The sequence below is a fragment of the Myxocyprinus asiaticus genome, chromosome 23 (assembly GCF_019703515.2).
Source record: "Myxocyprinus asiaticus isolate MX2 ecotype Aquarium Trade chromosome 23, UBuf_Myxa_2, whole genome shotgun sequence".
Classification (NCBI taxonomy): Eukaryota; Metazoa; Chordata; class Actinopteri; order Cypriniformes; family Catostomidae; genus Myxocyprinus; species Myxocyprinus asiaticus.
In genome coordinates, this window is record NC_059366.1 from 12,193,924 (window position 1) to 12,482,281 (window position 288,358).

The 288,358-nt window shown below is 38.2% G+C and overlaps 2 protein-coding genes and 1 pseudogene across 3 annotated transcripts; 1 reads left to right on the forward strand and 2 right to left on the reverse strand.

The window, feature by feature from the left end:
* Window positions 1–1,299: 1,299 nt before the first annotated feature.
* On the reverse strand, window positions 1,300–146,601 carry LOC127414316 (thyroid adenoma-associated protein homolog; annotated as a pseudogene).
* A 6,609-nt stretch (window positions 146,602–153,210) lies between these two features.
* On the forward strand, window positions 153,211–221,878 carry plekhh2 (pleckstrin homology domain containing, family H (with MyTH4 domain) member 2). 2 transcript variants are annotated; one of them, XM_051651193.1, is made up of 31 exons: window positions 153,211–153,362; window positions 160,210–160,374; window positions 174,015–174,077; window positions 174,932–175,081; window positions 177,215–177,298; window positions 181,003–181,084; window positions 181,478–181,666; window positions 183,529–183,561; window positions 183,651–184,462; window positions 184,961–185,036; window positions 185,813–185,907; window positions 186,105–186,282; window positions 188,289–188,425; window positions 188,530–188,643; window positions 189,402–189,488; window positions 189,603–189,761; window positions 194,439–194,519; window positions 194,609–194,761; window positions 195,919–196,027; window positions 196,166–196,278; window positions 201,338–201,517; window positions 201,713–201,810; window positions 201,912–202,089; window positions 209,181–209,336; window positions 209,426–209,523; window positions 210,022–210,163; window positions 217,360–217,505; window positions 217,591–217,720; window positions 218,499–218,585; window positions 218,705–218,854; window positions 219,489–221,878. In XM_051651193.1, the coding sequence occupies exons 2-31, from the start codon at window positions 160,255–160,257 to the stop codon at window positions 219,672–219,674; spliced, it is 4,386 nt and encodes a 1,461-aa protein (XP_051507153.1). In that variant the 5' UTR covers window positions 153,211–153,362; window positions 160,210–160,254; the 3' UTR covers window positions 219,675–221,878. The 2 variants fall into 2 exon arrangements, with proteins under 2 accessions (XP_051507153.1, XP_051507154.1); XM_051651194.1 differs by lacking the exon at window positions 183,529–183,561.
* A 2,869-nt stretch (window positions 221,879–224,747) lies between these two features.
* epcam (epithelial cell adhesion molecule) lies at window positions 224,748–227,372 on the reverse strand. The gene is made up of 10 exons (XM_051651195.1): window positions 227,208–227,372; window positions 227,000–227,069; window positions 226,456–226,557; window positions 226,092–226,350; window positions 225,902–225,967; window positions 225,722–225,785; window positions 225,539–225,637; window positions 225,258–225,455; window positions 225,115–225,159; window positions 224,748–225,027 (listed from the first exon to the last, which is right to left on the reverse strand). Exons 2-10 carry the CDS (start codon window positions 227,055–227,057, stop codon window positions 225,001–225,003), a joined length of 918 nt encoding a protein of 305 aa, XP_051507155.1. The 5' UTR covers window positions 227,058–227,069; window positions 227,208–227,372; the 3' UTR covers window positions 224,748–225,000.
* Window positions 227,373–288,358: the final 60,986 nt, after the last annotated feature.

Below are 288,358 nucleotides of genomic sequence, written 5' to 3' on the forward strand. Positions count from 1 at the left end.
TACTATTGTATTGCTGAAGTATTTTTTTTAGGTCCTGCATTGTTTTTCAAATATAAAGTGAAGCGCTGTCACACATCTGACACCTCTTGTCTTTATTTGTGTTCGCACCCTTGTCCGTGGACTGCGTCACTTCCACCTTATTTTCGATTTGTCGATTCTGCAATTTTGTAATCGAAGAATTTTTTGAATCAAGTAATCAAATTAAATCGTGACAGCCCTAGACAGCATTTGTGGCATAACGTTGATTACCACAAAAACAATTTTTTAATCTGGGTTACAGTGAGGCACTTACAATGGAAGTGAATGGGGCCAATCAGTAAACATTAAAATACACACGGTTTCAAAAGAATAGCCACAAGACGCAAGCATTATACACCATAACATGATATGAGTGCGATAAAATCACTCACTAACCTTTTCTGTGTAAAGTTACAGCCAATTTTACAATTTTGTTGTAATGACGACGCAACACATAACCCCTAAAACGACTGTAAAGACAACTTTACAGCTCAAATAATACACACATTTTAACAAGAATTAATGCAAGTGCATTTATAAAATTATAAGTTTTACATTGCCTTTAAACCCTCCAAAAATTGGCCCCATTCACTTCCATTGCAAGTGCTTCACTGTAACCTCAATTTTTGTTTTTGTTTTTAAAGAAGAGGGACGAGTCGAAATTATTATTTTTTCATTATGCCACAAATACTGTTGATTAAGCTTAACTTGTACTGAACCCAAATTATTCCTTTAAACATTCCTGTGTTGTGACAAATGGATTTTTAAATGTAAAAATATTCCATGTTGTTGCTCAATTAATATGTGAGGGATAATGTCCAGTCTTGTGTCAACCTGAAGGGGATTATTTTGCATTAATGACCGTCTGACTGTACATTATCCCACTTATTACATGGCTACTTAGCAAAATGTAAAATGAACTAAGTAAATGAACACAAATAAAAGAGGCATGGGATGGCGACAAGAGAAGAGACAGAATTATGGGACCAGGCATTCTTCTCAGTCTCTTTCCTCTCCCTGCGCTTGTTTTTCTTGCCCCTGTGAGGCAGGAAATCAGTGTGTGAGGGAATGTGGTAATGATGTGGTTTTGATGTGACTGATTTATGGGACAGAGGTGCTGCTCCTCTCTGTATCACTGACCCATACACCTCCATTTCAAAAGAGCAGGACTGCCGTCCCTCCGCCTCTCCATCACATTGCTCAGTAAGGCGACGTCGTTAACAACACAGACCCCCCCACCCACCCCACCACCAAAACACTCTCTTTAAAACATCTCCCCTTCCAGCAATCTCCATCTGATCTCCTTGAGTGAGGGTTGTTATGGGTTTGTTCCATGTAACAAGCCACATCTTGGCAAAACCATCATCCGCATTACTCTAAAAGGAATGTTCCATGTTCAATACACGTTATAGGAATGCTGTTCCTAATTGGTATGACTTTCTTCTATGACACAAAAGGAGATGTTAGGCAAGCAATGAATGCAATGGAGACTGAGGCTATTATTCCTTAACATTTAAGAAAGTCATAATGGTTTGGAACAACATGAAGATAAGTAAATTACTAATAATTAAAAAAAATTTGGGGGAACTTTCCCATTAATCTATACTGACAGCAGGGTATTCCTCTGGGTGAAGCTTGCTCCATGTAAACAGAACTTAGTTACAGATAGTTATGTCACACGCCCAATTTTGGAGATTCCGCCCCCATTCGAGATCTCCGGCCTACAGCTATACCTACTAGGGTTTACCGGCTTTTGGATAGAGCTTTGAACTGACAGGGTACTAAGTGATTTAATCTCACTAGCCTCATGCTCACACATATAATGTGTGAAGTGGCCATATTTGAGTGTGTATTTTAATGTTTATTGCCTGGCCCTGTGTACATCCTATGTAAGTGCCTTACTTTGATTGTGATTTTTCCTTTATTTATTTTTTAAGAGACAAGTCAAAATTATTTTCTGTGATAATCAACATAATGCCACAAATGCTGTTGATAGAGCTCAAATTGTATTGAACCCAAAACGTTCCTACAATATTTGTGTTTGTGTGTGTGTATATATCCATGATGTGTAAGTAGGCTTGAATATAGCAGGTGAAATTGGCAGCATTGTCCCTCACATCCTGATCTTCATCCTGTAATAATGTAAACAGATTCCTTCATAATGCCACAGTGTGTGTGATACCTGAAACACACACACACACACACACACACACAAAAACACAACTTAAGCTTAATCACATCATGAAATCAAAATGGTTTTGGTCCATGTCTTTTAGCCAGTTATATAGTGTACTCTGTTGACAAAATACATTTTAAAAGATATAAGCATTTAAAATGTTCAGTCTTTCTCTTCAAGGAAAACAGACCCCATATATTGATGACTCATCATGCACTGGGGCGTATCCACATTTTTGTCCAATAAAATGCCCTCTAGAATGGGAATGTCCCTTCCCCTTAAAGGGATAGTTCACCCAAAAAGAATAATTTTCTCATAATTTACTCACCATCATGCCGTCTCAAACTCTATGACTTTATTTCATTTGTGGAACACAACTGAGGATTTTTTTAAGGATATATGAGGTGCTTTTGTACATGCAATCCAAATCAATGGGGCCCACAACTTTCAAGCACCAAAAAGAACATAAGGACAGCATAAAGGTAATCCATCCAACTTGAGTGGTTTAATCCACATCTTCTGAAGTGATACGTTCTCTTTGGGTCTCTCTCGTCAAGCACGTGAAAGTGTGTAAATGAGCTTCTCAACAAGGAGACTGCAGATGTCAGGATTTATAGAGAATTCTCACCCCTAAGTGATTGCATTGCTTTAGATGACATGGATTAAACCACTCATATGGATCACTTTTGTGTTGCTTTTATGTCCTTTTTGGAGCTTGAAACTTATGGACCCCATTGACTTGCATTTTATGAACAAACAAATATCAAATATTGTTCCAAAATAATCTTAATTTGTGTCCTGCAGAAGAAACAAATCCATCCGAGTTTAAGAAGGCATGAGGGTGATTAAATGATTAGATAATTATAATTTTTGGGAGAATTATCCCTTTAAAGGCTATTGAGCCCTTCGATATATCCCATGCATAGAAAACACAAGAAAGAAAACTCACTCATTTTTATCCACATTGAACACTCATCCAGAGGCAATGCTGGCGCTGTCAGTAAGGTGGGGACGGCTTTCACCAGCACCTCTGCTGACAACAGTCTGACCACTGCAGGTTGCTCCTCACCGCAGCCCTGCAGGACCAGTGCCCCCCATCGATTCAAGCAGGATACTACAGCCTCACTGAGTTCCTGCTGCACAAACACACACACAAGCACGCACGCACACACACACACACACACACACTGTGTTTGTGCCATGGTACAGTGATGGTATTGAGTGGTGATGCCATGATACTTTGATACATACCATGGTACTGAAAGATCAATTTATTCATATACACCATGGTAATTATATACTGTAATACTTTAAAAAATGACGTGCAATTTCCATTACTGTAGTGTCCAAGAGGACACGGATAGAGCAGCATACCAGACAACGTGCATGGGAACTTCAATTCTGTTTAAAAAGCAACACATAATGCACCTCATGAAGTTGGTTGAGATAAAGCTGTAATCTTGGCGAAGAGTGGTTCCTTTGAAGAATCTAAAATATAAGATTGTTTTGATTTGTTTAATATTCTTGACCACTACAAAAATTTCCATGATTCCATTTGTGTTATTTCATAGTTTTAATAATTTTACTATAGATTAAATTGCTGTGACGCCACACAGCAGGCAACAGGGCTTCCGGGTTCTTTTGAGCAGCAGTTTTCAGTGGTGGATATGAGCATCGCTGCGATTTTAATCTGTTAAGCATTACATAAACTAATAATGTTAGTTTAGGTTAATAAAAGTTATTATAAAAGGTATATCGATGGTTTATTGTAAAGATATATAGGTTCTTTTTGAGCTATCAAGGCCTGTATGATTAAGTCTAGTGTGTAACAGTTTGCATGTAACATTAAAATAAAAAGATTATTGAATACACATCCACCATGAATTCACACTTAACACACTTCTAAAGTCTGAGAAATGTGGCATAAAAAAAAAGAAAACTACCATCAGACATGCAATATGTGTCTTTACTGCTTACATTATTGGTCCACATACAGTAAATAATAATATTTGACGTCAATTTCTTCATATTCAATTTTCAAACTTTAGATTGAATGGGTTACTGCTTTCAAAATAAATGCAAGGACATAGATTAGTAAGTATTCCATTACATATAAATAAATAAATATATGTACACTACCATCAAAAGTTTGGGGTCACTTGACTGAAATGTTTTTCATGATCTTAAAAATCATTTGATCTGAAGGCGTATGCTTAAATGTTTGAAATTATTTTTTAGACAAAAATATAATTGTGCCAACATATTATTTAATTATAAAACTAAAATAAAAAAAAGGTTTAAATTGATGATTGGACCGAATAATTAAGAAAAGCAGCCACTAAGTGCCCAACATAGATGGGAACTCCTTCAATACTGTTTAAAAAGCAACCCAGGGTGATACTTCAAGAAGTTGGTTGAGAAAATGTCAAGAGTACATTTCTGCAAATTCTAGGTAAAGGGTGACTACTTTGAAGATGCTAAAATATAACACAGTTTTGATTTATTTAGGATTTTTTTAGTCACAACATAATTCCCATAGTTCCATTTCTATTACTGCATAGTTGTGATGACTTTACTATTATTCTAAAATGTGAAAAAAAAATAAAAATAAATAATAAACAAAAAATGAGTAAGTTACCCTAAACTTTTGAAAGGTAGTGTATGTATGTATATATATATATATATATATATATATATATATATATATATATATATATATATATATATATATATATACACATACACACAGTGCCTTGCAAAAGTATTCAGACCCCTGACCAATTCTCTCATATTACAGAATTACAAAACTTAAAACACTGAAACTCAAAATCAATTATTGTAAGGTGACATTGTTTTTTTGTTGGGAAATATTTTTATGAAAAATAAAAAACTGAAATATCTTGCTTGCATAAGTATTCAACCCCCACACATTAATATTTGGTCGAGCCACCTTTTGCTGCAATAACTGCTTTAAAATTTTTGGGGTACATACCAGCTTTGCACACAGTGACGAAGTGATTTTGGCCCATTCTTTTCGGTAGATTTGCTCCAGGTTGAAAGGTTGGTTGGGTGACACTTGTGGACCACAATTTTCAAATAGTGCCACAGATTCTCAATAGGATTGAGATCAGGACTTTGACTGGACCACTGTAGGACATTTATCTTTTTGTTCTTGAGCCACACAATTTCCTCCCAAGCTTCAGTTTTTTAGTGGACTGAAGCAGGTTCTCTTGCATTATTTCCCTATATTTTGCTCCATCCATTCTTCCTTCAATTCTAACAAGATGCCCAGTCTTTGCTGATGAGAAGCATCCCCACAGCATGATGCTGCCACCACCATACTTCACTGTAGGGATGGTGTGTCTTGAGGCATAGGAAGTGTTAGGTTTGCACCACACATAGTGCTTTGAGTTTTTGCCAAAAAGCTCTATCTTGGTCTCATCTGACCACAAAACCTTCTCCCACATCGCAGCTGGGTCACTCACATGCTTTCTGGCAAACTCCAGACGTGCTTTCAGATGGTACTTTTTGAGTAACAGCTTCTTTCTTGCCACAATGTAGGAACTTTGACTCACTGATCGATATCGTTTAAAAAAAGTGAACGTTTATCACTAACTTTGTACATCTCTGTGTGCCGACATATTTGTGTGATGTCACGCACCTGCATCTCAGCAAAAAAAAAAAAAACTGCAGACACATTTCAAATCTGTTAAGATGCACAATGGACAAAGCAGTGCCCAAAGGTAGAACTTTCTATGGTTTGTGATCATGGAAGGTGTGCTGGGACATTGTCCCGCTGTTAATGGAGAGACCACTCAGGACACCATGGCAGTTAAAGTCGGTGAGTTGTCAACGGTTATCTTGCTAGCTATCTTGCTAGCTAGCTCACGTTTACATACAATATAAACTTGATATTCTAGATAAATAAATAACATGCATATTTGGTTTGGATTGTGAAATGTGCAGGGTGTGTGACATTTGCACCACAGCGGCGTATTAAGGGCGGGTTTTAGGGCAACACTGTGGGTTTTTTGGCCCAATGGTGGAAATGCAGAGCGATATCGGTCTCGAGGTCTGAGGCTACTGGCCCCGGGTGACCAGTTTATGGTGGAAAAGAGGCTAATGATGTTGAGATCCAGGCTCTGTGGGGGGTCATACCATCTGTTTTAGGACTCTTCTGTTTGCAAAGGGAATGTTGAAATCTAAAAAATTATATTTCCTACTGATACACTAAAAGCAGAATATATAAAATAACTGTTTTAAAACAAATGTTTTAGTGAAAAATATAATGCGCCTACGACTTTTGCACAGTACTTGATTATCTTGACATACGTATTTGCTCTAAAATGTCTAAAAATATATATATTATAAATGTTGGTTTTTCACTAAATAAATAGAAGAATGATGTTTAAAATTTTTATTTAAAAATTTTTTTTTTTATATGCACCAACACAACACATACACATAGTGATAAACAGCATTATTACACAGCTCTCTGAAATACTTAACTCTGATAAATTGTGGTATTCTGTGGTCAAATGTTTTTGTATAATGATGCTACTGTATAATTGACTGCTACCCCAGGCCATCCATTTCCGACATAGCTGTGCTAGCTTCATTCATATCATTCCAAGTTCTCTTACTTCTCTCTAAATGAAATACTTTAAACACAAATCTATATTTCATGTACATTTAATTGATTGCAAAGTGGTCCGTTTTTGTCTTTGTCATGATTAACCTGTCAGGGATTATTTTGTGTTAATGATCAGCTGACTATATATTATCCCTTACATAATTGCCTACAAATATTTGTTGCGACATAATTAAAGCATGTAAACTGTTACACAGGGACAATGTTGAACACTGACAAAGCGTTGAACAAATTAATTGAAATGAACAGTTTAAACCGTTTGGCAGAAATTAATCAAACTTCCCAATATTATTATTATTATTATTATTATTATTATTATTATTATTATTATTTTTTAATGATTGTTTCTCATCTCAACAGATAGGCATGAGAAAGATGAGAAAATGTTTGTTTTTTTGTTTAAAAATCAACTCAATTTCTCATGTTTTTTGTTTTTACATTTCTTTTAAAATGAAAATAAATTAAAAAAATAAAAGCAAAGCAAAATGTATATTTTGTTTTTCGATTTCGAAATCAAAATAAGAAAAAACGCAATGTACATGGACCGATTTGTAGTTCCTTTAAATATAACAACATTCTAAACAAATCTGGCATATCAGAAAAGAAAACAACATGCTGACACACTCTAAAATGAGCCCCAGGCCAAGTGTGAAGGGGCTGTTTCTAACATGATCTCAAAACAGGTGTAGCTCAGCATGTGTTGTACAACAGAACACGGCTACCAAAATACACTCAGCAAATGTGCCATTACACAACACTGCAAGTGTCTGACTGCATTACACAATAACACAAACACTGCAAGTCTTACGGCATTGCTTAATCACACTGCCCCTGCTACAAAAGATTTGTATCATGTCACACAAGACAAATAACAATACAGTACTAAGCATTTCACAACACTGAACATGAGGGGAGAGATTGAAAGCGTGAGTGTGGAGTCTTTGTAATGTAATACTGAGGGCCTTTGTTCACGGCACACTGGGATGTGAAGGTGTCTGTTATTCAGGGGCCCCTACAGGCACAGAGGAGCCAAAAACAACAGACTAACTTCACCTGCTGCCATAGTGCACGGCCACATAAACACATATTAGGACTCGTACACAACCTCCAAGCATATATATATATATCCACAAATTATAGGGAACGAACCTATGTAAAGGCATACAAACACACCCACACAATGCACACATACACACTCAATTGAAAGCACAGGTAGCTGTGCCCCTTTAATGTGTAAATCAATCTCCCTCTCGCTTCGCCGTAGGTATGAAAGCAAGATTGATGCATGCAGGGCGGCTGGCGACCACAGGTATGTGTGGTGTCTTTTGTTGTCAAAGCCCACATCTAAAGCCATTACACTTTCTGCTAACAGCGCTAGCCACTCAACAGAGTACCTCTCGCCTCCCAGAGGGATATACCGCCCCTAAACCACTGCTTCAACAGTAAGAAGTTTTGTTAAGGTCTACAGCTTCTGAGAACATGACTGGGGCGTTTTTAGGGTGCAAGTGCAATCTTTTAAGTTTAAATCTGGAATCTATGGAGTTTAAAATGAAGTTCAATACCTATCAAAGTTAAAAACATTTTACTTTCTGTGCTTCTAGCAGTAGTAAATGGAATTGCAAAACCAATAATCGGACGCTGCTACAGTTTGAGGTAGATGTTGAATGATATGGGATTTTCAATGAAAGATGTTGATCTCGAGAGAGCAGTGTGGCTGATATTGCCAATATATTGGCTCAAAACAATTTAATGATAATAAACGGATATATACAAATTTGTTGAAATGAACTGATATTTTAAACAAAAAGTTAAAATAACAAACAAGGCTGTCAGTAGAATTTGAAAGACACCAGGTAGACCAGATTAACAATTCTGTTAATCAGCGAAGCGGACACAGCTATCGGCTATTTGACCGATAACGTCAAAATGGCTAAATATCTGCCGACCAATCACTATTGCGGATATATCAGTCTACCGCTAGTTTGCACAAACAGGTAATCCGGCCCAAAACTCATGCCATTGGCTAAGTCAGAGGCTGACATGTAGGACAGCTCATACAAACAGTGCAAAAGTGTTTACACTCTTCAGGAAACAAGCTATGAATGTCCCGATAACCTGGGATAGTAAAGTATTTTAACATAAAAAAATATAGGCCCCACCTTTAGGATTGACAGTAAATGTAGAAATTGTATGCATCCAGTTTAAGGTTTTGTGAAGAATATAGAAGTGTTGTTAGAGGAGAGCTGCTCAACATGGTTTTATATGGTTCACCTGTGTATAGAGGTCTCAGCCAGTGTGAGTAGATGCTCTAGAACATCCTGACAGCTCAGAGACATCAAACCATCTCTCCAAGGCAGGAGAGAAGACAGAGGGAGGACAGCAAGAACCTGTAAAACCTGCAAGAAACCAAGAGAAGAGAATGCACTGAGAATTTCATGAGAGAGAGAGAGAGAGAGAGAGACATAATAGTGTTGAAGTCTGTCTAAATCAGTGCTTTTCAAGGGTTAAATTTGGATTTTGGAGGTGAGGGAACCCTAAAGCCCTGTAGGGATACAGCGGTCCCCTAGGACTCCATTGTACATTTCCTAGAACACAAACAAACATTTAAATAAATAAATAAATAAATATACCCAAAATAACACAAATAATCCAAATAGATAAATATACAAATAACAGTGACAATTTTACAGTGTGTTGGTCTAATATGATCTTTGCCTTTTATGTGAATGATACCAGATTTTTTCTTCTTAATAAATCAAGCAAAATTGCATATCACTGGATATCAGAAATGGGTGCGCAGCTGGCTGCATATTCCATGATTTATATGGGACAGATAGCAGACATGGATCAAACCAAAACTGAACCGGAGCACACAAGAAATGGAATGGACAGACAAATAAGCTGCCAATTTTCTTTGAATATAAAGGTGCTGGAAGGGCTTTCCCACCCAATTAAACCCCTGGTGCTTCTCAACTGGTGGGTCATGACCCAAAAAAGGGTCACATATCTGTTCTGAGGGTCAAGGATAGCAGGGAAAAACAATGGTAAATTCAAGTAATAAAAAAAAAAAAAGATGCCACAAACCATATATTCATTAGTATACCAAAATAAATAGGGTTATCAACTTTCAACATGGATTTTTTATTTCGTTGTTGATGTCAAAGGCTGTACATCCAATCAAACTCTACGGTATTTTGACACAAATCCATCTGTCACTTGGTAGAAGCTACACAAATTAAAGTTGCATCTCAAAAATTATGCAGGGTCAAAGAAAATTAGATCCAGGCTGAATTAAATTAACTTGCAACGAGGACAAAACTAGAGCAACTGAATTATTGGCAGTGGAGACCATAAAACCATCGAAAGTCAATTTAAGAGACATTTAGAAACCTACCTTAAAGGGATAGTCCACCCAGAAATGAAAATTCTCTCATCATTTACTCACCCTCATGATATCCCAGGTGTGTATGACTTGAGCAGAACACATTTGAAGAAAAATATACAAATATCTTAGCTCAGTAGGTCTGTATTTATCGGTTTCTTTACTCACAATGTGCGTTTGTGTGCTTATCCTGGGTGTCTCAACCGAGTGGAGAACGTGAGATTACATCTGTATCCATGGCAATGCGAATACCTCACACGAGAGACCACTTGGACTCCACCCTCTAGTGAAGCATTGGATTATAGTTAAAATGTACTTACATATTGATATTGTTTCACACCAAAAGTGATTGCATCGCTTTAGAAGACATTAATTTAACAGCTTGTGTTGTATTGATGATGTTTATGCTGACTGTCTGTGGTTTTTGGAGCTTCAAAAGAGAAATCTCCATTCACTTGCATTTTAAGGACCTACTGAGCTAAGATATTTTTCTATTTTTCTTCGAATGTGTTCTGGTTAAGAACGTCATACACACCTGGGATATCATGAGAGTGAGTAAATAATGAGAGAATTTTCATTTTTGGGTGAACTATCCCTTTAATGCCAATGCAGTTCAAAGTATTGATTACAAATTGCAATGTTTGATTTTAAAGAGAATTTAACTTTTTCTACGATAAACAATGTTGGTATTACATGTTTGATGGGTTGTCACTTAATGTCCAATTTAAAATCTGGGACCTGGAGCAAAACCATTTGAGAATCATTGGCCTAGGACATGATTATCTGTCTAAATAGTGAATATTTTCAGTGCTTTAATTTACCAGCCACACCTCTCAACTCATTTTCCTTTCATCCATATGGCCATTCTTTATTCCACCCCCTGTCTGTCAGCAACATTCCTCCCTCCCCATCCATCCATTCATCCCTGCACATAAAGCACATCTGGTTCAGCTCTGGCCCTCGGGTTTCCCCCCAAACACTGGTCTCAGCAGAGCAAGGGAGTTAACGGAAGACTTATTTTTCTTCTGCTCTGCCCCCTGCTGTCTTTGCTTTCCTTTACCGTGACATGCCAGGTAGCTCACAGGGGTTTGTTGACATTCTTTAGACATATTTGGTTGATTATTGTTTCGTTGAGTGCACAAGTGTGTTATTAGAGCATTATATTGGTCTCTTCACAGCTTTCTATGGCCTCTGCTCTTGATTATGTCTCAGACTTTTATATTACGGCACTGCTGTGCCGCTGGCGTGTACACAAAAATTCTCCCTAAGCACATGACGAAACCAGTATGGATTTGCTCTTAAGACTTAAATGAGTATTTTCAGAATGGATTTAGACACCGGAGTTGCAGTTCATTGCACATTTTCTTATTAGAGTAGCTGCCTAAGCCGGCAGAGGAAATTAACCCAACTTTCCTAATTTCTTCCCAGAATGCTTTGGTGGAGCAGTTTACTTGCTATGGAAACCAGGCAGCATCGAGAGCCTGGAGCAGCTTAACAGCAGCACTTTAAATATTAATAGTTGGCCAATAAAACGGCTTTAAGAACACACACACACACACACACACACACTGCAACAGACATAAATAAATACACAGACACGAATAAAAACATGTATCTCCAGACACAAACAAGCACAGCTCCAGAAAAGCCGATTCACGTCAGTTTGAACATTGCTTAGTGATAGGAACAGCAAAACAGGAGAGTAATTAATGGTTGGTTGAGTGCTTATGAGGAACTGAAATCCAATCCCTTCTTCTAAACAGAAACTCGCCTGCCTTTTCACTTTGCAGGGCCAAAGCTCTGAGTTGAAAGTACATGTGTGTGTATTGAGTTTGTGAATGGAAATTAAACGACTATCAGCCATTTCCATTCAGAGATTCGGCTGCGAGTAGCTCTTGTTCAACAAGTTGTCATAACGGTGCAGTTGTTTATTCTGTAAATCAAAGAGAATCCCGTATGAGGACATGTGTCATTTAGACAGCTGGATTCTCTAATCTCAGGATCACAGAGTTCCATAAGTGGATCTCCCCCCAGTAAAAAGAACAATCCAAGTTTTGTCTACCAACCCGCATGAATTTTAATTTGTGACATCCATGATGCTGACAGTGAAGGAAGCGGTTGGATAGAGAGCACCACTGTAACAGAAAATTGTGAGATCTCCAAAGATTATCTGTACTAACAGGTTTCTCATAGTCATGTTGTTCAAAACAACTTGTATGGTTTCTCTTAAGTTTTTGAGGTGTTTTTAAAGTGCTGTAAGTTTATGCAGTGTGTTTCTGTAAAGTTTTTGTAGTATGTCTCATATTGTTTTTGCTGTATATATGTTTTTAAAGTTTTTGCTCGATTTTGTAGTGTGTTTAAGTTTAGCAAAGTTTTCTAAGGTTCTGTAAAGCTTTTGTGGTGTGGATTTTTAAGTTTTAAGAATTTATGTATTGTGGTATTGTAAAGTTTTTGTGGCGTGTTTTCCACAGTTTTGTAAGATTTTGCACAGTGATTCTTTAACTAAGGCTGTCAATTTAATGCATTCATATAGTGTGATTAATTATATAAAAATAATGTGTTACAATATTAACACAATTAATCATGTCCTCTGACCTGTATGTAAATTACATAATGAAAGTACATATTTTCCAACCATTGGAGCTATTCAAGATTGAAGTAACTTTGTGCTTTCGTGTGCCTCGTCAGTAGGGGTCAGTCAGCGCACCTCAACAAACCTCATAAGCAGCGCAGCCACAGAACAAGAGCTGGTCACACACAAGCTCCAGAGATTTGCACAGGACTTGACAGCTGGACGAAGCACCACAGAATGCAGGGGTTTAGAAGTGAGATTTTCAAAGGTTATTTAAATTATTATGTATTAGGCTATTTATACTAAAGTATCTTTATTTGGTGGCCAAAGCAAAGATTGATATAAGCGAGTATTATGATTAATTTGATTAATTAATCAACGTTGTAATTAATTAGATACAAAATTTTAATTGATTTACATCATTATTTTTAACTTGCTTGTCTTTGTTAAGTTTTTGTGGTGTGTTTTGTACATTTTTGCAAAGTTTTTCTAATGTTTTGTAAGTCAAGCCATTTTTGTTTGTTAAGAGCTTTCACAACACAGATAATTTCAAAGCAGCTTTACGGAAAATTATCTTGTAACAGAAAATTAAGCTGCAAGTCATCATTGTGCGGTTTGATGATAAAAAAAAAAAAAAAATGTAGTGATGATAAAATTGCGCTGACATGATCATATTTCTTTCAAGTAAGCACTCTAGCAGCTGCATTTTCAACCAACTGGAGCTTATTTATTGAGCTTGCAAGACATCCACCCAGTAATGCATTAAAATAATCTAGTCTTAAGGTCATTGACGCATGATACAATTTTTCGGCATCAGAAACAGAAAGCATATGCCGAAACATAACAATATTTCTGAGGTGGAATGCTGTTCTAGAAACATTGGAAATGTGATTTTCAAAGGACAGATTTCTATGATATATAACACACAAGTTCTTTACTGTAGAAGACGACATAACAGTACATCCATCAAGAGTCAAATTATAGTCTAGCATTTTATTTTTAGAGGTTTTTGGTCCAATATGTAAAATGTCGTTTACATACACTACCGGTCAAAAGTTTTGAAACACTTACTCATTCTTTATTCTAATAATTTTTCTTCACATTTTAGAATAATAGTAAAGTCATCAAAACTATGGAATAACATAAATGGAACTATGGGAATTATGTTGTGACTAAACAAAATCCAAAATAAATCAAAACTGTGTTATATTTTAGCATCTTCAAAGTAGTCACCCTTTGAATAGAATTTGCAGACATGTACTCTTGACATTTTCTCAACCAACTTCTTGAGGTATCACCCTGGGATGCTTTTTAAACAGTATTGAAGGAGTTCCCATCTATGTTGGGCACTTATTGGCTGCTTTTCTTTATTACTTGGTCCAAGTGATCAATTTCAAAAACTTTTTTTTAAATTAAATTTTAGTTTTATAATGAAATAAATTAATATGGTGGCACAATGATATTTTTGTCTACAAAACTAATTTCAAACATTTAAGCATACGCATTCAGATCAAAAGATTTTTAAGATCATGAGAAACATTTCAGTCAAGTGTTTCAAAACTTTTGACCGGTAGTGTATGCAACCTCGGTTCCCTGAGATGAAGGGAACGAGACTTTGCGTCAGGAAGCTGATGCTATGGGAGTGTCCTTCTATATGACCTAGTTGAAACCTTTCTACGATAACGGTATAAAAATGGGTGCGCAAACACCATTCCTCAGAATTTTCTGACTGAGGGACAAAGAGAGTATCGCTCGCACCTAAAAAAACTCTGAGTCTGTAGTGCGGCCAGCTTATGCAATGTCTCGTTCCCTTCATCTCAGGGAACCGAGGTTACATACGTAACTGAGATGTTCTCTTACGACTCAGTACACTTGACATTGCGTCAGGAAGCTGGCACTATGGGGAACAGAGTCCCATCATGCCGCACTACACGACATAACCTTCCAGAGAGGAAACATGATGCCGCTGTCCCGTGGCACGGCGACCAACATGAGTATGCCGCAAGTGAATGACCCTCATGGTGGGCCAGGAGGGGAACACTCAGAATGGATATATGAACTCTAGTTATATAGTATGAATTAACCCCTTCACGAACCCAGTCGGGAAGGAAGTTTATTTGAAAGCGGTCACTTGACGGCGTCTGGACTGCAAAAAACATTCATCAAGGCGAGATTTTTTAGGTTCCTCTGGAAGAGACCACTCGAGACCGAGCTCTTCGACGGCCCTTGAAAGGACGCGAAACATCTCCTTGTCAGTGGCATGTGCACGCTCCTCGCCCTCGCTGGGGGAGGATGCAGCAAGAGACATAACATCATCCCCAGCATCCGAACCGCCAAATGTGATGTGGTTGTGCGCTCCTGCAGAGTGCCGAAGCTCGTCACGCACATACTGTATCAGCATAGATGCAGTATATGGAGATTGAGGGGCTCGCGGGGCATGTGCCGGCACGCGGTCCACCTCAAATTCATCCTGCTCGACCTGATTCCTCAGGAGTCACAGAAGAGGCTGGTGGGAGGGTGTGGGAGGCTAAATCGTCCCTCAGAACGAGGATGATTTGTGAGCGAAGCATCTTGAGACTCATGCCCTGTCTCTATGAGACTGTGAATGCAGCTCTCATGCTGATCTGACGTTGGGATGTGTCCCTCGCATAAGGAACACTTACGGAACGACATCTTTAAAAAGACGCGAACAGGTAAGTGGCTCTTTTAGTTATACATTATATATATATATATATATATATATATATATATATATTAGACATACACACACACAATATCACAATAGCTTATAAGGATACAAAACTCCTGCCGAAGCGCTGCGGGGAATCAGGATGCTGAAGCAGCCCATTCACCAGCGAAGCTTCAAGCGACAAGGCGGAGTAAATGTTCGCCGCAACACTGCAGGGGAGCAGAGAGTCTTCTTATTGCCGTGAAGATCCCGCCTGCTGACTCGTGTATGTCGACGGTGAAGTAGTAGAAGGCTTCTAGACGAAAGATGAATCGCTGTCTTGAAGGAAGAAAATTCTGAGGAATGGTGTTTGCGCGCCCACTTTTATACCGGACAGCTTCGCGCCTGAAAGATTTCAACTAGGTCGTATAGAAGGACACTCCCATAGCGTCAACTTCCTGACGCAATGTCAAGTGTACTGAGTCATAAGGGAACCTCTGTTTTATCAGAATTAAGTTGAGGGAAATTTCTAGCCATTCAAAATTTTTTTCACTTGTTCATACATTTGCCAGTGCAGTAAAAACAAAATATACTTATATTCAAGATACATTCTCTGAAAGGAAGTCTAAATATATTATATGTTGCTTCTCAGGTAAATGTTTCTTGTTTTAAGGATTTTTAGATATTTTTTAATATGTAAATATTGAATATTATATTCAACATTCTCCAATATCCAATTTTTCTTCTGCAGTATAGCTTGTAAAGTAAATGTATGTAAGGAGCTTTAGATATTTATAATGGAAAACAAACCAAAAAAGACTACTCTAAAACCTATTTTTTATTTTTCATTTTTTGCATTGTATAATGATCTAAGACTACACTCTCACCTATTTGGTCACTTCGATTCATCTTTAACTCACAAAAAACTAGGGCTGCCCCAGACCAAATATTTTCCTAGTCAACTAGTAGGCGTTAATTTAAGCCATTAGTCGACTAGTCGCACGTTTATTATATTAATTTAATTACTTACTATATATAAATATATATAAATATATATATATATATATATATATATATATATATATATATATATATATATATATATATATTGGGGGGCATCAGAAAATGGTTTGAGTTCCAGGGCTGAGAAAGAATGTTATAAGTAACATTGCTAACACTGTTCTACATTACAGAGAAATACTAAACCATAATAATGAGCCTTTAAAATATAAATTTTATAAGCGCACGCACGAAGCGAGCAGCAGCGACACCGCCAAAAGCGGTAATGATTCTGAATGTGTCGGAAAAACCAGCAAGGAGACTGTCTGAACTTTTTGTTAATTTATTGAGAGAAATGCACATTAGGGTTTTGCAGACAGACGATGATCTCGGGGATCGACAATGGTCAGAGTGATCACCAATAGCTGATGCCTTTGATGATATTTGGCTCATTTTCCCATTAATGTATAAAATTATTATTATTATTAGGCTATTATTGTTATCAAATTAATATTACAAATAATTTGACCCGTGGCACACAGACACACACTAGAAGAAACACTTTATTATATTATTAAGAACAGATGACAGAAAAGCCGTCTATGCGCATGTATGTTTATACGGAGGCGTGCAGTCTCGTGGAACACGTGCATGTAAAAGGTTCTTTTTTTTTCAAGAATAGCATCGCTGCAAATAATCTCAGACATCTCAGCTCAGGAGGCGCTTTGAGTTCAGTTCGCTTTATTTCCACAGAGCAGTTCACTATGATCACAACTCTGCAACCTATACATCTGTGATTAAAACACAAAATAATACAAAAACAAGTTCACCTCGAACCATGATTTATATTTCAGTGATTATTATCATCATAATGATTATTTTTACATTTATAATTGCTTTATATTTATGTCTTTATTGCTACATTTGTGTAAATAATTTTCCTCCTGCATGTTTAGACGGATACTTGCCTAACGGTAAATGGAAAGGTGTCTACTTATATATATATATATATATATATATATATAATTTTTTTGATCACTTCATTATTTTATTTGCTTTTTTGTTTTGTTTGGAGTGCAATTTGAATTTAGAAATGTATTTGATTTAAGTTTTTCATTTTTTAAATAAATGTATTTAATTTTCAATGCAAAATCACTAAAGCAAGAATATCCATCAGCCCGGGGGTTGCTGATGTAATTCGATATTGCGAGATATATATATAGTGAAGGAGGGAACAAAACAAATGTATTCACACACATGATGTATTTTCCCGGACAACGAAATACCTTTCCGGTAGAGAATGCACAGATGAAGTAGGTTCTTTGCCAGAGAGATGTTGAACTGTTGTAAAACCATCTTTCAAAAGTTGAACAACACACATTTTAATTGCACTTATTTTTTTTACAGTTTCATTTGAATTTTTAGTTAAAATAAAAAATAAAGTTCAAAGTTTGAAATCAAGGTGTCTTGCTTTATTGTGTAGGCTTAACCCTAAACCTGCTTAATGAAAATTACCCCATAGTACAACCTAGCGTCCAACCAGCGGTAATACCTGTGTTTGTCGGTTTCCTGTGGAGTTTTTGTTTTTTCTGCGACCAACCGACCAATCAAAACTTGGTCGACCAAGACACTTCTCATCGACCAACATTTGGTCGACTATCAGGGGCAGGCCTACAAAAAAATAAAATCTCTTCTTAATAGAGCTCGAATATCCAATTTTCTTCATGATAAGATACACACCATGACAAATATATTATGATTCACTACGTCGCGAGAAATCACGTTATAATCTCGCTGCAGCAAGCGCACGCGAGGGATGAGCATCTCTGCGTGAGACAGTGTAGCAGCCGGGAGAAATTTGAAACACTCTTGCGCTGTTTTTCACGTTACTCACAAGCGAAAGAGAAATGCCAGTTTCAGAGTTTGTGCTTATTTATACAACCTGCCTCCTTATTATTTGAACTTTAATAAAGGATGCATTAAAGATATAATGCCGGGGTGTTTCCTTTTCAGACGCACTGACAGGCAAGTTTTGCTCAAGTGGAACGTCAGGTAAGGCTCCGTTTTATTTCACGATGACACTGCATCTGTATTTACTTGTATTTTTGTATTATAATTCCCTCATACTTTGCGATCTACATCACCTTAATCTGTTTGGAAAGTTTGGAGTGCATCTGGACTGTGAGCTGTGTTTTCTTCCTCTCTTCAATCATTAACATTTCAAATTATCTCACGTTGTGTTAAATGATATCAAGCAACTATTTGACAACGGACATTTTTGTAGATAATTTTTTATTGTCGACGTTGTCGATAATGTCGACTAATCATTTCAGCCCTACTCCACACTTAACTTTAGTTTGATCTGAAAATTCCTCATTTACACAGACAAAGTGGTAACGGTCAGATAAATAGGATCTAAACCAAGATAATGCCTGTCCTTAAATGCCAACATAATTCTCAAGCCAATCCAAGAAAATGTCGTGATCTATGGTGTCAAAGGCAGCACTAAGATCTAAAAGCACTAGAAGAGAAATGCATCTGTGATTAGGGCTGCCAACTGGGCAGAGAAACTACATTTGAATTTTTACCTTAAATATTTTCAAAGTTTTAAAGTCAGCTGATTTTTAAATTGACAATTTTTCCTTAGACCACAAGAGGGCGCATTGTATACATAAACCATAAAGCACTGTTTTATATTATTGCAAAGAACATTCCTTGCTGTTAAAAAAGAGCATTTCATTTTCAACTAATGTGCCTAAAATAAATAAAAAGTTTTAGTCTGTCCATATTTTCAAACATTAAGTCAAAAGTAAAATGAGAGGGGTAATGCTTCAATATGCAGTTCACATGCTGTTACACTTGAACTGATGCCACAGCATACAACCCCAGACTCAAGCTTCATAACAGCGAAATACCACATTGTTTTTTATTCAGTACAGTTGTATGTAGGGTAGCAATATTCCCAGATAGCAGTGGTTTTCGGCTGAACTCGGGGGTAAGCAGCTCAGACTATGAGCACAGGCCATGGGCTGTTCAAACAGATGGAACACAACAGAATGGAACCAAACACGAGGATCTCGAGACATGCATTTCCAAGTTGAACATCTTTCCTAACAAAGCGTTTAAAAAACTCACTGCTTAATTTGAGAAACGCTTATAAGAGAGCAAGATGCAATGGCCAAGTACCTCCACCAATTTTCTTGGGACATGCCTTAAGGATAGCGAGTTCATAATATTAAGAAGAGGTTCTGGCATAACAGGAAAAACCTCTGTCAGGACTTCTTTAGGTACAGGGTCTAGCATACATGTTGTTGCTTTTGATGCTTTAATAAATTTTGTCTCTTCCTGACCTTTGACAATAATTGCACATAGGGGATATTGTGAGTCTTCTAAGGTGCTGTGGCAGATGGTTGCATAGTTCCAATTTTGTTTCTGATGGTTTAAATTTTATCAATAAAAAAATGCAAAAATTAATTACTAATTTGCTAAGAGGGAATGTCTGGTTCAGTCGATTTTTATTATTAATATTAGTAAATTTAGCAACGGTACTGAATAAGAGGCTAGGATTGTTGTGGTTACTTTCTATAAGTTTGCTAAAATATGCAGACCCAGTTGCTTTTAGAGTCTGTCTGTAGCTAGAGACACTATTCTTCCATGCACCGTATTTGAGACAGATCTGGAAGATTATTAGTAAAGCTATCTTTAGTGGTCGAAAGAATAGTTCTACCTGATGGATAATATGGCGTAGATTGAGTAACCTTAGCTAAGCGCAAGATACAAGAGATGAGGTGATGATCTGAGATGATCTGTGTCAAAATTGCCATCTTATCAACATAAACTCCATTTGACAGAATTAAGTCTAATTAAGTTAGCAAGCTTTAGTAGCATGTTTTTAAAGGTTTTGTAATGTTTTGTTAAGCTAAGCAAAGTTTTTGTGGTGTGGTTTGTAAAGGTTTTGCTGTATGTTTTGTCAAGTTTTACCAAGTTCTGTCAGCTTCATTTTTTTTTTTTTTTTCTCTAAAGTTTTATAAAGTTTAGCATAGTTTTTGTGGTGTGTTTTGTGAAGTTAATGCAGTGTGGTTTCGGTTTTGTAGTGGGTTTAGTAAGTTTTGTAAATAAAATTAGTGTATAATACATTTTTACACAAAGTTCTGTAACGTTTTATTAAGTGTTTTTCATTTTTTTTAATTTTTTTTTTTAAATAAAATTCTGTAAAGAGTTTGGTTTATGATAGAAAATGAGGTTGTACATACCTGACTAATTCTTGAATGTATTTGAGACTCTATAGCAAAGCAAAAGGGCATTTTCCTCACCTTGGCTTGACACCCAGGGTATGTCTCATGCAGAACCAGGCGAGTTAGGCTGGACAGACCGAGGTTAAAGGGCAAGGGGCCCTGACCCCCATGTTGAGACTCTTCCTGTGTCCTCTTAAGTCTCTTGAGGAGCTGATCCAGGACAAACAGTCGAACCTCATAGTACTGGCACTGCAGTAGACACGTCAGGAGATCTCTCTGTAACCTGTCAGTCTCAGGACACTCCCACAGCTGAGGCGATTCCACACAGATGCTGATGGCTATATGAGACAGACTCTGCAGGTACTGTGTGGCCCCAGGAACTGATAGGTTTATCTCATGGGGCCCTTCAGGAGCAACAAGTTCTGAGACCATCAGAATGTGCGGAGTTTCCTCACGTAGTTTCTTCAGCTCAGAATCTAAGGTAGATAAAACAATGAACACTCCATTAAATGTGATGGTTTAAGGAAGAATCTACAATCAGAGATGTTATTTAACATAAATTCTAAAATTAAAGCAGCAGAATAGATTTCAGATAGCATATCCTTATGAACTTTGCACTGAGAATTACTTTGGTGTTTATTAGTAAAAGATGAGCACCATTTGAACTAACACTCCTAAATATAGATTGGGATTCTCCATGACATCACTTTGCAGAGATAAAAAGCATTCTGGGAAATACAAGTGATTTAAGGGCTCAGACATTCTTTTTTTTATTGAATTATTGAGAACACAATATTCTTCTGAACTCCAAATGAAACTACTCTTCCATCTAAGAACTTCTAAGGACCCACACTGCAACCTAATCTAGCCCTGCACATGATTCAACAAGGAGTGACCATGGGATGGGGCCATATTGCATTCCCTAAGAGACGAGGCTGGTTACCATGACACCCGAGCATCAAAAGAACTCTCATACACCACACTGAGCACGCTTAGATGGACCTAATGCAGCTAACGTACACCGAACACTCAAATTTGGCATGTATGTGTGCTTGCATGTCTCTATAGGACATGGACATTGCTCAACACAGAGTCAGACCATTATTATCAGAATGGGGTGGTGGGAAGGCATGTGTTAAAATCAGGGTGGAGATGTTGAATTTTTTTTTTTTTTTTTTTTTTTTTTTTGTAGTAATGACAATATCTAATTGTATGTGGAAAATACAATGACATCAGCCTAAGAAACAGCCGGCAAGCTATTTAAATAGTAATCGATCATAAAGATCTATTCTGCATTATAGGCTTTCTTGCTTCGTTCAATCACAGGCACAAACATTTGTAGACTCAGTTAAACATTATCATGCTGAAATCAAGGGGTCAAGATTTAGCTGGTTAGCATGGCCCTCTTAGCCCCTGCTGGAGGATCCAGTAACAACATTATCTAGGCCCAAAAATCATCCTTCTCCATTGATGGTCATTTGAAAGTAGCTGTGTATTCTGACTAAATATATATTTTTGCAAGCAACATAGAGAGCACATTTTTGAAATTAAAGTAGATGTTTTACCAGTGCTAAATCTGTTTTTGTAGGGCTCTTAAAAGAGTAACATGTACTTGTTTTATTGGTTAATTTTTAAATGGATATTTTTTCCCTGTCTACTGCCTTTGGTGTCACAGCTGAGTATAATCGCTATTGAAGAACTTGGGACTCCAAAGTTGGCTGCAGAGTAATTCGTCACATGACAATTATGGCTGAAGCGACTGGCTCAAAAAATGTCTGTTGTTGGTCAAGGATCAATACTGCTATAAAAATAATAATAATGATTTTTATTTATATAGCATCTTTCAAGGACCAAGGACACTTTACAAAGCATAATAATCAATCCAAACACAAAAAAATTAGGCATGTTTAATACAGAGACAACAGCTTTACGGTCAGTTGAAGTCAGTTGAAAAACATAGTGTAAATAAATTAAACACATAGCCCTAACTCTATCCCTATTCAAAAATCTTAACCAAGCCATACCTAAAAATCACCTAAAATGAGAGGAAAAATATAGGTTAATAAGAAGTGTAAAAACCACTGACCTTAGGCCTAAGCCTTACCCTAAACCTTCCCTTTTCTCTATCCATAAAATCAGATTTGTCAATGAAAATGCTGTACCAGGGCCAACAAGTACGTGGATCCAGGGACATGTTTTACTTGATGGCAGCTCTCTCCACGTATTATAGACCTCTTTGTTTCAACTAAGTAAACCAAGAATGCCGCTTTTACTCAGAGCGAGAGAAAGGTGAAGTAAAAACGAAACTAGAGTGGGTCACAAGAGGAGTGATGCTCCATTCGTCCCTTTAAACTCAAGCCAAGTTCTCATTACCACAAAACAACACACAGAGAGAAAAACATCATTAACAGAGGGAGGGAGATGAAAACTAGTCAGTTGTGAGACAGATTTGGATAACAATGTTGATTTATTTCTCTTTTTCTTTATCTCGCTCACACCATCTCCTTTGGCTTCTGACGTTCACAAAAAGGGAGAAATTCAAGGCAATTTACATGAATAGAATACAAAATAGGGCCTGAAACTAAGAGGTGCAAATGGTTAGTAAAATGAGGTGCTTAATAGGCTTGTGATTGATGCCTTTTTCACGCATCGATAATCAGAAAATTTTCCTGATGATTATCGATCTATATCTGCATTTTTCCAGATATAAATAGGGGTACTCGTTGCACAATAGTTTGTCTCTTCATACATATTACTCAACACAACTTTGGTAAAGTCAAGTGTGAGCGGCAGGGCAAATTAAAAGGGGATCGCACACTGGACGCGTATGGCAGAAGACATGGCGCGTTTTAAAAGTATAAACAATTGTTTTTTAAGAAGGTACACACACCTCCAATGCCGCCGCTTGGTGTCTGTCGGCGGCACCCAGCTACGACTCAAAATTCTGCAGCACCATGGACAAAACTCCATGTAAAATAGTTTTCCATTAAAATCATTATCATAACTCTAGCCATCACTGGATGATATATAATGTATACGTTTCTTTCATATAGCCTACACAATGTATTTTTGAGTATGTCTTTCTGTGGTTTGACAGCTTGAATGAAACCTCTTCAAGGCTACATACAGAGAAATGCATAATAAGCGGCGTTTCATAAACTAACCTGCAAACTCATCAACATCACTTTGTTTGTTCTTGAAGAAGTACAAAAACTTTTTAACTTTTGTGAGCTTGGTGACTAAATTCACTACTTTAGACTGTCACCTGCACTGCATAGATGCGCCCTGTGTGTGATACCTGTGCCTTGTCCTTCCCACGATCAGCATCACCCCTTTGTGGTCTCCCAAAGCTATTACGCCAGACTACATTAAACGGAAGGCCATCTGACAGTGAATTGAAAAGCACACAAACTAGGCTTCTAATAAAATTTTCAGTTAATGGTAATGCATCGATGACCAAAACATATCAAGAAAATAACGTGGCAATCTATAACCGATATATTTTGTGACATTTCTAGTGCTTAACCTTCAGAAAACGATAATTAAAGCCCCTCAGTGTCTGCCTGTCAATGTATACTCCATGACTATGCGCGCATAAACAGAAGATTGGTGCATGCGCGTTACGAATATATGAGACACTGGACTATTTCTCTTCAGGAGTTTAGACCCCATAAAGATGTCTTAATAGTCTTTCAGACTCGAGTTATACCTCCAGACCTCCTCAGACACGCGCTTTTGACGTGCACATCCACTGTTGACATTTTTACCTTTGTCTCCTGTTGTTTACTGGCGATTACATCATCTTCTAGTGCATCTTTGTGACAACAACGGCTCAAAAATGTGAGTGTTGCCACATTTTGGACCCACTAATAAGTGCAAATAATTACAGGCACATGTGCATTCTGCACGTTCAGAGACGAGCAGTTAGAAAAATCGGGCTGCATGCGTTCAGTGCTCTATGGAATGCCAAGCAATTCAAAAATACGTGAATTTTAATACGTGAAAAACACGTTGACAATGCGCAAACAACATATTAACATCGCGTGATCTCAGATGTCAATTTCATATACTTCTGAGCCATTTGGCCACTTGTCCAGTTTGAACGGGTGAGTGTCATAAGATCCCACTGGCTGCTGAGCACTAGGGTTAAACCATTTCTGTAAGCCTAGGGTTGCCTACCACTCATTGACTCTATGCTACCACTATTTAACATGCTAAGGATCCTCTTATTTCTTTGTCCTTTTCTTCCTTTTTTGTGTAGCCTATAAAAATAAAAATATTTGGATTGCAGTTTTATCAGTATTAATTATGATTATTTATTACTTTCATCAAGATAAAATTGATAAACAAACACATCAGTGGAAATTCTAGCTTTAACACCATTCATCAAACTTTAGTTTTCTAACATTAAAAACATTAACAATTGTGTGGGGAAAGAAGTTACAGCAGTGGTACTCGCTCAATGCTGGATTAGAATACAGACCATTGTAATGAATATCTGTCTTTGGAAAACAACATGAACTTGTTTTTTGAGCATTTTAATTTAATTTAGCCTTCCAAAGACTTTCAGGATTAGAATGTGAGTTTGTAATTACAACCCCAATTCCGAAAAAGTTGGGCCAGAATGAGAAATGCTAATAAAAACAAAAAGGTGTGATTTGTAAATTATATTCACCCTTTGCTATATTGAAAGCACTACAACTACACATTATATGTTTTTCCTTGTAAATTTCATTGTTTTTTTGAAAATGTACAGTAATTACAAATCAGATGATTGCAACACGCTCCAAAAAGTTGAGACAGTCGAGTGTTTACCACTGTGAAACATCACCATTTCTTCTAAAATCACTTAAGCATTTGGGCACTGAAGACACAAGTTTGCTAAGTTTAGAAAGTAAAATTTTCCCCCATTCACAATTATAAGGGGTTGCTGTATGGTGTGCTTCATAATGCACCGCACTCAATTAGAGACAGGTCAGGACTGCAGGCAGGCCAGTCCAGCACCCGAACTCTCTGCTTACACAGCCATGCACTTGTAATTCGGCCAGTATATGGTTTGAAGTTGTCCTGCTGGAAAATGCAGGGACGTCCCTGGAAAAGACGGTGCTGGATGGGAGTATATGTTGCTCCAAAATTTTTACATATCTGTCTGCATTAATGGTGCCCTCACAGATGTGCTAGTTACCCATGCCATGGGCTCTTACACACCCCTGGCCCATACAGACACTGACTTTTGGACCTGATGCTGATAACAGCTTGAATGGTCCTTTTCCTCTTTGGCCTGGAGAACACAACGGCTGTGTTTTTCAAAACTATTTGAAATGTGGACTCGAACCAGAAAACACAGTTCCACTGTCGGCAGCGCTTCTGGACAGCGTCGATGAATGGATTCTGCTTTGCATAGTAAAGTCTTAACTTGCATCTGTGGATGCAGATGCAAGTGGTGTTAACTAACAAAGGTTTGCTAAAGTAATCCCAAGCCCATGTTCATGATATCCATTACAGATGATGTTTTTTTAAGACAGTGATGTTTGAGGGATCGAAGATCACGCACATTCAGAAGTGGTTTTTGATTCCTTGAATCTTTTAACTATATTGTGCACTGTAGAGGGTGAAATGGCCAAAACCCTTCCATTTTGTTTTTGGGGAACATTGTCCTCAAAGTGGATTATGTGCTGAAGCATCTGTTGGCAAATTGACAAGTCTCGAATGATCCTTGCTCTTGAAGGACTAGGCTGTTTTTGGAGGCTCCTTATATACTATGACACAACTGCCTCATCTGTTTAACATCTCCTTCATATTGCCTTGTTATTTCAACTCGACACATTGTTATTAGTCTTAAATTGCCCCTGTCTCAACTTTTTTGGAACGTGTTGCAATCATCTGATTTGAAATTTCTGCACATTTTCAAAAAAACAAACAAATAAACAGGGTAAAACATCATATTATGTGCAGTTTAATAAAATTTACAAAATCACTTATTTTTGTTTTTACTAGCATTTTTCATACTGTCCCAACTTTTTCGGAATGTAGGTCAGGTAGTAATTTGATTTGGCTTTCCTGACAGCAGATGTACTCTACTGTGCCAAAGTCCTAGGCCACCCTGAAAATTCTTATTAAAGCCATTTACTTGAGAAGTGTTTAGCTAATTAGTTAAAACACTTTATAACATTTAAGTAAACACCAATATTCTTTCTAGAACCACACACATACAGTAGTTTATATCTGCAATACCTGGAAATAGTCATGCAGAAAATAAGGGGCATGAACGCTTTCAACTGTGCATTACAGATGCTCCACAATGATCACAGCATTATTATTACATTATTATATTATACACTTCATAACAGCCAGAATTGATTTTATAACTGCTTTTGTGACAGTTTATTTGTTGGTTTAGCAATGTGACGGACTTGAAATTGCTTACTGACAGTATGAAAAGGCTAGGACTGAAGATGGGACTGATGTGATTCCACTGCAAACTGCTCAAGACTCCATGACTGGAAACAAATCACAGATAGTTGAATAATTGTAAATGAATTAATATTATGAATGAATGAATAATAATATATCTGGTATAAGGCTTAGCTGAGGTGCTGGATAATTATAGACTTGAAAAAGGCTATGCAGATTATGCAGGACAGACATTTTCATTCATTAGGCCTATTTTGTATTTTATGCACATATAGGCTACAGCACGTTGTGTTAAAATGTATTAATGTGGTTCAACAGTTTTAATTGCGCCCTGGCCCAAGCTCATGCAAACGGTCTGATGGCTCCTTGTTAATAGCAGCAGACTTCTCTCATTATTTGACAATAAAATTATGGGTTTGGCTATCAATCTGTTAACTTCAATTTAACTTATTAACTTTAAGTTTTTTAAGTTTCTCTAAATGACAGCTGCCATTATAGATTTCAAACATCTGTGATTAAAATAAGTCTAGAATAGCTGCAGGAACCTTTTTATGTTTATGTATACGTTTTATAAAAGAACTACAAAGCCTAGTTATGAGCATTGAGATGATATGTAAGCCACTTTGCGTCCGCTGTCTAGTAATTGACACAGGTGTGTCTAACTGGTTGAGATGCCAGGCAGATATTGTTTTCACTTTAATCATGAAGGACTTGATTTTCCTTTTCTCATAAAAATAGCAAGAAAACAAAAATGAAAAAGCCTGGTCTGGGACTGAGAAGTAGCTGCTACATGGAGAGCAGAAGAGAGAGAGAGAGAGAGAGAGAGCGAGAGAGTAATGATAATAGTACACTTTATTTACTATTGTACATATCTAATATATATGATATAATATATATGTTCAAAGACCATTTTACTAATACACTCTACTGTCTGGAACACCATCCTATTTCTGAGTGCTATGAAAGCTACAAGAAGGTTATCTTCACCTTTTGATTCATTGCACATTACAATGAGTAAAACAACTGATAACTAGGTACATACATTGTCTTGTGCACTGATTTAATTAATCAAAATACATCCATAACAACCATAAATCGCTACAAAGTTATACTGATGCAAACTTTAATTCTCTACATAATGAAATTTAAATTTGATTATGAAGTGGAGCAAACTGTGGCAGGCAGCATGATAGAGTTGTTGTATTGATCCCCGAGGGGAAACTGGGTCATGTTACAGTTGCTCACATATAAGGAGAGAAATATACAGTATATAAGCATAAGTGAAATAAAAAAAAAATAATAATAATAATAAAAATAAGAGATATGTAAAAATAAGAGATAAGTGTAAAAATAGTCTACATAGAAATATAGTAGAAAATATACATCGGAATACTGCAGTATAAATATGCATCAGAGTATTGCACAGTTTAATTATTGCACAGTTATAAGTTAAAATATTGTACTATTAAAGTATTGTACTGTTGAAGTTATAAATTATGAGGTTATAAAAGCTGCCGACAGGGCTGAGGTAAGTCCAAATGGGCCAGAATATTAGCTCAGAGTGTCTGACACACTGAGGGAGGAGTTGAACAGTTTGATGGTCACAGGCAAGAATGACTTCCTGTGGCGCTCTGTGGGGCATCTCGGTGGAATGAGTCTTGCATTGAATTCACTCCTGTGCTTGACCAGCACGTCAATTAAAATGCTTCCAAAGACAGATATTCATTACAATAGTCTGTATTCTAATCCAGCATTGGGCGAGTACCACTGCTGTAACTTCTTTCCCCACACAATTGTTAATGTTTTTAATGTTAGAAAACTAAAGTTTGATGAATGGTAGAAAAGCTAGAATGTCCACTAATGTGTTTATCAATCTTGATGAAAGTAATAAATAATAATAATTAATATTTATAAAACTGCAATCCAAATATTTAATTTTTATAGGCTACACAAAAAAGAAAGAAAAGGACAAAGAAATAAGAGGATCCTTAGCATGTTAAATAGTGGTAGCATAGAGTCAAAGAGTGGTAAGCAACCCTAGGCTTACAGAAATGGTTTAACCCTAGTGCTCAGCAGCCCATGGGATCTTATGACATTCACCCATTCAAACTGGACAAGTGGCCAAATGGCTCAGAAGTATATGAAATTGACATCTGAGATCACGCATTGTTAACGTGTTGTTTGTGCGTTGTCAACATGTTAAGCGTTGATTTTTCACACGTTGACAACACGCAAACAATGTGTTGTCAACATGTTGTTCCCGTGTTATAAATCTCGTATTTTGGAACTGCCTGGCGTTCCATTGTGCTTGAGCACTCTGCTGATGATGAGAATTGTGTCGTGCGTCCTGTACATGGACGCTCAGCGTTCGCATCTGACCGAAGTATACTTTGGGCTTAAGAAGGAACCTAAGCTGATTTAAGAGGTTTGCAATTTTAGCAACCATGTAATTTTTATTTTATTTTTTATCAATAAACATTAACACAAACACATCAAAATTAAATGGTTTTATTTAAATTTTATTAAAAAATGTGTCTGTTACAATGAGTAACAGGGTTGCAAGTAACAGTTGCAAATTAAGCTTAGATTAAGCTATCACTCAAAAGGCTAGCTAGTTGGTTTCTAGTAAATAAATAAAATCAAAACCATAAATAATAATAACTAGATAGGTACATTTCCTGAAGAAAATGTAAGAGGTGCTTGCCGTTGCAAAATTTCTCACAACAATGTCCCCCCAACTGCCACAAGTTGAAAGAGGCAACCCCCATAACAGTAGGATGTTCTGGTGCAGAGATATTGGTGTTTTTCTATGGTTACTAGGGTGTTCCATCTGGTTTCTAGGCAGTTACCAGGGTGATCCTCAAAATGCTCCTTGCTAGACTGAGTGAAATAAGCCAAACAGGAAGTCTCTACAATGTTCTGTTGCAGAGATATGTGATTTGTTACTTGGTTGCTAGGGTAACCCTGTCTGGTTGCTAGGCAGTTACCAGGGTGATACTTAACATGGCTCCTTGCCATCCTGAGTGAAATAAGTCAATCCGGAAATCTCTACGATTTTCTGGTGCAAAGATATGTGTTTTGCTACTTGGTTGCTAGGGTAAGCCCATGTGGTTACTAGGCAGTAGCCAGGGTGATACTTAACATGGTTCCTTGCCATCCTGAGTGAAATAAGTCAATCCGGAAGTCTCTACGATGTTCTGGTGCAGAGATATGCGATTTGTTACTTGGTTGCTAAGGTAACCCCATCTGGTTGCTAGGCAGTTACTAGGGTGATACGTAACAAGGCTACTTGCCATCCTGAGTGAAATAAGTCAATCTGGAAATCTCTACGATTTTCTGGTGCAGAGATATGTGTTTTGCTACTTGGTTGCTAGGGTAAGCCCATATGGTTGCTATGCAGTTGCCAGTGAATACGTAACAATGCTCCTTGCTATCCTGAGTGAAATAAGTCAACATGGAAGTCTCTACAATGTTCTGTTGCAGAGATATGTGATTTGTTACTTGGTTTCTAGGGTAACCCCATCTTTACCAGAGTGATACTTATCAAGGCTACTTCCCATCCTGAGTGAAATAAGTCAACCCAGAAGTCTCTATGATTTTCTGGTTCAGAGATATGTGATTTGTTACTTGGTTGCTAGGGTAACCCCATCTGGTTGCTATGCAGTTACCAGGGTGATGCTTAACAAGGCTCCTTGCCGTACTGAGTGAAATAAGTCAATCCGGAAGTCTCTACGATGTTCTGGTGCAGAGATATGCGATTTGTTACTTGGTTGCTAAGGTAACCCCATCTGGTTGCTAGGCAGTTACTAGGGTGATACGTAACAAGGCTACTTGCCATCCTGAGTGAAATAAGTCAACCCGGAAGTCTCTACGATGTTCTGTTGCAGAGATATGTGATTTGTTACTTGGTTGATAAGGTAACCCCATCTGGTTGCTAGGCAGTTACCAAGGTGATACTTATCAAGGCTCCTTGCCATCCTGAGTGTCATAAGTCAATCTGGAAATCTCTACGATTTTCTGGTGCAGAGATATGTGTTTTGCTACTTGGTTGCTAGGGTAAGCCCATATGGTTGCTATGCAGTTGCCAGTGAATACGTAACAATGCTCCTTGCTATCCTGAGTGAAATAAGTCAACATGGAAGTCTCTACAATGTTCTGTTGCAGAGATATGTGATTTGTTACTTGGTTTCTAGGGTAACCCCATCTTTACCAGAGTGATACTTATCAAGGCTACTTCCCATCCTGAGTGAAATAAGTCAACCCAGAAGTCTCTATGATTTTCTGGTTCAGAGATATGTGATTTGTTACTTGGTTGCTAGGGTAACCCCATCTGGTTGCTATGCAGTTACCAGGGTGATGCTTAACAAGGCTCCTTGCCGTACTGAGTGAAATAAGTCAACCCGGAAGTCTCTACGATGTTTTGGTGCAGAGATAAGTGATTTGTTACTTGGTTGCTAGGGTAAGCCCATGTGTTTGCTAGGAAGTTACTAAGGTGATACTTAACATGGCTCCTTGCTATCCTGAGTGAAATAAGTCAACCTCGAAGTCTCTACGGCATTCTGATCCTGAGATACCCATCTTAGTGATTTTGAATGGAAGTCAATGGTGTTTGGTTGCTAGGGTGCTCTAAATGGTAGCTACGGCGTGGCTAAGTAGTTCCCATGATGATAGTTGTAGACTGATTGCTCACTCAATTAAAACAAGCCAACTGTCATGTCTCTAGGACATTCTGATCCGAAGATATCACACTCTAAGTGAAAGCAATAGTGTTGGTTGCTAGGGTGCTCTAAATGGTTGCCAGGGCATGGCTAGCCAGTGAACAGAGAGATTCTTATTGGCTTCTTACTAACCTGACTCGTAAGAGCCAATCCCCAAGTGTTTACGACATTCTGTTCTGAAGATATCCTTCTGAGACATTTTGAATGGAAGTTAATGGGGGGTGGTTGCTAGGGTCCCATAAATGGTTGTTAGGGCATGGCTATGCCATTTCCAAGGTGATACTTAAAGAGTGATTGGTATCCTGATTGAAATGAACCCACCCCCATGTATCTATGTCATTCTGATTGGGAGATATGATCTGGCAACTTTCTTGCATTGACTGTCATAGTTGGAACAAAATTCTCTTCCCATAGTACCCTATGGGACTATTTGGTATGGTTTTTTGCCCCCCTTTTTACCCCCTGGGGTACATTTTACCCCCAAACACAGGTTATGTTCGAACACGGCTTGCTAGCCCGAATCAAATGAGAGCACCCACATGTGTCTAGGACATTCTGATCAGAAAATATCACACTCAGCCATTTTGAATGGAAGTCAGAGGGGATGGTTGCTAGGGTGCTCTAAATTGTTGCTAGGGTATGGCTAGCCAGTGACTCTTGTTGGCTGATTACTAATCTGACTGAAAAGAGCCAATCCCCAAGTGTCTACGACATTCTGTTCTGAAGATATCCTTCGGAGGCATTTTGAATGGAAGTCTATGGGGTGGTTGCTAGGGTGTCGTAAATGGTTGCTAGGGCGTGGCTACACCATTTCCAAGATGATCCTTAAAGACTGATTGGTAGCCCGATTGAAATGAGCCCACCCCCCATGTCTCTATGTCATTCTGATTGGGAGATAAGATCTGACAACTTTCTTGCATTGACAGGGAAAAAAAAATGTTTTCATGGGACCCTTGCCATAGTATGCCTATGGGACATTTTTGGTAAGTTTTTTGCCCCCCAGGGGTGCACCGTACCCCCAATCCCTTAGAAAAGTCATAGCACAGGTGTCGTCAATAGGCCGGTCGATTTGACACATAATTCATGGGTCTACTACAAACGGTGCGGGACGAGTTAGGTGCCGAAGTTTTGTATGGAATAAGAATAATAATAATAATAAGTATGTGAGATTACAATAGTGATGCTTTGCTCCACAAGCACCACTAATAATAATAATAATAATAATAATAAAGAGATTCTTTCTTCTTACAATCACTTTGGTAACAGTATTGAACGGTTGAACTTTACAAATGCAATCAACTTCCACAATAATATTTGGACAAATTGAGAAAAAGGAAATAGATAGTTCACTTCACTTCCTATGATTTTGTAGACAGTGCAAATTCTGTTACCTCTTCTCTGTCACATACTGTATATATGTATATATACTGTATATGTTGAATGCTTCAAGATGGAAAATGAAATCGTTACAGGATTCCATGCAAAACGTAAGACACAGTTAAATATGAAGATACAGACATTTTGTGTTTATATAACTAGCTACATTACATGCTACAATTTGAGTTTGTTAGATAGTGGTTTACCTAATAAATCTAATTATTCTCACAATAATAATAATAATAATAAACTTATTTATAACATGGGATTTATGCCTGAAATGCTTTTTTTAAAGTTATGGGACAACAAAGTGTACTCTATTCATGGAAAGTGCCACAGAACACGGAGAGAACGAGGCTATCAAAACAGGCCCTCTGGAGAGAGCAATGATTCATCTCGGAAATTAAAAGCATTTCTCAGCAGGACAGACAGCAGCAGACAATATGTGTGTGTGAGTTTGAAAACAGTAGTTCTGGAGATGTGTTGTAATCTTTATGAAACATTGAATAACCCACAGTGAAACATCCAAAGAGAGTTACACACAAACCATCCCATTCTGACTCATAGAGAAAACTGTGGTTTCATCAATGCCACGACCACCAAGTCTCAATGATCAAACTATGTGCTCTTATGAAAATAGCAATGTCACAGTCACTGGCAATAGAATATGAAACCCACAGCAGTAAAATCAAACATTGGCAAACTGTGACCAAAACACTTACACAGCCTGGAGAGGCGGTTCTCTTCTGGCCTCTTCATAAAAAATAAATAAATGTTAAAAAGATGAAAAAACAAAAGGGATAGATCACCCAAAATAACAATTCTGTCATCGTTTACTCACCCTTATGTCATTACAAACCCATAAGATTTCTTTCTTCTGGGAAGATGTTCTGAAGGTACTTGTGACACTTTGAAACTCCAATTGTGACACACCATATAAAAGTAGTCCACGTGACTTGTGCACTATATTTCAAGTCTTCTGAAGCCATACAATATCTTTGTGGGAGGAGCAGACCAAAGTTTATGACTTTGAATATAGTGCATTTTTTTTGAGAGCTTGACAGCCGCTGGTCAAGGTATGCTTTTATTATACTGAAAAGAACAGCATGTACATTCTTCAAAATATCTCCTTTTGGAATCCATGAAAGAAAGACGTTTGACGCACCAGTTGTTCAAGTATGTGTGTATCTTTTTCTTTCGGAGTGTTCAGCTTGAGTTTATGGTGCAGGAAAACCGTGTGCTGTCTGTACTCACTACAGTAGTAAACACACACCGATACACACATGGATTGCACATCATGCTCTCCCATCATTACCCAAACTGTGAAAAACAAAACCCAGATGGCTCAAGAACGTGCACAGCAGATGTGAGCATGAAAACGCTTTCCCACAGTGGGTGACCCCTGCACTGTCAACCACCTACTGACGAGTGTGTATACAAGTGCTACTCATCCTTTATTTACCTGATAGATAGAAATAATGGTAATACACTGCAATCTGTGGCAATTTGTGAGGATCAAGTGCAAAATGTAATATAATCACGTAACATAATTTAGCAAAACTGTTGCCACGGTCACGTAATTTACATGAGACCAGGCTAGAAATCAACTTTGTGTCACACCTGCCAATGGCAGATGAATTAAAAACAAAAATAAAATACTGGCCATAATTACTTCTTACTGGCCACGAAACTGCATTTTGTTTTATTTATATTAATTGTCCTTGTGTATTTGTGACAAACAGTGCAGGTCACTGAGTCACTTACAGTATTATATTTGAGATGAGCCAGTCTCAGTCTCTTGATAAAATGGCACCTGTTACAAAAATGTTAAGACATATTGTGATTTTTTTCTTTCATATTTTTGTCACTGTTTATATTGCTTAATGTGAGTAATATTCAGCAAATGTGTTGCCAGATGGATTTCTGAAGTACAAGTTGTTAGAAGACTCACATGTCGCATCAGCTGTTTTCTTTAGTAGCCAGTTTATATGTCTTTGATTTGAACCGTGCATGTCACTTACCTCAGCGAGAGTTCGATTTAAATTTGATTTAAATCAAATTGCTTATATTACATTTAACTGGACTTCCAATTTTTTGGAACTTGGTAAGTGTTCAATCTGGATGCGGATGAAGATTATTATGCATTTAGCCATCAAAAAGCGAGCAAGAGAGGGAGGTACTTTGCGAGCAATTTCTCAGGAGGTACTTCCAAGAAGACTGAAAAAGCAGATTGTTCAGTTCCTTCTTTCCAGCTTCAAGTGTGATGGATAGAAGTGTTTATTTCTTAAATACTTCTTCACTGAGACTACAAACACCTCTGAATAGCACACTTTAGGAAAGAGAGAGTGAGTGAGCCAGAGAGAAATAGTATATCTATAGTATATCTATATTTCAAAATATATTTTTTCAGTGAAGTCAACATTTACCAGCCTGGTCTCATGAACATTACGTGACCGTGGCAGCATTTTTGCAAAAAAATGGCTTGTAACAAGTTTGGCTGCAGTTTCCCATTGAACTGTCCGGCAGGGGGCGCCAAAGGCGAGTGAAATGGTGTCGTAATCAGACAACGTTTTTTAAAGTGAACATAAGATGGAGGTTTTAATGAGTAAAACGTACCTCCCTAACCTAAAACTTTAACCTAAACCTAACCAATAGTTATCTAAAATCAAATGAGAGGTAACACAAAACAGACAACCTTAACCTACACCTAACCGATAGTGTCCAAAAACAAAATGCGAAATGAACAGCACATTTTCTGAAACAGCCACATATTTATAAAGTCATAATCAGCCGTTGTAGTCATGATGTGTTAAAGTGAATAATACAAATAGTTGTTGTAGTGCCTCTAGTGTTCATTTCACCAGGAAACTGCAACGAAATGAAGAAGGTGGCACGTAAAACTCAGTTTGCAAAACTGTAGTTATTGTAACGTTCATGAGACTATGTTGCCATTTACTCATTCTCGTGACATTTCAAACCTGTATGACATTCTTTCTTCTGTGAAACACATAAGGTTGATGTTAAGAATGTTTGACAATGAAAGCATATCAAGCTCCAAAAATTAAAATAAAGCACCATAAAAAGTAGTCCATATGATTTTCAGCAAATATTGACACAAAAATATAGCACATAAGTTGTATGGACAAGTTGAATGTTAATGGTGTTCGCAGTTTTTTTTTTTTTTTCTTTTTTTTTTAGACTGGCAGCCAACTGATAGTGGTCACTGTATTCTTTTATTGTATACTTTTATTGCATGGCAAATTCTACAGAATTTCTGCTTTTGTGCTGCATGAAATATGAGGTTTGAAACAACATGATGATGAGTAAATGATGATAAAATTTCTATTCTTTTATCTGAGATAGGAAAACATTCCACACAGAATGTGAAATATAGATTTAGTAAAATGTAAATGGAAATAAAAAGAAAAATTAGACAGTGATTAAGAGGCTGTTAAGACTGCGAGTACAGGGCAAAGTGTATAAATAAATCTGTGTACAACACAAGGCGAGTGTGTGTGTGTGTGTGCTCCTATTCCTGCCCACTGTTTGTTATGTAAGTGATGGCAGGCAGGCGGGAGAGTAGAGTATGGTTGTTTTAAAGTGATAACCACTGCCATCATGCCCACATGTGTGTGACACATGGGGCCTGCAAACCACCCCCCACCCCCCCCCACCCCCACCCCCAACTGGGTCACACCGGCACAATCGCACCATCTGCTAAGTTAAGCATTCTTCTCATATCAAATACCCACAAGCCTCTAGCACACTCAAAAACAAAATCTTAAAGGGAAAGTTGACCCCAAAATGAAATTCTTCCATTATTTGCAAACCCCTATAACTTTCTTTCTTCTGTAAATCACACAAGGAAAAAAAATTGTTTAAGCAGCTCTTTTCAATTGAAAGAGACAATCAGTGACCACAGTTGTCAAGCAAGATTTCAGTCCTGTTTCTCAGACAAAGCTATTGTATGGCTTCAGAAGATTTGTAATAAAGTGCACAAGTCATATGGGCTCATTTAATAAGACCTTTATGGAGCATTTTGTCCTTTGTAGTGTTTGACAGTCGTTGGTCGCCATTTACTTTAATTGTGTGAAAGAAAGCAGCTTGGACACTCTTCTAAAACTTCTCCTTTTAAGTTCCACAGAAGACAGAAAGTCATATGGGTTTGAAACAACATGAGGGTGAGTAAATTTATTTTTTTTGGATGAACTATCCCTTTAAACAGACACCATATTTCTTTTTTTTTCTCTCCCCTTTTCTCCCCAATTTGGCATGCCCAATTCCCAAGTCCTCGTGGTGGTGTAGTGACTCGCCTCAATCCGGGTGGCGGAGGATGAATCTCAGTTGCCTCCACGTCCGAGACCGTCAATCCGAGCATCTTATCACGTGGCTTGTTCACGCTATTCTCCGCGGCATCCACGCGCCCCACCAAGAGCGAACCACATTATAGCGACCACGAGGAGGTTAACCCAACGTGACACTACCCACCCTAGCAACCGGGCCAATTGGCTGCTTAGGAAGCCTGACTGGAGTCATTCTGCACGCCCTGGATTCTAACTTGCGACTCCAGGTGTGGTAGTCAGCGTCTTTACTTGCTGAGCTACCCAGGCCCCACTTCTATGGTATTTAAACTAGAGTTTATGCATTAGGAAAACAGCACATAATATTGGTCTTTTCTTTGAGATAGATGTGGTTTTCAGCTCTTACCTGAGACAGGAACAGGAAGACAGCCACAAAGACAGCTCAGCAGGTCTAGAAATGCACCACGTGTCACCAGACATTGATTCCACCTGTGTATTTGTGTGTGAGAGAGATTGTGTAAATAACCATTAATTATACCACAGAATTTCATTGTATTATCTCAGCGGCATACAATCCACTGTCATCTTTATTTCACCACTCATTACATGGCTCCAAACATATTTGGAAACTAAAGCAACACTCAGCTAAAAGGACAGTTCACCAAAAAATTTAAATTGTCTCATCATTTACTCACCCTCATGCCATCCCAGATATTTACAACTTTCTTTCTGCTGCAGAACACAAAGATTTTTAGTAGAAGATTTCAGCTCTGTAGGTCCATACAATGCAGTGACCAGAAATTTAAATGTCCAAAAATCGCATAAAGGCAGCATAAAAGTAATCCAAAAACTTATCCATGTGTTCAGAAATGATAGATAGGTGTGGGTGAGAAGCTGATCAATATTTATGTGATTTCTTTAATATAAATCTCCACTTTAAACTTTACATTCTTCTTCTTTTGTTTTTAGTGATTCACATTCTTCATGCATATTGCCACCTAATCTTAATTTGTGTTCTGCAGAAGAAAGTAAGTCATACACATCTGGGATGGCATGAGGGTGAGTAAATAATGACAGAATTTTCTTTTTTTTTGGGACAACTATTCCTTTATGCACATAAAGTACAATTAGTCACAAAAAAGTAACTATATCAATAACCACATAATACAATGATCAATCAACAACAATATACATTTACAAAAACAAAACAACAACAAACAAAAAACACTATTTACACACTTAGCAAATGTCATACACTCTAAATTGATAATGTGATGAGACAAACAAGTTAAAACTCACATAATGGTAAATCCTAAATGACTCATAAAAAGGGAGTTAATTCCAATTCACCATTTATACCCGGATACACTGTGGCACATAATGAGTGGAATAAAAAAGACTCCCTTTGTAGTAAATGTTTTAATGTATCCCCCCACCCGGGGTAGATTCGGCACTACCATGTCCTGTCTCTTTATAGTGTACCGCCATGGGATGAATTTCATTTGTTGATCTAATAGCATGCTTATTTTCAGCCAATCGATCTTTTAGGTGTCATTTTGTACATCCAACATAGAAAGTTTCGCATTTACCACACTGCAACCTGTACACTACATAAGAGGTATTGCAATTTGCAAAATGTCTCATATCATAAGTAATACCCTTATGTACATCGGGAAAGGACATGTTTTTAATACGTTAGGACAATGATTACAATGTCCACATGGGTATGTGCCTATAGGTTGTGTGAGCCAGTAACCCCATGTGGCAATGAGCACCTCTCCTCACGATTCTTTTTGGATACATTTTTAAGCCTAAGTAGCAGTCTTCATTTTCTATTCCTAAAATAATATTTGTTTAGAATAGATTTAAAACATGAATTTTGATCACTGGTACGTCTGCTTGTAATTCTGTGACAGCTGAAGGGAGAACAATGAACAAAGAGGGAATATAAACATTATTTTCAATCCATTGAGTTGGAAAACCTTTCAGGGAAGTATTTTAGAAAGTAATTTAAAAGGAATTAGTAATTTGATAACTGCTTCCAAAAATGTGAGCAGTAATCTGATTACAATAATCTGTTTACAATTAGTAATTTGTAGTCGATTACTATTTTTGATTATTGCAAAACTAGTTGTTTTCAAACAGTGAACAACATATCTTTTACTGAAGTGACATTCTGTTAAAAGTATCATCCAAAGTCAATCAAAAACTCTAAACAAGGTTTAAACATGTTTAACAAATTACATCAGTAGCCTATCGCTACTCATAAGTTTGTTGTGCTCAGACTTCAGGTGACTGAAGAGGTTTGCCGTATTTCCCCTTTGGCAGCCACCCACGTTCTGCAAGTTTTAAATATTACTTCTGAGTGTGGTTGGTTATCCTGTTAAAAATCTAAATACTCCCACACAACTGATATGCTTGACACCAGACCTTCTTTTTTAGCCGATTGGTTCATGTGCAATACTTCACACTTTATATTGGATGTCTTTAACAACTACGTACTTATATTTAAATAATTGTTGTTCTGAGAAACCATCATGCGATTCATATTAGTTGCTGTAAATGTTAGGGTAAGCATTATGGTTAAAGTTAAGGTTAGGGGTTGGGTCATTGTTGGATTCCAAACAAACGCAGACTTTTTAAAGAACTAGGAAAGCGCACGCACACTCACACAAAAGTTTCCTCATCGTTCCTGTATCCACTGTCACTGAAAACATACAATCATGCAAACAGTATATGTTAATATTATGCTATTACAATAGTGTATGTTATTAAAGTATATTTAATATACTATATATGCTATTACATACTATTCTAATAATTTTTTACTTTTTACACTAATGAAGATGTAGGGACAGGTACTCATACAGATTTCCTGATTTGATTCCGATTCACACGCTTTCGATTCGATATTGATTCATATGGGGACATTTTAGATGTAATGTCCACTTTGCTTAATAATGAAAGAAATTCTCTCCCAGCTAATGCTGTCAATTATACTAGGGACCTTCTTACTAGGGACATTATGAAAATATCAATTTTACTAATTACATCTGATTTAGTTTTTCATCATTTTGGTCACATTTTAGCTTTTTAAAAACTAACAAATCCATCAATAAATTAGATATTAAATTGCATATATTATATTTTGTTACATGTTTATTGTTTACATGCATTATTTGTACTATTTACAAGTATTTATATTGATTTTTTGAACGGTTTGTGCAAAAACCAGTATTGTCTCATTAAGAAAACCGGCACTTCTGTAAATGAGCGAGAGCATATTAACAACAGAGGACTTGTATTGCTGTACATTTTTATTTGTCATTTTATTTGTTTTTGATCAACAACTAACTGTAAAGAACAGAAAAGGTATTACAAGAGACATTATTCAATAACAATGGGTTGCATGGATCTCACCTTTAGATACACGGAACGATTCAAACCACACTTTTACTCTCAACTTGCTGCTGAAATTCTTCACCACTAAACTACACAAACACTGATGAGTGAAATCCGAACATTTACCAGCCAGTGACTAATCATAGACATTTTATTCTAAAAGTGCAAAATTTGGTTGCAAATGCGAGTGATTTCCTCTCATTGTAACAGAGGGTTGCGCATAGAGCAAAAGATCCATCTTGGGATTTAAGATCCTTCAAAACGTGATGCATCGGAAAATCTATATTTTTACCTAGTCCTACCTACAAGAGCATATTTCCATTAGTCAGAACAACAGTGTAATTACAGATGTACATGCAATTACTTTAAACGCATATATGTAGACACTGCTTACAATGTAATTATGATAAGTACATAGTAGTTAAGACACGTAATATAAAGTGGAACCCAACATTTTTATAAATTCTATATATCGCGCAGGCCTAACAGAGTGATTGAGAATATTTCCTGACTGGTTCTCAGTCATGTAATTGAGAGCAATACATATGTTACAAGTCCACACTGGATGGGGATGCTGAGGGTAAAGCATCACATGTGCTGCCCATTGGCATAAAGAGAATTCTGGGCCCATATCTCACACAAAAGGCACGTCTAATATTTGCGGGTGTGTGTGTCTGTGAGAGAAAGACCACAGTGCAGCAAATGCTCGTGAGCATGGTTAAGAACAAGAGGGCCAGTGTTCATAATGACGTCAGTAGTCCATCATTCAGATATTAATAACACGGATTCTGCCTCTCTCTGAATGTCTGGATTCATCTGTTTGTGTCCCTGTGTTGCTCTCTTTAAATGCACATTACTGCTCAAAATGCAAATTAACAGGATTACCGGTATACACAGAGAGACCAAGTCAAACAGCCTGACTCCTGAGTTATTTGTGGTTTGGTTGTTTGGGGTATCACTATTACCCCAAATTCAATAATTATTATTTGGGGATGTCATTTCTCTTTCATTTCCTCTTTATTCCTGTATATCAAGTTGTTCTGTCATTCTTCTGCTATAATGCACTAAACATGACCTAAATCTCTCTCTTCTACTATAAATACAGTATGCAGTACCACTAAAAGATTTGGACACACCTACTCCATCTTATTATATGCATTGTAGGATACAATATTCTATTGTACATTTGTATGAATTAAAAAACAAACAAACAAGCAACTTTAAAATGGATAAGCTGGACCAGATAATGAAGAAAAAGAATTGTCCATCATGCATGGGAACTCTTTCAAAACTGTTTAAAAGTGTCCCAGGATGCACCTTTTGAAGTTGCTTGAGAGAATGGCCAGATTCTGCAGAGTTGTAATCTACAGCAGACAAAGGGTGATTACTTTGAGTCATCGAAAATGTAAGATAGTTTTGAGTTGTTACATTTATTTTTCTTTTGGTCACTGCATAATTCCCATACTTCCATTTCTCTTATTTCAGAGTTTTGACGACTTTTTTATTACTATTTTCCACATTTCAGAATTATAATATTCTCTTTCACAACGCAGTGCAGCAAGTCCTCTTAAAATGTAGCATACTACTGTTTGAAACACTTTGTTGCATACCGTTTTACATACTTTTTGAAAATCAGGCAGTAAACAGTACTGTACAGTATACAGTAAGCTGTACACTGATATTCCACTCCAAACATAGGCAGTCTCTGCTGACATTTTCCTAAACTTTTCCTAAGCCTCACTCTGTCTCTATCTCTCTTTAAGCTGTTTGCTTTAAAGCATCAGTTTGGATGAGTGAGAGAAGGGCACATTGCTGTGTCGAGCACCCTACAGCGCTGGTGTCCGTGTGCTGGGTTAGTGAGCAGAGAGCAGTCTCTGAAACAGGAGCACAGAATACATAGAGCTTGCTTTACACAGATGAGTGAGTCTCGGGCAGAGGTGTGTACAGGCCCTCAGTGGCAGGCTAGCCAGAACTCTGAGGAAACATAGAGATCAGACAGAAACCTTAGAGGGAGATTAGGCAGATAAAACAGAGAAAGATAAGACAGAGAAATCATGGAGATCAGACAGAAATCAGAGAGATAAATCAAAGACAGATCGGACACAAATCATTTGGAGATCAGACCGAGGTCACTGATATCAGACAGGAGTCACAAAGTAATCAGAGAAAGATCTGAGAGATTACAGAGATCTGACAGAGAAATCATTGAGAGAGAGAGAGAGAGAGAGAGAGAGAGAGAGAGAGAGAGAGAGAGAGAGAGAGAGTGAGATCAGGAGTCAGATAGAAATCAGGAGTCAGAGAAAAATCAGAGAAAGAGCAGAAAGAGAAATGACAAATATCAGTAAAATTAGACAGAAATCAGAGATCAGACAGAAATCAGAGAGAGATCAGACATGAGCCAGAGAGAGATATCAGACAGAAAAAAATAGAGATCAGAAAGAAATCATTGAGAGAGATCAGAAAGAGAAAGAAAGAGATCAGAGAGAGAAATCATAGATTAAGCAGGAATCATAGAGAGAAATCAGAGAAAGATGAGACATAGAGAAATTACAGAGATCAGAAAAATCAAACAGAGAAAGCAGAGATCAGACAGAAATCAGATCAGATAAAAAAAAATAAAAAAAAGATATCAGAAAGATAAAGTAGAGAAAGAGATCAGACAAAAATAATTGAGAGATATCAGACAGAAATATCACAGAGATCAGACAGAGAAATCCAGGAGATCAAAAATACCAGACAGAGTAATTGCAGAGTTTAGAGATGGAGAGATCAGAAATATCAGACAGAAAAAAAAAAGAAAAACAAATGTGAGAGATCATATAGAGAAATTTATTGAGAGGTCTGAGAAATCAGATAGAAAAATCACAGAGAGATTAGACAGAGAAATCACAGAAATCAGACAGAGGAATTATAGAGAGATCAGAGATCATAGAAAGACCACAGCTGAAAATCATAGAGAGAGAGAGAGAGAGAGAGAGAGAGAGAGAGATGGAGAGACAGACAGTAGAGGAATATTCAAGCAAGTGGACAGTGGATAGTAAGACGGTTATATGCATGACAACCCAGTTAAAGAGTGTACGCTGGGCTGAAATAGAATCTCTATACTGGGTTACAGCCACAACATGGAAGCCACTCATTATGCCCTGGGTGGGAGAGGCATAGGGCAAAACAAGTTTGACCATGAAATACCAGGCCTGGCTCTCCAGCTGCAGACACCCCCCGACACTGCGGGCCCACACCCTGTATCCCACATATGTAGCCCAGTCCTGCTAACACGGTCAGGGGGAAGGCCAGTGACGGCCGGCCTCTCGTGCTCCCTCAAAGGTGCATGTATTTATAGTGACAAACTACACAACTTGTGACTGACCACAAACCAAAGGCAGCGGCTAAGAGCAAAAATAAACACCCCATTGAGGTCCATAATTCAGCAGGGTGTACACAGCGACAAAGACATGCGCACATATAGATAAGTACATTTTATTTATATAGCACCTTTCAAGAACAGACGTCACAAAGTGCTTCACAATAAAAGACTAAAAGGCAAATAAGAAAGAGTAACAGACATAAATTCAGACAACCAGATAAAAACAGGAGGCAGACAAAAATGCAAACTACAAACAAACAAATTTAAACAAAAGCAAGTCTAAACAAGTGGGTCTTTAGCTGCTTTTTACACCCTCTGGGGTCTGAGGGTGTTTTGGGTCCTGGAGAAGTTTTGACATGCCTTGACATCTGTGCATTTTTCAGTTGCTTAAAAACATATTAATGGCTAAAGTCTGATAACACTGTATTCAGCACAAACTGGGCTACAATAATATGTGAGCAACATGTATGTACATGTTTGTATTTTTGAGAAAATAACGTTAATGCGTGGTTTTTGAAAAAACAACAATTTTAAGTCACTGAAATAAGGCCATATAACACATACTAAATATTTGTTCACAAGACTTTTGAGAACTGGATCTTGTAGCCTAGAGTTTTTGCTACAAAATGATGTGAAAACCATCCTGATCACTCATTCATACAAAACAATACAGTCATTTAACTTTTGTAAGACACTTTTAGTGTTAGAAAGACCATATGCGAGGAGGCGTGAATGATCGTGAATATTGATGTGATTCACACCTGAGACAAAGACCCCTCCCCTGAGAGAGAATGAATGTGAGGAGACTTAATGATTGAATGTATTGTTTGTAACTTATTCACAAAATCAAGTTTACATTAAAAGAGGTAATCTGACTTTACATTTTCTTTTGCACTTTGACAACTTCATCGACCGGGCATATTTACAGCACATTTTACACATTTACACCCGAACAGATATTTGCGAGCACAAGCTTCGTTGATGATAATGAGGCAGCATAAATACTAGTTAAAATATAATCTAAACATTCATATTATTTTTATATCATATTACATATCATATTGATATCATACAGCATACAATTTAAATACCTGCTTTAGCCGAAACAACATTTAAAATTTAACTAAAACTTGCCTATTAGGACATATTTCAAATTCCAATACTCTGAATCCTGGCTGGCAAGTCTGGAAATAGTCCAACTAGTAAAATATGTACATGTTTACATAAAATAGAATGTCAACTTATGTACGTAAAACTAAATGACTTACTCATCCGAAATTGTATCCTCGGCTGGATCAAGTCGCTCTTCAAAATGCAAACGTTCACGTCGGAGTCCCGCTCTTCTTCTGAGGAAAATGTGAACTCTTCGTCACTATCCAGGACCATCTGAAGAGCTTCCTCACCTGTGTAGCGTGCCATCTTCCAAATGTGCAGGAAAGTGAATGAATCAGATGATGAACTTGATGCTTTTTAAGGCACTGCTGGGGCCGTTTACTATTTGCATAGATCGTCTCAGCACATTACCGTATGAATAGCGCCCTCTGCACGTGGGTGTGATCACATTAGCGATAATTAGCTGAGCCAGGAGAAACTGTACATCTCTTTAGTTTCATACAGATTACATTGTTGGAGAATATTTGTTTTAAATTTGAGTTGTTTTATCTAAAAGTAGACATTTAAAGCTTTCTTTAGACATATGTTTCATTTTTGTGTGATAAGTATTCGCAGAGTTTCAGTTCATTTTTGTGACGTGTTTCAGAAAGATGCTCGCGGAGACAGAGACGGCTGAAAGGGCACCGTTTATTTTCTTTATTTTACAAAAGCACAAGGTTTTGTTGTTATTGTGAGTGTACACAAATAAAAGTAGACCCTTTATAGTCTCTAATGATGTCTTACACTTATCTGTATGCCCAAAAGTGACTGAGTATTTTAAGTTGTTTCCACTGTTATGAGGAAAAAATCCAGCAGGACGCGCCGGTGCGTCCGTCGACCCCAGAGGGTTAAAAGTGTCCACAGAAAGTTTTCTCAGTATTTAGCTGTAGAAAATTATCTGTCATCCAATCTTTTATAGAGTTGAGGCAATTCAAAAGAATAGACAGTTTTGAAACATTTTGAGGCTTAAACAAAATGTATAATTTACTTTTTATTAAGTTTAATTCAGTAAGGAAATTCACTGCAAAAACTCCTATTGTTATCAAGTGTTTTTGTCTTGTTTTCCATTTAAAATTGTCTAAAAATCCTTAAAACAAGATACATTTACTTGAGAAGCAACATATAAAATATTTAGACTTGCTTTAAGAGAATATATCTTAAATATAAGTGTATTTTGTATATAAGTGTGTTTTTTCATTTGGTTATATTTCTGCAAGTGCTGTTAAGACAAAATACACTTATATTCAAGATCTATTCTCTGAAAGCAAGTCTAAATATCTTATATGCTGCTTCTCAGGTGAATGCATCTTTTTTTAAAGGATTTTTAGATATTTTTAATATTACCATTTTTAATATTACATTCAACATTCTCAGATAACTATTTTTTCTTCTGCAGTATAGCTGCTAAAGAAAATGTACATTGTTCTAAAGGAGTTTTAGATATTCATATTGGAAAACAAGCCAAAACAAAAACAAATCAAAAACGTATTTTGATGCAGTATATAAAGCGGCAAAGACTAGCCTCTCTCACCTTTCTGTTCACTTCAATCCATCTTTAACTCACAAAAAAACAAACTCTCTCTTATTAATAAAGCTGTGTATTGCCAATTTTCTTCCTGATAAGAAATTCACAGTGACATATATTATGATTCAATAAGTCACGAGCCATCACGTTATAATCTAGCTGCATTAAGCGCGAGCGCTCGAGTGACCAGCGACAGAGTGTGCCTCAGCCGGGTGCAGTGTCAATCTCTCCCCCTTAGATCGGGACATTCACGCAACTCATAGAAGAGGTGCTGACCGCACAGAGAAATGCCAGTTTCAGAGTTTGTAGTTATTTACATGATCTGCTTCCGTATTATTTGAACTTTAATAAAATCCACTCATTATGGGATGTAACGCCGGGGTGTTTCCTTTAAAGTCGCTCGGCACACAAGTTTTGTTTCAGTGGAGCGGCAGCTCCAGCTCCACATATTCCACAACGAGAGAGCTTCTGTATTTACTTATTTTGTATTTTTGTATTATAATTCCCTCATACTTTGTGATCTACATCACCTGAAGCTGTTTGGAAAGTTTAGAGTGCATCTGGAATGTGAGCTGTGTTTTCTTCCTCTCCTCAGTCAGGCGCGAGCTGCAGTGCTGCTCTCGCACGTCATCATTAGAGTTTAATGTGATCTCATGTTATGTTAAATGACATCAAATGACAATTCGAAACGAAAATTTTTGTCGATTTTACTGTCGACATTGTCGATAACGTCGACTAATTGTGTCAGCCCTAATGCAAACAGCAACGGGCCCAGGACAGAACATTGGGGAACACCACAAGACAGTTTAGGCTTGATGCTGACCTTTGACACACTAAGACAGTCAGGCTGGTCTTCAAATAAGATAGCAAGGAAATGCTGTAAAAGCCAACTTCTAGACGGATGCTTTTATATGAGCAGTTTTGGAAAGTCTGGACACAATCTGAATCTAATTAGGCTAATTTTCTCATCAGTTTGACATGATTTTTTATTTTACAGGCTTCTCCCAACAGCAGAAACAAAGCATGTGTGAGCGTATTTCAAAGGCTGTTATTGATTGAAGCAGCCTCAGAATTCAGGTGCTTGCCAAAAATGTACATCAAAGAACAAGCACAAAAATATATTTATACGCTCACAAGGTGTCCTAATTAGGCACAACGCAACAAGTTTCCAGTGACAAGTAATTTGCCTGTCTACAACAAAATGGTGTGTGGCACAACATGATCACAGACAATCTATTTGGTGTTTAAAATACAGTGGAGCAGGATTTTCAAACAATGAGATTTCATTGTGGGCGGGCTACAATGGTTTGTTTGGTCCATTTCCCAGGAAGAGAAATACTGCAAATTTAAAATGTGTATATCTGCTAAAGGTTATTTATTTATTAATGGATTTATTTATTTTACTTTTAGAAGTACACTTGCATTCAGATGTCTTCAAAGCTAATTTAAAGACTAAAAGCAACAAAACTCAAATTTTTAAGACATACAAGAGTGCAGCGCGTAAGCTGAACAAAAGAAGCATACACTACTTTACCTTCAAAATATTTGTGTGTGTGCATGCTCAACCCCTTCTGGGTGCACCATGTCGGCTGATCTGATTTACTGTTTTGACAACACACAGTGGATTAATTTCCCCATGGGGCCTGGATGTTACCGAGGACATCTAAATAAGAAGCTGTTGCAGTGTGCGTGATTGGCAGTGCTGGAGAATGCTCAAGCGGTGGCAGAGGCGTCAGGTTCGGTTAGTGCTGCTCAATCTGTTTCCCTCGTTAGCCGGCTTCTAAAGGGAACCAGTGAGTTGTGTCAACAGGGATTTTTGGGTGAACTCAGTGGGGTTCAAGAGTTTTACACAGCAAAGCTGGTTATGTAATCAAAATGGCACTTTGAAACACTGTGCTGACATCATTTTGTCCAGGTATGAAAAGTCTGTAATGCAAATCCAGGGTTGTGGCATATTTTTTTTTTTTTTTTTTTTTTTTTTGCCGTGTGAAAGTGTGGGTGTGTTACGTAATTTAAATTTTGCAGAAATCTGTATAGGTTGAAGCTATTTTTATAGTGTGCTCGGACATAATTGCTTAAGCAGAACAACAAAAAGTCCTTAATTTAGGTCTGAACAACAATATTTTCAACCTGTTTTCCCACAACCCCCTTTCTGTTTTTCGTTTTCACTTTCTTGCACCATGTCTGTTTTCTGTTCAGATGAAAACACAGTAACATTTGCTTATGGTCAGAAATGTCCATTAAGAAAGCTAAAGACTGATGAAAACAGACAGGAATGGCCCCTCAAATAATGCAGCTTGTTGAAGAGAGGGGCCTGCTATTATCTTTCTAAGCTACTTAGGACTGTTGCCTGGTGCACAATAAAACTCCAAAAATTCCAATAGACATACATTAAAGGAGGAACTTGAGTCATATCAAAGAATTAATATAAGAGACTTGGGGGTGGACTCTTTTGACTTGGGCCATTACATAGCCATCTAGCAATCACCCAGAACACCATAGCACCTGCATAACAACACACTAAAAACCATTTAGAGCAGCTTATCAACTGCATGGCAACCCCCTGGTAACCACCCACAACCTGGCATTATGGCAGACTAAGGGAGTCACGATTATGAAATTTGGCTGCCCTTTTGGCCCCGCTTGCCGGCAGGCTTTTCCCCACCTCTCTAGGGCTGGGGAAGGGGACGAGGGGAGGGAAAAACAAAACAAAACAAAAAGAGGAGAGGGAAAGGGCAAGGCGGAGGGACAGTGAGAGAGAGACAGAAAAAACTTGCTCGCCGGTTTCCCAGACACGCCGGCGCCTGGTCCTCGATCACTCCTCCACCCTCTGACAGATGACAGCTGCTCCTCCTCGGGTGGACCGGAGACAGTCCTCCGACCCCTTGCGGATGGGACGCCCCTCCGTGTTTTGGTGGCCGGTAGGGAACTCCTCCGCTTGCAGCAGCTCCACCGCTCCAGGGGGCCAGCAGCAAGCCCCTCCTCCCCTCATGGACGGCAGCCGTTCCTCTGTGTCCAGGCGGCCGGCAACAACTCCTCCGTCCCCCGGCGGATGGCCGCGGCTGCTCATTTGGGTGGATGGCAGTGGCAAGGACTCCACGACAGCGCATCCTTCCTCCTTCCCAGGCTTCGGCACCAATGTAACATGGTTAAAATGGGAAAGGAGGAGGTGGGAACCGGCTGAACAAAGTAATATTTGAATAGGAACTTAAACAAAAAGACACAAAAACATAAACGCACACATGGCAGCTGCATGTGGCTCTCTCTCTCCCGAACTGCAGCGTTCCGCTGCACTCATCCCTCTCCTCGGCTGATTAGCACAATTGAGGGCCGGGTGTGCGTAGTCACAGCCCCGCCTTCCTCCTCGTCACAAGGGCTCTCAAAATTATGACGATTAATTGTCTGTTTAAGGGCCCCCACGATTATGACAATTAATTGTCTGTTTAAGGGCTCTCACGATTATGAGGATTAATTGTCTGTTTAAGGGCCCTCACGATTATGATGATTAATTGTCTGATTAAGGGCCCTCACAATTATGATGATTAATTGTTTGTTTTAGGGTTCTCACGATTATAATGATTCATTGTCTGTTTTAGGGCCCTCATAATTATGACAATGAATTGTCTATTTTAAGGACTTTCACAAATATGGTGATTATTAGGGCTGTCAAATTCAAATTCGAATATTTGTTGAATTTAAGAAAAAAATGCACATTCAAATGCTAAAACTGTGTATGATGACTTCAGATCGATTGCACTCTTGCGCTAAAAAGGCTAGACACAGCGCAATAAATACAGTTTAACAGAAAGCAGGTGTCTCAATATGCTTTTTAATTTTCTTTTTAATTAAGACACAACATCTAAAAAACAGCAGTCCTGCACGAGACACTGAATAAACAAAAATAAAGCAAAACAAAGATGTTTGTCTACCACACGTTTACATAGAAAAACAAATGGATTGTTGAAAAAGCATTCGGTGTGAACAGCCTCTTACAGTTGGTGGAGGTACTTGCGTCTTTCTCTCTTAATTAGCGTTTCTACGTTAGAAATACGTTTTTTAAACACTTTGTCAGGAAAGGGGTTCAACTTGGAAATGTGTGTCTCAAGATTCTCGCATTCTGTTCCATTCTGTTGTGTTCTGTCTGTTTGAACAGCCCCTGGCCTGGGCTCATTGTCTGAGCCGCTTCACCACCAAGTTCAGCAGAATACTACTGTTATCTGGGAATATTGCTACCCTACATACACTGTAATGAATAAAACACATTGTGGTATTTCGCTGTTATTATGAACTGTGGGATCAGTAAGTGTAACACCATGTGAACTGTATATCAAATATTATTCAAATTGTTAAAATATTTAAGGTAAAAATTCAAACTTAGTTTACCTGCCCAGTTGACAGCCCTAGTGATTATGAAGATTAAATGTCTGTTTAAGGGCTCTAATGATTATGAGGATAATGCCGATTAATGTCATACAAATTGTCATACTTGTGCCATTGGTGTATGTGTGCAAAAAAAATAAAAAAATGTGCAATTTGAAAAAATATTTCAAAATACTTAAAATATCGCCCTCTTTTTGGTCATCTTTAGTCTTGGTCTATTTTGCATTAATGGTGTTGTTGGAACTGAATAGCTATTATATTATATTATATTTAGGGCTGGGAAATTCAACGTGATAATTAATATTTTTTGTTTAACACATAATAACGCACTTGATGCAGTATCCTTTTTTAACTTCCTGGGCCTTCACGCGATAGGAGAAAGGTCTCTCGAATTGTTCCTGGCAGGCTAAAAATGTAAACAAATAATACAAATCTAATGATAAAATAAAATGAGTAAATATTTTCATAATGTACCAAGTTAGAAGGTCCCCTGTATAATTAAAGGTGCTGTAAGTGATTTTTTCATGGAAAGGCATGCAAAATATGTCCATACTCCCTGAAAGATATCACTGAAATAAGTGTTGAGAGCAGTCTCTGTGACAGCTCTAGACTCTGTAAGCAAAAAACAAAAATGTGTCCACGGGCCATGGCCTCTGACACTTTCTGCCTGTCAATCATTTTACGCGTTCTTATAGTGTTGTAGCTGCAGTGAATTATTGAGGATTAATGCCATTTTATGCCATGTTTTTTTTTTTTTTTATAACAGTTGTCAGTTGAGGGTGCTATTTTGCTACTGTTGTGTTTGACAACCATGGGATGACAGTCTTCTGCTCCGTGTCAGCCGCTACGGTATCTCTGACATGCGGGTTTTGGAAAGAAGGGGCGTGGCTAATTGAACTGCTCAGCTCGTGGAAATTCCAGAATGCTAAAATCGCTTACAGCACCTTTAAAAGTATTACCTGAGAGAGAATTTCTTTCATATGTAAGCAAAATGGACAATATTACGGAAAAACTGTATATCTAAATGAATTAGTATCTAATCGAAATTGGAAGTATATTGCATTGAGAGCTTGCGAACTGCAATCAAATCAAATCTAGAAATCATTCTGTATCAAAACGTAGCCCTGCTAGCAAGTACCACTCATATTTTATTATTTAATTTATTTCAGAAAATATAAAAATCTAATTTTTAACAATTTCGTTTGATGATAATGATGCAGAAATTACCCATCTATCTTTTGGTTAATGCATAAGAAACACACGCACACACACACGCACACACACACACACACACACACACAGTCATGTGTTGGTAGTTCTACCTCTATCACTTGCTTTGCTGATGCGTCAGTCCACACGTACACCACTCCTGCATGCATTTCAGGTATTCACATCAGATACCAGTATGAGGAAAGATCTTCAATAAACACATTATGACGTAATCACCAGCTGATCTCAACAAACTTCACAACACCTCCTCTCACACACACTCACCATTACGGCCACAATCTGTTATATGTTCCTATTGTCATGTATTTTGTTAGTTCATGTTTATGTTTCACGTTCATAATTAGGGTTTTTTGGATTTCACTTTTGTTAATAAAATTGCACTTGGGTCCTTCACTTCATCGTCATCGTCTCCATTGTCACTGCCAACGCCAGCACACAGTTACAGAATACCTGACCGCAATATGAACACAGCAATCCAGCTCCTCCGCCTACGTCAGGGGAATCGTCCCCTGGAGCATTATGTGGAAGATAAGAAGATCCTCAAAGACTGTTTCCATTTTGGATTGTGTGAGCCAATCTCCTCGTTGATGCCTGGTGGTCGCAGGTTCCCTCAAGCTGGTTCAGTATGTTGACCTTGCCCTGCAGATTACTGGTTCTACGTTCACTGTGGGGGAGATGGATGCTGAGCCGGAGTCCCACGTCATGGTCAACGAGCCGGAGTCCCACGTCATGGTCGACGAGCCGGAGTTCCACATCATGGCCGCCGAGCCAGGGTTCCACGTCATGGCCGCCAAGCCAGGGTTCCACGTCATGGCCGCCAAGCCAGGGTTCCACGTCATGGCCGCCAAGCCAGGGTTCCTCGTTATGGTTGCTGAGCTAGCGCCATCTTTTGCCCTGGATCCTGAGCCTGCTCCATGCCATGTCACAGCAATGCCTCAACCTGCTCCATGCCATGTCACAGCAATGCCTCAACCTGCTCCATGCCATGTCACAGCAATGCCTCAACCTGCTCCATGCCATGTCACAGCAATGCCTCAACCTGCTCCATGCCATGTCACAGCAATACCTCAGCCTGTTCCATGCCATGCCACATCTGAGCTGTCAGACCTGGAGATGGTTCCCGCCCTTGTACCCACCCAATGGACATTTCTTCATGATCATGCAAGGGGAACTTTTGATCCTCCGACCCCGCCTAGACCCTCCGAGCCCTGGACTCTGCCTTGGCCTGTCGATCCCTCGACAACACCTCGGCTCTACGTTCCCTCGGCTCCACTGCGGTCCTTCAGCCTGTTGGCATTACCGGGGTCCCTTGTCCCTCCAGCTCCTCCTTGGTCTGTCGGTCACCAAGCTCCACCTTGGCTCTCCGATCCTCTGGCTACGCCTCATCCCTCCAATCTGTCAGCTCCACCGGGGACCTCCATCCCTATGGCTCCGCCTTGGTCCTCAGCCCCACCAGCTCCGCCTCAGTCTTCTGATCCCCCAGCTCCGCTTTGCTCCTCCGAGCCTCCAGCGCCACCTTGGTCCTCCCTGCCATTGTCTCCACCCTGGCCCTTTGAGTCTTCGGCTACTCTCTGGGTACCAAGTTCCATGGTGTCGACCTTCAAGTCTCTCACGGCTCTGCCTTCCATGGCTCCGCCCTTCAAGTCTCTCACAGCCCCACCTTTCACGGCTCCGCCCCTTGAGCCTCTCAGGGCCCCACCTTCCATTGACTCTGCCCTGGTCCCATGCCCTACGCCCTGTCTCGCCAGGCCACGCCCCACACCATGCCATTCCAAGCCACGCCTCAAGACCCCCCCCCAACCCAGGCTCCCTACAGAACTTTGAAATTATGTCATGTTTAATGTGTTTTCCATGTTTTGGGTCATCGGGAGCCGCCCCTAGTGGGGGGATATGTAATGTTTAATGTGTGTGTTAATGCATCGTTGTTGGTTCCACAATCAAGTCAAGTCTAGTCAAGTCATGTTTACGTTTATGTTTTTTTTCATAATCTAACCAAGTCATGTCAAGTTTAGTTTAGTCAAGTTCATGTTTATGTTTTTTCACGTTTAGAGTTAGGGTTTCTGGATATCACGATTTATAATAAACTGCACTTGGGTTCTACACTTCATCGTCATCTTTGTCTGCATTGTCATTGCCAGCGTCAGCAACGTTACACCTATTCTGGTCATAAAAACAGACATCTATGATTTCCATATTCAAAGAGTAAAGAGCCAGCCACTGTGACTCAGTGAATCAAAAACTAACTAGTTACATACAGAAAAACAAAGAGCTTTCTATCTCTTTCTCATTCCTTACTTTACTTTTTCCTAGAGCCTGCATAGTCTCTTTTATTTATTTTTTAACTTATTTTTCACAAAAACATGTAAGAAACATTTACCAAACCAGTACGCATTCAAAAACAAAACAAAATAAATTATTAAAAATAAAAAGTTTATTAACATAAATTATCATAATACAATAACAATAAAAAGTTTGAAATGATGTAAATTAAATTACTACCTATTGCTATGCACACACTTTCAATAAAGCAAAATGCAGTCTGATAACAAAAGTGGATATTGGAATAGGGAGCTGGAAAAACACAGCAAGGGAGAGGAATACTGGAAGTTTGGCAATTAATCAGCTGAAGCATTAGAAGGCAGGAATTTCACATTAAGACTTGAAGAATTTCTTCCATTTTCACATAAAATGCAGCAGAAGACAAGTTATCTGCCACCACCTGTCACAAGAGCGCCCACCCACACAACATCCCTCACACAAACCCTCAACAGTCTACTTCCCCTCCACATCTGCAGGATCTTCATGTAGATATAATGTAGCCACGGCAGGAAAGACACCAAATCAAGCCCTCCCCCTCTTACAACGTGTCCTAACCCAAAGGAATGCAATAATTAGGGATGTGCGAGACCAGTCGACTAAACGGTTCTGATGCTGCTATTCGACACTGGAATTACTAGTCAGTTAATGCTTCCCACCATTAAACTGTTCAACGTTTTTACACATTTACATTTGACATTATATTTTTACAGAGGCTCTGCTTAAATGACTGTCATATAAATGTTACACATTTTAAATATAATTAATAATACAAATATTATTTTAAAAAGAGGATATCTGGAGCAGATACAAAGTTTAATTTCACTTCAGACTGTGCGTGCTTCTCTCTAACACGCGGCACGCACTCCGCACAGGAAAATGTCCTCTCGCTAAACAAGCAAACTCAGCAAAGTAGTTATGAAATCATTTCGATGGTGGTGTGGGCAGCGGATTTCCGAAATGTTGGGCTACAAGTCGCTATGGATGTTTTCACATTTGAGTTTTCTTTAAATCTGTGCGTGCTTATAAATATTTTTTTCATCGAGCAGGCTTTTTGAAGAGCAGGATAGTCATCTCAGGTGAGTCATGTCCGTTTTTTACCGGGCCATGACGATGTGTTAATTTAGCTAGGAAATGTAAAAAATACCCATTTTTTAATCAGCTGATTAAGAAGGCTATTTTCAATAGGTGCCGACTATTTAACGGGTTAAACTATCTTTTATTCTGTGCACGTCATATTTAGAATACATTATGTTTATTGTAGGCTACATCACAGGTCTATTTTTTCTATCCTATAGCTATTTTTTTTTACATCGCAACTGTTATCGGTTAACGTTCTTTACAGAACAGCTGTCATAATAGATGGCTAATGCAAGTAATGCATTTTTTCTCTCTCGTAGATTTGACTTGCCTGTTAATTGTTTTCAACAATGTCCTAACTGTTTTAATACATTAAGTAACTTTTACTTTGTGAATTCCATTTAGAACGGCTATTAGGGTTGCACTATTCTTTCAATTGTTTTCAATAAATAAAACTGTATTTGCTAACTTTGATTCAGTGAATGAGTGTCATGTTCTATATTTAATGTACAATGATGATAATGCAAGGTGAGCATGTCACAGATAAATGCCCTTTTTCAGGAATTTAGCATCGGATTTGGAAGAGATTAAGTATTTTAAATGGGTCACAAACAATTTTTTTTTTTTACTGTTTTCTGAAGGTTGGTTTCTTTTTAGACTAGTCAAATATTCAACTCCAAAATCTTTGTTTAAACGTCATTGAAATTAGTCGTTCCGCACATCCCTAGCAATAATATTCCAGTAACAAGCAATCTGTCTGTCCACACGGAAAGGTGTGACACAATCACAGCCAGTGAGAACACATTTAATGTTTAATGGAAAGTTATGAGGAGCAGGATTTTGGATCAGTGAGAATTCACAGTGGGAGGGGCTATAGTGGCAAAAAGGTAAAAAAAATAAACATAAAATGAGGCCTACTTGCACCAAGTCAAAATATTTGGCATGAAAACTTTTTATCAAATATACAGTATGTAATGTAACAGCAGTTTGAAAATTTTTTTATAGTTTTTTGTGTAGATCATGTGGCTAAGGAGGCTTCACAGACCTGCAGCAGTGTTCCATGGATATGGTTATGTTGGATTCCTGGTCCAGGTTCTTGAGACTGCTCCTCCAGTAGAGTCTGGATGGTAGAGAGAACTTGGGTCACCAGAACGAAAGGAACCAACACTCTAACGGCCATTTCACGAGTGTGGTTTACAGCGGATCGTCCATGTCTAAAAACAAAATACATTGGGAAACCGGTTCACAATTATATTTCAGTCACTTCATGAACTCTTCAAATCAGAGTTACCGGGGAAATAATGGTAACATTTTACAATAAGGTTCCATTTGTTAACATTTGTTAACATGAACTAACAACTGCTCATGAGCAACTTCAATCCTTTGCTGTCATAGGTCATGAAGAGCTAACAAAACTTGTCAAAAAATCAAAAGCCACAACATGTATGTTAGATCCAATAACAACTAAGATCTTAAAAGAGGTATTCCCAGTAATCTCAGAATCTCTTCATAATATTATTAACTCCTCGCTATCCTTAGAACATGTCCCAAGAAACTTTAAAATGGCAGTTATCAAACCGCTTATTAAGAAGCCACAGCTTGATCCTGGAGAATTGGCTCATTACAGACCGATTTCAATTCTACCATTTATGTCGAAAATACTAGAAAAGGTATTGTCCTCCCAACTATGTTCATTTCTACAGAGAAATGGAATATATTAACAATTTCAGTAAGGATTTAGGCCCCATCACATTACAGAGACTGCACTTACCAGAGTTACAAATGACTTGCTCTTATCATCTGATCGTGGCTGCATTTCTCTTCTAGTGCTTTTAGATCTTAGTGCTGCCTTCGACACGATAGATCACGACATTCTCTTGAATAGGCTGGAGAATTCTGTTGGCATTAGTGGACTTGCATTAGCATGGTTTAGGTCCTATTTATCAGACTTCTACCACTTTGTCTGTGTAAACGAGGAATTGTCAAATCAAACAAAAGTTAAGTATGGAGTGCCACAGGAATCAGTTTTAGGACTTCTGCTTTTCTCCTTATACATGCTTCCCATGGGAGATATTATCAGGAATCATGGAATAATTTCCACTATTATGCAGATGATACCCAACTTTATATTTCCTCTAAACCCAACGAAAATTCACAATTCTCCAAATTAGCAGAGTGTATCAATGAAATCAAAGATTGGATGGCCAGAAATTTCTTTCTACTCAATTCCGAATAAACAGAGGTACTAATGATTGGACCAAAATCCTCTAAAAATAAGCAGCTAAAATATAATTTGACTCTCAATGGATGTACTGTTACGTCATCATCTTCTGCAAAGAACTTAGGTGTTACATTTGATACAAATCTGTCCTTTGAAAATCAAATTTCCAATGTTTGTAGAACAGCATTCTTCCACCTGAGAAATATTGCTAAGTTACGACACATGCTCTCTGTTGCTCATGCTGAAAAACTAATTAACGCATTCATGACCTCAAGACTAGATTATTGTAATGCATTACTGGGAGGATGTCCAGCAAGTTCAATAAATAAACTTTAAATGGTTCAAAATGCAGCTGCCAGAGTGGAACCAAGAAATATGACCACATTAGCCCAATTTTATCGTCGTTACATTAGCTACCTGTTAAATTCCGTATTAATTTTAAAATTCTGTTAACTACTTACAAAGATTTGAATAGTCTAGCTCCACAGTATTTAAGTGACCTTCTGACACGCTATATTCCGTCATGTTCATTACAATTACAAAATTCTGGCTAATAATTCCAAGAATATCAAAATCCACAAAAAGAGGTAGAACCTTTTCATATTTGGCTCCTAAACTATGGAATAGTCTCCCTAACACTGTTCGGGATGCAGACACACTCACTCAGTTTAAGTCTAGACTAAAGACTCATCTTTTTAGCCAAGCATACACCTAATTTATCCATCAACTCACAATTAGGCTGCTTTCGATAGGTCTGCCGGAACCAGAAACATCCATCATAATCTATAACTCTGCATAAAATTGAATGGCATCTACGCTAATATTATTCTATTTGTTTCCATGTCTCATGGAATTCATATCCCGAGGTTAAAAGAGCCTGCCAGATCCTGCTCCGTACCTGCTTGTTGTCTGACTCTACTGCAATGTGTCGCTGAGAGATGACGACAAACTACAGCCGGTATTAGCCAGACACCACTTCAGTTTTTTTTACTTCAGAGGATGAACTGATGCCAACTCCAACTGTAAGATATTGAATACTTCATATGCCACTGCCTGAACCTTGGACCCCACCGAACCTCACCAAAATGACCTGCCGGTTGAACTGCGATGCACCTCATTTATCTCTGCCTGCATCACCTTTGTCTATTGATGGACTACACTCTTGAAATGGAATACATAGACTATCATTTAATTGCCAACAAAAGCCTTCATCAGCCAACTAACAAAGGACAATGCATCTATGTGAACTTCTGCAGTTAATCCAGGATGGACTTTAAAGACATTAGTCACTAATCTTAAAGTTCATAATAAAATATTTTATTTTTAAAACACTGGATCTTAATGCTTACTTAATTTACAAATTTTAAACCATGACTTGCAGTGCACACAAATAACTAATATTGTTATATTCATCTTGTTTAGCCAGAGGGGAACTGGCCCCCACAGTGAGCCTGGTTTCTCCCAAGTTATTTTTCTCCATTAACCAACATCTTATGGAGTTTTGTGTTCCTTGCCACAGTCACCTTCAGCTTGCTCACATGGGTTCTAAATAAAATTATTATTTATTTAATTTCTATACACATTTTACAATCATATTTAATCAAACTACACAATGATCATTGTAAGACATTATAGATATTACAGTTTATTTTTTTAATGCATGATTTCCTGTAAAGCTGCTTTGAAACGATGTGTGTTGTGAAAAGCGCTATACAAATAAAAATGACTTGACAATGAACAATTTTACAGCATTTACTAATCTTATTTATTGTAAATTTCAACATATACTAATACATTTTTAAAACCAAAGTTGTATTTGTTAACATTAGTTAATGCACTATGAACTAACAATGAACAATTGTATTTTTATTAACTAACATTAACTAAGATTAATAAATGCTGTAAACAATATATTGTTGAATGTTTGTTCATGATACCTGATGCATTAACTAATGTTAACGAACGGAACCTTGCTGTAAAGTGTTAACAAAACAATTTCAAGAGGGTTCATAAAAAGGGTTGAAAATCATTATTAAAATTGTTATTTAGGAGTTTAGGAGCATATTTTAGAATAATATTAGTCATCAAAACTATGAAAGATCACAAATGAAAGTTTGGTAATTATGCAGTGACTAATGTTAATTCAAAACTATGAATTTTCAAAGTAAAATATAAATTAAAATAATATATATATATTATTATTATTATTATTATTATTATATTTTTTGTTTTTGTTTTTGTAGTTAAGCCAAGGATTCATATAAAAGGCATATTTATATTTGTCTGAAAAACTAATTTCAAGAATTTAAGCATCCGTGTTTAGATCACAAGGTCTGCAAGATAATGTAAAACAAGTTCAGTCAAGTGTGGCCATACTTTGGGAGCAGCCCCCTTGATGACTGAGATGAGTAGTTTACAATCGCTTGAAGTTCTGGACACTCCATGCATGAAGCTCGCGAGATATGAAATAGGGAATATCCATCAATCAAAAAGTGGGACAGGAAAAAAAAAATAGGAACATGGTGAAGGCCCATGAGATCATGTTAGAACATTCACAAAAGGATGTTTGAGAGATTAATAGATTGAAATAAAAACTACAGTAATACAAAACCATGTTTGGGTCTGCTGACAGAACATATAAGAGAGTATGAAGACTCTTACAGTTACAGTTTGTATTAGCATTCTCTCTCTCTGACCGAATGACTACAGTTAGAAAACAGAGCTCTTCTGACATTACTGACCTCAAACCATGAATGATGGTTGGATCTTGAGAGAGACACACTAATTTGTACAATAACAACTCCTTGAGGGGCTAATTAAACTCGCGTCATAACATCAGAAAGATTTAGTTATGCTACTACTGTTCCCAGAAGGAGGAAAACATGGTACAACACATGACTGGATGGAATAAAATGCTCTTGTGCAACCCACTGAAGACTTTTATACCAACCCAAAAGGGCCAGAGGTCAGTCCTTGGTTCTTCAGTTAAAAAAAAAGTGGTTTTCAAAGTCTTAAACAGCAGGCCCCCATGACAGAATTTACAAGACAGCGTCCTCCTTTAGTGTGATTAATTAAATGAAAAATACCGTGCTAACAAAAAAATAATGCAATTAATTATGACCCTGACCTGTACTTAAATTTTGTAATAAGGAATGTTCCTACCATTAGATACAGAGAAATGCTTGTACTACCTTGGTAAAGTAGGGGGCAGTCAGTGCTCCAGCTGTACAGGCAACACGCCTCGTCAAACCAACGAGCAGGCAGCACAGTCTTTCACCAACTGGACTGCTAGACTGGGCACAAGATCAAAAGATGCGCAGAAAACTAGTGAGACTAGACACAACCGAAGTGACACTCCCCAAAAGCGCCGGTCCGACACACGAGTACATAGACCACAATTAAAAATAGAGCACAGAGAAGAAGGTCAATAAGAGTTAGTTTCAGTGAAATGGAAACAAACAATATTTTAAATTTTAAAGCCACTTTTTGTATTGTCTTAATGCTTTACTTGTCTGTTGCCAGAACATTATTTAATGTAGTTGAATTATCTGAATAATAATATTTATTCGGCCTATATATTATATTTTTAATTCTTTTAAGATTATTTTATTAATGATTGTTATTATTTTTAATTATATTATTATTACCTAAATTACCTCCATTTGGGGGCCTTTTTCAGGAAATATTGGTATGTGATTAATTGTGATCACTTCATTTAATTAATTTGACTAAAAATGTTAATAGATTGATAAGTTTTGAGCAACGTGGGTAAATGGTGCAACTCGATTGGACTGACCAAACTTAGATATTTGAAGGAGTGATTTCTACAAAGCAATTTAAACAAAAGCTTTTTTCACCTCCTATAAACATGTAACTTCATTATCAATAAATTAAGATACACAATTGTGTATACATTCAAAATTTACTGCATGTGCATCCTCAGTAAGAATGGGCATGACGCTTCTGGGTCCAATGGTAGTAATACATAACAGCCACCTGTAACATTTCACCGGTTCAAGAGGAAGAACTTGCCAAACTTTTCCTGTAGGCCACAAGGTCATTCAGCATGAAGTTTGGGCAGAAACCTTACAATAACAGCCACAAACGGGTGTTAGCTATAGGCTTGTCATGTTTCATGAAACTAAGCAGTGTACTAACCGTAAGTTAGATACACGTGACAGAGCTTTTGCAGTTCATGGAGCACAGGTATGTACTGTTTAATACATGAGGGGAGGGTGGGGCATCCCAGTGTCAACTTGCCTGATGATCAGTGTATTGACCATTGGAGCATGAATGCATGGTATCCTGCAGTAATGTGTTGTACAGGAAGGGCCGCAGGAAAATTCTCTCATAATTTACTCACCCTCATTCCATCCTAGATGTGTATGACGTTCTTCAGCAGAACACAAACGAAGATTTTTAGAAGAATATCTCAGCTCTGTAGGTGATCGGCACTTTAAAGCTCCAAAAAGCACAGACAAATTAAAAGAAGCCTAATCCATTTGACTCCAGTGGTTAAATTAATGTCTTCTAAAGCAATAAGATCGCTTTGGGTGAGAAACAGATCAATTTTATGTCCTTTTCACTTTAATTGTTTACTTCTGGTCGCTCTCCAATGCGTGTCCATGAGGGGAATCTGTTCATGCTGCCTCTCGCGTGACACAAACACACTGGCATGTTCAAATGAAAGCAAAACCAATGCAGCTTTTGAACAGTGTTCTCTTGTAAACAAATCAAACTGCTCTTCCAGTTGTATCGCATCAGTTCTCGAGTGAACATCCCATCATGCTTACGTCATGTGAGAAACAGCCCCTTACAAAAAAATCTAGAGTTCTGGAAATCTAGCCGCAAACGTGGCGCAAATTTGCTGCAGATTTGCCACTCGTTATTTTCACATGCAAATGAGCTTGTGATTTACATCAAATGTTTGCCAGAAGTTTGCAGCTCTTCAACGGTAGAGTTGAATCTGCAGCAAACCTTTGGCAACAATGGACAATTTGCCATATATTTGCAATGAACTCCCAATTTTTGCAAGGGGCTTGAACCTCATGGATGCGCATTGAAGAGCGACAGGATGTAAACATTTAGTGATAAGGACTTAAATATTGATCTGTTTGTCTCCCAAAGTGATTGCATTGTTTTTGAAGACATTCATTTAACCACTGGGGTCAATGGGTTACTTTTACTATGACTGCCTATGCTTTTTGGAGCTTTAAATGTCTGATCACCATCCACTTGCATTGTATGGACCTACAGAGCTGAGATATTCTTCTAAAAATCTTTATTTGTGTTCTGCAAAAGAAAGCAAGTCATACACATCTGGGATGGCATGACGGTGAGTAAATGATGAGAGAATTTTCATTTTTGGGTGAACTATCCCTTTAAGGTACTCCGGGTCCCAGTGTTTACTGTTTCGATGGGTCCTGTCAGTTTGGGCTTATTTTAATCGAGAGAATCTGCTTTAAGTAATCGTCTATAACAGTTTTTCAAATAATGTTTGTGTTTCATGAAAAATATGCAACAAATAAGCCACATCTGTTAATAACTGATAACTCTATGCTGTATACAAATAAACTAATTCTGTAACACAAAATGCCTGTTGTATTCTATTAATTAGCATCTGTCTATCTGTGAATATTTCTGATATTTGAAACCCATTTTGCTGTGCACTAACTATCCGGTTCACTGACAGAATAGTTTTACTATGAGTGTGATGAAACGTTATTTTGTGGGTATGTGAGGAGTTGCGTTTGACAGCGTTCTAGAGTTTGTTAGAAAAATAATGTTATGATGGACAGAATATTGAAATTAGTTGCATTAGGTACTTTAAGGAATTTGGAAGTTCAGGGCCCCCTGCAACCATGGGCCCCGGGGCTTGCCTGTGTGTTAAAGCGGCCTTGTGTACAGGGTATACTCACTAAAGGCTATTTCACACTGCCCCAACAAACCCCAATAAAAGCCAAAATTTCAAGCTTTCTAAAGTTGCCTATTGTATTTAGAACACTGGGAAACATAATTGTCACAACCTGTCTACACTGGAAGAGGTTTTTGATGTGTATACATGAGGTTAGAAACAAAAAACTATTTAAATTAGTAGACCAGAGACCGAAAACATCAAGAGCTGGCTTTAATGTAACAGTTAGAAGTAAATTGAATCTGTCAACTGTCGGCATGACAGTGTTAACACACTGATTGAACAAAAGCTAACTACCATTTGGAATTTATTGTTTGTTAGCAGTTGTTGGAGACGTGTGAATTGAGATGGAAATATGCTATACTGTAATTGTCTGCCTCACGCACAGTGCACATCAATTTTGTCAACAGCAGGCTTCGTGTGGACTGTGCACCAAAAAAGTATAACCTTGGTTATTCAAAACAGTGGTAAACTCACTTGTTTCTCTTTCATCTGCATTGAAATTCAAAGCTTTGCATAAAGATATTCTTATTTCGTTACTTTGGAGTTATTTTGGATTTTCTTTGAACAGAATGTGTCATAAGTTGACACAGTGCTACAGTACTTTTTGCCTTCTTAAACTTGCTCTGAATGGTGGTTAATATCCTTTTTCATAAAGAAAATTACATCAATAATTTAACTATAAATATTGATGGAGTGTGAAAATCAAAACAATATCGCAGGGATGACAACACAATTGCAATAAATTAAAAATTAACAATTGCATACTTGTAATTTATCTTACGTAGGAAAAATGAGTTACAATTATAAGGGTTCAAAATAGAATCAGGGGTTTTCATGTCTGGACCTCATGAATTTTGGAACAAGCTATCAGTTTTCCTCCTGTATAAAATGTGCTGTTATATTACCCTCTAAATGTTAGAGAAAATAAACCCTGGCCTTGCTTGCCTTCAAATATTCCTATAGATGACTTCAATCACCCCCACCCCTAACAGACAGCCAGACATATGAACTCTCACCTGCTGGGTTCAAATTTCACCAACATACAGACATCCAAATTAACACAGACACACACATGTTGTACATGTTGCCTTTAGAAGTCACAGCATGGAAACATTCAAACAGCAAGACTTGTCACATGACACACACTAAAACAGAGACCCATTGTGGCTGAAAATACACAGCACATACAAAACCAGCCTAACCTGTTGTTCACTCTTTCTTTTACACAATAATGTAAATACAGAACAGGAGAAACACATCAAAGTGTACGACGCAAAAACATTGGTACAGACACTTATTCCGATCTAATGACTGCCAAAACCTCTTCTGTTCCCCCTCTTCTGGCCTCATATGTTAACTATCAGTGCTAATTTTTCCCATTAAAAGTCTTTGGAGAGGAAATGACAGTTTGGAAGGGTGTAATTTTAGAAACATAGCAGTCTGAGGCGAGCCATCTCCAGGGGGCTTTCTGAGTCTCGACTCGCCATTATGGCTCAAAGGCCATCTGGCTCTTATTAGGTCTGGTGGTACAGTTTCCCCCCGCCCAGTATGACTCGGCAGTCTGTAAGCACTAAACAAACCTCATCTCAGCCTGCCTCCAAAACAACAGAGTCCTGGCTGAAAGTGCGATGGACAGCACCTGGCGAGAGCTCCATTTCACATCTCGTTTAAACAAGCTCTTCTTGCTCTTGAGGTGCACAAGAGACTGACTCAGAGAAATAAAATGAGAAAGAGAGAAACAGTCCTGTTGCACACTCCAGAAAATACATTTGCAAATAAACACAACTGACATTTTCGGAACATGCAGCTATATCTGACGTTCAGAGACAAGTGAATTGTGAACTGAATTTGATGCTCAACCTACTAGAATATTCAGCTATCCAAAATCAAGCTAGAAGTCCAAATGAAATCAAAATTGCCCTCATTTACTTTCTTAAAATAAACACTTGGTCATATTGTGCACAGTTCATCAGGGCATGCTATTACTAACAAACTGAACAACAAACTAACAAACCGACCAACCAACCACATTGTTCACAATTCATCAGTGCACGTTATTCCTAACTAACTGACCAACTTACCAACCAACCATACTGTGCACAGTTCATCAGTGTATGCTATTCCTAATTAAGCAACTAACCAACCAACCAACCAATCTACAAATCAACCAACCAACCATATTGTGCACAATTCATCAGTGCATGTTATTCCTAATTAACTGGCCAACTTACCAACCAACCCAACGACCAACCACCAATATTGTGACCAACTAACTGACCAATCAAACATATTGTGCACACTTCATGTGTGCATGTTATTCCTAATTAACTGAATAGGTTTCCAACCGATCTAACGACCAACCAATCATACTGTGCACAATTCATCAGTGCATGTTATTCCTAATAAACTGACAAACTTACCACCCAAATAATTGATCAAACAACCATATTGTGCTCACTGCATCAGTTTACATTTTTCCTAACTTACTGACCAACTATCCAACCAAACGAACAACCGACCAACCATATTGTGCACAACACATCAGTGCACGCTGTTCCTTACTAACTGACCAACCAACTGATCGACCAACCAACTGACCATATTGTGCACAATTTATCAGTCATGTTTTTCCTAATTAACTGACCAACTAACCATTCTGTGCACAATTCATCAGTGCATGTTATTCCTAACTAACCAAACAACTGGCTAACCACCAAAAGAAAAAAAAAAATGTAATAACTTGCTCCATCTCTGAAACAACTATTCCTTTTCCTGTCATCACATTGATCATGTGGCTGGGGGAAATACTTTTAACCAATAGCCATTAGAGTAGCAATAGCTATATAGACCATTTCAAGGACTGTTGGTCAAGTGACGTCAGTGTTCCATGAACATTTCCTGCATGTCAGAACACTTCTATTAAAATGAATGGGAGAAATTGGAATGCCCAATGGTGGCCAACGGTCAACAGATGTAGAAAGGAAGTCCTGCCTTACAGGTAAAATAGCCAATCACCTTTTAGAAACAGAAATTGCCTGTCAGAGAACGTGCATGAGCATTAGCTATATAAGACAGTAAAAATGAATTTTTTTGCGTAATCCAAGTTAAAAACTGACAATTTAATATACCGGTTGTGACGGAACGACACGCACCTCCCATGGATCATCGTTGCCCGCTGTGATTTACCCCATTTGGTGGCCCGTGATGGGGCTCACCTGAACCCAATGAAGAGCCTCATCGCTGCCTTTAAACACCGAGTGCGCCTCTCCTCCAGAGACCAGTCTCTACCTGCTGGTGTCTTTGCAGGTCCACGAACGGAGCGGCAAGGGTCCGGTGCAAGTTAGATATGTTGCCGGACCCGCGAGTTAGATGCGTTGCCGGGATTGGAGCATGCGTCGCGGCCAATGGGCCAGGATGCTGGGCCGCTATTCCCCTTAAGTTAAGCTGCTCGATTGAAGCCGCAGCCCCACGCCTCAGACCAAGGAGGAGCATGTTGAAACCGCCAGGACCCCACCCACTCTCACCTGTACCCTGCCCTGTCTTCACTACTCTTTATTCACTTAGCCCTTTCCACCGCAAAGGCCCCAGATTCCCCTTTGTTTTGGGCATTTTAAATAAATGCCTCTCTGAGGCCTGATGCCACACCCACTGTGTCCGTTTCTTGCTCACCCTGCCACACAGTGTGATTTTACTGCTTATTTTATATGTTCTATTTATCATAATCTTTGACCAACCGTTTTGGAGATTTCGGTCTCCAAAACCATTTCCAAGTTGATAGGAGCTGCACTTTCATGATGCTTGTTTACATAGAAAAATAGTTGCCAAAACAGCCCAAGAGCGTTCCAAATACAGCTGGCGAGTGGACAGACTTGCCTTGAAAAAGAGACTGTTGAAAGATCCGGAAATACGTTTGGACCATTCTAATTCCTTTGTATAGATTCTTTAAAACGTCTACAGGCAGCTATTTAGGGGTTAAAATAAAATTGGTCTGGAAAGTTCCATCCTCTCCACCATTCTTTTTTTCACTTAAGATATTCTGTTTCACTCAGAAAAGTCACACTATGGATCTAAAACGGCTAGCTAATGTAATTTAATGTTGAACTTCAGGTGGTAACTGGTTCTATGTGTTTTTTGTTTTGCTGGTCCAAGCAGGTCTAAATGAATGATCAGCTGGACTAATAGCCAATGGACCTGGTAGACCATCTTGGTCAAGCTGGTCAGAGAATCAAAACAACTATCTTGTTACAAAAAAGTTTTGACCACATGAATCTGGAACAACCTGGTTTTGTCCAGTTTTCTGTACTGGCTCTAACGTATCTAAAGGATGTAATGTTTCAGTTTGCAAACCATTGTTTGCATACCATGCAAAAATATAATAAATCAATTTTCAGTACTTTAAAATTCAGCCAAATTCAAATGCATCCAAATTTGCTTACAGTCTTGAGTAACAGAGATTGGCTTGTCATGGTAAAGCCCAAGAAAGCCTGCTTTTTCAAATATTTCACAGAGTGAAGCTTACCAGATCTACCCAGACACGAAAACAAGGCTTTGAAGACTTATACACACAATACAAATTTAAAGTGTGACAACCAAAGAGATCAAATCTCTAGGATTTATAACTGTGCTGACATCACTTTGGGCCTAATCTTATGAATTAAACACTTATTGTGGAACAGAAATCGCATTCTACTCAAGTAACTTACAATGGGTTGTTTCATGTCAACCAGAAAAATAATTAACTGCACAGATTGCTTAAGTGTGGTGCTTAGAACTTATGTGTTGTTGGACAAAAGGGCCCTATCAACACCAGACACACACTCACAAACACACATGCCTGGGGAGAGGAGGAGTCTGTGGCAGCCAAGACAGGGCTATATTTAACATCTTGTACATGTGGGCTTTATTTGGGTGGATGGGCCTGCATACTTCCACTGACAAGAACCAGGCAGCCCCCAGTCAACTAGTTCCTTAACTTTTGCAACCCTGCACTGAGAGGCTGAGCTGCACTGATTCACTGATTCTGATCCCTCTCTTAATCTGTTCATCTGTCCATCCATTCTGGATGTCTGACTCTCCAAAGTTATATTAGTATCTTGTCTTTTTTTTCAGATGGACCGAGAACTTTGCTGATCACTGATATCCGGCAGTGTGGTTTGGTGCTGTTATTAATTGAGGCTGGGAAATGAAGGGAGCTAGCTATGGCACATAACAGTCATGTTAGTAAACATAACTAAAATAACTAACATAACTAACATGACTTACATAATCGGCAAACAACCGACCAACTAACTGACTGGTCAACCAAACAACTGAACAATCGACCGACCAAATAACCAACCAACCAACAAACTGACCAAACTAAAATAACATCACTAACATGACTAGCATAACCAGCCAGACATCCGACTGACCGACCAACCACCCACTAAATTGGCCAACCAACCAACAAATTCACCATACAACCAACCAACCAAATGACTGACCGACCAACATAACTTAAATAATATAACTAACATGACTAAAATAACCAAACAACCGACTGGCCTACTAACTGACCAACCAACTAACAAACTAATCAACTAACTAACAAACTGACAAACTAACTGACCAACTAACTATCTAGACAGGGAATTTACCTACTAACATAACTAACATTACACCACTAACAAACTTCCTTAACTTACTCAACTAGAATAATTAACTTACATGACATTAATGTAGCAACAACAAATCGATAAAATCAATAATTATCAATAATGAAAATCATCGACAACGAATTTCATTATCGATAGTTGGATATATGCTACAAGCTCCGTCAGTGACGTCACTTTACAGGAGTGAAAAATGTTTTGAATGATGAAACTCGTTTGAAAAATGACTGAGACAAGTTGAAGCATAAAAAACATGACCCAAGTTGTCCAGCACATCAGAGTACTTTATAAACACCTAAAAGAAGATCATAATAAGCATTATTATGATTATTATAAAATTAAATATAATAAAATGAATTGTGGACCAGTTACTGTGTCAGGTGCATTGATAGAGTGATTGTGCTGTTTGATACGCTTAAGAGTCGTTTCTCTCCAGCGCATAACTTACATTTTACTACTATATATTTTTATAATGTATACATGCTATGAATTCAAAATCAGGCATGTTTATCTGCGTATTTCACAAAACTGTTTGTCTTTACCACAAGCGAGTCTCCGTTAAACGAGCGCACGCATCCACCTCAATCAAACCAATTGCAATGGAGAAAAGGAGCACATTCATTTTGTTTAAACTGTGCTTTGTGGTTTAGTATTAATAATAATTTAATAATCATATTTATTTATCACACATTTGCACATATACAGTGAAATTCTTTTTTTTCCACATATCCCAGCTAAGCTGGGGTCAGAGGGCAGGGTCAGCCATGATACGGCGCACCTGGAGCGGATAGGGTCAAGGGCCTTGCTTGAGGGCCCAACGGTGGCATCTTGGTGGTGCTGGGGCTTGAACCCCTGACATTCTGATCAGTAACCCAGAGCCTTAACCGCTGAGCCACCACTGCCCCGTGCAACATAATACCACAATTTTCAAGGATATCACACAGACGTCTCAGAGGTCAAAGTGTGCTGGTTTTTAAGTGTTTTAGATGATTTCTCCTCAACATGTAAACGCATGTAATACAATGAGCACCGGGATGAGACTTTTCAGCATGAGAGTGAATCTGCACTGTGTTTACAGATGATTGTCCTATATTAAACTACTGTATATATGATGCTGAATATAATGTATAATAAATCTGAGGGTCCTGATATTTGATAGTCCTCCTGATAATGCCAAATGTAATGTCTGATTTCACCAGTTAATACTATGGCAAACATTATTTAACTGGCTAAGAATACACTATCGTTATTTTTTTTATTTTTTTTTAAAGAATAGTTTAGAAACATGTTATCAGTGACAATACTATTTTAAAGCTTACAATATTAATTAAAAATTCTTAAAATGTATGTAATCAGCTTATAAATCTAACATAATTAATATCTCTATTCTGGATTTACCATTGCCCTCTGCTGGGCTGATTTTTAGTCCCACTCCATCCTTGATAGATCATTTTGCATTTCAATGAACAGTAATTTTTGTTAAGTTTTACATGTCAATGAAAGGAACCGGTTTGCATATGTCCTAAAAGTAATCATAATAATAAAATTATTCAAACTTAACTTTCATGATTCAGGTTTTGTTTAAAGTTTTGTGGGAGTATCGAATCATGAATCAGTACCATAAATCAAACCAAATCCTTACGCCCTTTATAATTTCTGTTTTTAAAATCACATTTATATAAAATACAGGAAATAAAATTATGTTTTAATCAGATTAATAGAAGAAATAATCGAAGATTAATCAATTATCAAAATAATCGTTAGTTGCAGCCCTACATGACTTAATTACTAAATTTACAAAAACAACTTTTGACTAACTTCCTTAACACAACTAAGTTGTTTTTATGGTGTCTGGGAAATTAAGGGTGATAGCTATGACTGATCAGTCAGGGTTCATTTGAGCCATTGAGCTTGATCCAGCAGAACACTCTCTTCCTCCTTGCTCTATGTTATCTGTGTTACAGCCCTGAGGCCTTGAACTGATCCTTTCTCCAGCCCCCACACACCTCTGCTCCACTCCAGATGCCAAATGTACACATGAAAATACACAAAGGGCCTCGAAATACACTTGCTCTATTAAGTCGAGTGTGCACTGTATGATTTTCTTTTGTCCTATACGATTTTTGCTCGTCATATTGTGAGATATATGGCTCTGAATGACATCTTGGAAAAGACAACAAAAAAAGTTGAAGAGTCTGGAATGAGAAGTGGCTGGGCAAAACAATTAGTGGACTGCTAATTCTGCAAAGCACACTCGAGGTCATTCTGATAGTATATTCAAAAAGTGAAGGGAACATTAAATCACTAAATATTTATGTTGCATATTGTAAAGACAAGCTAGTATTAAGAATTGTAGCTGAATCTCTTTCTTTCTTTGTCTCTCCCTCTCTGACACATACACACTTCATCAATTGCTGTGCTTTTATTGGTTCATCAGACAACAGTCATAGGTTCAGTCACACTGCAGGACTGCGAGCTCTTATCAGCTAAAAATGGTTGCAAAAGAAAAATAATCTGCCATATTTTTAATCCAAGACTGCAGTTTTTACCCTATGATGAAACAAATATTTTACAATTCAAATTATGTCTGTAAAAAGTCCAACAAGTCTGTGTCAAGAAAAAGAAGGCTAAAGAAGTTTCTTGCAGAACTCCAAACTCCTGCCAGACTTTGAGTGTGTGCCTGCATGAGTAGGGTGGACAGAACATTACTGGCATAAACACAGGAGAGAATAGAATAATGACACGGAAGGGAAACTGGTGAGAGGCCAAGGTTGTGTCAGGCTTTTGGTCACCAAAAGGAAAGGCATCAGTGGTTTTCCACATACGTACATCTGTACCCAATAGGCTCATGCGACTGTCATTTAATGTGCTGAGCTGAAACTGAAAGCAATACGTGTCAGTTTATGTGAGATATGGGTTATTATCAGGACCATCAATTTCAACTGAAGTTCTTACACTTGATTTTCATCATCATAAAAATGTATCTGTATTTTAAGAGTAAGCTTGCTGGATAAACCTCAATCGTAATACTATCGTGTCAATCTAAGCAAGAGCTTGTAAGGATATCTGATGAATTCAAACCTGTGGTCAACGTTTTTGAAACAGAAATTCAGAATTACTGAAAGAAACCGGTGTTGATCATTTTTCTCTCTAGAACACACACTTTGGAAAACGATGGCATTAGGGAACAGAAAATTGATTTTTCAAACTAAAACGTTACTATGGACATGGCCTAAGAATAATGTGTGGAAGTGAAACTGATTTTACATCAGGAGTGCACTTATGATACCTTAAAATGCTGCCTACATAGGCAGCTCACTAGGTTTTGAAACAAAGCCTACTTATATTCTATTATTTTACTTGAAAACTTTGCTGAAATTGTAAAATGCCATCACCAGCTCTAAATGGAACTTCAAATGGTGTTGGTCGATGTGTGTAGCAAGCATTCATGTGGAGATGCAGAGTCAGGAGCTGTGTTATCAGAGGCAGCAGTGGAAGCAAGAATTCTCCACCCTTATTTTGAGCAAAAACAAACACCATCCTGCTATTGTTTCTTTCATCCAAGGAGATTCTTTCATTGCTCCCCAGCAGAAGGAACACGGTGTTCCATGACACACTGGAATGGGAGTGGATAAGGATTACTCCTGGCTCTGGGATCACATCTGTGTGTGTGTGTGTGTGTGTGTGTGTGTGTGTGTGTGTGTGTGTGTGTGTGTGTGTGTGTGTGTGTGTCTAAAGGCCACATCTTTGTTTGAATGCCACTGCAGGTACTTGTAGAACATGTTCCAAAAATAGTTTTCCTATTTTCTGCCTGAACAGTGAAAAAAATTTGTGACCGAGAGCAGAAATGGTACAGTAGTTTTACTCGGTAGTACACATCTAGAGCGTTACAGATGATAAGACAAGGAAAAATGTGGAGGCAGAGGAAGAAATCTATTGCAGACATGGATTCACTGAGCTGAAAGATGGGAAGATGTGCAAAGGAAGCTGACTGAAAGAAATAGCTGAATCTAGTTAATATTTTATTGTTCTGTTGAGAAACTCAGTGCACCCCACCTACTTATCTGACTTGTAATAAAGATGCACTCAGCTATATTTTTTTGTTTGTGTTGGGCCTCATGTATTCAGATAGAAGACAAACGCAGGCCTAACACAGTCGTAAAAACCTAACTCGGGCCCCCACATACCAGGTCATAAATTATACTGATAAAAACCACGCCAAAATCAAACAAAGGGAGTCCAAAACAGACTACAAATCCCATGAAGCCTTGCTCACTAAAGGATCGAACTCTCAACTCCTATTGGATGAGGCACACAACAGAACGTCCCTCAAACCATGACATCATCAGGAGTAGAAATAACTCTGAAATGCTTCCGGGATTTGCTTCCAGCAACTTTGTTCGCCCTGTATAGACGTAGCTCATCGCTGCTCTCAGGTGCAACCTCGTGGCACAAGGAAGTAACTTGAAACTGTGGCCATACAATCTCCATCTCGCTGGACGAGTTGAGATTACTCTGTGTTCAACCGAACACTCTATCCGCATCTTTATCCATTTGCCTACAGAAGTGAAGAGATTAAAGATTTCTCTTCCATCTTCAATCAAGTCGACATTTCTGAGTTCTCCGCCAGCCCGCCGAGAATCAGCAGCCGTGCCCGCCAACAGAGCGAGGAAACGGCCTCCTGTCATCACCCGAGCCTCAAGGAACTGGGTCGGAGTTAAAGGACGGATGAACACACATTCTATGTCCTCATGTGATTCAAGTAAGAGGTTTACGTCTGGGCAGAGATAGAATATTATAGTGTGTTATTGCTTGTACAGATTACGGACTGCCATGTCCGCTCATTATTAATACTCAGGGTATTAATTATCACAAATTTGTTTTGCTGTATTGTGGTTCAACCAAATTGGACTATTGTGCATTTTCGCCATCACGGGTGAGACCGGCAAACTGAGTTTATCCATTAAAGAATCAAAGAACGCGGGACTTTTACGAGCTGTCCACCACGTCTAACAGCTGCTTTCTCTCCCACGATCGCGAAATCGGTTTTAGGGCCGTCACTTTATTCTCTCTCTCTCTCTCTCCTACTAACCACCCACACACACACACACACACACACACACACCCTCATGTGTTATAGAATTATTTTGATTTCCATATCTAATCATATCACTGTTTAGTTTGTAGTTGTAAATCGGAAGTTTATTGACTGCATTGTATTAATTATTAATTGATATTACTGCATAAATAAACGTTGTTTATATTACAAAGAGAAGTGTTTTGGTTTGTTTTGCATACGCCTGTGTCATGCTGACGGGATGTCAGTGCTCGGATTCAAGCCTTCATTCATTGTTTTTTTTCCCGAAAATCGATATTCTTCGGATGTCGATTTTCCTAAGAAAACAATCTAATATTGAGACTGTTATACTATCTGGTTATTAGTCCCTGATTCCAGGGTGGTGCCCCATCAATGTTAGTCCTTATTAATATTCTGTTGATTTTTGATAATTGATAATTATCTTTGATGATTGTTGAATTTGAATGATCAATAAGCTAGTGTTCATTTTAATTAATGCTTCATCGATGTTAATGATTAGTGATTATCTTTGATGATAGTTGATTTAAAGGATTAAAAAAGCTAACATTGATTCTCATCAATGTTCTATTGATTTTAATAATTAATAATTATCTTTGATCATTATTAATTACTGCTAATAACCAAACCCGCTCCTAAATGTAGCGCACTACATTTACTGGAGCCCCATATGAGGTTTCAATGAGTTAGATTCAATTAATTAATTTAAATATTAATTAATAACTAAAGAAATAATTATTAATTATTTCTGATTGTAACACTGATCTAAACAACCAGTAAAGCCCTACATTTGTTTGTTTATATCATATTGGACACTGATACCTGGTGGCATAGATGCAGCATCATTCAAACGCAGTAATTTTCATTTACAGATGCCTTTGTAGAATTACAGAATTCACAGCCACTCATGATTCATTCATGAGGAACACCCTGTCTGCACCAGACGTGAGCGGCATGTCACGTCAAAAGCAATAGAACCACATTATAATAAATTATGCTGTCTACACTGGAAGCGTCTGTTGACAACAAACGGGTGTCGCGTTCCATTTTGCACTGCACGCGCCAGCGCTACTATACAAACTAGCGGTTGAGAACGTGTGTCGACGCGTCCAGCGTAGACCGTGTCAAGCCGTTGCGGCTTCATTTCTTTAAGAGTAAAACTTTTTTTATTGAGGAACAAATTATTGAATGCACCTTTAAAGTTAAACTAAAAGGGCGAAGGTATGTGTATGCTTACCTGATGATTAAGGGCATGAAGGAAGCTAAGCCCAAAGGGGAGGATGAACCATCCATGGGTGACTGGCAGAGACGACCCAAAATCAACAACAAGAAAACACTTGGGTGCAATTTCACCTGCCCTGAATCACTGAAAGAGAGAAATACATTGAAGAGCTGAGTCAAAGGTTGCAATGCATTTATTTACATAATTTATTTGACTGCCAACTTACTCAACATACTTGACTAACTAATGAACTGAGCTAACACAACTTCCTCCACTAAGACTGACTTCCATAACTTACTTGACTTGCCAACTTACTCAACATACCTGACTTTATGTACTTCCTTAACTAACCAACCAGACACCCAACATGACTAACATGACAAACTTCTTAACTTACTTATGACTAGCATTACATTCTTAACTAATTTACTAACTAATTTTACAAAAATTCACAACTTACTTATTTATCTATTAACTAACATAACTTCCTTAACTTACTACCTAAACCTACCTAACTTTCATCCCATTTTTGGAGGGTTAAAAAGCAGAAATTAATTCTTCTGTCAAAACTCTTCAAACATAATAAAATAATAAAAATAATTCTTCTGTATTTTTTGAGCCGCAAAGTTGTTTAAATAGTAATTTTTTTGGTTGTTTTAGGGTTTGATGACATTACATCATCATGGAAACAAAGTTGTAAAATTGGATGTAACTTTACACAGAAAAGGTTAGTGAGTAAGGAATAATTTACGATGGACCATTCAATTATTGAAAAATAATGCACACCTTGAGGTGGCAATGTGGCCACAATGCACAACAGAGGTAATTATTTAGCTAATACTACTGTTACCACACCTTAAGACATCATTCAGGATTTTATCTCAAGACATTTTCTGGTTTTCGTACCTAAAACGCTCTGTTACTATTTTTCGAAAACGTCACTTTAGAACTAGCAACGGGGGCTTGTGCTGCTTTGCGTGTTTGTGTGTGTGTATGTGAGCGAGAAAGAGAGAAACTGAGAGAGATCGCAGGTGGGATTACTTTTGTCTGTTGCGGCTCTCGTCAGCAGAATCATCACTTTAAATTGCCAAGATGTAAGTTTAAGTATACTTCTCAGCAGCAGCGAGTGTCGCCATTCTTGTATATAGCTTCTCCATTGCTAAACAACTGTTTGCAACCACACTGAGTCACAGGGGTGCGCTGACATGAACGCTCTGTTTGTCGCTTGTGTGTATGTGTGTGTGTATCTGTGTGTGAGAGTGTGTGTGAGAGCAAAACAGAAGGACAGGGGAGCACGAGGGTGCTTTCTACAAATATTAAAAATATTATTTTGGATAATATAGGAACTGTTGTATTGATCAAGTCGCGGGGGTGCATTTACATCAAAGCTTGTTGGTCGCAACTCGAGTCTCTATGTGTGTGTGTGAGTGTGGTTGTAGGTGAGAGCGAGCGAGCGAGAGAGAGAGAGAGAGAGAGAGAGAGTGAGAGAGAGTGCGTGGGGGCTTTTCAACAGAAATTGAAATAAATGTAGGAAATTATAGACATTCATTCTTATCCGATATAATCAGCCAGTGTCTTTGTTTTAATTGGTTATTTTGCTGTGATAGCCTGAATGGCTCTTTGAAATAACTGAAATAATTTGGCGAAGTGATATGGAACCGTTATGCGGTCAAGACCTGGTACAACTTCATAGCCATGTATTTACTGGAAAATAATTGCACACCTTAGAACATCTGTCAACTAATCAGAATCAAGCATTCAACAGACCCGTGGTATAAGTGATTTTATCACACTTAAATTATTTTAACACACATATTGTTCACATCTTGTGGCTATACTTTTGAAACAGTGAGTATTTTAACTTTTACGGATTGACCCCATTCACTTCGATTGAGCTTAACTTGTACTGAACCTGGACTATTTAATTATCAACTAATACAACTTCCTTAAGTTACTTCCTAAACAAACATTACTTTATTTAACTTATCTAACAAAAATAACTTACTACACACTTATTTTCTTACTAGCTTAACTTACTGGCTGACAGATATAGATATCACAAATCACTTTTATTGTCACACAACCATATACACAAGTGCAATAGTGTGTGAAATTCATGGGTGCAGTTCCGAGCAACATAGCAGTCATGACAGTGATGAGACATATACCAATTTACAATAAACATCAGATTTACACATCACAATTTACATATCTAATATACACATATTTACACACAACACAATATACAAATAATAACAAACAATGTACATTATACAATACACACAATATAGAATACACATTATACAATAAAAAATAGTATATATAGTATATATAAAATATACAGTAGGTTGTATTGTACTGTATTGACATTCAGGCTGTCGGTTGATAGTCAGTTGCCAGTTTGTTGTTAAGAAAGAATATAATTTATGACAGTCCAGTGTGAGATAATAAGATTAATAAAGTGCAGTGCTGATGTATATTGATCATGAGAGATCAAGTGTTCAAAAGTCTGATTGCTTGGGGGAAGAAGCTGTCATGAAGTCGGCTGGTGCGAGTCCTGATGCTGCGATACCGCCTGCCTGATGATAGCAGTGAGAGCATCCCATGGCTCGGGTGGCTGGAGTGTCTGATGATCCTCCGAGCTTTTTTCACACAACACCTGGTATATATGTCTTGGAGGAAGGGAAGCTCACCTCTGATGATGTGTCTGGCAGTTCGCACCACCCTTTGCAGGGCTTCGTGGTTGTGGACGGTGCTATTGCCGTACCAGGCGGAGATGCAGCCAGTCAGGATGCTCTCTACAGTGCTGGTGTAGAACCATGTGAGGATGTGGTGGTTCATTCCAAACTTCCTCAGCCGTCTCAGGAAGAAGAGGTGCTGATGAGCCTTCTTCACAATGGCCTCAGTGTGGACAGACCATGTGAGTTCCTCAGTGATGTGGACACTGAGGAACTTGAAGCTGCTGACTCTCCATTGATGGTGATGGGGCTGTGTTCTCTTTCTCTTCTCCTGAAGTCCACCACAAGCTCCTTTGTCTTGCTGACGTTGAGGGAGAGGTTGTGCTCCTGACACCAGTGTGCACCTCCTCTCTGTAGGCTGTTTCATCATTGTCAGTGATCAGACCTACCACCGTCGTATCATCAGCAAACTTTATGATGGCACTGGAGCTATGTGTTGCAACACAGTCATGTGTGTACAGGGAATACAGGAGTGGGCTGAGAACACAGCCCTGTGGGGCTTCAGTGTTGAGGGTCAGTGATGAGGAGATGTTACTGCCCATTCTGACCACCTGGCGTCTGCTTGACAGGAAGTCCAGGATCCAGCTGCACAGCGAGCTGTTTAAGCCCAGAGCCCGGAGTTTCTCATCAAGCTTGGAGGGCACTATGGTGTTGAATGATGAGCTGTAGTCTACAAACAGCATTCTCACATAAGTTTTCCTTTTTTCAAGGTGGGAGAGAGCAGTGTGTAGTGTAGATGCAATGGCATCATCAGTGGAGCGGTTGTTGTGGTAAGCAAACTGCAATGGGTCCAGTGAGGGAGGCAGCACAGAGCAGATATAATCTCTGATTAGTCTCTCAAAGCATTTGCTGATGATGGGGGTCAGAGCAACAGGGCGCCAGTCATTTAAGCAAGTGATTTTGGATTGCTTTGGTACAGGCACAATAGTGGACATTTTGAAGCATGTGGGGACCACAGACAAGGAGAGGGAAAGGTTGAAAATATCTGTAAAAACACCAGCCAGTTGATTCGCGCACACTCTGATGACATGGCCCGGAATGCCATCTGGACCCACGGCTTTACGGATATTCACCTGTCGGAAGGATTGGGTTACATCCGCTACAGAGACGGAGAGTGAACTAACCTCTGTAGCTTCGGCCGCGAGAGCTCTCTCTGCGAGGGTGGTGTTATTTCCCTCGAAACGAGCATAAAAAGTATTTAGCTCATCTGGGAGAGAGGCAGCGGTGTTCATGGCGGAGTTTTTATTCCCTTTAAAGTCCGAGATGATATTAATTCCCTGCCACACGCTTCTAGAGTTGGTGGTGTTAAACTGTCCTTCAATCTTGTTCCTGTACTGGCGTTTTGCTACTCTGATAGTTTTTTAGACATAATTGGCTTGTTTATGCTCCTCCGCATTCCTGGAATTAAAAGCGGAGGTCCGTGCATCAAGTGCAGCATGAACATCGCTATTAATCCAAGGTTTCTGGTTGGGGTAGATCCTTATTGATCCTTATCTCCCAGTCCACGTGATCAAAACAGTCTTGTAGCGTAGAGTCTGATTGGTCCAACCAGCACTGGATCGTTCTGAGGGTGGGTGCTTCCTGTTTCAGTTTCTGCCTGTAAGCAGGCAGAAGCAGAATGGAAGAGTGGTCCGATTTGCCAAATGGTGGGCGGGGGAGGGATTTGTAGCCATCCCGGAAGGGAGAGTAGCAATGGTCCAAAACCCAGTCCCCTTGTGTGTTGAAACTGATATGTTGGTGGTATTTTGGTGCGATTGATTTGAAGTTGGCTTTGTTAAAGTCCTCAGTCACAATGAATGCGGCCTCAGGGTGCGTGGTTTCCTGCTTGCTTATACTCCCATACAGTTCCTTCAGTGCCCGGTCTGTGACGGCTTGTGGCGGGATGTACACAGCTGTGATAATGACTGCTGTGAATTCCCTCGGTAGCCAGAATGGTCGACACAGAAGCATGAGAAATTCCAGATCAGGAGAGCAGAAAGACTTGATAGAATGTACGTTCCTCTGATCACACCAAAGGATTTGTTGGAATCTCCGCAGACATCCAAGTTTCTATTAGGCAGATAATGCAGCAGTCCCTTGTTGGAAAGAGATCCGTGCTCTCAGCTCGCAGAGCTTGTTGTCCAGAGACTGAACATTTGCCAGTAGAATACTGGGTAGCGGGGGTCGATTTGCGTGACGTCTTACTCTGATGAGAACACCAGCTCTATTTCCCCTTTTCCTTCTGCGTTTTCGCGGCCGGGCTGCCCAGACAAAGGGCTCCGCTGCCGTGTTTGTAAACAGCGGGTCGGCATTGAGGAATTTGAAGTCCGGATTACAGTGTGTAATTGCAGAACCAATGTCCAAAAGTGTTTGTCTGTCATAGACAATAAGGCAGACAATATCCAAGACAAAAAAACATAAGAATTGTAAACAAAACAAACAAAAAACTACAATGTTGTGTCGGAGCTTGCAACGCAGCAGCCATACTCGGCGCCATATTGAGTCAGTAGGTAGATATGAGAAAAGGGTTGGGATCAAGGTAGAATGGGCTGAAGGATTCAGAATCAGCCATCAGCCACATTACACAAACACCTACTATCACACAATGTAGCAATGACAAGTCAAAGATGTGGTCACCATAACAAACCCAACAGCCCTTCCATTCCTTTCTCTCTCACTGTATATCTGCACAAGCCCAGTCTTTCTCTGAGAGCCCAGCAGAAAGAGAGGACTTATGCCAGAACATACACGCACACAAATGTAAATTACTCATATATTTTATTGCTTGCAGAGGGCCAAAATCTGTTCTGTTCTCTACAGGCCAACTTATTTAACACAACTTCTTCAAGTAAGTTTCTTGAGATACTTCCTTAACATAATAAACTTAACTAAAATATATTCCTTAACTTGCTTCCTAAACTAGCATAGCTTCCTTTAACTATCTAACACAACTAACTTACTAAACTAATTTACTTAACTAGCTTAACAGACTGACTGATGAATATGACAACAGGGCAGGATTTAATAAACATTCAAGAGAAAATACTGGAAGGGGGAGTGCAAGAGAGGACCAATAAATAGAGTGAGTCAAAATATGGGGAAAAGACATAAACAAGAGTAAAAAATGCAGTGAGGGTGAAGAGGTGATAAGACTGGAAGCAAATGTGAGATTAGCAAAGTGCGTGAGCTGGAACAAAGTGAGAGTTCAGTCCTGGCTCCACTTGCTTCAGTCTTTTCATCTCATTTCATCTCTGGTGCATGTCCAACTGAACCCTCTCAGTGCTCCTTTCCCATGTAAAATGTTACATTTTTTTTTTTTTTTTTATAAAACCTCTAGGCAATTGTTCAGGCGAGGCAAATTAATATTGATGATTTAGTTTGTAAAACACTCATGGGCTCTGTTCCAAAACCAAGTGAGCTGCCTTGCTGTCTACTGTCTACATAGGGAGCTGCTTGCTGTTCAGACTGAACACATTCCTGAACTAAAAAAATCTAGATGCAGTACAACGAATAAAACAGAACGCACTACAGGCACTACAGCACAACATGCTGAAAAAACAGCCAGATGCAGCAAAACGGTCAAAGATGTCTGTCTAGAGTTATAGAGAAAATAAATAAATAAATAAATAAAATAATTTGGGGGGGGTGCAGATGGACGCAAAAACGTGTGACAAGGCAGCATCTTAACTGAAATGGAACCTCATAAGTGAGCGATTCGGCGCTTTACATGGGCAGCAACTCTGTACATCATACAAATATACTTACAAGAAGCCAAAGTTTTAAGGCAAGTCAGTTCACTTTGGTCGCCTTCTTGGTAATACTGCCGGCAGCCATTGTCCAAACAGGTTATAGGCTGGTTATAGGTTATTTTATTGCTGATAACATGCCAAATCAGCAATAAAATCCGTCAACAATGGTATCGTAAATTGTGATTTTTATTTCTTTATTTTTTACATGCTCCAAAAAAAAAAAACAAAAAAAAAAAACATTCCAGGCTGGACAATGCATGCACATTCTAGAGTAAACAAACTCTACCAAAAAAGCTTCAATATTTTATGGGACTAAACTAGTTTTTAATTGATTCGATCAGTTTTGAATGAATTACTGCTATAATGGACATTTCTCTCACTTTCTCCACCATCTTGGATGGTTTTTTTGTTTGTTTGTTTTTTCAGTAAGCTGGCCGTAATTCATTATGGGATTGCTTTTCCCCGCGAAGGAAGAATTTAGCCAAAAAAAACCAAAAAAAAAACTTAGAACCTTTTGGAGCAGCTATCGCATCAGAAGCACACCTACAATGCTACACCTACGTAGGCAGCATGCTAGGTTTTGGAACAGAGGCCAAGGAATTCTGATTTAGTTAGTGGACGTAGTGCTCATGAAATCTACATATCATGAACCACTTTACAAATTGCAGGGAGGGCGAACCATATTCCAGAAACTCACATGCTTTACGCAGTCTGCTTTCCTGATAAAAGAAATGTTCTGGACTGTACTTCAACAGGAAAAATTTCTCCAAGTTAAATGTCATAATTTCACCCCATTCTCCCGCCAGATATCCCATGATGCTTCTTTCACATTTGGTAAGGTGGGTGGTGCAAGGGCGTTGATGATTTTTAAACCTTTTCACACTTCTCTCTACTCTTATTTATGTCAAATGATTTATTGGAGGTATAAAATATGAGCATTGTGGAGTCTGACTGGCTTGGCAAGCGGGAAACTGAGAGAATAGGCCATGGGAAAGAGTCAGATCTTTCTTAGGAGAAAGAAGAGAACGGCAGATTAAAAATGCATTAGAATAATTTGATACATGTTAAGATAATATTGGATCAAGGGTCTCTTTCGCAATGTGAGTGCTATTTGGAAGACTCGAGAAATTAAATGAGGGAGATAAGAGAGAAGCATGTTCTCACAGTCACTGAAGAGCAAGGTCTGGGTCCAACATGGCCATCACTCCCACACACAGTTTCCTTATCCGAGACATCTGAGCTAGAAATCTGTCCATCAGTGTGGTCAGGCATGCTTAATAGGTCTAAAGAGGCTTGATGAGCCACTTAAATGAGCTTAAATAAGGGTCCCAGAGAAATTAAAGCAGGGTGAGAAGAAGAACTGGGTCTATTTAGCGAACGCTGGGACCTTTCAACCATTAAACAACATCCGACAAAAATCGCAGCCATATTGCGGGGTCCTGTGATGATATTAGTGGTACAAAGAGTGCTACACACATGCCCAGTTGCCTCCGCGTCTGAGACCGTCAATCCGCGCATCTTATCACGTGGCTTGTTGAGCGTGTTGCCACGGAGACATAGCGCGTGTGGAGGCTTCGCGCCATCCACCGCAGCAACCACACTAAACTCATCATGTGCCCCACCGAGAACGAACCACATTATAGCGACCACGAGGAGTTTACCCCATGTGACTCTACCCTCCCTAGCAACCGGGCCAATTTGGTTGCTTATGAGACCTGGCTGGAGTCACTCAGTCGCCCTGGGATTTGAACTAGCGAACTCCAGGGGAGGTAGCCAGTGTATTTTACCACTGAGCTACCCAGACCTCAAATAAACTATTTTAATCTAAACATCCCTTAAACGTACCCAAGAAGCATAACTCCATCAGATATTAAGGCTTGTTTTCAGAGAATGCATCTTGAATACAACTGCATTTTGTCGTTTTAAAGGGACGTTTGCACTAGGCTATGAGCACGCAAAAAAAAATAATAATAATAATTCGGACAACTGGAGGGCTTCTGGTGTAAGTAAATAGTACATTGCAAACAACAAATTATATTATATTTAAATTGTTAAAATATATTGCCAACTCACTTTCCTGCAAAAATTAAATACGCAGCTTTGAAATATGTATTACTTGTATTGAGCCAAGAGGTCAGCATGTAACGGCAAACTTGAAATCTTGAACACAGCGGAGTACAAAATTTCTTCACATGATCTTGCATTTACGGTCTACCACATTCAGATGCGTTTGAATGGGAGTGAATGGAGACCAAAATGTAGTGAGACCGAATGAACTACTTGAGTGTAGGAGTAATTCGACCAAAAATTATTTATTAATTAATTATTGTCATTATTTATCCATTCACTTTCATTTGTTCCAAACCCACTACCCACGTTTTTCTTTCTTCGGTGACACTCAAAGACAATGTTTATCAGAATGTCCAGGAGCATTCAAACTTGGTCTAGCCAAGTTTGATGTCAGCTGCCTACTTTCCATCCACTTTTCGCGCTATTTTATTATCGACAATGTGAAAATGCATAAAACATTTTTTGTGAAATTTGCCGTCTTCTGCCTGTTTCCATTCAAATGGCCTTTTATCGATAAAAATGGTGTGCGTGATGACGTCATGCTTAAAAAAACACTTTGTCGCATAAGTTTTGGTTTATCGCAAAATAAATCCGCCCTTAAGCCGTTTCCATACAGAAATGTGTGTTTATCACTAATTGTGTAACTTTTGCCACCAAGATGTCCCTTATTTTTTTCCTCTGAAGTTTTGATAAAATGGGGAGAGTATTGAGACAATTCATTGAAATTAGATAGATTACAGTCATTTTAATTTCACAAATAAATGCAATCAGAAGAGGAGGAATTGCAATCAAAAGGGAGCAGTTGCCCTTCTGATAGGACTGCAATATTGGTCCTCCTGATATTGCGCCTATCGCAGTTTGCCACCGGTTCTGACCCGAAAGCGAATCATCATGGCCCTGTTCAAGGTGGCAACCTGCACCAAGTAGTGGGGCAAACTTTCGGTCTTAGTATAAGGACCATCCATTTATGTGTATATGCTGTGTGCACAGCTATTAAAGAAACACAGATGCAGTGTAATATCAGCGTTTACATATGATACATTCCTGATATTCAATAGGCTGTTTTGAACAATCATCTAAAGCATCGCCATCACAACTGCATTATGACCCGCATATTTGTCCAACAACGTTTAACAACCACCTGAACTTGATTGTCATCTAAAATTAATTTTAGCGTCATAATAAAATTTACATTTTCTGAAGAAGCTCAACAAATGCTATCCGAGGTAAAGAGGGTTAGATTTAAAATATTAAAAAGTTTTAAAATGTTCAAAAGCTTTCTGTAAGTGAACTCAGCATTGGACAAATATTTCTGATAGTTTATAGTCTTGAAAAAAGTGTAGAACATTCTGAGAATGTCATTCAGCTGATTTTGTTCGCCTACAGAACAGGGTAAGGCTAATTTAAGTTTGTGTAAAGAAAAGGCAAGTATATAGGTCTAAATATATACTTTTTTTCATTTGGTAATTAATTATTTTATTTAATGCTTTATTCATTTGGTAATTTATTTAATTTAATACAGGGAATTTTGCCGGCATTTTTTCAAAAGCTAAACAGTAAGTTTCTCAAATTGGGCTGTATGTTAGTGTTCCAAAAAAGCACACTGATGTTTTTCTCCTAGTATTGTGTATTTATTTTTTATTTAAAACATCTTTGTGCACAGAAATGATATGTTTTTTGTATTGTGGGCTAATTCCATGACTGCCGTCTATCATTTTGAATGGTGTGGAAAAGCAACTTTAATAAATAAACGGATGGCTACCACGATTAAATTAATCACAAACAGTGGCCATTAATTTGTTCTCCGTGCACTTGTCGATGTGCATGATACGAGATATTTGTGTTGGCACTCCTGGAAGTGTCATGTTTGCAGCATCGGATCTGTGCTATGCCATTAAGATCAATCCATAATCACGTACAATAAATTGACTTTCAAGGATGTAGGCTATACCTTTTCATCATGATTAACACAGGCTAACGATTGGGGTAAATTCTGTCATATGACACTATATTTTTGCGTTAATGCCTATTTTCTCGCCAAAAAGTGTTTTCAAACCAGTTTTTCGCAACATCTGAAGTATCAACATAGAATTTATGCGCTAGAGATAAACGGAAAAATATGATGTCAACACTTGTAAAAGTGTTGCGATAATGTGCGTTTCCATCAGCTTTATTATGCGCTAAAACGTTTTCCGCAAAAAATCCTTGGATGGAAACGTAGTTAGTGACATTAGTTTGAGTGTTTGATCAACACAATGAATTGGAAAGTCTTGAATTGAATGCAAGCATGAATGCTATTTGAAAGCGAAGGTGAAAGGCAAGATTTTCAACGCCTTAAACTTGAAAACTTAAAATCAAGTCATACGGACAACTTTTGTGTTATTTTTATGTTTTTTGTCTTTTTGAAAGCTTAAAAGCAGAAAAAGAGCTGCTTAGTCACTGTGCAGAGTAAGTGGCTGTTCAGACCAAATGTGTTTTTGTGCTCTCAAAAGCTAGATGTAGCGAAACGCAGAGAATGGAATATAGTTGTTTCAAGATGTGAATTTGAAAAGTTGATGTTCTTTTAAACCTGATACTGTGTCCCAACCAGCCACAACAGATTGCTTTTCACTGGAATCTTATCACTTTGCATCTGGTTAGGAACGTAAACATGTGGCATGGCGTCTAAGAAACACGTAGCTTCTGTCCAAGACGCTGATTAAAACACCATGACCCCTTTTACACCTGGTATTAAGATGCATTTTTGATGATCGGATCACATGTGGTCATAGCTAAATACAGGTCTATACGGGGTCTAAAGCGTTTTGTGATCAGATCACAAAAAACATATGAATGTGGTCAAAAACGCATGTGACCGCATCGCTTTTGAGGTGTAAACGCTAATCCTTCTTAAATGCGTCCTGGACAGCAGTGAAGAACCACTCCTCACCTGTCAATCAACTGCTGCGCTAAAACAATAGTTTAAACGTTGTCTGTTTCAAGCAGCTTTAAAAGGAAACAATATCCAATCTGAAAATATAAAAAAAACACAAAAAAAAACGGATATATACACAAGTGTGAGAACTTCTCGGATCTTCTTCAGTGTGTCCAAAATCAACATGCACAGACACTTATGAAAAGCACGAGCATTTGCAGCTCAAGTTAATACAGGTAATCCACTAAAATAACGAACAATTCTGCTCTAAATGTTGCTTTTATGGTTAGATTAAATTGCAGATGCATCTGGGAGAAATAGTGTTGTTTTTTCACACTTTCTTTGTCATTTCTGACTTTGCTGTGCTTTAATGTCATGCAGTAACACACTGACATAGTGACTGATAGTCCCTCCCCTCCAAATCACAGGAGATGCATTTAAAGGGGACCTATTATGCAAAATTCACTTTTACATGGTGTTTGAACATAAATGTGAGTCGGCAGCGTGTGTACACAACCACCCTACAATGTTAAAAGATCACCCACTCCTCTTTCTTATATTTCTATTAATCTAAAACAGTGTCTCAAAGTGATTGGTTTTCGTTTCTGCTCTAACATGACGTCACGTTAGAGCAGGCCTCGCCCACAACTGGTGACGGACTCCACCCTATTATCATAGATCCTCCCCTGAGAGATCTACACACAGTCCGCCATTTTTTTCCGCGCTGGAGAAGCTATGGTGAGAAGAATAATGTCTCAGCTTCGTAAGCGTCATACGTGCTCTGTTGTTGGCTGTAAAAGTGAACATAAGCGTCTTCATGTACTCCCGGCATCAGAGCCACTGAAGACGCATTTTTTGCAAATGTGCCTCAAAACATACCAAAATTCGTGTATGTCTGTGCAAATCATTTTACACTGAACTGATTTGTGAATGAGGGTCAATATATTTTTTTTATTCTCAAGCATGGATCAGTACCAACTGTTCGTGTTCCAGCTTTATATCCTGAATATGTAAGTATCGCACTTTATATTTTGTGAATTTTTGCAATTCACCTTTCCGAATGTGCATGTTAGCTGATTCCATGGCTAATGCAGCTAAAGTTACCATTGTCTCTGATTGTATTCACGGAGAACAGAGCTATGTCATTATTTTTACATATATGGCTGAACTCCATGGTATATTGTCATATCAGTCATATTGGTTCTGATTTGTTGTTGCTGTAGTATCCGAAGCACCAGCTGTAAAGGCACAGCCCTCTTCCGGAAAGGGGGCGGGGAGCAGCAGCTCATTTGCATTTAAAGAAACACACACGAAAACAGCGTGTTTTTGATTCCACCCAAAAAGAGGCATTTACAACATGGTATAATAAATGATCTGTGGGGTATTTTGAGCTGAAACTTCAGTCACATTCTGGGGACACCTGAGACTTATATTACATCTTGTAAAAAGGGCAATAATAGGTCTCCTTTAAACAACCATGTGTAAACAGTGATGTGTCTCATCTGACCTCATGTGATCGGATCACCTGAGACGCATCTTAATAGAGGGTGTAAACGGGGTCTATGACATGGCACAAAGTTCAAAAACGTCAAACTATCGCATGTTTACATTAAATAAAAAATAAAAAATAATTAAATAGTGCAAAATGATGCAAAAAATGGTTATGTGTGAACAGACCCTTACTCCTTTTATGTTCCATGGAAGAAAGTCAAACTGGTTTGTAATGACATGAGGGTCAGTAAATGATTTCTTTAAGAGAGTAAACAAGTGGGGGAAAAAAATTACAATTGAATTCAATAGAACTATTGTTGTTGTTGGCATGTTGATAAGCTAACAATGTGATTAGCATAAATAATAAAATACATACACAAATAGTGGGCAAAATAGTAAATTTTAAATTAGGGTGAACTTAGATAAATTATTATTGTATGTTTTTCCATTTTTTTTTTTTTCAATATGTAATGAATTACATTTTAAATCGACATTTCTCACTTTGTCCACCATCTTGGAATTTTTCGCGGAGCCCATCTCAATGCACTATGGCAAGGTTTTTCAAACATTTCGGTGCCAAGGACCCCCAAATATGATGATTTTTCAAATATGATGACCCCCCTTTCCTATACACAGATCAGCCACAACATTAAAACCACCTGTCTAATATTGTATCGGTCCCCCTCGTGCCGCCAAAACAGCACCAACCCGCATCTCAGAATAGCATTCTGAGATTATATTCTTCTCACCACAATGCGGTTATCTGAGTTACCATAGACTTTGTCAGTTCAAACCAGTCTGGCCATTCTATGTTGACCTCTCTCATCAACAAGATGTTTCCATCTGCAGTTCTGCAGATGGAAACATCACTGGATGTCAGTCCAGAAGACATCTGCAGAACTGCCCATCACTGGATGTTTTTTGTTTTTGGCACTGTTTGTAAATTCTAGAGACTGATGTGCGTGAAAATTCCAGGAGATCAGCAGTTACAGAAATATTTAAACCAGCCCGTCTGGCACCAACAAGCATCCATGCATTTATCTAATCAGCCAATCAGTGTGGCAGCAGTGCAGTGCATAAAATCATAAAAGCAGATCCGGGTCAGGAGCTTCAATTAATGTTCACATCAACCATCAGAATGGGGCAAAAAAGTGATCTCAGTGATCTGGACCGTGGCATGATTGTTGGTGCCAGATGGGCTGGTTTGAGTATTTCTGTAACTGCTGATCTCCTGGGATTTTCACACACAACAGTCTCTAGAACTTACTCAGAATGGTGCCAAAAACAAAAAACATCCAGTGAGGGGCAGTTCTGTGGACAGAAATGTCTTGTTGATGAGAGAGGTCAACAGAGAATGGTCAGACTGTTTTGAACTGACAATGTCTACGGTAACTCAGATAACTGCTCTGTACAATTGTGGTGAGAAGAATATAATCTCAGAATGCTATTCTGAGATGCGGGTTGCCGCTGTTTTGGTGGCACGAGGGGGACCTACACAATATTAGGCAGGTGGTTTTAATGTTGTGGCTTACCGGTGTATATCTATGCATTTTAATGTATTAAAACTCATTTAGACTGTGATAGAAAAGTATATATTTCATACTGTATTGTCATTGTAGGATACAAATATAACCTGGAAAATGTACTCTGTATTAAGTTAACTATGTTGCATCCTTTTTCTTCCCACTATTTGATTAGTTAAATAAATAATTCAATTCAAATCTGTTTATCTTGTGCTTCTATAGCAGCATTAACTATTGCCTAACAAAACCCAGGGAATGACCTATGGCGAGAAATTAGAGCTGTCTAAAGAATGAAACATTCATGATTAACCTCATGATTTACAACCAGTCTTTATAAAACAGAATAAAATGTAATAAAATTCAGTGTAATTTTTTCATTTTTTTTTGTTGTTGTTTTTTCACACTTTACACTTATCTGAAATTTTTTGTGGACCCCCTTGCAACACATGTGAACCCAGTATAAAAAGCCCTGCATTATGGAATTGCCTTCTCTGCAATGGACACATGTGATGTTGCCTTTTTGCCAGAAAACAAAAACAAAAAACAACAACACTTCTGTATGGCCTTTTGGAAAAGCCTTTGCATCAAAAGCATGTCTGTGATGCCTTCAAATGCTGCCTATGTTGGAAGCTAGGACCAAATCCTAGGTGACACAAGGAGAGGAAACAGGTAGATAAACCTAGTCAGATACAGACAGGGAGAGAGAAGTTAGGGTGTGGGAGAAAGACTGCAGCCTTTAAAAGGACTACTTTGTAAACCACTTCCGAAAGTCTGAGCTCTTTACAGATCTATAAAACTCTCATTAGCTGAACCACAGATGGTGCGCTGCGGGGATACACGGCTAAGGGCGCCTGTTTGTTTATTCTTTAGAAAGCGCCGTGGCAGAAAAAAAAACAAAAACAAAAAAAACATGAAAAATGTACTCGAAGACAAATGTGTATGTGTTAAAGGGATAACTGACCCTAAAATTCAAATTCTGTCATCATTCTGCCTCATGTTGTACCTAAACCCTTTTGCTTAGTTTTTTCTTGTGTGGAACACAAAAGATGTTAGGTAGAATGACAATCTCATTCACTATTCACTTACATTGCACTAAAAATTATGCAATGAAAGTGAATAGTGGCTGAGACTGACATTAGGCCTTTAGTACCCAGCTGGAGAGAAAGTCATATGGGTTTGAAACAACATGAGGGTGAGTAAAGGATGACAGAATATACATTTCTGGGTGAACAGACAGCAAAAGTGTATGTGTGACTCACATAAACATGTCTTTATCATATCTTAACTAAGCCTCTATGTTTAAGATAGACCTTCCAATAAAACTTTTTTTCTTCATGTCTAACTGAAACAGTCCATACAGGGCTAACCAGCTCAAGAGCCAATATTTCAAACACGTTGTGACACACCACATCCTGTTTCAACCACTAATGCACACAATCTGTTCTGAACTTAGGCCAGGGCGCTGTCATGGTGACAAGGTGGATCATCTACGTCTGTCACCCGGCTCCACACACACACACACACACGTGCACGCTTTCTGACATGGGCAAATGTGGTTACGGTTAAGCTTGACAAAATTCAGCATTCTTTTGGTATGGATTAGTGTCTTCTAAAAACTTCCAAGATGGCCACAAATGCAGTTTAACCACAATTCATTTGAGTCAATATTTACATTCACATATACATACAGCACTGGAAAAAATGAAGAGACCACTGCAAAATTATCAGTTTCTCTGGATTTACTATTTATAGGTATGTGTTTGAGTAAAATGAACATATTTGTTTTATTCTATAAACTACTGACAACATTTCTCCCAAATAAAAATATTGTCATTTCGAGTATTTATTTGCAGAAAATGACAACTGGTCGAAATAACAAAAAAGATGCCGTGTTTTCAGACCTCGAGTAATGCAAAGAAAAGTTCATATTTATTTTTAAACAACACAATACTACTGTTTTAACTTAGGAAGAGTTCAGAAATCAATATTTGATGGAATAACCCTGATTTTCAATCACAGCTTTCATGCGTCTTGGGTAGCTCTCTGCTAGTCTTTCACATTGCTGTTGGGGGACTTTATGCCACTCCTGGTGCAGAAATTCAAGCAGCTCGGCTTTGTTTGATGGCTTGTGGCCATCCATCTTCCTCTTGATCACATTCCAGAGGTTTTTAATGGGGTTCAGGTCTGGAGATCGGGCTGGCCATGACAGGGTCTTGATCCGGTGGTCCTCCATCCACGCCTTGATCACACCCATCCAGCATTGTCCTGCTGGAAAAACCAATCCTCAGAGCTGGGGAACATTTTCAGAGCAAAAGGAAGCAAGTTTTGTTCCAGAATAACCTTGTACGTGGGGCTTGATTCATGTTTCCTTCACAAAGATGAATCTGCCCGATTCCAGCCTTGCTGAAGCACCCCCAGATCATCACCGATCCTCCACCTGGTCATCTAATGGTTAGATGGAGACCTGGAGAGGCCTTCAAGCCACAGTGTCTCGCACCCACTGTGAAATTTGGTGGAGGATCGGTGATGATCTGGGGGTGCTTCAGCAAGGCTGGAATTGGGCAGATTCGTCTTTGTGAATAAATGATTCCATAATTTATTAATATACAGCAATATACTGTATATATATATATATATATATATATATATATTAGGGCTGTCAAATGACTCAAATTTTTAAATCAAATTCATTACATGACATGCCAATTAACCATATTCATAGCAATTAATTGCACACATCATTATTTGCTGATAAAGCCCACCCAATAAAGAATTTATACAAATAATGCATAATAATTCAAATATTTATAAATATGTAGGGCATATAATAAATATACAGTATAATACAGATTGAAGTTCAGTTTGAAATAAATTGCATTTTCCATGTTTATTTCCACATTTATATTCTATTTTTGAATCCCAGATTTTCAATTTGGACATTTGGACCACACTGTATGTAAACTGATAAGCTTTAGAATAAGTTAAGAGATTAAGGTGTAATGCACTTAAAACCGGTATACACTTGTGCTTGTTTACAAGATGCAGGCTGCACTGGGTATTAAAACCACAAGCACTGACCACACACTAGACTACAGTATTTCTTTAGCTAATTTTTTCATCTATTGAAGAGTACAGTCAGAACAACAGTAAACAAACATATTTTAAGTATTGTGCACCAGCTGACCTAGATCAACAAATGAGGGTTTGAAGAGCAAAATATTTTTAAAAAAAACCTGTCTGTCCAATCGTAATTCTGATTAAGCGAAAATTTATAAACAATACAATGTTTTTGATGCAAAGTAGCTAAACAAGCTTATAAAAGGCACATGTTTCTGTGCAAAAATAAGGTAAGATGATGATAGAGGCTTTGTTAGTTTCTTTATTAGTTTTGTTTATATATTTTATATAGACACTACTGAAATCAAAATAGCACATATCACAAAAGGTTACGATAACAACACTGATGAAGACTGATGTGTTTCGTTTATCCAACTAAGAATGAATTCAAACATTTTTCAAACTGTTTTCATCTTGTTCAAAGAGAGCAAAGAAAAAAACGTTGTACTCTTGGATTTGTTTTGACCTCCATAATTGTTATAATTCTAAAATCCACATGAATTCAAACATTTTTGCAAAATATTTGCATTTGCTGTAGACTGTTTTATAGTTACGCAAAACATAAAAACTAATGTCAAACACATGTTTGAACAGGAATAATCAACCCAGTGCATTGCAGACACTTACATTTATGCACACACAAGACCGTAGCTACTCACAAAGACTCAGATTTGATAAACCAATGACATTACAAGCTTTAAAAATCTGGCTTTATTATTTGTGTATTTTATCTGAGAGATGGTGAGTTTGTGTGTTCGAGTCTAAAAGGTCACAGTTACACACATCCCTCTTTCACTTCTCTATGGCAATGTTGGAAAGGAAAACTAGCTTACAACTTACAGAATACATTGCAGTATACTATATATAAATTATATATACACACACACACACACACACACACACACACACAGTGCTGTGGAATAGTATTTGCCCCCATCCTGATTTCTTCTGTTTTTTGTGTATTTTTCATACTAAATTGTTTTAGATCTTCAAACGAGATATAACATAAAACAAAGGCAACCTGAGCAAACACAAAATAGTTTTCAAATATATATATATATATATATATATATATATATATATATATATATATATATATATATATATACACACACACACACACACAGTTGAAGTCAGACGTTTACATGCACGTAAGCTGAAGTCATTAAAACTAATTTTTTAACCACTCCACAGATTAAATATTAGCAAACTATAGTTTTGGCAATTCGTTTAGGACATCTACTTTGTGCATGACATGAGCGATTTTCCCAACAATTGTTTACAGACAGATTGTTTCACTTTTAATTGACCATATCAGAAATCCAGTGGAGGAAACAGGCTGACAAGTATCTATATCCACAGTAAAACGAGTCCTACATTGACATAACCTGAAAGGTTGCTCAGCAAGGAAGAAGCCACTGCTCCAAATCCACCATAAAAAAGCCAGACTACAGTGTGCAAGTGCACATGGGGACAAAGATCTTACTTTTTGGAGAAATGTCCTCTGGTCTAATGAAACAAAAATTTAACTGTTTGGCCAAAATGACCATCGTTATATTTGGAGGAAAAAGGGTGAGGCTTGCAAGCCAAAAAACACCATCCCAGCCATAAAGCATGGGGATGGCAGCATCATGTTCTGCTTTGCTGCAGGAGGGACTGGTGAACTTCACAAAATAGATGGCATCATGAGGAATGAAAATTATCTGGATATATTGAAGCAACATCTCAAGACATCAGCCACGAAGTTAAAGCTCAGTCGCAAATGGGTCTTCCAAATGGACAATGACCCCGGGCATACCTCCAAAGTTGTGGCAAAATGGCTTAAGGACAACAAAGTCAAGGTATTGGATTGGCCATCACAAAACCCTGACCTCAATCCAATAGAAAATTTGTGGGTAGAACTGAAAAAGCATGTGCGAGCAAGGAGGCCTTAAACCTGACTCAGTTACACCAGCTCTGTCTGGAGGAATGGGCCAAAATTCCAGCAACTTATTGTGAGAAGCTTGTGGAAGGCTACACAAAACGTTTGACCCAAGTTAAACAATTTAAAGGCAATGCTACCAAATACTAACAAAGTGTATGTAAACTTCTGACCCACTGGGAATGTGATGAAAGTAATAGAAGCTGAAATAAATCATTCTCTCTACTATTATTCTGACATTTCACATTCTTTAAATAAAGTAGTGATCCTAACTGACCTAAGACAGGGAATGTTTTTTTACGATTAAATGTCAGGAATTGTGAAAAACTGACTTTAAATGTATTTGGCTAAGGTGTATGTAAACTTCTGACTTCAACTGTATATATTTTATTGAAGCAAAAAAAAAATTATCCAACACCTATATCACCCATGTGAAAAACGAACTTAAACTTAATAGCTGGTTGTGCCACCTTGAGCAGCAACAACTGCAACCAAACGCTCCGATAACTGGAAATCAGTCTTTCACAATGCTGTGGTGGAATTTTGGCCCACTTTTCTTTGCAGAACTGCTTTAGTTCAGCCACATTGGAGGGTTTTCGGGCATGAACTGCTCCTTTAATACCCTGCCACAGCATCTCAAATGGGTTCAAGTCAGGACTTTGACTAGGCCACTCCAAAACTTTAATTTTGCATCTTTTGAGCTATTCAGAATTGGACTTACTCCTATGCTTCATTGTCTTGCTGCATAATCCAGTTGTGCTTGAGCTTCAACTCACGGACTGATGACCAGACGTTCTCCTTTAGGATTTTCTGGTAGAGAGCAGAATTCATGTTTCCCTCAATTATTGCAATTCGCCCTGCAGCAAAACATCCCCACACCATCACACTACCACCACCATGCTTGACCATAGGTATGATGTTATTTTTGTTGAATTCTGTGTTTGATTTATGCCAGATGTAACGGGACCCCCGTCTTCCAAACAGTTCCACTTTAGACTCATCAGTTCACAGAACATACTCCCAAAAGGTTTGAGGATCATCAAGGTGTGTTTTGGCAAAATTCAGACGAGCCTTAATGTTCTTCTGGGTTATCAGTGGTTATCGCCTCGCCACTCTTCCATGGATGGCATTTTGCCCAGTGTCTTTCTGATAGTGGAGTCATGAACAGTGACCTTTATTGATGCGAGAGAGGCCTGCAGTTCCTTGGATGTTGTCCTTGGCTTTTTTGTGACTTCCTGGAGTCGTTGCTGTGCTCTTGGAGGAATTTTGGAAGGTAGCCAATTCTGGGAAGGTTCACTACTGTGCCAAGTTTTCTCCATTTGGAGATAACGGCTTTCACTGTGGTTCTTTGGAGTCCTAGAGCCTTTGAAATAGCTCTGTAACCCTTCCCAAACTGATGTATTTCAATCACCTTTTTCCTCATCATTTCTGAAATTTCTTTCGACCTTGGCATAGTTTGCTTACTGGGTGAGACCTTTTGGCCAACTTCATGCTGCTGAAAAAGTTCTATTTAGGTGCTGGTTTGATTGGACAGGGCTGGCAGTAATCGGGCCTGGGTGTGTCTAGTCCAGTTGAACCCCATTATGAATGCAGTTTCATAGATTTTTGGATTTAGTAACTAAGGGGCAAATACTTTTTCACACAGGCCCAGTTGGTATTGGATAACTCTTTTGCTTCAATAAATAAAATTATCATTTATGAACTGTATTTTGTGTTTACACAGGTTGCCTTTGTTTTATGTTATACATATACATACACACACAAATATTTCACTCAAATTTATTCAAGGATTTGACATGTCTTTTAAATCATAAATGCACAAGTGTCTGATATTAGCAACAAAAAGCAGAGCTCTGAGTAACAAACAACAGCAATTCATTTATTTTGATTGTTGAAAAAAACTAATATGAACTCACAATTTTCATGTTTTTCTTGAGAAAATAATTTTTCTACACTCTAGTCATTTATATTTGTATAGCACTTTTCACAATACACACAGTTTCAAAGCAGCTTTATAGAAAATCATGCCTCGTTGTCTGAAAGCCCCCTGTGAACAAGATGAAGTGACTTTAGCCAGGAAAAAACTCCTTTCAATGTTATTTAGTGGTGAAAAAAGCTTGAGGAACATGACCTCTGGTTCTATGCTATATGTATATAATCCAATATTTTTTAGCAACTTGAGCAAAAAACTATCAACAAGTAATTTTTTTGCCCTCTTCCCCATTTCACTTTGACTTTAAACTTTACCGGCATTATTCCTGGCTTATAACATGTGTGCGAGTGCTGTTCTCAAAGCTGTTTACTTTTCGAAGTCAAAAGCAGAGAATTATAAGACTCATGTAATCGCAGGTTTCTTACGTTGTTTTTTTTTTGATAAGCTGTTTTTTTTATATTTATGACTCATAACTTGTGTCTTGTTGTGCATGTCATGCTCAGTGTTGGCTGGGAGAGGTGGCTGTTAAACTTACTGCTGCTGTTTCTGCCTCACAAATCCACCGATTTGTGTGGAAGTCGACGTAAATAAAACGACATGTACTGTAGCAAAACAATATGACACCATTGTTTGGAAAATTTGAAAAGCTGTACCGCTATAGTACAATCTACTTGGCATTTGCCACCGATCTTCTCGCCTACTGTATGTTATGTGTGAGCACACAGCTCCAACTCTCCAGGGAGGAGACTGTTCCGCAGCTCTCAGTTTTGCGCTGCATGGTTTTAATTACACTATAATATGTTTATGTATTGTACGATACATATGTTATTGTATAGAGAGTGTCGTATCGTATGATACAATACGATACAATATTTTTTCCACCCCTAATAAATATATTATATATATATATATATTGTAGGGCTTTACTGATTGTTTAGATCAGTGTTACTATCAGAAATTATTATTTCTTTAGTTATTAATTAATATTTAAATTAATTAATTGAATCCAACTCATTAAAACCTCATATGGGGCTCCAGTAAATGTAGTGCGCTACGTTTAGGAGCAAGTTTGGTTATTAGCAATAATTAATCATCAAAGATAATCACTAATCATTAACATCGATGAAGCATTAATTAAAATTAACACTAGCTTATTGATCATTCAAATTCAACAATCATCAAAGATAATTATCAATTATCAAAAATCAACAGAATATTACTAAGGACTAACATTGATGGGGCACCACCCTGGAATCAGGGACTAATAACCAGATAGTATAACAGTCTCAATATTAGATTGTTTCTTAGGAAAATCGACATCCGAAGAATATCGATTTTTGGGAAAAAAACAATGAATGAAGGCTTGAATCCGAGCACTGACATCCCGTCAGCATGACACAGGTGTATGCAAAACAAACCAAAACACTTCTCTTTGTAATATAACCAAGTTTATTTATGCAGTAATACCAATTAATAATTAATACAATGCAGTCATTAAACTTCTGACTTACAACTACAAACTAAACAGTGATATGATTAGATATGGAAATCAAAATAATCCTATTACACATGAGGGTGTGTGTGTGTGTGAGTGTGTGTGTGTTAGTACGAGAGAGAGAGAGAATTAAGTGACGGCCCCAAAGCCGATTTCGCGATCGTGGGAGAGAAAGCAGCTGTTAGTTTATCGCTCAGAGACGCGGTGGACGGCTCGTAAACCGTCCCGCGGTCTTTGATTCTTTAATGGATAAACTTTGTCCAATGTGGTTGGACTACAATACAGCAAATAATATTTGTGATAATTAATACCGAGTATTAATAATGAGCAGACATGGCGGTCCATAAACTGTACAAGCAAAAACCTTGAAACACAAGAATAACACGCTATAATATTCTATCTCTGCCCAGATGTAAACCTCTTACTTGAATCGTATGAGGATGTAGAATGTGTGTTCATCCATCCTTTAACTCAGACTCGGGTGATGACGGGAGGACGTTTCCTCGCTCTGTCGGCGGGCGGTACGGCTGCTGATTCTCGGCGGGCTGGCGGAGAAATCAGCGACGTCTACTTGAAGAGGGAAGAGAACTCTTTTTCTCTTCACTTCTGCAGGCAAACGGATGAAAATGCGGATTGCTCGGCGGTCTCCTTCGGATCCGTTAGTGTTCGGTGGAACACAGAGTAATCTCAACTCGTCCAGCGAGATGGAGACTGTATGGCCACAGTTTCAAGTCGGACGTTACTTCCTTGTGCCACGAGGCTGCACCTGAGAGCAGCAATGAGTTGCATCTTCACACAGCGAGCAAAGTTGCTGGAAGCAAATCCCGGAAGCATTTCAGAGTTATTTCTACTCCTGATGATGTCATGGTTGAAGGACGTTCTGTCGTGTGCCTCATCCAATAGGAGTTGAGAGTTCGATCCTTTAGTGAGTAAGGCTTCATGGGATTTGTAGTTTGTTTTGGACTCCTTTTGTTTGATTTTGGCGCGGTTTTTATCAGTAAGATATATGACTTATGTGGGGGCCTGAGTTAGGTTTTATGACTGTGTTAGGCCTGCCTTTGTCTTCTATCTGAATACATGTGGCCCAACAATATATATACACACCCCCCTAATATACAGTGTATGTATGTATATATATATATATATATATATATATATATATCACACATACACACACACACACACACACACACACACACACACAATGTAAGATGAAAACACTTTCTTGCGTTCAAACACAGCTTGATGGAGCACAAATACGAACGCAGGGATCTCAAGACGTGTTTTTCTAAGCTTCAAACTATGTTTAACTTGACACAGCGACCTAAAAACGGTATGTTATGACGTGACACAAACGAGACGCTCCAAAAGCGTCTGACACATAATAAATCTCGGACTGATTGACGAATTTAATTGCAAAATGGATTGTGTGATGATAGGCAGATGACATAAGTTCAATAATATGGAAACAAACAAAATATTGCATACTAAAGCCACTTTTTGAATCGTCTTTTTGGTAACACTTCACAATAAGGTTCTATTCGTTAATATTGGTTAATGCATTAGGTATTATGAACAAACAGTTAACAATATACTGTTTACATTTATTAATCTTTGTTAATATAGTTAATAAAAATACAATTGTTGATTGTAAGTTCATGTTAGTTCATAATGCATTTCTAATGTTAACAAACACAACTTTTGATTTGAGAAATGTATATGTTGAAATTAACATTAACTAAGATTAATAAAAGCTGTAAAAGTATTGTGTATTGTTAGTTCATGTTAATGTTAACAAATAGAACCTTATTGTAAAGTGTTACCGTCTATTTTAATGCTTTACTCGTGTGCCACAATGATGTAATGCATTTTATTTATCTATATTATTATTTTTATAATATACATTTTATTTATAGTGATTTAAATATAACTATTTATAAGTATTTAATAATTATTTATTGAATTATTGTTATTTGAGGGGCTAAGCAAATATTTATATATGCGATCAATTGTGTTTAATTAGATTAATTAATCGGCATACCATGTAATTAATTCGATTAAAGATTTTAATCGATTGACAGCCCTAATATATATTACACACACACACACACACACACACACACAAGCATAGTATAATAGTATGTGGAACAGGATACATTGTTATCACATGACAAAACTGTTAATGTGCATTTTTAAATCAAATTTTTGTCTTGGTTTTTGGCAGTATGGTAATATGCAATATGTAATTCCGAACAGCATTTGAATGTGAAAAGACACAAAAGTCTGCTTGTTGTAATGTTTTGCAAGTACATATCAGCACAAACACAACACTTGCACACACTAACTTGATGTGACCAGAAACACAAGTATGCAGAAACAAGAACACAGAAAAACAAAGTGTGCATTTACCCATACATGCAAAAAAAAAAAAGAAAAAGAAAAAAAGAAAACAAATGCCACAAAGAAATAAACCAGAACTATCCTTTAAAAATGCTTGGAGAGATTGAGCAGATAAAGTGAAAGCATTTAAACAAAACATTGCGCAAAGGTTGAATGACCCATAAGATCAAGCAGCCTGCCATAAAAACACATAAAACTAAAAGACAAACAAATTGAGCTGTTGGACAAGCTGACGGCAAGGTTATCGTGAAAGCAAATGGCCATACAGAACCAGATTACAGTCAGCGTTACTTCAGTGTGATTGACACAGCTCTTTTGAGCCCCAGTGACGAGTCTTTTTAGCAATTCCCAGGGTAATCTACAAGTGAACTGCCACGTTCAGCTGACCTGCGTACACATGGGCACTTTGAAGTGTGATGTATTCCGATGCGCTGGCTTGTGTCATCATGGCGCACAATTAAAGTCTAATGAGCACACCGATTAATCAAAGCAAACCATGAGCACATGAGTGAGCGATTATTGCTCCTCGACAAGGTCAGAGCCACTCCTCTTTAATCTTTCCTCACTTCAGCCATGACCTCTCTGTGTGCAACCCCGGAATGCACAAGTGCATTCTTGCAACAGCTCATGCTCCACTGGTTTGGATGAGATTAGAGAGTTGACACACAGTAGTCAGGTCCCATCACGGCCCACCCAACCATACTGTGGTTTCCAGGGGTCAGGGGTCATGGTCAACTCAGTCACACTGGAAGGAAGTGGTGCTTGAAAACAGAATCACATGTGTTGTCAGCTAGTGAGGGTGTGAGAAAGAACAGTGCAAGCGTTTCAATGTTTGTGTGGCGAATGTACTAAACAGTTGCGCCACTTTTGAGCGTGGTATTTCAGCCCAAAACCCTGCGTCTTATTCACTTAACCTGCAATCTATTTCCAGGGGTTTCAAAGTCTTAGACAGTGAGGTAAACTGGCAGTAAACTGAATTGTATAATAAAGGAGATGTTTGTGTTCATTTTCTATTGATCATGGCAGCAGGATTTCATCATATGATGGAGAAGAATGTTATAAACTGCCATATATCCAGATGTGCGGTCAAGCACACTTTCTGCATTTTAAGAGTCAATTCAGGAGCTTTGATGGCAGTGGTGAAGTAATGCTGTACTCTTCTAGGAAAGTTTGTCAGATGGAGGTAGTCTGCAGCATCCTCCACAACCTAGCACTCAGTACCGACCCACACGATCAGGAATTGCACCATGAAAACCATTACCTGATTTGAAAAGTTTAAGTAAATCAGATGCTCAAACAACAGACAGCATGTGCAAATAATGCTACCAGTGGGTGCAAGTAATTATTTTTTCCCATTTGTTAGTGCATGGAAGCTGGAGAAAGATGTTGTTAGCATTCTTTCGATTACAAAATAGATAAATACGTGTGGAAGATAAATGGTCAGAATGGTTAACCCCTGTGCACGAGCGATCTCAACTCAAATGCCTTTCAAAGCTACCGATGAAGAGTTTGGAGGCTATCACAGTGAAAGTGTAAGTCTTTGCGAGGGAGGATAAACGTGGGAGAGAAAGTCAGAACACCAGCAAATAAAGTAAAACAGGGAGTTGGAAGGAACATTCAGAACATTTAAGGGGCTGGAGGATGTCCATGTGCTGTAAGCCAACAAAAGACAGAGACTGATGACTGGGATGGAAGACTGAAGAAAGAAAAGGCATAGAACTACAGTTCCCCCTAGCGATCAACCCCTCACAGAGCAGGGTCACAAATGAGAACTGGCCCGATCAACAACCTTAAGGCCTGTTCACACAGAGAGCGAACTTGTACTGCAACAATTCTTTAAATTCTTCACTTCACAAATAAATAAATCACTGATTAATATTAAAGCAAAAAGCCGAGAGGAGTTATGTTACAATGATTTGAAGCTGAAGTATGTAGTTCCTGCGACACTAGCACCATTAAACTGAACTGCAAAAATACACACTGTTTTCAAAACAGCTTTCTAAATACACCTCCCCATCTGCCATTGGTCAAACAGAGTAATTTTTATAGTGCCACAGAGACACAGTACTTACAGTTTCCGAGGAAATTAACCTATGCATGGCTTACTAATATTTATATCTGCATATTAAAGGGATAGTTCACCCAGAAATTCAAATTTTCTCATCATTTTCTCACCCTCATGCCATTGCAGATGTGTCTGACTTTCTTTCTTCTGCTGAACAAAATGAAGATTTTTAGATGAATATCTCAGCTCTGTAGGTCCATAAAATGCAAGTGAATGGTGACCAGACCTTTATAGCTCCAAAAATCACAAAGGAAACAAAAGTAATCCATATGACTCTAGTGGTTAAATCTATATATTCAGAAGTGATTTAATAGATGTGGGTGAGAAACAGATAAAAAAAAAAAAAAAAGATATTTTTTACTCTAAATCTCCACTTTCACATCTGAAAGTCACATGTCGTGCCTGTTTAGTTCAACTTTCACACCTGAAAGTGAAAGTTGAAGTAGAGATTTAGAGTAAAAAAGGACTTAAATATTGTTACGTTTCTCACCCACACATATCATATTGCTTCTGAAGATATACTGTAGATTTAACCATTGGAGTCTTATGGATTACATTTATGTTTCCTTTATGTGATTATTGGAGCTACAAAAAAGTCTGATCACCATTCACTTGCAATATGTGGACCTACAGAGCTGAGATATCCTTTGAAAAATCTTCATTTGTGTTCTGCAGAAGAAAGTCAGATACATCTGCAATGGCATGAGAGTGAGTAAATTATTAGAGAATTTTCATTTTTGGGTGAACTATCCCTTTAAGCCGGGAAAGGGAAAAGTATTTTAACACAGAAAAAGTAAAAAAAATTCAGCTTTAAACTAACCGTACACTATTTATGGTTGTTAAGCAATGTAGCAACTGGGCACATGAATATAAAATGGGTGGTCACTTGGAGGACTTCCAATCAGAATTTAAGAGTTGGAACTGTCCATTTTGTAAATACTTTTGAGTCATGTGCACGGAACTGGCATATCGTTGGTCTACATTTCAATCTTGGTGTGAAAAATATCTTTGAGTTTTTGCAGGGACAGTGTAGGTAGTGAGTCATGGATGACACGCTACAGGACAGGGTGTTGGGAGAGACAGTTAAGTCACACCTGTTCTTTTTGGAGTGCACATCCTTTCCTTTCTTCACCTCAAATATCCGTGTAATGAGAGTGCTGAACAGAAGAGTCGAGGAGTTCGTTACATGAAGGAGAAACAGACAGACAAATCAAGTGATGTCAGACTTTATAATAGAGATAGAAATATCTCTCAATGATTTTATATGATATATGAGATACATGGTATATCAATATTTGTTCTGAAATGGCTTATAAGGGTGTGCTTTTTTCCCTTAATCAGAGCAACTATCATTTCTACCAAACAACCTCTGTGGTCAATTAGATTTAAAGTACAGTAAAAATCAGGTTAGGCATGTTTTCCACAATGTTCGTCACTAAATAAAAGGAAGAATAACATTTAATGATTTTCATTTTTAAGCACTAATATAGCAATACATAGTAATAAACTGCAATATTTACCAACATATTTTTTTGCTCAAGGGACTTCCGAGACCATGTTTGAGTGATGACGCAAACACATCGCTGAGTTTTGAATCGATTTAAGGAAACGAGCAATTTGAACTGATTTACGGAAATAAATGTACTAACTCAAACACCATTCTTGCTACTAAAGTTTAAAACTTGATGCTCTAATACTCACATGTCCTGAGACAGGGAGGGATTGTGAAACTAATCTAGTGACACAGTGCTTAGGAAACTTAATGGCCAAATAAAAAGCTTTATTAAAATCATCATGGTATTCACAATGTTGCTTAATTTTTTTAATCACCAACATAATCATCATAAATATAGTTAATGCTGAAGTGTGTAATTTCTGCATCACTAGCGCCACAGAACAAAATTGCAAAAATTAGCACTGTTGAATATCCCCCATCTGTCGCTGATCAAACAAACAGATAACCCCCACCCCAAACTCATTGGTTGAGTCAATGTTGTTTAGTCGGGCTGGACAGCCACTCAAAACAAAGGAATTTTTAAATCGCAAAACATTGAGACATTGGAAGCGAAAGCCACTGGGGTAGCGTATGTTGATGGAAGAACTGTCCGTAACCCCCCCTCCCTGATATTTCCTGATTTGCTATGTGTGTGGGAGGCCTAGCTTTATAAACTTACAACACCGAAATTGAAGTTTGCATTTTACAGAGGTTCACACGTCTACTACACATGTCTACTAGTAAGGTAAGGCCAATATATAAATCCAACATCCTGATGAAATATTACTTATCAATATTTACATATTATAAACACACTGTATATTAAATAAGAAACAATTCCTTGTCAAAGAATCGGGTTCTGCCACAAATGGCCTCCTAAGCATCAGTGATCAAACTGAGCATGCTCAAAAGCTTGTAAGTTCTACCTTCACCACCAAACTTAACATTGCATGTGCTCACTGTTTAAAAACTTATGTTTGCTGATTTAAATGGCATAAAAGTTGACTTTATTGATTAATCAACTTGTTTATTAGTTCAATCAACTTTTAAAATCGATTCATGAGACAAAATTGAAGTGGACTTTGCAGTGACACAGTGTTTACAGTTTGAGAAAATTAACCTACAAATGGCTTACTTGTAGTAGTATCTGCATATTAAGCTGGGATAGGAGAAAGTATTTTACCTTCAAAAAGTGACACACTTAAGCTTTAATATTTCACTCAGCCCTATGTGCTTTGTTTCATGCAGTTTTAGCTAACAGTATTAGCCTACATAAACATAAGAGAGCAATTAGTGAAAGCACATGATGATAAACCTTGAGACCGATTCCAATGCAAAACTTGGTGATGCAGCTGAACGGTTCCCAAGAGAGCTTAGTCACAAGGCCACGTCATGCAGTCAAAGGAGCACCATAAGAACCTAGATTTGTTTGGCCTGATGACATCTAGAGCTCAAAGATCTTACGTGTCCATAGTTATGCTGGATAAATCAAACTTTCTATTCAAAATGCTGCCGTCTCATGACTTTAATCACATTATTATGTCAGCTTAAGAAAAATTCCATAAAGTCTACAAGAAAACTGTGAGTGTCGAGTGTAAACCTCATTTTAAGTTCTCCGTGGCTGACTACTGCATTCTAGGAAGGATTAGGCTTGCAGTACTGTACACCAAAGCCTGCTGGCTTGAGCTCTGTGATAAAGCATGAGTGAAAACTGTCTGAGTACAGTAGCTGATCCCCTGACATCCTGAAAGTATGGAAAAATTACTAAAGGAATAGACCGATAAGAAAATGAAGTGAGGAGAGACACGTGTAAGAGACTCAGGGGAGATAGACAGGTATGAGGGAGGAAGGACCAGGAATGTGACCTGGAATTGTCGCAATGATGACCTGTGGGAGCCGTGTCGCCCATGTGGAGGTGATCAAAGCGACCAATCCAGGGCAATATGCCAGGACCACCGCACAGCTGTGTGTGTGTGTGTGTGTGTGTGTGTGTCTGCATGTACGGCTCCTATCCCCCAGTGTTCTCATTTACAATAATTATTAACCTGTCAGTGCCTCAGCAACAGTTACTGCCTGACAGAGCACTGTACATGAGGAAAACAGTGAACAAATCAGTGTGAGAAAGAGAGGAGAGAGATAAGTGTCAGAGAAGGGAGTTACGTTGCTCTAGCCCCCCTATAAAGATCAATAAGACCACTAAATGTTGCTTTTATTTAATGCAATTTGAGTTACTTAGTGTGTGCAATGCATGTGCATGTACAGTGGCCCCATAGTAGTATACTATTAACCAACTTGTCCAAAAGTGATTTTCAGTAATGTATGAAGTCAGTTCCCCTCAAGTTTACACAGGTGTCCAAGCAGAGTAACCACAGGTGTAGATCATCACATAAACTATGGACATGTTCAATGAACATCTGACAGCCAGAAAGTTCTCATATAGTTTTTGATCAGTTTATATGTTTTATCTTTTAAAGCACACTTCTATTGTATAAAATGGCTTGCTTGAAATCTGTGCTGCACTTGGTTTGAGATTTATCTAATGCAATGACATTCATACACATTTAGGTGTGGCTAAATGTTAAAATATAAACTTTAGGCCACTGTATGTGTAATTTTTATTTTGTCTCTTTATTGGACAAATCCAGTGATAAGTGCCAGGAAGTAATTGGGGAGGGAAGGGATATGTTGCAGACTAGACTCGAACCTGCACCACACGGATGGTTGCCACGGCTCAAAAAATGTCAAGAGAACGGGTGCACCAGTGAAATGCAACTTTACTTTAATGCCATTGAGTATGAGATCATGTCTGCTAGCCGTTAAAAGCACTGTGGTAGAACCACTGAATAATGATGGCATCAGATGTTAATACCATGGTACTTTGAAATATACTTTGCAAATTAATGATTACCATATTCATTTACTTTGCATTTACATGGTACTCCAAATAATACCTGGGTAACAGCTCCAAAAAATAAAAAATAAATAAATAAATAAATAGTTTACATCAACAAATGAAAATTCTCATCATTTACTCAGATGTGTATGACTTTCTTTCTACTGCAGAACACAAATTATGATTTTTAGAAGAATATTTCAGCTCTGTAGGTCCATGCAATGTAAGTGAATGGGTGCCAAAATTGACACTCCAAAAAGCACATAAAAGGTATTATAAAAGTAATCCACATGGCTTCAATGCTTCAATCAATGTCTTCAGAAGTGATATGATAAATGTTGGTGAGAAACAGATCAATAATTAAGTTCTTTTTTGCTTGAGATTCTTCTCCCTGCCCAGTAGGGGGTGATATGCATGAAGATTGTGAATCACCAAAATACAAGAAGAATGTGAAAGTGATCTGTTTCTCACTCACACTTATATAGCTTCTGAAGACATTGATTTAACAACTGGAGTCTTATGGATTACTTTTATGCTTGCTTGTGTTATTTTTGGAGCTTCAAATTTTTGGCACCCATTCACTTGCATTGTGTGGACCATAAGAGCTGAGAAATTCTTCTAGAAAATCTTAATTTGAGTTCAACAGCTGAAAGAAAGTCACATCTGGGCTGGCATAAGGTTGAGTAAATGATGAAAGAAATTTCATTTTTGGGTGAACTATTCCTTTAATACTATTGTACTTTTTGATTTGTCAAGGAGCTAACATACAAACTAGAGGTACAGAAAAAAGAAAATGGAATGGTTTTAGGCTTATAATATGACCAAAACAGACACTTACAGCCCACACAGGAGAGGTGAAACCCAGGATTGCAGCTTGCATGCCCTCTGACACAAAAGGCACAATGTTCTCACCCAGACGCGTATCTCGATACAGAGCCCGCAGGATGTTCAGAGCGTGGACCTGTATTTGCATAAAAGCATCGATAAAACAATAAATGATCAGATCTAATGGTAAATTCACTCATTTTAATGCCTGCTCCACTTAATGAGTCCAAACAGAATGTCCTCTTGGAGAACAAGCGTGTGTGTCCACCTGTGGCACAGTGCTGCTGTCAGTAGCTCCATTAACAGAGGGCATGGCCAATGTTGTCAGAGATCTCATGGTCATCTTCAAAAGACTACAGCTGGAGGACTTGGGCTCAGATGACAGCAGGGCCTATACATAACAGACACATTAAGATGATACTACAGTAATAGCTAAGAATGGAAGTCTATAGGGTAAGTAGTGTAGGAGGGTTAAAAAGCTTGTATTTGTTAAAGCACTTGCATGTTTTTTTACCAGTAAAACAAGTTTGTTATTTGAGCTATAAAGTTGTATGCATTGGCCTTTTGAAGTGGAACTGGTTTTGAGTAAATACAATTTAATTCCTGTGCGTGGAGTTTGCTCAGCTTCATGTAAACAGTGCTTTACGGATAGTTACGCAATGTACCTTAGTGGTATCCTTGCACAGATGTAAAGTAAAAGTAACCTGGTTTACTTTCGTAGCCAGTCATGACGAGTTGAAAGATTCAATATAACTTCAGAAAGTCAAGGTTGCACCAATGCACCCCGAGCCAAAGTGCGTGAACTCGCCGTGCAGGTCCACGTTTTTCCGGAACATACCACAGGAATTTCCATTCATGCCAAAGTGCTGAGTTTATCTATCCTATCCCTGTCTTATTCTCTGTTAAATCCCTCTCTTTGTCTTTCCAGATATGAAAGACCATTTTTTCTTGAATACAGTACTCCGCTATTTTGACCTCTCAGAGGGCCGCCCACTAGACACCCATCAAAAAAACTACATAAAAATCAAATACCGATCCACAGATGTTCAGATAACATTAATGAAAATAATTACTGGTGGTGGGAATCTTCAGAGGCTGCCAAACTAGGTGTGGGTGGTATGACCATAATCTTTTAACACGATAAGCAATTTAAAGCAATTTAATATCACGGTAACTGTATAACAATATAGTTACTTTTGCTGGAAATTCAAACCAAAAAAAATTCTCAGTATGTATTACATAACCACATATTAATGTAGGTTTTTGCTAATCAAGTGAATTAAATATTTTACAACATAAACTGTGTTTTACCAAAAATATTTCACAAATAATTCAAAATTTTCATTTTTGGGTGAATTATCCGTTTAAATTTTCAAATTAATTTCTACACTGTCTACATTGCCTACACTGGCCACAGGCAGCAAGTCATGCTGCATCAAATCAAAATCACACCCATTATTCACTATGAAGCAGTCTATCCTGGAAATGCAGAGTTGGCTATAGTGTTCAAATAAAATGAAATTAAATAAAAAATTCAAGGGATTTAATCTCATTGTCATCATTTCTTTTGGAACTTGATTGAAAGTTGTAAGGTTGCTTGGCAACTGTAAACATCTACAGTTGCATTGAAAAACAGTGATGTATCACAATGCAACAAAAGGCTCCCATTATAATCTATGAAGCTGTTAACACTGGCAGTAGTTTTCTGCTTGGTGGTGGATTTTCAAAATCACAGCGTCCATATAGAGCAGTACAATTTGTGTACATTCGTCACTGTACCATCTCCGATATCTGTAGTACATGCTATAAGTATGCATCACTAAAACATGTTTTTTCTTTCTTTGCATGTGTTTTGCTGAGTCTTATTCTTCTGCCAAAACAACCAATTTAGCTGTGGTCTTAGACTTGATTGACATTTACTGTTGAGGATCCAGCATCAGGAAAAAAAGCAAATGTTTGTTTACCAATGCCATTGTAGACATCCCCTATTTGCAGGCTTGTTTGTGACCCATGATTAATTTATGCCGCAACCGAAAGGGTCAGAGAAAGGGAGTAGTATTTGGCTGGTCATGTGATCTCAACATGAAGGGACCCTTATATAGAATAAATTAGCTTTTTAGGCCACTTGTATGACTGGGACTCTTCAAATCATGTGAACGCAAATTATTTTTACCATATTTAAAAAGGCCCAAAGGACTGACCTGGATGTAGAAGGGAATTCCTGCACTTCGGCAGGTAGCACAGAGTTTAGAGGAGGGGTCACTGGATTTAACCTCCTCAAGATCTTCCTTCAGCCAGTGTGCAGGGAGCTGCTGGAGCGTAGCTCTTCCACTCCTAACACACACATATACAGACACATTAAGAGGGAACAGATTAGAGACAACCCCACATAATTCCTTGTTGTGGAAATATGAAGAAGGCATTAGCTCCCAGCACTGTGGGCATCAAAGTTTGTAATTCCCCGTGTCCCAAGAACTGCTATGTTCTCTAATATGATATCATTCTGTTCATAGTTTTGCTGTTTTCCAAGCAGTCTGAAAACCAAATTTCATCTAAATGTCATCCAAAAGCAAAGTATTAACAAAACAATTCATTTGAATTTCAGTTTAAACACCAAAAGGGAAAAAAGCCAGACCAGAGAAAAGTTATACTAGTGTGGAAAAGTATTAAAGATAAACAATTTTTCATAAGCAGTCTTTAAGAATCTGGAGGTGACTGACTCTATTGTTGATCCTAAAGAACTTAATCTACTGTGGTACTGTAAGCCATTTTCAAAAACAACGGTTAAATAATTACACCTCAGGTTCAGGTCTTATTAACCCTGGGTTGTCGAAGTGATCGAAGCAAACGCTACGGGAAAAGGATTTATCAACTGTTATCTTTTTACCGAGGCTGTGAGTGGTCAAAGAATTGTTAATGTGACACATCCTGAAGCACACCAGCTATCTAAACGGTTACTCTTCTTAATAAAAACCTCATATGGTGCATTTGTACGTCTTTTTTTTCTCTCCACATTTTATGAAGTAAATGTCTGCATGCAACATAATTTTTCAGACACGCATTCGGTCCGCATCTTTGCATGTCGTAAGCTGATGTCTAGAGAGGTGGTGGATAGCCAATATAATGCAGATATAATTCAATTTAAAATTAGCAAATAAGATGTACACAAAAACATATTTACTCAAAATTAACAAATATTTGAAAACAGAATACAGTCCATTGACAAGGCTGTACTCTAGGTAGATTCTGTAGCTAAACTTTTGTTATTTGACCAAACAGGCGCAGTTATTGGCTGATCCCAATATTCTCAAAATATTGATCAATTAATTAGTCTGGCAGGTATATTGGTCTTCTGGCAGCAAAAATCAGCCATCGGTCGATTCCAGTAATCTCAAAATTTTGGTCATTGAATCAGCCTGGCAGGTTTATCGGTCTATTGGCAGGTATACCAGCTATCAGTCGATCCTAATCATCTCAAATTCTGTCAATTAATCAGCCTAGAAGGTTCATCGGTCAACTGGCAGGAATATTATTTATTGGTCAATCCCAATAACCTCAAAAACCGGTAAATTAATCGGCATGGCAGGTATAACGTCAGTATATCAGCTATCAGTTGATCCTCATCATCTCAAAATCTTTGTCAATTAATAAGTCTGGCAGGTATATCAGTCTATTGGCAGGTATTACAGATATCATACCATCCCAATATTCTCAAAATATCAGCCAATTGTTCTACAATATCAGAAATTATTGAGCACAGTATTCCCATTGACCCAAAAGTGCTTCTGTGAAACGATGACTTCAGAAACAACCTCTCTAAGGAACATAAGATAATTTGATTTACTGGCATAACAGCAGCAGGGAAAAAAATGTTATCAGAGCCTTTGCTCCTCCTATACATCTTTGATAACCAAAAATGGTGAGCACAGTGAAAAATGGTAAGTTATTTTTTCCATGTTTAGTATTTATATTATTATTATGATGCTTATCTTGTGTAGCCTTGTGCAATGCTCTCTCTCTCTCTCTCGAATAAATAACATTATCATTTAAAAACTGTATTTTGTGTTTACTCAGATTGCCTTTGATTTATGTTAGATTTTGTTTGAATTTTTGAAACAATTTAGTATGAGACATACACAAAAACAGAAGAAATCAGGCACTTTTTCACAGCACTGTGCGTGTGTGTGTATATTATATATATATATATATATATATATATATATATATATATACACACACACACACACACACACACACACACACACACACACACACACACACACACACACACACACACACATACATACACATACATACACACATACACACACACACACACGCACACACTTTGTTAATGGGAAATATAAAATGTAATAATGTACTGTAATATTTTACAGTAATTTGTTGGTAGGAGTGGGCAATATGACAAATTCTATATCATGGTACGAGTAATTTTATATCACGGTAACGGTATATATATCACAATATAGTTTCTTTTTTTTCAGGAAAATCAACAAAAAACATTTAAAAAAATAAATAAATAACCATATGATAGGGGCGGGTGAAAAAAAAAAATTAAAATGAAAAATAAAAGTTTAATGGTAACGGTCATGTCCATCGCAATGGAAAAAAACTTCAATCAACAAATAAATATTAAAATAATATTAGATCTGTTTTATATATTATGGGTTGTTTTTTCAATGCAAGCCAAAAATGAGGCTTCTCTCTGTTTGAATATCAGCTGCTTTGATTCTGGAGCAAACCCCTCCATCAGGTATTTGTTTTGGATTTGGTTCCGGGAAACCTTTTTGGCACCTATACAGCAAAGATATAAATAAAAGGTGTCATTTATTTCAGAATTTATAGGTTAATTGAGTCTGTGCGATTGTTTCTCTCTCCGTGTTTGCAGAAGTACAGATTTGTTCCTCATTTTCTCTTTGAATGTAAAGTGATAAGAACCCGAGCGTGCTCTCTCTCCGCATTCGCACAGTGTGCAAGTGTCAGAAAGAGCGCTCTTATCATCCAAGAACGTGAGGAAACTGCACCTTTTAAAGGAAATAAATAAATTCCTGCTCCTGTGTTTGACATGTCATCCCATTTTCTGGGTGTTAAAATTAATCTGCATGGGGGGCCCGGGTAGCTCAGCGAGTACTGACGCTGACTACCACCCCAGGAGTCACGACTTCGAATCCAGGGTGTGATTTACGTCCAATGGCTGGTATATCCTATCAGTTATTGGTCGATCCCAATAATGGCAAAATATTGCTCAATTAATCAGCCTGGCAGGAATCAGTAATAAACCGCTTAATCTGGCAAGTATATAATTACATTGACAGGTATAATTAATTAGTCAATCCCAATAATCTCAAAATATCACCCAATTAATCAGTCTGGCAGGTTTATGAGCACATTGTAAGAATCCTTATCCTGAAGTATGAACGCACCACTAATTACATTGAAAAGCTTGGCTGCATACACATACAAACACATAGCTGATGCCACCCAAGCATGTGCAGTTCGCCCACGTTGAGAGCAGAAAAGAATGCAAGGCATTCATTTTGAAAAGTGCCATAATTCCAGGAGCACTGGACCAAGCAGACCAGATCAAACAATCCAAACCACACAGCACGCACACACACACACACCTTGCTCATGAACATACCACCGTGAACATGAGGGGAAACCTTAAAAAAACAGCAGATGAATGCCCCACAATCAACACCTCGTAACAGGCTCAGTGGTTACCGGTGGGGCCATGTTACATTTTTCCTCCAGACAGATGCACCTCTGAGCCTCCATACCGACTGAACTATAATACAGGTCTCTCCACCACAAACCACAGACTACTTCTTCAGTGACTGAAAATGCAGCCTGTTACAATACATGTCTGAGCCGTAGCATGTGTTTGAATGCATGTTTTTTGGGGGTTTGTTACAGCTTTTATTGGTTGGAATAGAAGAGGACAGAAAAGGATGGGGAGAAGAGATGTTAATGGGTTCAGGGAATGACGCATGTCAGACTTTATCAATCTTCAATCCCTTGAGCACCACAGCTCAATGGCTACGTTCACAGTCAGTGTTTGGGATTAACAACCGTATTTACTGATAACAGTGACTCTGAAATTTTCCTGTTCATACAACAGCAGACAATAGTGGATCAAATAATAGATGCGTCCAAATTTGTGTACTGTCAGAGTATATACTGCATTTCATGAAAAACTTCTCATCCATTAATAAAAGTACATTATTTAGGTATGATGGTGATTAGTATGAATACATTCCTGGACACACTTCATCTGGGAACATGGGCACTGTTCTGTGACCCAAATATATTACATAATAAAATAAACCGCAAAAAAAAATAAAAATAAATAACAATACTTTCTCTGGTTTCGTAAGTGCAATTTAATCCCAAAGAACAAATTTTACTGGTACCTATAACACTTATAGTTGAAAAGAGCTGCCCGACTCGCTGAAGACGTCCTCTATGGCTTTATTGGCATGAAGTGTCCAGTGGATGCACACTTCAGAATCTCACAGGATGTAGTAGGTCATCGGAGTACTTCTCGCCTCCCGTTTTATGAATAATGGCTACTTAAGTCAATCCACTTAATTTGCAATAGCCTTGAGTAATGCCAGTAACCACCATAGTGAAATAACAATGGTTTATATCAAGACTTTCTATTTTGTCTTTAAGGATTTAAAATGTAAATTTGTCTTTTAATTTAAAACTGTTTTTGGTAACTTCCACCACTTTCATCCTTTAAAATATGCAGCGAAAAAGCTCTCTGGTTCTGTCCAGTCTGCTTTTTTCCCCCCTCTTTCTCTTCCTAAACACTACAAAGAAGAGTGTTGTCTCCCTAAATATGTACAACACTCCTATTTTCTGTCATTTTCATAACCTGAGAGGTGTCCCACCACAATGGACAGGATATAAATGTCAAGCTCAAGGGCTTCTGTGTTTAATAAATTAAAAAATAAAAAAATTATTGAAAAAGTTTTATTGAAAATGTTAAAAAGGTCTTGACATGAGGAATCAAAATTTCCTTGATATTTTGAAATAAGAGGTCTTCTATAAAAACCTATTGTAAATTTCAGAACTCAAAACTTAATCCCCAATGCGATAAAAAGCACTTACTAAAACCAAGCTGCCAAACGCCTTGTTCTCTATTTCTGTAATATTGTGATGTCACAAGGAGTACTCATTAATGATCGCCTCTACAGCAACAACATCAACGGCTACTTTACATCATCGCAGCCTTGGCCCCACCCACTGGCCCTGGGGCTCAGTTCGTAAACACACACACACACGAGAGAGAGAGAGAGAGAGAGAGAGAGAGCGCACGAGCAGGGCAAACAGTGTGGCCTAGTGTGGTCTAACTATTCCTAAACACCAAATGGGACCCATCTGGACAATTTTGAATTATTTTTGTATATACTGTAAACATGGACTAAACAGACGTCTTTGACTGTTGTCATGTCTCTGGCATCGCTTTTAAAAGATGTGGTTTCAAATTACAACTCAGTTTTAAGCCATTCTGTTACATTCAGCTGCTGCCACTTGTGCGCACAAACTGCTCAACATACTGTTCTTTTGCCCATCTGCGTCTGTCTTTAAATGTTGGTGTATTTAAACACCCACTAACTGGACCTCTTTAACCGTTTTGATGCGTTTATGACGATGTGCACCTCTGTAGACTAAATTTCATGTTTATTAGTGTTAAGAATTATCATCACTATTCATAATTATTTAGTAGCATTATTGATCACTTGTATTACATTAGTACATCTCAGTACAAGATGATACTGGAAACTGGATGTGTGTCTCTTCATTATGCTTTGGACTATGAATGTTCGTCACGTGGATTGCTTGTGAAACAGTCATAAAACGATTCAAGCTTTGCAAAGGAATTGTCGTTAAAGGATAGGGCAGTTAAAAATACTATTGGGCCCGAACAAAAACGTAAGTAAACAGTTCCATTCATGAATACCTGAAATGTCCTGACTGTTTTATAGTTTCTGGTGCTGAAACATTGTCTACACCGGGCATGTTCTTTGACGGGACACAACGCCTTGAGGCTGTCTACACAAACTTTCTAAATGGTTTGTGTTGTTGTTGGCCGTAGTAGTGTCAGCACGTGCAGCGCAAAATGGAATGGGAGATCTGTTTACAGTTTACTGCAACGGACTCTTCCATAGTAGACAGCATCATTGATTATATTGGGTTCTATTGCTTTTGATGCGACGCACCCCTCGCATCCAGTTGTGAAATTAACGGTTTAATATATCTGGATGCAATGTGTTGGATCTGTGTTAAGTGTAAACCCTGAAATGTAGTTTTATAATATGTTGGCTGTTCGATCTTTTCCAATTGAATTTCAAATATGGCTGTATTTGAGTGGCTGCACGATGTTAGCCAAACAGTGGATGTTTACAATGACATTTAAAGGAGGAGCTAAGGCCAAAAATGAGCGTTTAGACAAAGGGCCAGAAACAGTGAAAAATTATCATATTACTAAATTATGACTGTTTTGGTGAAGGAAAAAAAAAAAAAAAACACTTCACTGACATTATCAGTGGACCTCAGGGAAGTATAAAATAACAAATGAGCATTTCATGACCCCTTTAATATATAACATAAACTCACTTTCCTGCAACAATAAAAACAAACAGCTTTGAAATATGTATTCTTTGTATTGAACAAAGAGGTCAGTATGTGATGTTTCGATCTTCTAGTGGTCACAGGTCTTCTCTTCATTCGAATTTGCAGCAGAGAGTTCACCAAGCTTAAAATTTGGTACACAGACCGCACAATTTCTTTGCATGAACTTGAGTTTCCAGTGTCCTGTGTTTGGATGTATCTTAATGCAAGTAAATGGATTTAGGGGTGTAAATCGCAAGTTTCATCATGATTCGATCTTATATTGATTCTCTTAGACAGCGATCCAATGTTTGCTGATACTTCAAAGTCTTCCGCAATACGATTTTGATTTGATTCGATTCAGGGGCCTGTGATTGATTTTACGATTTTACAGTATGTGCCTATTTTACAGAATCAATTACATTTATCATCTCACAAATACAACCAAAATATAATTTTTATATATTTAGCTCTCTGAAAAGTGCAAATCCAGTAAACACACTGGGACATCCACAACAAAATAAGGTACTTCAGTCGTTCAAAAAAATGATACAGAAAAATAAATATAAAGAATGTATTCAAATACATGTGATCATCATTCGTTTGATGACAGCTCATTAGCTTGTGGAATGATGGAAACACTAGTGACAATTTGTTATCTCTACAACAATCAAGCAAGTCTTTCAATCCAAAATACTTACATACCCACGACAGGAGAGTATGTGCTATCCGTGTTTTTTCTTTACTACAACTTCCACAGTTGTATTGAAAATGTCTGTTACAGTTTACTGTGACAAATGTTAATAAAGGTGTTGATGTGAAAATGTGAAAAGTCTTGTAACTGATGTTGGTGCAGAACAGGTGTTTTTTCTTTCCCTCATCAGAACTGTTTAGAATATCTGGGCTGTTTAGTCATTTGAATTGGTTGAATTGCTCCACAGCGCTTTAAAAAAAAAAAAAAGAACATTCTCATGAAGAATTCAAATGAATTCCATGCACCACGATATCAAGGGAAGCCAAATTTAATTGCGCATGTGATCAGCTCTGCTCTATCCTGTTAGCGGAGCTCGCAGCCCTGTTGATGGGTGTGCATGGATAGACCAGAGCGCAACTTCAGGCTTCAATCACCCCGATGGAGTTTGAAGTGTAGTGTGACTAGGCCTGTCACGATAACTGCCTTTGTTGGACGATATATTGTCCCAGAAATAATTGCGATAAACGATATTATTGTTATTTTAAGACTAGGCCAGTCACGATAATCATGTTAACGACGTATCATACGATATATGGACACGACCTCGATAATATTGCCCATTGTGTTTACATGCGTGTTTGTTTACATAACAATGAATGGCACTCCACACACATACCCCGACAGGTGAAGATTACATGTTACTCGAGGCTAATAGGTGTTTTAATAGGTGTTTTTCCTGACGACTGCATAATTCCAGCCAGAAAATAGGAAGAATAAGTACAAATGGACTTGGTTTCAAAGCCACATTCCAGAGCTTTTAGGCTTTAAGCCGAATAAGAGAGGAGAGCCCATTAACGTGATCGAGCCAGAATGTCAAATTGTTTAAAAACAGTGACAATGAAATGTGGCAATTCAACTAACTAGGGCTGGGCGATGCAACGAATACCCACGATATCATCGCAATGATTTTGCTGAAGATATAAAATTCAACAATATCAGGATGATTTTAATGAGCCTTTTATTTGACCACTAAGTTTCATAGAGTGCATCAGTAGACCAATTTCACGATTTTTCAGGGCTGTATAAAATAAAATCAAAATGGAGATATGATCATTTGTGATTATTTAACTGCCAAAGGCTGTGATTAAAGACAGATAAACATGGTCTGTGTGCCCTTCAGAATGAACCGGTGATGCGCTGATCTGTGTGCACGTGCGGGGACTCGTGTTTGTAGCACAGTTCACGTGCATTGTGAAGTACTGCAGGTTCAAGCATTTACACAATTCCAAACATAAGTAACCGCTAAAGTTATTACAGTAGAGTTTGACACCGGTTCACAAGATTATTTTTAAAAAAATAAGCTCATGCCTTATGTCAATGATGTAGCAGACAACTAGTTGTTGACTGGTTCCATTCATACAGCACATTTAAACAAAATTCACTCTCAAAATGTGGTCCTTAACCTAAAAAGAAAGTCAATTTGATTACAAAAATACACGACTGGCAACCATCTTCCGCTGCTCTGTAAACGCAGCCAAAGTGTCAGAGAACATGCTCTAACTGCAAGACTGCAGCTCCAAATTGCGTGTGTTTTTGAGCGCCCACACCTTGAAGAAAAATTTACATTTTTTCCGCTTTCTCAGTCATCTAAGCTGAAATGCATTTGATCTAAACAAACAAAATGAGACCACATTGAGCTGAAAAGTATGGGAGGAAATTGTGAAAAGAAGCAGAGTGCTGGAATGAAATCAGATCATTAAAGATGCTCCCTCAGCAACTGTACAGCAGAACAGACCTAATGTCCCATTCATGTCACGCTTGTGGCAGCGAGCGAGTCCATTTCCTTAACTTCTGTTAAGAGACCACATACCAGAGCTCATTAAATCTTACATTTCCAGATGTTAACAGTTTTGAAACTTCCTGATTATTTGAAGCTTGTCCTTAAGGAGTACTGCTGGTTTGCATCCCAGCAGCTGCAAGGAGGCAGGGATGAAGAGGAAGGGGGCTGGATTGATTAAGGTATGAAATGCAGCTGCCAAGGACAACATCAGGGGCTCTGGTGGAGCTGTCCTTACCACTCCCTGATCTACAAAGATGCACACTTGTACTAACTGAAGCCTTCGGGTTGAAAGCAGCTTGGGTTTGAGTGGAAAACTGTGACTGAGGAATGACAAGGGGACTATCGTGTTGAAAAGTCAATATGTATGTTTAAATCATTATAAAACCACAGTTGGGCCTGGCAAAACAATTTGATTAAAGTATTTGTTGAATTTAGCAAAAAATAAAAACAAAAAGAAATGTAGTTTTCATAAATTAACATTCAAATGCTTTTCATTGAAAATTAAAATTACACCTGTAACGGTATCATTCCGCTGCATACCTGGACAGTACCATTCTAACTTTCACTTGTGTGGACATTTTTTTGGGAGAAAATGAATTGTAGATACAAAAACTGAAGCATTTAAACTGCCTCAATTGTTTGCAGATAGCCAGTCTCAACACAGCACACAACAAGAGTTCTCTCTCGTAAACCCTCACCCTCCCCAGAACAACATGTTTAGATCTGCTGTAAGAGGATTGTATTTCTAGTAGTGCAGCAGCATGTCCTACATGACTGTTGCAACATTTCTTATATATGTCTAATAGTGCAGCAGTAGCATGTCTTACATGCCAACAGCATGTCTGTGTATTTTTTAGTAGTAGCAAATCTTCGTACATGTTACTGCGTAAGCAGATCTAGCCTGCCAAGACTAAACCTACCACCTTGTCATATCCAACACTTTCAACTTATTCTCTCAGTTGAAATGACTGAAATGTAAAAAAAGCAATAAAACACTTAGGTTGGGTGTTATCTTTTCAAGCTAGTGTCTGCGACCTCTTGTGTATTAACACATCTTATCAAATCAGTAAGAACTCCTTCACAGTCCCATACTACGAACACAAGAGCTTTGTTCCAAAACCAGTGTGCTGACTAACTAGGCAGCAAATTAAGGCCTTGCAGGCATTTGGTTTTTTGGGACACATCTTAGATGGCTTACCTGCAAAGCATCTCAGTGAGCCATACAAAGCCAACGTAGGCCAGTTCAAACGCCCCCCTGTGACCAGACTGCAGCAACTGCTCCTGAAAATACTTCCCCACACCCTCCACCTGAGAGAGACAGAAACAGGAGGCACTATTGAATTTAAAACATTTGTAGTTTGTAACACAGTGACTTACTTGACTCCATAGGAATGCACTGGACTGGAGAAATATTAAGTTATGTCTGACCCAAAGATTAATTAATCAGAAAACACACAGAGTGCAGTAATGTTGAATGATGTCAGAGACAGACAAAGAACACCTGAGGCCATTTAGATGACATGTTTATGGGAAATCCATACTGAAAAATGAAATACATTATTAAAAATGTCCTAAAAATTCTAGGAGATTGGCTATAGTAGCAGAGTAGAATTATATAACTATTACTCTTATTTTCAAATTCAAATCTGCATCCTGTTTGCTACCTCAATTCAAATTCAGCTCTTAAATTTTAATTAAAAATGCACTCTCAATAAAATTCTCAATGTTGTTAAACTCTGCTAATGAATAACCAAAATAAAACAAAATAAAAACGTAACTCCGGCCAGCCCTGCTCTTGAAGCAGCAGAAAAGTGAGGTGATCTGAAATTGGCAATGTCATTTTTTTCTTAATGTATTTATACACAAAGCTAAAAAAAAAGTCGTTACGTTGTCCTTAAGAGTCAAAATGACCCTTTTTATGTTCAAATTCAAAAGCTTACAAATGTAGGCTCTGTTTGCTCTCTCTCTCTACTTTTGGTCTTAAATCGTTCATCTAGGTGCCAGCTAACACTAGCCTTTCAGGTCTGTATATTGGACTAGAAGGTGATGAGAAAAAAAAAAAAAAAGAATAAAAAAAACACAAATTAGTGTTAGCTGGCACCTAGACGAACGATTTAAGACCAAAAGTAGAGAGAGCAAATAGAGCCTTTATTACAAGCTTTTGAAATTGAACATAAAAAAGGGTCAATTTGACCCTTAAGGACAACGTAGTGATTTGATCGTTAAGACCAATGAGGGGTTAAATGCTGCAGCTTCAGCCAGACTTTATTTAGCCTGATTATTCCTGTTTGTAACCCCCTTTATCGCCAGCGCTAAACTTTGCTTCTGCTCCACGTGCGCAAAGAAATTTCTCAATGCAGCTGGCAAATTACACGTCAGGGTCAGTGACCTTAACAGCAGCTTTTCCAACGTGTCTAGAATAAAGAGACTTAGTGATTAATGCAAGTCTAATACTGTTGTTTGCTGGTAGTTTTGATTCCATTAACTTAAACCTACTGATAATCAGGCAATTCTGGTTAAATAAGAGATTTACAGGAGGGTGCAAATCAGAATGCAAGTTCCACAGATGCTACAATCTGCAAGATGTCAAATGACTGCATGCAGGGTGTCGCAAACTAGACAAATTCAAAATGTATGTCACCCAAACCAGTGGTTTTCTTAAAAAACTGGTGGGTCAAGACCCAAAAATTGGTCACAGTTTTTTCATAGAATGCAAAAAAAAAAAAAAAAAAAAAGCAATGTTAAATGCAAATAGTACATTAATATAAATATAAAAAGTAAAATGCAAAGAAAAATTTGAGCAAAATGAAGTCTCATCCACGAGTGCTCCATTGATTTATAAAGGCTGTGATTTTGTGTTGAAAATGTACAAATTCTTAAATTTTCCTATTTGCCTAAGAAATGTTAATAATTGCACATATTGATGGGCCTATACTGATCATGGTTATATTAATACATTTCAGTGTTGATTTTACGGAAATTTGTTAACCTTTGTACAATAAGCAATTTTGGTACTGTGTTAGGTCGCCACTTAATGTCTAGTGTAAAATCTGGGTCCCCAATCAAAACAAGTAGAGAGCCACTGACCTAAATCAAGGGTCACGAGCCAATATGGCCAAGCATACTATATGCAATTTACAAAAATAGTATGGAAAGCTATAAAGATTACATGAAGGAAAAGGTTTATTTTAAGGCTGGCTGAGGTCAATGGATCAAGTTTAGAGATGCCACCAAGATTTGTGCCCTGCCTATAAGACATTTTAACTGTGTACTTCAGAGACTCTCACATTCATATACAGTATTTCTCAGCTCTCAAAACAGTTCAAATTAATGCAGTCAACTCAAAAACAGAAAGCAGTACTCTAATGGTACTTAAAGAAAGCTTCTGAGTGCTCCCAGATTATCCTAATTAGTCATAACTCTCTCAGCTTAGTGCAAAGGGGACGGGAGGCCCCAGCTCAGACTCCCAGACAGATTGCACTTCCTTAGCACCAGATTAGACCCTCTATCCGAATCAAACAGGCAAGAAGATCAGATATGTAGACAAAGGAGTAGTACAATTTTCCACCAACTTTCCCAAAGGAGGTCTACTCAAAGGAAACTGGCATATGGTTATCCTATAGTGTAAAAGGAATAGTTCACCAAAAATGACAATTCTGTTGACATTTACACACCCTTATTACTTCCAAATCTGTTTCCAGTTATTTCTTATGTGGAACACAAAAGGAGAAATTTGAGGAATTTTTTAGGCAGCTCTTGCCATTCAAAGTTAAATGAAAGTTCAAAATGACCACAGATGTCAAGCTCCAAAATTAAAAAAAAAAAAAAAAACAGTAAAAAGGCCAAGTATCATAAAAGTTGTCCCCACTTTATTTTTATATTGTCCACACATACTATTTAAAAGATAAAATAAAAACTTTTAAAATGTAAAGAAAAATGTTGTATTAATTTAATTTTGTTAAACATTACACAATTTAATTTGATGGAATTTAGTTATGAAATTCAAATACGTAAATCTTAAAAATAGGCTAAAATATTATTTTGAGTGCATACGACTCATGCACATATTTCAAATGTTCTGAAGTTATATATAACACAACACATATTTGTGTTTAGAAAAGGGCTGCAAGTAACGATTATTTTGATAATCGATTAATGATTATTAGAACGATTATCCAACTATTCTGCAATTATTGCAACGATTAATCACTAGCTCTTAACCGATTACTCAGCTTGTGCCCTGACTTAAAAGGTCATATTAAACGTGCTTACTAACAATAAAGAGGACAAAATCATCTTTTAAAAATACCACTAAATGACATTCACTGAATTAAAGGGAAATTCACTGCAAAAAAAATCTTAGTCTTGTTTTCCATTTAAAATTGTCTAAAAATCCTTAAAACAAGATACATTTACTTGAGAAGCAACATTTATGATATTTAGACTTGCTTTAAGAGAATATATCTTGAATATAAGTGTATTTTTTCATTTGGTTATATTTCTGCGAGTGCAATAAAGACAAAATATATTTATATTCATGATCTATTCTCTAAAAGCAAGTCTAAATATCTTATATGCTGCTTCTCAGGTGAATGCATCTTTTTTTAAAGGATTTTTAGGTATTTTTAATATTACCGTTTTTAATATTATATTCAACGTTCTCACATAACTATTTTCTTCTGCAGTATAGCTGCTAAAGAAAATGTACGTTGTTTTAAAGGAGTTTTAGATATTTATATTGGAAAACAAGCCAAAATAAAAACGTATTTTGATGCAGTGTATAATGGGGCAAAGACTAGCCTCTCTCACCTTTCTGTTCACTTCAATCCATCTTTAACTCACAAAAAAAACAAACTCTCTCTTATTAATAAAGCTGCGTATTGCCAATTTCATTCATGATAAGAAATGCACAGAGACACATGTATTATGATTCAATAAGTCACGAGCCATCACGTTATAATCTAGCTGCATTAAGCGCGAGCGCTCGAGTGACAAGCGGCAGAGTGTGCCTCAGCCAGGTGCAGTGTCAATCTCTCCCCCTTAGATCGGGACATTCGCACAACTCATAGAAGAGGTGCTGACCGCACAGAGAAATGCCAGTTTCAGAGTTTGCAGTTATTTACATGATCTGCTTCCGTATTATTTGAATTTTAATTAAAGCTATAACGCATTCAGTCTAACTGCATTTAAGATGTAACGCCGGGGTGTTTCTTTTAAAGTCGCTCGACACCCAAGTCTTGCTTCAGCGGAGCTGCAGCTACAGCTCCACTTATTCCACAACGAGAGAGCTTCTGTATTTACTTATTTTGTATTTTTGCATTATAATTCCCTCATACTTCGTGATCTACATCACCTGAAGTTGTTTAGAGTGCATCTGGAATGTGAGCTGTGTTTTCTTCCTCTCCTCAGTCAGGCGCGAGCTGCAGTGCTGCTTTCGCACGTCATCATTAGAGTTTAATGACATCAAACGACTATTCTACAACAAAATATTTGATAAATTTAACTAATCATTTCAGCCCTAGTTTAGAATCGACAAAACCTTAAGTCATTATTCACTGTTACTGTAACATTGCACTCTGATGAAGCTCACGTTTAGCCTGCATTCATATCCAGAATTCAAAAACACTGTTTCGTGTTCTGATATTACAGAAGCAAGCAGCAATGCATTTTGCCGAAAATGGCATCGACATGCCATGTTTGAATTTAGACATGACCTTGAGCTGGACATGAGCATTGACAGAGCTGAAGATTGTCAGTAAATAATGACTTCAATATCCGCCTGTTCCTCACAAAAAAAGTTATTGTACTGCTTCACAAGAATACAGCGTATTAGTTGCATGGACTACTTTTATGGGTCTTTCATGGGCTAAGCTCAATCGTCAGCATTTTGTTGAAAAAAAAACAAAAAAAAAAAACATTTTTGCTTGTCCCTCCTTTTCTTTAAAAAAACAAAAAAAAACAAGGTAATAGTGAAGAACCTAGATTTTGGCTCTTTATTTTTGTGGTAACTGACATTATGCTACAAATGCCGTTGATTGAGCTTAAGTTGTATTCAACCCGGAATATTCCTTTAAGAGCTTGTGCATTTACATTTTTGGGTGAACTTTTCCTTTAAGAGTGCATGGCATTCGAATGACCAGAGTATAACTTCTTTGGGTACTAAAATGATGGTGAAAAATCCCAGAAAACCCTACTGTGAACGTCTTCACTCTTACACATGGTTCAGTATCCAGAATGGGTGACGAAAACAAGGAATTGTACACCATCGAAATGTGACTGTTTGCAGCTGCCATAGCAGTCTGAAAACATGTTCCGCGTTTCCATGGCGATGGAGTACATAACAGGATGCCGGATGCACACGTTTGGGAAAAATAAATCTTGACTGTCATAAACATACATGCTCACTGCTAACCCTCCAAAGACATGTGGTCTGGAAAGAGATGTAGTATGAGGCATCAACACAAACCGCAAACACAAGCCATGTGGACCGCGGCAACATCATTAGATCATCCTTTACATAACAGGCGAATGTTCCATGGTAACCACACCAGTGACATCACAGAATCATTCCACTCCATCTGTTAAAGCACTGAGGTCATTGCGCAGGCCAGAGCAGTGAAAATAACAATCGGACTGACAAGTAAAATGCTTTCAGTAAGTCCGCTGGCTGATCAATCCAAAATTCTAGTTCTGAAAGCTTCAAACAGATCACTTAACAGTTCAAATGATTTACTTCATTTTTGTGCAAGTGCGAATGATGTTGCAAAGTCTGCTTACTCCTTTCCTAATTTCTGGGATTGGAAACTACAGCAATCCATCACAGAAAACAAAGTGTGAACATCTGATCGTGCAGTCTGGTCTCTGCCAAATTTATACTCATAGCTTAAGACATCAATAAGAGAAGAATTTATACCAACAGTTGACAACTGCTATCTGGACTGAGATGCTGCCAGAACAACTGTTTGTAAATTACTCCCAAAGTCTCAGGTGTACAAACCTGGTGAATGAGTTGTGTGTGAAGTGGTCCAGCTCTTCAGGGAAAGAGGAAGCTATTTGGAAAGAATGTAGGACAGGGAAGGTAGTTAAACAGCAGGTTGGTCTTAAATGAAAGTGCTGTGCTAAGACGGCAGATGCTAATTGAAGGCGGGCACGGCAGGGGACAACGTATGCATTCACATGGTTTACAGTACCGCTGATGAAAAAAATACCAAAAAAGCACAGGCAGCTGGTACCATACGGTGACTGTTCAAGTTGAATTTGTGAGTGAATGTACAGCTCTGCTCAAAACCCTAGTGAGCTGCCCACCTAGACAGCATTTTAAGGCATCACAGGCATGCTTCTGATGTGAAGGATGTTCAAAACAGTAGGGACTACTTTAAATTACACTGCCTTCTAAGATACCTCATTTTGGCCAAAATAGAAGGCAGCACCACATGTATCCTTCACAGATAATCAATAACGGAATGCATTGTGATGAAATGTCACATATACTTATATTTTAAACAATACTGAATTATATTGATAAAACAATTCCATGCAATTAAAATTGACTTTTCACCCAATATTTGTGTAATCTATGCATTTTTGTGAGTAGAGAATATCCTGGTGTTAGCTTAGCAACATACAAAAATGTTTGACACTATTAGAATCAAATATAAGTGTCAAATCTCTTGTGCGGTTCACAAGAATCTTCACTTCTGAGGAGCACATAATGTGAATAAATTATATCCTTAGGTTGCTGTCTTTGTGGAGCATTTAAGAATCAATTAAAGGGATAGTTCACCCAAAAATGAAAATTTTCTCACCATTTTCATTTGCTTGATTTTTAAAAGAATATCTCAATGCTTCAATGCAACTGAATAGTGAGCAAAATTTGAAACTCCATAAAAGCACATAAAGGCAGCATAAAAGTAATCCATAAGACTCCAGTGGTTCAGTCTAAATCTTCAGAAGCGATATGATGGGTGTGGGTGAGAAACAGATCAATATTTAAGTCCTTTGCTTACTATCAATCTCCACTTTCACATTCTTCTTTTGTTTTTTCTTCATGCATGTCGCCATAGTAAAGAAAAGGACTTGATCTGTCACTGACCCACACCTTACATATAACTTCTGAAGTTATGGATTTTAACCACTAGTATCTTATGGATTACTTTTATCCTGCCTTTATGTGCCTTTTGGAGCTTCAAAGTGTTGGTCACCATTAAATTGCATTAAATAGACCTACAGAACTGAAATGTTCTTCTATAAATCTTTGTTTATGTTCTGCAGAAAAAAAGAAAGTCATACACATCTGGGATGGCATGTGGGTGAGTAAGATGAGAGAATTTTCATTTTTGGGTGAACTATCCCTTTAAGGGGTGAATCTCATCTGTCAAGAACATGCCCAGGACATAATTCACTCTTAAATAAAAAATAAAATAGGAAATTATATTTTGCATGGTGAAATTATTTTCATGAAAATCCCCAAAATTCTCAATGTTTTACTTTTGAGATTTTTCCCCATTCTCATTGGATTTTCAACGCTGAAACTGTATTACAGTCAATTACTGTTTCACGATTTCTGTTAAATGTAATCGTTTTTCCATTTATAAATGTAATTGGCTTATGTTTACAATTAATTTAATCATTAATTATTCATTATAATAATTATTTTATTAATATAATAAAATAATATATTTATTAAAATATATTTGCCATGAAAATAATGTCAACATCTTATTAGTGCTAAAAATAGACTTTGTTATCTTTGAACAATTTAAACATCACATAAAAACTTAATTATAATATATTGTCTTTTGATTTAGGGGTGAAATGTAACAGACATATTCTTGACAGGTTATTCATGATGTGAGAATTACCCTGATGGTTAGGAAAAAGGAGCTCTAAAATATGGATGTGGTGTTTGGAATGTAGTGGACAATGTAGATAGTAGACAATGAGGCAGCTCCCCAGGGTTTGGAACAGAGCTTAAGTGTCTGTACTGGAAATGCGTTTGACATTTTCTTTTTTATCTCAAGCAGACTCAGCGCGGTGGCAAATTAAGCTGTATTCAATGTGATCACATTTCTGAACAACCTTTTCTCTCCTCTTTAGGGGTTGTTAACGCGACCATAATTTATGTCTGTATAAGCTATTACCATGACATCTCATCTCTCGGCCTTGAGCTCTTAAAGATCAGCTTACTGGAAAAACTCTCCACTTCAAGGTATGAGGTACAGTTCTCCATTATATCTCACATTCTTATGTAACTGAGATGTTGGATTCGGGGAGGGTCCACTGGCTTCCATCATAAGAGACTCCCTTTGATGAGAATGTGTATGCACGTCAGACTCCCAGAAACATTATGCATACCCTGGAGGGTACTTAAAAGGATAGTTCACCCAAAAATGAAAATTCTGTCATCATTTACCCTCTCCATATGACTTTCTTCCGTGAAACACAAAGGGAGATGTTAAGCAGAATGTTAGCCTCAGCTAAAACCACTTTCGTTGCATGAAAAAAAAAAAAATGCAATCAGAGTTAATGGTGACTGAGACTAACATTCTGCTATTATCTCCTTTTGTGTTAGATGGAAGAAAGACAGAATATAAAACAGATTGGGGACAAAATGAGGGTGAGTAAATGAAGACATAATATTAATTTTGGTTCAACTATCCCTATAAGACTGATTAGTTGACTGGTTGTTCAGGCAACCCAATGATTGGTTGATTTAAAAGAATATGTAGTTTTACACCAGTTGAGTGTGTGTCTGTGTTTGGCTGACCTGCTACTCTGTGATGACTCGGTGGTCAGTATGTGTGTGATTGGAGCACAGATGCATGCTCTAACACATGACCCAGTAACATGCACATTTCTTTTATGGTCCTCCAGCAACACACCAACACCATCTGAGCAGTGACTCCATAGGCTTCTCCATCACCACTACCTAGACACAACACACACACACACACACACACACACACACACGAACTCGTAAAAGACCGATTAAACATCGGCCTCTCATGGACAGAATATGTATTACAGTTGTCAGACCTGTTTTGAGTGATTAATACGGTTGCTTTCACACACAGGACTGTTATTTATTGGTGTGACAACCGCATTCTATAACTGACATCGCAAATTTTCAGGTCTCACAACCGCAAACCTGTGCTGTGTGAACAAAACTGTACTGGACAACTAGTTGTTAGTTGCGTCATGTACAGTGAGAGACACACTGCACTGTACACATGTGTCTCGTGTGTTTCATGTGGGTTACGTTAACTCACAGATAAAAGAGCTGCTTGTCATCCGAAGACTCAGCCGCTGTCTTCCACTGGCTGCTCACGGGCGCGAGCTGCGTGACGACACAAAAGCCGCGCTCTGCACGCGGTTAGAAAGCATTCTAAGCAGCTGTAGGTTAATTGACCCTTGTGACCAATTGTGACCAATCCTGTCTTGGCAACTGTTGACCTTTCGCCATTACTCTGACACGTTTTTACTATTTTCCAATGACAGCCTTCGGAAGTACTGTGTGTTTGAGTACTTTTAATCAGGATTTTATCAAAATAATAAAGAAATGTAAAACACATTGTTGCCGGGTCATTTGTAATGGTGACACGAGTTAAACAGATAGGATATAAGCATGTTATTCTTTCTTTTAAAAAAATAATCTTTAAATCTGAAGAGCATGTTATGGATTCCCAAATGAACATATAACATCTGCAATGACACCTACATTTGCTGAAAGTTAAATTAAAGCTAATAACTGAACGTTAATTCATTTATGTATTGATTCAAGTCATAGTTAAAGCGATGGTGAATAAACGGTTCACAGCATCAAAATGAGTGTTACGAGACGTTATAAACACTCAGTTCGCTAACGCTTATGTTATTAGATGTGTAATCGCTATTAAATGAAGTTTTTTCTCTTTTCAAGTGACTGTAATAATCGTTTGCCTTGATTCTGATTCACAGACTCCAGTTTTTAATCAGCTTACTGTGTAATTTAACAACTTTTACAAAAAACTTCAGATAAATATGCATTACAATGTCACTCTTCATACCTGTTGTAAGGATTTTAAAATATTTAAATATTAAATATTATATTCAACATTCTCCAATAAAAAAAATAAATAAATAAATGTCTTCTGCAATATAGCTCCTAAAGTAAATGTACATAAGGAGTTTTAGTTATTTATTGGAAAACAAACCAAAAAAAAAAACAAAAAACAAAAAGACACATTTTCGCAGTGTATAATGGGGCTAAGACTACACACTCTGGCCTTTTTGTTTGCTTCGATTTATCTTTAACTCACAAAAACAAACTCTCTCTTCTTAATAGAGCTTGAATCATCGATTTTCTTCACGATAAGAAATGCACAGTGACATATATTATGATTCAATATGCTGCGAGCCATCACGTTATAATCTAGCTGCAGGAAGTGCCTGCGTGGGATGAGCATCTCCGAACCAGAGGGTTCATCAGCCAGGAGAACTTTCAAATTCTCTCGTGCTGTTTTTTCACGTGACTCATTAAGTGGCACTGACCGCATAGAGAAATACCAGTTTCGGAGTTTGTGCTTATATATATATATATATATATATATATATATATATATATATATATATATATATATATATATATATACAACCCGCTTCCTTATTATTTGAACTTTAATAGAGGATGCATTAAATACAGTATATAACGCCGGGGTGTTTCCTTTTTGAGACACTCTGACAGGCAAGTTTTGCTCAAGCGGAACGCGAGCTGAAGTGCTGCTCTCGTGCGCCATCATTAGCGTTTCAAATAATCTCATGTTGCATTGAATGAGGCCCCCAAGCAGTGTCTTGGTCCAATCCGCGACCCAAAATGAGTCTGACACCCCTGGGTTAAAACTAAATCGCTTCCAGTACAATAAACGAATCGGTCTACACTAGAGCTGCATGATTCTGGATGAACTGAGAATCACTAATTTCAGTGACATACAATATCTGAGCATTAGGTGTTGTACTGGAAAATAAATATGCAAATATGCTTTTAAAAAACACTCATTAAATTAAAACAATGGAGCCTTCAGTGTTTCTTTTGGAAACTTTGCTTGAAGTCTTTCAAGGAATTATTTAAGACCCAGTAATTAAATAGAGAAATATATACACATATACACACACACACACACACACACACACACACACACACACACACACATCAGTTCAAAAGCATGCCAAGACCTACAGACTGTTGCAATCTATAACAAACACTGCATCCAAAATCATAATGCCCTGCTTTTGATGAAGAAGGCACTTCTCGGACAGTAAAAAATTAAGCTTTTTAGGTATGCAGGTGAGTAGTATGAATAGATTCCGGACATGCTTCATCCTGGAACGAGGGCATTGTGCCGAATATACAGTATGACAGTGATGAAAACTGCAAAAATAATCTACTCTAGTTTTGTTAAACAAGCACAATTTAACCATAAGAAACACCTTTCATGGTGTATATATAGCATTTACAGTTGAAAAGAGACACCGGACTCGTTGATCACCGCTGTTTTTAGTTTTTTTTAAATTCAGCATTTTGAATGTGCTGTCTCTGCAGCTCCCGTGGCATTATGGGATCGTAAAGTGTCCAGTTGATCCGCACTTTAGAATCTCACCACAAATGGTAGCTCATCCGGGTATTTCTCGCTGCAGGCAGATGACTAAAATTTGTTGTGTTTGTGTGTGTACCCAGTGTTGAGCTGTTGCAGGACTGTAGTGATACAGTCAGCTCTGCCATATAAAGGACAGGAGGCAGCAGCCTGCAGAAGAGATGACTCGGCCTTCACAATCTCTTCCTTCAGACACACCATCAGCCAAAGCACCACTGAAACACAGCACATAAAAAACATCAGTATAGATTCAAAAAGACACTCTTAATAGTCATCTCATCTCATGATATAATGCAAATAATGGCAAGCAGGCATTTCAGGGCTCCATACTGCAAATAAATGGCTCTTATTTTTGGTGAAAGAACGAGTTCCTGTGTGTATTTGAGGGGAGTTTTTAATAAGCTCCCCACTCTAAATGAAATGCGGAAATGCTCTCAGAGAATAAACAAAGAAGCAGTTTTGAAATCACTATAACATGAGCATCACACACACTCTTTGTGTGTAGAATGACAGTAATGTGGCACCACTCATTCATTCTGAAGCATGCAGCCCATGCAGACTGTATATTTAATTTAAAGGAATGTGGGGGCCTGGGTAGCTTAGTGAGTGTTGATGCTGACTACCACCCATGGAGTCGCGAGGTCGAATCCAGGGTGTGCTGAGTTACTCCAGCCAGGACTCCTAATCAACCAAATTGGCCCGGTTGCTAGGGAGGGTAGAGTCACATGGGGTAACCTCCTTGTGGTCACGATTAGTGGTTCTCGCTCTCAATGGGGTGCGTGGTAAGTTGTGTGTGGTTCGCGGAGAGTAGCATGAGCCTCCACATGCGGAGTCTCCGCGGTGTCATGCACAGCAAGCCATGTGATAAGATGCGCGGATTGACTGTTTCAAAAGCGGAGGCAACTGAGACTTGTCCTCCGCCACCCGGATTGAGGTAACTGCGCCACCACGAGGACCTAGTAAGTAGTGGGAATTGGGCATTCCAAAATTGGGAAGAAAAGGGGATAATAAAAAAATTATCATTCAAAAGGAATGTTCCAGTTTCAATACAAGCTAAGCTCAATCGACAGCATTTGTGGCATAATGTTGATCACCACAAAAATTTATTTTGACTCTCCTTTTCTTTAAAAAAAATCAAAAATCTTGATTCCAATGAGGCACTTACAATGGAAGTGAATGTATACATAAAACACTCTCCGTTACAAAAGTACAGCCACAAGCCAACAATATGAGTGTTAGCATGATTTTGGTGTGATAAAATCACTTGCTAACCTTTTCTGTGTAAAGTTATATGCAATTTTACAATTTGGTTGCCATGACGACATAATGCCATAAACCCAAAATCGTAAACTGATGATTTTAACAACTTTACAGCACAAATAATGCACAAGTTTTAACAGAAAAATTAATGTAAGTGCTTTTATTAAATTATAAGCTTCATATTTCTGCCTTTAAACTCTCAAAAACTTGGCCCCATTCACTTCCACTGTAAGTGCCTCATTGTAAACTTTCTTTTTTTTTTTCTTTTTTTTTTAAAAGAAAGATGAAGGGACGAGTCAATTTTTTTTTTTTTTTTTTTTTGTGGTAATCAACATTATGCCACAAATGCTGTCGCTTGAGCTTAACTTGTATTGAGCCCGGAAAATTACTTTAATGGGGGCACTGGTCAAAAATGCAACCGACAATGCCAAAAAATGCCCCCAAAATTCAAAATGTGGGGGGAAAAACACTGCCCTGTAATTAATTCCTGTTTTTATATGCAAACCTCAAATTTAAACAATTCTTTTCTAGGTCTATTTTGCATAGGAGTTGATATTGATTTATTTTATAGCTAACAGCCATATACTGTAATTGTTCCAATTGAGAATAAATTGAGCTCTTCGACATAAAAGGATGACATACTGTATAGTGCATCTTTATATGGTTAACAAAAAAATGCCCCTGAAAATCAACTCCAGGGGACACATAAGGACTCCTTAATAAAAACAAATAATTTCTGACATAGGTTGTTACTGAATTTCCATCAGTCTGAAAAGTTTTTATTTTTATTTTATTTTTTTCTTCAAGTCACAAAATTAGTGTTCTCATGATCAATCAGTGCTGTCATTTCTAAATACATCTGTACTCAAGTCAATCCGTAGACTAGGCTGGTTTAGTCCTGGTTTGATGCCAGTCTAGCCCATGGACTAGAACAGCCAAGCTGCTCACCAGCTAATCAAGCTGGTTGACCAGTATGGTCTTGCTGGTTAAATTAGGTAAGAAGCATCCAAAACACAACCAAATGCTTTTTTGTATTCATCTAAATTTTCGGAATGGAATACCAAAATCTTTACACTGACCTGGAGTCGCACTGCTGTGGGGGGTAGTTTTTGTAAGAGGTTTCAAGCGAGCTTTTTCACCTCTAGAAAGTTGCTTGCAAGACAGTACAGCCTGAGCATGAGATACACTCACTGGCTCTCTGAGAGCAAAACCAACAGTGCCTGAAAAGGAAAGGGTAAACAAATGAATACATGATAGGCAATATTGCTATATAAACCCATCATCAGACTAGTGTGCAGTGTGTCAGAGGGGAGGCTGGGAAATACCTCTGTTAAAAGGTGAAATTTTCAGAGATCAGCCCCAGCAGGTGCAGAGCCATTAGACACCTGGAGAACGAGGCTCCTGGGTGAAGCACTTGCAACATGGCCTTACAGAACCAGCACAGGAACTCCTGATGAAACACACACAAATATGAATTGTGCCTGCCCTTGTACAATTCATTGTGCCCGCCACAATGCCAGGGTGATCTGGGAGGTTACCAGGGTGCTGCTACACAGTTGCTATGGTGTTCTGAGTAGTTTCTTGCAGCACAATGCAATGCAACATTTTAACAGTATTAATCTCCTGAGACCCGATGACTGCTGTGTGCATTTTCCATTTCCCTTTTTGATTTGTAACTAATAAACATATAAAATAAAAAATGTGTGTCCACAAATGTGGACAGTGGGACTAATTTGTCCAATTTTAAATAATACCAAGCTATAGAAAGCCAGATTTTTTAATCACATTTTTTATTGTTTCCAGAAGAGTTTGTTATTCATGTTTTTAAGACATTACAGCTGATGTTCTATAAAGATGCTTTGGAACAATGTGTATTTGGAAAAGCACAAATAAAAAAACTAGACAAAAAAATATGATTTGACTTTAATGTTACATTTTTTTGGCAACAAAATCTCAATGTTCTCTCTTTGCATTGTCAAACAATCAAGTGATAGCCAGTGATGAACTATTTACCAGTCAGAACTTAGCATAATTAATTCTAATCGCCAGCATCATCCAATCACTGCCAACCATGTTAAAATTACATTTAGCATTATAAATTCTTAATCTAATACTGACTATCATTGTCCCATATCTGCCAAACATGTTGAGTAGTCCAAACATCATCTGCAACCTGAAACTGAACTTTTGGTCAGATGTTAGGAGTCAATGCACTTGGCTGCATAGGAAAGCTATAGGATGCTCCCTTGCTCCCTATTTAGTGAATGACTTAACCTCCAGTGTGCTGTCCATCTACACTGGTCTTAGAACGGTTCGAAATGCACCTTATTTTCATCCTAACTCCATACAGAGCCTCTGAAAGCAATTTTTTTCTTCTCAATGTGATAAAGCACAGTAAATATAGGATTTCTAATGGAAAAACAAGCACTATTGTCCACTATAGTGGTCATTGTGTTTAACAGTGTGCCGTTTCGCAATAAATTGCTCAAATTTAAAAAATGGCATATCGGATGTAACTAGAGACTATTATTTTGAGTCAAACAGGTTTCAGTGTAAAAACTAAATTAGGTTTTTTAACAGATGTAGTTTTGTTGGCGTTTCTCTCAAAGACAAATTCCGCTGTGTACAGCGGAATGTTTTTTGTCACATGAAAGTTTAACCCTTTACTGACAGCCCAGAGTCTTCTGAACTCAGATCAGTTGGTTTAAATGAATTTAAATTATGCATTGCGTATAGCAAAGCCAAAAAAACAACGTCCATGTAGAGATTCGCACAAGGTTAAAAAAAAATATGAAAATGCAAAACTGTAATAACTCTTGAGGAGAGGCGAGACTGTACTTGGTACATGTCTAGGACTTGTTGCTGATCCAGACTTTTGTGCAGTAGCTGAGCACTGTACTTCACCCTACACAAGAGCTGATAACATAAACCAGACAGGAGCCAATCAGATTACATTTACGTAGTCCATTGGCCTATCAGAACTTGAGACAACACACTTTTAATGTGTTCAGAGAAATGCTGTTGACATCAATTCATACCTTCTTTAACAAACTGACTGTCTGCTGTCTTACTCCTGGTGACTGGCAGTTCAGATTAAAGGGCAGGAAGTGGCGGATCAGCTCCATTTCCTCTCTGGAGAGAGTTTCTGTGCTGCCATGACTCTCACATACCAAACCCAGAGCATCCATTCACACCTGATTTCACACACACAGAATATCAGTAAGAGAGAACTAGATTTTTACTTTTTCTGAGGAAAATGTGGTTCTTGCAAATGTTGTCACTACAATGCTAGGTTGCTTGCTAGGTATCTGCTTACTGGTCCATGTCAAAAGAGCCCAAGCCTATATGATATACTAAATAAGGCTTGGGTTCTTCCATCAATGCAAGTCTATTTTATTTTTACCTATTGTATCATCTGTCACACTTGTATCGGTCCTCTGATCGCTTGGAAATGTAATAGCACACCTCTCCTCAACAAGCCACATAATTTTAGGTGCCATTCATGTCATGATTAATGCATCGAGTATGAACAATAGTTATAGCGATGCTTGCCATAGCAAACTCTAGTAACATGTTAGACATTGATTATTAATTACTGATTATTTATAATTATAAGTTTAGTCAAATTTAGCATTAAAAAGTGGCTCCTGTACACCAGTGACTGCTCCATTAGTGGGGCACCAGGCCACCCCACAACTTCTCCTTTATAGCTTGAGAACACCTGAGCTCTGGCAGCATGCAGACACGTCATCAGAGCACCCAATGCACCTCTACTACCAGCCACTCCTGAGAAACAAACACACTTGATTAAAATAAATACTACACAACAGACCTTCAGAGAAGTCAGGAAAGTCTAATTTGAAGCAAATAAAATGTCTCTGTGAGGGTTACAGTCCATTCAATATATCTGGTCCAAAGTCATAATTATCATAAGCCATATTTTCCAGCATTTTCTCTCTTCTTTGCTTAGAAAGACGAGTTTCCAACACCAAAGTAAACAACAATACAACATACTAAACAAACTTCTTTGTAGGTCACTTAAAATTTGGCTTTGTTCAACCAAAAATGAAAATTCTGTTATTATTCACCATAATTTATTTTATAAAATAGAGACATTTTGAATGTTGCCACTGCTCTTCTGTCCATACAATGAAAGTGAATGGTGACTGAAATTGTCAGTCCCTACAGTAACATTCTGCCTAATAGGGCTGCACGATTATGATGAAAATAACAGTTGTTGATTTTATAACTGTGATTATTCACTGAATTTACATTTAAATTACAGCTGTCGATTTAACATGTTAATTCTGTGTGATTGATTAATTACACAAAAATAATGCATTAAAAACATTTATGCAATTAATCATGTCCCCAGACCGTAAGAAGAAATCCTACCATTGAAGCAATTCAAGCTGTTTTCAGCAGGGGGCAGTAAGCAAAACTCCAGCTGCACAGGCAACGCATAGTTACTAGCAACAACACAAGATAAGAACATGTTCTTGTGTTCAAACACAGCTGGACGGAGCACAATTCCGAATGCAGTGATCTCCAGACTTGCTTTTCTCAAGTTTTAAACTACGTTTAATTTGACACAGTGACCTAAAAATGCTGTGTTTATGACACGACACAACCAAAGTGAGACGCTCTAAAAGCATCCATTTGACGTTGTTGTGGACTGTTGGCCTATGATATGTTTGTTCAAATATGGAAAATAAATATGGAAATAAACAATATATTGCCTTCTAAAGCCAATTTTTGCAATGTCTTAACAATGCTTTACTCATCTGTCCTAATAATGGAATGCATTTTAATTATCTGAATTATATATTTATTTTATATATACACAGGTGGCCAAAAGTTTGGAATAATGTACAGACTTTGCTGTTTTGGAAGGAAATTGGTACTTTAATTCAGCAAAGTGGTGAACATATAAAAATGTAAAATGGCTGATGTAAAAAAACAGCACCATCACTATTTGAAAAAGTCATTTTTTATCAAATCTAGACAGGCCCCATTTCCAGCAGCCATAACTCCAACACCTTATCCTTGAGTAATCATGCTAAATTGCTAATTTGGTACTAGAAAATCACTTGCAATTATATCAAACAAAGTTGAAAGCTATTTGTTTCATTAAATGAAGCTTAACATTGTCTTTGTGTTTGTTTCTGAGTTGCCACATTATGCAATAGACTGGCATGTCTTAATGTCAATATTAGGTCAAAAATAGCAAAAAAAGAAACAGCTTTCTCTAGAAACTCATCAGTCAATTATTGTTTTGTGGAAGGCCAGATGTACAACTAAACAAGAGGATAAGTACATCAGAGTCTCTAGTTTGAGAAATAGACACCTCACATGTCCTCAGCTGACAGCTTCATTGAATTCTACCCACTCAACACCAGTTTCATGTACAACAGTAAAGAGAAGACTCAGGGGTGCAGGCCTTATGGGAAGAATTGCAAAGAAAAAGCCACTTTTGAAACAGAAAAACAAAAAGAAAAGGTTAGAGTGGGCAAAGAAACACAGACATTGGACAACAGATAATTGGAAAAGAGTGTTATGGATCTTAACCCTATTGAGCTTTTGTGGGATCAGCTAGACTGTAAGGTGTGTGAGAAGTGCCCGTCAAGACAGCCACATCTATGACAAGTGCTACAGGAAGTGTGGGGTGAAATGTCACCTGAGTATCTGGACAAACTGACAGCTAGAATGCCAAGGATCTGCAAAGCTGTCATTGCTGCACGTGGAGGATTTTTTGATGAGAACTCTTTGAAGTAATTTAAGAAGTTCTGAACATTTTTTTTCAAATTATAATAGTAATTTTTCATGTTAATATTGTCCTTACTATACATTGTGATCAGTTGAATGCCACTTTGGTGAATCTGGAAAATCTGTACATTATTCCAAACTTTTGTCCTCCAGTGTGTGTGTGTGTGTGTGTGTGTGTGTGTGTGTGTGTGTGTGTGTATGTATAAATATATATATATATTTATTTATTTATTTATTTATTTATATTATTATTATTATTATTTTTTAAAGGCTTTCTCAGCAAATATAAATATGTTATGTTAAAAATTTTAATCAAACGAATTACATGATATGCTGATTAATTAAATTAATTGATTAATTAATCGGCATACCATGTAGTTCATTGGATTACAAATTTTAATCTATTGACAGCCCTTAATTTAAATACTTATAGTGTGTTGGGTCACTGCATGCCACATTCTTTATCTAGGATACACATCCAAAACAGGCTGAGAACTATGTTCCTGAATTGCTTTAATTGAAATAAAAACAAGTGTTTTTCAAATTTTGAACAAACTGTACACAGAAAGTGAGAATTACTGATATGTTTTTAGACCAATTTAAACGCCTCTGATTTGCCATTACATCTTTGCACACAACAGTCTACAGTATGGGCCTCATTCATGAAACTGAGTAAATTTAGAGTAATTTGCACGTAGAATGGACCTTAACAAAAACCTTCCTCCGGATTCACAAACGCATCGTACCCCCGCCCAGATTTGTTAGTTAAATGCGTTTATGTTAGTGAATTCCAAACATTCGTAAATATGGGGCATATGAAGTGAACGTTCATTCACAGTTATCACAATACACGCCCTATAAGGAAAGCATCAGACTCGCTAGTAAATGTGAATAGGGATATGTGGAACAGAAATGAAAGATTCAAATCCCAAAACTTTTATTTAGCAAACACACTGGTGTGGACAAAAAGAAAGTGAGGAACTTACGGTCATCGCATCATTGGCTGCCATAAGAGGCTACTTATTTTGTGAATCGAATAGTCCAAAACCTAGTGAAAACTAAATTATAGAGCTCATATCACATGAAGAAACTGTCCAACTAGTGAAGTTAGAGGGCATTATTATAATTATTATTATTTATTTTTTTTGCCAAGCACTTATGCTGGAAAAATTATATAAAATGTAAGAACCAGAGTTGGGAATAAAATATACTTTGAATAAATAAATGCAAACATAAAAGAAACATATACCAAATATATGATTTAAAAAGAAAACAGCAAACCACTTTTTTATTTACATTTTTAAGGTTAATTTACTCATTTAATTTATTTATTTAATTTCACTTCTATTAAAATGTAGTCATGGCAATTTGACTGAAAGAACACGAATGTCTTCCACACAATTTACATATGGTCAGGAGCAGGGTTAAATTTGTTCTTACCAACTAACACTGAAAATACAAAAACTTTCATGAATCTGAGAATTTACGTCAGAACAGCTTTACGAACGATTAACAAACAAAACAAATGCATGAGGCCCAATATATGTTCGCAATTAGTTAATTCCATTAATTAAGCAGCCCAGTTGCCTAACATCTGTTGTGTTTCATGGAAGAAACAAAGTCATATGGTTTTGCAACTACATGAAGATGATTAGTAAATTAAGACATTTTTCATTTTTGGGTGAACTATCCCTTTAAATATGACACTCCTTTAGGGTAGGGTACTCCTTTGTTCAATAAATGAAATGTACAATCTTTACAAAAATAACATTTTAAAAGCTTACTATTACTAGTAATAGCATTGTTTAAACACTAAAATGTGAGTTGTGTGTTTTACCATCTCCCCACGCTTTGTGAATATACACTTTTTGGACTGAGTTTGGCTAATGCGCTAAAGCTTGCAGCAACACATCACGTGTGTTTGAACTGTCACTTCCATCAACTGAAAAACAGCGAATGCTTACATGTAGTAAGGAAACGTTGCTCCATTTGAGACGATGCTACACTTTGAAAATTCATACACTAGATGGCCGAGTGCACTGTGAGATTCGTGTCATTTGAGACAGAGCTTTTTTCTCTTACCCACTTTGCAAGATGGCATCTCCTGCAGTGCCTGTACCATGTGACTAAGACTGTAGGGGTTGCAGCGCAACAGCTTCGGTAAGAAGTAGTCTAGTTTATATGTGGTTTGATCCAGTTGGGCTGTGCACAGTACCTGCAGCAGAGGAGACACCCAAGTCTCATGCCACCCAACTATCCAGGTATGCCCATCACCAAAGCGGGCGCACAACTGGGCCTTATGGCTCACAAACAGCTTCTCAAGCAGATCACTGGCGTACGGCGCCAATGTCTTATCCCGCATCAGACCCAGCAGCCTGGATGGCAGACTAGAATCAAGCTTTAGAAGATAATCTGCCCCTAAATGCGCCACCAGACAGGCCAGAGTACCGTACTTCCCTTTCATGTGCCACTCCAGTGCTAGAAGGTCTCGGGTGAGCTGAGTGATGTATGGGTCACTGGTGGGATCACATTTGTGCTCACTGCAATACTGGTGGAAGAGAAGGAGGTTTTGGACCAGACAGCGTGTCTGATGCCGGACCCCGTCCAGAGGGTGCTCCCAGTGGGCGTAGATGTTGTGGTGGAGGCATGTAGTTAGAGGAGAGTCTCCGACCAGAGAGTGGTGAAGGAAATGGGGGCAGGTGTCCACCTGGACACAGTCGACTGCAGCGCTACTCGAAAGAGTCAAAACTCGAGCCACTACCTTCACCGTGCTGGACTCCTTTACTCTGAGAGACAGATTCGTGTCAGAGAGCAATGCTGAAATGGAATTACAGGCTGATCAACTACAAAATTAGTAAAGAACAGTAGTACAAAAGTGATGATGTACTCTTTGGCTCTGCTTTGAATCTAAACGTCTCAGTCGTCACATTCAAAGTCTTTTAAACCCATATGATGTGAGGAACAGGCCAAAATTGAAGCCATTATTCCTGAAAATCTCCTCTGAAGCTCGCACCTAACCCACTGTCTCCAGAATTCAACTACATTTACAATTTACTACACTACAGCTTCAGTTAATACACAAGAACTAATTATATTTTTATGTCGGTGGGCTATTTTTGAATCTGTGTGCAAAATGCGCACTTTAGTGGAGATGATCAGTATTCACCTCCATGCCATCCCAGATGTGTATCACATCTGCAGAACACAAATGAAGATTTTTAGAAGAATGTCAGCTCTGTTGGTCCATACAATGCAAGTGAATGGTGATCAGACCTTTGTAACTCCAAAAAGGACACAAATGCAGCATAAAAGTAATCCACACAGCTCCAATGCTTAAATCAGTATCTTCAGAAGCGATATGATAGGTGTGGGTGAGAAACAGATCAATATTTAAGTCTTTTTTTTTTCCCTATAAATTCTTCTCCCTGCCCAGTAGGTGGCAATGAAGAATGTGAATCACTAAAAACAAATTTAGAACTATTAGGAGAGAAGAGCGCTTATGATAGTGAAAGTGGAGATTTATAGTAACACCTACGGTATCCCTTCTGAAGGCATGGACTAAACCACTGGAGTCATATGGATTATGCTGCTTTTGTGTCATTTTTGGAGCTTCAAAGATTTGGTAGCATGGTAAAATTTACTAGCATTGTGAGCACCAACAGAGCTGAAATATTCTTCTAAAAATCCTAATTTGTGTTCAGCAGAAGAAAGAAAGTCATACACATCTGGGATGGCATGAGGGTGAGTAAATTATGAGAATTTTCTTTTTTGGGTGAACGATCCTGGTGTTTTTAACTATGACTTGATTTCATAAGATAATTTTTATTCATAGGGTTATTCCATGTCAAATCAACCAAACTGCTATTTTGAAGACAGATAAACATAAATATATACTAAATAATCCATTAATTTTAGAGGGGGGTCAAAATGACAATATTCCCCTATAATTTGGGGCAATTTTTGTGCTGTTTTTTCTAAGTTGGAATGCCTAAGATTTAAGAGGTATTCAGTACTTCATACCTTTCTTTTGTTGGACAAGAAAAACTAGCTTCATACCATGTGACAGACCTACATTTAATTTTTCACCCTTTGAAAATGGGAATATTTTAACAATATATGCATGGAGCCACTCTGAGAGCCCCACATCTCTGGGATTTAACAGTTTAGGGCTTTAAAAATGAAGATACCAGAGGTTTGTTCTGAGGAAGGTTCTAAAAGGATACTAAGATATAAGCACTCCAATTTTAACAAAACATTTTATTTTGAGGACACACCCCATAGGCATATGATGGAACATGGGGTGCTGAGATCAACTGATTTTAGTAATACACCTACCTATCTCTATGAATATAAAATAATGATGTTGCCACCTCCCTAAGGTTTATTTGTTTGTTTGTTTATTTTTTACCTGTAGTTTTGGTCCAAATCATACACAAAAAAAAAAAACTGTTATTGTGACCCCCCTCTACAAGGTAAATGTAGGGATTACTCCATAAATATTTCACCAGTTAAAAAAAAAAAAAACAATTTATGTATGTATGTATGTATATATATATATATATATATATATATACACACACACACACACACACCAAAATTTTGAGCTGGGCACCTCTGGTTGAATTGACACGGAATGACCCTATAGTCAACATCTTGACTACACTCTGAAATTTACATTTTGTGCAGTTTAGAGCCAGAGACACAGAACCAGTCTAGATACAGCTGTTAGGTGTTTTTTGTTAATCCCCTGAATATGACCTACTACCTTAATTTGGGCAGGGTAAATGTAAAAGAGCATTTTTGTTTTAAGTATCCTTGAATACCTTATATCTAGAGACAGAAGCACTTCAGGTATGAGCAGTAGCAGTTTCTCTGCCTGTGGGCCGAGAGTCTATCCTCTCCAGTTGAGCATAGCCAGAGCTCCATGACTCAGATACAGAGCTACTGCTGCAGGCCCACTGCTTTCAAACAGTCCTGCACAGCTCTGGCTCAACCACTCGGGGGCAGTGTTTCCATTGTATTTCCATCCTTGAACAGGAGACCTGCAACCTGCTCTGGACTGACTGAACAAACTCCTCTGGATGGGGAAAAATTATATTGAAAGTCTTTTGAAGGCAGATTTAAATTTTTTGTATGTGATTAACACATTAATTATAAACATTATGTTGAAATAACTTTCAGTATAAGAAAATACACAACCTATATACTGCAATGTAAACATAGTGGTCTTCACCATACCATCAGTCAAGACACGTGTATAGCAGTTCAGTAGTCCACTGAGCGTTTGCTGTCTGGGCCACTACTTAATGCACTATGGTGGAGAAGAAAAATATATAAGATACGTGTGGCAGTGTGCATAATATATAAATGTACAATGCTACAGTGACATTAGGATATCCAGCAGTAGGAAATGGCAATATAAGCCACTCTGAAGCCTCTAGCCACAACAATCACTGTATGTGTGAATCCTCCCAACAAATATACTGTACACTCCAGTATAATGAAACAGGACAACAAGGTACTGTACATGGCTCACACTAAATTAGAAGTGACTTACTATATATGATTCATGTAGGATTAGGAAATATTTCAAACCTTGCTACGGCTCTCTTCAGAGGGTTGCTGGCTGACAGTATGGTGTATATAAATGCTAGTGTGTTCAGGCAGGTCTGCAGTAAAGGACCTGAAGGGGACTCATCCTTTCTTAACTGCTCCAACATAGAACCTGCCTGCAAAGCAAACATACAGTCATATATCAACATCAATTTTTTCCACATGCAAACCAACAGTATGGGTAAATGGGCAAATAACTTTACCATTAGCAAAACATGGATGAAATTAAGAACAAAATCTGAAACATTCAAAAGGTGTACAATCAATATGTGTTATAACTGTTCACCAGCTTACAGGTTGCATTCAAATATCAATTTATCATAAACTTTAAGGATTGTATGAACTAGTGACAGACCGATAATCATGAAATGGCCAAATATCGGCCAATTAATCGTGTTCGTTTGGCCGATTAACAGAAGTGTAATCTTTTCCTTGTGTCAGTTCCAAAATCTACAAACAGATTTGTCAATTGATAGTCAACACTTTGTTTTCAATTTTTTTTTTTTTTTTTTTTAAGTTTATGTAAATTTGAGTAAACATTGCATAAAAAAAAGTGATTGTTTCACTTTAGAAATTTTGGGTACATCTGATTTGCTGTTGTTAAATTGTATTATGTTTACTGGCATTTATACTGGCCATTTTGCTCTCTAGATATCAGTATCGGCCATTGAAAAAACCATATAGGTCGACCACTATTATGAACCACTAATCATAAGGAGTGCATATGTTGCCATATGCAAGTTGCAAGTTCACATGTCCTGCAGTGTGACATGCTACAAACTCTATATTTTAAACAGCATTTGGCTGATATAAATACCTTTAACAATTATTACGAATGTATATTTTATGTTGTCATATTATTTGAAAGACTACATGGAATATTTGTACTTTTAAAAATTGATTTGATATACCGCAGGTCCATTTAAAATGCACTAGTAAAGGCAAAAAGGTTATTATAAATAATTAAAAGCTTAAAAGAAATGGTGACCAGTTACAGGAAGATATACACTTTCCCTGTTGCATTCATAAACATTTTAACCTAAAACCTTGACATTAAAAAAAAAAAGTCTAAAGACACATTGTGCCAGCTAACCATCAATTATTTCATTCAGTAAAATTCAGTGATGTCCTATCAGAAGAATGCTTCATCAAGCAGTTTTGAGTCCATAATAGGTCTCGATGTGATGAAGTTAGACAGACAGACCTTAGAGATGAGCTGGATCTGCTCTACTGGGTCAGAGGAGGATAAACTGTCCGTTAGCATCTGAGCGAGATGTGTTGATCTAATATCCCCTGCCACAGACAGGGCATCTGAGAGAAAGCATGCGAGAGACAAAGAGAATGAAATATTAAAGAAAACTATAGGCCTATGTGCTGCTACGAACACCACAGCTAATAACACTCATACGCACCTCTCAGGCTATTCAACTTAATATCATCCAGGGCCAAAGCCTCGACTTTAGGAGCTTTCTTCTTCACAACCATGGCTAGCTCTGAGTCATCAACAACAATGGCAAAGGACTGTATAAACTACAGCTCAATTTATAAACTGTATAAACTACATCAAAATTTATAAACTCTATAAACTACAGCTCAATTTATAGACTGTATAAACTACAGCTCAATTTATAAACTGTGTAAACTAAAGCTCAATTTATAAACTGTGTAAACTACAGCTCAATTTATAGACTGTATAAACTACACTTCAATGTATAGACTGTATAAACTACAGCTCAATGTATAGACTACAGCTCAGTATAGACTGTATAAACAGCTCAATTTATAGACTGTATGAACTACAGCTCAATTTATAGACTGTGTAAACTACAGCTCAATTTATAGACTGTGTAAACTACAGCTCAATTTATAGACTGTGTAAACTACAGCTCAATTTATAGACTGTGTAAACCACAGCTCAATTTATAGACTGTGTAAACCACAGCTCAATTTAGACTGTGTAAACTACACTTCAATTTATAGACTGTGCAAACTACAGCTCAATTTATAGACTGTGCAAAATACAGCTCAATTTAGACTGTGTAAACTACACTTCAATTTATAGACTGTGCAAACTACAGCTCAATTTAGACTGTATAAACTACACTTCAATTTATAGACTGTGTAAACTACAGCTCAACTTATAAACTGTGTAAACTACAGCTCAATTTATAAACTGTGTAAACTACAGCTCAATTTATAGACTGTATAAACTACACTTCAATGTATAGACTGTATAAACTACAGCTCAATGTATAGACTGTATAAACTACAGCTCAATGTATAGACTGTATAAACTACAGCTCAATTTATAGACTGTATGAACTACAGCTTAATTTATAGACTGTGTAAACTACAGCTCAATTTATAGACTGTGTAAACTACAGCTCAATTTATAGACTGTGTAAACTACAGCTCAATTTATAGACTGTGCAAACTACAGCTCAATTTATAGACTGTGTAAACTACAGCTCAATTTATAGACTGTGTAAACTACACTTCAATTTATAGACTGTGTAAACTACAGCTCAATTTATAGACTGTGTAAACTACACTTCAATTTATAGACTGTGCAAACTACAGCTCAATTTATAGACTGTGCAAACTACAGCTCAATTTATAGACTGTGTAAACTACACTTCAATTTATAGACTGTGTAAACTACAGCTCAATTTATAGACTGTGCAAACTACAGCTCAATTTATAGACTGTGCAAACTACAGCTCAATTTATAAACTGTATAAACTACAGCTCAATTTATAGACTGTGTAAACTACAGCTCAATTTATAGACTGTGTAAACTACACTTCAATTTATAGACTGTGTAAACTACAGCTCAATTTATAGACTGTGCAAACTACAGCTCAATTTATAGACTGTGCAAACTACAGCTCAATTTATAAACTGTATAAACTACAGCTCAATTTATAGACTGTGTAAACTACAGCTCAATTTATAAACTGTATAAACTACTGCTCAATTTATACTGTGTAAACCACAGCTCAATATATAGACTGTATAAACTACAGCTCAATGTATAGACTGTGTAAACTACAGCTCAATTTATAGACTGTATAATCTACAGCTCAATTTATAAACTATATAAACTACAGCTCAATGTATAGACTGTATAAACTACAGCTCAATGTATAGACTGTATAAACCACAGCTCAATTTATAGACTATAAATTACAGCTCAATTTATAAACTATATAAACTACAGCTCAATGTATAGACTGTATAAACTACAGCTCAATTTAAAGACTGTATAAACTACAGCTCAATTTAAAGACTGTATAAACTACAGCTCAATGTATAGACTGTATAAACTACAGCTCAGAGTATAGACTGTATAAACTACAGCTCAATTTATACTGTGTAAACCACAGCTCAATTTATAGACTGTATAAACTACAGCTCAATTTATAGACTGTGTAAACTACAGCTCAATTTATAGACTGTGTAAACTACAGCTCAATTTATAGACTGTGTAAACTACAGCTCAATTTATAGACTGTATAATCTACAGCTCAATTTATAGACTGTATAAACTACAGCTCAATTTAAAGACTGTATAAACTACAGCTCAATTTAAAGACTGTATAAACTACAGCTCAATGTATAGACTGTATAAACTACAGCTCAATGTATAGACTGTATAAACTACAGCTCAATTTAAAGACTGTATAATCTACAGCTCAATTTAAAGACTGTATAAACTACAGCTCAATGTATAGACTGTATAAACTACAGCTCAATGTATAGACTATAAATTACAGCTCAATTTATAAACTATATAAACTACAGCTCAATTTAAAGACTGTATAAACTACAGCTCAATTTATAGACTATAAATTACAGCTCAATTTATAAACTATATAAACTACAGCTCAATGTATAGACTGTATAAACTACAGCTCAATGTATAGACTGTATAAACTACAGCTCAATTTAAAGACTGTATAAACTACAGCTCAATGTTATAAGACTGTATAAACTACAGCTCAATGTATAGACTGTATAAACTACAGCTCAGTGTATAGACTGTATACACTACAGCTCAATTTATAAACTGTATAAACTACTGCTCAATTTATACTGTGTAAACCACAGCTCAATTTATAGACTGTATAAACTACAGCTCAATTTATAGACTGTATAATCTACAGCTCAATGTATAGACTGTATAAACTACAGCTCAATGTATAGACTGTATAAACTACAGCTCAATTTAAAGACTGTATAAACTACAGCTCAATTTATAGACTATAAATTACAGCTCAATTTATAAACTATATAAACTACAGCTCAATTTAAAGACTGTATAAACTACAGCTCAATGTATAGACTGTATAAACTACAGCTCAATGTATAGACTGTATAAACTACAGCTCAATTTATAGACTGTATAAACTACAGCTCAATTTATAAACTATATAAACTACAGCTCAATTTAAAGACTGTATAAACTATAGCTCAATTTATAGACTGTATAAACTACAGCTCAATGTATAGACTGTATAAACTACAGCTCAATGTAAAGACTATAAACTACAGCTCAATTTAAAGACTGTATAAACTACAGCTCAATTTACAGACTGTATATACTATAGCTCAATTTATAGACTGTATAAACTACAGCTCAATGTATAGACTGTATAAACTACAGCTCAATGTAAAGACTATAAACTACAGCTCAATTTAAAGACTGTATAAACTACAGCTCAATTTACAGTTTTAGTTTATAAACTACAACTGTATAAACTACAGCTCAATTTATAGACTGTATAAACTACAGCTCAATTTACAGTTTTAGTTTATAAACTACAACTGTATAAACTACAGCTCAATTTATACTGTATAAACTATAGTTTAATTTTAAGACTGTATATATTACAGCTCAATTCGCCATAACGTTAATTACAACTTCCGGGATAATATAAGCCAGCTCAAAAACTTCCGGTGAAACGTCACTTGCTGTAGCGGCATATTCAATTTTCTGATAGATACAGTGTAAATAACTTGTAAGGCTTTTTTTTTTTTTTTTAATAGTTAGGCCTAATAGTTATTCACTTGTTCAAATAGATTCTAAAAATAAGTGAACGGAATGAAAAAGACGTTTAAATTTCAGCGTTGTGAGTGGACAACAGCTGAGCTGTCCCTCAGTATTCATCCTCAGCAAAACTCAATTCGGCTATTAGATTTCACACTTTCCCCTCCGACGACCAACAACGAAAGAAATAGATCTCAAATATAAGAAGAGTCAACCTAACCATCTCTCACCATACCCGTGTGTGTAGTCGACACTTTGTGTCAGAAGAGGTCACAGAGCCGGCTGAACTAAGAGGTAGGCGGAGGCTGAAGCCTGGTGCTGTACCTGTGTTGTTCCCCTGGAACAATTACTGTCTTGGAGTGAGAAGACTTGGAGTTTGGGAACGGAGAGCGAGGCCAGAAATTGTGCAGAATGGGGAAGATGTTGGCCCTATATACGCCAACGACCATGATTACGGCACAGCTCCGGACCCCGCATTTGTTGGCGCTGTTCTCAGCGAAAACGAAAGAATTCGCGACGAAATTGTACAGCGTTTTTCAGGCTCTGACAGGGACATCCGTTTCTACACAAGGTATTTAAGCCTAATTTTTTAATAGCCTAAGTGACTCATCACTAATACCATAGTCTATTTTGTTATGTCACGTTTGTTCACTTCTTAAGTGCGATCGACTAATATTTCTTGTTCCGTTATTCAGGCTTATTGTTCAGGCTTTTTACTTTGTCCTTGGCTAACATAAAAAAACATAGATACAACTAAATTAAAGAGTTGTTCACAAACGTTACTTATGCCACTAAATGCGAGTATAAATCTTACTTTTATGCTCTCCAAGGCACAAACGTTTTAGGAATGTTTCTAAGAATGCGAACAGACTGTCATACAGACAGACGAATGCAAGTTACTTGAGATTCACCTCTGACTAACAAAGTAGTGAACACGCTATCAAAATAAGAACCTCGAATTTACTAAAATACTTTTCACTTTTAACTAGACTCAAGAAATATATGCATACCATAACATTTCTGTTTTTCCAGGTTCTCCTCTTATGACCACCTGATGTGGTTTTGGCAGCTCATTGAACCATCACTGCAATTTATGGTTTGAGTTTCCAGAGCAAGAACTACAAACGGTGACTGCAAAAAGTGCTGCCATGGTATATTATTACAATTACTTTTTACAATTTTATCATGTAACCATAAACATTAATGTCATATAACAGTAATAACCTATTCTGCATTACAGCAAATGCAAGAATATTTTTAAAATATATTTACAGCCAATAGATGAACTGTTCCTCTTCCTGAACTACCTTGCCCTTGGACTGAAGCAGAGGGACCTGGCTGATCGGTATGGGGTCCGTCAATCTACCATCAGCAGGATCATCCTTACATGGAGCAGTTTTTTGTTCTGTATTCTTGGCTCACAGCAAATTTGAATGCCCCAACACAAAATTAATGAGCACTTGCCAATAGATTTCAGAGATTACGCAGACACTACCGTAATCCTGGACTACACAGAGCTCAGATGCCAAACACCTACCTCTCCTTTGCTCCAAAGTGAAGTGTATTCAAACTACAAGTCCCACTGTACCCTGAAGGGAATGATTGGCATGGCCCCCCATGGTGCTATAACCTTTGTTTCTCCCCTCTTTGCTGGCTCAGTAAGTGACAAGCAGATCTTTGCAGAGTCAGGAATACTTACATTACTTAGGCAGGATATGGCGATAATGGTGGACAGAGGCTTTCTTGTGGATGACTGTGTGCCCTGTTAAGTGTACAGGCCTGCATTTCTTCCTGGGAGAACTCAGATGCAAGCACACGAGGTCAGGGAGACCCAGGCTATTGCACATCTGAGAGTGCATGTTGAGCGCCTTATTCGCCGTTTAAAGGAACACAAATTCTTTGACACGGTCATCCCCCTAAATATGTTTGGTAACATTAACCAGCTCTATGTAGTTGCATGCCTTCTGTTAAATTACCAGAGTGGCCCACTTGTAAAAGCTTGGTCTAAATAGAGGCATCAAGACCAGTGCGCAGTTCTGTTTAGTATTTAAACTATTTTACTGTTGTTAGCTACTGCTATTGTTACATTGATTCAATGATAAAGAATGGATTTACATCTCTACAACTTCATACAGGGATCTGTATTTTTCCCTCATTTTCAGTTTCATGCTTCCAGTGAATAAACCTACATTTGTTTGAAAACTGCCTTTTTTTAAGTGGCTCCCCAAAGCATTGTGTATTTTATTGTGCTTCATTACAAACAGCATTTAAACAATACTATTTTTAGGTACTAATGAGTTATAACCTCAAACACTCACATAAATAACATTTATAAGAAAGCATGTAATTTAATAAATTAATGATGACATGTTCAACTGCATAACATAATTTGTATACATTGCAAACTAGAATTATATTCTATTAGAATATATTTGTGGCGGATGACAATAGTGAGCACTTGAAAACTGCTCAGAAATGGAGTGAAAACCAAACTATTTGAACTTTGTAAAGTTGTAGAGAATTGTACCAATGCACAAAACATATCAGTTCAAGTTTTGTATAGATTTGTAAAAATGAACAATCAAATCTGACCCAAAACATATGAGCTGCTTGAAAGTTAATAATGGAAATTTTCAAGCCAAAAGCATAGTTAGGTAAAAGTAAAAGTAATCAACCTTTTGTTTGATTGTTTTTATGACTCTCCCATCTCTGAATATTCAATAATGACATTTCGAGTGATGAAAATATATCGCCATACCTTATAATAAAACAGACACCGGTGAAAATACTCAATGCTACATGAAGGCTTCAGTACACCGCAGCATTACACACAAGTGTGACACGTCCATTCCGGAGTCCTGAATAAAGCCCGCCCAGCTAAAGTTGATTGGTCAAATTAATTTATATATTTCTGATTGGTGTATCGGAAGTCATTCCTTCATGACATCACCTATCTCCAAAAGCGTCCTAACCACACCTACAATGGTTTGATTGTACATGCTCGTGAAAGTCACGCCCCTGTTTCCGCCCACTTCTACAGAATGTGACGCTGGAGCGACAACTTTGAGCTGGAAAAACGGTTTCTTTTTTTACATTATAATTAGTTCATGCAATAACAACTCTGGCAACGCGGAATATGACTTTTATCATGGTGTGAAACCAGTGGAATCTACAGCATTATAACATTCATTGGCGGGTAAGTGATAAAGGTCGGTTTTGTTTCTTGGTAAATGAGCAGTGAATAAAACTTAATTATTAAAACTTAAGTATAAAGTTTTTATCTATAATGGCTATCACTTGGGTGTGCCTTATTGTTTTTAGATGAAATAAATACTACGATCCAGATATTTCTTGTAATTGTATGAATGCATCCTTTTAAAGTCATTTCGAGAGGAAAAAAGCTTATTAAAATATATTGAATAATACACTTGATCTGCATGAAAAACCTTATTGTTTGAATGTTCGATGTCTGAACTTTACAAGTAGACATATATGTATTCTGCTCTTATCATTGCCATTAAAACATCCCTAAATTATAAATTATTAAACATTTATATTAATAAATTAGAAAAAAATTAATAAATTAGAAAAATTATTTGTGTCATTTTACTTTTACTAAAAAAATAATAATAAAGAGACATATTTTGTAATATGAATTTATTCTTTGTTAGGAGAATTGTACACTATCTCCTCTGCATGTAACAGTTTTTCTGTGTTTTATTTATTTATTTATTTATTTATTTATTTATTTATTTATGTTAAACTGCAATTGTTTTCATATTTAAAAGGTATAGAGATATCTGTACATACAACTGTGGTATCTTAGCTCTGTTACAAAAAAAAAAAAAAAAAAAAGAATAAATAAAACAGACAAAGGGTCACTATATCGTTTAGTTTAACATTTAATTCATGCTCTGACATTATTGAACTTACAGATGTCATAAGTAGATATATTAATTTTTGTGAGGATATGCTTATCCCTCAAAGAACTATACGAACATTTGCTAATACAAAGCCGTGGATAACCAAATCTATAAAGTCTCTTATGATTGAGAGAAATAGGGCATTTCATGTAGGTGACTTGGATAGGAAGCGCGATTTGCAAAGAGAAATAAAGTATGAAATTAGGAGGGCCAAAAATAGTTATAAGGAGAAAGTGGAGGGGGATCTTCAAAGAAATAGACTTGGCTCCGCCTGGGAGAGTATGCATAATATAACTGGATCTAAGAGTAAGAGTAATGCCCCAGTAAAACTGGTTGGTTTTCAGTCCGACAACTAATTGGCACAAGAATTGAATATATATTACACTAGATTTGATGTGGAGGATTTTACCAACGAAATGTGACAATGCGTAATAAGGAGTGTAACTTTTTTAATCAGCTGGATGTTATACAAGTTTTTAAAAAGAGCAAGGTGACGAAATCTTCTGGCCCAGATATGATTGATGGACGTTTACTTAAGACATTTGTTGATCAGCTAGGTCCTGTTTTCTATAATATCATTTCAGAAGTCGCTTAATCTTCAGAAAATACCTCAATTGTAGAAAGAGGCCATCGTTGTGCCTGTAGGAAAGACAAGCTATCCTTAAGTTTTAAATGATTTCAGACCCGTCGCTCTTACATCCTTGGTGATGAAATGTTTTGAGAAATTGATCAGGGAGGAACCTTTTGCTGGTCTTTTAGATCCCTTGCAGTTTGCTTATCAGGCTGGACGGGGAGCAGGCCTAGAGGAAGCCTCAACTACCTTTTTAAATATGATCGTGAAACAGCTGGAGGGAAGCAAATCCCATGTTAGATTGCTTTTTGTAGATTTTTCTTCTGCTTTTAATTCTGTTCAGCCAAACGTTTTAGCAAGGAAACTGATTTAAAATTTTAAGTTGGAGTTTAAGATAGTGGGGTGGCTATTAGACTTTTTAACTGATAGAACGCAGAGAGTCAGGGTAAACAACATTTTTTCAGACATTCTTACAACATCCAAGGGTTCACCTCAAGGATATGTTCTTTCACCCTTGCTCTACATTTTGTATACTAATGACTGTGTGAGCAAATAAACAGATAGGTTTATTTTAAAATCTGCAGATGACAATGTTATGGTTAGTTTGTTGAATAAGGATGAGACATGCCATGGTCCAGTGGTGAATGATTTTATGAGATGGTGTGACAATGCCTTTTTGCAAGTAAATGTACAAAAGACTAAAGATATGTTAATTGATTTTAGTCAATCAATTACTAAGTATCTTGGAACAATAATCAACAACTAGGGCTGAAACGATTAGTCGACATTATCGACAACATCAACAATAAAAAATTGTCGACAATTTTTGTTGTTGTCGAATAGTCATTTGATGTCATTTAACATAACATGAGATCACATTAAACTCTAATGATGACGTGTGAGAGCAGCACTGCAGCTTGTGCCTGACTGAGGAGAGGAAGAAAACACAGCTCACATTCCAGATGCACTCTAAACTTTCCAAACAACTTCAGGTGATGTAGATCACAAAGTGTGAGGGAATTATAATGCAAAATAAGTAAATAAGTATAGAAGCACTCTTGTTGTGAAATAAGTGGAGCTGGAGCTGCAGCTCCGCTGAAGCAAAACTTGCATGTTGAACATCTTTAAAGGAAACACTCCGGCGTTACATCTTAAATGCAGTTATATTTAATGCATTATAGCTTTATTAAAGTTCAAATAATATGGAAGCAGATCATGTAAATAACTACAAACTCCAAAACTGGCATTTCTCTGTGCGGTCAGCACCTCTTCTATGAGTTGCGTGAATGTCCCGATCTAAGGGGGAGAGATTGACACTGCACCCGGCTGAGGCACACTCTGTCGCTGGTCACTCGAGCGCTCGCGCTTAATGCAGCTAGATTATAACGTGATGGCTCGTGACTTATTGAATCATAATATATGTGTCACTGTGAATTTCTTATCAGGAAGAAAATTGGCAATACGCAGCTTTATTAATGAGAGAGTTTGTTTTTTTGTGAGTTAAAGATGGATTGAAGTGAACAGAAAGGTGAGAGAGGCTAGTCTTTGCCCCATTATACACTGCATCAAAATACGTTTTTGATTTGTTTTTGTTTTGGCTTGTTTTCCAATATAAATATCTAAAACTCCTTTAAAACAATGTACATTTTCTTTAGCAGCTATACTGCAGAAGAAAATATTGTTATGTGAGAATGTTGAATATAATATTAAAAACGGTAATATTAAAAATATCTAAAAATCCTTTAAAAAAAGATGCATTCACCTGAGAAGCAGCATATAAGATATTTAGACTTGCTTTTAGAGAATAGATCTTGAATATAAGTGTATTTTGTCTTTATTGCACTCGCAGAAATATAACCAAATGAAAAAATACACTTATATTCAAGATATATTCTCTTAAAGCAAGTCTAAATATCTTATATGTTGCTTCTCAAATAAATGTATCTTGTTTTAAGGATTTTTAGACAATTTTAAATGAAAAACAAGACAAAAACACTTGATAACAATAGGAGTTTTTACAGTGAATTTCTTTACTGATTTAAACAAAATATATTTTTTTCCCCTTTAATTCAGTGAATGTCATTTAGTGGTATTTTTAAAAGATGATTTTGTCCTCTTTATTGTTAGTAAGCACGTTTAATATGACCTTTTAAGAGCTAACGATTAATCGTTGCAATAATCACCGAATAGTCGAATTATCATTCTAATAATTGTTAGATTAATCGATTATTAAAATAATCGTTAGTTGCAGCCCTATCGACAACAAATTGTGTTTTGACGTGCATGCTGAGGCATTATGCAAGAAAGCCCAAAAGTGGCTACATTGCCTACAGATGCTCTCTTCTTTTAATATTAGTAGGACTCTTAAGCGCTTGTATTATAAATCTTACATCAAATCTGTACTTTGATTTTCTATCTGCTGTTGGTATGGTCATTTAAATTTTAAACATCGGAACACACTGAATGGGATTGTCAATCAATGTGGTAAGAACATAGCCATTAAGCAGACTGGATTATCAAATATTTTTTGAATGGTTTGTTTAACAGAAAGCCGGAGCCATTCTTGGTGATCCTAACCACCCACTGTTTCATGAATTCGTAGTGCTTCCTTCTGGTATTCATTTTAGTATGCCTAGACTTAAAAGTAATCGGTATTGGAATTCCTTTATCCCCACTGCTGTAAGGCTGATGTTAGTGTAATTTTATGTAATGAATGTTTTAATGTATTTGTATTATATGTTATATGTTTTATGTGTTATATGTAAAAAAAAATTACGCTGCAAATTTCCCCGTGGGCTTATAATAAATCTTGACTTGACTTATAATTGACTGTACTTATGTAACTTTAATGCCTTGTGACATAAACATGTAACATAAACACTTATTTCCATTTTTAATGCTGATTTGTCTTTTATGTAGTGTAATTTATGAAAAGTGTTCCGGCAATTCAATTTCTATTATTTATACTCAAAGGTGAAGAGTGATTCGACAATTACAGCTTTATTCATTTCTATCACATAATTATTTTAAATTGCTTTCCAAATCTATGTGTACAGTGACTGTTATCCTCATTTTCTGAACTTTCCCTCTTTTGGAGGCTGTTGCTCTTTAAAATATGTTGTTTTCATTTAAGTTGGTTGTGACTCAAACTCTCAGTCTTATTTACCTCAACAGCTTAATTGAGCTCAACACATGTTTGCTCTCTCTTTGTGTTAATGCTAGTGCTATAAAGAGAACACATTAAAGAGTAGTAGAGAGAGTAAAACATGCCTTCCTTCCTGCTTTACATCAGTTGACATATGTTTGTCATAATTAAAAGGGTTACAGTGGAAAGTGTGAAGGTGCATTAGTGGTGGTTGTTAAGTTTTGTTTTGACAGTGTTGGTCAGTTTGTCCATGGCCCTGCTGCAAGCACTTCTCTGTCTATTGAATACAGATTGACTCTGCTGTTTTTAGACTTTTGAAACTTAAAGGAATATTCCGGGTTCAATACAAGTTCAGTTGACAGCATTTGTGGAATAATGTTGATTACCACAAAATTAATTTCAACTCATCCCTCCTTTACTACGAAAAACAAAAACCCCATCTGCGTTACAGTGAGGCACTTACAATGGAAGTCAAGGAAGCCAATTCATAATTGTTAAAATACTCACTGTTTCAAACGTATAGCCACAAGACAAAAACAATATGCATGTTAACATGATTTTAGTGTCATGAAATTGCTTACTAACCTTTTCTGTGTAAATTATATCTTACTGGAACTTTGTTCCATGACGACATAGCTTTAAACCCTAAAACCATGAAATTACTGTAACAAAAATTATTTAAAAAACTTTACAGCTCAAATAACACTCAAGTTTTAACAGAAGGATTAATGTAAGTGCCTTTATAAAATTATTAGCTTCACATATCTGCCTTTAAAACCTCCAAAAATTGGCCACATTCACTTCCATTGTAATTGCCTCACTGTCACCTCAATTTTTGCTTTTTTTTTTTTAAAGAAAAGGAGGGACATGGGGCCTGGGTAGCTCAGTGGTAAAGACACTGGCTACCACCCCTGGAGTTCGCTAGTTCGTGAGTTCAAATCCCAGAGTGTGCTGAGCGACTCCAGCCAGGTCTCCTAAGCAACCAAATTGGCCCGGTTGCTAGGGAGGGTAGAGTCACATGGGGTAACCTCCTCGTGGTCGCTATAATGTGGTTTGTTCTCAGTGGGGTGTGTGGTGAGTTGAGCGTGGCTGCCACATGTGAAGCCTCCACACGCGCTATGTCTCCATGGCAACGCGTCCAACAAGCCACGTGATAAGATGTGCGGGTTGACGGTCTCGGATGTGGAGGCAACTGGGTTTCGTCCTCCCCCACCCGGACTGAGGCGAATCACTACGTGACCATGAGGATTTAAAAAGCACATTGGGAAATGGGCATTCCGAATTGGGAGAAAAAGGGGGAAGAAAAGAAAAAAAAAAGAAAAGGAGGGATGAGTCGAAATAAATTTTTGTGGTAATCAACTTATATCGAACATGGAACATTCCTTTAATTGTCTGCAATGCTGAAAATTGTCTTTGGCTTCTCAATAATGGATATGTGGTTTGGAAACCTGATTGTAAGAAAATAAAGCTAAATGGTCTAAAGTTGTTCATATAGCTAGCAGATTCACCTTAAGCAACCCAGAAAGCTTTGCACATCACTGGGGATTTTTCTTATCCTCTAGAAATGAAAAATTCACCCTTGTGTGGTTCCAAACCCATATGACTTTCTTTCTTATGCGGAACACAAAACCGTCTGCTCACTACAATGGCAGCTGATAGTGACTCACTTTAATGCATATAAAAGGACCCAAAAAGTAGTCCAAGCTATTCGAGTATCATATTTTAAGTCTTATGTGGCCATATGATAGGTTTTGGTGTGAAACTGAACACCAAAGTGAAAATCAGTGAAAATCTTGAGGTCTGTTCAGTGTTCACGAGTGTATTAGAGAAGCTCGTTCACAGTGGCCCGTGTGTTCATGCGAGAACTTGCTTTGCTTTTAGTGCTAACCGCAACTAACGTCATGATTTTCACTTAAATTTCATGTCGTTTCATGATGTAGGAATTGCATGTGTGCTTTTTTTAAGCTTTAAAGTGAGTCACTATCAATAGCTATTGTATTGAAATTAAGGATCACTATATGTTTATTGAAACATCTTCATTTGTGTTTGCATAAGAAAGAAAGCCATATGGGTTTGGAACACCATGTGGGTCAATAATTTATGACAGAATTTTCATTTATTGGCAAACTGGTTCTTTAATTGTTGTAAAGACAGACAATGTTCCACATTGTGGGCAATATGCTTTCTAAAGTCTAAACAGTTTGTCTCTTAACTTCTATTTTCTGTGTTAACATTTGCATTTCTGGTTATGAGTAATCAGTGATGTACTATTTTTGTTAGTTTTAACGTGCTTATACTCATTACTGGTTTTAAAAGGGTTCTGCACATTGGACAGTATATCTAACTGTTAGTTTGTATGCATGTTTTCCTTAATGTTCAGTCTCTATCTGTCTTTCTGCTTCAGTCTCATGCTGTGCGTTCGATGTAGCAGGGACTGAGGGGTGACGGCATGGCAGAGGGTGATGAATGCTCGGGCGGGGAATGGAAGGAGAAGTATATGGCCCTCGAGACCCTGCTCGTCAAATTCCGGGGACAGATGAGTGTGATCCGGGAGCTCACGGCAGAAAAGGTCAGTCCTCAAAATCTTTTCTCCAGCTGCCTTTTACACTGTAGCTCCTGGATCTTTAAAAATTATTACGTTTGACCGCATGCTGAGTATGTAAAAACTACATTTCCATTCATTAGACTAATAACAGAACAGACATACTGTATGATTAGTCGGTAACCATCATGGTCCCTCTAATGCCTTTCTATATTTATTTCGGTCAAATATTCAATAGAAGGGATTCTAGGAAAGGCAAAGAAGCTACATATTAAAGTATTTGCTCTATTCCATGTTTGGTTTTCATTTTCATGAAAGAGGTGTGTGTGTATGTGTGTGTGTGTGTGTACATGCGTGCCATGGCCTATTTCTTTGACCTGTCTCGAGGGAGAGCAGATTAGAGGTTAATATAAACAGACGCCTGACCACAGGGCTCCAGACTGCTGCATTCTGGGATAGCAGAATCTTCTCGGAATTACAGACTTGAGATGCGTTTCGGTGCTTTAAATGGCCTGCGCCTGGGGAATGGTCAAGTTTAGGGACTGCGTAGTCAACTTTTCAATCTTGTGATTATCAGAAGTGTTGTGACGATGTTGTTTCTTGATACTCTGTAAAGTTTCGGGTCTCAAAGTTTAATTCTTGGCATAGTGTTTTTTTATAGAGTAATGAAACCTTGAGCAAAGCTGTAAACATTTCTTTCTTATTCTTTTCATTCAAATTTTTACATGAATTCAGAATGTGTTGATCTGGAAAAGAGACTTTAAAAGACATTCTGTTTTGTTTTGTTTTTTACTTATAATGTTAGTCAAGGTTTTTTAAATGTTTCAATATGGCCAATTTTTGCTGCTGTGCCTGTTCAGATCTAATACATTAAAAATGCAATTCACACAAAACAATCACTTGAATACACCTCTACTATCATGACATGAATATCATCATGATATTTTATCTCAGGCTTTAAGTAAAAAAAATGTCAGAATAGCATTCTGAGATGTTATTCTTCTCAACACAATTGTACAGAGTGGTTAACTGAGTTACCATAGACTTTGTCAGTTCGAACCAGTCTGGCCATTCTCTGTTGACCTCTCTCATCAACAAGGTGTTTCCATCCACAGAACTGCCCATCACTGGATGTTTTTTGTTTTTGGCACCATTCGGAGTAAATTCTAGAGACTGTTATAGAAATACTCAAACCAGCCTATCTGGCACAAATAATCATGCCACGGTCAAAATCACTGAGATCACATTTTTCCCATTCTGATGGTTGATGTGAACATTAACTGAAGCTCCTGACCTGTATATGCATGATTATATGCACTGCAATGCTGCCACACGATTGGCTGATTAGATAATCACATGGATGATTGTTGGTGCAAGACGGGCTGATTTGAGTATTTCTATAACAGCTGATCTCCTGGGATTTTCACACACAATAGAAAAAATTATGTAGAATTTACTGCAAATGGTGCCAAAAACAAAAAACATCCAGTGAGCGGCAGTTCTGTGGATGGAAATGTCTTGTTGATGAGAGAGGTCAACAGAGAATGGCTAGACTGGTTTGAACTGACAAAGTCTACGGTAACTCAGATAACCGCTCTGTACAATTGTGGTGAGAAGAATAGCATCTCAGAATGCCATTCTGAGATGCGGGTTGGCTCTGTTTTGGCGTTACGAGGGGGACCTACACAATATTAGGCAGGTGGTTTTCATGTTGTGGCTGATCGATGTATTATTAAAAGATTACATTTGTATCACCTCGGACAAACTTATTGTCAGTGACCCAAATAATAAAGTATAAATTACAAATAATAATTAATTCTAAATTTTAAACAATGTGCAATCTACTGTACTCCACTCTCCAATGTGAAACTTGGAAGTTTGTATTCTTTGTACTGAGCCTAGAGGTCAATCAACATTTATATTGTATTTCTCAAAACGTTTTTTCGCTGTAAGAAGTGAGTGGTAATCTGGTGTGACGACTTCAAAACAGTGATTTGCCACACTTATACACAAGCTGTATGTTTGTTGTCGGGTTCAATATAGCTAGCAGTTCCCAGCAAATAGGACTTGTTCACATGTAATATACTGTACATAATACATGTAATAATATACATGCATATGTAATATAGAGGATCATGATGTGGTAATGTATACAGTAGTTTGACATCAGAAAGTTTGAAACAAGCCATTTTTGGAGATATATTTCAATAAATTGTCTTTTTGACCTTTCTTTCAAGTTTTGAGTTCTGCATGTTAGAGTACTTTTTTAGTACATTGTACTATTTTATTCTTAAAAATCCAAGGCAAATTTGATATCTCTAAATGATAAAGCATTAGACTCCTCTACATGTCAACTCTGTTCATTACTGAGTCTCAGTAAGTGTAACCTCTGACCCCTATACTGCTGAGCCATGCATATGATTTCATCCTAGAAGAATCTCATTCCTGCGTCAGTGGATGTTGTTATTAGCAGCTGGGTAGTGTCTGGACTCACTTATGTGTGGCAGAATCCATTATTCCTCCCCTGCAATATGGATGCATTTTCTTGTTGGAGTAATTAAAAGCTGCCAGAAATAGTGCCTATTTCTTCTTGTCACTGCAGGTCCTGGGTCAGTTGGGCAGTTGAAATAAATTTCTGGGGAGATCTGTTGGGTCTGCAACAGGTTTGAACCAACTGGTTTTGCTTGTGGAACCAATTTTACATTGGACATCAAGTGGCGACCCAACACAGTATAAAAATTGTTTACTATACAAAAGTACACAAAAATGTCCTTACAATCAAACATTTATTAATATTACCAAGAGCTTCACAGGCCCAAAAATATACAAATTTATTGAATGCTTGGTTTCTAAATTTCTCATAAATTTCAGTGGATTCATGCTCTCAGCAGCCAATAATTAATTGCAGAAAACACATTGTGGTCGGCACAAACCATGTATATCTTGATTTCAGCCCATATTTAATGTAGCTTGGGTCATATTTATTTACTTTTGTTCATGATTTTTTTGAGGGGATGTCAAGCAACCATGTTGGGATCTGCCAAATTTCTCCATCTTCTATGAAGTCACAGATGAACTTTTGCCCAAGTACCGTAGACTTTGGTTGAACACACAGCCTTTGACAGCAACAACAATAGATAATAAAAGTGACGCTATCATTGCTGATTATATGATTTATTGCATTTTATTCATATTGTTTTTCTCCCTGCTGTCCACAACCCTATCAGAACAGACCTGTGATCCATTTTGGGTCATGGCCCAATTGAAAAACACTGGTTTGAGGAAACCCACATGATCACACGGGTCCTGGTACCCTTGGATCCACCACATTATGCCGACTCACTGACAAGCAGCATCTCTGTAACAATATAAAGGATGGGCAAGGAGGATGCGGGAACTGGCTGAACAATCAAAATAATGTTTAATGAAAACTTAAAAGACACAAATAAACACACACGGCAGCTGCGTGTGGCTCTCTCTCTCAAACTGCAGCATCAAGCTCGGCTCTATCCCTCTCCTCGGCTGATTAGCCCGATTGGGGGCCGGCCATGTGCACTCACGGCCCGGCCCCGCCATCCTCCTCATCACACTCCTCCCTCATTTGCCTCAGGCCAGGGAACCCCCAGCATGACGTACAACCCCCTCTCCTTTCCGAGGGGGGGAGTTGCCCTTCCGACTGCGCCTGGGAATGCTTTCCCCGCCTCTCTCGAGACCTGGGAGGGTGACAAAGGGAGGGAAAACGGGAGAGGGAAAGAGCGAGGCGGAGCGACAGTAAAAGTAAGAAAAAAAATTGCTCGTCAGTTCCCAGACACGGTGTCACCTGGTCCTCGACCACTTCTCCACCTTCTGGCAGACCACAGCCGCTCTTCCCTGGGCAGACAGCAGCGAGTCCCCCGACTCCTGGTGGATGGAATGCCCCTCCACGTTCTGGCGGCCAGTAGCGAGCCCCTCTGCCCCTAACAGCAGCTCCACCGCTCCAGGCAGCCGGCAGAGAGTCCCTCCTCCCCTCGTGGATGGCGGCCGTTCTTTCGACCCCACCGTGTTCTGGCAGTCGGTAGCGAGCCCCTCTGCCCCTGGCAGCGGCTCCACTTCTCCAGGCGGCCGGCAGCGAGCCCCTCCTCCCCTCGCGGACGGCGGCCGTTCCTCCGCAGACAGCTGTGGCTGCTTCTTTATGCGGACGGCAGTGGCGTGGACTCCATGACAGTGCATCCCTCCTCCCTCCCGGGTTTCGGCACAAATGTAACAATATAAAGGATGGGCAAGGAGGAGGCGGGAACCGGCTGAACAATCAAAATAATGTTTAATGAAAACTTAAAAGACACAAATAAACATACACGTCAGCTGCGTGTGGCTCTCTCTCTCTCAAACTGCTGCATCCGGCTCGGCTCTATCCCTCTCCTCAGCTGATTAGCCCGATTAGGGGCCGGCTGTGCACACTCACGGCCCGGCCCCACCCTCCTCCTCGTCACAATCTACTATCAGACATTTTTGCATCGACCTTTCCCTGCGTCGCAACCGGAAGCACGTTGCGTCAGCAGTGTGGGAGACTCGGGTTCAGAAACAGTTTTGAAACCAAGAAGTAATTGCATTTGCATAATCAGTGATTCGGAGGTTGCATTTTCCCCTCTAACATTACATTTTTACTTCACTGATGTTTAGGTTTAAGTTCAGGGTTTGGGTTGGGAGTTCAGTTTATAAAATATGCATTCTTCTTCACTGTATTACTGCCTGTACAGCTAAAAACAACTCGCTTCTCAGCTCACTTTTGGTGCCCCTCCATGGACATTTCAAGCGGAAAATGGAGCTCACACATGCCCTTAATCCCGATAACACTTTGGCCACTGGGGACAGTGTTTCTCATTTCGGTAAGCACAGACCAATTTTAGCTAAATAAAAGTCAACCTACTGTTTCTGAATTTACTGTGAGGTCAGTCTGAGGAAGCGATCAGTCCTGTGGAACACAACATTGCTTATCAGAGGAAGGGGATGGGGGAAACTAAGACACAGGATGGAGAAAGTGATAAAGTGAGCCTTATAGGAAGGATAAGAAGGTATAAAAGAGTGAAAGGGAAAGAGAGGGAGTACAAGAGGAGGAGAGAGATAGACGAACAGAGTCGCAAAACAAACTATCCTTTAAACACAGAGACTCCCCAGGGAGGAAATGCCTGGGTTCGTAAATACAGCGTGTGCTATACAGGAAGTTAACATATGAAATGCAGATAAAAACACACAAATATGGGTAGTTGACATGTACTGCAATGTGACATGCTTTTCTACCCCACAAAGGCAAAACTCTGTAACTATACCAACACCATTACCCAAAAATAATGGCTTAGTTTTAGTGAGTATATTGTAGTTACTGCAGTTTCCACACTCCATTTTCTCTGAATCTGAGCATATTGGAGCCAAACCCATTTTGCCATTACACATTGGTAAACTCCACCTAAAACCTTTTTGAAACAGCATTCTACTAATTCTTCTTATTTCATGCATCTTTTATAACTCCATATTAATTGAGAGACTGCATGAAATATTTTGTAAATAGATCCTTTGCCACACCACAGTAAACAACATTTAAAATGAACTAGTGACAGCAAAAATATGATTATAAATAATGTAAAGCTTACACGTTCATTTAAATATTAACTTAAAATCTTGAAGTTGATAAAGAGGTCATGTAGGTCATGTTCTCTCCTAGTTTGCTTCCTGTTTTATAGGATGAATGAACCAACCAGGCATTGGACAGAATTTACTCATCATGCAAAGAAACTCAGTAACGAACGTTCACCGTGAGCCATCCTCAAAGAAAGGAAGGAGCGTCACAAAGGAGACTGTGAAGCCTTTGTCGATGGTTATAGCATTTCTGATGCAAAATCAGTTCCGTGTTCTCTTTTTAACAGCAAGAATATTATGTTCGCCGATCAGCCTAAAAGGGTACTTTCACTCAAAGTCACATTCAAAGAGAAGTCAAATACATGCTTAAGTTCTCACACTGAAAGCACATTGTGCAAAGCAGGAGTCTGTTTCAGGTTAGCATTCTGCTTCTTCTATTGCTGAGAAGCAGGATACTTAAGCAAAAGACTCTAATTGCTCTCCATTTAATCTCAATGCTGTCTAGGAGAAACAGTTGAAACATAAAGCTCTCATTTGTGTTTTTTCTTTTCTGAGGGCTGAAACCAGAAACGGCCTGTACTTTGGAGTTTCATCTTTTCCTGGTTATTCCAGAATTTATCCCTCTATAATAGCCTTCATAGTAATAAGTTCAGTGATAAGTTCATCAGTGGCTTCCATCCATGGCATGCTTCTGTTTCCTCTGAGTGTGTAGGACATAGATAAGTGGAGTGTGAGAGCAGAGGCAAGGTGACGCTGGGGAATTTGGAGCTGTGGTGCAGTAAGGGGTGTCACACAGACAGGCTTTGTGAGCTGGCCTGATGGAGGGAGGCTGGATGAGGGGTGCAGGGCGGGCCGGCCACAGAAGGCCGTGGATGGAATGCATGGAATGGAATGGAAGACTGACTGTAGCCAGGACCATATTGGGCAGAGAAGTGGGGGCGGAATCGTACGATATTTAAAGAGACGTTGATTGAAAATGTGGAGTTTGCAGATGTATCAATAATGTTATTTGGTTTGTTTTGGAAACCACTACCCCCAGTGGCCGAAGCTGGAAGTGTTGTTGAGGTAAAATATCCACAAGGTGGCGCCAAAAGCGAGTTATAGTTTTAGTTGTAAATCAGTCAACAGGTATGCATATTTTATGACCTAAACCCCAACTCTAAACCTAGCCATCAGAGGGGTAAAAAAAAAAAAAATTTGAGCAAAAATGCACCCTCAGAATCACACTCACTGTTGTTTATGGGGATGCAATTACTTTTTTATTCCTGCAGGATCAGAACCCTTGTTTCAAGTTAATTTCATAGTACATGAACCTTGAGAAGCAACATGTTGATTTCTCTTGTGATCATGCTGAATAATAATGATAGTGGAGTTTGGGGTTAGATATGCGCCAAACCATATTTTTGGTTAACTATAGTCGGTTTTAAGGAAGCCCTATGTGATTAGGTTGGTTTAGGCCACCATACACTGATCATCCATGTTCTTTTTTTTTTTTTTATATATATATACATGGATGCTAAGTGCTTACCTTGAATAGGAAACTGATATTCAGACCAATAAATCTAAATAACTATAAAGGGTAAATAGCTGTAACCTTCAACTGCACAAAACTCATTGTCCTATTATGATAATGCATAGTAACAGTAGCATTACTATTCTTATATTGCATTTAAATTTCAACAGTAATTACTACTTTAGAAAGTAGTGAATATGATACATAGGTGATGCTTTTATGGCTGTAAAAGGGGTGCTTTAAGGTGATGGCCCACTGCAACATTCTTCAGAAAGTTAGTTTCTAAATTGATTCCTTTTAAAGCACAGCCACAAAAATTATTAAGGCTATAAATAAAAAAGTATCCCTAGTTGAGGTTGGGTGGGGTTTCCTCTGATTGAGTGTAAAAGAAACAGACTACATGTATGTTTTTAACAATGTGGTAACTACGTTTGTCTCTGATTCAGCAACAATGTATCTGTTACCAAATTATACAGATGAGCTGGGTGTAAACTACTTGTTTAACCAGACTTTTCACTATCGACAGAAAGTCTGCTCCAGTTTGCAGCTTATTCTGGCAAAGAAGCTCCTACATAGGCATAAAAAGTCTGTGTGACCACGTGCTTCAAACAAAACCACGAATATCTTGATTTGATTAGATTTGAACTGACAGCTCTTGCCATTTTTGAATGCAATGCATATCAGATGGTCAGTGAACAGAATGTGGGTGTGCTGTCTGAGGCCAAGACAAAGTGTAAACTTAACGTCTACTGAGCTCGTTTCAGAAAAAAAGAAATCCTTGAAAGCCAAATCCCTTCACCAGGACATATTCACTTGTGCACTTCAGGCAAAAACAGATGTTCTAGTTCCAACCTGTGGCTGAAGTGGCTCAAATTTAATTGAGTTTATGTAGCTGTTTCAGAAAAGTCTGTAATTACACTGCTATTTATTCTCTTCTATATCTGTGCCGTTCAGGCAGTGGTGGCTTGCGGACCAACTTGGCCTCAGATAAAGCAAGTGTGTACTTGTGTTTATGTGCCTGTCAGTGTGTATGTGCATCTGTGTTGTGATTGTCATAAAAATATACCTGAAGTTACACATTAACCTGGTGTATAAAGGGTATGTGATTTCAGTGTCTGAATGTAGTGTACTGTATGTTGGCTATATGTTCAAAATGGCACACAACCATACTACTCTTCTTATTATTGCTGCAGTATAGCATGTACAGTTTACAGATTTGTTTCTGAGCATGCTCAGTGTGCTTTTGGGACACACCCTTTGGTCTAGTTCTTTAGCCCAGTAAAACAGGAAGGCATCCTTGGATACTGCAAGTTGCTTTATATCGTTAGGTTTATGGAAATCTAGCCAGAGTCGTTGTAAATCTTTTTAACTTCCATCAGAGAATTTGACATTTACGTCATTGAGCTCTGACTGATGCACCATTACCAAGTCCAACCATGTGCTTTAACATAAGTCCAAGTGAACTAGAGCAGAAAAGGGGAACATGGACTAAACTATTCCAAATGTTTATAATGAACATTTTGTCAGTAGTCCTTTGTGCTATAATATGTCTTTAATAAGAGAGGCAGACTAAGAACTCTTAAAGAAGAATGTTAGAAAGATCAGAACATCAAGTCACATAAACACAAACACACAAATACATAAAAACACTTTTGTATGGTGTATAGTGGAAAATATTAGTGCAGCACCAATGACTATTAGTAATGTGTTAGGTCATACAGTACTTGACTGTTCTCCTTTGGGAACTCTCTGAAGAAAAATAGGTTGTCAATGGAAGCTTCTTCCAAAGCAGAAACAAACACACTATTTGATTATGACACACACACAAACACACACACACACACACACACACCGTACAGTACACATATTCACCACAGTGCTGTGGGTAGGTTTGTAGGAGTTTGCCAAACTTACTACACTGCATGAGCAATAGCTGAATGCAATAGTTCATATGGTGATCCTGTTCTTATTTCAGCGAGTTTCACGTGACAGGAAATTGGAGAGAAATGTCAGAGGCTGTTAGATTAGGCCCCAGCACACTCACAGCAAAGTGCTTCTTCGCTCAGAGCCAAAAAGAAGTTTGAAACAGCTGAGAACAACATACTGTTTGTGAACATTCAGACACCGGCCACACCACTGTATGAGGCATTTAGAGGTACATTATATTTGAGGACTACCACAAGTAAATATGACATTAAAATATGTTATCAATGACTTCATGCCATTCTATGAGTAGAATTCAAATGAGATCAGTAAAAGAAGCTGTTTTTACCACTTGAAGGCAGGAATTGAAAGTAATATATATATATATATATATATATATATATATATATATATATATATATATATATATATATATATATATATATGCAGTAGATAATGTGTAATTGTCTTGTTTATGTTTTGCATTCATGGCACTAATACACTAACATGCTATACACAGCCATAATATGTGCCGATTACACTCTGTTATTGTAATTTCTGGTGACACTGATACTACTGCACAGATGGGTGTATAAAAGAGTGTTAATGGCAGAATACAGACAAAAGAATGATGATAGGCATATCTTCGGGCAGATGTGTGAGTGTCTTTCGGCTACAGATGGCACATGACTGAAGCAGTGTATCAAACAACAGAGTGAATGGGCACTTAAGAGTATCTGAGTAGATTCAATTCCTTTTGTAGACTAATTGAGCAAAAAAAAAAAAAAAAAGCACGATGTGACGAGGAGGAGGGCGTGGTCAGGCCGTGAGGACGCACGCCCGGCACTGAATTGTCCTAATCAGCCGGGAGAGGGATAAAGACGAGATGGAGGTGCCAGTTCGAGAGAGAGAGAGAGACACACACGGCTGCTGTGTGAGTGTCTGTGTGTTTATGTTTGTTTAAGTTCAGTTATGTCATTAAAATTATTTTGACTATTCTGCCGGTTCCTGCCTCCTCCTTGCCCGTCCTGCTTACATTGTTACATTGGTGCTGAAACTAAAACGTTTTGCTGAAAATTTGCCCTGGCGAGCTGTTACAAACCACCGAAACAAACTCAAAAACACCTTCGTTTTGGCCAGATTTTGTTCTAAATTACATCACACCCATTCGTTCTTCCATTTCCTATGAAGTGTGCAGGACCCTTTAATCTTTTCCAGTGTTAATTGCTGTGTGTGTGACAGACGTCCAACAGAAGAGGGTTTTATGCAAAAATAGTAGGAAGATGAGACACCCTTGATCAAAATTGAGTTGTTTTGAGCTTTTGGGGAGCGGGGTGTATCAAAGGGTCAATTCAGATTGTGTATTGAGGATAGTGTGAAGATCTCAATAGTGCTGGAAAGACATTAACAAGACCTCACTGTTTTCTCTTGACCTTCTGTTCCAGTGTATGTTAGATCTCCAAAAGTCATTCAGCAAACTCCAGTCTGGTTACTGGCCACAACTAAGTCACGGAATGTGTGAGATGCATGTATGTGTGTGATTGGCAAAAGAAATAGGGAATTTACCATAGAGATGTCAAATTACAGAAAAACTAGAAAATATGCAGACTGGGAATACATTGGTCAAAAGCCCTGAAATTTCACAAAATGTGATGACAGTAGACATTCATTTATTAACTTTGGTTTACCATAAAAATCTTGTTTTATATGCACACACAACCATAATTGTGACAGCAAATAAACTATAGTTTAGACATTCAGAAATGTCACTCATACCAATACAACAAAGCTTCAGGACTCTTTGATTGGAGGGTTTTCGAACACCCTAAATGTCCAAAGGAACTGTGGCTTTTCATACAAAACAGAAATATAAAAGACTTGAAGCATTTACAATTTATCCTCTTTGAGGAATGTAACAGTAATATAGCATGGCATTCTCGCTATGGAAAAAAATATTTGGAAGCTGACATGTAGCATTCCTTACAATGTTATGCAATGGGGGAATACCTATTTAATAAAGCTGAAATCCATTCATGCCAACTCAAATTATATTTATTTACACAACCAGCTCAACCAAGATCGATTTAATTACTGCCCTTCGATAGCAAAGCACAGAAACTACTACACCAACACTGAAACTGAGAAAGAAAATGCTTTATTTGTCCAGTCAGGGTTATGATGTAAAACAGTTAACAGGAAAGCATTTTTTATTAACTCTACCCTTTAACCCCAACCCTAAACCTAACCATCAGTGGAGTAAACATTTAATTTTAGAGTGAATATGCAACCTCCAAATCATGCTTATCATTGTTTATGTGAAGACAATTACCGCCTGTTTTCCATGGGATCAGAACCTGTGTCTCTGAGGCCCCATTTACACCTTGCTTTAATATGCATTTTTGGTGATCGGATCGCTATTGGATTGCACTTGACCACATTATATGACAGCTGAAAATGCACCCAAGGCGTATTTTGATCGGGATTCAACTACTTCAGTAATTAATTATGTGATGAGGCTACGCTAAATTCATCCGTTGTTAAACTGCTCTGTTACAGGTTCTTGCCTTTTTCTGTGTATTCTGCCATCACAATGTGAAAAACACAACAGGCACTGCCGTCTTGCAATTTTGTCACCTGAACAAACAATATCCCATGAATTATTCCATTGGAATACACTTTCTTCTCTCTCCTATCTACAAGGGAGGCACAAGATAAAGGCTCACACTTAAGTGAAGCGAAAAATAATTGGAACTGCTGTGAATTATATAAGTCCATTTCAAGATATTGTATGTGGTAACATCCCTTCAGTTACAGTATTGTTTAGAGAGGAAAACCCAATAAAAATGCCAGGCAGGACTGCTCGAATCTGTCTGGTTCTTACTCCTGAATATATTACATTTTCTACATAACTGCTGCAGTGTCCAGAAACTAATAATAACTCTGTGCTGATGCGCCAAAAATCCAAGGATTTCTTTATTGCTAAATCCTATCCTAAAGTATGATTTAACTACATCCTCCACATCCATTTCTTGCATCAACGTAGCTGCTGGTTCGGCATCCGTTCTATCGTTGTTATAATGACGCTCTGTTTGGCCTAATATTGAGATTTTTTTTTCTCTAATATTTCTACTTTATTCACACAATATACTACTTTATTCTCACAATGTTAAAACTTTATTCTAATAATCTGTAAATTATTCTAAAAATATTATGACTATAATCTCAAAATGCTACGACTTTATTCAAAATAGGGATGCACCGATACCACTTTTTCTCTTCCGATCCGATTCCGATATCGGAAGTCTCAGTATCGGCCGATAACGATCCCGATCCCGATCCGATACCAGTGTTGTTTTTTTTGCATAATCAGTTCAGAATATCTTTACATCATTGTTTGGAACTAATTGGGAGTACTCTTTAATATGTAAAGAAACACAAACCTCTAACTACACATTATTTAAATATAAATGTATAGCTTATTAAGAAAAACTTTATTGTTAACTATTGTACTGGATAATGTAGCAGCAATATTAACAGTAATTCCAGTATAAGTCATCAGTAGAAAAGAAGCCGTTTTCTTTGCAAATTTTTTTCAACTTTTATCTGGACTTTAAAGGATTCAGATCTTTTTTTTTTTTGTGTTAAATTTAGTTGTAAGATATCAGCTCAATTTTCATTCACACAGTTATTTTTTGGAACCCATTCAACTGAAATATTATTATAATTTGTAAACAAATGATAATAATAATAATATATTATAATAGTAATATATAGTAAAATATCTCAGTCATGCACCTTTAACTTTTAAACCTTCACGCTTTTATTTTGACATTCTGAACTCTCCAGGAATTCCTTTATGTGTCTGTTTGTAGACAAGTTCACAGTAGTGTAATTCGCTTCTTATTCAAATTCTGGTAAACAAGCACCTCCAGTGCCATTCTAAATGCATATTATAAGTGAACCGAACTTTTGAGCATCTACATCTGAGATGTTCGTGAGTAGCGCTCAAATATTGCGCACCGCGTGAAGGCTAAAAATACCCTATAGTACACTACAATTTATATGTCTGCATGCAAGTAAACTCAATAAAATAACTTAATAAAGGAAGAATTATTAAACTGCCAGACCTTTTGCCATTCTGTGTATAAGTGTACAGTATAGATAAAACATTAACCAATCACAACCAAGTGTGCTTATATAGACGAAGTGCACGTGACTGCCCGCTGTTGTCCTTGAAGCAGCAATAACCCCAGCTTATTATGACCTTATTAAAGAAAAAGTTTGGCGTAGGACCCCATAGATAACTTCTGCGCAGAGGCGCTGTTGGTTCTTGCGGAAGAGACGTGGCCAATGTGAATGTCCAACGTGACCTTATTTTGTTATTTTATGTAACATAAATGCAGAAGTGATGGTATTTTATGAAAAGTTTTCAAACTTTCCCTGGTGCTTGTCAGTAATTCGGGAGATGTGAGATGAGGCTTGTCAGTAATTCAGCAGAATAGACGATTTCAGGGAATGTGAACTTTCAAAAGCAACATGCTGATTTCCCATGTGATTATGTTGCAGTCATTGCGTTTTGGCTTCTCGTGGCAATCTCTTACCTCTTGTTATTGTTCAGATGCAGCAGTTGGAGGCGCAGGTGTTGGAAGCGGAGCATCGAGCATATGAAGCTAACCAGCAGGTAAATTCTGAAAACACTCTTGCAGTGTTAAGTATTATTAAGTATTAATATTGATCAAATATGTAATATGTATACAAAATTTGATTCAGTTATGATTCTTAGCCAAATTATAATTTTTTATCATAACAATTTTAAAGCTGAAAATAGGTCTAGAATTGTATTTTTATAATCAAAGAAACTGCAGAAATTAATTAAAAGTGTGGTTAAAAGTAATTATAATCACTTGTTACATTTTGTAATGGATGCATTGTTGTTTCATTGCTAGATTGATGCATCACAATATATTTCTGCAATTTGTACACAACATATGTTTTCAGTTCATTCCAATTCATTTTATTTGTTTAATGCTTCTCACAATAGATTGCTCCAAAGCAGCTTTACAAATAATAGTGCCTTACAAACCTCCCAGTGAGGACACTGTGGTAAGAAAAAACAAGAGTTTCACCTAGGGTTCGCATATTTATAAACAAATATAAATATATACAAAGTATGCATACCAACATGAATGCAGTACTTACACAATATAGCTTTAATGATAATAATGGCTAATTTGTTGTTTAATTAAATATAATTGTTATATGACTTCTGATAGCGATATGTATGTAAATATGAGAGATGCAGGCAATGTATGACTATTTAATATCTTGTAGTCAATGATTTAAAATTAATAGTTTTATACTTGCTGATTTTGACTCTGTAACACTTGCCATATTTTTGAGTTTTTAGATTTTTGTTCACAATTCAGGAATTTTCTGTGGATCCCATGGCTATATGAGATGTCCACTGTTGTGGAGTATATGGCAGGTCAGGGGTAGATCTGAGCATTACTGAGCATGTGTATGTGTGTGTTGAAGGTGCAATGGATGGAAGAACGTCTAAAGGCATCAGATATCCCATCAGCAGATTCAGAGCTGAGGCTGTTCAAACGATGTCAAAATCTTCAAGCGGTACTGCAGGAAAAAGGTGAACTCATCACTGCCCTAGAGCAACAGCTGGAGGAGCAGGTCAGTCGCACCTCCAACTACAAAAACATTCTCAGCAGGAAATTAAATTTTCACCCGCCAAATGCGGGTATTACATGCACTTTGGCGGGAAATTTTGCTCATCTACCCGCCACTGAGGCAGGCGACATGCAAGACATCTCGGAGTGACATACGTCAAGAAATGCTGTTAGACACAAAGATGTGGGCTTGAACAAACACACTTGATTATATTTTGAAGCACTATCAAAAGAAAAGCTGTCGATGCACGTGTGATTTGCTGCATGTTCAGAGGTTCCTTGGCACTTTGGTATACTCATATTCTAAATATAAGTTTGTGTGTGTGTGTGTGTGTGTGTGTGTATATATATATATATATATATATATATATATATATATAAGCAATATCACACAAGCAAGAGTGCGATATAGCCCTACATCATCACTGCTGTGATTCAGTGCTTATTTAGAGCAATATAGCATGACTACGAGTGTGATATTGTTTATATACAACAGTTCAATGAACAAGTAAATAAAAAAAAAATTAGGAAAAACTGAGTACAATCACAAAAAACACATTGTGCATGGAGAGAGAGAGAGATTGACCATGCGTGTATCTGTGTCTGTTGCCACTCCCAAGCAGAGATGCTGTAGTGTGTTAGTCAGCTTTTCAGAAGATAAGGTAATTTTGGTCAAATGGATCCTATTTTCTCTGTGGAAAAATAGCCGTCCAAGCGGGGTATTCCTCCCTATTTTGCGGTAGCTGGTGCGCAAGAGTCATTTACTATAGAAACCACAATCTCCTCCACCATTTTGTTCTCTCCAATGTGGAAACTCTGGCAAGAGGTAAACGCCTTGTGTTTGTGTGATGAATCAGCCTGTTGTGTCTCTCAGCTGTGATGAGCCTTAATGTTGAAGTTGTTAGTTTAAAGCTATTTCCCAGCTTTAGTAGTGTAGTGGTAATCCGAGAAATCCCGGAGTGCTGATGAATGAAAATACTGACAGACAGCTGTCTCACATCATCTCAGCTGGCTTATTTACACACAAAAAAAATTGTCTTTTGTCACCACCTGCCGGCTAAAATCTGCGGTGTCACAAAAATAAATGTAAAGAGACGCATTTAGCTTTTACACATCTGCACTGCTCTTACACTTTAGTTTCAAAAGGCATGAACAGAAGCGGAGTGATACAAACAGTGAAGCGTCCGAGTGCTGATGTTCTAAGACATTCACTATGCAGACATTCACTGCGACTGCTACCGGGTCCTTGAATAACATATAACGTGCCTAGGTAAGGCAGCCGGTGGAGTTTCTGGTGTCCCCCAAGGGAGTTGGTGCCCTACACAGACTGCATAATATGTGTATAGGGAGCGGCAGTACTGATTACCGGCTAACGGAAACCCTGCTGCTGTCTCCAAGGTTCTGTCACAGTGTCTCTGTTTGAGTGCATTAGCCAATGCAGAAGCTGGAGACACTGCTGGAACCCTGCAGGTAATCTACACTGTTATTAACCCATTTAATCCCACCGGTTACAATTGTGACGGGGTCCAAAAGGAGTTATTGATGTATTTTGCACAGAGTTGTCACTTGTAAATGACAGTGCAGACTTTTTTGATTGAGTGGTGCAAATAGTCACATGACCAGAGCTATTTAATTCCTATTAAATTTAATTGGAAAGATTAGCGAATAAATCCTGTTGTAATAAACTTACAACTACCATATTTTGTACATAATTTGAATTGAGTTGTGTTGTGTTCATTTTCTGTTGTTCAACTCTGTTGGTGGGGTAGGTTTTGTGTGGATGACTGAAAAATACATCTGGATGAAGCATATTTTGTCCACTCATGTTTATAAAGATATTGCAATTAACTACAAAAAATGATGTGATTAATCGCAATTAAATATTTTAATAGTTTGACAGCCTTAAAATACATGTGTGTATATATATGTATGAAAAATCAAAGTGGCTGGAAAAAATTTAAGTAGCTGGTAAAATTGGGCATTCATCCGCTGGTGGACAAAAAGATTAATTTCATACCCTGATTCTCAACATCAATTTTCAGTAGAAACAAGTCACTATTTATGTCAACTGAATCAAAAGTGTGATCCATTTTGGTATGCTACGTGCTTCTGACCTCTACCTCACTGTTTCCTGCAGAAACAGAACCGGATCCAAGATGCCAAGACCGTAGAGGAAAAAGCAGCCAAGATCAAAGAATGGGTTATGCGAAAGCTAAATGAGGTATGATAAAGGAATAGTTCACCAAAAAATGGAAATTCTGTCATTTTACTCACCCTCATGTCACTCCTAATGGAGTTAATTAACAGAGGTTCGAGAGGAGCATGTTAATTTTAATCTGACAAATCACAGCCCGCGAACAGGTGTATATAAGCCGCTGCTTACCTGCTTCCTGTGACAACTCTCCTGACATGAGCGTCTTTCCGGCATTCGGCCCCACCCATTGCCCTCGAACAGACCCAGGCAGTCGGATTATTGGATGCAACTTCGCTGCAAAGCATTCCGCTCCACCAGAATAGCTCTTCCATCCAAACAATCTCGTTATTCAACAGAAGCTGCCACAGCAGCTCTTTTGTTTTTAGCAGTATTGACGGCTACCACTTTAAGTGTTATATTTTTTTTCTTTCTATGCTCCATTCGCCGAAGAAGTTTATAGCGTGAAGTTGCTTCCGCAAACTGGCTGCTCCTGCACTTAAAAAATGTGAAACAGCTCTCTACGACTGCTCATACCAGCTGCCTCCGTGAACGGGTGCCAACGCACACATTTTAACACAAGCTCACTGCCGTGCAGCACTCGCTCTGATCATTCCACAGCACACTGCAGTTATACACAACCTCTGTCCAAACGGACACGAGCCGAATTCGGCTCTGAAAGAGGCAGATCATGCGCCGCGTCCCAACTCATTCATAAACATCCTGCAACGCGTATCGCTTCCTCTCGGCATTATTGACGTATATTGTACAGCAGGGGGCAGTCATACTCCTAAGGAGCGAATGGCCTCGAGTGTATCCTTCAGTAATGATTGCAAGTCCATTTCTCCTAAATATCTGCATGCAGTACAGAGCCAAAGCTCTTATTTCTCAGATCATTTTATGCTTTTTTTCACATTGTTTATTAAGATGTACTTTAATCCCCAGCTCATTTCTACTGCATTTCCGTATGAAAACAAATCCCAATACTCAAGCATTAACAACCTAATTCCTTTCGAAGAATTCACTCTCCACTACCACAGCATCGACCAAGCCATACAAATGATAAAAAATGTCGGAAAAGGAGCCTGGCTAGCTAAAGTCGACATCATTTCAGCATTTAAAATAATGCCTATCCATCCTGATTTCTGGCATCTTTTCGGAGTTCGCTGGCGAGAGAATTATTTTTTCCGTCCACCTTACTTTCGGCTGCAAAAGCAGCCCCAAGATTTTTTTACTTATTGTTTGAAGCTATCTGCCAGATCTTTTCAAATAACTACTCCGTTCCCCACTTAATTCACCTACTAGATGATTTCCTTTTTATCTCGCCTCCCGATGCCCCTCCTGCTGCCCACCTCTTTACCATCCAGAAACGTATTGCCGATTTAGGATTCCAATTTCCCATGAGAAAACAGTGGGTCCCTCCTCATCCATCGAATTCCTAGGTATCATTCTCGACACAGACATCTTTCAAGCCTCCCTGCCAAAAGATAAATCGACAGGATAATCATAATCATGTCCAACCTCCTATCTAACAAAAGCTGCTCTAAACGAGAGCTCCTCTCCATCCTCGTGCATCTCAATTTCAACATGCACATCATTCCCCAAGGCCGCCCTTCATCTCGCACCTCGTCATCCTCACCTCATCCGTCGCTGCGCTAAACGACACAATATCCCTAAACCCATACTGCCGCGCTGACCTCCAGCTCTGGTTAACATTCCTAAAACAATGGAACGGACTTGCCTTCTTTTACGAGGACTTCCTCTCATTCCTTGAAGACATCCAACTTTTCACTGATGCCACCCCATCCGTCTGCTTCGGGGGATTCTACAAAGGTCAATGGTTCGCCTCCACCTGGCCCCCAGAGCTCACCAGCCTTCCACAATCAGCAGCTTCCTAAGCCCTGCACGAATTATACCGTATTGCAGTCGCAGCCTTTCTGTGGGGAAATGAATGGACTTCAAAAAGCATCATAGTCCATTGCGATAATCAGGCTATAGTTCATTGCATTAAAAAAGGCTGTTCTCGTGCCCAATCATGCAGTTTCTAAGATGTCTAATTTAGATTTTAGCCCGTAACCAATTCATTATCTCTGCTAGACACCTACCAGGATCAAAGAATCAAATTGCTGACTCACTTTCCTGCTTTTCAGAAATACAGAGCATTAGCTCCAGAGGCAAACTCGACTCCGATCCCGGTACCTCCCTGTTTGGAACTGAGATTTCTATAGACCATCCCCTCAAACTAATTGAGTCATTAAAATGAATCAAAATCACCACCACTATTGATTATTTTGAACAGTATCAATAACAGCAGACACTGTGAACTATGGTGCAATAAACTCATTTCAAACCTCCACCATTCCGGCATCCCGGCAAAATTTTACTCCAGTCATTCATTCCGTATTGGCGCAGCAACAACAGCTGCCCAATAAAGGTTTATCAGAACAACAAATTCAGTCTCTCGGTCGTTGGTCCTCAGACGCATATCACAGCTTCATCAGATCCAATCGTTTCCACATCAGGAAAGCTAATCAATCACTAACCAGCTAATCCCTTATCAGTACCACCTGTCACCGTCACTCACACTCTCACGCCCTCTCGACCAGCTATCGTACAAGAATGCACCTTCAAACAAATGCGTAAAGCGCTCCCTCTGTTGGGGGGAAGAACAATTCAGCCAAGCCAATTTACCAAATATAATTGTTGCTGGCTTGCTGTCTTAAATACATCCTGCCATAGTCATGGTACCGATCTTTCATCTCAATGCCTTTTTGGGGTAATCAGGACTCGAGTCAAGTCTCGAGCTCCAAGCCCTCCAGTATATGGACAGCAAGCCAAATACGTTTACTGCTTCAGCACAAGATTACATTAACATACGAACTACTGAAATGGAGTTAATTAACAGAGGTTGGGGAGGAGCATGTTAAATTTAATCTGACAAATCACAGCCCGCGAGCAGGAGTATATAAGCCGCTGCTTACCTGCTTCCTGTCACAACTCTCCTGACATCCCACCTCCACCCCATCTCCACCTATTCTCTAGATTCATTATCTAGATATGTAAAGTCCGAGGGGGGCGGGGGGTTAATCAGGAGGACTCGAGTTGAGTCTCGAGCTACAGCAAGCCAAATACGTTTACTGCTTCAACACAAGATTACATTAACATACGAACTACTGAAACCCCTATGCTGTTATTTTGCCAGTGGAACACAAAAGGAGCACATTTTAAAGAATCTTGAAGCTTAGAGTATGTCTACTACACACATGCGAACCAATGCATTTTTACAAATAGTTGAATCACCGTTTTTATATTGAGATTTCCAAAAAATTCAGTGTAGGTGAAGATTTTTTGAACATCAGTTTTTACTTAAATTATTCACGGAAATTTCAATCTGTTCTTTACACAAAACTATTTAGTGGCTTTAGTGAGCATGGAATATAGCACACAAGTCGTATGGACAACCTAGAGGTTCTTTTATGTTTTTTGGTTTGTTTTTTTGTCCTTGTCTGGAGCTTGACAGTCATTGTTATTATAAACTGTCATTGTACTGTATGGCAAGAGCTGTGTAACATATTAAAAAAAAACTGCATACAGGTTTGGAACGACACTGAGTAAATAAAGACAGAATTACCATTTTTGGATGAACTACTCCTTTAATGTTTTTTGCAAGTTTGTGTTTTGGAAAGACATGAAGCATGTAAATGTTTGTTTGTGACCAACCATCACTCTTGTAGTTTGATTTGGAGAATGCTTCTCTGAGAGAGATCAACCAGCAACAGGAGTCTGAGATACAAGACCTGAAAAAACAACTGCAAGGTATTTATATTCACTACACATAACAATGTAGGTTAATGTATGTATAATTACAGTACCTTATTTCCAGCTATGCATGGAATCTGTGCCATCACAATTCCATTGACCGATCAGCAGATTTTAACAAAATTGCATGTTTATTTAATATTTTGGCAAATTTGATCATGCTTTCAGCTACCAATAGGAGTGTAGTAGTACTCTCAGCTTCATAAGTTAATCATAATTGTTTTATATGCTGAAAATGTGATATTGCATGTTCATAAGATACCTTACCTGATGTAAAATTAATATTTAAGAATTAATAATAAAGTCATGACAACTTTAACAAAGGAACCATATGTTTTGACCATCCTCCATTCTAGTTGTTAAGTTTCATGTGATTGTGTTGTGTCTCAGCCATGGAGCAGACTGTGGGTTCAGGTGGCTCAATCCAGTCCAGTGTGGGTGAGGCCCAGCGGCTCAGCAGCCTGACCTTTGGCTGTTTCCAAATCACAGGGAAAAGCCCTCAGATACTGACAGGCCTAGAGCCATCCCAGAAGAGCATCAGCACTCTGCTGGATCAGGACTTTAGGAGACCTTCTACTGGTCAGAAAACAGATATCAGATCTTTAGCTTTTTGACTAATCGGTTAATGTAGATGTAGCATGTAGGGCTGGGCAATATAGTTATAAAGTTTTAATGTGATATATACAGTATATATGGGGTTTCAAATTAGAGGAACTATCACTTCATTCAAACAACTGTTGTTGCCGAACAGATTCCAAAAGTTTAATGCAAGATGTAAAACAGTAAAAATCTTGTTAAAATAGAAAGCTTGTTTTGCACTGTTTTTCACTAAATAAATAAAATGAAGAATTATGTTTAATAATTTTTTTTTAGAAATGCATTAATTTATGTTAATATACTGCAATATTTACTAGCATATATTTTTATAAACATTTTAAAGCATCCAAAATTACACGCAGGGACTTCGACAAACATTTTTGAGTAATGTTTTGAACAATGAATTGATGCTGGCATTCTAAAAGAACTGATTCACTGAAATAAAATGAAAATTTAAAATGTATCGCCAGTTTTGCTACAGAGGTTTAAATTATCTTAGTCTCAGCGCTCTCATACTAATGAGCCTTGACTCGTGACACAAGGCGTGAGCAACAAAATGCCTTACTGGCACTGTCTTTAGGTAATTTTACTATTATTAACTTTAGTGACTATTTGCTCTAGGTGTAAATAGCACCTACCCACACAACACGGCTATTTGCACTCAAACAGTCTGATGGAAACACAGAGATTAAAGACAAACTGTACCCCCTAGTATCACTACAATGGCGTAGTGTGTAAAGATGGCGTAGCAGTGTATTTTTTGTGTGAATGGACCCGGGTTCGATTCCCCCACTTTTCCCCATCCTGTTTCCTATCTCCACTCTTAATATTTCCTTTAATACTGCTTATAATAATAAATTAAAATGAATATAAAGTGATTTGGCAGTGATTTGGTCACATGACGGTCGGGGAGTTGAGAGAAAAAGTTTGAGCTGGGAAAAATTAACCAGGATTTTACTATAGTAATATTGTAGTAACTATGTTTTTTGGTGGAAGCCACATTTTTAATGCAGTAGCCATGGTTTACTACAGTAATATGGTGTTAATATAGTAACCATGTTGCGGTTACTATGATTTTACTAAAAAATACCATATTGATGCTATGGTTACTGTAGTAAAACAATGGTTAATTTTTGTAAGGGAAGGTTAAGGTTAGGTTTAGGGGTAGGGGTTGGTGTAGGGTGTCTGTGGGACTCTAAATAAACACAATAAAAACACTGTAATGATGCCCGTATACTGTTAGTATTTATTTAGGAGTGCAAATAGTATCTGCCACTATGTGCACTGGGGCGCAAATAGAATCTGTCACTATTTGCACTTAGTTCAAATTGTATCTATTGTTAATAGCACTTTGTGCAAATTGCCGCTGCCTAACTTTATATACGTAAATGTAAAGCGCATTATTTTGTGCGATATTCACAATGTAGGTAGGTTAATTTTATACAAGCAAAAACATAATATTGAATATACTGTAAGTATTCAATATATCACACCACCCTAATTTAGCTTAAAGGAATAGTTCACCCAAAACTGAAAATTCTGTCATAATTTACTCACCCTCATGCTGTTCCATGTCATTCGTTAGTGATAAGCTCTCGCTTGAACACGCAAGCCACTGTGAATGAGCTACTCTCATGCTATCATGAACGTGCAATGGACTCACTGCAAAATTACTTAAATTCTGGCTTGTTTCACACCGTATGCCTTAAGAAAACTTGCAATATAATGCACAAGCCCCATGGACTACTTTCATGATACTTTTGAGTCCTTTGTAAGCTTTAAAGTGAGTCACTATCAGCTGCAATCACATTAATTAAAACATCTTCTTTTGTGTTCTGCTTAAGAAAGAAAGTCATACTTGTTTAGATTACATGAAGGTGAGTATTTTTAGTTGAACTATTCCTTTAAGTTTCTCTTAGGATGATTTCTGATTCTAAGTACAGTATGTGTCTTTGGTGTGATCCAGATTGTGGAATGAAACAAGACCCAGAAATCGAGCATGTTGGCCGTTGCTCTAAGGTGGTGTTAGAGGATGAGGGTGAGAGTGACACTACAGGTGGCACACTGTCTCGCGGCGTCTCCTCTGTGCTCTCCAGTGCTGCCTCTGAAGGGGACAGTGTTCTTTTTGGAGGTCAGCATTTTACCCGACCCACTAGTGAGACGTACCTCACCGCCTCTGATGACAGTAGCTCACTGTTCGATGACGACATGCATTATGCGGAGTACTCCAAACTTTTCCTGCCCGGTCCCAAGAGCTCTACGAAGAAAGACGGTGAGAAAGAAGACACTGAAGATGGCTGCTCCAATGATCTGAATAAACGCTTCCAGTCCCAATGTCTTGATTCCTCGTCCTCTTCCAGTGAGACAAACACCCCCCTCAGTCCCATCATAACACCAGCTCTCACACCAAAGCGGCCCACCCCTTCTCAGGACTCTCAGGACACCCCAGCCTCGCCCAAACAGCCACGTCTACGCAATCCCAGCACGTTTAACGTTAGTTTGGCATTGGTCAAGAAGCATCTAAGCCAGCCTCCACTGTACAGCGAAGCCGCACATGGGAGAACACGGAACGCCATCAGCATGCTGCGTCCTCTTTGGCCTCAGGAAACAGACTTGGACCAGGAGCAGAAGATGGAGACAGTTGAACGAGAGCATCCTGATGTGCCTTTAGAACCACCAGCTGAAGTGCCACCTGAAGAACCTGATACACTCGAAATCTCTGCAGCCGTGCATGGGAGTACACCCCCAACTCCTCCCCTGCACAGGCTGCCCTCTTGGGTGAGTCATGCGAGATATAGTCTTGTGTTCATGCAGCATAAAGTCTGGTCAATATTGCATCTTTTTCTGCCCATTTTCTGGAACTGCCTCCTTGGATGCTGCCACAATAATAGCCCATTGTGGAATAAACTTGGCGCAGCAGTCTCCGCAAACATGTACAGAAAACACTGATGAAATTAGCAGAAATGTGTGTAGGCTTTGTGATCACGTTTTCTGTCCATCCAAAAGTATAAAGCTGATTATTTCACAGAAGGAAAAAGTGGAATTTACAATTGCTTAGCCCATTTGCTTACTGCTTAGATCCTCAAACAAAATTTTTAATATCTTTAAAAGATTTGAAGCCACAAATCTGGTCAAATTCAACACATCCAGTGATTAGTTCTTCCTTACAAGCACTCATAATATCAAACTGTATAAAAATAATATCATTCCCTGGACCGTCAGAATATATGTTGTTTTATTTGATGTTTTAAACATTTGATTTAACTTTATCTGCAGGAGAGCAGAATCTATGCTGTGGCAAAATCTGGAATTCGTCTATCAGAGATGTCATGCACAGATGTAGCTAATAAAGGTGTGTTTTAGTTTTTGCCTTTAAAAGTCACTATTTTCATTCTTCTTTATCCATCTGTGCTATACTCTTACTGTATGTCAAAAATGTCTCATTTGTGTATATTTTAGGACCGTCAATTAATTAACATTTTTAATCGAATGAATTACATGATGTGCTGACTAATTAATCACATTTAATCACATACTAGTATTTACTGAGAAAGGCCTCCAACTAAAGGTAATTTAAAGGAGTGTTTCACTTTGGTTGCTTCGCATCTCACAAGTTTTCAGCGCCTCTAGTTATAAGCGCTGTGTTTTTAGGAAGCTGTGTCAAATTAAATGTATTTTGAAACTTTGAAAAACACATCCCGAGATCCTTGAATTCTGCCCCCTACTGTATAAAGGTGGTACATAAAGCTTAAATTGCTCCAATAGTAACATTATAAACATGCGAGTGTTTATTGACACTACCTTTAGATACTGTAAATATGTAAGGATACTCCTGGATCAACAGCCTTGTTGGACCTGGAACAACATTCCTATCAACCAGTCAGATTTCAGGGTTTGGGTTAATGTTAGGGTTGGTTTAGGACTAGGGTTAGTGGTTTGGACAACATTCTTATTAAACCATCATTTCCCTCTGATTTTCTTTCTTATGATTTCCCTCATAGTTTTAGGTTAGGGGTTGTGTTTGGCCCGTCATGGTTTGATAGAAATGTACCTTTTTGGCTAAATAACGGTGTGGATTTACTGACAGCCAGTAAATCTGACCCTAAATGTCCTTTCCTCCTCGTTCAGACTCCTCCTACCCATCATCATACCCCGCCCATATTCTCTACACATCCCTCATCTACAGGAACACCAGTATGCCTGTCTTCACCACACTCAAAGGGGTACATATGTTTGTTTTTAGTTGTATTTTTGAAATTGTGGCTGTCTGGCCTACTTAGCATACCATGGTGCTAAACTGTGTTCGTTGCCATAATTGTTAACATGTGTGAATGCAAAATGGCTGCATTTTTGTTAAGGGTGTGCATTGTGCGTGATACCTAGAAATGGCAGAGTACTGTATTTGTTTGTACTCTCATAGAGGGCCACGTTGTTAAGCAATAGTCGGTTCTCTGAAGAGTCGTCTAGTTCCGAGGAGGAGGACAGTTCAGAGGAGGGTCAGTCTGGAGAGGAAGACAGCTCTGTGTGCAGCTCTTATACATCTGCATCAGACTCACACAAGATCAGCAGCCACGGAAGCCCCCGCTCTCTCAAGAGAGGTAAATGAAATGAAAGAATGGGGACATGGGCTCTTAAACTCCAAAAAGAACAATAAACCACCATAAAAGTACCTTTAAAGTAGTCCATACAACAAAATCTATCTGTGTTAATTGGTTTATGCTTAAACTGTTTATGACCATACCCCAACAAAGGAAAATCATTTAAGGCCTTTACATGACCTTACAGTATTGGCTCATTAAACATAATCAGTGTAATATTGTACATGTAAACACACTCATTGATATCAAACCTGGCACGATGTGTCTTGACGTGCAAAGTTTTAATATGTATAAAGGAATAGCTCACGCAAAAATAAAAATTGTCTTATCATTTACTCCATCCCAGATGTGTGACTTTCTTTCTTCTTCTGAACAGAGATTAAGATTTTTAGAAGAATATCTCAGCTCTGTAAGTTCATTCATGCAAGTGAATGGTAACCAAAACTTTGAAGCTCCGAAAAAAGCACATAAAGGCAGCATAAAAGTAAATCATATGACTCAATCATAATCAGAAGGAGCTTTATTGCTAAGTATCCTTCCACATACAAGGAATTTTTCTTGGTGTAGAAGCTTCCAGGTGCACAAACAATACAGCAACAAAATAATAAAAATATAGAATAAAAATAAAAAGCGAATAGAAATATAAGTATATATAGAAATACACAAAAAGACAGAAATACATATATAGTATGTACAAATACAAATCTGTTATATACAGTGCAAGGGAATGTAATGCAGAAGAGGTAGGATATGTTAAATCATATAATTGTCTAGGATGTGTATTGCATGTAATTATAGTATAGTTTTTAACTGTTCATGAGATGGATAGCCTGAGGCAAAAAACTGTTCTTATGCCTGACGGTTCTGGTGCTCAGTGCTCTGTAGCACCAGGAAGAAGGCAACAGTTCAAAAAGGTATTGGGCAGGGTGAGTGGGGTCCAGAGTGATTTTTCCAGCCCTTTTCCTCACTCTGGAAGTGTACAGTTCTTGAAGGAAGGGCAGGGGGCAACCAATAATCCTCTCAGCAGTCCGAACTGCCCTTTGTAGTCTTCTGATGTCCGATTTCATAGCTGAACCAAACGAGACATTTATTGAAGTGCAGAGGACAGACTCAGTGACTGCTGAGTAGAACTGTATCAGCAGCGCCTGTGGCAGGTTGAACTTCCTCAACTGGCAAAGGAAGTACAACCTCTACTGGGCCTTTTTCACAGTGGAGTCAATGTGGGTCTCCCAGTTCAGGTCCTGTGAGATGGTAGTGCCCAGGAACCTGAATGACTCCAGTGGTTTAATCCATGTCTTCTGAAGCGATATGATAGGTGTGGGTGAGAAACAGATCAATGTTTAAGTCCTTTTTTTACTATAAATCTCTACCTATTTCCAGCCCCAACCAGTATGTGGCGATATGCACAAAGAATGTGAATCAGCAAAAAACAAAAGAAGAAGAATGTGGATGTGAACGTTGAGATTGATGCTATAGAAGGACTTAAATATTGATCTGTTTCTCACCCACACCTACCATATCGCTTTTGAAGACATTGACTTTTGAAGCCACTGGAGCCTTATGGATTACTTTTATGCTGCCTTTATGTGCTTTTTGGAGATTCAAAGTTTTGGTCACCATTCACTTGCATTGCATGGACCTATAGAGCTGAAATATTCTTCTAAAAATCTTCATTTGTGTTCTGAAGAAGAAAGAAAGTCATACACATCTGGGATGACATGAGGGCGAGTAAATGATGAGAGAATTTTCATATTTTGGGTGAACCATCCTTTTAAGCGCGAATGAGATTTGAGAGCTAAGGTGGAGGGGAATATTTTCGGCTTAAATATTGTGTGTTCCTGACAGAAAGCTATTTTACAGCCTCAGATGACCTGGAAATACTTGGACTGCTTTTATAATATGTTTTATGGTGCTTTTTTTATTTATTTATTTTTTTTTATTTGTAAAGCTTCACTGCACAGAACTGCATAGAAAACAACTGTATGAAAATTTCCTTTTGTGTTCAGCCGTGTCATTGTCTTCTATGACATCTGAGAGTGACTACGCCATCCCACCTGATGCTTACTCCACTGATACTGAGTGCTCTGAACCTGAGAATAAACTACCAAAGACCTGCTCCTCCAGCACTGACAACGGCAAGAGTGTACGACATACACACACGCACACACACGCACACACACACACACACGGTTTCTCAATAAATCACACATAATGTACAAAACCAAATGAAAATATGTTGTGTCCCAGGAGTCAATGGAGAAGTCTGGGTACCTGCTGAAGATGGTCAAGACTTGGAAGAAAGCATGGAAGAGGCGCTGGTTCGTTTTGAAGGACGGGGAGCTTTTGTACTACAAGTCACCTGTCAGTTTAAATGGCTCACATATTTCTGACCTTCTTAAAGCAATAGTACACCCAGAAAATGGAAGTTCTGTCATTATTGTACTCACACTCATGTCATTCCAAACCTGTATGAAGAAATTTTGAAGATACAAGGATGGTTCATTGTGACCACGTCTGTCAAGCTCTAAAAAGTAAAAAAATTAATAAAAAAAAAAAATTAAAAATAAAGTACTGTTTAAGTAGTCCATTTGATTTATGCGCTATACTCTGAGTCTATTCTGAGGAACTGAGCAACATTTATGTCATTATTCACCAATAATCTTTCCCTCCAATGAAGCTTTGAAATGTCATTTGTGTCCATGTTCAGATTAAAAATAGCATGTAAATTCACCATGTTGCGTTTGATGTCATTAAGACTGTTACAGTAGCTCTCGCATGTTTTGCATCTGAACTGTGCCAGTTCAACTATGTTGAATGTAGAATGAGATTTCAGAGCTGCAGCAGAAGTAAAGATTATCAGGGAAGAAACACTATTCCTCTCAGAAAGCTATTGTATGGCTTCAGAAGACTAGAGTCTTTCAATTTCATCAGTTTCATAAATTTCTTCTTTTGTGTTCCACAGAAACAATAACAGCATATTTGCTTGGAGTGACATGATGATGAGTAAATAATGACAGAATTTAGATTGGGGTGAAATATTCCTTTAAACATATAGTGGGCAAACTGCTAATAAAAAGCAACTTGGCTTCTGTTGTTTTTTGAACGTTTGTTTTTCATAGAGTGATGTCATCCGTAAACCCCAAGGTCAGATTGAGCTCAATGCTTGTAGCAGCATAGCTCGTGGTGATGGGAAACAAATGCTTCAGGTATTGTGTGTGTGTGTGTTAAGTTATTGAATTTGCTCACATATCTCTGAGGTCTCAGATGTACAGGTCCATATTGTTTCACATGACTGTCCGTGTTGATGTTATGCCCCTCAGGTGGTGACAGGTAAGAGTGTGTATAATCTTAAAGCAGATTCTCCAAACCTCCTGGAGGAGTGGCTGAGGGTTCTGCAAAGCGTACTGAGAATCAGAGCTGCTAGTCCGCTCTTTACCAACCCTGACTTAAGGCCCGTCATGAAAGGACACATGACAAAGGTATCACATTGGAAAGAACAATCACAAATCTATTTAAAAAAAGAAAAAAAAAATGTCCCATTTGATTTTTGACATGAAATACCTTCAATAACAAAACAAAAATAAAGATGTTTTTGGAAAACATTTGGGGAATGTTGCCATTTGACAATTCTCTACAACAATGGAAAATAGTCAAAAAATGTGTTTACACACACTAAAGCTATCTGAGCACTTCGTTGTGTATATTTCCGTAATGGTGACCTAGGGGCAAAAATAAACATATTATTGGTTTCTTTTGTAGTGCACTCAGTAATTTTTAATTAAAAAATTCCTTTAGAATTTATTCCATTATTCCTAAAGAAATGTATTGTAATTTTTAAAATAAATGGATAAATCATGACCACTCACATGAGATGAAATTGGACACTTTCATTCATGCTCTTAAAGGAGTATTTCGGGTTCGATACACATTAGTCTCATTCGACAGCATTTGTGCCATAATGTTGATTATTACAATTAAATTAATTTAAACTCATCCCTCCTTTTCTTAAAAAAGAGCTAAATTCTGCATTGCATTGAGGCACTTACAATGGAAGTGAATGGGGTCAATTCATAAACATTAAAATACTCACCATTTCAAATGTATAGCTACAAGACATAAACAATATGTGTGCTAATATGATTTTAGTTTGATAAAATCGCTTATTTACCTTTTCCGTGTAAATGTATATGCAATTTTACAACTTCGTGGTAAACCATGAGAATCGACTGTAATCATGAGAAAACGACCGAAAATATGATGATTTAAAAAACTTGACAGCAAAAATAATAAATGAGTTTAAAAAGAAGAATTAATGTTAGTACTTTTATAAAATTATTAGCTTCTCATTTCTGCTTTTAAAACCTCTAAAAATTGTCCACATTCACTTCCATTGTAAGTGCCTCACTGTAACCTTGATTTTTGCTTTTTTTAAAGTAAAGGAGGGACGAGTCGAAATTATATTTTGTGGTAATCAACATTATGCCACAAACGCTGTCGACTAAGCTTAACTTGTATTGAATCCTAAATATTCCTTTAAATTGATCACGCCCGACTGTGAATTGTGAATTTCTATAATGGCATCGGTAACTATAAACTATGCGTTTGAATGATGCTACACCCACGCCACTAGGTGTCAGTGCAAGTCCAAGATGACATGAACAAAATATTATCGAGTGCACTTTTGAAGACCCATTTAATTAATTTATTTTTTCCATTCATAACGAGAAAGTTGCCATATGACTACACTTTACCATTAAGGTTTAAATCTGTAATCAAAAGTCAGATTTCAATATAAACTCAAACATTTCTCATAAAATTTTACTAAGAACATTATCTATAGCTCTTAAACCACAGTGTACAGTATGTCAACAACTGTTTCAGTTGTTTAATTTTTTTTTTTTTTTTCAGTTAATTTCATTGCGTTTATTATCAGTAAGATTTTTTTTCTGTTAAACAGTTTTTATTGATTCATACAATTGACAAAGAAAAGCAAAACATATATTCACAGAATCAACATTTAACCCCCATTATTCCCTTTCCCCATCCCAATCCCCAACCCCAACCCCACCCTGACCCTCAACAAATATCCTTGTGGTCACACTTGAATATACACACACACAAAAAAAGTGTGAAAAATATATATAAAAATAAATAAATAAATAAAAATAATCACACACATTTAAAACTACACTTCTCTCTCCACTGCCCCTACCCAAGAGCCCTCCAAGAAGGCCAAGTAGCTGCCCCATTTTTTATTAAATGAATCTAACTTGCCTAGCCTTCTACATGAAATTTCCTCGAATGCCGCCACACTCCCCATCTCTGTGCACCACTCTTGAAATTGGGGCACTCCAGCTGAATTCCATCCCCTAAGAACAATCTGTCTGCCAATCATAACACTGGCTAGAACCCAATTTTTTTATAGATTTATCCCCTATATTAATGACCGCCTCATCGCCTAAAATACAGAGTCTGAGACAAAATGAAATTTGAGTGCCCAATACATCACACATAAAACTCTGAACCCTCAACCAAAATTCTTGGATCTTAACACACCACCAAAAAACATGGGTTGTGTCTCCATCTTCTGATTGGCATCCCCAGCAGGTGGGTTTATCTTTCAGACCAAGCCTATACAATCTAGAGTGGGTCCAATAGAATCGATGTAAAATCTTAAATTGCATAAGGCGCACCCTTGCATCTCTAGATGCAGACTTTACATTTTTTAGAATCCTAGCCCACTTTCCTTCCTCCAATACCAAGTTTAAATCATTCTCCCATAATCTCTTGAGAAGTAGAAGCTCTGTCCCCAGAGCAGGGAGTAATACACTGATTCCTCGTGACCTTTTCCAAAAGCAGTAATCACCACTCCCAGAGTATCTGCCGCTTTAGGGGGGTGTATGCTACTCCCAAAAATAAATAAATACCTAAAGAACTGAGACCTGGGAATCCCAAAATGTTGAACCAAATTTTCAAAGGATCTCAACACTCCACTCTCATATAGGTCACCGAGTGTATTAACTTCCCTCTCAATCCACTCTGACCAGCAGAAAGGGGACTTATTAATACATAATTTGGGGTTCAGCCATATGCTCGAGGCTACATCTAAATAAATGTCCTAATTAAACACTCTGGACACTTTTGTCCATACCGAGTGCAAATGCGAGATAACAGGGTTTTATCTCAACTTCTCCGGTTAGTTTGATAGAAAGGCTTTGCAATGGCGAAATTGGGGCAAGAACTTCCTGTTCAATACAAAACCAGGGAGGGGTTCTCTCAGGTGGAAGCAACCAATGAGCCAAATGTCTGAGACCGAATGCATAATAATAAAACAAAATCTTGTGTAGGCCTAGCCCACATTTGTCAATCGGCTTATGCAACTTACTGAAATGTTATCTGGGATGTTTACCATTCCAAATGAAGGACTTTGCTATGCTATAAAATTACTTGAAATAAGAGAGGGGGACATCTACAGGGAGAGATTGTAGCAGGTAGTTGAATTTTGGAATCCAATTCATTTTAATAACATTAACCTTCCCAATCATAGATAAATGTAATGAAGCCCACCTGCCCACATCGCTCAAAAACCTTTTTATTAAGGGGTCAAAATTAACTCTGACTAAATCACAAAAATTTGCTGGGAATAAAATACCCAAATATTTAATGCCCTGTTTGGGCCACTGGAAGGCACCTGACTGAAAATCCATTTCAGTACCCTCTCAGAACCAAAGCTTCAGATTTAGACCAATTAACTCTGTATTCCGAGAACTTAGAAAAGGAATTGATAATTCTGTCTAGGCAAGGCTTAGATCTAGTGGGGTCGGAGACGAATAATAAAATATCATCTGCGTAAAGCAAAAGCTTATGCGCCACACCTCCTGACATCACCCCTAGAAAATCATCCTCCTTTCTTATTGCATCTGCTAATGGTTCCAGGGCAAGACAGAATAATAATGGGGAAAGAGGGCAACCCAGCCAGGTGCCCCTATCCAGAGTAAAATAATCTGAAATTAATCCATTTGTTTGTACCGCTGCAACCGGGTGTCTATAAAGTAACTTAATCCATCCAATAGAAGTATTTCCGAACCCGTATATTTCCAAAATCTTAAAAAGATAATCCCATTCTACCATATCAAATGCCTTTTCAGCATCAAGTGAGATGGCAGCGACTAGAATCATTTGCCACTGACCACATGATATTGATGAAAGGTTATCAGAAGAGCTATGGCCCCGAATAAACCCCACCTGATCTATATGTATAAGACATGTCATAACTTATCTGTTAGTCAAAATTTTTGACAATATTTTAACATCTAGCTGGATCAGGGAAATTGGACGGTGACTCTTACACTCACTTGGATCTTTGTCCTTTTTAAGAATCAGACTGATCCGGGCTTGTGTCATGGTTGGTGGAAGCTTTCCATTCTTTAATGATTCCGTATAAACTTCTAACAAAAGTGGAGACAGTTCTGTAGCATAAGATCTAAAATATTCAGCAGCAAAGCTGTCGGGCCCCGCAGCCTTGCCTGCTCCTCCAAAGTTATCTCAGAATCAAGATAATTTTTTGCTCAGTCGTCAGTTTAGGAAGTTCTAATGGTTCCACAAAGTTTCTAATATCTTCATCAGTAGACGAAGACATGGAACTATAGAGATCAAGATAGAATTCTTAAAAGTCTTATTAATATCTGTGGCCGAGGTAAATATTTCACCACTAGCAGATTTCACTGAGGGAATGGTAGAAAAAGACTCTCTGTTTATATATCTAGCCAGAAGTTTTCCTGCTTTGTCCCCCGACTCAAAATCTTGCCCTGAATAGCCAAAACTCCACCTTCCGTGACAAAATAGTATTATATCTGTATTTCAATTGGGTCAATTCTCTGAGGCCATCAGACAACATTCGGCTCTTCAGCTCTGCCTCGGCACTTTTAATATTCCCTTCCAGTTCCACGAGTTCTTGTGCTTTGGATTTTTTGGTGAAAGCGGCATACTGTATAATCCGGCCCCTAAGAACCGCCTTAAGTGCCTCCCAATCAGTTGTTTCATTTGTTTCTGTTTCTCCTATTGAATTTTAGGAGAAACATCTGAGACAAAGTTATTACTTAAACAATTAAGAACATTGTTTGCTAAGTGCTTTCTAATGTCTTTGACTTTTCAAGGTGAACCATGGCTATTCTAAACATGTGTGGTGTGCGCTGTTTGGGAAGACGCTATATTATTTCAGAAGTCAAGAGGATAAGGTCTTCTCTCTCATTAAATCAAAGTCATCTTACACAGGACTTCTGTATGTGCACGTACAGTATATGCTGTATATTTGTTTACTCGACAGTTTCCTCTGGGTCAAATCAAATTATGGGAAGCTTGTGTGGAGGAAGTTGATAAGTCATGTGACTCAGCTGAAGTCTCTGCTCAGTACACACTCTCCATTCAGCCAGTGAATCAGGGCCCAACATACCTGCTCATCGACTCACCTCATGAGAAGGTAGGCTGTAAAATACCTCCCAAGGCTGCAGATTTTCCATAAAGGAATATTCTAGGTTATTGACAGCTGTTTATTACACAGATGCATTGACATTCAGCTGAAAATAACCCAAAAAAGTTCCCCTAACCCGAGTCCCGAGCATTGATATTGTTGGTGTATTTTCTTTTTCTTCTTAAAAGTGTTATTAGGAAGACATTGGTTATAAAAATGAAAAATATATCATAATGTTTATGCATACTTAGTGAATTATGTGGTGAATTTTGGAATAATGTAGCAAAATTTGCAACGAGTTTTCAAAGTAGCAAAATGTTGCCACTTTGATTTCAAGTATGCAAACACATAAGCTTTTACTTTCTTGAGAAGTCTTCAGCACGTTAGGAGGTTGAAATGTGGGTAAGTTCATCTCTGACACTATAGTTTTATTTTGCTATGTAAAAAATAATTTGGAATATTTATTTACGAATAACTAAATAGGGAAAATAAATGTGTCAGATTTCCGGAGGTTGCTTCTGTCACTCAGCATGTTGGGAATTGAGAAAAAAAACAACAAACTAAAAACAGGTGAAATACTTACATTGAAGATTGCTAAATGTAATCCAATACACTCAGCAGTGATGTCAGTAGGCAGTGACCATGTTGTGTGACTTTGGCATGGTAGGAGATTCAAATTTTTTAAATTTAATTTAAAATTCAAAACATTTTAAATGACAAATTTTGAAAAGTGTGAGCTGCTGCTAAGTAGACCAAAACTTTGGAAAAAAAAAGAAAATGGGCTGAAATATTGCTTTAACCCTCAGAGAAAGACAGCTGTTGTTTAAACATTTTAATATTATTTTTGCTTTATTATAATTACAAAATAAAATATTCTAATCAAATATGTATACTACAAATTTGCTATAAATTTGTCTGTCTCCAGGGGTTAAAGTAAAATGTCACCCCCAGTTTTTTTACGCATTGTTTTAGTCCTCAGTCAGCATTTATATGATTTACATTGCTCTTGTAATTTATCTGAAAACCAAAGAATTACTCAGAATTTGCATGCGTTTCACTCCAGGACATTGAGAGTATGTGAGAGCTCTACTGAATCACTTGGTGTGAGTCAGCAGTGTGCCATGTATGTGTTCCAGTGGATATCTGTGTGTGTTCCTCTCCTGTAGATGGCATGGCTGTATCATCTGTGTGTGGCAGCAGGCACTGCAGTGGGGAAGGTGGGCACTGAGTTTGAGCAGCTGGTTGGTAAACTGCTCAGTTTGGAGGGAGATCCAGGTAACAGTCTGACAGCTGCATGCTGTGATCCTATTATTATGTTCATATATTTCATGGTAGTAGTGGAGGATCCTGTATACTGCCCTTTCAGCAGTGTAAACATAGTTTAATGGCCATGTTTGTCCTGTGCTTTATCAGGGTCTCAGATCTGGAGACACTCAACATTGTGTTACACTAAGGAAGGACTGTCGTCTCCACTCAGCACCCTGCCCTCTCAGGCTCTACAGACTGAAGCCATAAAGCTCTTTAAGGTGAGGATATTAATACCAGTAAGCAGACGTAGGTCGCAGAGATGTCTGTGAAAAGCTTCTTTTCTACCATCGGCTCGAACGGTGCTTGTTGTGGAACCGTGCCATTCTGCAATGACTCGGACTCATTGTCACAGTTACGCCATCACTGAAGGCGTTCCACCTGCATGGTTGAAAACGGTTAGCTAACCGCACTGAGAAATCTGTGTGCAGGGAATGGTTTGTAATTGCACCATAAGGAACCATGTTCAAGTGGAACTACTACTGGAACCATAACTCAAGCGTTCGGCCCGATGGTGAAAATTGCTTAATGAGTGCAATCCTGAAAACACAACATTCAAATTTAGCGTCATATTTGTGTACAACACTAGTGGTCGACCGATATATCGCAGAGGTTGATAAATATTCCCGTTTGGCCGATTTGTTTGTTGAGGGCACCAAGAAACGCCTGCTTGCATGTGAATTGAATGAAACATGTAAACGACCAGTCGGTTGGTTTTGTTGTTACGTGCCATCATGTTACTACAATAACAGTGTGCAACACAGTGTCATTTAAACGGTCCACATATCAGAGCCACGGCAGACACGTTAATTTAAGTGCTCGTAAGTTTCATTCTCCCTCTCTCTCCTCAACAGCTGAACTTGTAACTTTTAACTGTCCTGTCTAATGATAAAAAGGCAAATATCAATAAAACTAATATCATATACCGTCTGCAAATATGCGCATATCTCACAACACTTGGGCAGATCCAGCATCCTGTGGAGCGCTCATTTATTTACCACTAAAGCACACATTCTATCAGCCTCTCCTCAACAGTTCCCTGTCACCTTGCTAAATGCTAAAATGCAAATATCAGCAAAAATTGTATTATATACTGTTTGCAGATATGCAGATATCTCCTTTAAACAGATGTAATTCACGAACCTCTCAAAAATCCAGCATTTTATTCCTGTTGAGCGCTCACCTAATATCTTCCTCTGAAGCGCGTATTCCATCAGCCAGAATCAAAAACTTCAGGATCAGGATCAAACGTCCCTCTGATTCACAAATCATGATGGTCACTCCATGTCAATCAAAGCAGGCGTTCCAGGCCTTTTAAACTGTCAGGAAATTGCTGCTCGCGCTGGATCCGCACGAGTGCGTGAGTGCAACTTCAAGGCTGCGTCCGAAACCAGGAAAATGCTGCCTCTGGAGACTGTTTATGGAGATAGGATGAAAATAAGGTGCTTTTCAAACAGTTCGGAGACCAGTTTCCTTAAGAGTTCCATTCATTCAGAACAGCTGTCAGTTAAGCCATTAACTGATTAGGCAGCAAGGTAGCAATCAGCTGCCTATGTTTTCGATGCAGCCCAAAGTAAAGCGCTTCACATGCGCTATATGTAAATGTCTTATTTACTATACACTGTATGTACAATTGGTTTGATTCGGTATTTCTTGAGTAAATACGATTGTTGATGCGCAAATGCCATCAATGGTTGCTGGACTATTGTGTGTACTGTTATTTCTTCCTAATATATTAACAATTTCTTCATGTCCAAAAAATTACTAAAGTTTGATGACTAAACAGAAATCTGTAGAAACTGCTATCTACCATTTAAAATACAATACAATTTTTTAGTTTTGTGTGAAATTGAGTAAATATAGTGCTAAATAAAAGTTTATATATATATATATATATATATATATATATATATATATATAATGTATACACTAACAGTCAAAAGTTTTGAAACACTTGCCTGAAATGTTTCTCATGATCTGAAAAATCTTTTGATCTGAAGGTGTATGCTTAAATGTTTGAAATTAGTTTTGTAGACAAAAATATAATTGTGCCACCATATTAATTTATTTAATTACAAAACTAAACTTTAATAAAAAAAAAATATATATTTTTTTTTTAAATTGATGACTTGGACCAAATAATAAAGAAAAGCAGCCAATAAGTGCCCAACATAGATGGGAACTCCTTCAATACTGTTTAAAAATCATCCCAGGGTGATACCTCAAGAAGTTGGTTGAGAAAATGTCAAGAGTACATGTCTGCAAATTCTAGGCAAAGGGTGACTACTTTGAAGATGCTCAAATATAACACAGTTTTGATTTATTTTGGATTTTGTTTAGTCACAACATAATTTCCATAGTTCCATTTATGTTATTCCATAGTTTTGATGACTTTACTATTATTCTAAAATGTGAAAAAAATGTGTGTGTTTCAAAACTTTTGACCGGTATTGTGTGTATGTATATATATATATATATATATATATATATTTATTTATTTTTTTGTTTGGGGGAAATTTTATGTTTGCTGTTTATTATATGTATCGGCCACGCTGATCTCTGGATATCGGCATCGGCCATTAAAAAACCCATATCGGTCGACCACTAGTACAAACATCCAATAACCATTTTAAAAAGATCAGATTTGCAAGTAAATCTCACCCAATAAATGTCATGAACATGTAAAGGTTATATTTTTTTAGATTTTAGTCATTTTATTTTGCTATATATTTATATTTACTCAGTATGTATGAATATACAGTATGTATATGTATTATATATATATACTGTGTGTGTGTGTGTGTGTGTGTGTGTGTGTGTATTACATATTAATCACATTTCTACAGTTTATACAGTATTTATACATCATGGAAGCATTTGTTGTATTGCCTTTAATTTATGCTGATTTAAATTTAAGATGATTTATATCATTACTGAAATTTGTAATTACAAATATATATATATGCAATTATCTAATCAGCCAATCATGTGGCAACAGTGTAATGTATGAAATCATTCAAATACAGGTCAGGAGCTTCAATTAATGTTCACATCAACCATCAGAATGGGGGAAAAAATGTGATCTCAGTGGTTTAGACCGTGGCATGATTGTTGGTGCCAGATGGGCTGGTTTGAGTATTTCTGTAACTGCTGATCTCCTGGGATTTTCACACACAACAGTCTCTAGAGTGTATAGAGAATAGTGCGAAAAACAAAAAACATCCAGTGAGCGGCAGTTCTGTGGACGAAAACAGCTTGTTAATGACAGAGGTCAGAGGAGAATGGCCAGACTGGTCTAAGCTGACAGGAAGGTTACAACAGTTCTTTGCAGAAAAATATTTCTGAACATACAACATGTCGAACATTGAGGCTAATGGGCTACAACAGCAGAAGACCACGTTGAGTTCCACTTCTGTCAGCCAAGAACAGAAAGCTGAGGCTGCAGTGGGCCTACCATTTGTGTACCTCAGCAGAAATCCAGATTTGTAAGACCAGGCAATGTCTTTTCAATCATCTACTGTACAGTTTTGGTGAGCCTGTGCCAACTGTAGTCTCAGTTTCCTGTTCTTAGCTGACAGTAATGGTACCCGGAGGGGTCTTCTGCTGCTGTAGCCCATCGACATGTTGTATGTTCAGAAATGTTTTTCTGAAAAGAACTGTTGTAACACGTGTTTATTTGGGTTACTGTCACCTTCCTGTCAGCTTAGACCAGTCTGGCCATTCTCCTCTGACCTCTGTCATTAACAAGGCATATTCGTGGGGGGGCCTGGGTAGCTCAGCGAGTATTGACGCTGACTGCCACCCCTGGAGTCGTGAGTTCGAATCCAGGGCATGCTGAGTGACTCCAGCCAGGTCACCCAAGCAACCAAATTGGCCCAGTTGCTAGGGAGGGTAGAGTTACATGGGTTAACCTCCTCATGGTCGCTATAATGTGTGGTTCTCGCTCTAGGTGGGGCGCATGGTGAGTTGTGCGTGGATGCCGCGGAGAATAGCGTGGGCCTCCACATGCGCTACATCTCCGCGGTAACACGCTCAACAAGCCACGTGATAAGATGCGCAGACTGACGGTCTCAGATGCGGAGGCAACTGAGATTCTTCCTCCGACACCCGGATTGAGGCGAGTCACTACGCCACCACGAGGACTTAGAGCGCATTGGGAATTGGGCATGCCAAATTTGGGGGAAAAGGGGAGAAAAAAAACAAGGCATTTTCGTCCACAGAGCTGCCGCTCGCTGGATATTTTTTGTTTTTCGCACCATTCTCTTTACACTCTAGAGACTGTTGTGCATGAAAATCCAAGGAGATCAGCAGTTAAAGAAATACTCAAACCAGCCTGTCTGGCACCAACAATCATGCCAAGGTCCAAATCACTGAGATCACATATTTTCCCCATTCTGATGGTTGATGTGAACATTGACTGAAGCTCCTGTCCCATATCTGCATGATTTTATATATTACACTGCTGACACTGATTAGATAATCACATGAATAAGTAGATGTACAGGCGAGCCTAATAAAGTGGCCGGTGAATATATATTTAATATATAATATATTAAGTAATTTGTAAAGTATTAATACATTATAGTAGTATTTGCTGTACTACCTTTAATTTATGCTGATTTAAAACATTTAACATTGAGAATTGGAAGGACAAAAAACTCAAGTGTAAATAATATTTTTATATGGAAATATACATTATAGAATGTATATTTAATATAAAATATCAATTAAATTGTAAAGTAGTTATGCATCATGGTGTTATTTTCTGTACTGCCTTTAATTTATGCTGATTGTAATTATAATTTCTTATGTAATTAATGTAAATATTCTTTATTTTAAATGTAATGATTTAAATCTGAAGCATCCCCCCCCCCCCCCCAGAAACTTTCTGAATAAGCACCCCATCTGCTAGTGGTCAAACAAAGAGATAGTTCCACCCCCAACTCCCGTCATTGGTTGAGTAACGTTGTTTAGGCTGGTCTAAGCGGTCTCTCAAAACAATTAGAGCAATTTTCAAAGTGCCACAGAAACAAAGAGCTCACCGTTTTTGAGAAAATTAACCTATGCATGTCTTAATTATAGCTGTCTCTGCCATATTAAGCTGGGATAGGACAAAGTATTTTAATACAGAAAAAGTTACATACTTAAGATTTAAGAATCAACTACTGAAAGCCTACACTTATCAACCACTAATCTGAATATAATGATATTTCCCCCTCAATGTCTATGGAGGTATTAACCTGGAAAAATCATTTAGAAAAACTCTTTTTCCCTTTACAGACATGTCAGCTCTTCATTAATGTGGCCACTGACACTCCAGCCATAGATTATCATGTGACTCTGGCTCAGTGTGCCCTACAAGTGTGTCTCACCCACCCAGAGCTGCAGAATGAAATTTACTGTCAGCTTGTAAAACAGACACGCAAGAGACAACCACACGGAAAGCCTGGGCCCCTACAGGTGACATGATAATATCTGAAACGTTCTGTTCTGGGTAGTATTTAATGTGGTAATATGAACGCACACCACAAGAGGGAGTGCTAGCTTGTGTTTTGTGTAGGATCTCAACATGGGAGCAATTGAAATGGCCACAGGGGGACTTGAATGGCTTGTTTACATTTTCCTGATGCCTCTCTTCTCCCCTTCCCAACACAGGGATGGCAGTTCCTGGCTCTGTGTGTCGGCCTCTTCCTGCCCACACACCCCATTCTTTGGCTTTTGCAGGTGCATCTGAAAGGGCACGCAGATTCAAGGTAAATCAAAACAGAAAGTTATGTCAGACACCTCTGAAGAACACAAACACATCCCACACTTACAGTATCTTAGAGTTACTCAGTCTCTGCATTGCTCTCAGGACGGAAGTGGGAAAGTATGCCATCTACTGCCAGCGCTCATTGGAGCGGACGCAGCAGAAAGGGGATCGGCAAGCTCGTTCATCACGGATGGAGATTCTGTCCATCTTATTGAGGAACCCATATCATCACTCTTTGCCTTTCAGCGTGCCCGTGCACTTCCTTAACAACACGTACCAGGTTCACACATGCACAACAGCCGTAATTTAAACGGTTCTCCCAAAAACAACTCACACTCAAGATATTCCAGACATGTTTGCTGTAATTTTTTCCCTGTGAAGACAAAAAAAATGTCACTGCCATGGTTCAAGCTCAGTTTCATGAGAATCACCCCACTATGATCAGTCTTTGTTTGGAAAAAGAGCTGATTAGTCACGTGATGCTATGGTGAGATGGTCGTTTAAAGCTCGATCTCTGCAAAATTGGCTGCCATTAATATTTCAAGTAATATAAACCGGTGAGGTTCGTTATATTTTTGTTTCTGAACTGTGCTGCTAAATCAACATGTCGAAAAATTAGAAGTCCTCGAGCTCAGGGTAGGGTTGCACCAGCTATGCATAAGGTCTCACGTAAGTTGGGATGTAAAGTTCACACTAAGGGCTTAGTAACTACTAGTTAGTTTGTGACTAAGTCAGATCTTAATTTGGTTGCACCACCTGTTCTTTTTCTCCCCAATTTGGAATGCCCAATTCCCAATGCTCTCTAAGTACTCGTGGTGGTGTAGTGACTCGCCTCAATCCGGGTGGCGGAAGACAAATCTCAGTTGCCTCCGCGTCTGAGACGTCAATCCATGCATCTTATCACATGGCTTGTTGAGCATGTTACCGCGGAGGCATCCACACACAACTCACCACGCGTCCCACCAAGAGTGAGAACCACACATTATAGTGACCACGAGGAGGTTACCCCATGTGACTCTACCCTCCCTAGCAACCGTGCCAATTTGGATGCTTAGGAGACCTGGCTGGAGTCACTCAGCACGCCCTCGATTCAAACTCGTGACTCCAGGGGTGGTAGTCAGCGTCAATACTCTGCCCAGCTCAGCTACCCAGGCCCCCATTGCACCACCTGTTCTTAAGGCAAGACTTAGGGTACGTTTACACGACAACGATGTACTAAAAACAGAAACGTTTTTCCTTTGCGTTTTTTAAAAGTTTCACGTACAGACGACAACGTTTTCAAAACGATCCCCGTTCACAGGGATCCGCAAAAACGACTAAAAGCATTGTATTATGCAAGCCAGGCCAGTAGTTTGCGTAGAAATACTACGCGCCTGCGCACATAAGCATTCTGATGAGGTTGCTTTATTACTACAATTACTTTGCTGGAGAAGCGTCAATAAACTCAAAATCTTGAGCAGCACAAACACAGTCCTGTAGTCCGCCATTGTAGTTTTGAATGTCTCACGCGTTGTTTTGAAGTACTTGCGCGCATGCCTATAGACTGAACTCTCAAGATTATTCAATAAACTCTGCTCATTTTTTACCATCACTTCGTCTCCTGCCTTCTTCTGTCTTCCCCCTGCTGACTCTTGGGCTGGTAGGAGAGTAAGTTAACATAAGCTGTTGATTTTGACTGGTTTTGGATGTCAGACAGAACTCTAATATATGGATATCTTCTGACGGAGAGAGAGGTCTTGTGTACACTGGATCTAACATGCATTTTCACTGCCTCATGTTTTCATATTCTAAGCATATCTTTGAATACTGTACATGGCATTACATCTCTGTCTATAGGCTATATACATAAGCGGTGGGTGTATGAATTGCAGGGTAAAGGTACGTCAAATAAAATTAAGTAAATAAATAAATAACATTTAAAATACAAATACATTTTTCCCATCTGAATCCATACATTAATTTCAAGATTTTCAAATAGCAGGTTCTGCCTACTGTACAATGTTCACACTCCATACAAAACTCTCCAAATGAATAAATTGTTGATTATTGTTATTTGCACAGACACCAGTATTCATATTGATAAGTATACATCTCAAATTGATGCCTATTAATCCATCATTCTTTATATAACACGTAAGACGCATGCGCATGACGTCATCGTTTTCACAAATTCGCGTTTTTGTATGTTTACACGGAGACGATAACGGCATCGTTTTCAAAAACGTGCACTTTGAAACCCGTTTTCAAAAGTTTGCGTTTTCAGGCCCCAAAACGCCGTTGTCGTGTAAACAAACAGCCAAAATGCATAAAAAGTTTTCAGTTTTTAGTTGAAAACGTTGTCGTGTAAACGGCCCCTTAGCTAGCAGTGATGCGTAGTTGCATAATATGACGTTTACCTTAATTGATCCAATAAACAGCCTACAAATTTGTACACAGAAGTCAATTTGATCTTGTTACGGTTGATGTTCAAACCTTGTTTGCTCACGTAAATGTCAGCTTTAATAAATTATATCCCCATTAAAATATGATATGTAATAAAAGTAGATTTGATAAATAGTAAATTTGCCCTGTGTAAATAACAATATACAGGAACTGTATCTAAAATAAATAAGGGGTGATAAATAAATACTAATACAGCCAGCTGGAAAAATAAACATTTATTCATTTTAATATCCTATATATATTTTGAATGTGTTGAAACTTGACACTGGGCGACGCACCCTAAAAACTGCACCGTTAGATCGGTTTCATGCTGAAGAACCGCTTAAAAGTATGTTTTTTTTCTCTCTCGTACTGTAAATGTAAACAAGTGTAAATGTCAACATCATATTGTATGTCGAAAGAATTGAAGCCTCTCACGCAAAACATGAGCTCATTGATGTCATAAAATATCAGCCTGCTATTTTATTCCATCCGTTACTCCTGGTCAGAGTCTTCTGTAAATATAGCTGGTGCAACCGGCCCCCGGAGATATTAAAAGACACTTACGTGCTCAAGCAGGCGCCTCTGATCATGGTGCGGGCCCGGGCGTGGAGGATGTCGGAGACCTGCGAGAGATTCTGAACATGTCTGCAATGCTGATGAAAGTCGCTGCTGACTTGGAGGATTTTGCTGAGATACACCAGGCAATCACTTCCATGGAGGCGAAGCTCTCTGCTCTGGTTACAAGAGTAGGTGATGTCGAAAAATGGGTTGATTTTCTGGAGTCGTCTGAGAGGGAGCTACAAGCTCCCGTGGCTAAGGTTGAGCTGGAGCGTGTGTGGGAAAAGTTGGAAGATTTGGAAAATCATAGCAGGTGGAATAATAGAGATAGAGCGGGCTCACAGAGTGTTCAGTCGGCTACCGGTGGAGGGTGACAGGCCCCATGGGTGGCTCCAGGGCTGGGCTATTGGTGGAGGGTGACGGGTCAGGCCCTGTCCCATCCTGGCAAGATTTTTGCGGTCGTCCAACAGAGACTTTGTTCTTCGCATGGTGAGGATCAAAGGCAAGTTGTCCTGGCTGAATCATAACACTATGGTATTCCCTGACTTTCCGAGACAAACACAGGAAAAACGTAATAAATTCAAGGAATGCAAAAAACTGCTTCATCAGCAGAAGGTGGGTTTCGCAATGCTCTTTCCTGCCAAGTTGAGGATTGACGCTGAGGATGGCCACAAGACTTTCACATGCTCACAGCAGGCTATGTCCTTCGTTAAGTCTATTATATGAGAGGGTTATCTTGTTTACACTCGGTTAAAGTTGCAGACTATATGTCATGTTCTTCACTGATCCGACCTGAATGGTCACGCCACTGTATTGGTGGCTCTCTGTCACTCGTTCGAGCTTTTTGTTCACGATTGACTTATGGAAGAGCCCATTTGCTTCTTTTACATCGATTTGATCATTGCCTGGATTTCGCATTATTGAATATTTTTTTGTTGTATGATATTTACTTTTGAATCTGTGCAAAAACACCGGACCTGAGTTATCCAGCAGCAGGGGGTTGCAGGAGCTCTCGTGAGTGTGCACGGACTGTTGGAGTTTCGGGGTGGGGCGCCAGTTGGCGCTGTTATGCGTGGGGTTAAAGTGCACGATCTTCTTTTTTCTTCTTCTTTTTGTAGTTTTGGGGGTCTCTCTCAGGAACTGACTGTTACATTAACGTTGGAAAGTGATCTATATAATTTTTCTTGAAGCACATGGAACGTGAATGGGCTGGGTCACCCTATAAAAAGACGGAGGGTTATATATTTTCTTAAACGCAAGAAATGTGATATAGTGTTCCTTCAAGAAACTCATCTTTCTCTACAAGAAGCTGAAAAACTTGGGAGGGCATGGGGTGGATACATGTTTTGCAGTGCAGGCTCGAGTAAGAGCAGGGGTGTTATAACATTGATTAGTAAGCATTTACAATTCAAATGTCTTAAGCAGATTAAAGATAAGTCAGGAAGAGTTACTATTGTGCTGGTTGAAATACAGGGGCAAAAGCTTATTTTGGCTAACATCTACGCACCCAACACTGATGATCAGAACTTTTTTATAGATCTTGAAGGAATATTACAAGCGCGGGTATTACTCGTGATGCAATTTTGGGTGGAGATTTTAACCTTTTAATGGACCAGATTCATGATCATAGTGAAGCAAATGCATGCAGACCCCTTAGAGCAACACTGACACTCCTGAGGATATGTAAAAATCTTGGCCTAACAGACATTTGGAGACTTTTGAATCCATCTGGGAGGGACTACATATTTTTTTCATCAGTCCACAAGATTTACTCTAGAATAGATTTTTTCTTGATATCTAAATCACTCATTCCATTCCTGTGAATTGCTCAGTTGGGAATATTTTAGTTTCTGATCATGCCCTGGTATGCTGCCTCATATAGGGAAAAAGAAGTCATATGGCTGGTGCTTTAATGCATCCCTTATGCAAAACCCTGAATTCCAACAAATGATAAAATCTTAAATTAATGGTTACATAGAGACCAACTGGTCTTCGGTGTCCTTGGTGGGCGTGGCCTGGGAGGCGCTTGAGGCGGATCTTAGGGGCCGGATCGTACAATATGCTTCATTTAGCAAAAAATCCAAAACACAAGAAATTTTGGAGCTGGAGGAAAGCATTAAAAGTGCTGAGACAGAGCTGAAGCGCCGAATGTCGCTCAATGGCCTCAGAGAGTTAACCTGGTTAAAATATAGATGTAATACTATTCTGTCACGGAAAGTGGAATTTTGACTTTTCAGGGCAAGATAGATATACTCTGAGTCATGGGACAAAGCAGGAAACTTCTTGTTAGATATATAAAACAGAGAGAGTCTTTCTCTACCATTTCCATTTTTTAGATCTTACGTTACAGAACTGGTTCCACATTTGCTAGAAGTTTACACAGAGTCATTGAGGAATGGTGAACTTCCACTGACAATGATGCAAGCCCAGATCAGTTTAATTCTTAAAAAAGATAAAGACCCCAAAAGATTGTAAAAGTTACTGTCCAATTTCCCTGATCCAGCTGGACATTAAAATATTGTCAAAAAATGTTGTATTTCAAAATGTAATTATCTATTATAGTCTCTCCCCTTTGAAGTTCCACGCTCTTATTTTAAACAATTTGATAGAATAGCTAAATCTTTCATTTGAAACGGTAAACGCCCTCGACTGCATCTCAATAAGTTACATAAACCCATTGACAAAGGCGGGCTAGGCCTCCCTAATATTTTATTTTATTACTATGCATTTAGTCTCAGGCAACTGGCACATTGGTCGCTTCCACCTGGGAGAGCCCCTCCTTGGGTCCACATTGAAATGGAGATCCTTGCCCCTATTTCGCCACTGCAGTGCCTTTCTTCCAAACTGCCAGGAGAAATAAAGAAACATCCTGTTATGTCGCACTTAGAGTCAGTGTGGATAAAAGTCTCCCACGTGTTTAAGTCGGATAGTTACCTGAATGTCGCCTCAAGCATATGGTGGAACCCCAAATTACGCATTAACAAGTCCCATTTTTGCTGGAAAATTGGATCGGGAGGGGTGTTGCTATGCTTGGGGACCTGTATGAAGGCGGAAAGTTAAGATCCTTTGATAATATAGTTCAGCAATTTGGGGTTCCTTGGTCTCAATTTTTCAGATATTTACAGTTGCGCCATCTCCTTTGTGCTACCTTTGGGAGTAGTATACAGCCCCCTGAAGTGGCAGACACACTCCGTGTGGTGATTACTGCCTTTGGAAAGGGTCACGAAGCATCAGTGTACTACTCCCTGTTGATTCAGAGTCTTGGGGAAGGGAGCTTAACATCTCTTAAAAGGTTATGGGAAAAAGATCTGAATTTGGGCTGGAGGATGGGGATTGGGGAAGAATTTTTAAGAACATCAAGATGTCTAATGATGCAAGGGTCTGTCTTATCCAATTTAAGATTTTACATCACTTTTACTGGACTCCCTCTAGATTGTTTAGGCTTGGTCTGAAGGATACACCTACCTGCTGGTGATGCCAGTTTTTGGAGGGGGACATGGCCCATGCCTTCTTGTTCTGTGCCAAGATTCAAGAATTTTGGCTGAGAGTCCAGGATTTCACCTGTGAGGTCCTGGACACTCAAATCTCACTCTGTCCAAGACTGTGTATTTTGGGTGATGGGGCGGTCCTGAATATAGGTGATAAATATAGAAAAAGCTGGGTCCTAACCAGCGTGATGATTGACAGACAAGTAATCCTCAGGGGATGGAAGTCAACTGATGTGCCCTCATTTCGTGAGTGGTGCACTGAGTTGGGTAGAGTGGCGACATTTGAGGAGATGACTTCTAGACAGCTAGGTAATCTGGTAATATATGGCAGGAAATGGGGCAGTTATTTGTCTCATTTGGAAGGCTCCTGGTGAGGGGCAGTGGAGGGAGACAATTTTGTATTAATGTGTTTATTTTAATTTATTTGTGGAATTTGATATTTTTTTCTGTTTGTTGAATTTTGTCTTTTTTTATGTACTTATGTATTTCTGTTTATTTGTCTGTTCATATGTGTGTATTTTGTATTTGAGCACTGGGATGACTGTTGAGAGACTGGGTGGGGGGATTATAAAGGGTTATAAGTTAATTCCATATGTATAATTCTGTTTGTTAAATCTATTTTTGTCTTCTGTTGGAATCAATAAAAAATTGTAATAACAAAAAAAAAAAAGAAAGAAAGAAAGAAAATGAGCTGATTGAAAATTTGTCAAAAATCTGCTTTCTGTGTTCCATGAAATAAATTACAGCAAACCGGTTTGGAACGACATGAGAATAAGTAAGTAATGACATGATTCATGATTTTTATTTTTTGGGTGAACTATACCTCTAAAAATGCATTACAGAACAATCAATAGTTGAAGCACCTTCTGATACAGCTATTTTGTCTACCTTTGTGTGCCAGGTTGTTGGTTTTGATGCTTCAACCACAGTGGAGGAGTTTCAGAGCCGACTAAACCAGGACACAGGCATGAGGAAAACTGGTCAGTCTGGTTTCAGCCTTTATTCTGATGACCCCACGGGCACAGACCTTGAACACTGTCTGCAGGCAAACCTGAAGGTCAGCCACCACGATGACAGAACAGTGACTTATTCCTGAAACTGCACTGCCAAGCAGTTTATCTTAAATGCAACATGTTGTGTCTTTAGATTTGTGACATTATTGCGAAATGGGAGCAGGCCTCAAAGGAGCAACACACAGGCAAATCAGAGAATGCCAGGACGGTCAAACTCACATATAAGAACAGGTAGAGTGTAGATCACGACTTTATCCTTAAAGGAATGGTTCACCAAAAAAAAATTATGTCATAATTTACTCATCCTAATGTTGTTCTAAACGGTATGACTTTTCTATGGAAAGCAAAAGGCATGTTTTGAAGAATATCCTGGCCATTGTTTTCCATATAATAAACATGTAAAGGAAACTGGGTTTGTCAAGAGGCAAAATGACTAAAAAGCTCCTGTGAGCAACAGACCGAAATTTAAGCCAGCAGTAGGCCAAGAGTATCACTGAAAAGCATCTTAAATTTCATTCTGTTCATCACAGAAAGCCATTGTATGGCTTTTGAAGATTTAAAATGTAGTCACATGGACCACATTTATGCCTTTTGTTTGTCATTTTGGAGCAGGGTGGGTAAATGAATACAGAATTTCCATTTTTAGGGGAACTATCCATTTAAACAGAGGTAAGAAAGTAACTTCAACAAGCTGTAATTTGGATCTAACTCATAGCTTGTTCCCTGTAGGTTATATTTTTCCCAGCAGATGAGGGGAGAGACTGAGAGAGAGCGATTGCTCTTGGCATATCAGACAAATGATGAAATCACAGCAGGTCACTTCCCTGTCAACAAAGAGCTCGCTCTGGAGATGGCCGCCCTGCTGGCTCAGGTATATGCTGCTCTCCCTCTTTTTTTTAAGCTCATAAAAATGGGGCAGCTGTGGCTCAGGTGGTAGAGTGGGTTGGCCACTAATTGCAGGGTTGGTGGTTCAATTCCTGGCCCACATGACTCCACATACCAAAGTGTCCTTGGGCAAGACACTGAACCCCAAGTTGCTCCCAATGGCAGGCTAGCACCTTGCAAGGCAGCTCAGCCATCATTGGTGTGTGAGTGTTTGTGTGAATGAGTGAATGAGTCACAGTGTAAAGTGCTTTGGAACTGCTAAGGTTAAAAAAGCACTATATAATTGCAGACCATTCATGACATATTGCACCACAAAATCAAAAAAAGAAATTAAACTATGCTTAAGGGTGCTGTAAGTAATTTCAGCCATTTTGCTAACATCAGCCAGACTTAGCCACTAAATAATACCACATCCATCTCTTCAACCACATACCCTCTTATCAAAACCCCACCCTCCAAAGACATGTTAGCATATCAAAACATATTGGTCAAAAGCTGGAAAATTCTGCCTTCGGAGGCTGTATACGGAGGTCGGATGAAAATATGTTGCCTTTCAAATAAGTTGGGTACAGAGTGCCAGATCTTGATCAGAACCATTTCCATTTTTATTTATTTTTTTAAATACCAGAACTGGATGATTTTCATGACTTTCAGTTCTGTTAACGGTTCCCGTTTGTGCAATTTTCGGCTGATGCAGAAGAAACATACTAAAATAATCTAACAGTGTTTCCTGCAGCACATTTCGGTGCTAGCGCTGTCCAAGTAGGTATAGCTGCAGCCCGGAGATCTCCAAAAGAGAGCGGGATAACTCCAGAAGGGGGATAGGTCAGCTCCAAAACTGGGCGACACTTACACACACAGTTAGGCTTAGGCAAAGGGTTTGGTTAGGGGATTTGTATATCTTTGTAACATGTTCACTGAATCCAGTTACTGATGAAGGGGCTTTGCCTTCATGCCAGCGTGTTTAAGCATGTGACTCAGCATTTGGACAATCACTAGCATGGGAAGTGTTAATAGCGAGCGAGATGAATACCTATGCTCTATATAGGCCTATATATATTTTATATTTTTTAGATAAATTAGTCCCTCGCACTGTATGCCAAATGTAGGCCTCTATGCAAAATGTCTTCCAGTTATCATTCCTCATGCCACAAAAACTGTTCTATAAATTAATAAGTGGTACCACACAGTGCAGCTGATCAGTTCTGGAAAATCGTCTACAGTTGGGTATGGCATTCGCAATTAGGGTGGCCAGATGTCCCGATAAAACCGGGACAGTCCCAGTTTTACAAGCCGTGTACCACGTCCCGATGGACTTAAAGTCGGGACGCCTTTTGTCCCGATAATTAGTCTTGGTTAGTTTGATTGCTTTAAATAAAAATGTTAAATTGGCATCGCTGTATCATGCTTTTTCTGACATGAGAAACCAGTAGAGTTTAACGAAAGAATCACTCACTGCAATTTCATTGGAGTAATTTTCTCAGAGCGGCTATAACGGCGCAAAACTTCCCTCACCTCTGCCGCCTCCCACATCTGCTGCTGCCTGTCTGCCCAGAAAAAAATCCATTACCTGCTACATGCCAAAATCTAGGAGGAAATGGATCTTATGCTAAATAGCACATAATAATATAAATAAATGTTATGTTATGCTAATATGCTTAAGTGTTTACATGCATGATGAAAGCGTGCAGTAAAGAAAGCGCGAAAAAGGTCGGGACACCATTTCTGCCAATCCAACCTATACTTGCATTGAATCTAAATGTAAACATTATGATAATTCTCAGTTATTTTAGTAGGATAGGCCTGCCTGTTAACTGAGCTGCTTCAGTCGGGTTTTACATATTGCAGTGCGATGAACAAAACAAAATGCGGTTCAAGAAATATAGGCTACAGTCTAACGGCCGCATCCAAGCAGAAAGATGAAAGTTAGGCTGCATTTATGGTAGAGAATTATAACAGCTACAACAGTAAATTACAAATAATACATTGGAAGATATTAATACATTTAATATAAGACAATAAGTATTTACATAACAGTGGATATGACTATGATTTGAGAAGCCAAGCTCAGATCATTCCGACCATACCCTATTTTTAAATGGGAATATGGGTCGCATATTATACCGGGGCGTAGAATAGGAGGCTATGCTCATTTTAAAATCACTGGTCGAGCTTTTGAGAGATGAGCATTCATGAACTTCATGAGCAAGTCGCTCACATCCAAGCGTCCTGTGCTCGCTCACTCTCATGAAAGTAAGCCTATTTTACTGTGTAGGTCTATGCCTCTATAGGCTTGCGGATTTATGGTTATTTTTGTTATTTCGGTAATATTAACTGAGACAAATTCATCTGAACAATTTAACAGCAGTGAACTCTTATTTTGTCTCAAGACCTTGAGGAAGAACAGACACGTTGCAGGATGACCAATCAGAAAAAAGGGGCATTTCAGATGCGTGAATTCATTTTTCACCTCTTTTAGTTTCTTGATGGAATCAAATTATCAAAATGAACAGTGTCCTGTGTCCATTTTTCCAATTTCCTATTTTTAACTTGAGCATAAATTCAAGTACGAAAAACAAGCCATTATTTGTTTTTAATATTGGTTTTGTAAATGGTTAATGAAATAAGTCGTTTTTTGTTTTTCCAGTTTTTAATTCTTAATTGAATATGAAAAGAACGAATGATACACGGATTGGGCTACTGTATATCTCGACAAAGATTTTTCATATTGAAGCAAAACTTAGTATGCTTAATCAGTACCATGATCTGAGGGTACATGCAAAGTTTGGTGACAGCACCACCTATGGGTCAAAATATGTAAATAATGGCTTTTCTGAACAGTATATCCTAAAATTATGAGTTTGGTGTCTATGGATTCCTTTGGTCATGACATGGGGATATCAAGGAGACCCATATCAGCCATATATAATTTTTCCCACATCATCCATACTGCCTCTTCAGGATATTGATTTTTATCAACAAAAAAAATTATATCTTTTGAATGCATTGTCAGATTTATAAGAAATTTGGTATGCATCATTGACATCATGTCCTACACACACACACACACACACACACACACACACACACACTGGCGGCCAAAAGTTTGGAATAATGTACAGATTTTGCTCTTATGGAAAGAAATTGGTACTTTTATTCACCAAAGTGGCATTCAGCTGATCACAATGTATAGTCAGGACATTAATAAAGTGAAAAATTACAATTACAATTTGAAAAAAATGTTCAGAACTTCTTAAACTACTTCAAAGAGTTCTCATCAAAAAAATCCCCCACATGCAGCAATGACAGCTTTGCAGATCCTTGGCATTCTAGCTGTCAGTTTGTCCAGATACTCAGGTGACATTTCACCCCACACTTCCTGTAGCACTTGCCATAGATGTGGCTGTCTTGTCGGGCACTTCTCACGCACATTACAGTCTAGCTGATCCCACAAAAGCTCAATGGGGTTAAGATCCATAACACTCTTTTCCAATTATCTGTTGTCTGATGTCTGTGTTTCTTTGCCCACTCTAACCATTTCTTTTTGTTTTTCTGTTTCAAAAGTGGCTTTTTCTTTGCAATTCTTCCCATAAGGCCTGCACCCCTGAGTCTTCTCTTTACTGTTGTACATGAAACTGGTGTTGAGCGGGTAGAATTCAATGAAGCTGTCAGCTGAGGACATGTGAGGCGTCTATTTCTCAAACTAGAGACTCTGATGTACTTATCCTCTTGTTTAGTTGTACATCTGGCCTTCCACATCTCTTTCTGTCCTTGTTAGAGCCAGTTGTCCTTTGTCTTTGAAGACTGTAGTGTACACCTTTGTATGAAATCTTCAGTTTTTTGGCAATTTCAAGCATTGTATAGCCTTCATTCCTCAAAACAATGATTGACTGATGAGTTTCTAGAGAAAGCTGTTTCTTTTTTCCATTTTTGACCTAATATTGACCTTAAGACATGCCAGTCTATTGCATACTGTGGCAACTCAAAAACAAACACAAAGACAATGTTAAGCTTCATTTAATGAACCAAATAGCTTTCAACTGTGTTTGATATAATGGCAAGTGAATTTCTAGTACCAAATTAGCAATTTAGCATGATTACTCAAGGATAAGGTGTTGGAGTGATGGCTGCTGGAAATGGGGCCTGTCTAGATTTGATAAAAAATGACTTTTTTCAAATAGTGATGGTGCTGTTTTTTACATCAGTAATGTCCTGACTATACTTTGTGATCAGTTGAATGCCACTTTGGTGAGTTAAAGTACCAATTTCCTTCAGAAAAAGCTAAATCTGTACATTATTCCAAACTTTTGGCCACACGTGTGTGTGTGTGTGTGTGTGTATATATATATAAATATATATAATATATATATATATATATATATATATATATATATATATATATATATACACACTCTCTCTATATATATTGTTTTCATATATATGATTTCATGCAATATAGTATGCAAGATTGTAAATTTTATTTTCAGATTTCTCTTTTGATCCTTTCAGTCACATTTTAGCTTGTGTTCAAATTTCACATTCTATCAATTTATATAGACTATCATGAAATTGCATTTTTAACAACATATTCACAAGGTTGGAACCTAATGAAAATGGAATGAATAATTACATTATAAAAATAATAATTTAAGTGCTACTATATTAAATCTATTACACAAAAAAAAAAAAAAAGAAAAGAAAAAAAATTACAAAACTATTTGATTGACACAAAAATACTACATTATGTTGCTTTACTGTATATTGCAGACTGGCCATATATGTCATCATATTATTATCATTAATCATTATTTTCATAAACACATTAGTTTATAGTGCAAATAGTTGTACCGTTTATCACACTTTCCCATCCTTTCATCACTGTTGCACAGGGATAATGAATGAGAGATCAGGTGCTGATCGCCTTTTGAAATAAATAAATTAAGGCAACTTTGTCAGTTTTGCAGATAAATATGAATGGAGGTTTACATCGACACATTAAAAAAAACTGCATCGTCACGATCTTGGTAAAGTAAGAAGCAGATTTATTTTATTTTTTTGGATTTTTCCCCTTTTTCACCCAATTTGGAATGCCCAATTCCCAATGCGCTTTTAAATCATTGTGGTTGTGTAGTGATTCGCCTCAATCCGGGTGGTGGAGGATGAATCTCAGCTGTCTCCGCATCTGAGACCACCAACCTGCGCATCTTATCACGTGGCTTGTTGAGTGCGTTGCCACAGAGACATAGTGCGTGTGGAGGCTTCACGCCATCCACTGCAGCATCCACGCTCAACTCACCACGCGCCCCACCGAGAATGAACCACATTATAGTGACCACGAGGAGGTTACCCCAAGTGACTCTACCCTCCCTAGCAACCAGGCCAATTTGGTTGCTTAGGAGACCTGGCTGGAGTCACTCAGCACACCCTGGGATTCTAACTAGCGAACTAGCGAACTCCAGGGGTGGTAGCCAGCATCTTTTTACCACTGAGCTACCCAGGCCCCCCAAGTAAGAAGCAGATTTTATTATTGTCTCTTCAATAACAACACACAGCAACAAGCGAATACTTACAGGTACTCTTTTACTATAAATGCTGATGTTAGAAAAATCCTGTGGTTGTGTGATAGTTTACAAGCCCTTTTCACTAAATTCTGGTTTTATTATCCTTCTAATTATTTACATTGCGGTCAGTGACAGTGGAACTTTGTCACACTTGCTGGAAATGCAGCCACCTCCTTACTTCCGCGTTGCAAAATAAGGTGGATAACAAGTGCTAAATTGGTACTGTCTCTTTAAGAAATCAGCTCCACAAGCAATTGTTTATGGTTGACTGAGCGCAGTGCACATTAATGAGAGAGAGAAGTTGCACGGTGGTTTTCCCTCATCTGTGCAATGTATGATTAGAATTAATGTTTCTTTTTTGTCTTTTTGATCACCAACTGACTGTATATAACAGAAAGGATTTTAAAAGAAACATGAAATGAAAATGGGGTGCCTGTGTCTCATCTTTGGATACAAAATACACGTAACGAAGCAAAAGGAAACTTTTACTTGTATAATGTGTATTAATTGCTTGCACATATTTACTGTTCACGTTCTCAAATTTAAATACAAGCTCTCGAGTTTTGCTATACTTTTACCTTCTAACAGACGTCCAACAGGTGCGTTACTGGTCAGTAGCCAGGGGCGTAGCAATCATTTCAAAAGTGAGGGGGACAGAGCGATTAGCGCAAGACGAACATCAATATATAAGATATATTTTTAAGGCTCTCAATCGATTACAATTTTTTATTGAATTAATTACATGATTGGCCAGTGAATTTTAACTTTTGCATTTATACATTTAGATATATGCTGTATGAATGACACAGTGTAAACACATTTGCCCTGTGAAAAAGTATGGGGGACGAACTTTGGTTTTATTGAAAGTGAGGGGGATATGTCCCCTGCATCCCCCACGTATTCTACGCCCATGTCTGTTGCCATGCTGTAAAACTGAAAATGTTGTGAAAACAGTCTGGGGAAAAGTTTAACCAAAGTCAGAGTTGATGTCATTAAATGCAATGTGCTCAGGTTCTTCATTAATAGAATCATTAATAGAACCGTTAAGTTACCCGAATCGTCAAGAGGAAATGGAAATGGAATCAAAAATGATAAATACAAAAATGATGTTGGATAAGCCAATGACTGATTAGGTAGCAAGGCAGCTGGCTTAATGAATCAGCCATTAAATGAATCAAGAGCTGAGAGCATTTCTGATTGCCTAAAAATGTATGGGCCACTCCTCTCCTGACTCTATTTTGTTGTTTATAGAGCCTTTCAGAGACAGGTGTGATTTCTCATGACACCTGTTTGTTTCATATTATTATAAGGTAATAATTTATTACTGTAAGGTAGTAGGGTAGTTTATGTAAAACAGTAATATATACACACACACACACACACACACACACACACACATACATACATACATACATATTCATTATGGTAATGAGAATCAACATTGAGACTAATGCTATCCAGACACATAAGGAAAGTGAGAATTTGCAGGGGAAATGTGCTTAGTTGTCAAAATTAATGTCACATTGCAAAAAATCTTATTAGGCTTAAAATGAAATAGGCTTTATTTCCTTATGCAGTAAATACTTAACAGCATGCTATTATCTTCCTCCATTTTATGCAGGTGGAGTTTGGGGACTTTGAGCGTCCATTCTCTAGTCCAGGTGCTTCAGGAGCTGCACAGACTAAATCTAATCAGACCCTGAAACAGGTTCTAGAGCGCTTCTACCCCAAACATTACAGTCACACCTGCACAGAAGAACACATGAGGTACTGATTCCTCCAGTCATACAAACTGTCATATGCAAAATATCCATTTGTTCTTATGCCACTGACATACATATATACTTCTCAGGCAGTTATTACAGAGGCTCTCCACCCGCTGGGCATCTCTAAGGGGTAGGAGTTCATCAGAGTGTATACGAATCTACCTGACCGTAGCGCGGAAGTGGTCCTTTTTTGGAGCCAAACTGTTTGAGGCTGAGGTGAGAGAAATATTACCTATAATACAACACTATAATAATATCCCGCATTGCTATTTTATGATATCGAAACACTTTTACTCTAACGCATCAATTAAACGATACATTTTAACACTTGTATAACATACCCACCTACATTTACACACTTATTCCAATATGATTAGCCTGCGCAGTGTCGGACTTTGGACTCTGAAGTATGCGGTTCGAGACCAGTCAAGAACGTAAGCTGACATGTGAGATGAAAGTGTCATTGAAGTGACACAAAATGACGTGGTTGCTTCAGAAAATGTGCTTTGCATTTCGCATTATCGGTTAGGTTTATGTTAAGATTGTCTATTTTGTGTTACCTCTCATTTGATTTGGGATCACTATTGATTAAGTTTACATTAAAGTTTCAGGTTCAGGATGTACATTTTACTCATTATAACCTCTATCAAATATTCACCTTAACCTAGTCTGATTACGACACCATTCCACTCGCTTTTGGTGCCCCCCACTGGGCATTTCACTGGTAACACAACGGTAACATAATTTTCATGAGATCAGGCTGAAACCCATACTAAACCCATAACTAGATATAAATATTAAATAACAGATTAATAAAACAGGAATGCACCACAGGGGCATTTTTCGCCTCCACTTTTTAAATATCTGGGGCATTTGTTTTTGTGTTGTGCTCTGATTAATAACTAAACCTGGTGTACAGTATATTGTGCAATAATAGTGTGCAATAAGATGTACACTAGGATTCATTTTTCATAATCTCACTCTCTCCCTGTAGCCTGTAACCTCATCGCCACAGCAGAACACGCGTGTGTGGCTGGCAGTACATGAAGATGGAGTCAGCATACTGGAGTTCAACTCTGTAGTAAGTGAACATAGTATTCCCTCCAGTACTTAAGCAGTTTTCCACATTCTTTCAAACCATTTTAAGGTGTTAGTGAAGCCCTAAGTTGACATGTCATCCTTTCTTTTTTTCTCTGTTAGAAAGTGCTAGCATTTCACGCTCATAAAAACATTGTGAAATTTGGGGCTTGTGGACGGAATTTCGTGCTGGCAGTAGTTCTGGGTTCTGGCACCAAGACGTCCAAAGATGAGGCCACTGAGAAGCATCTCTTTGCCATGGCACCACCTAAGGTAGATTTCTTAGATGTGTTCGGTCTTCAAAATAGAAACTGACAGAACACAAACGCACACACCAAAGGACACAGGAACACACAGACTGATGAATACCTTTTTTTTTAATTTATTTTATTATTTTTTTTGCAATGTTTAAATATCAAAGGATGTCGTTCAACCATTTTCAGCATTTCAGACCAGGGATAGACTGGGACTAGAAGCAGCCAGGGCCCAAAGCCCATCATATTTCACAGTGGATTATTGCATTTATTTAGTGACGAAAATAAAGCATAGGGAGCTGCAAGGACACAAATTAATCAATGAAAGGGGCTGGTGGAACTTAGTAGTAGGCTAAATCCCATAAAATGACTGTGATTGTGCAATTATGTAGAGTAGTGGAGTGCTTTGTGCAGGCTGGCACCCCGTTTTTGGAACACTTTCTCCCTTTAAGTCTTTGTAAATTTACTCTTTATATAAATTTTGGTTTCAACCAAAAATCCTGGTGCTTCCTATGTCCAGTTCATCCCTGTTTCATACAAAGCTAGAGAATGGAAATACTGCAACAACAAACTACTTCAGAATTCACTAAAACATACATACAGATTTTACAATGTGTTCCTTAGTTTTGTATTTTCATTATTCTGTTCCCCAGGTTCGAGACTTGGCATTGCTCATAGCCAGTTACATTAACAGCACCCAACAGCAAAAAGCAGCAGCCCACCACCTGTCCGCCCCAGCCCTGCTGCTGGCCCAGTCTGGAGAGCTGACGAGCAAGGAGTCCAGGAGCAAGTCTCCACCAGCTGCCTGCAGACCCAGCAAAGCACCCACCCTCCTGTAATACATCTATTAGTGGATTGTTTGTGTGCTAGTGGCTGGACTACAGATATTGAAGGATTGTGCTGTGGCTTCCTGTTAGGGCCAAGGGTGACATGGACAGTTGTTCTTAACACAAAAATTGGGAGAATCTCAAAAAAGCCTGTCCAGGTTACATATCACCCCAAAATCAAATATCATATTTTGCATAAACAATTTAAGCTTGATTTTAAAACCTCTAAAGGATTGTTCCGGGTTCAGTACAAGTTAAGCTCATAATTCGTCAGCATTTGTGGCATAATGTTGATTAACACAAAAAAAATAATTTTGAATCATCCTTCGTTTATTTAAAAAAAAGCAAAAATCATGGTAACAGTAAGGTGCTTACAATGGAAGTGAATGAGGCCAGTTCATAAAGTATTACCAGTTTCAAAAGTACATTCACAAGACATAAACATTATTTGTTGTAATATTATTTTAGTGTGATTTAAAAAAAATAAAATAAAAAAAATTGTATCCTATATTACAACTTTGTTGCCACGATGACGCACCATCAGGAAACTGTAAGTGGTTTCATCACTCTGAAATCATGTTAACATGTACAGTATATTGTTTACGTATTATGAATATACTTTTGAAACAGTGTGTATTTTAGTGTTTATGAATTGGCCTCTGCCTTACTGTAACCCAGATTTATTTGATTTTTTTTAAATAAACATGGAACGAGTCAAAATTATTTTCTGTGGTAATCAGCATTATGCCAAAAATGCTGTTGAGCTGAGCTTAACTTGTATTGAACCCGAACATTGCTTTGAGTTTTTGCACATTATTTTTCTGACAACTAAATCACAAAATTACTGTAATACATTTTTAGATCAGTATAATTTAAAGGCCAAACAATAAATGCAACCATGATGTATAAATACTTTACCATTTAAATAATATATCATTGTTTTTTTTTATTTTTTTTTTATTGTAGTGATAATGTCAAAATGCAAAAGCGATAATGGTCATAAAATAGACTTTGTTTTCTTTAACAAAACATAGTTTCTTATTTCTTTTTATTGGATTTATTATGATGTTTTTGACAGCTTTTGTGAGATTCACCCAAATACACTTTGCCAAGTTAATATGGTACGTTAATATTTCTATTTAAAGTTCAATGTTATGAGACTGAAAGTTTTGGTTCTCAGGCTCTATGTAAGAACCTAAGCAATCTCATTTCAAAAAAGACACAAATACATTTTCTTTTTTTTTTTTTAATCACCAGTACACTTGTAGCAACGATCATAGAATGAGCAATACCATAGTTATTTAACCTCCCACAAAGAATTCTCCCCAAACATTTATGTTTAAGCATGTTTAAGCATGTACAGAGAGAATGAAAGGATTGTGATATAGGAAGTGCATTGCAAAGACAGAATGTGTGGGTTTTTGTGGGGGAAAAAAGCAAGCATGGAGTCTAGTGATGGTTTTAAGGTTCTTATGCGATGGCTGGGAGATTTCAAGGGATAATAAATACTGGATAGGCCATATAACATTCATAAATACATTTAAATTGGGGTTATCGATTTAACATGTTAATTCAGTGCAATTAAGCATATGAAAAATAATATGTTAAAAAACGTATCATGCCCCTGAACTGTACGTTAATTCTGTAATAAGAATGTTTCTACCATCAAAGCCATTTAAGCTTGATGTACCACCTTGATGTCGCAGCAGGGGGTAGTCAGCACTACAGCTGTACATGGTACTCGTCAAACCAACACGAGCATCAGGCAGCATACAGTCTTTGACAGACACGCTTTTACGCTTAAAGTCAGATGGACTGAGCTTACAGAATGTGTTTTTTAACATTTCAAACTACATATAACTTGGCATAGCATTCTAAAAACAGCGCTTACGACTAGAGATGGTGAAAACTAGTGAAGCACGATGCAACCAAAGTAAAACATGAGTACATAGACCAATAAAAATAGCTTAAAGAGAAGTAGGCCAATAAAAGGGTTAAGTTTAATGAAATGGAAATAAAACAAACAATATATGAATATGATGTAATGTATTTGAATTATCTGAATTATAATTATTATATATTCATAATGATTTTTTTATATTTTATATTTATATTATTATATACTAAATTATCTTGATTTGGGGGCTTTTCTCAGTAAATATTAATACATGCAATTAATTTTATGTAATTTATTTGATTAAAAATTTTTACACTGATTCCACAATTTCTATCACGTTATATATATACTGTATATATTGATCTTTTATCATGAATACTAAATAGATTTGGTTAGCATGATTATGTATGCTCTGTCTGTATGCCATATAACTTAAACAGTTCAACCTATCAGTAGGCCAGAAATCCAGAAATTGTCTTTGCTCTGGATGAATAATTTGGCTCTATTTGTATGAATAATGGCTTCACTTTCACACTGGGTTTCTTGTAATCAGTATTTTCATCACACAAACTCTTTTTGTATATTATCCAAATGTCTGTTTTTGGCAGGTTTTCTGTATTTGTTCCCAAGTTTCTTTAAATTCCCAATTCACTGAAATGAAGAACTAGGTATTTTGCACATCCCATATCCTCCCACTTTGCAAAGAGTTGTTTATGTCATTTTATGAGTGTTTCATCTGGTTCTATTGACAGATTGCCTCAAATCATTACACAGAATCAAATGATTTTTTTCAATTACTTTGATATGTTGTTTGGAAAATTGCCTTGCTATTCAGACTCTCTTGACTTTTTGCTGGTTTTCACCAGCCCTGACTCATCTTATTATTACAGCAGGAATGCAGATCAAATGGCCATGTGAATGTGATCTTGATAAAGAATACATGATATGTGAAAACTATTTTAAAATATAGACATTTATATTATAGCTACTGTAGAAACCAGGCTTTAAAGGGATAGTTCACAAAAAAAAAAAAAAAATGCTGTCTTCATTTATTCATGCCGTCCAAACCCTGTGTGACATTTGTTTCTAGTGTGAGACAAAAGACAGTCACCATTCACTGCTTTCATTGCATCTTTTTTTTCTCCATGCAGTAACAGTGAATAGTGACTGAGGCTAACGTTCTGCCAAACATCTCCTTTTGTGTTCCATGGAAGAAAGAAAGTCATACAGGTTTAGACTGGCTTTGGAGTATCGTCGATAATATGCACCGAAACACAGGTGAGAGGGAAACCATGGTCACAGAAATGTCCCTCCCTCCTGTGACCCACACTCATCTGTTAGGGTTTGCTATTTAATCCCTCCTTTTTGCCATGGAAACATACTGGTTGTGTGTGACTCTCAGGTGTGAGTGCGGATGGGGGAGGGCTAAATGTGATCTACCCAAACCTGTCCAAACTAGTCTGAGAAACAAATGCTCTCTTCTGTGAAAATGATTCGAAAATATCTAAATGGCAAAACAAAGAGCCGCAGATGTCCAAAACAGGGAGTGCCGACCAAGCTTTTGTTTGGAGGTTTCTCAAGTGAGATTTATTACATTGAAATGCCTGTCCATTACAAAAACATAACCAGTGCTTTTCCCATCTGCTTCAATTAAATCTTGTGTAATATGGCTACCTTGATTTGATCATGGGAAATACAGCAACTTCATTTGCACTAGTATATGTACAGTATATGTGGAGTTTCCACCTTCTTAAAGGGATAGTTCACCCAAAAATGAAAATTCTCTCATCATTTACTCACCCTCATGCCATCCCTGATGTGTATGACTTTCTCTCTTCTGCAGAACACAAATGAAGATTTTTAGAAACATTTCTCAGCTCTTTTGGTCCATACAATGCAAGTGAATGGGTGCCAAAATCTTGGAGCTCCAAAAATCACATAAATCATCATAAAAGTAATCCTTAAGACTCCAGTGGTTAAATTCATGTCTTCAGAAGCAATATGATAGGTCTGGGTGAGAAACACATCACTTCTTGTGTTTTTGGTGATTCACATTCTTCATGCATATCGCCCTCTACTGGGCAGAGAGAAGATTTTGAAGCAAAAAATGACTAAAATATTTATCTGTTTCTCCCCCACACCTATCATATCACTTCTGAAGCTATGGATTCAAACACTGAAGTTGTATGGATTACTTTTATGCTACCTTTGTGATTTTTGGAGCGTCAAAATTTTGGCACCCATTAACTTGCATTGCATGGACCTACAGAGCAGAAATATTCTTCTAAAAATCATAATTTTTGTTCTGCAGAAGAATGTCATACACATCTGGGATGGCATGAGGGTGAGTAAATGAGAGAATTTTCATTTTTGGGTGAACTATCCCTTTAAGTGTGGGAAAGCTTTGCATAACTGATAGAAGTTGCAAGGAAGCTGGTCATTCATTAATATGCCTTTTAAAACCTGAACAAACTATTGAACCAAAACACAACTTCCAAGTTTGTGGGAAAAGGTTGCTGTCTTTGTATTAGTCACAGCACAAGGATAGTAACATTGTTGCCTGAAACTTGAGAAACAAGTCCGACCTGTGTTTAGAACTGTCCTATGCACTGGTCTCTCAAGGGTTTAATTATTAGTCTTACGGTGGAGCACTCATTTTGGTCAGGAGTTTAATGAACACCCCCTTTGTCTTTTAAAAACAAATGTTAAAAGGTTTAGAGGGGTCAATAATTAAAAGGACTTTGGGCTACAATGAAAATATTTGTACTCAAAACCAGTGCAAGCAGCAACGAGAATGCCGAAATAAAACAATTCAAACTAGCCTTTCTAAAGTGTTGCCATGACTTCATACACTTTACCACTGAAAAACAAGCTTATTCAAATCTCATACGTCAGAGAACAGGTGTGGCACTACAGTTTCCTGTTTGCAGAGCTGACAGAACATTCCAATCTTGTGCATTCATGAAGAGCCACCCTGGTTGACATGCTATAATTTTGTTCCTTGTTTTTATGTCATCTTTAGTTTGAAAGAACTTTCAAATTGACATGAAATTAAATGTCAAAAGTGCAGTTAAATAAATTCAGTGCCATCGAGCATCATGTTCCTGGAAACATACTGACCAATGTATGTCCATAGGTTTTGCTTTCATGCATATGGTGAAGGTCTTGTTTTAGTAATGAGCCAAAAGTTTAAACACAAACAAATTTTATTAAAAACTCACAATTCACACACAAACTGTACAATGTTAAAATGTCAAATTCAAAATAAGCCCACATTAAATGGCAAAAAAAGCAACAGAAACAGTTTAAAACAAATGTACTCTAATGTAACAGACACTTAATTTCCCCAATATGAAAAATTGTCAAGAATATTCACAGCAGGTCTGTGCTTTAGCATAGGGTACATCCCAGTGTTAGACTTGAGTACACGTGATTCATGGCTTAAGACATGGTCTCCATCTCTTTTGGCTGAAAAATGAACAAAAGAAATTAAAAACATAAGCTTGCTCCTTGCTGGGAAATCTCATACAAACATCATAATTGAGAATTACCAACCTGTGCTTTGCTGTACTGGGCCTTCTCTCGTCGCCTCAAGAAGAACTAATAAAAGGGGAGCAAGAGTTAGATCCAAACATAAAATGCACAATTTAGGTTATGTACACAGAAAATACAAAAAGCAAATATATAATAGCTCTTACAAGAACAAGAAGTCCTGCAATCACAACCAAGCTGACCACCACAATGACAGCGATTACGCCACCAGTCAGCCTTTGCATGGTGAAGGTGGGCGCCACTTCATCTACATAGTATACTAGGATGTTTTCCATGTGCACCTTGGTTCCCTCAACACTGACCTCAAATGGGGCAGGGTTTTTATACAGGGGCAAAACCTTGATCTAGAAAATAAGTGCACAAATTAAAGCAAAACACTGAGAAACTGTACTATTAGGATGGACAATTGTGGCGATTAAATTCTTACATCTTTCTCCATGTAATAGGTCATGAGGGACAGGTCTACATTCTGGTCTCCTTTAGGCTTCTGGACATCCACGACAATCAAACGGCCCTTGTCATCATACTGGAAAAGAGGTGTCATTAGGTCTACTCAAAAGCTACCAACTGGCTCAAAAAAAAAAAAAAAAAAAAAAGTACATTTACTTACTTTAACCTCTTTCACAAGGTCCTTATTGATCTTGTAACGCTCCAGCAACGCATTCTGAATCCCACTGCAAATTTGAACAAGAGAATAAAGGTACTGCAAAATGGAACAACTCCACACTCAATGGCCAAACATCAAGCAATCAAGTACACTTCATAGGGTCAGACATAAAATTTAACGTACGTCTTCAACTTGGTGGAATCCAAAGCTCCAACTACTTCTTTATGCTTCATTTCAAGTCGAACCCAACTGGGAGAGAAAACAGCATTGTCAGAACAGTGTTGTTTCAACAAACTACGGTACACTCAGATCATATTATACCAGGTGTGTCCTGTTAGCATTAAAACACTTTAACATCACAAGGTGCACTCACTAGGTATCCACAGGCTCACACTTGATGTTCTTGTCTCCCTTGTCGCTTCGGCGCACACCGGCACTGTTGACACACCAACACACATTGGTGCCATTACACTGGACAGCTTTGAACTTCCCGTTGTTCTCACACACAGGGTCATAGATGCCATCATTGTCCACGAAGGCGGTCTCGACCGGCTTCCCTCCAACTGAACGAGTGCTCTGGCCCGTTCTGGCACGAAACATCTCCGCTTTCATGAGGTAGCACTTGGGAATCACTGTGGGGAGGAAGGGAGATTAAAAAGTTAGGACACTTCAACTGAAACTAGCATAGAAACACTTTGTGGTTCAAATTAACAATTCACATACAAGGGGAAACTTACACTTTGTGCAATCAATCTCCTGCTTAGTAGATTCATCAAGCGGAAGTTTACATTTGCATGGATTTTCATCACATATCGCCCATTTCATGGTGGGGCATTCACCTGTTCAATTAAAACACCAAAGTATATTAAGACAATAGCTCGGGTAAAACATAGTAGTCTTTTTTTTTTTTTTTTTTTTTTTTTTTAGTAGGCATCTGCTTAAGGAACAGTTAACACCTAAATGGCCAAAAACGGCTCAAAAACGAGCCAACAGACCAGGTTGGGAGACCAGCTAAGGCTGGTTTAAGATGGTTTTTCCTTCAGCGGGGCCGGCAGAAATTAAAATGTAGCCTGAAAACCACTCCTAAGAGTTTGCCCCATCCCCCTACATACTGAACCACACCCTGGATCTCATTGTTTTGTTAGCCTCCAACTGTTCCGTGTAATACAAAAGGCTTAAACGGTTGAGGCCACCGTTTATTCCATTTAAACTTCCCCTCCATTTTAAATTGAGGCACTTTTCTCGCTATTTGAAAGTGAAATAAATACAATTAACACTTACATTGTGCGGCGACCATGTCCATAAAAGTCACAACGAACAAGGCGATTAAAACCTTCATCGTGGGGAAGAACTGGAAAACAAGAGATTGATGTTTCAGCGTTATAAAATACTCCGTGCGAAGATCTGACACGAAGTCGCGTGTACTCCGCGAGCTCCGATACGCGCAGTTCAACTAGAATTTAACCACACAACTTTGAGCTGTTCTTACCGTGTAAGACAGACCACAAAAAACAACAAAGAAGACAAATATGATCCAACCAGGAACCTAATAAAGTATTGATCAGGCAGTGATGTTCTCGCAACCCCGCCAAACGACTGCTGTAAACTCCAAACAGGTGACAAACTATGTATACCTGTTTGAGAAAAGGGACGTCATGTGGAATTAGGATGTGGGCGGGATTAACTCGGTGGCCGACTCACCTTTTTTCCGCCCATGGCCATATTTGGCAGAGCCACTTGACGCATCGAGAGCCAACGAACAAATTATAGAAACTTCCTGTCTTTGTTTTGTAAATGTCAACAACTAAACAAGGTTTTCGGTTCACGTTCAACACTTAGCATACAAACTCAGAATACCTAGCTGAAACTGCAGCAATAGCAAGTACCTAGCTGCAAGGTGTAGGGTACAAAAGGGCTAAGACCCCATGGGGTAAAAGGTACTTTTGGTTTTAATTTCTCCCAAAAGACCAAACAGCATCAAAAACTACCACAGGACTTTCATAAAGACCTGTTTGTCACTATGCACTGCAAAATATTCCTGTGTGTATTGTCTCAAGTTTGATTTTGAGGTAATTTTTTTCTTATGTTCTTCAGTTATTACTTCTTTTCAAACATACTATGTTGCTCTATCAGTATTCAATAAAAATACATGTATTTTCTCAATCTTAAAACACTTTGCGACCAGAAAAAAGCACATTTTCCATAAGATGTGCCTTTAGCCCTGTTGTACCCTATATGACTTGACACAAGCACCAAACTGAAGGAGACCTGCACACTTTGCACTAAATTAAAAATACTTTTATGTAGGTCTACATAGTAATCTAATATTTCAAATACTTATAATTGCCTTTGCATATGTACAGAGTGAGTATACATGTATACATATACAAGTATACGTGAGTATAAATGTTTATTTATACAAAGGCAATGTACACGCAGGCCAGTAAAGATTCTTTGAATCTTTGAAAGTAGACAGGTAGTGGAATGAGAAGCACAATAAGATGAAAGAGAAACACACAATATGGGCATTATATGTGTTCAGTTATGGAGCATTCAATGTTACAGGTAAAGTCATTCAATAAGGCATCAACACTTCTCTCTGTGTGTGTTTCTGTAAGTATGCAGAGAAAACCAGGTGAACAGGTTTGGACAGAGGTGGCCCAACCCCCAGCCACTACTATCTGAGCTTTTCACAACCAGGATACTCTCTACACCAGATGATTAAAAAAAAAATTTGTAAACAAATTTTTTTGAAAGCTTTGTCAGATTTTTAACTATGCTGAAAATGTCATCTTTGTCACATGCATATAGGTATCATCATGACCGGATGTAAAGCACAGCACCATCAAAGCTCTGCAATTTGGGTTATGACACACCCTTCCAGACTGATACCCACAACAACATCGAAACTGACGTCATACTCTCTGTAGTTTAGTGTTATCTCTTAAGTCACAACAGAATTTATGGATTATTTGATAATATACCCCCCCCCCCCCCCAATAATCAAAACTAGCAAGTACAATATTTATACCATGATCAATGGAAACATGTAAATGCTTCACGCTGCAACCCCCCAGATTTTCAAGCCAAATCTACGCCCCTTGGGTTCATGTTTAGTGGAAGTTGAGATTTCTGTGCCAAAGTGCTGAAAAACAATAATTCAGATTAAATGAGATAAACATTTTTCATATGCAGGCACCACTGATTCATTCTAGTATTGATACAAAAATACAACATAACATTTTGGGTTCACATAAACGTGTCACAAAATTTTTATGATATCAATGTTACAGAAGACATGTTATAGATGAAAATTATAACATAACTTCCAGACTACAGACTACAGCACATCTCACTGGATAATTTATAAGCTGTGTCCGAAATCATTCACTTATTCACTATTTCCTATATAGTGAATGGCAGTGAGTGCACTGTATCTCAGCAGTGAGTGAACAAAATGAGTGAGTGAATTCTGACGCTGACGTATACACCGAGAATCAGAGCTCTGGGGCTGTCACAGAAACAACGTCACATATGAACTTTTAAAATACTTGGGCCTTGCTTGTTATTCTTATTAAATAATATATTAATACAATAAATCTTCATTCTGTTTGTCATTTTTAATACATATGTTAATATAAAGAGTATACACATTTTATCAAATGTACATTATTATATTTATGTTATACTTTAGTATCTTTAAACTCCAATTCAAGCTGGGTAGCATTTCTAATTCGACCATAAACAGCACCAAAGTTACCATAACCTACATGTTTTAACTGAATATTTCAATCATCCACAGAATTATCATTTCCACTGTGTGCAGTCTCCTGAGTTAAAATAACATCACCTCAGTGAATTATTATTAAATGAAGAATTCTTCAGCTTAATGGCAAAATTCTGTATAAAATATAAATAGAGTACATTTTAAAATGTATCTGTATGTTTTGCCTCTCTATATGTTATTATGCTATTTTAATCAAGTGATTATTTGTCAAAAAGTAATTTAATACAGTCAACGTGAAATAAAACTTTGCAGGAGTGAAGGAAGCAGTAAACTATCAGCTTGTACGTCTTCCCGGTGGTGGATTATGGGCAATTAACCATCGTCGAGTGTACATCGAATGCATTTTCTCAATCTTAAAACACTTTGCGACCAGAAAAAAGCACATTTTCCATAAGATGTGCCTTTAGACCTGTTGTACCCTATATGACTTGACACAAGCACCAAACTGAAGGAGACCTGCACACTTTGCACTAAATTAAAAATACTTTTATGTAGGTCTACATAGTAATCTAATATTTCAAATACTTATAATTGCCTTTGCATATGTACAGAGTGAGTATACATGTATACATATACAAGTATACGTGAGTATAAATGTTTATTTATACAAAGGCAATGTACACGCAGGCCAGTAAAGATTCTTTGAATCTTTGAAAGTAGACAGGTAGTGGAATGAGAAGCACAATAAGATGAAAGAGAAACACACAATATGGGCATTATATTTGTTCAGTTATGGAGCATTCAATGTTACAGGTAAAGTCATTCAATAAGGCATCAACACTTCTCTCTGTGTGTGTTTCTGTAAGTATGCAGAGAAAACCAGGTGAACAGGTTTGGACAGAGGTGGCCCAACCCCCAGCCACTACTGTCTGAGCTTTAACAACCAGGATACTCTCTACACCAGATGATTTAAAACATTTCTTAAACAAATTTTCTTGAAAGCTTTGTCAGATTTTTAACTATGCTGAAAATGTCATCTTTGTCACATGCGTCTAGGACACATGTATCATCATGACCAGATGTAAAGCACAGCACCATCAAAGCTCAGCAGTTTGGGTTATGACACACCCTTCCAGACTGATACCCACAACAACATCGAAACTGACGTCATACTCTCTGTAGTTTAGTGTTATCTCTTAAGTAACAACAGAGCTTATGGATTATTTGATACACCCCCCCCCATAATCAAAACTAGCAAGTACAATATATTTATACCACAATCAATGGAAACATGTAAATGCTTCACGCTGCAACCCCCATTTTTGAAGCCCAATCTACGCCCTTGGCGTAGGCGTAAATTAGGTAGGGATGAACTTTCGGGAAATCTAAACTGTCCCGACCAACATTTGGGCAATTTTACCACACAGAAAATACTTTAACTTTATACTGTGTTTTTATTTTCATTTGAACAACTATTAAATGTCCTTCGTATAATTGTTAATGTGTAAACTATTTCCCTTCCTCTTCTGAAGCGGCGCATAAAATGTGTTATCACGTGACACCTGTTACTTTTCTCAGTGCTGTTGAGAATGCACCAATCACAGTCGTCTGTGAGATATTTATTTTATTTTAATTATTTTCTGGAGATTACGCGGGCGGATTTCCACTGGTGTCTTACATCCAATTCTTGAAATTAGTAGATTTAAACAAGCATACTTTTCGTGTACAAAATGTTTCCCGTATAAAAGTCAAAAACGTCCTGAGTCTTGCATGAAGCCCAGTAGAGGATTCTGCTTTTTCGGCGGATAAGCGCCCTCTCGAGGAAGACACCTTAAAATTTGAACGATTGTGTCAGAGGTGCATGATTTTAAGATGCTGGTATAACTCCCAATAAATGTTTTATTTTGCACATTGGAGAAAATCTAATTGGAGCATCTGAATTAGAAAGTAATGTTTTGTCAATAAAATAAGGCATTTGTTATAAAAAGTATTAATTGTAGGCTAAACCTAAAGCCTGCTTTGTTCAGGTGACCTACTATTTCAGATAAAAATGTAAGTACATATAAATAAGCAATATGAGAAAAGATTATGTGGGAGTGAAGGGAGTTTGAAAGCAGAAAGTGGGGTAAAATGTCAATGCTCTATTCTCCTCATAATTTTGTGGTCATTTTGCACATGTAAATTGTTAATTTACAATTTGTTTAGATTTCCATTTGTTTAATGGTTGATAAAACATTTTACAGAATGTCACTTTATGTAAAACAAAAAAACAAAAAACAAAACTTTATGTGCCTTGGATATTATTTTCTCGAGATATTGTGAAATCTTCTAAAAGAAAAAAGTTTATTTTGACCATTTAATCTTAGGTTTATCGCATGTCACTGCATATTATCCAAGTTTATCGCATGTCACCGTGCAGCCCTAGTGGCCGGATCTTAATTTGTTTGTTCTTTAGATATTCAGAATAAAAAAGGCGGATTTTTAATATGGTGGGCCAGATAAATAAGAAATGAGACTTGTTATATGAGATACTAATGTTATTTTGCCTATAATACTAGATTGACTTTCTCGCATTTTCTTAATACCAACATTTAGAATATTATCCTTGCTGTATGTCCCTGCCAACTTTCCAAACCGACCTGCACCCTTGGAGTGGCGTAGCTTTGAAAAAAGTTACATCGCTAATTCATAGTTGCACCTGGTGTTTACTATCGGCAGTTTTTCTTAGGTCGGCATTTGGTCATTTTTTTTTACGTTCATTGCAGGATGTTCCCATGACATTTTGGACGTTCGCAACAGGTCCCATTTTCATCTGGGCAAAACTTTCTGAAAGTGACGTTCAGAGGACGTCAGCGAACGGTGTGAGTCTACAGCACCCCTTTACTGGGTGAAAATGCTATTGAGGGTTTTTTTCTGTCACTCTAAAACCCAGCAAACAGGGAACATCCCCGTTTCATCCCTAAAATAACATTCATCTTTGGTCCCACAATGGACGTTTTCACAACATTCAGTGATCTTATAAGAATGCTTTTAATTGAAAGGATGCAATTTACAGATGGGTTACTTTATCTAACATGTGCAAAATGCATCCATCTGTATCCATGTGTTGCCTGCTCTTATCAGACCTGCCTTTTTTACAGATTACAGAAGCAAAACTTTGTTTTAGGTTCAAATTAAGCCTACGGGAGGAATCAGCGGTAAACGAGGAGCTCAAATCAGCGGGAAACCGAACACATAGGACGTTTCCAGACTACATTTTTACGCCCTAGAATGGCACTGCGAGAAGGGGACACTACTCATAGTGTCGTTCCTAACTAAAGTAAGAAAAATATTTTTTCACGAATTCAGGGCCCTACCACTAGACTGCTAGCAAAGGGTACAATCACATACTCCCTTCAAAGAGCCCACATCAAGAGCTCTGTCCTTTGGAGTGAGTATAAGGCACTTTTGATTGGAATTCTCCCACAAACACAAACACTGCCAGACAGACACTCCTGCACATGCACAACTTTTGAATCTCAGAGGCCAACTGTCAGTCGACGCATCTCTGGGAAAAGGTAAGCATAAATATATATTTTATTATAATTTTACAAAGTGGTTTGTGCATATATCATTGAGTATCACTTAACAGTTGAAATGTTTTATCCCTCATTGTTTTAAAAACTTTCCTGCTTTGTCATTTTGTACATTTAAATGGCCTGTTTGTGCACAGGTAACCGAGGTAAATTTATAATAGATAATTCACCATGTTGGACTCATTTCAGTTATTGGCAACCTCAACATGATCAGTTTCACACTTAGAATTTTCATGTTTTCTAAACATTAACTTTAGTTAATTAATTTATCTGACTTCTGCTCGCTGAATGTCCTATGACGCCTGCATAGTGAGTCAATAACAGACAAGGTGAATAGATGTTAATTACGTCATTACTTTCTCAAAAAGACTGTGTTCCCTATGGATTCAGTTCACTTGACATTGCAATGAGCGCTATGGGGAAATTCCTTTTCCACGACCTAGTTGAAGCCCTTGTATCATAACGGCAATCATATGATTGGCAATAATGTTTGAGCCCCGCCCCTTTAAGCGGGCGCTCAGACATCATTTCTTCAGAATTTTCTTCCTTCAAGACTGACATCGTCTTGTCTTGACTTATATATATATATATATATATATATATATATATATATATATATATATATATACAGGGTTGGGGAGTAATGAAATACATGTAACGGGATTATGTATTTAAAATGCAAAATACAAGTAACTGTATTCTACTACAGTTACAATTGAAATCATTGGTAATTAGAATACAGTTACATTCAAAAAGTATTTTGATTACTGAAGAGATTACTTTGCATATTTTTGTCATTTGTTTCATTTAATATTTAGTCCTTTCAGATGGAAAACATTTATACATATAAATGATGTGATCCACAGTGCATTTGAACAGTGGTGAAACACTTTCTTATGATGTGTTACATTCATACGAGCAGACAGAGAAGTAAGTTTGAAGTAAGTTTGGAGCAGAAGAAATAGAAATAAACTTTGTGTAAATTGTCAGCTTTATGCTAAGCTAAAATGCTATTTCTAGCCATTTTACATGCACATGTTACCAGGCACGATCATATTTTTTTATCAAGAAAATTCACTTTGGATCATAATTTTTTTTCTAGTAAGACCTTTGATATTAGGGCAAAAATCGTATTCTTGATAATAATTGTTGTAGAAAAAAAAAAAAACGGTGAAAAGTGGTGATCACGGATGCGTCCAACATGGGTTGGGGCGCGCAGTCCAATGAACGCCTGGCATAGTGAATCATCATTTTCTGATTCAGTCAGACAATATGTCAGTGGTAGCATACATAAATCACCAGGGTGGCACTACCAGTGATGAGCCTGGCGCAACGCCTCCTCGTGTGGAGCACGCACCATCTCCTCTCCCTGTGTGCGACATATGTTCCGGGCCATCTGAAATGCGGAGCAGACATGCTGCCACGCCAGAGACCGATGGCGGGGGAATGGAGACTTCATCCTCAGATGGTTCTGAGGATTTGGGAAACGTTTGGCATAGCGGAAGTCGACTATTTGCCTCCGCAGAGACAGCCCACTCCCTTGTTTAGTACTCCATGTCCCAAGCCCCGCTGGGAGTGGATGCCTTGTCCCACAAGTGGCCGATGAAACTAAAATATGCGTTTCCCCCGGTACGTCTCCTCCACTCTTTCATCATCAAAGTCTGAGAGGACAAGGAAACGGTGCTGTTGATAACACCAAAATGGTCCAACCAGCCAAGCTTTCCAGAAATTGAGATATTAGGTGGCCCTCCATGGGAAATACCGCTGAGGAGGGATCTGCTCTCTCAAGCGCAGGAACCCACACGTGTGGTCTCTGAATGGAACACAGTGAACGAGCCCAAACTGGCTCAGTCTGTAATGAACACAATTTTGCAGGCTAGAGCGCCATCTACGAGACGCCTCTATGTACTAAAATGGCGTGTCATTGCGTATTGGTGCTCTTACGCAGCAAAGACCCAGTGAATTGCTCCATAACGGAGATCCTTATATTCCTTCAAGAGCAGTTGGATGCAGGTCTTACTCCATCAACGCTTAAGGTTTATGTGACAACCATATCGGCAATTCACACCCCAGAGGCTGGTTCCTCTATAGGCAGACACGATCTGATCATAAAGTTCCATAGGGGAGCGAGGTGCTTGAACCCCTCTTGCCCTGCTACAGTTCCAACATGGGACTTAAATCTGGTGCTGAAGGTGCTAACAAGCCCCCCGTTTGAACCATTGGAATCCGTTGAGTTACGTGTGCTCTCTTTAAAGACTGCACTGCCATTGGCTCTGGCCTCAGTCAAACGGGTTGGTGATATACAGGCACTGTCGGCTGACAGTTCATGTCTGGAATTCGGTCCGGATTTTTCAAAAGCCACCATCAAACCCAAAAAAGGCTAGAAGCCTAAGGTGCTTTCCACACCCTTCAGGGCTCAGATAGTGCACCTACAAGCTTTCTCTTCTCCACCGTCTAATTCGGATGAGGAGCATTTATTATGCCCTGTTATGCCATTGCAGACTTATGTGGAGCGCACTCACCAGTTTAGACTGTCAGATCAGCTCTTCGTTTGTTATGGAGGATGCACAAAAGGCATGTCTGTTTCCAAACAAATGCACTCTCACTGGATCATTGATGCGAATGCCCTCACTTATGAGTCACCGGGTGTTAGGTGCCCTATTGGCGTAAAGGTGCATTCAACTAGAGGTATGGCTTCCTCATGGCCATAGACAAACGGTATATCCCTACAGGATATATGTTTTGCAGCAGGGTGGTCTTCGCAGTACACGTTCGCGAGGTTTTATAACCTAGACGTGGCATCCATAGCTTCGCGAGTCCTCTCTGTCAAGAGAGCTTACTATTCCATCACCCAGCGGGTGAGCCGAAGGTCCTTATTACGGCCAGGCTGCCTGTTATAATTTTAATACATGGCCTGTGTAGGCCGCTATCCAGTTTACTCCCACTAGAAGTCACAAGCACTTCCAATAGAATAAAACCTCCCTCCCTACCTCTGGTTATGAAGGGTTTAATTATTCTGTGTGTATTATATGACTCATATAGATCCTCAGATTAAGGTTAACGTGCATCTAGTTTTCACCATGTGGGGTTATTTATATTCATACACACTTGAAGACATATAAGTCACCACCCAAAGGGCCTGTGACCACATATACATATTCTTCTAAGTGTTTCTACCCTGGTACATTTTAGGGTATGACTCTACGTAGTGCGGCGTGATAGGACTCCGTTCCCTATAGCGTTCATTGCAATGTCAAGTGAACTGAAACGATAGGGAACGTCTCAGGTTACTCATGTAACCTCGGTTCCCTGAGATGAAGGGAACAAGACATTGCAAAACTTGGCTGCACTACTACTTCAGAGTTTCGAGGAACAAGCGATGTGTTCTTGTCCCTCAGTCAGAAAATTCTGAAGAAAATATGTTTGAGCACCGGCTAATATAGGGCAAATGGGTGGGGGCTCAAACATCATTGGCAATCATAAGATTGGCGTTATGATACAAGGGCTTCAACTAGGTCGTGGAAAAGGAATTTCCCCATAGCGCTCATTGCAATGTCTCGTTCCCTTCATCTCAGTTTAAATGAGTAATCTGAGATGTTTTAATTTCAGGGACAAACCTTGTGGCATTTTCTGCACTAGAGGACCAAATGAGTATGGCAAAGGTAGAAGTCTAAAGTTAGGCCTATCTTTATTATATTACTAATTAATTGTATGTCTCACAACAATATAACATGCATTTAAATACATTGTCATCTGCTGTACCTATAAATTGTGCTGAGAAACAGTGTGTTTTCTGTTTTATCTAAATGCTTAAATATTGTCTTGATGATGATTAGTAGTAGTACTGTTTAATAATACTGTTTTATAATGTCACTTGTATGTATTTCTTCATTTCAGAGAGTCATGTAGTGCATTACTCCTGTGTCATTTGCTTCATGCTTCAGAAGGTAATAGTTTTTAGACAATAATATATTTTACATTATAGCTTTTCAGCTGCATTTTTGTAAGGGATTGTCTTTGTGGTAAATTCACCCTTAAGAGGCTCAAACACAGAACACAGTGGTATTCTTTGAGTATTGTATTGTACAGGTAATTAAAGGAGATAATGTTTGATATATAGGATAACTTGTTATTTCTATATAATTCTATAGTTTACATTAATGAGACTTGACTTTATTATGAAATGACCCACTGTTGAAATATAGTTTCACTGTGATTGATGTCTTTTCTTTTTAGGGAAGAACTCCTCAAAAGAGCCAAATCATCAAATGGTTAAGGCATTGATTACAATTTTCCAATTGGTTAGATACAATTTTTGTATCTAACCAGAGGATTTGTAAATGCATGAATGAATGCATACATGTTGCAGAATAAAACAACCGATGTCTATGGAAATAAACGTTGATTGTACACTTACAATCATATAAAAAACTTGAACATAAATTACTACTTTGTACTTTGTATTTTACTTTGCACTTTATTTTGTAAGCCTGCTGATCATTAACCCTTAAAGGAATGTTCTGGGTTCAATACAAATTAAGCTCAATCGACAGCATTTGTGGCATAATGTAGATTACCACAAAATTAATTTAGACTCGTCCCTCCTTTTCTTTAAAAAAAAAAAAAAAAAAAGCGGAAGTGAATGGAGCCAATTTTTGGAGGGTTTAAACACCTAAATGTGAAACTTATAATTTTATAAAAGTACTTACATTAATTCTTCTATTAAAACTTGTGTATTATTTGAGCTGTAAAGCTGTTTAAATCTGTCATGGTTCTGGTGAGTTTGTCGATCTGTTTTGTTTGTTTTGTTATTTCTCTCCCTCATGTGTCTCTGGTGCTGTTGGCATGTGTGATCAGTGTTTCCATGGGAACGCTGATTGTTCCCATGGGAACGCTGATCACGCTATTAATTAGCGTGCTAGCAGCACCTTCCTCTCCACTAATTCACTGCCCATTTAAGCCCTTCGTTGTGTCACGTTCTTTGCTAGATTGTTGTTTGGTGTTGAAGTGACTCACCTTGCTCTTTCTGCCTAGTTGGTCCTGTCTAGTGTATCTGTTTTGGTTACCTGTCTCTGCCCGCATGCCGGGAGTGTGGTTGCCTTCCAGTTTGCTGTACACCTGTTCTTTTCATCCACAGCGCATACTCTTGCCTATGAGCACACGCTTCACGAAGGATTCCTTACGGATCTGCTCACTGCGTGTTTGGCACGCACTCATCGACAAACACACCCATCACCTTCTACTGCAGTTGGTGCCGGGATCTCCACACTTCACCTGGATCTGCTGAAGTTATAATTTATTGTTAATAAATCCTTTGAACTGTTCCACTGCTCTTGGGTCTCTTTGTCTCACCTTTGTGACAAAATCATCACTTTTATCATTATAGGGTTTTAGGGATTGTTGGCATTACTTTGTCATGGTAACCAAGTTGTAAAATTGGCTATAACTTTTACACAGAAAAGGTTAGTAAGCAATTAAAAATGTTTTTTTTTTAAATATATATATAAAACTAAAATCATGTTTACACGCATATCCTTTCTGTCTTGTGGCTATATTTTTGAAACGGTGAGTATTTTAACGTTTAAAAAAATGGCTTTTTTTCAGATTTGTTCTTTTTTTTTTTTTATAAAGAAAAGGTGGTACATGGGGCCCAGGTAGCTCAGCGAGTATTGACGCTGACTATCACCCCTGGAGTTGCGAGTTCGAATCCAGGGTGTGCTGAGTGACTCCAGCCAGGTCTCCTAAGCAACCAAATTGGCCCAGTTGCTAGGGAGGGTAGAGTCACATGGGTTAACCTCCTCGTGGTCACAATTAGTGGTTCTCACTCTCAATGGGGTGTGTGGTAAGTGTCGTGGAATATTTAAGTCTCTTTTCCTCTATGCAAGAACTCTCGAAGTCAGGAGTTCCAAATGTCAAAGGTTAGGCTTTACTGAGCAAAACAACAACCTGAGATGCCAGCTGTCCATCTGACTCTCTCATTCCGAACTTTCATCTTTATACATTTCTGTTATCATGAATTACCTCATAAGCACACATCTCTTGTCATTTTAGCCAACAGGTGTGCTTTTCCACTTTCTCTGTCTGCCACCATTATTTCACAGACTCTCTGGCTTCTTTTTAATGGTGGAATTCTGACCATCAATCTATTTTCTTTAAAATAACCTTTTAAATTAATTTATTATGAAAGTATACATTTTAAGTAAATAGAACAGAACAGTTTAAGCATAATAAAGTAACTTTGACTACTGGCTGTGCCATTCAGTGCTTGAGGAATTCTCTCTCTGCATTGTACCATTGTGTTTGTCACAGCTGAGTGCACTGTGTGTTTCTCACAGCATAGGCATTTAGGCCTCATAGCCTCATATTCTTTTTCCTGGATTTCACAATGCCCAGGCTATTCTATATAAGTACCTTTTTTATGTTTAATATAAAATATACTATAATATAGAAATATATACTATATAAGTTGTGCGTGGTTCGTGGAGAGTAGCATGAGCCCACACGTGCTGTGAGTCTCCCCGGTGTCATGCACAGCGAGCCACGTGATAAGATGCGCGGATTGACTGTCTCAGAAGCGGCAACTGAAACTTGTCCTCCGCCACCCAGATTGAGATGAGTAACCGCACCACCACAAGGACCTACTAAGTAGTGGGAATTGGGCATTCCAAATTGGGGAGAAAAGGGGATGAAATAAAAAAAAAAGAAAAAGGAGGGATGAGTCAATAAATTTTGGTGGTAGTCAACATTATGCTGCAAACGCGGTCGATTGAGCTTAACTTGTAGTGAACCTGGAATATTCCTTTAAAATGACAAAACATAAAATACCTCACAAATTAATTTTTTCTTCAAAGTACTGCTATTATTGTCAATTTTACAGCATGTATCTTTCATGAAAACAATATGTAAAAGGTAGCAACATTCACCACAAGGTTGGTGGACTTCTAAAGCCCAAAGTATACTTTGATTTTGACGCGAACGCTCAGCATCTGCATACAGTCGAACACGAGCCTGTCAAAGTATGCTCCATTTGACGGTGCACGCATACACAGGCGGTGGAGCATACGCGTTACGACTGTTTTCTTTCTTCCCTTCATTTTCTGTTCTTTGCTGGCAATTACATCTTCTTCTAGCCTTTCTACCACCTAGAGGATCCACCAATTAGTGCAAATAATTCCAGGCACATGCACATTCAAAGATGCGCGGTTAGAAAAATTGGGCTGCACACGTTCAGTGCTTGTGCACTCTGCTGATGACGAGATATGTGTCCCGTGAGTGTCCATGTCTGACTGAAGTATACTTTGGTATAGTTCACCCAAAAATGAAAATTCTCTCATGATTTACTGGCCTTTAAGCCATCCCAGATGTATATGACTTTCCCTCTTCTGCAGAACACAAATGAAGATTCTTATAAGCAGATTTCAGCTCTGTTTGTCCATACAATGCATGTAAATGGGTGCCATCAGTCTGCTGGCTGTTTGACGGCCAAAAAGGCATATTTAGGCAGCATTAGAGTAATCCACACGACTCCAGTTGATCAATTAATGTCTTCTTCAGCAAACCGATAGGTTGGTGTAAGAAACAAATCGATAATGAAAACGTTTTTAACTTTAAATCGTTGTTTCAGCTAGAGCTAGGTGATTTTTTTTTTCTTCGATTAATTCGAATTTATGTTTTTGACACGATTTTATTTATTTTTTAATAGTGGAATCAAGGTTTTGCATAAAATATTAGCAGACGCTGTAGGTGGATACACTGTCAATCCTTCAATGGCTGAATATAAAAGAGAAAAACAAATGTTCACAGCACTTGGCTTGATGCCGCCCTCAAACTGATAAGCTGAACACATGTGGAAATATGCACGGCTGCTCACTCCAATGTAACATAGGTTAACAACACGGAGACCGATATAAAACCCGGCAGGGCAAGCAAGCGGCCATGTGTAGTTCTTATGGTTTAAGGTACCAAGATTCATTGCAACAAGTACTAGTTCATTAATTGGAGTCACTATCAAATTATAAATGCCCATGAATTTGTGATTCAACTGCATTTCCACAGGAACCACATAGTAACCATTTTGATACTGATTTGCCAATATAAAAAAAATTATATTTTTGCATAATAAAAAATAAGTAACAACATTTCTATCTCCAGAGCACCAAGACACTGGCTATTAAACACATCAACAAATTCTAAATGTTCCTATTCTTCACATATAGAAATGGAAATCTGGACTAAACTTAAGCTGACTAAACTAAATGTTAAGTGGACCCATGGATGGAAAATGCATGCATATCCCATGTTATTCTGCTACTAACGTCCCGTAGGCCTATCACCTTTGTAACAGCTGGAATAAGTTATTTGAAAGCGAAGATTAAACCAAAATTAGGTCTAAATGAAAATAAACTAAACAGAAAATTGTACTGTGGGAGGCAGTGCTGCAAAACTCATGAATATTATGTTATGCACAGTAAAAGATTCGTTTAAATTACATTTTGATCAACAGTCATACTTAAATATAAATATTTCACATAATATGGTAATTTCATTTCTACATCTGCCACTATCAGTCTTGGGATTTTGTTAGTCAGAAGATGAATACATAGATCAGCACTTTGATTAAGGACATGACTGACTGATCTAGTAGTAACTGTTTGCCTTTAGTTTTGAGAGGTTTTGGATTCTAATTCACCCAAATATAACTTTTTATTTTAATAAAACAAGATTGCATCTGTACATCAGTGGATGAGTGTTACACTTTAAAAATAAAATGCAATAAAAGATGCGGGGAGACAAGTGTAGTGGAAACATAGACATATTTATTGAAAGTTCTGTATATGAAAGAACAGCGAACTCCAAAATTCAGATAGCGACAACCACAACCTCTCCGCTCCAGCAGTGGGAACCTGGAATGCACCTGAGTGCAAGATGACACAGCTCACGAACACCCATCTCCCTTCACACAACCCAGCCATGAAAAACTCGCACTGCGCACTGGTGCACGCCATCAACAATGAGCTCACCTGGTTACCCCACACCTGAGAGCGATTAAGAGAGGGAGAGAAAGAGAAAAAGACAACACACACATATTCTCTACATACACACAAACAAAAATGGCCAAGAAGGTCATCACAATGGGGGACACAGAAAAGAGCGCGAGCTGCGGAAAAACTGCCAACACTAAACGACATTGATAACAGCCGCAACGAACACTTTTCATAACATTCTAAATAACTCCTTCCAGCGCCGGTTTGCCAGTCAAAACTCACACAGATGAAACAAAAACTCCAACTCAAGAACTGGAGATGTTTAATCTGTGTTATACACATACCTGATGACAGCTATTTCAAAAAGTGGTGAGGACACATCTCATCCATCTCAACCCATAACTGACAGCGATGTATCTAATAATCATTCAGTGAATACTTGGAAACAACTGAGAAATTAATCTTTTACCTCTTTTTTCCATGTATTTGTCCATGTGGTCATTGTTATTCATCAACCAGTGAGAGCCCAAACACTGTACAAGCACTGCAATAGTAGGTTGGCAATTGGTCAATACTGTGATTGGCTGCTGCTGTACACAGTCAATGGGTCTTTAGTCATTTTTGCATTCGGTGAGGGTTTAGGCAGTTTGACATGAATAAACCCCTACACAATTTTAAAATCAATGATAATATACTTACATTTATATTTAATACATTTAGATACTTATGCTGGGGTGGCAGATGGGGTGGCAATGTTTTTCTTAGGGTGGCATTTGCCACCCCATGGCACCCCGGTAGATCTGCCCCTGAAAGCCAGTAATATTTCCAGTACAACAGACTTCATCCATCTTGCATGTTTACACCAGCTTAATCAAACAATAACTATGTTCTGTGTAAGTTGTGTAAGTCATGAAGCACTAAACTACATTTTCTGAGATGTCAATAGAAATGTATGTGTTTATAATAGTGTTAGAACATGCATGACAGTTATGGGTGCTTCATATCAAATCATATAGTGCATAATGGATAGGCTATAAATGGGAGAATCATCCACATCTCCTTTTACCATGATGATTCAGATAGATCGCTAATTATTGCTTTGTTCTGTGACATGTTTCAAATGTACTGCATTTACAGCCAATATTTAGGAAGCTAAGCGATCATTTTGACAAACAGCGATATTATTTAATTTTGCTGCTCTGCTCAGCATGTACTGTTAGATAGTGCCGCGTGCTCACAGCACAGACTGACGCCATTATTTTAAACTGAGCTTTTTGCTTGCGGTTTTATCTACACTGACATTTTTCTGATATCTGGCTTTAAGCTAAACATGACTATTTCTAGATATTGATTTCTACACAACTTTCCAGATGGACTTGATTTAGATAAAAATAATACATAAATTGGCTTTGAGGTATTTTGTAGTTATCTTATTTTATACTATTATTTCTGAACATCAGTGTTATTTTAACTAAATTATATTTAAAATTATTTTACTTTATGCTGTTGACAACTTTCTGTGTTGCACTTTTTGGTGCATTTCTGTTACACACCTTTGTTTTCTGCTGAAGAAGAAAAGTCATACACATCTGGGATGGCTTAAAGGTAAGTAAATCATGAGAGAATTTTCATTTGGGGGTGAACTAACCCTTTAACAATGCTGCCATGTTTCTTTAAAATTAAGATTGGGAATTGATGCCAGTTTTAATACAAAATCATGTGACCTCATTATTTGCAGGGTCTCCATTTTCAGTATTTTTTTACAGTAATTTGGCCAACTTACTCAATGCTTTTCTCCCCAGCCTCACAAATGCTTGTGTCCCCCAGGATACAAAAACAATTGTAGGGATATTAAAGGCATCAGAAGATTTGTTACAGCTATTGGAATACTCCTGTGACCAGATAAGTTTTGATACTTTGAAATGAACATGGCTATGTTTGAATTGAAGCTGAAGACACGGAGAACTAACAGATGCTGGGCGTAACCTGTGTCAACCTGGAATGACATCTACTCCAGTCCTACCTACACCAGACTTTTCTCTGCTTTTATATGGATGGCTGTCTACTAGGAATTTCTCTTTAGAAATAGATGTATGTAAATATAATTCAGGGACATAAAGAACAGAATATCACAAGAGCAAAGAACTTTCCTTCAGAAATAATTGGTAATTGCAAAGGGAAATAATTTATCCATTATTTTTCCTCTGTCCTCTATTTTCAAGGGTAGCATTTCTTTATAAAGTGCCTACTGTGTGAGGGATAATTTAAAAATCCTGTCATCTACTCACACTTGTGTTCTTCCTATGGGGCCCTTTCTAATAGTTTTGCATGCCCTTGCAATACGTTTCCCTTTTCCTTGCAATACATTGACCATGGTTTTAATTTAGTAATATTGGAGTAACCATGGTTAATCTTGTGGTTATGGTGTATCTAAAAATACCATGGTTAAACTATGGTTTCTGTAGTAAAACCATGTTTAATTTTCATAACGGCTAACCACGGTTCCATACAGTAACCAAAGTTAAACTATGGTATGTTTAGTAAAATCAGAGGAGCCACAATATATATATATATATATATATATTTACATTGGTTTTCATTGTCCTGTATTATTATTGTGGTTTCACTACAAATGTGGTTACTATAGTAAAACCATGATACAGTTTTGGGTTATGGTTTCACTACAAATACCATAGTGTAATAGTTGAAGACGGAGCACAAAACTTGTTCAAAAGGCCCAGGTATTCTCAGATGTGATGGATAATTCTGACCAATCAGATTGCTTGATGTTATTGCAGCCTCACGTGCCTGAAGTGAAAATAGAACGTGAGCGTTGAGCAGATGCAACTTCACTCTAGTTTAGTTAGTTTAATAACTGTTCTTTTAGCAGTACTTTTGAGTTTACCCTTGGGATATGGTGTGCGTGCATGTAAATTAAGTGCAAGTGGACATTATTTTCTTAATTAAGATCAGTTGTTTGATCTGCAGCATCATAGTATTAAACTAGCGATATTCCACCTTCATTAATATTCAATCTAGAATGTTTATGAGTGTCTGAAGACTGTGCTTCGCTGTACCTTTTAATCTGTATCGCACACTAATATTTATTATTGATTACATGCAATCTAAGGTGTTGTGTTGAAGATTATTGTGCAATTTCGCAATGGTCAGTTAGACGATATTCACGTTTTAGTGGCGCCACCCTGTGGTCATATGAAGAATAACCACCCAACAGTGTCATTTACCTACTTTATTAATACCTTTGTTCTGGTAGTCAATGTAGACATAAAAGGTATTGTTATGTATTCAATTGGGTATTTATGTTGTGAATAAGAATGTGTTACTAAGTTTATTTAATGTGTTAATTTGTTTCAGAACCACACATGTATGCCCAACAAAGTGATATTCAGTAAACTCATTGAAAGAACCTGGAAACTGCCTGTTGATTCTCTTCAAATAAGTGTCATCACACACAGTTCTGACCGACTGTCTGCAGCGTTTCGAATTCATCCGAATTAGTGCCTAAATCTAAACCCCCTCTATTTCAAAACTTATTGCAAGGGACTGCCTCCCTGTACTCTCAGAGGGGCTCAGTATGTTCCAAACCTGTATGTCTTTAGTGGAAGATATGAAATATTCAGTCTCAGTCACCATTCACTTTTATAGAGAGAGAGAGAGAGAGAGAGAGAGAGGGAGAGAGAGAGAGAGAGAGAGAGAGAGAAAAGATGCAATAAACTGAATGTTGACTGAGATTCTGCCTTTTGCATTCCACAGAACAAAAAGTCATAAAGGTTCAGAACAACAAGAGAGTGTGTATATGATGACAGTTTATATTTTTTGGGGGGTAAACACTTTAAATCTGTAACTTTGAACGTGTTAAGTTAGCCTGTAATTTGTTATTATTATATTATACATTCATCTGTGATTGCACCAGTGTGATTTGGCTGTTTAAAGTAGACTTAAGATTTATGTATTGCAGAAAAAACTTTACTCTAAAGATTTTTATGTATTTGTAAATGTATATTTTGCACAAATAACATGAACTACATTTGCTGTGTGTCTGATAAATTATTACATAAATAGGCTGATTTATTCATTAAAGTATTTGTGATCTTAAAATGGAAAGTGAAAATGTGTTGATTGTTTAGTTTCACCCAACTGATATCAACATAGTTTCAACATAAAGTAAGCCAATCATTTGGATCGATTTCATGTTGTTCTTCTTCTTCTTGCTGTTTTACGGCGGTTCGCAAACCTATTGGTGCATTACCGCCAAATCAAATCAAACCCCTTTATTGTCAGTCAACCATATACACAAGTGCAACAGTGGGTGAAATTCTTGGGTGCAGTTCCGAGCAACATAGCAGTCGTGACAGTGATGAGACATATACCAATCTACAATAAACATCAGATTTACACAACACAATTTACATATCTAATATACACATAATTACACACAACACAACATACAAATAATAACAAACAATGTACAGTATACAATACACACAATATAGAACACACATACACAATAAAAATAGAATAGTATATATACAATAAAAATAGTATATATAAAATATACAGTAGGTTGTATTGTGCTGTATTGACATTCAGGATGTCGGTTGATAGTCAGTTGCCAGTGTTGTTAAGAGAGAATATAATTTATGACAGTCCAGTGTGAGATAATAAGATTAATAAAGTGCAGTGCTGATGTATATTGATCGTGAGAGATCAAGAGTTCAAAAGTCTGATTGCTTGCGGGAAGAAGCTGTCATGAAGTCGGCTGGTGCGGGTCCTGATGCTGCGATACCGCCTGCCTGATGGTAGCAGTGAGAGCATACCATGGCTCGGGTGGCTGGAGTCTCTGATGATCCTCCGAGCTTTTTTCACACACCGCCTGGTATATATGTCCTGGAGGGAGGGAAGCTCACCTCCGATGATGTGTCTGGCAGTTCGTACCACCCTTTGCAGGGCTTTGTGGTTGAGGGCGGTGCTGTTGCTGTACCAGGCAGTGATGCAGCCAGTCAGGATGCTCTCTACAGTGCTGGTGTAGAACCGTGTGAGGGTGTGGCGGTTCATTCCAAATTTCCTAAGCCATCTCAGGAAGAAGAGGCGCTGATAAGCCTTCTTCACAACGGCCTCAGTGTGGACAGACCATGTGAGTTCCTCAGTGATGTGGACACCGAGGAACTTGAAGCTGCTGACTCTCCACCAGTGCTCCATTGATGGTGATGGGGCTGTGTTCTCTGTCTTTTCTTCAGAAGTCCACCACAAGCTCTTTTGTCTTGCTGACGTTGAGGGAGAGGTTGTGCTGCTGACACCAGTGTGTCAGAGTGTGCACCTCCTCTCTGTAGGCTGTTTCATAATTGTCAGTGATCAGACCTACCACCGTCGTATCATCAGCAAACTTAATGATGGCATTGGAGCTATGTGTTGCCACACAGTCATGTGTGTACAGGGAATACAGGAGTGGGCTGAGAACACAGCCCTGCGGGGCTCCAGTGTTGAGGGTCAGTGATGAGGAGATGTTGCTGCCTATTCTAACCACCTGGCATCTGCTTGACAGTGAGTCCAGGATCCAGCTGCACAGCGAGCTGTTTAAGCACAGAGCCCAGAGTTTCTCATCAAGATTGGATGGCACTATGATGTTGAATGCTGAGCTGTAGTCTACAAACAGCATTCTCGCATATGTGTTCCTTTTTTGCAGATGGGAGAAAACAGTGTGTAGTGTAGATGCAATGGCATCATCAGTGGAGCGATTGTTGCGATATGCAAACTGCAGTGAGTCCAGTGAGGTTGGCAGCACAGAGCAAATGTAATATCTGATTAGTCTCACAAAGCATTTGCTGATGATGGACGCCAGTTATTTAAGCAAGTTATTTTGGATTGCTTTGGTACAGGCACAATGGTGGACATTTTAAAGCATGTGGGGAATACAGAGAAAGAGAGAGAAAGGTTGAAAATGTCCGTAAAAACACTACCCAGTTGGTTCGCGCACACTCTGATGACGCGGCCCAGAATGCCATCTGGACCCGCAGATTTATGGATATTCACCCGTCAGAAGGATTAGGTTACATCCGCTACAGAGATGCATAACATCTTAGTCTGATGAGAACGCCGGCTCTCCTTCCCCTTTTCCGGCTGCGTTTCCACGGCCGGGCTGCCCAGACAAAGGGCTCCGCTGTCGTGTTTGTAAACAGGGGTTCGGAATTGAGGTATTTAAAGTCCGGTTTTTGGTGTGCTATTGCAGAACCAACGTCCAAAAGTGTTTGTCTATTGTAGACAACAAGGCAGACAACATCCAAGACAAAAAACATAAGAATTGTAGACAAAACAAATAAAAAACTGCAACATTTGAGTCGGAGCTCGCAACACAGCAGCCATATTCGGCGCCATCTTGAGCTGATCCTACACCACCATACCTACCTTTCCTAACATCGTCGGGCTGCAGCTTCAGCTGGCGCTGCGTGTTCAGCTCCTCCAGCTTCCACATGCAGCCCCTAAAAAAACAAAAAACTTTCACCTTATATTTGATTAACTAGCCCAGAACTTTCCAGATATTTCATCAATACAGATATTTTATTACTTCCTATTTGTGGATTTAACAAATTCTTTAATTTAAGCTGTTCTCGCTTTCTGCTTAACTCTTCTATTAAACTCTTTCTTTCCACTCTATATTTCCTACACTGAACAATTACATGCTCCACCGACTCACTGACTCCACACACTTCACAAAATCCTGTTGGATGTTTGCCTATTAAGTATAATGTGCTGTTCAGCCCTGTATGACCCATCCTTAGTCTTGTTAGTATATTCTCTTCTCTCCTTCTCTCTCCTGATAACCTACCCTTTCCTACTGCTGGTTGAATTGCATACAAATGTCTGCCTTTTATTTCATTATCCCATTGCTGTTGCCATGTTATTAATATTCTTTTGATGATTGTTTTTATCTCTGATCTACTAAAAGACACTTTGATATCCACTGTTTCCCTCTCTAATGCCTTCTTAGCCAATGTCTCTGCCTCTTAATTTCCTTTCAACCCCACATGCGCCGGAACCCACAAAAACTGAACATGTATATTATTCTGCAGTAATCAATATAAATCCTGAAGAATCTCTACTACCAGATCCTGTCTTGTATCTGATTGCTGAACATTCAGACTATACAGGTGCATCTCAATAAATTAGAATGTCGTGGAAAAGTTCATTTATTTCAGTAATTCAACTCAAATTGTGAAACTCGTGTATTAAATAAATTCAGTGCACACAGACTGAAGTAGTTTAAGTCTTTGGTTCTTTTAATTGTGATGATTTTGGCTCACATTTAACAAAAACCCACCAATTCACTATCTCAAAAAATTAGAATACATCATAAGACCAATAAAAAAAACAATTTTAGTGAATTGTTGGCCTTCTGGAAAGTATGTTCATTTACTGTATATGTACTCAATACTTGGTAGGGGCTCCTTTTGCTTTAATTACTGCCTCAATTCGGCGTGGCATGGAGGTGATCAGTTTGTGGCACTGCTGAGGTGGTATGGAAGCCCAGGTATCTTTGACAGTGGCCTTCAGCTCATCTGCATTTTTTGGTCTCTTGTTTCTCATTTTCCTCTTGACAATACCCCATAGATTCTCTATAGGGTTCAGGTCTAGTGAGTTTGCTGGCCAGTCAAGCACACCAACACCATGGTCATTTAACCAACTTTTGGTGCTTTTGGCAGTGTGGGCAGGTGACAAATCCTGCTGGAAAATGAAATCAGCATCTTTAAAAAGCCGGTCAGCAGAAGGAAGCATGAAGTGCTCCAAAATTTCTTGGTAAACGGGTGCAGTGACTTTGGTTTTCAAAAAACACAATGGACCAACACCAGCAGATGACATTGCACCCCAAATCATCACAGACTGTGGAAACTTAACACTGGACTTCAAGCAACTTGGGCTATGAGCTTCTCCACCCATCCTCCAGACTCTAGGACCTTGGTTTCCAAATGAAATACAAAACTTGCTCTCATCTGAAAGGAGAACTTTGGACCACTGGGCAACAGTCCAGTTCTTCTTCTCCTTAGCCCAGGTAAGACGCCTCTGACGTTGTCTGTGGTTCAGGAGTGGCTTAACAAGAGGAATACGACAACTGTAGCCAAATTCCTTGACACATCTGTGTGTGGTGGCTCTTGATGCCTTGACCCCAGCCTCAGTCCATTCCTTGTGAAGTTCACCCAAATTCTTGAATCGATTTTGCTTGACAATCCTCATAAGGCTGCGGTTCTCTCGGTTGGTTGTGCATCTTTTTCTTCCACACTTTTTCCTTCCACTCAACTTTCTGTTAACATGCTTGGATACAGCACTCTGTGAACAGCCAGCTTCTTTGGCAATTAATGTTTGTGGCTTACCCTTCTTGTGAAGGGTGTCAATGATTGTCTTCTGGACAACTGTCAGATCAGCAGTCTTCCTCATGATTGTGTAGCCTAGTGAACCAAACTGAAAGACCATTTTGAAGGCTCAGGAAACCTTTGCAGGTGTTTTGAGTTGATTAGCTGATTGGCATGTCACCATATTCTAATTTTTTGAGATAGTGAATTGGTGGGTTTTTGTTAAATGTGAGCCAAAATCATCACAATTAAAAGAACCAAAGACTTAAACTACTTCAGTCTGTGTGCACTGAATTAATTTAATACACGAGTTTCACAATTTGAGTTGAATTACTGAAATAAATGAACTTTTCCACGACATTCTAATTTACTGAGATGCACCTGTAGCTGAGCTAGAGTCTGAGCATATGTTTACACGTTGAGCTCTAACTTCACTTACCCACATTACTGCTATCATTATAGCAATAATTTCTCGCATAAACACAGATAAATTATCTGATATCCTACTTATCCTAGACACTTTCAACTTTGGAATTGTATATGCAACCCCTACGCGACCATTTTATGTATCTTTGAAGCATCTGTGAAAATGTGTGTGAAATCCCCATATCTCAACCCCACATACTCCTTAACCTTATACACTTCTGATTCACTATGTCCTTCATTTTGTCTTGTTTCTAATAAAGTTAGATCAACATTGGGCAGTGGCATGACCCATAATGGCACTGGTAGCAAAGGTACTATTGATGCATATCTATACTCCTCTAATCCCATGTCTTTAACTAAATCTCCAACAACCCAAACAAAACTGGTGCATTTATTATTCTCATGTTCCCAACTAGGACCCACTACCTTTTTTGTAGGGTGACTTTCACTCTGGCCTCCTAAGTTTGCCCAATATGACCCTATTAACTGCTGTCTTCTTAATTGTAGAGGCATTTCACACATTTCAACTTGAAGAGCTGAAACTGGAGATGTTAAATATGCTCCACAGCAGATTCTTAAAGCTTGAGACTGAATTCTGTCCAGTTTAATTGATTGAGTTTTACTTGCTGATCCATATACAATACAACCATAATCCAGTACAGACTGTATCATTGATGTATATATAGTCTTTAATGCCATTCTATCTGCTCCCCATACTTGACCTGACACACACCTCATTACATTCAATATTCTCCTGCATTTCCCAGCCATCTTATCTATATGTACTCTCCACGTTAATCTGCTATCAAACCATAAACCCAAAAATCTTACTATGGATACACGTTCTAATTCATTTTAATTTTACTTCCATATACTTTGTCTTATTAGTAAAAAGGATAATCTGTGTCTTTTCTGCTGAAAACTTGAATCCCTCCTTTATCGACCATTCCTCTACTTTATTTAATGCAGACTTCATCTTCTTCACATTATACTCTATATTTCTTCCTTTATACCAAAGAGCCCCATCATCAGCAAACAATGACTTACCAATTGTTATATCTACCTTTGAAAAAACATAATTTATCATAATGATAAACAACAGAGGACTTATTACACTACCTTGAGGTGTTCCATTATCCACCACCCCACTAGAGGATATGGCTACCCCAGCCCTCACCCTAATTCTTCTTCCAATTAAAAACTCTTTTATCCAGTTGTACATTCTTCCTCCTATACCCATCCTCACTAATTTTTATTAATAATCCCTCTTTCCATAACATATCATGTGCCTTTTCTATATAAAAAATTCAGCAATTACACATTCTTTATTAATAAATGCCTTTCTTATATCTGCCTCTAACGATATCATTGGATCCAGTATCCCTCGCCCACCCCTAAACCCACTCTGATATGGAGAGAAGTAATTTCTTTTTTCTAAATAATATGTCAGTCTATCAGTAACCATTCTTTCCATTGTTTTACACAGATGGGGAGTTAAAGCTATCGGGTGATAGTTTGTAGGGATACTTGGATCTTTGCTTGGCTTCAGTATAGGTATAATTCATGCCTCCTTCCAGCTCTTTGGCAATACACCTTCTGTCCATATTCTATTATAGAATGCTAACAAACACTTCCATTGAAACATCACTAAAATGCTTTACAGTAACTAATCCCATCCTGCCCCGGGGCAGTTTGTTTCATTCTTCTCACTGCTCATTTGAATTCTGTCGTAGAGAATGGAACATCCAACAAATTATCCATTGCCTCTATTTTCCTCATTAAGTCTGGACATTCTTTCACTATATCTTCTCTTAATTTCTTACTCTGGTCTGTTATATTATCTGAACTATTTACCCTGACAAACACCTTCAGAAACGTTTCCACTTTATCTTCATCCTTCACTGCTATATTTCCATCCATATTTAAAACTGGGTACCTATGCTCCTTTTGGATTCCACTCATTTTTTTAAATCAAGTTCCATACTTCTTCCACTGGCATATTCTTCCCAATTTCACTACAAAATGATCTCCAGTATATCCTCTTAGCCTCTCTTACTGTTCTTCTGACATCTGCTTGAGCCTGTTTATACTCTATCAAATGCTGAAAATTATGTGATTTCCTGATCCTCCTAAATGCTTCTTTCTTCCTTGTTATTGCATTTGCACACTCATCATTCCACCAGGGAACTACCTTAGTTTTCCTACTACCTTTACTCCTTGGAATATACTTTGTTGCTGCTGATTGTATAACTTGTAATGTGTGTCCACTAATCATCTATACTGATCCATATTTTCCTATTTTTATGTTATTCAACCCTTCTTCACTCACCCTCATAAATGCCTCCTAGTTTGCTTTATCATACCTCCATTAGCTACCTTATCTTGTCTCATGTCTATTCTACCTACATTTACCATATTGAGCTTAATATTGGACAATGATCACTTCCTACAGTACGCTCTCTTAAAACCTTCAAATTAGTGATCCCCCCAAGAGAATCAGATACCAATGTTAGATCAAATACTGATTCCTGACCTGTAACCACATTCACTCTTGTATATCCCCCATCATTTAGGCAGACCAAATTCCTCATATCCACCAAATCTTTGATTACTTGCCCATTTACATCTGTCATTAACCCCCCCCATAAAGTGCTCTGTGCATTAAAATCCCCACACCAAATCACCCTGTTTCTCCTTTGACCCTCTATTTGCTCTAGTTCACTCAATAATATTTCCTGACAAGGATTGTAAAAGTTTATTATTACATAATTTTTCCCCTCTACCCATACTTCCACAACCACATACTCCCTATCTATTCCTCTACCTACCACTCTATAAGGTAATCCTTCTTTGATCAAAGTGTTACAACCTCCAGCATTACCCTGCTCGGGATCCCTTCTTTCACTCACATAACCTTTTATAACAAAATCAAACCTAGGCTTAAGCCATGTCTCTTGTGTACATAACATATCTGGTTTAATTTTCATATCATTAATGAAACCTTTAAACTCCAGCCCATTAGCCCATTTAATTGTAAAATGAAAATCATTACAGCTACCAAACCACAGTTCTTGACTTGCCAGTGTATCCGTCACCAGGCCATCCCTAACAATTTCCCATGCCATCTCCTTCACTCCTAAGAATCTCTCAGCTGTTCTTACCATAATCTGAATCTTAACCATCTCCCTTTCTGTCTGGGCTGTACAACTGATTACTTCTGCCATGAACATAAAAAAAATAATTTTACTCACAATCATCATATCTTCCAAGTCTCTCCCCTCCACCCTTTAATTTCTTAACTCTTCATTAACTCCCTTTTGCACTTCTCTCTCCTTTGCCTTATCTTTGGATCTTGCCTCAACTGCCTTCACTGCTTCTGCATACATTTTATTATTCCATGCTCTCTCTTTCTGTACCTCCACTGCTCTTTTCCTTACCTCACAACCTCCATACGCAACACTATGAGCTCCACCACAATCGCAACATTTAACCCCCACTCCCTCTCCACATTTACGTAATCATGCTCACCTCCACATCGCGCACATCTTTTCTTGGATTTACATGCTACTGTTACATGTCATTATTTTTGGCAATTATAACATCTTAACGGAGGGGACACATATAGCCTCACTTGGTAGCTGATATAGCCAAGCTTGACCTTTTCCGGCAAAATTTCACCTTCGAATCTCAATACTACCGCAAGACTTTCCATTCTATTTCCTTCTTTATTCATCAACAAACGTCTTGCATCAACTATAGCCCCTCCATTCAAATTTTTTTTTAACTCTTCCATAGACACTCCCAACTGCACTCCAGTAATCACTCCACTAACCCGTTGTTTATACCCTACTGGTTTACTACTCACCAATTCCTGTTTACAAATAGACTTGATTCTCATTGCTTTATCTTTCTGTACTTCACTAAAATATATAACACCATTAACGCTCCATCCTGTAATACTTTGGCAAATCTAATTTCTCCCCACCATTTTTTTCAACTCCCTTGTTAGTGCAATTGGACTCACCTTTTGCATGCCACACCCCTCCCTAAATCTCAGTGTCATACTATACTCATCAGAATTCTCTTTCCTCCCTTCTCCTTCATTCTCACTTTCACCAGAACTACTTGACACCCCTTCCTGATGATTTTTCTTCATTTTGTTTATCCTTTTCCCTGCTGTTTTATCTCTATCATCCTCTTCTCTTGTCCATCCTACCTCCATTTGATCCTCAATCTCATCTGACTCATCTGCACTCACTTGTGTCTCTGGTCCAGTACTACCTCTTTTCTTCCTATGTTTTGTCATTGCTCGGTGGTTTTGATTTTGATTGTTTTGCTAACTGCGATGCAACATGAAAACTCTTCAAACCATTCGTTTGTTGTTCGTTGTTCCAGCTGAGAAGCCCATTGATCAGCTTTCCCACACCATTCACTGTCGACCTCCGATTTCATGTTTGTTTTCAATGATGTTAATGACACTGATTCAACGTGACGTTCAAAGGACATCAAGAGAACGTTCAAACAACTGGTAGCAAACATCCCCCTGAACGTCCTTTTGACATCTAAAGGTCCCTGCATGAAGATGTTCTGGGGACTTTTTTTTTTTTTAGCTGGGAATGTTCGTTCGCTACAACAGCGAGGTTAAGATAGTTTTCACAATACATTCAGCGATAAATGGTGATAAATCTTAAACGGCTTAGCAACTAATTTCCACAAGAGTTTTACTGTAAGCTGGAAAACTGGAAAGCTAATAATATTCCACAAGCTTGTTTTCATTATTTTCACTCAATAATATGAGCATTCACCTGCAAAAGCCGTCGCAATGCGAGTTACCCTGGGAAGAATTCCTCTTGGCGTAGCGGTAAGTAAGGGGATGTGGAGAAAGTGCAATTTTCTGTCTTTTTTCTTTCTTTTCTTTTTTTTACGTAGCTTGGTGTGTGAATTACATGTCCAAAATTAACGTTTTTGTAATAGTTTTTTTGTTGAAGGACATTGAGGCACGAAACCAGCATCATTTAATAGTAGGGGTGTGACGAAATCTTGTGCCACGTGACGATATTTCTCGTTAAGGTGAAAAGCTGTCTCATGATATCAGCATGACAGAGTGTGAGGGTGAAATTAGCATAGAAGATGCCCCCGCCACTTTTAAATTGTTGTGTGGCAGCATTTTAGGTACCCGGTGGAAACAATAAACGGCGACAGAGTGACAGACAAGACACGAACAAAGGCTGTGTCTCGTTTGGAAGGCTGCGTCCTCCGGAGGTCGCATTTATCGGCCGCATACGTCATCGAGGCTGTCTCGTTCATTTTTTTTTACATTTTTTTTCTTCAATGAAACGAGACAGCCTTGATGACGTATGCGGCCGACAAATGCGACCTCCGGAGGACGCAGCCTTCCAAACGAGACACAGCCAATATGTGAGCACTGTAAGAAAATAGTGCCGGACACCGCGGCTAACACAAGCACTATGCAAAGACACCTACAGAACCACCGCAGCTCTCAACTAAAATCAACCAGGTCTGAAGAGACTCATGTGAAATCATACAGGAGAGAAGCCAGTCAGTTGAGTTTATGGCAAAACATGTTACAGTGCTTGCATATTGTTCTGTCTTTTACCGCATATGATAATTCATACTCAGAAAGTAGAACTGAAGTGACTTTCATTACAAGATGATTAGTTAAAACATTTCAAAATGCACCTGCATTGTTTTGCATTTTGTGACTATCAGTCGAATAAAAGACCATTTTTCCAGTCATATACACTATCGGTCAAAAGTTTTGAAACACTTGACTGAAATGTTTCTCATGATCTTAAAAATCTTTTGATCTGAAGGTGAATGATTAAATGTTTGAAATTAGTTTTGTAGACAAAAATATAATTGTGCCACCATTAATTTATTTCATTATAAAACTAAAATTTATTAAAAAAAAAGTTTTTGAAATTGATGACTTAGATCAAATAATGAAGAAAAGCAGCCAATAAGTGCCCAACATAGATGAGAACTCCTTCAATACTGTTTAAAAAGCATCCCAGGGTGATACCTCAAGAAGTTGGTTGAGAAAATGTCAAGAGTACATGTCTGCAAATTCTAGGCAAAGGTTGACTACTTTGAAGATGCTAAAATATAACACAGTTTTGATTTATTTTGGATTTTGTTTAGTCACAACATAATTCCCATAGTTCCATTTATGTTATTCCATAGTTTTGGTGACTTTACTATTAGTATAAAATGTGAAGAAAAAAATTATAATAAAGAATGAGTAAGTGTTTCAAAACTTTTGGTAGTGTATATAGTGTTAAAATATCATCTCTTCTCGTTCTCGGGAACCCAGTATCGTGTATCGTCTCGTCTCGTGAGCTAAGTGTATCGTCACACCCCTATTTAATAGAGGAGGACATTGCGCAACTTTCACAACCTTTCATTTTACCCCTAGTGGTTGAATAGGGAACTGCATGCCCAAAATTAACCTTCTTTTTGTAATAGCTTTTTTATTGAATGTGATAGGCCCATGGGGAGGTGCTATATGGCAAGCCGTTTTAACACTTATTACTCTGAAGTCCCTGGATGCATAAGTTAGGCATATGTGCTATAATTTGAAAGCTTAGATCTTTTGGGAGAACCCAATAACTTTTGTATTTAGTTACATAAAATTAAAAAATAAGGCCTGAAAACCTTTGTATCGCAAATTGGCCCCACCTAGAGGTTACGTTGTAGAAATTATTAAAATGAATATAAAAGTTCTTCACATAGCACATAAATAGATAAGTCATATATCAAATGACATTCTCAGGGAGGTGACTATACAGTTTATTTTGTTGCCATAGTACCACAGTTTGAATTATTTAGAAAAAATATCACAAAGGGAAATTTTATTTCGGTAAAGCATAAAATGCAAACGTCTCTTTTCTTTGCTGACTACTGATCTGTAAGCCCCAAATAGCCTCAAAAATTATATCAAATCTTACCTTGGGTTGGTATCTTTAAAATTAGTTATAGAAATTACTCATTCACTTGTTTGTTAGCTTGCTTGGGAGAATAATCCAATGTTGGATTAAATTTAGAACAAAATATGAAGTTCGGTAGAAAAAGTATGAGAAACAAATCATCAGCAAAATAGGTTTTCATATTTAGAAGATGAGAAGTTCACATCATTGTAAAGCTGGGATTCTCTGCTTTCCAATGACACCTAGATTGGGCTTCTAGACAACTCAGAAGCCAAGATATTCAACAAAACCGTGTGAAAACTCTCAGCACTTAAAAAAACAAAAACAAAAACAAAAAAAAAAAGACTATGGGTGAGGGCTAAAATGCATTAGAGTACCACCTACATTTCAGATCAGTATAATGTGATGGAAGGTGATAGAGGAAACATTATTTTTTTCTAGTACTTGCTGCCATCCAGTGGAATAAAAGAAAACTTTTTGCTTGAAAATTGAGGACACAGAACTGAATGGCATGCTTTTAAACTTTAGACATTAATATATATATATATTTTAAAAATGTTTATCAGAAAATTGTAAACATTTACAATGTTATTTATTAATTATTTCTTAACAGTTAGGGGGTTATCTGTAAAATGAGACAATTGTTATTAAATTAGTCCACTGTATGTGTGAACAGGGAGCTTTTAAATTTGAGTGTGAAAAATTTCAGGCGGCAGCCCAAAAATCCTGCAGAGCGTAAAAATCTGCTTACCTTAACTATAAAATGATGGGTGAATGACATGAGAAGATGATCAGAGGTGTCGTACGATATATTTTAAATGACTTTGTGTTGTCTCTTGGAGTTTAATGAGCACATAGGCACATCAGTACATCCACAGCACGAAGGTAAGATCTTGTGTATTTATGAATGAAATCTTCTTGTTTTAAAATCTCCTCGCTCTGCTTCCAGTTCTTATGACATCCCCTGAACACTTTAAAATACTCATGATAGCTTTTGACAACTCTATGTACTGTAAATCCACTTTGCTAGCTAATTACACTTTGACATCAACACCATAGAACTGATAGAACGGAAGCTCAGAGACACAATTTTCAAGATGGCTGTGAGCTAGTTTCTCTGGCGCATAAGGTGAATAATCAGAGATTATTTAGCAGAGATGGGCCAGTTCTATTTAAATGAATGGGAGAAATTGGAACGCTCAACCAAGGAGCTCTGAGCGCCCAATGGTCAACGGATGTACAACCCCAATTCCAAAAAAGTTGGGACAGTATGAAAACTGCTAATAAAAACAAAAAGGATTGATTTGTAAATTCTTTTCACCCTTTGCTATATTGAAAGCATTACAACTAGACATTATGTTTTTCCTTGTGAATCTCCTTGTTTAAAAAAAAATAAAAAAAAAATTAAAAAATTACAGTAATTTCCAATCAGAAGATTGCAACACGTTCCAAAAAAAGTTGGGACAGTTGAGTGTTTACCATTATGAAACATCACCACTTCTAATAACACTTATTAAGCATTTGGGCACTGAAGACACAAGTTTGTTTAGTTGAAAAGGTGGAATTTTCCCCCCAATTATCCATTATGTAGGTCTTTAGCTACACAATTGTACGGGGTCTTCATTGCCATATGGTGTGCTTCATAATGCACCACACATTCTCAATTGAAGACAGGTCAGGACTGCAGGCAGGCCAATCCAGCACCCGCACTCTCTGCTCACACAGCCATGCACTTGAAATCTGGGTAGTATGTGGTTTGAAGTTGTCCTGCTGGAAAATGCAGGGATGTCCCTGGAAAAGACAGAGCTGGATGGCAGTATTGTGCTCCAAAATTTGTACATATCTGTCTGTGTTCCCGAAGATGTGCGAGTTACCCATGCCATGGGCACTGACACATCCCTGGCCCATACAGACACTGGCTTTTGGACCTGACACTAATAACAGCTTGGATGGCTCTTTTCCTTTTTGGCCCTGAGAACACGACGGCTGTGTTTTTCAAAAATGTTTTGAAATGTGGACTCTTCAGACCAAAAAACACAGTTCCACTGTTCTACTTTCCATCTAAGATGAGACCGAGACCAGAGAAGTCGGCAGCACTACTGGACAGTGTTGATGTAGAGCTTCTGCTTTGCATAGTAAAGTCTTAACTTGCATCTGTGGATGCAGTGGCGAGTGATGTTGACTAAAAAAATGCCTTACAGTTAAAAGAGCCAGTCACATCTTAGATACAGACATCACCTGTCAATCAACTTTAGACACATCCTTTGTGTTGCTCCTCGCCTGCTGTGTGGTTGGGGCACGTATTAGCCAGTCGTCCAGGTAATTCATGAGGCGAATTCCCCGCTGACAGAGCGGAACCAGTGCTGCATCCATGCACTTGGTAAAAGTACGTGGAGCTAGAGTCAGGCCAAAGAGAAGAACCTTGTACTTGTACGCACTGCCTTGAAAGAAAAAACAGAGGTACTTCCTGTGATCTCTGTGGATGGGAATACGAAAATAGGCATCTCGGAGGTTCACCGTGGTGAACCAGTCCCCCTGCCTTATACTCGTGAAGAGGGTCAACAGGTTCAACATCCGGAAAGGTAGTTGTTTTAGGTACCGGTTGAACCTTTTCAGATTCAAGAAGGGATGCTAGCCCCCATCCTTTTTTGGAATGAGAAAGTAGGTGGAATAAAACCCCTGCCCTACCGACTCTGAGGGCAGGAGTGTTATTGCTCCTTTTTGCAAAAGTGTTGAGACCTCTGCCTAGAGGGATTTGCACTCCGCATTTCCTCCCATGACTGTTGGGACAATACCCTGGTAGTGTGGGGGCTTGGCTCTGAACTGGAGCCTGTCCTCTGAACCTAGGGTATTGAACATCTAAGGGCACTGGGTACACTGGTGCCAGTGAGCCGGATGCTGAGGTGTAAAGTGAGACACCAGAGGCTGACAACCATCATTACAAAGACCGGCGACCCATCGGTCACATGTCTGCTGGCTTTGCCGGACGCTGCTGGTGAAAGGAGCGACGACTCCCCTAGCTCAGGTTTGCTGAGGAACTCTGGATCGAAGTCCGCAGTGAACCTCCCCAGCCCTGGATAGACAAGTCTGAATGGCCCCAGCCTCCAGCTGCCAAAGGACGCCTCATTCGACCCGCCTGCCCCACCGCAAGCGTCAGCTCCCTTGCCTTGCATGATTGTTCCAGGGCTGCTTCGGACGGTGGGCCAAAGACTTCCCCTGGCACAACCGGAGCAGCCACCACTGTGGAATGATCCTGGTCAGACACATTTGATTGAGACAGCCAAACCTGGACCACCGAAGCCATGGACTGGCCAAGCGCCCAGGCATATGCACTGGTCCCCCTGATCGGCATGTCCACCACTCGCAGCATCTCTGGTATTTCATCATTGGGAGCAGTGGACCCCAAGTTCTGTAACAAGCCCTCCAAATAGACCAGCAAGAGGGAAGTTATACCAGAAAGTCTTACACTTTACACAGCTGAACATCCATAGCCCTGCAGTGCTTGTTTGAATGAATTGCATCTCTACCAGCCCTTGCTGTTGCTCCAGCCAACATAGCAAATGTAGACCCCACCAGAGGAGCCACAGCCTTCCACCTCGTCACATTGGCCAGCTGTGTCTTGGGTAAGGCGCTAGTGCTAGGTGCCTTCCAGGTGGATTGTAGCTCCGCCACAAAATCAGGAAGGATCAGCAATCCCTCTGATATTCGGTGCTGGGAGCCTCCATCAAAAGCAGACGTCGTCGATACAGAGGCCAATACCGGCACCTGAGCATGCTCTGCTGCTCTAGAAATCACAGCTTTATCCGATGGATCCAGAGGTGCTAGATCTGAGGCCTGGGAAGTACCTTCATCTTGCTCATAATTTTAAAGATCCTCTGGGTCCATCCTCGGAGGGCCGTACCCCCCATCCCACGTTTCTGAGGCTGCTAAGGACAGCTCATCAGGATGGAGATGGAGACGCTTAGCTGCTGATTTTCCTGTGTCCTCCGCACCAGTTGGCAACTGCTGTGCATGCAAAAGCCCCTGCAATGTGTCCTGCATTACCTGCATTTGGTGCTGCAGATGTTCCACATGCACTTCCACATGCTTGCGCTTGCGGGTGTGTTTTTTTCCTGTTGGCTCGTGCCTTCCGTCATCCTCCCCTCCATCTTCCCACTCCGGCTGACTTATTTCTTGGCTGAAGGGAATGTTTGGAGGTGAATTACTGTCCTGCTTCATTCTTATCACTTCTACAAGGCTATGTGCCTGGAGAAAAGTGAGAGTATGGCGAAGCTTGAGTAGCTTTCTCCCTTATGAAAGAAGAGGCTCTCAGTCTCAATTATCCTAATTATATATATATATATATATATATATATATGTATATATATATATATATATATATGTATATATATATATATATATATATACACAGATATATCTAAATATGTACTAACAAACAGAAAATTTCAGAAAGAAAGCAAGAGTGTAGAAAAGCTTGAGTAGTTTCTGCCCTTATGATTGAAGAGGCTCTCAGAGGCTGACTTTATGATTGCAAAGCAAGCCGCATGCTGCAACAACTACAGCGCACGTATTTTTTTTTTTTGTACTCACAACCCTGGCTTGATTCCAGCTCAATAATCTCCAACACCGAAACGGTAACTTTCTCTCTCCCATGAGAAGAGGTTCCAATCAACTCCAAGTAAACGTTTCTTTCCTTACTCAGCTTTCCTTAAACGTAGTCTCACTGCAGCTCCCCTCTTCTAGTAGGCAAAAAAGAGTGTGCTGGCGGTATTGCACCTTTATTTGTAGGGGTTGATTGCGCACAGTTTGAGCGCATTTAATTTAATATATGGTCTCCTGACAGCTCACCCTCTAGTGGGGTTGACCCATATGGTGGTATGTTGACTGCAATGAAATAGAACCACCCTGCAACATTCTGGAAACGGTAGTTTATGGTTATAAAATAAAGAACCTAAAGAGAGAGTTCTTAGAACGTTAGGAATTGGTTCCCCAAAAAAATAACCAAATAATAAACCATATGCTAACTTTAGGGGAATGTTGTGTGTTTGCTGGGAAGACAATGGTATACGAATAAGTTAATCATAAAGGCTAGTAATGTACCATAGTAGTACCATGGTATTCGTTGAATTACCTTGAAGCACCATTTAAATTCAATTGTACCATATATGAATATGGTAATCATATATCAAATTACCATGTGAGTACCATGGTATTCTTTGAAGTACTTTGAAGCACCATGTAAATACAGAATAGTACATAAATATGGTAATTGTATCTCAAAATACCATGGTATTACCATCTGATACCATCAGATATCACCTTGTTATTGCCCAGATGTGGTCACACACACACACACACACACACACACACACACACACACACGCACACAAAGAATTTGGCCTCTGATCAGAAGCATCTAGTACATACAGAAATACAACAGCTAGACAGAATTACAGGATACGATGAATAGTATATGTATGAGATTTTATACAGGAATGTGCAAAGGAAACTATGTTCAAATGGACATGGGTTTGTTGATATGAAAAATGAATATGAAAAATAAAATTTAAAAATTGTGATTTTTCATTTTGACCACATTGGTTTGTATAGGTAGCATGTATAAATATCTGTTTACATGTTTTTTTTTACATGCACATACATTTCATATTGCATACTGTATGGCACTATAGTGTACCATGCCTTAGATAAACATCATGTGATTAGTATTTTAGATGCTTTGTCTATGACAGTATGCTTTGTGTATCTGTTTAAAAAAAAAAAATGAAGTAGCTTAAATGTAGCAAGCTACTTTTGGCGTGTAGCTTGTAGTGTAACTTGCTAGTTTCTCTGAGGTGTAGCTTTTAGCTTAGCTTGACTAATTGTTTTGTTGAGCAGTTTGTAGCTTAACTAAATTTTTTGAGTAGGTTGCCCAACACTGCTTTCACCCCTGTTTGTGTCAAGGGACTGGGTGCTCTGACATTGCAATACATGAGTGCCTTCTCCCATGCAACACATAACTACATTCCATTGCAAGCAAACTGACAGTTCATCACGACTGCCACTAAGGGGAGAAATACGACAGTTGTAATCTAGTTTCAGAGACAATAAAAAGGGGGCTAAACAAACCAATCGAATTGTGCTCATGCACAATATACTGTAGTTTAAATGTTATTTATTCCGCCAATTAAATCCATTTTAAATACAATTTAAATGGCCACAACATCCTCTCCATCTCCATCTCAATCTCTTTTCTTTTGATTTCATCCTAGCTAGGAAAATAAATACTTTTTTAATACTTTTAAGTACAATTAAATGTGAATACTTTTTGTTTACTTTAATGGGAGTATTTATTCTTTTATTTTATTTATTTTATTTTTTTATTTTTTTGCTAGATACTTTAATAAAGTAATAATTTCACTCAGTATCCATATTTTTACTTAAGTATAATTTATAATGCCCTTACAAAAATAATTTGACGATTTTAAAATCTCATGTAAAACTTGGTCCAAGAATTGTAGTGAAACTAGGACAGAATTGGACACAATTTGCAAAAGCTTGATCTCAGTCTCAGACAAGACAGAATATCTGGAGGGCCTGTCAGTACGCCATCCAACAATCTAACTTTGATGTCAATTAGTAGTCAGTTCTCTCCTAGCAAATGCAAATACATTGTAGAAGTGCATATTTTATTGCACTTTAAATTATTGGGTTTGCCAAAACTCTAGATCTGGCTCGTTGACTGAGGCAGGAGTGGCTGCTGGCTCGTGAATCGTGGCAGCCGTGGGCGCTGGCTCTTGGACCGTGGCAGGCGTGGGCGCTGGCTCTTGGACCGTGGCAGCCGTGGGCGCTGGCTCTTGGACCGTGGCAGCCGTGGGCACTGGCTCATGGACCGTGGCGGCCATGAGAGTCATGGCAGTGGACTCTGACATGGTGGACTCGGACGGAGGTGAGGTCAGGGTTGCTGAGGTGGCATAGATGTTTGAGTTAAGAGGGATGAGAGGATGGCAAATCTGACTGTCCAGACAAAAAAAGTATAAAAGTAGTCTACTTGTGCACTATATTCCAAGTCTTCTGAGATCATATGATATCTTTACGTGAGAAACAGACTGAAATGCAATGATATGAACTTTGCATTCAAGCAAATAATTTAAGGATACTTGGCATGTTTACAGACAACTTAATTCACTTTCATTGTGCTCAAAACATGTAAAGGTAAAATAACATTTCTTCAGTGAATTTGTCATTACTATCAGACCTGTATGAGAATATTCTGAGGATGGCACTATTGTTAGATTAAAATTTGTCATCTAGTATTTTTGCATGAGGAAAACACTGACTGAATGAGGCTCTTTATTATTTCAGCTTTTAATTTACACCCGGAGGCAAGACAAATCCCAAAGGGGAGTAGTACAGTTACTAGGAGAGTGAAACATAACCATTGAAATATATGGGTGTTCCCATATTTTGCTGGTTTAGGATGTCCCAGGTGTTGGGATGGGTCATTATGTTTTGTCCCAGGAAGGACAAAGTGGTGTAACTTAGGCAGGGGAATGTCATTAAGAGAAAGTCACACAGCTACCGCAGCCTGAGAGGGACTCTCTCTCTGTGTCCTAATATCAGTCTTATAAGACAACCAGCCATCTGTGAGATATGCAGTGAGTACAGATTTAGATTTATCATCTTGTGTGTTTAATTCTATTTGTTGGGTATAAATATTGGGTTTATTCTTCAACAGTAACAATGGAACTACTAGACAGTGCTCACTGGGCCTTTATGAAACACAAGCAGAACAACTTTCTGTTTAAATTATTCTTAAAACCACTCTTTTGTAAATTGTTGAATTGAAAGCAACAACTTATGTAAGAATGATCAACGAGCAATTAATTCTTTATGCATTTCATGACTGAGGAAACGTGCGTTTAACAAGATAAATTGCTAAATTGTCACTCATGCATTATTTTCCTAGATTACAATTCAGGAAATGGGCAAATTGTAATCATACTGTAATGCTAGTTCTACATTTATATATATATATATATATATATATATATATATATATATATATATATATATATATATTTTTTTTTTTTTTTTTGCAATTTCACAAGCATTATGGAAATTTAGAGCTGGATCTTAATCTTGTTGGGTCAGCAAAAAACTACTTGAACAACAGGAAAATAGCTCCAAAGCTTGTGAACAGATCATAGTTGATTCTTCAAACAGGAGGATTGATGATCTGTCAAAGCAAGTGACATGATTTCTATGACTGCTATGATTTCAAGGTGAGTCTAGAAATGGGTCAAAAAGAATTTGATGATTTTAAAATCTCATGTAAAACTTGGTCCAAGAATTGTAGTGAAACTAGGATAAAATTGGACACAATTTGCAAAAGCTTGATCTCAATCTCAAACAAGACAGAATATCTGGAGGGCCAGTCAATACACCATAATATTATTGTAGATGGCATTAAAGAGTCTGGGAGAGAAAAGTTGTCTGAATCTGAAAAAAAAGTGAGGAAATTATTTAGTGAAAAACTACAACTGGATCATTTAAAAGTGGAGTTGAATTGGGCTCATAGGACTGAGAAGCCAATGATATCATCAGAAAAGCCCCGACCCATTGTGGTCAGATTTCTATGGCTGAAGGACAAACATGCTGTTCTGGATAAAGTTAAAAACTCGAAAAGCTCAGGCATCTTTATCTTTATTCCTCAGGGGTCCATTCTTGGACCATTATTACTTCTTATCTACATAGATGATTTGTCAAATGTCTCAAATATCCTTACTCCAATAATGTTGCAGATGACACAACCCTAGTTCTCTCTCATTCAAATTTTAACTCACTGATTAAGAATGCGAATGTTGGTTTAACTGCTTATGCCACATGGTTTAGATGAAATAAATTATCTTTGAAAAAAACATCGAACTTTATTATTTTCAGTGGTAAAAAAATCATACTCAAAGGATTTATCTAAAATTACAATGGAGTCTGTTGAGATGATTTCTGGGAATTTTTGTTGATGAGAGTTTGAGTTAGAGAGAACAAATTGACGGTTAGTAGAAAAATAAATACATCTATTGGTATAATAAGGAGGGTTAGTCATCTTGTCACCACAAACTGTCTTCTCACTCTTGATTATAGTCTAATTTATCCCTCTATTTCATATTGTAATGTAGTTTGGTGAGTACTTTACCTACTACTCCCCACAAAATTTGGGTCCTCCAGAAACGTTTTGTTAAGATTGCAACCCAATCAGAGTCATATATTTCATCTGCTCCTCTATTTCAGAAACTCCAGATTCTTACTATTTATGATATTAATGTTTCTCAAATATGTGTTTTCATTTATAAGATATATTCAAGTGAAGGGAATATTCCTGAGTATATCAAGACTTATTTTAAGCAAATTCACAGGTCCACTCTTAACTCGTCAATCTTCGGATTTTCATCCTTCTAAATTTCTCACTTGTAGAGGTCAATTTTCGATAAGATTCAGGGGTACCAAATGATGGAATGGCTTTTCTCAACTGGCAAAATTTTTTTCTTCTATAAAATGTTACAAAAGATGCTTAAAATGTCACTTAATTGCTGCCTTGTTACTGCTTTTCCCCATTTATTGTTGTCCATGTATTCATGTTTTAATTATTTCATTCACAGTGACATTGTTCTGGAGATATTACAGGTGTATTCAATATCTTCCTTATAGGCAGTCATACACGCTCATACACATACATACGTACGTACACACATTTTATAGTAGATTGCACGCAGGTATGCATTGTGTTGTGTTAATGTGATGTTTTAAGTTGAGTGTAATTATGTATAACAGATGTTTAAATTGTGTTGTGTTAATTTGATGTTATTGTAAATTGGTATATGTCTCATCACTGTCACGACTGCTATGTTGATCGGAACTGCACCCAAGAATTTCACACACCATTGCACTTGTGTATATGGCTGTGTGACAATAAATGTGATTTGATTTGATTTGATTTGATTTTGATTTGATATACACACTATGCACGCATACACATGCACATATACACACAACATGTTATTTACTTATTTTTTGTTTATATATTAATATATTTTTATTTCTTGTTGTTGTTTTTATGATACATATTTTGTTATATTTAATTTGTCATCATTGTGATATAGTCATATTATTTTCTGTATGTTAATTTTGTGTTCTTTATTAACATTATGAAAATTTTACATTATTTAGGTGGAGGCTTTATATAAGCCTGTACGGGCTTTTCTGCCTCTCCCTGCACTGTATGTAAATTGTTATCTTTGCTATTAAATTTTTTGTATACTTTTTAAATCACGCAAATAAAAATCAATCAATCAGTCAATCAATCATGTGCCTTTTGGGTAATGATGCTCAGTGTTGAGAATTATGTTCTTTCCAGTAAGTGTTATTAGACTAGAGACATGTCTTGATGTAATTTGATTCTGACGCACAACAGCACAAAGATTTCTATAGAATCCTTCAGACAAACAATGGCTGAATGTGGCCCACAGGGTGGCAAACATTCAGTATGTAACCTAATCAGAGATCAGGGATTATTGTCATTATTTTTCTTATTCAGGGCACCATCCATGTTGAATTCAGTTACCAAACATGTGAACTCTTTTTCTCACTCTTGTATTATATATTTTTCTAAATTATACTAGTTCTTATTTGAAGTGGAGCTTGCCAGGTATAATCAAGTCAAGGCATCAACACAATTTTAGTAAGCTATGCTGTAATCAACCGCACAATTAAGGTAAACAATGCTTAGGACAGATTGCATAAAATTACATTAGGTAAAATCAATTAATGTTCACTTCTTCAGCTTTTAAGAATGTAACTTTTGTGTTTTGTTGGAGTAAGTAGGTCTGCTGGGCATGTCTTGTTCATTCCCTCCTTTTTTGGTTCATGAAATGGGGATTAAGTAACAGTAACAACAATCCCATTGCTTTTATTGAAATGGTTTGTCTTAACAGCGAAAGGAAAGATGTAATTATACTCACATACAATACTGTAAGACAGCAGGCAGGAATTCACCTACTTTACATACCCACACTAGGAAGTGAATTTGTTCACATTTAGCCAAACAACAATTAATAATAATAATAATAATGCCATGGAGCCAAAAATCATTCAGGGAGGAATAAACAAATTAATAATAGGTAAGATGCTTTGACCCACTTCACCCTTTATTGTCAGAGGTGGTTTATATTATGCAGTGTCCATAAGTAGGGTCTTGGAGATAACAGGACTTTTCAAAAGTCAACAGTCAACTTTTGAGTGTGATGCATGGTTTCCTGTGATTGTGATTCCTACATTAAAGACCAAAGGATACTTTGGCTTTAATGAGAACGCTTAGCGTCTGGTGACAGTTGGACGCTAGCCTTTCAAAGTACACTTAATTGTAGTGTGTGTGCATACACAGGCGGTTGGGTGCTATTACTGCTATGAAATACTAAACTATTTCTCTTCAGGGATTAAGACCCATAAAGATGTCTTTATATTCTTTCATACTTGAGTTATACAAATGCAAGTATGTCCTGATCTCCTCACACATGCGCTCTTGACGTGCACATCCACTGTTGTTTTCATCTTCGTCTCCTGTTGTTTAGCAGTGATTTCATCTTCTTCTAGTGCTTCTTTGTGAAAGCAACTAGAATTTGCATCTAACCGAAGTATACTTTGGGCTTAATTCTGCCTTAAATGTCTATCAAAAAGCTCCTTTTTATGGCCTATATGCTGCATCAGATGCAGCTTCTGTGCCAGTATCCCTTTCATAAATGCTGTATATACAGTACGAGTAAAATGAATGGTACATTTTTTAAATAAAAGTACTCAGTCAAATGAGCCCACCCTTAGTTCTCTGCACACAAAGTTCTGCTGCCAAAATATGGCTGGGACATGTTGCTATGTAGTTGCTTGGGTCCTCTGGATGGTTGCTAGGGCGTGGCTAGGCAGCTGCCACTGATACTTGGCTCTTTTGAGCCAGAGTCAAAAGAGCCAACCCTCAAGCCTCTATGACATTCTGATCTGAAGATGTCTCTCTAAATCCATTTTCAATGTCAGTTTATGTGGTTTGGTTGCTAGGGTCATTTGGATGGTTGCTAGGGATACTTAAAGGCTGCTTGCTAGCTTGAGTCAAAAGAGCCCGCCCAAAATGTCTCTGTTACATTTAGATCCAGAGATAAATATAAATTTAAAATAAAGTTTTGTTTGATCACTAGGCAAACATTGTGTGCACAATTGCTTATTAAAGTTATAGAAACCATCTCCTTAATAAGCCACACAATTTGAAATATAATTCATGTATATAGAACAAACAGTGCTGGATGAGTCAGATGCCAAAGTTTTGTATGTGAGAAGAAAAATAGGGTTAGCTATTTTTAATTATACCTAAACATTGATCAAAGCGATAGTTATAGTGGTTCCACATATAATTAATATCCATAAGATATTATGGTGTGCCTGTGTACAATGGTCATGTACATAAATGCAGGTATGTCTGAATCAGAGTTTCATGTCAATGTTCGCTTACAGTACAGAATAGGGTAATTTATAACCAGACTTACTCACCTCTAATCCATTGTGCTTATACAGCTGTAGATCTCAGTGACTGTGCAGCTGCTGGGAGCATATGCCACACTAATGCAGAATGCCTCAAATCACGTGACGATAAGTTTGTCTGCATGTGCCGAATGGGCTACAGGAGGACTGGAGTTCAGTGCCAGGACATTGATTAGTGTACCGCTGATCTACACAACTGCCACTCCAAAGCAGTCTGCAGTAACACACTGGGCAGTTACAGCTGTTCATGTCTAAATGGCTATTTTGGTGATGGATTTCAATGCCAAGATATCAATGAGTGTCAAACTAATAATGGTGATTGCCATATCAATGCGGGTTGCACTAACAAAGAAGGAGGAAGAGACTGTAGACCAGGCTTCAGTGGAAATGGATTTCAGTGCACTGATAATAATGAGTATGCTAGAGCAGGAATCTGCCACTGGAATGCCATAATATTATTGTAGATGGCATTAAAGAGTCTGGGAGAGAAAAGTTGTCTGAATCTGAATAAAAAGTGAGGAAATTATTTAGTGAAAAACTACAACTGGATCATTTAAAAATGGAGTTGGATTGGGCTCATAGGACTGGGAAGCCAATGATATCATCAGAAAAGCCCCGAACCATTGTGGTCAGATTTCTATGGCTGAAGGACAAACATGCTGTTCTGGATAAAGTTAAAAACTCGAAAAGCTCAGGCATCTTTATCTTTATTCCTCAGGGGTCCATTCTTGGACCATTATTACTTCTTATCTACATAAATGATTTGTCAAATGTCTCAAATATCCTTACTCCAATAATGTTGCAGATGACACAACCCTAGTTCTCTCTCATTCAAATTTTAACTCACTGATTAAGAATGCAAATGTTGGTTTAACTGCTTATGCCACATGGTTTAGATGAAATAAATTATCTTTGAAGAAAACATCGAACTTTATTATTTTCAGTGGTAAAAAAATCATACTCAAAGGATTTATCTAAAATTACAATGGAGTCTGTTGAGATGATTTCTGGGAATTTTTGTTGATGAGAGTTTGAGTTAGAGAGAACAAATTGACGGTTAGTAGAAAAATAAATACATCTATTGGTATAATAAGGAGGGTTAGTCATCTTGTCACCACAAACTGTCTTCTCACTCTTGATTATAGTCTAATTTATCCCTCTATTTCATATTGTAATGTAGTTTGGGTGAGTACTTTACCTACTACTCTCCACAAAATTTGGGTCCTCCAGAAACGTTTTGTTAAGATTGCAACCCAATCAGAGTCATATATTTCATCTGCTCCTCTATTTGCCACTTGCACCAACAACCCTGGCTCCTATGTGTGTACATGTAACACTGGCTTCAGAGGCAATGGAAATGATCTCTGCCTAGACACTGATGAGTGTTCAGAGACTCCTGGTGTATGCTCTGCTTTCTTTGGGTACAAAGGCTGCAAGAACCTGCCAGGAACCTACAGTTTCCTATGCAATAGTGGCTACCAAAGCAACGGACAGATATGTGAGGACATCAATGAATGTGAAATCAACATCTGCAGCTCATTTGCTGATTGTACGAACACACCAGGCTCGTATCGTTGAACTTGTCCTGAGGGATTTGTTGGAAATGGCTTGGCTTGCGTGGATATTAATGAGTGTGACCGACAGAACAGTTGTGAACCCAGTGCTGTATGCATCAATTTGATTGGAAGCTACGAATGCTCCTGCCGCACTGGGTTCCTGGGAGATGGTGTAAAATGTACTGACATTAACGAATGTGCAGCCAGTAACATTTGCCCAGCCAACGCTGCTTGTGTCAACACGCCAGGTTCATTCCACTGTGACTGTGGCCCAGGCTACAACTTCAGTCAAAACCAGTGTCTGGACATCGATGAATGTGCAGTAGGACATTGCAGCCCTCACTCATCATGTGCAAACTTGCCTGGCTTGTTTACCTGCACATGTCTGGCTGGTTTTGAAGGTGATGGGAAAACATGCAAGGATGTGGATGAGTGTGCCATAGCAAAGCAATGCCATTCGAATGCACTCTGCAACAATGTTCTAGGGACATTCAACTGCACCTGTATTTTGGGATACACTGGGGATGGTGTGTTCCAGTGTACAGATGTGAACGAGTGTATTGTAAATAATGGTGGTTGCAGAAACAAAGCCACATGTGTTAACAGTTTGGGGTCTTTCTCTTGCATCTACCCCTCAGGCTTTCAACTAGTCAACCACATGCCAGGACATAGATGAATGCCAGATGCCTGAAAAAGCTTGTGGAACCAATGAGCAGTGCACAAACAAAGAAGGATCTTACACATGCCAGTGTAAAGCAGGCTTGAATGCCAAAAGCAGCAACCTTGTCACAGCAATGCCACATGCTGAAACTCAGTGGGCTCCTTAACATGTACCTGCAAACGTGGCTTTACAGGAAATGGCATTATGTATGAGGACGTAAATTAATGTGCCATCGAGGGTGCCTGCCATCTTCATGCTCATTGCTACAATTACCCTGGTGACTTCTCGTGCATATGCCATCAGGGCTTTACAGGAGATGGCTTCACCTACACAGACTTGGATGAAAGTGTCCTCTCTGTATGTGTCAACTCCCCTGGAGCATCTGCTCTTGTCTAAATGGCACTGTAACATACAATGACACCTGCCTTTTCCATAGTCCTGAATGTAATGCTGCCTGCCATCCATGTGGACTGTGTCATGCTTCATCCAAAGGGTGTCAGTGTGTGTGCAATGTAGGTTTCAAATGGGATGGACTCACTTGCTCTGACATCGATGAATGCGAAGAAAATGTTTGCCCAAGGAAAGAGACAGTATGAGTGAATAAACAAGGATCATATGCCTGCATGTGCAAAGTGGGTTACACACTTAATGGAACGGAATGCGTAGGTATGTGGGAGATTACCATATTCATGTACAGTACCATGATACAGTACTTTCATGGTACCACCATAGTACATGCCAATATATATATATATATATATATACCAAAACATATGGTAAAAAAAATTATATATATATATATAATTTTTTTTACCATATGTTTTGGTATTGTTTTGTTAGTGGACTTTCATGGATATTTTATTCTATAGTTTGTGTATTACATCATGTACTTGTTTGGTCACCAGTTGGCATCTTTCAGTTTCTTCTTCTGATATGTTATTCTCTATTTTACATCCTTTTAGATGTGGATGAATGTGAGTCGGGAGTAAACAACTGTAGCATGTTTGCACAGTGTGTCAACACGATTGAGAGTCACCAGTGCTTCTGCCTCAATGGCTTCACTGGGGATGGAAAAAACTGCTCTGGTAAGCCCCTTACTCCATTCAGACTTCCTCTGTACATATCCTTGCTTGCTCGAGGACACTCTTCTCAGTTTTTTTAAGGGCTGTATTCCTGACCCTGTCCCATTTTGGATGACTTATAGATATTAATGAGTGCCAATCCCAAAGTGGAGGATGCCACCCAGCAGCCAGTTGCACCAACAACCCCGGCTCATATGAGTGTGCCCAAGACTGTGTCTGGGTTTGACTGCCAAGATGTGGACGAGTGTAAGGACAACTCATCTTTACTACATAACTGCAGCCTTCTCGCCATGTGCAACAACTCAGAGGATTCCTACATCTGCCATTGCTTTAAGGGATACAAGGGTGATGGGTTTATTTGTGAGGATGTGGGTGAGTGCTTGCAACCTTCACTTTGCGGGAACAACATGACCTGCCACAACGGGCCAGGCACATTTACCTGCACATGCACCCTTGGTCTGGTCTATGATCTTGGAATCTGTGTGAATCAGGACGACTGTTTGAATGCCACCAATGCATGCAACACCCATGCAGAGTGCAAGTACTCCTTGGGTATAACTATTGCTCCTGCATTAAAGGGTTCCTTGGAAATGGGAGCAATTGCAAGGACATAGATGAATGTGAGCGAACAAGAGTTTGCCCAAAGGTCTCGCACTGCTTCAACACAGAAGGATCCTTCCATTGCAAGTGCTGGGAAGGTTACCAATACAATGGGACACACTGTGAAGAAACAAATGAGTGTAGTACAGGAAAATATACTTGTCCACTTAACAGCACCTGCTACAATATAAGGGAGGGTATGAGTGTCCATGAACAATGGTTTCTTTTACTCCAATAACTCTCTATGTTTGGATGTTGATGAATGTGCTAAAGGGAAAGCACAGTGTCCTAATATCTCTAACTGCCAAAACACAGTGGGATGGTATTTTTGTGAATGTTGGGATGGGTTTACATGAAATAAGACAGTCTGTCAGGACGTTGAGGAATGCTTAAACTGCATGCTGAATGCATTTCTGTGCCTTTGTGATGTTGGATTCTCCTTCAATGGCACCAATAGTACCCAATGTGGGGACATAGATGAGTGCTCACACCCACAGTTAGGGCCACTCTGTGTTCATCGGACTTGCATTAACACAATCGGGTCATTCCACTGTGTGTGTGAAATGGGATTCTGGAGCAATGACACAGAGTGTCTCGACATAGATGAGTGTTCAAAGAATGAATCCATATGTCAACCTCACTCTACATATATCACTATCCCTGGGTCTTATAAATGTAACTGTAACTTAGGTTTCCTTAGTTCTAAATGGAACAGAGTGTCTTGACCTTGATGAATGCCTGGCAGATGAGAGTCCCTGCACTGCCAATGCTGTATGTGTAAACTCTGCAGGGTCTTTCCTTTGTCCATGTGCATCTGGTTTTAAAGGTTCAGGGCCCGAATTGCTCTGATATTAATGAATGCCTGTCAAACAGCAAATCAAATCAAATCAAATCAAATCACTTTATTGTCACACAGCCATATACACAAGTGCAATGGTGTGTGAAATTCTTGGGTGCAGTTCCGATCAACATAGCAGTCGTGACAGTGATGAGACAAATACCAATTTACAATAACATCAAATTAACACAACACAATTTAAACATCTGTTATACACATAATTACACTCAACAATGTACAAATAATAACATACACTGTACAGTATACAATACGCACTATATAGATACACATTATTCAATAAAAAATGAAAAATAAAAATATATGAAGAAGTATATATATATAGAATGTACAGTATTGTACTGTATTGACATTCAGGCTGTCGGTTGATAGTCAGTTGTTAAGAGAGAACATAATATAATAATAATAATATAATTTATGACAGTCCAGTGTGAGATATAAGAGTAAGGGTAATAAAGTGCAGTGCTGATGTATTTTGATCGTGGAAGATCAAGAGTTCAAAAGCCTGATTGCTTGGGGGAAGAAGCTATCATGGAGTCGGCTGGTGCGGGTCCTGATGCTGCGATACTGTCTACCTGATGGTAGCAGTGAGAACAGCCCATGGCTCTGGTGGCTGGAGTCTCTGATGATCCTCCGAGCTTTTTTCACACACCGCCTTGTATATATTTCCTGGAGGGAGGGAAGCTCACCTCCGATGATGTGTCTGGCAGTTCGCACCACCCTTTGCAGTGCTTTGCGGTTGTGGGCGGTGCTATTGCCGTACCAGGTGGAGATACAGCCAGTCAGGATGCTCTCCACAGTGCAGGTGTAGAACCGTGTGAGGATGTGGCGGTTCATTCCAAACTTCCTCAGCCGTCTCAGGAAGAAGAGGCGCTGATGAGCCTTCTTCACAACGACTTCAGTGTGGATGGACCATGTGAGTTCCTCAGTGATGTGGACACCCAGGAACTTGAAGCTACTGACTCTCTCCACTGGTGCTCCATTGATGGTGATGGGACTGTGTTCTCTGTCTTTTCTTCTGAAGTCCACCACAAGCTCCTTTGTCTTACTGACGTTGAGGGAGAGGTTGTGCTCCTGACACCAGTGTGTCAGAGTGTGCACCTCCTCTCTGTAGGCTGTTTCATCATTGTCAGTGATCAGACCTACCACCGTCGTATCATCAGCAAACTTAATGATGGCATTGGAGCTATGTGTTGCCACACAGTCATGTGTGTACAAGGAATACAGTAGTGGGCTGAGAACACAGCCCTGCGGGGCTCCAGTGTTGAGGGTCAGTGATGAGGAGATGTTGCTGCCTATTCTAACCACCTGGCATCTGCTTGATAGGAAGTCCAGGATCCAGCTGCACAGCGAGCTGTTTAAGCCCAGAGCCCGGAGTTTCTCATCTAGCTTGGAGGGCACTATGGTGTTGAATGCTGAGCTGTAGTCTACAAACAGCATTCTCACATAAGTGTTCTTTTTTCCAGGTGGGACAGAGCAGTGTGTATTGTAGATGCAATGGCATCATCAGTGGAGCGGTTGTTGCGGTAAGCAAACTGCAGCGGGTCAAGAGAGAGTGGCAATACAGAGCAGATATAATCTCTGATTAGTCTCTCAAAACATTTGCTGATGATGGGGGTCAGAGCAACAGGACACCAGTCATTTAAACAAGTTATTTTTGATTGGTTTGGAACAGGCACAATGGTGGATGTTTTAAAGCATGTGGGGACTTCAGACAAAGAGAGGGAAAGGTTGAAAATGTCCGTAAAAACACCAGCCAGCTGGTTCGCACACGCTCTGATGACGCGGCCCGGAATGCCGTCTGGGCCCGCGGCTTTGCGGATATTCACCCGTTGGAAGGATCGGGTTACATCCGCTACAGAGACGGAGAGTGAACTAACCTCTGTAGCTTCAGCCGCGAGAGCTCTCTCCACGAGGGCGGTAATATTTCCCTCGAAACGAGCATAAAAAGTATTTAGCTCATCCGGTAGAGAGGCAGCGGTGTTCATGGCGGAGTTTTTATTCCCTTTAAAGTCCGTGATGATGTTAATTCCCTGCCACATGCTTCTAGAGTTGGTGGTGTTAAACTGTCCTTCAATCTTGCTCCTGTACTGGCGTTTTGCAGTTCTGATAACTGGCCTGTTTATGCTCCTCCACGTTCCCGGAATTAAAAGAGGAGGTCCGCACATTAAGTGCAGCGCGAACACCGCTATTGATCCATGGTTTCTGATTCGGATAGATTCGTACAGTTCTGGTCGGAACAATGTCCTCTACGCACGTTCTGATGAAACACATTACGCTATCAGCGTAAAGCTCGATGTCGTCATCAGAGGCGGACCGGAATATCTCCCAGTCCGTGTGATCAAAACAGTCTTGTAGCATAGAATCTGATTGGTCCGACCAGCACTGGATCGTTCTGAGGGTGGGTGCTTCCTGTTTCAATTTCTGCCTGTAAGCGGGCAGAAGCAGAATGGAAGAGTGGTCCGATTTGCCAAATAATGGGTGGGGGAGGGGTTTGTAGCCATCCCAGAACGGAGAATAGCAATGGTCCAAAACCCGGTCCCCTCGTGTGTTGAAACTAATGTGCTGGTGATATTTTGGTGCGACTGATTTTAAACTGGCTTTATTAAAGTCCCCGGTCACAATGAATGCGGCCTCAGGGCGCGCGGTTTCCTGCTCACTTATAATCCCATACAGTTCCTTGAGTGCCCGGTCTGTGTCGGCTTGTGGCGGGATGTACACAGCAGTGATAATGACCGCTGTGAATTCCCTCGGTAGCCAGAATGGTCGACACAGAAGCATAAGAAATTCCAGATCAGGAGAGCAGAAAGACTTGATAGAATGTACGTTCCTCTGATCACACCAGGATTTGTTGATCATAAAACATACACCACCACCTCTGCTTTTACCTGAGAGGTCTTTCGCTCTGTCTGCTCGGTGCACGGAGAACCCCGCGGGTTCAATGGCTGAGTCTGGAATCTCCGCAGACATCCAAGTTTCTGTTAGGCAGATAATGCAGCAGTCCCTTGTATCTCGTTGGAAAGAGATCCGCGCTTTCAGCTCGCAGAGCTTGTTATCCAGAGACTGAACATTTGCCAGTAGAATAGTGGGTAGCGGGGGTCGATTTGCGCGGCGTCTTACTCTGATGAGAACGCCGGCTCTGTTTCCCATTTTCCTCCTGCGTTTCCGCGGCCGTGCTGCCCAGACAAAGGGCTCCGCTTGCGTGTTTGTAAACAGCGGGTCGGCATTGAGGAATGTGAAGTCTGGTTTACGGTGTGAGATTGCTGAACCAATGTCCAAAAGTGTTTGTCTGTCGTAGACAATAAGGCAGACAACATCCAAGACAAAAAACATAAGAATTGTGAACAAAACAAACAAAACATTACTATGTTGTGTTGGAGCTCGCAACGCAGCAGCCATACACGGCGCCATCTTGAGTCCAAACAGCACTTGCCACCTTGATCAAGTGTGCATCAATGTACCTCGATTATACCGATGCTCCTGTCCACTGGGACATCATGAGGAGAACGGTACCTGCGTCGACACCAATGAATGTGCCACTGATGTTTGCCACCCCATGGCAAGATGCTGGAACACAGTTGGGCCTTTCACTTGCAACTGTCGCTTAGGTTACACGGGGAATGGAACGTACTGTAAGGACATCAATGAGTGTTCCACATCGTCCTTATGTTGTCACAAGTCAAGCCAGTGCATCAACATGCCTGGGTCTTCTGTATGTGTTTGTGCATTAGGTCTTGTTGCACTAGGGTCTCTTTGTGTGGATCTAGATGAGTGTCAGTACAATAGAGGTGGGTGCCATCCTGCTGTCACATGCTACAACTCTGTGGGTGGGTTTCAGTGCCAGTGTGGCCATGGATGGGAAGCCTCAACTAGACATGGGCATGGAATGAGTGCATGTAAAGACCAGAATGAGTGTCTCTCAGCCAGCGCATGTTATAACAACAGAACATGCACCAACTTTATTGGATCTTACAGCTGTGCCTGCTCTACTGATGATAGGCAATGTCTGCAGCTGGCGCAAATGGGTGGGGCATTGCATTACAGTCATGCAATGAATATTACCATGTAATGTGTTCTATCTCTCTCTGTCACTATCTCTCTTTCTTTTATATCTTACTGTTTTAATAATTTGTTTCTATAATTTAGGAATTGAAGAAATACTTGATAATATATATAAATCTGATCAAAGGTGCACTTAGAAAATGATGCACTCACATGAGAGGGGTCATGATAAACATATTGTATTTTACATAAGGCAGGTTGCCCCCTCATGGTGGCAGCCATTTTGTGATCACATGACCAGTTGTCTTTCAACTTCACCAAGTTTAAAAAAAAAAAACTTAAGATGAACTTCTTTCAAACTCCAGAGAAGTTACCTTAAACTTTTAATCACATCACATAAATGCTGTAGGTGCTCAAATTAGAGCTGTTTATTTAAAGTATAACATCGCTTTTTTACAGAAAGTGGCCTGTTTCCATTTGGAGAGGAAGTTGGTGATGCTGGATTACCAATGACAGTGGCGGACGGAACCTCTCCTTACATCACTCCTCCTATGGGCTTTCCATTCATTGGCAAACTATATGATCGACTGTTTGTAAGTGTACAGGATTAGGATTACAGAACGACATATCAGGAATATGTATGTATAATAAATTACAGTTAGTCTTACCTCTGTTACCTCTGTGTTTTATTGAGACAATATGAACCTTTTTCAGTTTTCAGATAATGGATTGGTGCTGTTCCAGTCAGCCAGTGAGAATGAGAAACTGTTGCTTCCTACACCTGTCCCGGAGGTTTCTGTGATAATGAGAACCTGCCTATGCTGGCAGTGTTCTGGGATGATGCTGATTTTACCCTTGAGGATGGAAATCTCCTATACCAAGTTAGCATTGCAATACATAATATGATACAAGATCTTGTGCTCTTATCTCTTATATACAGTAATAGGTTTTATTAATATACAGTATTCTATGTAGTAATATTTTGATGTAGTACAGATCTCATTTTAGAAGATGAAGTGATTTGTTGGCCTGGTTTTAAGTTTTGACTAACTTTCACTTAATCAATAGTTTACACAAAATGAAAAAGTGTGTCATCATTTACTCACCCTTGTGTTGTTCCAAACCCATTGTGACTTTCTATCTTTTGTGGAAAACAAAAGGTGATATTAGCCTTAGTCACCACTAACTTTCATTGCATCTTTTTTACATTCTATAAAAGTGAATGGTGACTGAGGTCACACAGGTTTGGAACAAGAGGGTGAGTAAATGATTACAAATGTTTAATTTTTAGGTGAACTATAGTGAATCATGTGCATTTTTGTTGAAGTAGAACTGCATTTTTGTTTTTTTATTACCTTTAATTATACATTTTTTTGCTGTCTTTCTCTCTCCAACAGGACTACAATCAGCTCAATTTATCTGACACCTACGCTCAGATAGTTTTTAATCGGACAGCACAAGATGTTACCAAATTTGAGACTCAATGGGGCAATCCCCCCTTCACTCCCTCCTGGATAGTGAAAATCACATGGGATCACATATTGCCTGTCTCTTATCAAAAGATCAACTTGTCTGAGGTGATTATTGCATGAATGAACACACGCTGAGGCGATTAGGTTAAGAGTAGCTGTAATGTAGCTTCTTACAGCAAGAATCACTTACTTGTGTTGAAATATAATTTTGAAATTTGAATAAACCTTTAACCTTAAAGGGACAGTTCACCCAAAAATGAAAATTCTCTCATCATTTACTCACCCTCATGCCATCCCTGGTGTGTATGACTTTCTTCCTTCAGCAGAACAATAATGAAGATTTTTAGAGGAATATTTCAGCTCTGTTGTTCCATACAGGGCAAGTGAATGGGTGCCAACATTTTGAAGCTCCAAAAAGCACATAAAGGCATCATAAAAGTAATCCATACAACTTCAGTGGATTAATCCATATCTTCAGAAGTGATATGATAGGTGAGGGTGAGAAACAGGTCAATATTTAAGTCACTTTTTGCTTGAAATTCTTCTCCCTGCCCAGTTGGGGGCAATATGCGTGAAGATTGTGAATCACCAAAAACACAAGAAGAAGAACGTGAAAGTGATCTGTTTCTCACCCACACCTATCATATCGCTTCTGAAGTCATTGATTTAACCACTGGAGTCTTATGGATTACTTTTATGCTGATTTATGTGATTTAGTGAATGCTTCTGGCTTATAAGGAGAATAAATTGATTTAATTGCCACTATATGCATTTTTCTGCCTGTTTTGAGCCGTTGGCCATCACCATGAAAACATCTGTGTGATTAAATTTCTGATTGCCCATCATTTAAGATAATCCATGTAAATATAAATGCCCAGAACATGCAAAGTTATTTTTGTCAGGAATATTTGCAAATTATGGTCTTATCTTACAGAGTATGAAAGCCACATCCCCTTTCAGTCTCTCTAGTTCCTAATATGGGTAATAAAACTGTGGACTGGGTATAGTGTTGCTGTCCACACCTTACCCCCCACCCTCTGCCCTAGTTTGGTGTTGTCAGACAAATCCTGGGAAGTGTTTGAAATGACTATGGGTCGTTCACACGTGTTATTGTTAACGAAAAGCAAATCAAACAAAAATGAAATGTTTTAGTTAACTTTAAAATTGAAAAACTAGATTAAAATGGAAAAATTTTAAGTGGAAAAACTAAACCTAAACTATGTTATGTTTTAATTTAATTTACATTCAGTATTTGATGTTTTAGTTTTTGACTAAAGCACTTTGATACACTTAATATCACACAAACAAGAGTGCTGTTATACTTAATATTAGTGCAATAATCACAAGCGTGTAAAATAAAAGTTAAATACTGTATACTGGAAAACTAAAACTAAGTCTTAGACACCGTTTACACCTGGTATTAAGATGCATTTCGGATGATCCGATCACAAGTTTGCAAGTTTTGCAAAACATGAGGGTGAGTAAACGATGACAGAATTTTCATTTTTGGGTGAACTTTTCCTATAAGAGCTCATTTTAGTAATGATGACTATCCCAATGTACTCCACAGAGCAACACGTTCCAGTGCATTCTGATGACCGATGGACTACGTGCCTTTGCTCTGCTCCAATACAGTGACATGAACTGGGGTCCAGGCCAGACAACCCATCATGTTGCCCTCATAGGCTACACTAATGGCAAGAACAATCTACGGCCATAAACATCTACAATCACATTCAATACTTGACAAAGACAAAATGAAAAATATGAGGCTTAAATACAAGACATGGGAGAACATAAACCAATGAACAAACAAAACTGATAACAAGCTACTTAAACAATAAACCAATGAAAACATGACACTTGAACATGGAGAGAAAACATAAAATCACATGACAAGGGAAACAGGAACTAAACATTTCAAAATAAAAGACATGAATCAACAAAATACACATGACAATTATATAGTTGGTGCTTTAATGTATCCCTTTTGCAAAATCCTGAATTCCAACAAATGCTTCCGGATCATACAGTATGCCTCATTCAGCGTCTAATGGAGACCAACTGGTCCTCAGTATCCTCTGTGGGCATGGCTTGGGAGGCACTTAAGGTGGTTCTTAGGGGCCGGATCATACAGTATGCCTCATTCACCAAAAAATCCATAGCACATGAACTCGTGGAATTGGAAGCGAATATTAAAAGTGCCAAGACAGAGCTGAAGCACCAAATGTTGTCTAATGGCCTCAGGGAATTGACCCGATTGAAATACAGATATAATACTATTTTGTCACAGAAGGTGGAGTTTTGGCTATTCAGGGCAAGACAGTCATATGTTGAGTCAGGTGACAAAGCAGGGAAGCTTCTGGCTAGATATATAAAACAGAGAGAGTCTTTTTCTACCATTTCCTCAGTGAAATCTGCTGGTGGTGAAATATTTACCTTGGCCATTGATATTAATAATGCTTTTAAAGAATTCTATCTTGATCTCTATAGTTCCACGTCTTCGTCTACTGATGAAGATATTAGAAACTTTGTGGAACAATTAGATCTTCCTAAACTGACGACTGAGCAAAAAAATTCTCTTGATTCTGAGATAACCTTGGAGGAGCTTGGCGAGATAATTAAGGTCTTGCCTACAGGCAAGACTCCAGGGCCAGATGGTTTTGCCACTGAGTGTTTTAGATCTTATGCTACAGAACTGTCTCCAGTTTTGCTAGAAATTTATACGGAATAATTTTTTTTCCCACAGGATGTGTAAAAATCTTGGTCTTACAGATATTTGGAGACTTTTGAACCCATCTGCTTAGGAGACCTGGCTGGAGTCACTCAGCACACCCTGGATTTGAGCTTGCGACTACAGGGGTGGTAGTCAACGTCAATACTCCCTGAGCTACCCACGCCCCCCCCAGAATTATTAAAGAATGGAAAGCTTCCACCAACTATGACAGAAGCCCGGATCAGTCTGATTCTTAAAAATGACAAAGATCCAAGCGAGTGTAAGAGTTACCATCCAATTTCCCTGATCCAGCTAGACGTTAAAATATTGTCAAAAATGTAGGCTAACTGATTAAGTAAAGTTATGACATCTCTTATACATATAGATCAGGTGGGTTTTATTCGGGCCGTAGCTCTTCTGATAACATTAGGCGTCTCATCAGTATCATGTGGTCAGTGGCAAATTATCAGACTCCGGTCGCTGCCATCTCACTTGATGCTGAAAAGGCGTTTTATATGGTAGAATGGGATTATCTTTTTAAGATTTTGGAAATGTATGGGTTCGGGAATACTTTTATTGGATGGATTAAGTTACTTTATAGACACCCGGTAGCGGCGGTACAAACAAATGGATTAATTTCAGATTATTTTACTCTGGATAGGGGCACCTGGCTGGGTTGCCCTCTTTCTCCATTATTGTTCTGTCTTGCCCTGGAACCATTAGCAGCTGCAGTAAGAAAGGAGGAGGATTTTCCAGGGGTGGTGGCTGGAGGTGTGGCGCATATGCTTTTGCTTTACGCAGATGATATTTTATTATTCGTCACCTACTAGATCTATGTCTTGCCTCCACAGAATTATTAATTCCTTTTCTTAATTCCTTTCTTTAGTTCTCAGAATAAAGATTTAATTGGTCTAAATCCAAAGCTTTGGCTCTGACAGCGTACTGCCCGGTAAAGGCTTTTCAGCCGGGCGCCTTCCAGTGGCCCAAACAGGACATTAAGTATTTGGGTATTTTATTCCCAGCAAATTTGTGTGATTTAGTTAGAGTTAATTTTGACCCTTTAATAAAAAGCTTTTTCGAGTGATGTGGACAGGTGGATTTCATTACATTTATCTATGATTGGGAAGGTTAATGTTATTAAAATGAATTGGATTCCAAAATGTAACTACCTGTTACAACCTCTCCCTGTAGATGTCCTCCTCTCTTATTTCAAGCAATTTGATAGCATAGCGAAGTCCTTCGTTTGGAATGGTAAACGTCCCAAATTACATTTCAGTAAGTTGCAGTGTCCAGAGTGTTTAATTCGGACATTTATTTAAATGTTGCTTCGAGCATATGGCTGAACCCAGAATTATGTATTAATAAGTCCCCTTTCTGTTGGACAGAGTGGATTGTGAGGGAGGTTAATACGCTCTGTGACCTATATGAGAGTGGAGTGTTTAGATCCTTTGAAAATGTGGTTCAACATTTTGGAATTCCCAGGTCTCAATTCCTTAGGTATTTACAGCTGCGCCACCTGCTTTGTACAATTTTTGGAGCACCATACACCCCCCTAAAGCAGCAGATACTCTGGGAGTGGTGATTACTGCTTTTAGAAAAGGTCATGAAGCATCAGTGTATTACTCCCTGCTAATTCAGAGTCTGGGTGAAAGGGTGCGCCTTATGCAATTTAAGATTTTACATCGATTCTATTGGACCCCCTCTAGATTGTACAGGCTTGGTCTTAAAGACACACCCACCTGCTGGTGATGTCAATCAGAAGATGGGGACACAACCCATGTTTTTTGGTGGTGTGTTAAGATCCAAGAATTTTGGTTGAGGGTTCGGAGTTTTATGTGTGACGTATTGGGCACTCAAATATAATTTTGCCCCAGACACTATATTTTAGGCGATGTGGCGGTCATTAATATAGGGGATAAGTACACAAAAAATTGGGTCCTAGCCCATGATCAACAGACAGGTCATCCTTAGGGGATGGAAGTCGGCAGGAGCGCTCTCATTTCAGGAGTGGTGCACAGAGATGGGCAGGGTGGCGGCATTTGAGGAGGTGTTGTATAGGAGGCTAGGCAACCGGGAGTTGTATGATAAAAAGTGGGGCAGCTATTTGGCCTTTTTGGAAGGCTCTCAGGGATTAACATTCTTTGTGCATATTGCTACCTACTGGTTGGGGCTGGTCACATTTACATTTATGCATTTGGCAGACGCTTTATCCAAAGCGATTTACAGTGCCCTTATTACAGGGACAATCCCCCTGGAGCAACCTGGAGTTAAGTGTCTTGCTCAAGGACACAATGGTGGTGGCTGTGGGGATCAAACCAGCAACCTTCTGATTACCAGTTATGTGCTTTAGCCCACTACGCCACCACCACTCCAAAAGTGGAGATTTACTGTATAGGAACTATATATTTGGACTCCTTTTTTGAGCTTCAAAGTTCTGGTCACCATTGACTTTGCATTGTATGGACCTACAGAGATTAAATATTCTTCTAAAATTTTTTGTTTGTATTCAGCAGAAGAAAGAAAATCATACACATCTGGGATGGCATGAGGGTGAGTAAATGATAGGATAATTTTTATTTTTGGGTGAACTATCCCTTTAACCATTGGAAGGTGTTACCATAACTTCTATAGATGCCATTTCAAACATTGATTATTAATATCATCTAATCATCTTTCTGAAAATAGGCAGAAATTATACATAGTTACAGAAATTATGTATGTGCCATATGTTTATGGGTAATTCATACTGAATTTTTTATTTTTATTTTTAAAAGCATTACAGTCTCTTTCCATTTCATTCCATTTGACATTAATTCTACCTGCCAGTTATTAAATTGAAATAGCATTTAAAAGGCATTGTCAATTCATATTTCAGTTAGAATCCTGTAGACATTCCATTAGGACTTTTCTGACTGCTCACTATATTTTAGGACTGTTTCCTTTATTGATTCACATTTGTTAGATACACAGGGGCTGTTCCTGCTCCAGAGAGTCTGCTTTTCTCAGTACCTTCTACTACTCCATTCAGTCCCATCACAACAGAAGAACTGCTGTCTTCAGTGAGTCCAGATGTGCTGGCCACACACAGTCAGACCTGTCAGGGCCACATACAGTGCGTGCATGACATCCTTGCGACAGGCAACACAAACCTTGGCCAGGAGGTTCTGGAAAACCAGCAGCTCCTTCAAAACCGGACACAAATTTACGGTTAGACAGTCATCATTTTCATCATGGTCTATGTTTTTCCCATTTCTTTGAAAATCTATAGACTTTCATTCAAATATCTTTAACTTACCTTCACCGAGACTAACATACTTACACATATCCACAGGGAAGAAAAGTCACAAATGAGACCTTTTTAATATCTCAATTGTTTATCCTAGACTGCACTATGACTAGATGGAGAGCAAATGTTCATTTAATTATAGTCTCTGTGTTATTTTAAAGACTGTTTCCCTCTGATTGTCTTCAATAGGGAATATGCCACCCATTGTGACAGAACCGACTGTGATCAAGTGTAAGGTTAATGCTACAGAAAAAGTGCAGGTCAAGGCCCAGGATCCAAAAAGAGACCAAATCACCTTCTCCCTGGCCTTGCCACACCCTCCACGAGCCACCATAGGCAGTGGTGAGAGCCTATTCCATTTATACAGTTTAGAGTGCTTAAAATGTTACATGCCCATGTCTATGAGCTCACCTGATCCATAACTTTATCTTCTCTAAACATTATGCTCTGCATTTACAGGACGATTGGTTTATTTGTGTCTGGAATGTGATGGTGTTCTGGTTTGGACCCCTCAAAATGTTCAGCCTGTTAATTTGACTGTTCAAGTGAGTGATCAAGTGTCCAGTTCTATTATCTGTCCCATCCTGCAGATCTGTAACTGTCTGAACGGAGGGAGCTGCCAATACAACAGCGTGGTTGAGAACTATCTGCAGGGCAAATTTCAGGGATACTGCGTTTCTAACCCTGCACTAGTATGTTGTGGCATTTGGAATGTAAATAAAAAGCATGTAGATGCATTGTCTCAATATTTCATTTTTTTACATTTATTGTGAGAATGTATCAAATATGTGAGCTAAATATGTTTTTTGCCTACACCCCATAGGATATAAAAAATGATCCTGTGCAGCAAATAAGATTGAATTAAGAGCAAATGGAGTCTTTGGCTCAAGTCATCTGCTTTTAAGATTTTTTAGAAGAGATCAGAACAATGTCTCAAACTGTGCTCAGATTGGCAAAGATACCAGAGTCAATTAAAAATCGATTTTCATTATATGAGCTATGCTGTACATATTTTTTTTATAGCACACACAGGCAATTACTTCTAAAAATAAATAGACATGGTTCACATATGCTGTTGCTCTGTATCTCTAGATTGCCAGATGTCTATGTCCACCGGGTTTCAGTGGCAAGTACTGTGATAACAGAACAGATGTGTGTAAAGGCAAACCCTATTTTCCTGGAGTAGAGTGTAGACAGAAAGAAGCAGGCAGATTTACATGTGGACAGTGCCCTCCCCCAACTGTATACCAGGGCAAACAAGGATACAAGTGCTTTGAAAATGGTCAGTTCTAACTTAAAGGTGACGTGTGAAATTTTTTCGGTGTTAAAATACCTTCTTCTATCACACCTGAATATGCAGGAGCATCTATAAGTAAGTCATTCATAAGCTGATTCCTCCAAAATAAGTTGTTAGTTTAACCCCTTAAACCCGGAGCAGCTTGGTGCAGTCCACAGCAAAAATATATTATGGTATTATTTAATAACCACTTGATTAGCACAAAATATGTGTCGTTTTAAAGCTTCAACTTTTATCTTAACCATAGATGCTCAGACCAATTCTAAAGTGCTGCTTTTAAATTTGCAGAACAAATTAGCACTGTTGCCATTTCAGAATTCACATATTTTCGATCATAATAATCCTATTTAGAATGAGTAAAAAGATCAAAAAGATCACACGGCCATGTGATATATATCTCTGGAATGGTCTTGGTGATTAGAATACAACAAGTACATTTGTTTCACTCAGAGACCAAACTAAAGTGAGAATTAGAGTGTGAAATCTACATGTATAGTAAACAGATAAACAGAAT

Excerpts from the sequence above, each read along its gene's own strand:
- plekhh2 (XM_051651193.1), top strand. The coding sequence starts at position 160,255 with ATGGCAGAGGGTGATGAATGCTCGGGCGGGGAATGGAAGGAGAAGTAT. Across the intron at positions 160,375-174,014 it reads GGGAGCTCACGGCAGAAAAG|ATGCAGCAGTTGGAGGCGCA; the intron begins GTCAGTCCTCAA and ends GTTATTGTTCAG. Across the intron at positions 194,762-195,918 it reads TCGACTCACCTCATGAGAAG|ATGGCATGGCTGTATCATCT; the intron begins GTAGGCTGTAAA and ends CCTCTCCTGTAG.
- epcam (XM_051651195.1), bottom strand. The coding sequence starts at position 227,057 with ATGAAGGTTTTAATCGCCTTGTTCGTTGTGACTTTTATGGACATGGTC. Across the intron at positions 225,968-226,091 it reads TGTGAGCCTGTGGATACCTA|TTGGGTTCGACTTGAAATGA; the intron begins GTGAGTGCACCT and ends TTTCTCTCCCAG. Across the intron at positions 225,638-225,721 it reads ACCTTGTGAAAGAGGTTAAA|TATGATGACAAGGGCCGTTT; the intron begins GTAAGTAAATGT and ends CCTCTTTTCCAG.